Raw genomic sequence first — 231,542 nt, 5'->3', positions numbered from 1 at the left:
AGCTACCATATGATCCAGCAACCCCACTTCTGGGTACTTATCTGAAGGAAAAGAGATCACCATCTAGAAAAGATATCTGTACCACCATGTTCATTGCAGTCTTATTTGCATAGCCAAGACATGGAGATAATCTAAATGTCTATCAATGGATACATGGATAGAGAAAATGTGGTAAATATACATAATGGAATATTATTCAGTCATAAAAGAGAAGGAAATCTGCCATTTGTGACAACGTGGATGGACCTTGAGGGGATTATGCTAAATGAAACAAGTCAAACAGGGAAAGACACATACTGTTTGATCTTGCTTATATGTGGAATCTTAAAATAAATAAATAAACTCAGGGACACGGCAAACAAATTTGTGGTTGCCAGAGGCGGGGTGGGTGAGGGGCAAAATGGGTGATGGGAGTCAAAAGGTACAAACTTTCAGTTATAAAATAAATCAGTCCTGGGGATGTAATGTACAGCATGGTGACTATAGTTAACAATGCTGTATTATGTATTTGAAAGCTACTAAGAGAGTAGATCTTAGAAGTTCTCATCACAAGAAAAAAATGTGTAAGTGTGTGGTAATGGATGTTAACTAAGCTTACTATGGTAATCATTTTGCAATATATACAAATATCAAAAAATTATGTTGTACACCTAAAACTAATAAAGGTTATGTGTCAACTATGTCTCAATTTTTTAAAAAAAGAGAAAAAATCAATAGGAATTCTAAACAGTAGCAAATGGAAATTTTAAAAGATATATGATTTGTAATATGATCAAAATTAAGAAAAAGTTAGGAATACCTTTAATAAACTCTATATGCAAAACATGTATACTGAAAACTGCAAACAATGTGAAAAAAATAAAGAGGATTCAGATAAATGGAGAGATATACTGTGTCAGTGGATGAGAAGAATTAGTATTTTTCAGACACCCATTCTCCCCAAAATGACCCATAGATTCAAAGCAATTGCCTGCATTTTCGAAATCCCTGCATTTTTTTTAGAAATTGACAAGCTAATTCTCAAATTTATATGGAAACATCAAGGACATATAATAACCAAACCAACTGTGAAAAATAATTCAATGAGCAAGGGATAATCTTTACAATAAATGGTGCTGAAACAATTGTATATCAATACGTAAAAAACGAAAAGAAAAAACCTCAACCCTTACCTTAATGTATATAAAAATCAACTCAAATGGATTATAGACCTAAATATAAGAACTAAAAGTATGCAACATCTAAAATAAACCATAGGGAAAAATTAGATCAGGCACAGATTTCTTAGGATATAAAAAGCACTAAGCATTGAATTTGACTGCTGGGAGCTTTCAAGCTGCATCCGTTCTTTCCCGCTACCCACGTGGGGCAAGCTGCTAAGGAAGCTTGGCTGCTTCCTCCTTTAGCTCTGGTGAGAAGTTCAAATCACGCAAGCCCCACCCACACAAAGGAACCCGCACCAGCCCCCCTACCTAACCAGCATAAAACCCCAAGTCAGTTGGCCATCCCTGCTCTTTCATTCCATCCTTGGACTTGCTTGGAAGACCAACCTGCTTTTCCCAGAAGACCTCATTATGTGAGAAATAAACCTTTTCATATCTTCTCAGTGTGTGCATGTGTGTACACGTGTGTGTGCATATGTGTGCAATGATCAGTTTTGATATCTGAGCCAAATTTGGGGTGGAGGGTTCCAACTTCCTCTGTAGGGTGACCACACCACCATCTTCTTTCCCTTCCTTTGAGGTGCTAAATATTAATTTACACCTCACTCAATCCTATAAATACTTCTACATTAAGTACCTTTACCTTTAAACCTGATATTTACCCAACGTCCTTGAAGAGCATTACTGTACCAACTAATCCTTTATAGAACATTCATGACTGAGAGGTCCTGTCAGTCATGAAAGTCTTATGGTATTTATTTATTTATTTGTTTGTTTGTTTGTTTGTTTGTTTATTTCAGTATAAGCTGACACCCTGTTAAGCTCACACCTACTAATTTCCCCATTCATTGGAGCATTTGTATTGCCAAGATGGATCCTTATTTTGTTCTTTCTCACATCTTCCTTAACAGATCTACTTCATAACCACTTTAGACTTCTCAAAAATGAGGCCTAGGTTCATGGAAGCACACAGTACTTTGGGGGTAGAACTGAGGTTGAACACCTTTTTAGTTTCAAATCAAGGCGCATTTCTTCTTTGGAATAGCGAACTTGTATACTGTAGAGTCTAACCAGTATAGTGTCTTTAAAGAGACATCAACAGACTCATGCTTCAGGGGCACCATTTATATTGAATTCCGTGTGAATAGTATGTCTCTGGGATTGTAAAAAATGTCCACCAGCCCAGAGTACCTGCCTTCTTGTCCAAGCCGAGACAGAGCCTGCCCTTCATTAAAGACATGTTGCTTTGAAACCCCACATGGGTGACTCATCTATACAAAGGCCAAAAGCCAAGATGTACATTGCCAATATCACAGACAGACGAAACATGCAAGTTGTGATGGAACTTCTAAAACCGTCATAATTCTTAACTTTTAATTGATACCTAAGTCTCAACAATCTATGGGGTACTCAGGTATTTGCATTTTTATTGAAAACTTATAAAAGACATTTAACACCCAAAGCAAGAACCTCTAGTTGAAAAACTTTATATGCCATACCCAAACGTAAAGAACTTCCCCCCCCACACACACACACACACACATACCAACCAAGGTCTTTCCCCGCTCCTCTCAGTCACTCTATGAGCTAGTCCCTCTGTCTACGTTGACTACGAGTCATGGCACTAATCAAATATCTTAAGACCTTTCTTTTGGGCTCACTCTTTTCTCCAGCTCAATTCTGTAGTTCCTAACTTGTGATGATAGGTCCCTATTATTTTTCCCAAGCATATGAGAAGGGTCAATTATGCTGGCAACTCGATTCTATCTCATTTTTTCTAATTGATCCCTGCTACTTCCAATAATTCCTTGGTTCTGTAAGTAACACCAGAAGGGTTGAATTAAACATAAAGAAAGAAAACATCAATGCCCCTTTAATACCAAAATATCTAGCCAATTCATCACTGAATTTAGAATGTTAGACTAATAGAGACCTTTGAGGACTTCTTATGCAAGTTTGTAGTTTTACAGAACTGAGAACCAAGGCCTGCAGAGATTAAGCGATGTGATTCAGGCAGAAAAACTACTTAGTGGCAAATTAGACTAACGCCCAGATTTTATGACTCATCCTGCTGCCCTCTTTAATCCTGATCCTTTGTTTTTACCTGCCCGGAATCCATCTCCTTAACCGCTTCTGGTAACACCCGATTTTCCTTGGGAGAACAATTTCTTCTCTTCTCTGTCAAATGTACGCATGAGGCAGAGATGAGTCCCTCCCCAGCTCCAAGAGTTGACACATAACTCAGTCTAGGCCAATCAGAGCCAAAGGAACTCAATCCTAGGACAATGTTTCAGATTCAAATAGAGGCATTCTCTCCACTACGCTGGTTGTTGAGAGGATAGATTGTAAGTCTGGAGCTGCTGGCAGCCACCTTGCCACCTCTAGGAGCAAGCAGCTTGCCTTAGCATGGAGTTAACACAAAGAAAAGCAGATAGAGAGAATAAGACTGAGCCTTGATAATGGGATTTGAGTAGCTAGATGTGGCAGTACTTAAGGAACCCTGGGCTCACATGAGCCAATAAAGTCCCCTTTCTCTTAAGCCATTGTGAGTCAGGCTTCTATCTCTTGTGGTTGGAAGTCCTGAGTAATATAACTTTTGGCTCCACCACACCATATCTGATCAAGTTTTGTAAAAATAAAAGAAAGCCTATCTAAAACCAGCCAAAGACAGTCTCTAATCATAATGCAGATATCTTTTCCTATTCCATGGTGTGCTTTGATATAATGACATAAAGTCTTAGAAAATTCTACTTTGTTCTGTCTTAATTTCGAGGAAAATGGTATGTTTAGTTATGGCTGCCAGGCCAACAGGAGTGCAGAGAACAGGACCCAGAGTCTGTTATCCACACTAAGGAATTGAAATGGGGAAATCCAAGCCAAAGAATATATTAAGAAACCATTTTTAAAATCTCCCCACAGAACACTCTAAATTTCTTTCCAAAAACCAATAACTCTATAGAGATAGAAATTTTAGTGGTTGCTTAGGACTGGGGGAGACAGAGGGGTTGAGGGAGGTCACAGCTAAAGGACGTGAGGTTTCTTTTGAGGTGACAAAAATGTCTCAAATTGATTGTAGTGATGGTTGCACAACTCTGTGAATATACTGAAAACCATTGAATTGTAATGATTTTAAACGGAAGAACTGTATGACATGCTACCTACATGTGAATTATATCTCAGCAAAGTTGTTACCAAAAAAAATAACAAAAAGTCGCAATCTAAGGATTGCACGTCCATGGACCATACACAATTGTTCTCCTTTTCATATGGCAATGATATGATATTGTAAAATTTTTTATAGAAAAAATAGAAAGATAATTTAGCATTGCCTCTAGCAGATTTGTTCAAAATTTATTTTGATTATTGAAACTATAGAAAAAAAGATTTTTTAGCTTCGTTGGTAATGCCACTTCTGCAAATTTCTTCCTAAGATGGTGTTTCTGACTGTGGGCAGGGTAGGCAGTATGGACATATAAGCTGAGTCATGGTGGTCTGGATCAGAGAGCAAAGGAGTGACTCATTCAGATTCTTCTCCTTGAGGCAAAAGATAGGATTTGATCCTGAATGAGGTCTACCAGGGTCAAGTTTTAGAAGTGTAGAGGTAAGTTTGGTCTGGGGCCATCAGAGCTTCTGGGAAAGTGCCCCACATCTCCAGCACATGCTGTGGCTACTATATTATCCTGCAACTGCTGAAGAGAATGTTTGGAGGTTTGGAATGGGTCAATATAAGAGGATATCTATGAACTTAAGCATTGTGGTAAATTCCTTGGCAGATTCCTAACCCTAGGCTCGAGAACAGGTCATTTATATAAATTAATTACAAAAATCTTTAAAAGTGAGTCAGAGAGGAAGAGGAAAGGAAAAGAATCCAGCCGTCAAGGCTTATGCTATGAGGAAGTGCAGGGCTGAACTTGGACATGATCAGCCAATGTGCTTCAGTGGTCTATAAACTGGTCATTTTGAGACATTGATCAAATAATCCCTTTATCACATTTTATAGGTGAGAACAACGAAGCCTAAAGGTAAGATGTCAGCCCAATGTCACAAATAACCTAGCAGTCACAAGCAAACTTGAGAGGTGGTTGAATATTATGTGAACTTCCTACAACCATGGATCAATCAATTATCTGTGTCTGAGACGTTTCCTTGCCAAGGCAGCATGGACAGTGTTTGGCCATGTTTATCCACCTGGCACTTACCTAATGAAAAGAATGGTTATAAGCACTGTTTGGAAAAGATTTTGAGGACTGTCAAAACTTGGTTCTAGAGGATTATTGGAACAAAGATGCAATCACTTGTTGAAATGGAGCTCTGAATGGCCTCTGTGTGCAGATCCAGACGGCCAGAGACTGCAAATTATAAGCTAAAAAATGAGAACCTTAAATCAAAGGAAGGGCACCTTAACTTACCAACTCTCAAAGAATGAAGTGCAAAGAAAAGGCTTAGAGTCAGACCTATGCGGAGTGAAAAGAGTTTTCATATGGGTTGGAGAAGAATCTCACATGAAAGTTTCTACCTCATCTGAGAGAGAAGAGTAAACCTCCCTCAGAGCCCTTTAGAGCAGCGAACAAAGGTACTATCCATTTGCTTCTTCCTTTTCTTTATGACATCAGGCTTCCAGCCTTTTCTCCAATGCTAACATACTCCACTGTTTTTTTTCAAGTGGCAACAACCCAGCTTGCTGCCTGGAAGGAAAAATACACGTATTAATCCTAAAAGTAAATACTGTTAATACAAAAGGATTATTTAAATAAATCCACTCTGTGTTCTGTTGACCTTGACAAAGTCTCCTAAAAGATATCTCTTCCATCTCTTCCACCAAGAAAAGGAACCTTGATAGACCAATGGTAGTAAGAAACAGGCAGAAATTGGAGCTGAAATCTCTATCCTCAGTTTACCTCTAAATGGAGAACAAATTATCAACCTTCAAAAAAGATGCAAAATCACTAATTATGAAACATCTAAGCACTGGTTATGTGAATAGATTTCATCAGAAAAGTTTCTTGGAGAAGCTTAACACATTGAGCAAGGGTTCCATGATGTTAATTTCATTCACAACTATTTACTGATACTCCTCTATGACATTGTGAAGCCTGGAGGGAATCAGTCGAGTGCGAAAAGTCTTAAACATGTTTTCTTGACTGGAGTCCACTGTATTAACAATGAAGATAATGACACATAGCTAGTTGATAGACTGCATTAAGCTTCATCTGAAGAACTTAGCAATTGCTTTGAATAAACTTTACCCTGGACAACAAGTACATTTCCAGAAAAAGTGGGAGAATATTTTCACTTTATAAGATGGAGGTCCTGACTATACAATATTACACTTCTTGTATCTTCCAGTAGTTTCTATCCCAAATTACTTGAAAGGCAGTAGAGGAACTCAGTATAGGTTTATTACTGGGGGGTGAAAACTTCATTCAAATAATTCCGCATATATGAACAATTGGAGTCTCAACCCTTTGGAAACCAACACAAAGATCCAAGTAAAGAAATGCTATAGATTGAACGTTTGTGTCCCCCGCCAAAATTTGTATGTTGAAACCTAATCCCCAAGGTGATGGTATTAGGAGGTGGGGCCTTTGGGAGACAATTGGGTCATGAGGGTCGAGCCCTCCTGAATGGGATTAGTACCCTTATAAAAGAGACCTGAGAGTGCTCCCTTGCCCCTTCTGCCTTGTGTTGACACAGGGAAAAGACAGCTGTCAATGAACACTGATTCTGCTGGTGACTTGACCTTGGACTTCCCAGCCTCCAGAACTGGGAGAATTAAATTTCTGTTATTTATAAACCACCAAGTCTATAGTATTTTTGTTAAGGCAGCCTGATTGGCCTAAGACAAGAATCAACATTCAGGATTAGCTTGTTTACTGGTTAAGGTGGGTTAAATAACATGGCAGGGTTCCCTCCCTCCCTCTCCAAACCCAGATCTTGACTGTGTTTTACAGAATCATTGGCAGGTAAGAAAACTAAGTGACTAAGACCCTGTACAAACACTACTCTGTACCAAGTATGTGCAGTTTCCTGTCCACAAAGTTATCGCTGTCCAGTGGCAGGAAACACCTCAGTGCAGAAAGGCATTGTACAAATGTGCAAACTTTGAAATTGTGCAAAAGTACAAAATGCAGTAGCACCAGCTACGCTTGGGAAATAGGGGAGAGGTTCCCAAAAGCTTCTGGACTATATGAACAATGTAATTTACCCAACTGTGTTTGAAACTGAGCATTTGAGAAGTAGATTTAAAGAGTGACTGAGCAGTTGATTAACAATCTAGGCAGGAGGTGGTCACCATCAGCCCAGATCAAGGCCCTGAAGAGAAGACTAAAAAAGGGCAGAAGGACCAGTGCCTGGTACTATTAGACATAGAAAATAACAAACCTATCACAATTATGCCCACCCCTTGAGTCCCAACCCAAAGCTACCTCCACAAAGGCTTTCTCGATCGACCCCCCTCCCCCCCCCCCTCATCTCCAGCTCAGGTGGCTCCATACCTCTTCTGAAGTCCCATAGCCTGTATTTGTGCCTCTATACTACCTATCATAGTTTCCCTTGCATCATAGGTATTGCTATTATTAAGTTACACATTCCTTGAGGGCAGAAATCCATCTTCCTATCTCCCTCTTTGCTTTATACATAGCAAGTACTCAATAAATGTATATTTTTGCATTTAATTAAATAAAGGCGAACTTACTAAGAAGTCTAAACCTGAGGCAGCCTTGGAATCAGAGGTGGCATTAACAGTAAAAGGATCACTTGTAAAACCTACTTTCTCTATTTGTACTACATCCCTCTGGAGGAAAACACATTTATGCCATGTTAGTGCCACTATACAGCACAGTCCATTACAGTTTCCATTCTTAATGAGAGTTTGTGTGGCACAAAATCATTTATCTTCTTCCAGTTTCTGCTATTCCAAACCTTATCACACAAGTCCCTTGCCCAATTCTGTTCCATCTTCTTTGTTCATTCTAACCAGGCTAAACCATAATGCTTCTTACTTCAAAGATAAATGAGGTCCCAGCTGGAAATTCCCTTACCTTTCTGTTCTCCTCATTTCTTGACACCCAAATACAGCCACAATTGTATCAATATTTTACCATGAAAATACACTGTCCAGATTTCCCGATGCAGCTAGCACAATTACTGATGACTCCAGCTGCTGCCCCTGGGGGTCCACCGTTGCATTTGTTTTGAGGCCAGGCTTCCCACATGCTGCCTCCAGCCAGTGACTGAGCATGGATGGGATACTGACAGGCCTGTTTCTGTGAGACGCGGGACATCTTAACCAGAGAGTTTAGTACTCCATAAGCCTGGCCAAAACTTCCTTGGAACTGTGTTGGAGTGGAGACACTTCCTGCCGAATCCTGCTTTCTTCCCCTTTCCTTCACAGGTCTCAGACCTCCATGGAGGTCTGAAGAGTCTCCCTACTTTCTCTTGCTCCCTCCTCCTTATCCTTCACAAGTGTTTTCCCCAATAAATCTCTTATACATCTGACCTCATCTTGGTGTCTGCTTCTCAGAGAACCCAAACTAAGATACTTGCCACAAGATGAGATTTTCCCTCTCACCTGTACAATTACCCCAGGACCAACCTCCGTCAATGACCTAATTGGTTTCCTTTATCCTCCCTCCCTGTAGTTCTTTCCCTTAAGCCCACATGTGGACTTTAAAACCCCCATTAAAAAATAAAAAGGACCGCCCTCTAGCAACTGCCATCTCTTTCTATGTCTTCTCATCCAGCCTTTCCCTCCCCTTCTTCATTCTTTAATCAACAACTAAAATGTGCTCTGTGCTCACTCTGTTTGTGAAAGTGGTGGTTCCTAAAATCACCAGTGACCTTCTCATTCCCAGAACCAGTGGGCAAATTTTAAGCCTTAAATTGCTACATTTCCATGCTGTATTTAGCACTATTGATAATGCCTCCCCCTCTACCAACCACCACCACCATGAAGTCTTTCACCTCCATGGCTCTCAGGACACCAAGCTGTTTCATTTTTCTTTCTACTCTCTGGTGCTTGCTTCTCAGCTTCCTTCACTTCTTTATCATTCACCTTCTTGTCCAAGAACCACCTACCTTTGCACTTGCTGTTCTACTCACTGCACTTTTTCTGAAGAATCTCATCCACTCCCACCGTTTTAACAACCTATATGCTGATGTTGACCAAAAATATGTATCTCTATGGTGGGTTGTGAATATTTAGCTCTAATTGATTGGATGAAGTGGATGTCAGATAATTGCCTCCAAACTGACATATCCACACCTGAAACTACTCCTTCTCCTTTACTTTCATGAGCTCTTATCCTTGGTTTCTTATCTCAGTTGTCAGGACCATAATGACATAAAACCTGCAAGTCACCCTTATTTCTTCTCTTCAGTTAGAAACTGCATGGATAGTAGTTTCTACCAAAAAATGTGGAGCTGAGTTCTCTACATCTCAATTTCAGGTGATAATGGGATATGTAGAGTGTCCTGTATATAAAAGACAGGAAAACCAGAAAGACGATAAGAGAAAAGTAGACAAATAAAGTTGGACATAATAAAACTTAAAAGTGGAAGGACTCCCTGTTCACTCCTCTGCCTTTAGAAAGATGTGGAAGTAGTACCTTATCCCCAATTTACAGATGAATAGTTTAGACCCAGAGTGATTAACTCAAGGCTGCCTAGCAAGTCTGTTGTAAGGGGAAACTAGGATCTGGGATTCTCATTTATTAGCGTGGTGTACCTCATGCTACAAGGTGGTGGCTGAAGGGTGACAGAGAGTAAATGTAAGGGAGGCCAGGTCTTTCAGCAGAGGCTGCCCCACAATAATGGGACCAGGAACATCTTACAGAGAAAGCTCCCTCTCCTCACTCTCTGCATGTCTGAGCACAGGGCTTAACCTCAAAGACCATTCTGTAGGCAGTGTAGCATCTGATTCAATATATCAAAGGGCAATTTACTCTCCTCTGCTCATCACCTGAAAGAAATCAGTGCTATCTCTCTAGATGATAAGCTACCCCACTACCACCAAGTCTGAAAGGCCATTTGGGGGAGTCATTCTCATAAAATCTGTGAACATCATTTCAGCAGAGCAATTTTATTGGCTGCAAGGAAATCATAGTGGAGGGAGTTCTGGCTGCGCTAAACCTGACACACAAATCTCAGAGAATTACACACTATCTGACCAAACATGATGATGATTTCACTGAGATATTGGAGAGCATGAAGAAGTTATTACAAATTCAATTTTTAAAAACTTATCAAATCACAACAATATCGCAGAGTGGGCTCATAGTAGAGTCTTGATTAGGACTTTGTAAAGAATAACATTTTGGCAAGCCATGCAAATAAGCACACTAAATTCACAGATCCTTAGAAAAAGAACTTTCCAACCTGTTTTTTACACTGTGGATAATAGTATCACATACTGACATTCTACAATATAGAAGGTCCTGTCACTATCTCATCGGATTTAATTTTCACTACAATCCTAGAGGGGTTATTACCTTTTTGTATTTGAGGAAAATGAAGACAATGTAGATTAAAATAATTTTCCAAAACCACACAGAACTTAACATACTAGGAGGAGGCAAGGCTGGAATTACAATTCAGGTATTTCTAACCTCAAAGATCTTGCTCTTCCACTACGTTCTAAGATATGCTATAAAAGGATAATGATCCTTTTGCTGATGATCCCGCCCATGGCGTAGGTTTCATTTTAGCTGACCACCACCGCACTGTGGTCGAATGCCCTCTTCACCTCTTTCCTATTCACACAGGCACAAAAAGTGCAGAAGTGACATGGCAACTACTTTCCTTAATTAGCCAGCCCAAATATTTACCTAGCTCTGCTCTGTAGACAAATATGTATCTTCACATTAAGACATTTTGGCTAGATAGGACTTGGCGCTAAGGCCAATATAGGATTATAGAATTAGGCATCATCCTTTCCAAATGCATCCTAATGTAACCACTGGATCTATGTTTTCTTCCTTTGCTTATACAAACTTACTCAAATATAGACAGATTTTTTAGAGATGGAACATTTTTTTCAACTATGAGAAATAATTTATATAAAATGAACTGCACTCATTTAAGGTGAAATTTTATAAGTTTTGACAGTTGTATACACCCACGAACCAACCACTATGCTTAAGATATAAATCATTTCCATCACTACACAGTGAGTTTCAAATCATTTTATATTTTACATGTTGTTATACTTTCTTTTTACATGTATTTCTATAGGCCAGTCTACTACTCAAATAATGTATTGTGGACATTTTTCTAAGTCAGCAAATACAGATACAGCACATTCTTTTAGCAGCTGCATAGAAGTCCATCTTATATACATACTGATGAGGATTTTAGGCTGGTTAATTTTAAAACTGCAGATGAGAAGCAGGCTCCAAGGAGCAGAGTTTGCTTGCCCTTTGTTGGGAAACATTTAAATTCGTAAGGGAAACCTCCATCTGTAAAGATGCCTCCCTCTCTGTGCCAGGAAGAAGGGAGATGATCTTATCTCTAGAAACTCTGTAATCAATGCCAAAGGTAAGAACTTAAAGTTGTTTGCTGTCTGGCAACCTCATGTAACTGACATCCCCCCAAAATCCTCCTTTGTCTTTAGCTGAAGATAATAGTTAAGCAGTGACTTCTGCCATTTACTTAATCCGGTTTGATTCTTATCTAAAAGTTATAGGACCACCCAATAACCAGAACCCTACCGGCACTGACATCATTTTAACAACTCTTTTTACATATTCTTTCCTTTGTCTTATAAAGAGATACCTCACATACCTATGCCTTAAATTTAGCCTTACTCTCCACCCATGTTGGCAGCAGCAGCCCCCCATGCCAGCAGCGGCTCTGCCTGCCCATGGGTCCTGTCCGCATGCTATTCCACACTATTCTCTAAATAAAAGAGCACTTCTTTCAGATCTTGAGAGTCCAAGAAATGTTTCTTTCGACAACTCGGCTCACCGACCCCTCATCACATATCATAATTCATTCATCCACTTCCCTATTCCCTATTGATGGGCTTTATTCAGATTGCGTTTTCTCAGGGCTAATCTTCCTCAATAAACAAACAAACAAAAACATCAATCATTGAGAAAACAATGACGGAGATTGTTTCAGTTTTTTGAGTATTTTTCTGCTATTATAATGAAAGCCACAGTAAAATCTTGATATTTAAGTATTGGTAATTTTGTTTCTTAGGATCAATTCCTAGCAATGGCTTTGCTGTGTGAAATGGCATAGGCATTCTTTGATTATGAGTTGTACACTTGTAGAGGGACATCCTCTAATTGAACCTACCTCAGAAAGTGGTCACTTCCTCCTTTTACATGAAGGAACGTTGTACCTTACAATGCAGTGGGAGCCGACATGCCAAAAACAGCAACTCCAGGGGCATGGGTAGAGTTTTCCGTTCCTTGTAAGCAGCCACAGAGCCTGTTCTTTCTAGTACTCTGATGAAGCACAGAGAACTAAGACAGGACCCAAGGGGACCCAACTGACGCTGCTCTGTCTGCTTTCTTCCCTCGCTCCGTTCCCTACAGTGTATCTTCTGGCTTTCCAGGCTGGAATCTTCTAGGTTCCAGTTATCCTTCTTTCTTTCCTCCAGCCACCGCACCTAGGCTTTCCAATTTCTGTTCCCTCAAGCTCCTTATAAGGCTGGCCGTTATCTGGTCATTCATGTATGAGCTAAAATGTTACCTTCTCCGGGACACCTTCCCTGGCTACTAGTTACCCAACATAATTACGTTCCTCCATACCCTTCCTCTCCATCATGCCATTTTTACCTCACAGCATTTTTCACTATCTGAATCCCATTGGCTCTGGAGTCAAAATCTCCCCAAACCTGACCCCTTTCCCACTCATTGCTCCCTATAGGCCATTATTCACACAATAGCCAGGAGCATTCCATATAAAATCCAGATAAATTCAAGTTACTCTCCTGTTCAAAACTCAGACTGCTTTCCAGAGCACTTAGAGTAATAGCTTTTATCATGGTTTACTAGGCTCTGCCCTAGGCTACTGTTCAATCCCTTTCTTTCCTGGTTTACTCCCAGAGGCCACATCGGCCTAGCCATCCACAAGACTCATGCCCCGGCTTCCTTGAGGGCTCAGATCAAAGGATACATAGCCCACTGACCCTGTACTGCTTAGTGCTGCCTTTTATTTCTTCAGAGCATTTATCACTAGCTATATTTATTTTGTTTATTTATATATGTATTGTCCCTCTACTAAGAAAATGTAAGTTCTATGAGGACACGGGCTTTGCTCTTTTATTCCCTTTCTTCATCCTCAATGACCAGCCCATGGTCAGTTCTCAATAAATATTGCTTGAGAGCACAAATGAAATTATACGTATGTGTATCTCTCTCTCCCAACTAGAACATGAGGCCTTTGAAAACAGGGACCTCATCCCTCTGGTTCATTACTGTCTCCCTAGTACCCAGCACTGTTCACAGTGATGATAGACTTTCAATAAGTCTTTGTTAAATGAATGTAAATGGGGCCCCGATGGAGCTTGAGATACGGTAGTGATGATTTATTTATATATTTGTTTGAACCATATTTAGTTTTGTTTAAAACGATTTAGAATATTTATGAAAATATTTGTAGGATTACCTGTACTGAGTTTAATAGCATCCCTCCAAAATTCATGTTCACCTGAACTTGTGAATGTGAACTTATTTGGGAATGAGGTCTTTGCAGATGTGATCACATTAAGTTTAAGATGAAGGTGGGCCTTAATCCACTGACTGGTGTCCTTATAAGAAGCCAGGAATTCTAACACGCGGAGACATAGGGGGAGAATGCCATGGGATGAGGAGGCAGAGGTTGGAGTGATGCATCTACAAACCAAGGAATGCCAAGGATTGACAGCACCTATGAGAAGCTGGGAAGAAGCAAGGGAGGATCCTCCCCTAGAGGGAGCATGGCCCTGCCAACACCTTGATTTGGGACTTCTAGAACTTCCAGAATTGTGACATAGTAACTTTCTGTTGTTTTAGTCCACCCAGTTTGTGTTTGTTTGTTACAACATCCCTAGGAAACTTCTAATACACCACCTCTCTTTAAAAAAAATCCATGCTGTTAATCAAAGGATACGATAGTGTCAATATAAAAAAAATGTTTAAAAGAGTTTGATAGTGATCTGAAAGTTCCTCCATTTTGAATGTTGAAGATTCTATAAAAGATAAAATTACTCAAGGGAAGAAACTAACCATGAACCTGGCCTATTGGATCTTTGCCTGAAGACATTAGAAGTAACTTCCCCATGCCAGGGAATGAGTGCTCAGTTTAACATCTGGTGAGATGAGCAAGCAGACATTGCTACTACCTTTACTGACAGAAAGCCAAGAACATAGAAGTAGCTGAGTCATATGAACATAGACTGAAACAGCCTCTAGGAGAGCCAAAATTTATGTAACATGTAACACACCTAGACAGGTATACACTCATTAAACAGCAGCATTGTGTAAGGCATGATGTTTACTTGACCCACGCTCATTGGGTAACATAATCTTAACTGGAAGAATCAGTTCAGGTTATAGATATATATCATTAACAATGCCTGAAGGAGTTCCTTAACCCAAGACATTAGGAAACAACGAGAATTGAGAAAACTAAACTTACCCTAGGGAAAAATAATTTTATACACATAGAGAAAAACAATCCCACTTCTGCCCACACCTTCCTTCTGCCCCAGTAAACATATAAGGCTTAATTAGAAAAGAAAGTTGAGGTCAGTTGGATGGAGAAGGCTGGATCCCAGGAGAGAGCGGGCACAATGCTGAGGTCTCATGGGATGTTCTAAGATATTTTGGGATACTGCAGAAGGATGAGGAAAGACGAAACGAGGCCTTGTCTGTTCTTGGGGCAGAACAAGTTTTACTCCTTACTGGGAATTTCTGCTCAAACATGTGAGAAAAGAAAAAGTGGAAAATGCCACAGTTCCTCTTACAAGAGTTGCTGACAACTCTCTCAACTGAAATTATTCTTTTTGTTGGACAAAAATGATCAATATCATCAGTTTTATATGATTCAACTTAATGCATTCTGCCTGGACATTTTGGGAAGGTAGGTTTCTTCTCTACTCTTTTTTGTGGGAGGAGTAACTTCCACATTGAGTCCAAAGTGAGGATTTTCCCAGTGTGCATAACACTATCAAACAAGTCCCCTGCTGCAGACCCTGGGGGTTTAACTCTTTTATTACCTTTCCATTAGCAGAGCTCAATAATGCCTAATTTTAGGAATAAGGATCAAACTTAGAAGATGGCATTTCTTTATATTTTCTCCTCTAATTTATGTATTACTTTGTTTTAAATATAAATTGCCAGTTTACCGTATATTTTAATTAAAACAACCCTTTCAGTTTTAAAAACACAAGAAAATAAATTCTTTATTCTCTTTGAACTCTTCTCCAACTGAAGCAAGTGTGAAGAGGTGTCTCTGTCCCCTGGGGTGGCACTCTAAAGAAAGAGAGCCTGCCTAGCGAGAGCCGATGGTCTTGTCCACGCTGTTAGCCATGCTCACCTATTGCAGTGATTCAGTCACGCCGGCCGTAACTGTCCATTAGAGGAAATAAAACTGGTCACCAAAATAAGATGTAGTGAGCAGAGCTGTTATTATTTTTGTCTTCAGAGCAAAAAAGCTTGAAAGTAAAAACCGATTTGTTCTGAGGGAGAAAGGAGGTGACTTCCTAGAATCTGAGAGGATGCACTGAACAACACCAGACAGAAATCATAAGGATAAATACCATCCAAGAAGTACCTGCAGGAGAGTTGCTTATTTCACATTTATTAATGACATTCTGCTAAACCCTCAACTTGGCGTCAGTGAGTCCCTGAGGCACCAGGGCTCTACATGGCCGCTCTCAAGAAAAACCCATCCGTTACAAGAGATTCTACACAGGCAACCTGTCATCTCCCTGCTGCTTTCCTGGAGGCAAAGATCTCACAATCCGGAGCAATAGTGTTTCAAGAAGATCCAGCACACATTCCTTCCCAGCCTCTCAGGTCTGCCATGGGACCGCATAACCTAGACAGCGAGGGCCATGAAAAGAAGGTTTGCTGGGAGCTGACAAGGTAATTTAATGGAAGTTCTTCCAACAAATAGGATGTGTGCTCAAATAAAATGAAAAGAGCCAAGCCCTCTGAAAACCAAACGAACAAAAAAAGCCAAGGTGGAAGCAGAGCCAAAAAGTTTTTTAAAAAATGTTGAGAAGATAAACAGAAGGCCAGCTGTGCTGACCTGTCTTCCTTCACAGTGGTTCTCTCTCTTGCTATTTCAGTGTGCGCACTGGTCCAGCCCCATCCAACTCCAAAGAGCAAAGTTAAATGTAATCATCACACTATGTATGCTTTTCCTGGAGTCTACACAGCACATGTTTATGTGGGAACTTTATTCAAGGTTTGTATAGAGCATGGTTATTGAAATATCAACTTTTTTTTTTTTACTTTAAGGGGTAGAATATTGTAATAAAAGACCGGGAATTGATAAACATTAGAAAATCATCCAAAACAAATACAGAAAGTACAAATGAAAGCCCTAAAAGCACTTTTGATTGAAATTAATTTTCATTCCCTTTTTAAAAAGAATTCAGGGAGCCGACCCAGTGGTATAGTGGTTAAGTTCACACGCTCCCCTTCAGCGGCCTGGGCTTCACTGGTTCAGATCCTAGGCACTGACCTACACACTGCTCATCAAGCCACACTGTAGCAGCATCTCACATAGAAGAATTAGAAGGACTTACAACTAGGATATACAACTATGTACTGAAGCTTTGGGGAGGGGGAAAAACGCAAAGAGGAAGATTGGCAACAGATGTTTGCTCATGGCCAATCTTCCTCACCAAAAAACCATAAAAAAAAATTCAGCTTTCTCAAAGGAAGAAAAGTAAGTGTATTACAAATTACAATGATATTCACATGAGAAAGGTTCTACAAAAATTAGAAACAATCCTTGATGCCAAGGGAATTGATAGAATCATGATCATCCCTCTTCTCAATGGATTTGTCTTAAAAAATTGTAAGACCTTTATCGTAGATTGACATTATCAAGTCTCTAAACCCTTTCGACCTCAGTGAACTGAAAACTTTGATGAAATAAATTTTGTTTCCTGGCTCTGGTTAGCTTTGCTAGGTGCTGCTCATTAATCCACTGACAGAGTTAATGACATCAGATTGAATTTGAACCACATATTGCATTGCCCCAAAGCCAAACAGCACCCAAACCTCCTTTCCATTTTCTCTAACTCAGCACCCTGAAACCCAGGGAGCCCCTGGCTAGGAAAGTGATTGATTACATTAAGAAGTAAGTGTATTTGACTTAGACCGACTGACTAAAAACGCAACACAAGTTCATGTCACCCATGACATCTTTGTGATTGAAGAACAGTATTTAAACTTTCTTCTTAGACTCGCTGTCCATTTGTTGTGATACTGCTGTTGATTGGGTCTGAGTCAACACTGGAAATACTGAAAACCCTGTTGGAGGTAGTTAAAATTTTACTTCTATACAGAAGCATGGGCAAGGAAAATCTTTGGGATCGTCTGGAATTTTTAGTTTGTATATGCAGTTATAGAACCTTTGCTACTAAAGTGTGGGAGATTGCTATCTTAACCATCTGCTTTCTAAGAAGTGAAAATCCTGGAATATCTTTCACTTATTCAACTTCAACCACTGAGGAGAAAAAGAGAACCGAGTGCACCACTATGGAACCCATTGTTAAGGTCATTATACGGAGTCTACTTGAACAGCATGAAAGGAACTTATTTGGCCATAGAACCACACAAGAAAAACTTTCTACATTCTATCACTGAGTCAGGCAGTGGTGTGTGAACATTTTTAGACAGTTGGGGGACTTTCTGTGACTAATGGAAGGACAAGAAGGAGGTATCAGAAGTCAATCTGGGGAAGTGAGGGAATTAGCTCACACAACATTTTGATATGTGACCAGCTACAGGAGAAATCTCTGAAGCTTCCAGTTGCTGCCAGGGCATGGACCCCTTTTGAGGATAGTGATGTGAACAGACTCATTCCTGCCTCCATTTTCGTGAGCCATGAGTAAAACTCAAACCTGTTACACTAGCCACAGTTAACTGAAGCAAGGATTGTGGCCTCTCTGGAAATGGAATCAAATCTTCTCTCAAGAAAATGCACATATGGGCAGACCCTCATTTGGGCATGTAATTCTGGGGCCGGGGGGTGGGGTGTGTTATGGATCCTCAGGTGAAAACATCTCTGATGCTAGAAAAGCTGACCATCAAAGAGGTGAATTGTTGGGAACCATTTCTAGTTGGGGAACCCCATAGCGATAAGCCAAAAGCAACTCAATCAAACACTTTACACTGTGTGAGAGGAAGAAAGAGAAGATACTTTACGTCTCTGCCCTTTGACTGTAGCTAAGAAGTCTATTGTGCATCAGGATCCCAGCTCTGAAGCCCTGGTACCTGGAGGAATTGGGCAGCTGATGAGGAAATTTCCCATCCTACCCCAAGTTCTCAAATATTCTGACAATAGAATCCCATCACTGACGGTGATGTGTATAGGACTCCTTCTTGTGAACTTGAAGGGCCCAACTAATACAACTGCCAAGATGTTGGATGGGATGTCCCACCCAGGTTACTCAACTGCCTGCCAGAAAGCAGGCTTCTCTCCTCCCTATCTCTTTCCTGTAGCTTCACAGCAAAGATGGGACCACCCTCCCTGCCAGCCCTTATCCTAGATACTGATCATCTTTATTACAGACACCTCTTGTTTGTCTCTTATTGTGGGCATGGAAGTAGGTAGATTCCGGGTTGCTGAACTCTGAAATAAGTAACCTGGTAACCTGGAAAAACAAGTGATAACAAAGGTTGCCTAATAAAAGGTTGCGAGGGCAGGGAATTGCATCTCAATTAGAATTTGAACACACTCCTAGAATTTTCTGCCTTTCCTTCAGTGCACAGTGTTTTTGGAAAGAATATTAGTCAAGATGAGTCACAACCAGTCACACAGGTCACAAGAAATAGAAACACCATGGAGATCTTCAAAGATCAGACCTAAAGAGCATTCAGGACACCGCCACTCCTACTCCGCCAAACCGCGCACGTATTCATATACACTGGCACACAGCCACTCTCATATCAATAGCAAAGGCTCATGTCCTGATTTGCATGATTACAACAGAATGAGGGCGGCTTAGGATTTGGATCAATGTTCCAATCAGAAAGGAGACTCAAGAAAGAGAACTTAAAGAGAGAGTCTTGAAGAAAATGGATAATCACTTTTCTAGAATAAATTATCTTAAGGCAGGGGATCAGACAAGATTCTCTCTCTCATTTTTGATTTCTGGAATTGATAATTTCGAGGAAAGTTTCAAGAAAAGGTTAAGGGAATGCCAGCCAGCTTTCTATGCTAGATTATGAGAAAATGTTTTCTGTCTTCAAAACAAATATCTTCTCTGAAAAGTGATCTTAGATAACCAGTAGGTGCTTAGGTAGAAAACGGAACTACCTGGAGTTGTTGCTCACCAGCAACTATCAAAGCAGCAATAATAGTAACAAGAAGCTCACTACTTTATCACCTGAACTCTCATCGCCTATGACTCCACGTATCCCGCAATCTGATCCCATTTCTCAGAACTCCGAACTCCCAAACTCGCTCAAATCCTCCCATTGGACCCTCTGGAATCACAGCCCTCTCAGCAAAATTTCTTGCATCTTCAAGCACTTGGCCAACTGTTTCCTTCACCACATTGTTCTAACAAAAACATGGCTCCCTCTGAGCACACTGTTTTTTCCTGGGGCCCTCTCAAGAAGGCTGCTTTCTTTCCCACACATCTTGTACCACCAGACCTGGAGGTGGAGGCTGATGTTCTCTTGACTCTCATTGTCCCATTCACATGTTGTATCTCCTTCTTCCACAAATGCCCTTCTTTGAAGTTCTGACATCAGACTCTGCCACCTGACTACACAAACCCTTCTTCTGAGTCATGTATCTCCTTTGGAGTTACTCTCATTTGTTGAAGATTTTATCCCCAGATTCATTGTTACCCTCCTCTGACATCTTTTTTGGTGATTTTAACATCGACATAAATAATTCCTCCGACACACTGATCTCCCGGTTCATCAACCTCTTCTCCTCCACTCTACCTCAGCTAGCTACTCCCACGTAGTTTCCTGGCTTTGTCATTACCAATACCTGCATCCCACCTATGATCCCTACTTCAAGTATTCTATTCCCTGATCATCTTCTTCCAACTCCAAAAATGTTGAGAACCCACAAACTTCACAGTCCATTGAACCACCCACCTTTTTAGTATTCCCTACCCACTCTGTGTCCTAATCTCTCTCCTCACCTAGTTTATGTTACCTGATCCATAATTAGTCATTTCTTTGCATCTTTCAACTCTCTCATCTCTTCTCTCTTCCTGTTGTACTTCCTTGGCATAACTCCAAACCTAGTTAAATACAATTCTACACCTATGGCAATCACCTGTATGACTATATTTGTATAGCTGAAGATGATTAAAAAACACACAACCATCCTGAGGAAACTCTCTTCAAATTCACGAATTCCATTGCACATGGATCCTTTCATGATAACTGGCTATCTTTTTTATTTTCTCTGGTCCATTTATTCCCCTATCTTACTCCAAAGCCATGTGACAAACAGAACCAGGATGCCAGAAGATATTACTTTCTTTAGCCATCTGGGCATCTAGGCAGGTCCTGTTGCCACCAGAACCCCTGAGCCAGTTGTCTCCTGACCCAATAAACTTGTCCAGGCCTCCAAATGCCCTCCTAGTTACCTGATGTACCATCCAAATATTCTCACTTTTATGTGTGCCATGACTTTAAAGATTGGGGAAACTGTCTTAGATAGCAGTCCACACTTCCTTCTCCTTAAATCCTCAATATTTCCTTTCCCATCCTCATGTTCAACTTATGGCTTGCTTCCTATTTAATTGATAAAAATTGAGTCAACAAAAGAAAACTTTCATAATTTCCCACCCTTACATCTATCAACCTGCTTTTCCTCCTGTCCTATGAGTAATGTCCACTCTTCTCACTAAAGGTGATCCCTCCTGTTCCCTAGAACCTTTCCTTCTCACCTACTCAAGGTATTCTGGCACAACCCTCAACTCTCCCCCCAGCTCCATCAACTCCCTCTTCCCCTAGTTAACTATCGCTCTCTCCAATATACCAACAGGATATTATTTCTCTCATCTTAAAAACAGACGAAAAACTTCACTTCAGTTTCCCATCCACTTACCAATCATTTCTGTCCTTTGCTTTAAGCAAAACTCATAAAAGTCTATACTTACCGCCCCTAATTTCTCTCTTCCCAGTCTCTTGAATCCTACAAAAATGCCTTTATCGGGGGGCCGGCCTGGTGGCACCGTGGTTAAGTGCGCATGTTCCGCTTTGGCAGCCCGGCGTTCAGCGTTCGCGGGTGTAAATCCCGAGTACGGACATGCCACCGCTTGGCAAGCTATGCTGTGGTAGGCGTCCCATGTATAAAGTAGAGGAAGATGGGCATGCATGCTAGCTCAGGGCCAGTCTTCCTCAGCAAAAAGAGGAGGATTGGCAGATGTTACCTCAGGGCTAGTCTTCGTAAAAAAAAAAGAACAAAAGAAAAAAAACGCCCTTATTGATGTCACCAATGGCATTCAGAATGCTAAATCCAGTGGTCAATTCTCATTCCTCGTCTTAGTTGACCTACAACATTTGACTAAACTGACCACTCTTTCTTGAAACTTGGATTTGAACACTATTCTCTCCGAATTTCTCCTCCCCTATGTCATCTCATCTCAGTCTCCATCTCTTTTCCATGGCCTCCAAAGTTAGATTGTCTCAAGGCCTCAATCCTTCTTTCCTGTATTCATTCCGACTCTAGGTCATCTCATCTGAAAGCATCCTCAAAGTTTAAAGTGCCTCCAGATCACTTGGGGATCATGAGAAAATGCCAATACTGATTCAATAATTCTGGGGTAGGGTCTGAGAGTCCGCATTTCTAACGAGCTCCAAGGCGATGTTAGTACTGCAGGTAGCAAGGATTTAGTTCACTCTCAGCATGAAATGCAATCTGTTTGATGACTTCTGTATTTCTGGACCATTCTGGGCCTTTCTCCTGAACTTCAAACATATTACATTCAACAGCTTATTTATTCTTCTTGTATGTCTCAAACTTAACATGTCTACAACTCGTCCCGAATCCTGCCCCACCTTAACCAGCTTCTCCTTCAGTCTTCCCAATCACAGCAAATAATTTCAACTTAAAACTTCTCAGACCAAAAGGTTTAGCATCATCCTTGAATCTTCTCCTTCTTTCCCACCCTATATACAATTCATCATCAAATTCTGTTGCTTCTATCTTCAAGATACATGCAGAATCCACCCACCTCTCAGCTATACCAATGTTGCCACCTTGGTCCAAGCTGCTGTGGTCTCTCACTAGGACTATTGCGATAGACCCCTAACTGTTTTTACACTCTACCTTTTTCAGTCTTGTCTCAACACAGTAGCAGAATGACTGCTAGAATATAACTCCAGTTACTTCACTTCTCACTCAAAACACTCCAGTCGTTTCCCTTATCACTTGGAGTAAAAGCCAGCGGTCTTACGGAAGCCCATATCATCTGTCCCCAGCCCCAAACCCCTATAATTCTATTTCCCTCTCTAATCTGGACAACAGTGCTTCCTTGCTGTTCCTCAAACATACCAAGCTGGATTCTGCCTTTGCTTTTGCTCCTCTGTTTTCTTTGAATACTCTTCTTGAAGATGCCCACGTGACTTACTTCCTCACTTCATTCAGGTCTCTGCTCAAATATCACATTACGAATGAAGACTTTACTGAATATGTTATGTAAAACAATTCCTCTAAATCTCTGCCTTACTTTTCTCCTGAATTACCATCTGTTACATTACATAGTTTAACCATTTATTTATTTTCTGTCTCCATCACTAGAATGTAAGGCCCCTGAGACCGAGGCTGCTGTACCCCTGGCACCTAGGACATGTACATAGTACTCAATAGAGTGTTGAACGTCTGGTTAAGAATTCTCACTTGATGTTACCACCACTTTTTTAATAAGTGCCTCTAAAGTACCCACCGGTGCCAGGCACCACCCTACTGTTCTTACCCTTGGTTGACACGGTTCAATCTCCCTGGTCAAACCGCTGCTGTGCTCCACTGGTTTCACGGCTCTTTAAACGCACCTTGAAAGCCCATTGTATAAGATCAATTATTCTCAGCTGTCTTGACGGTAGACTCACCTGGGGAGCCTTTTAAGCTATCAATAACCTAACTTCACTCTCCCCAGATTCTTCTTTAATTGGTTTGGGATGGGGCCTTGTTTCAGTGTTTTCTCAAGTTCTCTAGATTTTCCTAATGTTCATCCAGGCTTCACAACCACTGCTCTGATGATTATCACTATCTCAGTTCAGGCTGCTATAACAAAATGCCACCGCCTGGGTGGTTTAACAATAGGAAGATATTTCTCACATTTCTGGAGGCTGGGAAGTCTAAAAATCAAAGTGCGGGCAGGTCTGGTGTCTGGTAAGAGCTGGCTTCCTCGTTCAGAAGTGGCCGTCTTCTCACTGCATCCTCATGGAAAAGGACCAGAGAGCATTTTGGGATCTGTTTTATAAGCGCACTAATTCCATTCATGAAGGCCCCACCCTCATGACCGAATCACCTCCCAAATGGTCTACCTCCTAATACCATCACAATGGAGTTAGGGTTTCAACATATGAATTTTGGGGGAACACAAACGTTGAGTTCATAGCAATTACTTTGACCTCAAAAGGACAGTCTAGGTCAGTGGACTTTTTAAACTTTAATGTGATATAAGAAACATCTGGAGGGTTTGTTAAAACAGCTTCCTGGGCAAAACCCCAGTGATTCTAATTCAGTAGTTTGGGGGGAGGGGAACATGAGCTTCTATTTCTAACAAGCTCATAGGTGATGCGTGATGCTGCGGGCCCCAGAACCACACTCTGAGAACCACTCGTCTGGTTCTTTCAGGTTGATTAATATCTTTGTGGAAGAACTTTCAGAGTCATTCCAGTGACTAGCCTTAGCAACTCTGAGTGGGTTAGCACTTTCTACAATCCTGGCCACACCCTCCAGGCATCCACACCTGGGGATCCAGGAGCAGAGGCTCTTTCATTCTCCCTTTCCTCACAATAAGTACCCTCCCCAATAGTGAGGACAGAGCTAACTTGCCTTTTTTTGGCAAGCTTGACTCTGCATTGTGCACTGATTTAGTATTTATTTAAAGTATGCAGGTATTTATTTACTTATACAGGTATTTATTAAACTTGTATTATGCACAAGGCACCATGCTGGCACTGGAGAATAAAACTGTGCAATCTTGCCATAGCAAAGTTAACCACCTGTCCCAAAGTGTTTTTCTGAATTTCTTCCAAGGATCAGCAGGCGACCTGTGGGATTATTCCAGAGTTCTCCAGACAAGAATGCAGATTAGGCCTCAATGGGAAGCTGGATATGCCCTCACAGACCTTTGCAGCTACTGAACAGTTTGTCCATGAGCTCTCTCTCTAAGAGACAAAAAGTAGGTACTGTCTTCCATTAGTAGACCCTAAAGGATGGCAGATGGAAACACTGTTGATATGCAAATATTCTCCAGCCAATGGTAAGGATTTCCCAAGTCCTTTCTTTGCTGTGTAAATGCTTTCAGCCAACCTTCCCCAGAACACAAAATGTAAATGGCACAAGGAAAATAGGGTTGCATGGCCAAATAAACTGGGAAACGTCGTATATGATACTCCACTCTTAGAGAGTTGAAAATGCACCTTTGCATGTTAAAGGCTCTGAGAAATCCTGCAGTAACCTATAACATCCCAGTAAATCGACTGAAAAACTACTCATATTTGTCAATCCAAGCCCTTTGTTAGTACACCTTTCCAGACTTTGGGCTACCTTAGACAGAATCACGTCGACATTAGCAAAGAGTATTAAAAATCAGTGACAGAGCCACAAGCCTGAATCTTGGTATTGCTGGAAAACATGAGTTTTATCCCACGCTGAGCATTCCATTTTTCTGAGATTTTCCGCAGTCTGAGATTCAGTGGGAGGGTACAGCAGGGCTCATAGACTCTCCAAAGAGGAAATTGTAACTAGGAAGTAGTTCTCTGAGTGTGTGGTCAACTCCCTCTCATTAGAAATTAGTCTAAACTTTCCAATGACTCAAAATCCAGGAGTGAGATGGGACTTCTGAAAGACTTGTACCCTCTCTGAGCCTCCCATTTCTTAGAACCTCCTTCACAAGGATTGTATAAGGAACAAAAGGAGAATTATATATACAAAGCATCTGGCACATAGTGTGAAAAAAAAGAAAGAGTTGATTCAAAGAGGTGAAACATTAAAAAAACTGAAAACCACAGGAATTAATATTAAGCTGGAGAACAACTTCCAGAACAATGAGGCGAGGAGCTCTGCGGACTGACTCCCTAGTCAAACAACCTTTACTGGTAAAAATTATCAAACAACCATTTACACTGTCTGGAAATTGTCCTAATGGCAATACAGCAAATGAAGAAACATCTATTCAAGAAGATACAGTAAATCTTAGTAAGAACAGCAAAAGTCCACAGCACTTCAGCCACGATCTGCTCCCTCTCCCCTCCCCTAGCTCCGTGTGACAGAAGCTTTACTCTAGGAGGTTGTGGCCAAGAAGGTGGGCTTCCCTTTCCCCAAGTTCACAGTCTAAGGCTACAGCATGTCTCTGGGGGTGCATGCCAACAGTATTTCTCATTCTCCCACTCTGCAGCTCTGTGTTACAGAGGCTAGATTCCAGATGAGTGCAGCGAAGAGGTCCGGGGCTCCCTTCTTCTACGCAGTCCCCATTGCAGGGCAGAGGCTCATCCCAGGGGTGGCAGGACAGGAACACTGGGGCCCCAATCATCCTCACACTAGCTCATTCATAAGGTGGAAGTTCTATGACAGGAGAGGCAAGCTTAGAAGATTAGAGTCTGCTACCCCCACCCAACACCCTGCTATAATGCATGGGTGTCACTCCAAGAGAAGTGGGAAACTGTGCTTGCCCCCAGCTCTGGAGCAGTGGCTCAGAGATTTTGCCCTGGTGGAGAGGCACACCATAAGGACAGAGAACTCTTTTCAAAGGAATTGACTTTTTATTTGGAACAGTGTGGGGGAAGCTGAAGCCAGAATATGCTCTCAGAAACAGCAGAGAGGTAGGTGGTAAGCAATTGAGAGCAGGCTTGTGGCTCCATGACAACAACAAGCTAAACCACTAGGCCAGCTAGTTTACTGGAGACAACCAGGGAAAAAGACAGCTAAGAACAAATAAAATAGAACTAATAAATCTAAACGTGTCTCCAGCTGGTAGCATAATTGCACAGAGAGGAATTATTCCAAATGACTTTAAAGCACAGTAATTTGCCTGCATCTCTCTAGTGGAATATACCCCAAAGATAAAAAGAACTGCAAGGGAAAACAGAAAAAAGTAAATTAAGTATTTTTCAGTCATCGTAGTGTTGGGGTTGCATTGTACTGTTATTTTGAAACTGGAATGGGACAGAACAAGCTCCTGCTGTGGGCTCCCAAGGAGGAAGGAAGCCATGTCTGTGCAAGGACATTCTGGTTCCTGCTCTGCCTCCTCGAGGACACTGGAGCATCCAACCTAAACGGGAGATAAGAGGAAATAAACATAAAAATTGCTTACTACAAGAGGATTGCCTATGATCACAAATTTGTTTACGTGGCTTTTCCTTTAGAATGTTAATAAGCCCCTGGTCTCTGCCGCCAGTGAAGAGGCAGAGGAGGAGAGAGATGGTTGTTTTGAAAGCTGTCTTGTTTTCACTAGCTTAGAGAATTCTAACAAAAATGATGAGCAAGCGATCAACAGTGGCCAAATATACTGACTTTTTTACTATGTAATTTAATTTAATTTACTTTCCAGCCTAATTACGATATAATTGACGTACAACATTGTAGAATTTTAAGGAGCACAATGTGTTGATTTAATACACACATATCACAAAATGATTACCACTGTAGTGTTAGCTAACACCTCCATCATGTCACATAATTACCATTTCTTTCTTGTGGTGAGAACATATAAGATCTAACCTCTTAGCAACTTTCAAGTACATAACACCGTGCTAACTATAATCATCAAGCTGCACATTAGATCCCCAGAACTTATTTGTCTTATAACTTGGAGTTTATACCCTTTGACTGCCATCCTCCCATTTTCTCCACCCCTGGTCCCCGGGAGCCACCATTCTACTCTCTGTGTTGATCTTTTTCTTTTTAATAAAACAGAGAAAGATTATTTTTTAATATTACAATTGTTGGTATACTACAACTTTACTTTCATAGGAACGAATTGCAAGGTAGATTTCTGGATTTCTTTTGTTTTTTGGGGGGGTTTTTTGCATTTGTGCCAATACTTGACAATCAAAATATAATTCCGTTTTAGTTCCATTTATCAGCATATCTGTCATTGCTGCTAACTAAAGACCATTCCATCTATTATTCTGTCAGTGTCAAAGGTGAATGGGGAAAAACATAGCTAAAGAGTTGTTTGTACTCCAAAACTATTCCAGGCTTAATTTCCAATATTCACAACAGCTTAAAGAGAAAATGTCTTGGAGATTCATTTAAGTTGCTGTGTGAGGCTCTGTGCTCATTTTGGTGGTTGGCATATATATTCTTTTGGGACATCCATTATCGAAACAACAGAACAAAATTTCCACAACGGGGATATTCTTGAAGATCAATCTGTACTTTCCGTACTTTGATGAATGGAAGATGTATTCTAAATTGTCTTAACTTTTTTTCTTTTTGAGGAAGATTAGCCCTGAGCTAACATCTGCCCCCAATCCTCCTTTTTTGCTGAGGAAGACTGGCCCTGAGCTAACATCCGTGCCCATCTTCCTCTACTTTGCATGTGGGATGCCTGCCACAGCATGGCTTGACAAGTGGTGCATAGGTCCGCACCAGGGATCTGAACCAGCAAACCCCAGGCCACTGAAGCAGAATGTGCAAACTTAACCACTATGCCACCGGGCCGGCCTCTGTCTTAACTTTTTATCCAAGTAACTATTTAGCATTATTGCTGCAACAATTCATTTTGCTACATGAAATTAAAGGCTAGTGTTAGCATATTCGTGTAAATAAAAATTTTTGACCACTTTTCCCAATGCACTATATCATTTTACTAGAGAAACTGAGTTGTTAAAAAAAAGAGTGTTCCTACTATAAAAAATTAAGAATGAACCCCAAACTTCTGCTAAGAATTCTCCATCTGAAAAACTAGACAGATATTGATTTTCCAGTTCCCTGTCAACTGACAGATAGTGGCTCGGGTCTCTTTGGCTTTACACAATGGGAGCAGCTTACAATTTCCAACCTATTGATTTGGAGTTCTCATGCCCCAACGTATTTGTCGTGAATTTACAGGTATTTTTCATTGTATCTTTTAATAGGGAATTGCAATTGTCCACACCTGTTTTAACAGGCCAAACAGGTTTTTATATTGAGCTCTTTAAACCTTATTCTAAATTGGCTTCCACATAGTATTTGTGGTTCTTTCTTTAGCAAACTACTAAAATATTTACATTGGGGGTTTTGTTAGCCTTTCACTCTAAGACATAGCAATTTCCCAACCCTGGAAGGTCCCTGGTTACTGGAAGGATATGTACTTGTTTCAAGGTTTAGCTTTTTTTCTCATAATGAGGAAGAACAAAGTGAAAAGTCTGAGAAATAAATGAAGAAACTGTGTGTTAACTGGGAGTGGGTGTCAACTGAGAAAAACTCCAAAACTCAGGAGCTGCATATAGAAAACAAATTGAAACAGAGAGTCTGTGGGCAAAATAGTTTATTGTAAAAAACGGAAAAGAAGAGGAAAGAAGATCTGATATCAGGAAAAGCCAAGTGTTAGCAAGAGCAATGAAGCCTGGGTGACCAACATTGATTTTCCCTTCTTGTTTCAGTGTTTTTCTTCTTAAAGTGGGTTTTCAGAATTAGGGCTTCTTTTGCCACATTTAGTTTGCCCTCGACATTTCCTACTTTTGCATAGTTCTCTTTTTTTTGACTCAAAATGAACTAGAGAGACTTCCGGTTCTGATTTGACACATAAGGAGCTTAGAAGTCACCGCTCCAAGATAACAATAAGTTAAAGTTGAGCAAACTGAAAAAAAACAACCCTTCTTAGATTTATCAGAGAAGTAACGTCACAGGGCAAACTGCTGACTCCAAAATTGGAGAGACAGACAGGTGGGCACAGAGAATCACAGCTTACCTGAGTAGAAACCACCAAGCAGAAACCTCCTTAGGAACCAGTTCCGGGGCAGGAAACTCTGAACTGTGACTGATGAATTGCTAGAGCCTCAGTGTGGACAAGCCTTAGAGATGAAACTCCAGGGACCCAGTCATCAGGGGATGTGGGGCCCACATTGTCATGAGTTTTACCTCCAGGAGCTCTAACAGGTACTCACAGTAAAGATTGGTGAAAATTCTCTCATACGTCCGCATACTCTTCCACAGAGAAAGAGGAAGAGTAAATATTTTGAAAAACACTAGAGCATTCTGTTCTTCTTACCAAAGCCTACCCTCAGGAGAAACTGTTTTACCAGAGCCCAACCTACCTGTAGAAAAGGAAATACCCAACTCTAGCTCACTCTAGCCATCCTGTTCCACCTAAGTGGGGGGTGGGGGCGCTGAGAAGCACCAGTGACATTCACAGCTCAGGGGCACAGGTTCACCAGAAGACTGAGGCCTCATCATAGGACTACAGAACACTTGCTTTGCCCCGCACATTATAACTACACAAGTAAAGGCCTAATTACCACAGTTCCTTTTACCCAGTGCATCATGTCTATCTTTCAATAAAAAAATTACAAGCCATGCTAAAAGGCAAAAAAAACACAGTCTGAAAAGACTGAACAAGCGTCAGAACCAGACTCAGATATGCCAGGAATGTTGGAATCATCAGACCAGAATTGTATAAAGACTATGATCAATATCTTGACAGCTCTAATGAAAAAAGTAGACAAGATGCAAGAACAGATGAATAATGTAAGCAGAAAGATGGAAATTCTAATAAAGAAACAAAAATAAAAGAGATCAAAAACACTGCAAAAGAAATGAAGAATGCTTTCAATGGGTTCATTAGTAGAGTGGACATGGTTGAGGAAAGAGTCTCTGAGCTTGAGGAGATGACAATAGAAACATCCAAACTAAAAAGCAAAGAGAAAAAAGATTGGAGGCTAAAAACCCAGAATATCCAAGAATTGTGGAACAACTACAAAAGGTGTAATATACCCATAATGTGAATACCAGAAAAAGAAGAGAGAAAGAAACCAAAGAAATATTTGAGGCAATAATGACTGATAAGTTCCCCCAAATTAATGTCAGACACCAAACCACAGATCCAGGAAGTTCAGAGAACACCAAGCAGGATAAATGCAAAAAGAAAGAAAAAAGAAAAATTTACCTGGGTATTTAATATTCAAACTGCGTAAAATCTAAGATAAAGAAAAAAACTTGAAAGAAGCCAGAGTAAAAAATTGCATTATCAATTGAGGAGAAAAGATAAGAATTACATCTGACTACTCAGAAACCACACACACAAGAAGAGTGGAGTGAAATATTTAAAGTGTTGAGAGAAAAGAATCCATCAACCTAGAATTCAGTACCCTGCTAAATTATCCTACAAAAGTAAAGGAGAAATAAAGATAATCTCAGACAAACAAAAATTGAGAGAATTTTTTGCCAGTAGACCTACCTTGCAAGAAATGTTAAAAGAAGTTCATCAGATGGGGCTGGCCCCGTGGCCGAGTGGTTAAGTTCGCGCGCTCCGCTGCAGGTGGCCCAGTGTTTCGTTGGTTCGAATCCTGGGCGCGGACATGGCACTGCTCGTCAGACCACGCTGAGGCAGCGTCCCACATGCCACAACTAGAAGGACCCACAACGAAGAATATACAACTATGTACTGGGGGGCTTTGGGGAGAAAAAGGAAAAAAAAAATAAAGAAATAAAATCTTTAAAAAAAAAAAAAAGAAGTTCATCAGAGAGAAGAAAAATGATATGTCAGAAACTCAGATCTACATAAAGAAAGGAAGAGCATCAGAGAATGAAAAAGTAAAGGTAAAGGAAAAACTTTTATTTTTCCTATTCTTAATTGATCTAATAGATTACAGCTGGTTCAAAAAACAATAGCAACAATATATTTGATTATGTATACTTTGTATATAAATATGCTTATATATGCTTATGTATAAATGAAATGAATGACAGCAATGATACAAGGAACAACAGGGAGGAATTAGAAATATTTTATTATTATAAGATACTGACACTACCATGCAGTGGTGTAGTGTTTAAAGGAGACCGGGATTAGTTGTAAACATATGTTGCAAATTCTAAGGCAACCACTAAAAAAAAAAAAAAGAAGAAGAAGAAGTATAATTGATATGCTAAGAAAGGAGAAAAAAACAAAATTATATAAAATGCTCAATTAAAGCCACAAAAGGGAAAAAAAGTCTGGAAGAGAAAAATAGGAACAAAGAATAAGGGCAACAAATAGAAAACAGTAGAAAATCTGATAGATATTAACTAAACTATATCAGCAATCACTTTAAATTTCAATGGTATAAACACCAACTAAAATACAGAGATTTTCAGGGCCGACCCCGTGGCCAAGTGGTTGAGTTCACGCGCTCCGCTTCGGTGGCCCAGGGTTTCACCAGTTCAAATCCTGGGCGTGGACATGGCACCGCTCATCAAGCCATGCTGAGGCGCCGTGCCACATGCCACAACTAGAAGGACCCACAACTAAAAATACACAACTATGTACTAGGGGGCTTTGGGAGAAAAAGGAAAAAAATCTTAAAAAAAAAAAATACAGAGATTTTCAGAGTGGATCAACAAATAAGACCCAACTATATGTTGTCTACAAGAAACTAACTTTAAATATAAAGTCACACATTGATTAAAAGTAAAAGTTTGGCAGGGCCAGTCCAGTGGCATAGTGGTTAAGTTCACATGCTCTGATTTGGCAGCCTGGGGTTCACCAGTTCAGATCCCAGGCATGGACCTACACACTGCTTATCAAGCCACGCTATGGCAGGTGTCCCACTATAAAGTAGAGGAAGATGGGCATGGATGTTAGCTCAGGGCTAATCTTCCTACAAAAAAAGAAAAAAAAAGGGAAAAGCATGGAGAAAATTAGAACATGCTAACAGTAATCAACAGAAAGTGAGAGTACCTATATTAATTTCAGACAGAGCTGATTTCAGAGCAAGAAAGTTATTAGGGATAAAGAGGAGCACTCCATAATTATAAAGAGGTCAATACTCCAAGACAACATGCAATTCTTAATGTGCATGCACCTAACAACAGAGGTGCATGTACACACAAACTACATAACGCAAAACCTGACAGAACTGCGACGAGAAACTGCAATAAATAAATCTGCTATTCTAGTTGGAGACTTTAATACCCTTCCATCATAAATGGATGGATTCAGTAGATAGAAAATCAGTAAGAACAGAGTTGAACTCAACAGCACCATTAAACAATTGGATATAACTGACATCTATAGACTACTTCATCCAATAACAACAGAACACACATTCTTCTCAACCTCACATGGAACATTCACCAAGGTAGATCACATTCCGGGCCATAGAACACCCTAACAAATTTAAAAGAATAGGAATCACATAATGTCTGCTCAGACCACAACAGAATTAAACTAGAAATCAACAACAGAAAGGTAGCTGGAAAAATCCCAGAATACTTAGAGATTAAACATTATATTTTTAAATAACATATATGTCAAAGAGGAAATCTCAACAGAAATAAAAAAACTACTTTGAACTAAATAAACATAAGAATGCAACTTACCAAAATGTGCAGCATGCAACAAAAGAAGTTCTTAGACAGAAATTTATAGCATTGAATGAACATGTTAGAAAGGAAGAAAAATCTATACTCAATTATCTAAGCTTCTAACTTAGAAAACTGGAAAAAGAAGTGCAAATTAAATCCAAATCAGGCAGAAGAAAAGAAATAAATATTAAAGCAGAAATCAATGAAATTTAAAACAGGAAATCAATAGAGAAAATCAACAAAACAAAATTTGGTGGTTTAAAAAGATAATAAAATAGATAAGCCTCTAACTAGGCTAAGAAAACAAGAGAGAGGACATATCAGAAATGAAAGAAGAGAAATCATTAGTGATCCCATGGACATTAAAAGGATAATAAAGGAATACTATGAAAAACTCTATGCCCACAAATTTGATAACCTAGAAGAAATGAACCAATTCCTTGGAAGACACAATCTGCTAAAACTCACACAAGAAGAAATAGACAATAGTTAAGATGGGTTCACTGGTAAATTCTACCAAATATGGAAGGAAGAAATTCTACCAATTCCCTACAATCTCTTTCAGAAGATAGAAGCAAAGGAGACACTTTCTAACTCATTCTTTGAAGCCAGCATTACCCTAATACTAAAATTGACAAAGGCATTACAAGAAGAGAAAATTACAGAGCAATGTCTCTCGCGAACATAGATGCAAAATCCTCAACAAAATATTAGCAAGTCAAATCTAACAATGTATAAAAAGGATTATACATCATGACCAAGTGTGATTTATCCTAAGTATGCAAGGCTTGTTCAGCATTTGAAAATCAATTAATGCAATCCATCACAAAGAAAAACCACAGGATCAAATCAATAGATGTAGAAAAGCATGTGACAAAACCCAATACCAATTTCTAAGAAAAACTCTCAGCAAAGCAAGAATAGAGGGGAACTTCCTCAACTTGAAAAAGAATAGCTAGAAAAACTCTTCAGCTAACATACTTAATGGTAAGAAACTTGAAACTTTGCCACTAAGATCAAGAGCAAAGCAACAATGTCCCCTTTTAACTGCTCTTGCAGCATCCTACTGGAAGTCCTAGCTAATGCAATTAAACAAGAAAAGGAAATGAAAGGTATAGAGATTGAGAAGGAAGAAATAAAACTGTGTTTGTTCATAGATGACATGATAATTTATGTAGAAAATCCAAAAGATTGACCAAAAAAAAAAAAAAAAAACCCTCCGAAACTAAAAAGTGATGATAGCAAGGATGCAGGATACAAGGTTAATAAACAAAAATCAATCACTTTCCTATTTCTAGCAACGAACAAGTGGAATTTGAAGTTAAAAACACATTACTTGAGCACTCTCCAAAAATGAAATACTTAGACATGCAGCTAACAAAATATATACAAGATCTATACGAGGAAAACTACAAAACTCTGATGAATGAAATAAAAAAAGAACTAAATAAATGGAGATATTCCATGTTCATGGGTACGAAGACTCAATATTGTCAAGATGTCAGTACTTCCCAACTTGACCTGTGATTCAACAAAATCCCAATCAAAATCCCAGCAAGATATTTTGTGGATATCAACAAACTGATCCAAAAGTTTATATGGAGAGTATAATGACTCGGAATACCCAACTCAATATGGAGGGAGAAGAACAAAGTCCAAGAACCGACACTATCCAACTTTAAGATTTTCTATAAAGTGACAGTAACCAAGAGAATGTATTATTAGCAAAAGAACACAGAGCCCAGAAATAGACCCACGTAAGTACAGTCAACTGATCTGTGACAAAAGAGGAAAGACAATATAATGGAGAAAAAGATAGTCTTTTCAACAAATAGTGCTGGAACACCTGAGCATCCTCATGCTAAAAATGAATCAAGACACACACCTTATACCCTTCACAAAAATTAACTCAAAATGGATCATAGAGCCAAATGTAAAATGCAAAACTTGTAGAGGATAACATAGAAAACCTAGATGACCTTGGTTATGGTGATGACCTTTTATATACAACACCAAAGGCATGAGCCACAAAAGAAAAATTGATAAACTAGACTTCCTTAAAATTAAAAACTTCTGCTCTGCAAAAGATAATGACAAGAGAATGAGAAGACAAGCCACAGACTAGGAGAAAATATTTGCAGAAGACACATCGGATGAAGAAAATATACAAAAGAATTCTTACAACTCCCCAATAAGAAATGAACAACTCAATTAAAAAATGTGCAAAAGACCTGAGCAGACACCTCACCAAAGGAGATATACAGATGGCAAATAAGCATATGAAAAGATAGTCAACATCATATGTGATCAGGGAAACAGAAATTAGAACAACAATGAGGGGCCAGCCCCATGGCCGAGTGGTTGAGTTCACGCACTCCGCTTGGGTGGCCCAGGGTGTTGCTGGTTCAAATCCTGGGCATGGACACGGCACTGCTCATCAGGTCATGTTGAGGTGGCATCCCATATAGCACAATCAGAGGCACTCACAACTAGAATACACAACTATGTACTGGAGGGCTTTGGGTAGAAGAAGAAAAAAAGAAAGATTGGCAACAGATGTTAGTGCAGGTGCCAATATTAAAAAAAAACACACAATGCAATACCACCACACATCTATTAGAATGGCCAAATTCCCAAACACTGATAACACCAAATGCTGACAAGAATGCAGAGAAACAGGAACATTCATTCACTACTGGAGGGAACGCAAAATAGGTTAGCCTCTTTGGAAGACGGTTTGGTGGTGTCTTACAAAACTAAATATACTCTTGCCATGAGACCCAGCAACTGTGCTCCTTGGTATTTAGCCAAAGAAGCTCAAAACTTAACGTCTACACAAATACCTGGACATGGATGTTTATTAGCAGCTTTATTCATAATTTCCAAAACTTGGAAGCAACAAAGATGTCCTTCTGTAGATGAATGGATAAATAAACTGTGGTACATCAAGACAATGGAATATTATTCTGCACAAAAAAGAAATGAGGTAACAAGTCATAAAAGCCGTGGTTTTCACATCTCAAGGAGGAACTTAAGTTTATATTACTAACTAAAAGAAGCCAATCTGGAAAGGCTACATACTGTATGCTTCCAATTATGTGACATTCTGGAAAAGGCCAAACTATGGAGACAACAAAAAGATCCATGGTTGCCATTGATTAGTCGGGAGAAAGGGATGAACTGGGTTCACCAAGAGTGAAACTTTATATAAACCATGGACTTTGGGTGACAAAGATTGTATCAAATGTACCACTCTGCTGTGGGATGTTGCCAGAGAGGGAGGCCGTGTATGTGTGGGAGGAGGGAGTTCGTGAGAATTCTGTACTTTCTGCTTAATTTTGCTGTGATCTTAAAAATGCCCTAAAAAATGAAAGTTATTAATTTTTTAAAAAATGAACTAGAATAACTCGAATAGAGCATGCTCGGAGACTGCCCTCTTGGGGTCACATGTGAAAACAAACCTCTCCAAATGGGAAAAACAGGGTTGGAGGACTTGACATTCAGTAGGCATCTACTGTCCATCTAGCACACACTGACACCTGCGTTTTTGAAGAAGAAACTTTGCAAGGAAGAAAAGGGGACCAAAGAAGCCTCATCAATTAAAAATAGAGATTCGGACAAAGAAAAGCCCCCTAGGTTCCAGTGTCGAAATACTATTTCCCTTGATGAGATTTGCTCACTTATCAAGAGCTTTCAGACAGCTATCACTATTTCAATAAGCGTTCAAATAAACAAATGGACCCTTGTGGAATATATATCTCTTTTTATTCCATAAGCCACCATTTTAAAACAAAAATAACCTCAAAAGTGTCCTAACTCATGAAAGCCTACACACAAAAAGATATTTGTACACCCATGTTCAAAAAAGCATTATTCAGCATAGTCAAAAAAGGAAGCAACCTAAGTGTCCATTGACAAATGGATAAACAAAATGTGGTATATACACACAACAGAATATTATTCAGTCTTAAAAAGGAAGAAAATTCCAACATATGCTACAACACGGATGAACCTTGAAGACATCTTGCTAAGTGAAATAAGCTTTTTGTATTTGTCACAAAAGGACAAATACTATATTATTCCACTCATATGAAGACTTAGAGTAGTCAAATTCATAGAAACAGATGGTAGAATGGTGGTTGCCAGGGGCTAGGGGCAGGGAAGAACAGAGAGTTTTTGTTTAACGGCTATAGAGTTTCAGTTTTGCAAGACAAAAAAAGTTCTGTGGGTGGATGGTGATAATGATTGCACAACAATGTGAATGTAGTTAAAGCGATGAATTGTACACTTAAAAATAGTTAAAATGGTAAATTTTAAGTTACGTACATTTTACCACAATCTAAAAAAAGAAATAATTTTTTAAGAGTGTCTTAATTCACATGGGATTCTCAAGAAGCTATACCTAAAGGAAAGATTCATGTTTTGTGTTTCATGAACCTTAAAGACTGAAGGAACAGATAGAAGAGACACAATGAAGACATCTGAAAACAGCTAAGTTTCACACAAATATACGGATTTTATTGACAAATGACATTTTCTTATAGTAATAAATAGAATGTAATCTTAAGGGTTAGTTTGGACTTGGGAAGGCAGTGTGTCTGATAGGAGTGGTCAGATTTTGTGATACCATTTTCTTTAGAACCACATCTAAGAGGGAACCTGTGTGCTGGCTGGGAATCATACAGGTGTGCAACATCTGGGTCAGCCCTATGGCTCTCTCCACACCATTAAGGTAGTTCATGGCCCTTGGCCAATATCACCCTAGGTATTTTTCCCCCCACTTTTAACGTAATATACCATAAAAACAGTGCCATAAAAAGTCAATATTTCAAATATAAAAATTCTTTTATACAAATATAATTCATAATATAATCATTCTTAAAATACAGCCATTTATGAGTTTGAAACATTATTAAAATAAATAATATTTCCTAGAGAAAATTTCATTTGCATCACAAAATTATAAAACAGAAGCATATAAAACTAATTCATGATTGACTCTTCTTCAGCACGTCTCCCAATCTCTCTCCTACTCAATATATACAGTAGGAAGCGCACACAGCTAGCCTGAAAACTCACAATGTCACCCTATACGGACCTAGACCTTTGGATTTCATGTACATCTACCTGCAGCGCCCACAGCCTATCTGCCTGCACAATCTCTACCTGGAGCTTTTGTGGCAAGAAGAGTTTTTAAAGCATTTAAAAAAGCATTTTCCAGTCATCCTTCAGTTCAGAGGTCTTATGAGCTTGTTACTTTCTGGAAGCTGGGGAAAGGTATGTCAACTTCTGTACCAAGGAGCTATCCTGTCCCCCACATGGAACTGTAACAGCCCTTTGCCCAGTAAGGGATGTATTCTGATTATCTGAATTATTTGGATTCTTGGTAGAGCTGAATGGTACTAACCCTGATTTCCAGAATGAGGAAGTTCTCTCTCCTAACTAGTGCCTAGATGTTACATGGTGCGTATTTCCACGGGCTGTCTTGTGACTCTCACAGTATTTGAATACTTTCTTGAAAATGGGGCCGTCCAAACGCTTAGGAGACCATATAGTCGTGTTTTTAAGTATCTTGGAGAGAGGGGAGAAAAAGGGATATAATTTTATATAAACCACTAAAGTTTCCAGTTATTATTACTTAATCGTAGCTCTAAGTAGTATGATTATGGTTCCTCTCCAAAAATACAAATTAACAAGTTTCACTAAACAGTAAGTTGAACAATTAGCCTGGCTGACATTTATAGCCACCTTTCCAATTACTCCCAAAGGAAAAGGGTTTTGGGGAAAATCTGGCTTGCAAACTCAAGTGGTAAATCTTCAAGAATTTGAAGTATCTTTCACACAGTCTGATCATTGCCAGAAAGCCATTTATCCAGATCCATATGAACGTCTGAAATTCCTCTTACCAAAACTTTTCCTTTAAAAAAATAACCATTATTCATCCTTGTTTTCTGAGGCAGAAACTGTTCTCTCCTCCAACTCCATGAGTGAATGCCCCGTGCAAACATCAGCACTGCCCTCTAAAGCCTTGTTTCTTGCACCTCTTCTTCCGTCTCCTCCTGCAGAGCAGCGATTTTGGATCGAGACTTGTGCTTGCTCGAGTTCCGATGGGGGAAGAGCTTCAACGGGTCCGAGGAGCTGATGGCCTGCTGGAAGAGGCTCTTCTCGCTCAGCAGCTTCTGGATGGAATCGTACTGCCGCACTTTGTTCTCCTCTATGACCTGCAGAAGTGGCTGTTAGTGAGATCCTGGACAGAAGGAGGGGCGGCCCAGAGCAAGGGGAGAGCCTGCCATAGGCGCAGAGGAAGAACAAAGCCAAAAAGAAAACTGTGTCCAGAGGCTTGCAGGCTGAACAGTGAGGGATATCTCATTTAACTGCTGAGTCCTGTTGCTTTACAGAGCTTCTACCATTTGTGAAATTAGCTGTAATTGTCTACTTAGCAGCTGGAAGACTTTTTTGTTAAATAAGTATAGCAATGTGCTTCGTCAGAGAACCTTAGAGGAACTAAGTGTGCTTTGAAAACAAGCATAATTCCTGTTAGATCCTTTCTATATTACCTTCAAAAAGAGTGTAGGACCACAGTGTAACAGAGTTGAACTTCTTCAACAGTGGATTTGAAGCTTAACAATTCCATATTGGTCAAGATGTGCCTGAGTTTAATATGCCTCCTTCACATATTCAAGTTGAGCAAAGCCAAGGCCAGAGGATGGAAAAGCTTTACCCAATCTCCTGAACCTGACCACAGAGGGCAAGAGGCTGTGAGTCTGTCCCCTAATTTGTCACTTGAAGCTTAGTAATAATAATGGTAATAACAATCCTTCAGTAAGGAAAGCATTTACCTCCAGGAGCCTCAAAAGCCTTAACAGTAATGATGTGATGCATCATCCCAGAACTTCCTTGTGACTAAACCTGGGGGAATTTATAAACGTCACTTCAAAGAATCTGTGACAGTTTTGAAAGCACAATGAGAAGGTGGTTGGGAGAGGCACTAATCTGAGCTCCAAATAATGACTAGAAAAATGAAATGAGCCTTTCAGCTACGGCATTAAAACCATACATCAGGTGGCAAGACAATCCAGGCCTGTCCTGCACTCCATCCAAGGGAGATTTAGTTATTGAAAGCATCAGGACTTAAGTCTTTCTTAAGACTTGATCCCCAAATAAAGGGCTCAAAAAGCATAGGTGTTCCAATTATTAATGTAAGCTAGTAATATGTCGCTATTCAGTAAATCCAACTTCATCTCATAGCTCAGATCAAAGTAAGAAACCTGTGCAGCTATTTTGAGTAAGGCTGGATAGCTGTATGACATATTTTTAAGAAGAACTTGCACACTGCTGTAATTTGCAGGAACTATCTCACATATGAGATTGTTATCCAGAATTAAAGGAGAAAAGAGATCCTAAGTAAATTATAACACTCACCAAAAATCGTTGACATTCCAACATGGCTTCTATCCTGTGTTCCGAGAGGATTACTGTGCAATCAGCAAAAGCCTGTTTTAGGGTTCTTCGAATGATTTGGTATGTTCTAGAAAAGTAAGAAAATACTGCATAAAACATCACAGAACATTAGCAATCTGCCTTTATCCTTGATAAGATAGCTATCATCCTATCAATTTAGTTCTTTAAATTACTTATCTTTCTTTAAATACTTTTAATATAATGTTGATACAGTGTCAGCCACAATCAGCTTTCCAACCATGGGGTAGAGTCTAAGTTTTCATAAATAAATAGGACACACACTTTGAAGAAAATTTCACAAATAAGTATATTTTTCATTATGTAGAATCACTAGCAGTTCTTTATTTTGTGCTATAAATATTTCATATGGTACAAAAGGCATTCTAAGGAAAATCACAAGGATCCAATTATACCTACGTAACTAAATATTTCATCATGCGCTGATAAGGGAGAAGAGTTTGCACGAAATTACACATTACACTCAGAAGAGAACACATGGCTCTTATACTAGGAAATAAGCACTTGTGCTCATGTCAAATAGTGACTTTTCCACTAAGCAATTATTTCATATTTAGAAGGCAGTCCTCCACTTGCAGGAATGCCAGCCTAATGGAAATTTGTGTCAATATGAAGTATGCCTCAATGATTCTGCTCCTGTCATGTTATTAAATAGTAGGGATTCTGAACTCACATTGGATCCAAGTGAGCACTGGGTTCATCAAGCAGTAAGATCTTTGCCTTACTGAGAACAGATCTGGCCAAGCATATCAACTGCTTGTGGCCGTGGCTTAGGACATTGCCCCCATCCACAAGGACAAAATCAAGCTTCCCAGGAAACTGCTCTATCACAGATCTGAGTCCAACCTGCAGAAAAGAGAGTGGGAAAAGACTGTGCTTAGAAAGGGTAGTTCAGATATCACAAGGTCAAAAACACTCAAGAGGCTGATGATCTAAAAAGGCACACAGGCGAGCCATCTCGTGGCATAATGGTTAAGTTCACGCCCTCCACTTCGGCGGCCCGAGGTTCACTGCTTCAAATCCTGGATGTAGACCTGCACACTGCTCATCAGGCCATGCTGTGACAGCATCCCACATACAAAACAGAGGAAGACTGGTACAGATGTTAGCGACAATCTTCCTTAAGTAAAAAGAGGAAGATTGGCAACAGATGTTAACTCAGGGCCAAACTGCCTCACAAAAAAAATAAAATAAAATAAAAAAGTAAAAGACATAAGGAGTTCTGAAAGCTTAAATTTCATGCCACCCCCTCCACTCTTGCTATTTGGGTTTGATTGAGTAAAAGTCTATATATAATCTTGGCAGCTCTAAAGCATCCATCTACGACTTGTTTCAGCTCTGTACTCGGTTCTTTCAGGAGATGTTCAATGGGGGCCTGTTATGTGCCAGGTACTCCAATAGGTATTGAAGAAATGACAAGTGGTGCATGGCCCCTGTAAGGCTCAGGGTTTATAAAGACAGACAGTAATAGTCACAGCACAACTAAATACATGCTAGAAAAGATAATATGTATAGAATGCAGTTATTTACTCTATCATGACAGATTCTTTTAAGCTACCTTCCATTTTCTACTCTATCATAATAGAGCATAAAAGCTAGCATAAAAGAATCCAGGGAGGGAGCTGGTCCCATGGCTGAGTGGTTAAGTTTGCATACTCCCCTTCTGCGGCCCAGGGTTGTGCCGGTTCGCATCCTGGGTGTGGACACGGCACCACTCATCAAACCATGCTGAGGTGGCATCCCACATAGCACAACCAGAGGGACCTACAACTAGAATATACAACTGTGTACTGGGAAGCTTTGGGGAGAAGAAGAAGAAGAAAAAAAAGAAGATTGGCAACAGATGTTAGCTCAGGTGCCAATCTTTAAAAAAAAAAAAAGAATCAGGGGAGCGTTTTAAAACTACATATGGCAACTCACTAATCATCTCTTCAAAAATTGATTGTAAGAAACTGATGAAACTATGAAATCAAAAAACGAGTTAAAATAGTGGTATACTACTGGAGATTTAAAGGTGCTCAAAGTATCGGAGTGGAATATGGCAGTTGTGTGAGTGTCAATGTCTTATTTTTTAAAGCTAGACACGGAAAAATAGGTTGAAAATGCAAACGAGATAGAGAAACCCACTCTTTCAAAATAAGACAAAAATTGAAGTCTCGGCCTATATCACTTATTCTGTTAAATACGGATTAATGTTTATTTTTTGCCAAATATTGCTGAGTGAGGGCTAAGGAGATACACAGATAATTGTCTCCTGCCCTTGGGAAGTCTGAGATTTAGTACTGGGAGGTAAGATGTGCTCCCACCTATCTGTAATACAGGCAGAATGAGATAATGGCCTTAAGAAAGACTCATGAGTTCGGTGATGAATTCAGAGATGGCCCACATCACCATGTTTGTTCAGCAAATATTAACTACGTGCCCATGGTATGTATTGCAGACGATACTCCCTTCCTTGACTGGGTTTCTCATTAAAGCAATCTCATTTTGTGAGAATTCATTAATGTTTGAAAGAGTTTCTGAGATGGTAGGGAATATAAACGTCTTAATTAGACAAGTATGATTACTCTGATGGATCCCAGAAGACTCAAACATAAAACTACTTTCGGATCCAGGTAGCTGAGAATGTGAATAAAAGGATCCAGGGTGGGGAGCGAGAGGACCTATGTTCTTTCTTTGTCTTATTTTTGCTTTTTATTAGCTTCTGCCTGTGAACCTGCTACAGCCTCTCCCTTCTTAAATCAAAAACAAAACCCCTCACCTGCCTCCATGTTCTCCTTTAGCCATTATTTGGTATCTACCCCCTTCATCATCTAGAAATCTCAAAAACTTAGTGTGCTTCTGTTGTCTCCACTGCCTCACCCCACAGAACATCTTCTTCAAACATCTCTCCCTTGGCTTCTGAGAAACCACACATTTCTTCCTATTATCCTGTGTGGGCAACTCTCCCTCTTCCTCCCCCTTGAATACTACTCTTCCTCATTCCCAACTCTCCAAACTCTCCTATCTCATTCATTCCTAGGGTATCAACTACCACCGATCAGTAAATGATTTTTCAAATCTTTATTTCCAGCCCTAGGCATCTTCCAAGTACTTCATAAATCCTTCTTCTCTTTGCTAACTCTAGGGATCCTAGTCCAAGCCATCATTATCTTTTAAGCTTCATACTGTAAATCCCAAGCGGTTGATTTGTCAATTAACCACACAAATATCCCAGGGATACTTCTAAAATACAGGTTTGACTGTATCCTCTCTCTGTTTTAAATCCTATGGTAGTTCTCCTCCTGACAGAGTAAAACTGAGCTCTTTCACATGGCATTTAATGCACGAAGAATAGAGCCCCCTCCACTTTCACTTCCAGCTTGTAGTTCCCTACACACTTTGACCTTCCAGGTTTGTGCCATTGCTTAGCCTAGAGTACCCTTCAGAATATCCCTGATCATCCTTTAGGGCAGTCAGGCCCCTAGTCATGGGAGTACTTTGGCAATTTCCCCTGTTAGACTGTCAGCTTCTTGAGGGTAAAGACAGGTGCTCTTTAGTTCTGTGTCCCTAGTGCCAATACTGGGCACATTGTCAGCCTCAACACATTCATTCATTTGTACAACAAATATGTACTGACCTCCTCAAATGCAGGCCAAAGACAACAAACACAGTTTTGATGAAGGATAAATGAATCCAAACTTAAGGAAGAATGAGAAATGAAAAGGGAGTGAGTGCTGGTTTCAGCTCTGCCAGTACAGTGTACGATCTAGAGCAAGTCACTTCACCTGTCTGCGTGCCGCAGTTTTCTCAACTTTAAGACTCTATAAAATCCCTTCAAAGTCAAATTATAAAATTAGAAGTTCCTTAATACTACTGGAGATGTCAGTATTTTATTTCAGATCAATCAGTAATATTTGAAGATTTTTTTTTTTTTCAAATTAAATATCAAGAAAAGTACTGACTAAAGACCAGAGCTCTAAGTCAGACAGAAGTGGCTTTGAATCTGCACTTCACCACTCATTTGCTGATGATGTCAGGTGTGGTACTCAAGTTTCATTTATCTCACCTGAAAAAAATGGGAGCAATAATCGTCTAGACTCCAAAGACTTGTAATTAGGATTAACTGAGATAATTTGTGGAAAAAGGTTGCCACAGGATGTGGCACAGGGTGAGCACCTAATCCACAGTAACTATTAATATTGTTGGAGCCTGGGAAATTCCAAGGTCACGGGCCAGGTCACTGAAACACCACTCTGGTATGATAATAAGATTTGTAAGACTTTCCCTTCACTAGTTGCCTTGTGAAGTAAGTTAGCAGGAAGTACTACAATATTATTAATTTATATCACACCCCTAGTAACAAGGTTGAGATTTTGGTAAGAATGTTGCACTATGTATCTTCCCATTAGATTCACACCCATCGTACACTAATTTCCTAAGGTCATACCAGGAAAGCTACTTTACTGTCATACTTTGCACTTCCCTGTGATAAAGAGCTGTGCAAAGTGTGTTTTTACCCAAATAAAACTATTTCTTTACTACAAGTAAATAATTAAGCACGTAGATATATATCACTGTCAATATTTAGAGAACAAAATTGTAAAAAATGAATGACAGACACAGACCAATCTAGGGTATATTTTGCAACATTCCTATCTCACTGTTTGACTCACTATCAAATATAGTAAAAATATTTTAAAATCATATTCACGAGAGAAAGGTCAATAGAAGTTAGTAAAACTTTAAATTTTGAAGTCAGTTAACATTTAACAAATTTATTAATTACCAATTTTCTGCCAGATACTGTGATAGGCTACAGTGAGAAAATGGGAAGCAAGATAGACTAGCAATTGTCTTTTAAAAGATACAGTTATTGTTACCAACTCTCTGTGCTGATAAAAATGGTTTAGATTAGCCTCCTAATTGGATGTAAATGACTTCTTAGTCATGGATTCCTTCACAGACTCTTAATGAGAATTTACTAAATTCTAGGCTCCACGGCAGACTGGGGAATTCAAAGATGAATAACACTAGGTTCTGCCTTGAAGGAATTCATGGCACAGATAGAGAGAAAAACAATAAGTGGGAAATTACTGTTCAAAGAGATAAGTGCTATGGGGGGGAGGGAGAACGGAAAGGGAAATTTCTATAGATCATCTAATTTAGTGATCTTCAACAGCACAATCCTGTCAATGTAAATACATGCTCATATATATTCCCAATATAAACTTATTTTTACTATAAAAGCATCAACAGTTTGTGGCTATAAAGACCTTTAGGACAAGAAAATTTGCCAGATTTATGTGGTTGAACTAACAAATCATGGATACTTCCAACCCGCTATTTACAAAGAACAAATTTTGTTTTGTGACATGTCAAACTAAAAAATGTATTACAGTCTGTGAAGGACCAGGCATTTTCTTCAAAATGTTGACTTTTGCTATTGCTGCACCCTGGAATGTTATGGAGCAAGTCTCCTCTTGTAGCAAGGAAACATGAAAAAAATCGGAAAAGTGAATTGTGGTTGGAGAGAATAGTCCATTAGTAGGCAGTTACAAAAATAGAAACTGTCAACTCCTTTAGACACTCCTTTTGCTACTCTGCAAGTTTTTCAGGGCAAATTTTAAACTTAAAAGGCCACTATTTCTGCTATTTAGCTTGCTCTCTAAAATAGCTTACCTGACTATCAATGCGTAAGGAAGGAAACTATTTTATAAGTAATCTAAAAGCAAACAATTACCAAAAAAGCCTTCATTCTAAACCCAACAGACATGGGACTTAGAGATAGCTCGCTGTGGTGAAAGAGCCTGCGAACCAGAAGTCAAGGCATGCAGCTGTTCCTGCATCCACCAACAACGTCAGCCAAGCCCCTCAGACTTCTCAAGGCTGTGTCCTCACCGCTAATGGTCACACCAGTTGTGTATCAATCACAAGGCTATTACACATGGATCATTTATTTATTCACTTAAATAAAAGAATCAAATCTTTCATTTATTCATTCAATCAATCAATATTTATTGAACACCATCAATGTGCTCAACACTACTCTAAACACTGAAAGTACCACAGTGAATAGGACATCATCCCTGCTGTCAAGGAACTTACAGTCTAATGGGGGACATAGACAAGTGAAGAGGTAAATCTCTATCCTGTGTGAAGAAAGCTGTGAAAGGGGTGGAGGTATAGGGTACACCTATGAGGACCTCCTCCCTCAGACCTGGAGCATCAGGGCAGGTTTCTGGGAAGAAGTGATATGTAAAGAGAGGCTTGAATGATGAGTAGGAGCAGACAGTGAAGGGTGCATACAGAGCATGTGAAAAAGGCTCTGGAGAACAGAAAGATCATGGAGCCTTAAGGAAACCTAATAAATTCAGTATAGCTGGGTCATGGTAAGTGGGGGAGGTTGGGGAGTGAGTTTAGAGAGACAGGCAAAGACAAAATCATGAAGGACTTTGTAAGTCACCTTAAGCAGCGTGGACTTTTCCAAAGGGCAATAAGGAGCCATAGGAAGGGAAGAAACGAGTGATCGGATGCAGGGTTTAGAAAAATCACCAGAGCTGCAAAGAGCAGAATGAACTTCAGGGAGCCAATGAGAGGGAAATCAGCCAGAAGCCTATTTCAAAAATCCACATAAGAATTAGTAGTGTTGTCAGGTGAGGATGGAGAAAAGTGAATACAGACAGATATTTGCAGAAGACAGCCTTCACAGGATCTGATACACGGAGACAGGCAGAGAAGTCCTAAGTCAAGGATGCGTCCCAGGTCTTGGCTCTGGGCATTTGGAGGGTGGAGATGTCATTTGCTGAGATTAGGGACACAGGACAGCTGTGTGGGTGGGGCAGCTAGGAAACTCACTTATATGGACATAAGGTGCTTGTCCATGCTGAGATGTCAGGTAGGCAGCTCTGGGAACAGGCAGACTGGGGAGTCATCAGCATATAAGAATCAGTTAGAGCCAAGAGGATGCATGAAATTTCCCAGGAAGAATAAGTAAAAAAGACAAGAATTAGGATTCTGTCAAACAACAACATTTAAGAGGTGGCCAGGTGAAGACCAGATGGAAATATGATTAAATAGCTAGCATTTACTTAGTACCTACTATTGCCAGGCACCGGGCTGGGCTCATTATGTGCATAAGCCTAAAAAGTTACAACAACCCTACCAGTTTATTGGGCCACAATGCTAGGGGTCTTTTTTTTTTTTTTTTTTTCAGTCTCTTTTGAGATTCTCTTTGGTCTACACAGCTGGTAAAGTCAGTGCTCCTGGGGAGAAGCTATCTGGCCTTGAGTCATTTTGGGATGGGGAAATTAGACCATCTCAGTTGTAGATCTTAGATAGAAACTATCTTTCCCTCTCTTGGACTTGCTTTAAATTGATCCAAAGAATGCCAAGGCACAGAGGGCCAAGATGAAGGTGTGGGCCAAAGGCAGAAAGGAAAAGGAAGCTGTTTGGTCCAGCATTGCTTCTAAGCCTTAGAGCTAGTGCTGAGGCACAATCCTCACAGCTTCACACAATCTAGTCCAGGTTAGCAAGGATGAGGTTTCACACTGGAGTTCGGGTCTAAATCCAAGCTAGGAATAAAGTGTTTCTCATCCTGGCATTGTCATTGCATGTGCTTTTGATTTTCACTTGGGGGAAAGGGGAATTATAAAAGAGGCACTATTGGGCTAAGATTCAGGTGTTTGGCTATCTGCCGTTACTCAGTTCATTTCCCTCTAGAGACTCGAGTCACACCCAGGTCCCAGAGAGCACTATGGGAGATAACGTACATCCTGGTTGGCCCTGGACCATCCTGGTTTGCATCTTTTGTCCCAGTGTACTACCCGGTTTAGAGATGGACACACCTCAAAAAGTTCCTGTTTGGATAAGTTAAATGATCAACAATTTGGGACTAAAGCCCAGACCCTGTAACTTTTAAACCAAAGCCTTTTCTACTTCTCTGGGCTGTTGCTTGCTTGTTGGTATATCATTCTCAGGCCTCCTCAACAAAAACTTATCACTACTACTCAAAGCACAAGACGTGAGTGTAAGGACAGCATCATCATCTCTGTTCATGCACAATAAATCAGTAAAAAGATATACCTAAATATGAGTAGATCAAATAAAAATCTAAACACGTAAAATTTTTGCCTTATATTGGTATTTAAAATCTTAACTATGTATTCTAAAGTTTCAGATTACTTTTACAATCCTGATTTCCTGTAAATTTTATTCTGACTTGGCAATACTTGCAGGTTTTATAAAGTATAATGTCTTCCTTCCCAAGTTTCTCTCCCACCACTTTGTGTTCCTATAGTTCATTCTCTGAAGTCACATCAAAGATCTTAAAATGTGTCATTTGCAATTTAGTTAATGTTTTCTTTAAAACCCCTGTTTGTTGGGTAATAAGGAAACTTTGACAATGAAAACGGTTAATCTAAGAGTATTTTATTAGGGGCATGTTAAGGTTGGGCACTCAATGAGTGAGTGTTTAACACTCACGGGCATTTCAAGGCTCCTGGCAAGATCCACTCTGAAGGGAGGTAGAAAAGAAAAGAACATGCTGGATAAACAGAACTGGGCTAAAATAAGGACCAAAAATGTGGGAAACAGTGGAATAAAGTTGTTCTCTAAGAAGACCTTTGAATCTCAACATTCTTGGGTCCCATAATTGTAGCCTGCCACCATCCAGGGCTGTGGACCTAAACCTCAAGTTTAATGAAATACAACAATTCATGTTCTCCTTTTCTTTAACATAATGCCTATATTTCAAGAACTATCAGTTTACAGTTAGCGTGTTCTGTTAAAGGAACCAAGAATTTTACTCTAGCTCTCCCCTAGACCTAAATTCCTCCATGTAATGCCTTCAATTATAATGAATCACCTGTTGAGTAAAGTCAAGGTATTATTTAGGAATTGTGATTCCATTTTAATCCATATATTTCCCATATGGTGTCCTAATGACCTCAAGGAATGGAGTATGCCACATCGAGGTCATGTGGCATTTTGCCTGGATGTGCTCATAGCCACATCCCCTAAAGGCAGTTTACTCCTGGAGACTTCTAGAGAAGGCTACAGTAATTTGCAGATTCTCTAGAATGATCATCATCCTTCTGTGCTAAACCCATGCTTCCCAGAGAAGTATATCATGTCAACCAAAGCTTCTTCCTTGTGATGGGAAAGCTTCAGAATCCAGACAGGGAGTAAATGAGAAGATTTAGAGAGATGGTCCTTTGTATCAGGAATAATCCTGGTGTGCTGTAGGTACCTGGGTCTCTCCTAGGTCGCGTGTCATTGATGCATATTGGTTGGGATGAAGGGAAAGGAATGCTATCTCTGGGGCCTAACAGCTGGAGACTTACCACTGAGGAGAGGGGTAGATCTAATCCAAAGTACTGGGTGCCCCTACTATATTAGAGTTCTCCACTTTAAAGTTACACACACACACGCACACACACACACAAAGGTAAGTGTGTAAAATTATCTCAGCTATGACAACCACCCTGTGTATGTATGAGTTACCTTTTTCAAAATTATTTCAGTTAGCATCCTTACCTCATCTGCAACTTTCCATATTTCTTGATCATTCCACTGTCCATAAGGATCCAAGTTTTTTCTAAATGTTCCAGAAAAGATAAATACTTTCTATAGTAAGAAAAAAAGAGGAAAGCATGAAAACCTAAACATCTTTGTATTTTTCCCTTGTTTTATTTCAAAATATTTCAAGCAGGAAAAAAAATTTTTAAATAACATAACAAACACCCATGTACTTACCATCCATTTTTCTTAAATTTTACAATTTTATCATACTTGCTTTGTATCTTTTTTAAGAAATAAAATATCACAGCTACCTTGGAAGCCCCTTGTGAACATTTGTCTGATCCTAATGTCCTTAGCATAAAGAAACTAAGATCATTGTGAGTTGTGTGAAATTAACATTTTTTAATTCTTAGCAATATTCCTTATTATACACAAATAGAAAATTAAACAGAAAATTATAAGTTTATGAATTATAATTAATCTGTTAGAACAAATTCCTATTTTGTTAATGTATTTTCCTTGGATTTCTTTGATAAACCTAGCCTCCTAAGGGATATTGAAAGTGCTTTAATTTACAGACACTTATTTAAACACACATGTTCATCTGGTCTATTAAACCAAGGCACACCTCTCCTTACACAACTAGAGGCACAGGAGAGGGCCACAACTGAGAAATCAGTGAAAGAGCGGAAACCAAATATTTGTTTAACGTAATTCACCTTACAGATGGGGAGGGAGGCAGATGAGATTGATCCTATGAAGTGACAAAATGACAGTCTAATTCCCTGCAAAGAGCACTGTGAAACCATTACCCTGAGACGCTCCACTGGCCACACTACTGTCTACATAGGTCTGCCTGTTTGACTAAAAAAAAGGTTTTTAAAAAAATCGCAGTCTCACTGGGAAATGCGGATGTAACATTATAATACTTAGTTCCCTCTTTGTGCATATGGGTGAACTGAAAATATTTTTGATGTTAACGTTCACAATGATTCTTTGCCTTTTTTTTTTTTTTTTTTTGCCTTTGGGTAATAATATCCAGTAAAGAGAATTAAGAACTAAATTTGTTGAAGCCTTAGTTTTCACAAATTTCTTTAGACTGAGAGAGAATGCTCAGGCCCATCTGATCTGTAAGGAACTGCACAAGCCCCGTCTACTCCAGATTACTGGTGTCTGTGCCTCTCAGGCAGAATAAGAATATGCTCACCACAGCAGCCAAGTTCAAGGAGGGTCACATTAGAGACTTCATCCCCCAGGGCATAATTTATGACATAAAGAATAAAGTTGTTGCCTAATACCTCAGGAACCCTCTGGAGTGGGCAACAAGAAGGTTAATGCTGGTATTTCTTAACTTGCATCAAAATCATACTCCTAAGGGGTGCCTACACTGCTTTACAGAAGTGGTTATAAGAGATAAATATATGACTCATAAGATCCTAAGCTATGATGGATGTATTTACGCATCCTCCTCCAAGCTTCTGAGTATATGAAAGTAATCTCCAAATAAGTGAAGAGAGCAGACAAAAGGCATTACTGGGGAATTCTGATAAACTAGAGAATTAAACTAGAAGTGGCTTTGAGAACTCCAGTCAATCCATTATTTAAGCAATTGGGTTTATTTAGCATCTATAGTTCAAAAGTTTGCCAACGGAATTTTGCCATTTACTTCTCTTTTTTTTTTTAACATTTTTTCTTTTCATAGTGTGGTTCTTTACATAAAAGATTTCTAGCATTATTGAGAAAGACAAGAGGTAACAACTCTGAGGGTTTACCAAGTATCAGATAACATATTATGTGCTTCGGAAAAGTTATCTCCACTTGGAACTAAATGGCTAGAATTCAGAGCTCCAGTTTACGGCAAGGCTCGCCACACACCAGGTAAGGCTCATTACGTGTATTATCTCTTTTCATCTTCATATCAATCTAATGAAATCAATCCTATTATTGCACATGAAGAAATCACAGCCGAGAGAAGTTAAGTGACTTGCCCAATGTCACTTAGCTAGTAGATAACAGAGCTGGAATTCAAACCCAAAGATGTTTTTCTCCAAACGTATGCTCCTCATCACCACAACAAAATGCCTCAAGTCCTATGCAGACCCGTTTTTATTCCTGATCTGGAACTCAGGAATGATTAAAAGTTGGGCAGGTGCAGCTTGCTGGGTCCATAAGGAGTCTGTCAGTGCTCGGCAGCATAGTCTTTATTTAAGCGCTGCTATCCATCCGTCTGGCCGCAGGCTCAGTTCCTGCACTGTGAATGGAGAGGCTAGCTTACTCCTCTATGCAGGACCTGATTAGAAGGGTTTTATATGGGCTACAGTGTCTTTGTAATTTTCAAGGACACTTACACATTGAACGGAACAGCACAATAGGAAATTTTACTTTGGCCAAATGGAATAATGCCATTATTCTGGAGGACTGTGAGTGGAGGCCAAAGGTGTCATAATATCAAAGCTGAGGCAGAAGTTATTAGAGGCAGTATGGTTTGCAAAGATGCAGTAGCAATGCAGCTCCGTGTATCTATGAACAGGAACCCAACTTCTTCGAGCCTCGGTGTTCTCACTGCAAAAGGGAGAAATGCCACCTTTTTCTCAAATCTACTCTACCTCCAGGCTTTCCCAGTTTGATACGTGGCACCTTTATTTCCTCAGTCCAGAAACTTTGGAGTCATCCATGACTTATCTTTCTCCCTGATCCTCTCAAACGGAATCAATCGTCAGTCTTGTGGGTAGTTTTCCCAAATGTATCTCAAATCCATTTATTTCTCTATCTCTTCTGCTACCACATAGTTCAAGCCACCTATCTCTCTCTCTGGAACACTGCAAGAAACTCCTAATTGATTCCTTTCCTTTCACTCTTGCCTCCATTCCAGTCCTTTCTCATTTAGCAACCAAAGTAATCAATACAGTAGTCCCCTCTTATCCACGGTTTCTCTTTCTGTGGTTTCAGTTATCTGTGGTCAACCACGGTCCAGAAGCAGATGATTCTCCTTCTGATGTACTGTCAGGTCAATAATAACCTAATGCTACGTCACAATGCCTATGTCATTCACCTCACTTCGTCCCATCAGGTAGGCATTTTATCATCTCACATCATCACAAGAAGGGTGGCTACAGTACAATAAGATATTCTGAGAGAGAATACATTAATATAACTCTTATTACAGAATATTTTTATAATTGTTCTATTTTATATTTAGTTATTGTTGTTAATCTCTAATTCACAAAGTAAATTTTATCGTAGGTATGTATGTTTGGGAAAAAACATGGAATATATATGGTTTGGTACTATCCATGCTTTTAGGCATCCACTGGGTGTTCTTGGAATGTAACCCCCAACAGATAAGGGGAGGACCACAGTAAAAGTATAAATTGAATCATGTCATTAACCTTTTAAAAAACCTTCAATGACTTTCCGCTACACTCAGGGCAAAGTGTAAAATCATTAAAATGGCCTACAGGCCCTACATGGTTTAGCCCCTTCTGCTTCTCGCTCAGTTAGTGCCCTTCTCTTCTCCCCTCCCTTTTTCACTCCAGCCACATGGCTTTCTTTCACTTCCTCAGGTCTTCATACGCTATTCTCCCTGCCTGGAAATCTCATCCCCTATGTTCTTCCCATGACCAACTATATCCTTCAGGCCTCAAATTAAATGGCACTTCCTCAGAGGCATCTTTCTTGATCCTCAAAACCAAATAAGGCCCCTCAATATGTAATATGACAATACCTGTACTTTACTTGCATAGCTTATAGTGAGTATTAAAATTATGTATGCAATTGTGAGCATTTTGTTTTTAATGGCCATCTCTTCTCCTAGACCATAATAACATTGCTGTGTGCCCTGTCATTAGCTCATAGCTTTGTACATAGCATATGCTCAACAAGTGTTCCCTGGATAAATGGGCTGATGTAAATAAATAATAATAAGTAAAATAAGAAGTAAAAATAAGAAGTAAAATAAGTAGTAAGATGTAAAATATAAAAATAAGAAGTAAAAAAAAGAAGTAAAAATAAGAAGTAAATAGGGGCCGGCCCAGTGACGCAGCTAAGGTTAAGTTCGCACGTTCCGCTTCGGTGGCCCGGGGTTCAATGGTTCCGATCCTGGGTGCAGACATGGCACCGCTTGGCAAGCGAAGCTGTGGTAGGGGTCCCACATATAAAGTAGAGGAAGATGGGCACAGATGTTAGCTCAGGGCCAGACTTCCTCAGCAAAAAGAGGAGGATTGGCGGCAGTTAGCTCAGGGCTAATCTTGCTCAAAAAAAAAAAAAAAAGAAGTAAATATAAGAAGTAAAAATATAAAAACAACATTGTCAGAGTTCAGCACATTTATTTTTCTTCCTTCTGGAAGAATAGCTACTACAATCCACAGTCTTTCAAGGAATAATTCTAACAACCTTTATTATTGCTTGAGAAATGATATGCTTAACTTTTTCTCAGAATACCCTATAATTTATATGTAATATTTATCAAATGTATGGCAATATATTATATATTAATTTTATTTAAAATAGATATATATTCAAAACTATGAAGGAAGAAAGATGTTCATTGAAATTAGACATCCGAAAGCTTTAGATGTGGTGGATTTGATACCATTCAGAAATCCCGTAGGTCTTTTGTTTGCAGTTTATTGTCTAGCATTAAAGTAATACTTTAATTTTAATTTAAACAAAATTAACTGAATGAACTGGTTCAGTTAGAATTCAATTTCATACAATTACTCAAATAACCCGTTTGACTTACAAATAGTATCTGGCTCTCCCTTGCTTCCAGGGGTGCCAGTAGGTGTCTTAGTTCTGTTTTCTAAACTGTTGAAGTTTCCACAAACCCAGCTGAGAGGTCTTTGGAGGTCACCTACATCCTTTTTCCTGGTTTACAAATGAAACAACCAAGGCCCTGAGAAGTTATATGACTTGGCCAAGGTGGCACAGTCAGTCTGATTGTGCAGCAAAAATCAACTTGAAACTATAAATCACAATGATCCTCTATCTCTCTTTTAGGAAACCTCACCAATCGGAAAATTAGGATGTGCAAATATTCGATATTTATTTAATGTCAGGTATGTATGGTTTAAAGGGCAATTCTTTGGATTCAAGGAAGAATAGAGTGGACCATTGTTCACTGCCTGACTAATCTCTTTCCTGAAACTGACTCTTCAACTCCTCAACTCAGTGGAGAGAGCCGAGCCTACACGGAGTGCACAGAGCTCGTCACATATCACTGTAACAGGCATCATGCTTTAGCTGTGGATGTTAAATGAAAAGAAAAGAAGCAATTTGACTTCTGTGGGGACTGAATGTAATATAAATTAAATAAGTGAGAGGAATGTCTCATCCTTAAGTATACAGTGCTGTTTTGTTTTGACTCAGAAAGGAAATATACATATATATATATATATATATATATATATATATATATATATATATATATATATATATATATATATATATACCATGCATAGTTCTATTAAAATTGTGGCCCAAATGCTTATAAGCATCACAGTGGCTATGATCTCACCTTTGGGCAATGTCTGCAAAGTTTTATTATAAGTTGAATCTGTACAATAAAAATCCATCCAATTTGAACAAATCGAGATCTTAAGGTTGCATGATAGAATGTCTAAAAAAGAAGTGTTGCTTCGCCTCTAAGAATATCTATCAATGAGAACAAGGTGAATGAAGTATTTATTAGTCAAAAGTGTTTATAACAAATACAGAATAATTTTAAGTTAATGTACATATCATTTATTTGTAAGTAAATAATTATATGTAAGATGTTAAAATTATCGTTTCCTGTAAAGTTATTTAATGTCTCACAACCTCTTACACTACAACTTGTTAGTATATACTTTTGCAGAGATAGCATTCAAAAAGTGATTTCCAGGCCTGACCAAACTATCAAAAATTTCAAATTTATAGGCTCAGAAATAGTACGATTGTATTCCACTAAAATCCATACTAGTTATTTTTCTCTTCTCCCTTGAATTCAGGACTGCAGTCACACTGTCCTCTTCATTGCAGTCCAGGCTCTTATCACATCACAGCTGGAGAGTTTCTTAGCCCACCTCCCTGCTTCTCATTCTGCCTGAATGAGAAGTCCTCTCCTGAAGTCCACTCTCCACCTGCTGCTGGCAGCAGCATACTCTTGTACCACCCTTTCACCATCCTCTTCCTACTTCAAAAAGAGTCAGCCCATTCCTCACGGGGCCATTTCAGTACTTGTCAAGTCTTTCCCTCCTTTTCTTAATACTTCCTAACACGTGACCTCCTCTGCTCTTTGTTTCCAACACTTTCCACTTCCAATCTCTGTACTTGTTCATAACATTCCTGTCTGGGATCCTGAAATAGTCTCTCCACGACTCCCTGCCCTGAACCTTTCTAAAACCTACAAACTTTATGATCCTTTATGGTCCACCTTAATTATCATCTTTTTTGTGAAATTGTCTATTCTCATTTGTTCATTCATAAAGCTATTTCCAATCCAATCCAAAGATGAAGGGGACATGATACCCTGTCTTCAAGGAACTATAAATAATAGTAATCACCACCACAACACAGTGTATTGTACTTAGTACGTGCCAGGAAGTAGTCCAAGTACTTCTACTTATTACTTGACTCATTTAATTCTCACAAAAACCTAGTGAAGTAGCTGCTACCATTTTACCCATTTACAGACAAGGAAAGTGACACTCAGAGTAATTAAATAACCTGCCTAAAATTACAGAGCTATTAAAATCCAGCCACTGGTAGAACCACTGTCTCTTGTAAAAGATATCAAGCATTTAGAGACTCAGCCCAAAACAATGTATATTGATTTCCTACCATGCAAGCTATTGTGTTATGTGCCACATAAGATATAGAAAAAGTAGTAAGAAAAAAAATCTACATTTTATTTAGCATTTTATTAGTCTTTTTGCTAGTCTTCTTTGATTGTTGATGATTTTGTGTTTAAATCTTGCTTCCTTAAGTATAATGTCTGCATAGTGTTTATAATACTGAGTGGACATTAAACAAATACACAGGTAATTCTTCTAATACAAGACATAAGGAAGTGCCAGGAGAGGTTTATAAACAAAGTTCTAGATCCTATCCGGGACAGGGATGTGAGAGTGGAGAGTTGGGGTTAGACTCAGGATTGATGGGGGAAGGGAGGGAGTCAGAAAGGCCACCTGGCAGAGTTTAACATTCGAGATGCCAAAGGGACTATGGCGAAGGAAGATCACCTCAGACTGAAGTGCATGAACAGAGGAAATGAGAGAAAAAAGGGAGGTATCTTTCATGGAACAGTAAGTCCAGCTTAAGTGAAACTTAAAGGTGCCCAGGTGTAAAGAGTGGTGGATCTGACAGGAAAGGTGGGGCTAGGACCGATTGTCAGGGACCTAAACCACAAATTGAAGAATCTGGACTTTATTCAGTGAAGAAAGATTTTTCTAAAAGGTTTTTGACTTGGCAAACCCCCAAATAAGAATGTTGCTTCAAAATTTTAATTTATGTGCAACATATAATGGAGAGACGCGAAGAAGATGAGAACAGAAGCACAGAGTGGGGATAGAAAAGAGGGAAGGATACAGGGACAAGGTGGAAGTAGAGACAACAGGGCTTAGGGCTGGATTCTTTTTCATAATTTACCCACAGCACTCCCTGACTAGCCTGTGTCTTGACCCATAACTATACTTAATTACCTATATTTAATTTAGCATTCTGGTTTCTTCCTTTTATCTCTGACCTACAGCAATGAGTATAATTTTGAGCTTCTCATTGGGTCCCATTGATTGGGACCTCAATGCCTTTTACATAACTATAAATCTAAGGTACTTATAGCTTTAAGCACCAAAAAGAAGCTTAATAACTAATTATTAAATTGTTAATTATTGTTAAACTGAATGAGAACTGCTGCACTTCCAGTTTCCTTGTTTAGAGCTACAGATACTTGTTTTGCCCTATCTGATATCCCTCACAGCAAAAGATGCTCCAACTCTGTGGTGGAAGTCATATGTGGGCACAATTACTTTCAGACCATAACATCTCATTGCAAGAATAGGGCTAGTCATTCCCTCAGAATAGCTTGCTGCCTTTCAAACTTGTCATTGATGATTTAAAAATACATTTAAAAATTATTTTTCTGTTTTTCATGAATTAAGTGCTTAACAAGCTTCAAGGCTAATGAACAATGTTAAGTCTTGGCGTTTGAATTGCCTAAGCCAATTGGAATCTGACCATAGGCCTCAGTGTCTCCTCTCCACGCCCTCAGAGCTCACAGGTAAAGCAGAACAAATTAAAGAAGACTCTACTTTGGAAATGTACACAATACCCCGATTTCCAGGCTGGTGCATTCTCCAAGACTGCTTTCTAGCTACAGGAGGTAAGAAAAGAAGAAAGAAAAAAAATGCCTGCAAGAACTTGCCAAAACTAATGACATCTCGTGACTCTACAGCTGATGTCTCAGGATCACTGAGGGAGAGAAACAGTTTGTTGTTCAAAGTCCCTGTTTCATGTGTCTAACAAGTGACTAATAGACTCAGAGATCTCCGATATCTCAAAGTCAGAGATCTTGTGGGACTAGGCCCTTGCAAGTTTAGAAAAATGGAAGGAAGAAAAAGATAGAAAAGCAAACAAAAATAGTTCTTGGATTTTTAATTCCTTCTTCTTTTTCTTTTTAAATATCAAACTCCATGAAAGAAAAAAAATTACGTAATTTGAACTTTCAAAGGAAACTTAGGAAATAAAAGCATCTCGTGGTTTGGATGTTAAAAAGATATGAGGAGCTTGCCCTCTTTCTCTCTTTCTTGGGTATTTACTTAATGTTCTCAAGATGTCACTGTAGAAGAAATAGTCCATTCTGTCTATAGATATCCTTGTGATACTGGGAATCAGTCCCAGAAACCAGGGTCACAAGCATGTATAATGAGAAGCATTTACATGAGCATGATCATGCATTTTTCAAGGCAGATCTGAAAGTATTTCTTGTTTGGTTTATAAAAAGCTTGAAGCCATAGAAGAGAAAAAATAAAATAAAGGCAAGTTTGGAAGATTCACCATGACAGAAAGGCAAGGTGAAGAATGTTCATAACTCTGGCCCACTTGGGTTTCCTCCAGGTCTTGCCTAAATGGAACACACAATAAAACAAACAAACAAACAAACAAAAACCCTCTGAATCACATGGCAGATAAACTAGAGGATTCCCAATGAAACTGAAATTATTTTTTAGAGCTTTGCTTATTCTAACGGGAAGATTTATGTGAGCAAGAACAACAACAACAACGAAAGCTTCATTATTGTAGTTAAAAATGAGACCAGAAGGCTTAGAGTCGACTGAATGCCAGCGCTCCTCGGACAACCAAATTCTCTTCCACGTCCTGAACATTGTTATCTTGCCTGATGCTATCACCTCGGGATACTTGTATTCCCAGTGTTTCTTTATCTTTAGACCATCTAACAATCTCTTTTTTCTTTCTGAAGAAATAATATTGTTTTTCTAAAGTTCAACCAGGATTAAGCTTCTGGCACCACAGCAAGTCTAGACAAATGAGTCAAAAGCATCAGCCTCGCAGTTACAATATTTAGTGCCTCATTAGTTGAAAGGAGCAAATGTTCCCCAAAGGTAATCTATCAAGAAATACAAGCTTTTTTCTCAGGCTGGATTTATAGTCAATCTACCTAGAGATGCTCCTGGCATTTTAATTTTGTGTTAAAAGTGGAGAAATGTTAGAACCACAATAATGAAATGAATTCAGTGCCCGTTAGTACAAAGGGAGCGAAATGATCATTAAAACAGTGAATACACCCATAGAGATGTATATGTACTCTGAGGACTATCATACCCATAGTAGATATACAGCACATGCCTTTCAGATTTGGTCCCAATAAAGACATTCCTTGGTTTCCATTTAGATCATTTTAAAATGGAACTGTTGCCATTTCTCTTATATATAAGAAGTCATCTTGCACAATAACACAGATAGAATGATACCAAGCCAGTGGGGCTAAAGATCCTTTGTGACCCAAATCAAAGAGTGGCATTTAAAAAAAAGTAGCTACAGATTAATCTGACATGATTCATTCTATTCGAAGAACAAAAGACAATCATTACCCTTTCTATTTTCAATTCCACTACCCCATGCTTCCAAGTGTTTGTTATTTCAGCAGCGTTTTTTATATCTTGCAAAGCACTTCTCAACCTGCTATGACTACTAACTTGGAGCTCAAACCACTGAAGCAGGAAAGAAAAGCTGATAAAAACAAAAGCCCACGCTCCCACTGCAGATAGTGTCTTCTGGGGAAGGCTATCACAACGGTTAATATTTCAACAACTGTATGTCAGAGAATTCCAAACTCTTAGAAATAGCTTTTCTTCCTATGAAAAGACCACATCGTAAGAAAAAAAAAAAAAAGACACCAATACATAACAGGGACATTTTTATATTTTGCAGGGAAATGTGAATTTCTTGAGTGCAAGTGTCAAGTAACGGTAAAATGTATTTAGTCACTTTTTTTCTAGCTAAGTCTTTCCAGCTTACCTGTGGTATCACTCCAAAGGCTTTCCTCCACTGTTGCAAAGTTATTGAATCCCAAGACACACCATCTATTTGGATTTCTCCTTCCGTGTTCAGCAGTCTCAAAAAAGCCGATAACAAAGTACTCTTCCCTGATCCAGTTCTTCCCAAGAGGCCCACCTAGAACGTAAGAGTGATGGAATTATTCCTGTAACATACAAATACCATACCATAAATGTAATCTGCTACTATACTTCAATAAAAAAAAAAACATTGCATCTGTTTTATTCATCAGCACCAGGGGAAGATTTGCAACTATTCATTCAAACCCTTTAGCGCACTCCCAGCTCTGATCAATATTGACCTGGAACAGAGCAACCCCAGAACAGAATATAGAAACTGGCCATAAGGATTTGGACCTCTGATGCTGGCTTCATTTATCATTGACCTTTACTAATGGCGAAAAGGTTGAAATGCCCATTTTGCATCAAGGAAAAGTAAAGGTATGGTGTCTTAATGCATATCATTTCTAAGGATGGGCTAAAGCCAGAAGCAGAGATCGAGCGCTTGATCTAGTTCCAAACATAAAAACAAGCTTGAAAATTAATGAATCTGAAACAGTTCTAGTATTTAGATACTGTCCTTAACAAATTAAGCAAGCAGCAGGCCTGACAATAAACAAGAATAAGTTCAGTGAGCTATATATTCCCAAATAAGCTAAGTTGGGCCTTGCCACTCCTCAGTGGATAAGCACTTGGACAGCTATCAAATCAAATTCTGACATCCATCTTGATTGGCAGAATTTGGGGAAGCAAAAAGGATATTAAGGAAAAGAAAAAAAACTATTCATGTTACCTAAAGACCTTAAGAGCACAGCATGAAAATGTGAATGCCACGCATTGAAAGGGGAGATCAGTAGCTACAGGTGGACCACAGGGCGCCCCCACCCTCTATTCTGATGTCAGTTCAGACCCAGCACCTGGAGAAAGGTTCTCTGAGTGAGACAGAACATTCCCGCAGTCATTAACTACGCACTGAATAAACTGCCCAACATCTAGTGGCACTGAATAAACGTTCGTTTTCTTCCCCTTAATGTTATTCCTATTTCTTTTTTATCATTTAGCCTTTTTTACAGTAGAGCTGAGCAAGTGGTCTTTTAGAGCAGTTCTTTTCACACTATCTGTGGTAAAGGACAGTTTTGTTTTGTTTTTTTAACTTCCAATCCACTGTAAATCATTACTTTAAAAAATAGGTAATAAAAATGAATTTCTAAATGTTCACTTGCAACTATTATACTTATCACAGAGCAGTAATAGTTTGCAAACCAGAACCAATTCATGTACCACAATAAATGCTTTAGACCATATGGTAACCCATAATAATAATAGCTTATTGAACACTTATTAGGAAACTGGTAATAAATAGGCTTTTGGGATAAGTTGGTAAACGATAATAACACAATTGTCTTTCTATCCATCATAAGAGCTCTATAATGGGAATTTCACAAATGTTTGTTCTCTGCGACAAGTGAGATAATCAGATAAACCAAACACCCTGTTGAGGTTCTTCATACCACACATCACAATTGATAATTATTTTATTTATTCCTTTCTTGATTATTGCTTTTGTTCACCCCAAGAAAATAAGGTCAACATGGGCTGGGGGTCTATCTTGTTTTCCACTGAATTCTCAGCACTCAGCATAGTGGTTGGCTCCACATAACATACTCAATAAATACTTGTTTGGATTGACTGAAGGACAGTTAGTTGGAAGGATAATGGATGATGGACAGATGGCGAAGGACGTGGACAGAAGGAAGAAAGGAAGGAAGGAAGGAAGGAAGGAAGGGCAGATGAATGAATAAACTTATTTAGTTGATCTAATAACAAACGGATTTAGTCAATTTGGTCAGTTACCCAGATCAACTCTTAATTTAAAAATCTTGTGGAGTTATATGCACACTTCCATTTCTGAATCAGCGCATGTTATACAAACACGTTTACCATATGTGATGATTTTTCACACACAACAATAAAGCTTTGTGTAAGCACTCTGAATACCCTGTGTAGGTGAGGCATAGGGGAAGAGAAGAGAAGCCCAACAGGAGTAAGTGATTTGTTCTAAAGTCATATCAAGAATTTTTGATAAAACGTGCCTTAAGGTCCAGACCCCTATATCACTAGCTGGGGTTCTACTGACTGGGATAAATGACCACGTTCCCTTTCCCTAACAAGCAAATACTGAAATTTTTAGAGAACTCAGTTTTTATGTTGGGATAAGACCAGATTGAGATGCTATCTGTAAATCTTTTGTTGAGCTTTGAAGTTTTTAGCTATTGCTCTGGTTTCCTTATCTTATTGAACTGCTACATTATGTCGGACACAGTTTTCAACAGCCAGGAATCTTATTGGTTCATACCTAACAAAGTCTTTTTGTTGTTTATATAATTGGCACATAATAATACTTGTCCGGGATTTGTTTTTCCAGCCTTCTGTGATCTATTGAAAAAGGCCAGAGTACTTCCCGCAAATAAGCTTTTAAGATACATCCTAACCAAGTCAGCGTTTTCTAGTAACTTCAGTGCACCTCCTCTGAGAATTTTGGATCAAGATAAATCAAAACACTCTGTGGAGAGTTAAACAGTGTTGAGTTTGGTGCTAGTTGTAATTGCACTGTACCATGAATAGAACAGTCGCAGTACATTCTTTCCAGTGTCGTATTCACCATTTTAACACTGCCACAGATTGAAACCTCTTGTAACTATTTTTCATCTCTTTGTGGTCTCCAGAAATCAACATGCCAAGTCAAAGGAAATGTAGATTGCCCAAAGTGACAATAACTGTACCTTTTATACGTTGATAGATCTATTATTAATAAACAATAATTCTTAACATAAGTTCTTGAGAATATGCTCCTCATGAATCCAGTATTATAAGTTACTGAATGATTCAGCTACTTCACACCAATTTTTATCGAGACAGATGCCATATATGTTTAACAAATCAAATAGGCATTTAAGTGCTCATGCTGCTATGAGCTGAACACCTGATATTGTTTGAAATGTTTCTGGCATCTCAGTATTTTGAAGGGACTACAAATGGAAAAGGCAGGTAAGTTCCCTCAAAAGAACAGATCTTGAAGTACTGTTAAATATTTATTTAACCAGAAGACTGTCCAGTACTGTGGTATATACAATATACCATCTGAGGAATTTTGAGAAGTCCAGGTTTATCATGAAGGACCTGGCTCCATATTAAAACCTCAGCCTGCATTTTTGAGAGAAAAAAGGAAAAGATATTCTAATTGGGGGAAGGTGATCTGGATATTAAAATTTAAGCAAAATTCAAAAGCTTTTAAGAAAAAACTGTTTGAGATTGAAAAGAAAAATAGGTTTTTTTAAAGTAAGATTTGGGAAATATTTGCTACCTTTCTCAGGCATTGAAAATAAAATTTAAAGTACAGATTCTGGGAAGTAAAGGCCTAAATTAAGAGCAAAGAAGATAATAGGACATCTCTTCCTTAAAGTAATTGTTGTGGAAAAGTGTTTTAATATGAAGACTGAATAATTTTTCTGCACAAAATATTGATTTTTTTTCATCTTTGCACCATGCTATGGGCTGAATATTTTGTGTCTCTACCAAATTCACATGTTGAAATCCTAACCCCCAAAGCGAGGGTATTAGGAGGTGACGCCTTTGGGGGTGATTAGGTCATGAGGGCAGAGCCCTCAAGAATGAGATTAGGGCCCTTATCAAAAGGGCCCAGAGAAGCCTCTCGCTCATTCCACCAAGTGAGGCTACAATGAGAAAACAGCCATCTATGAGGAAGCAGGACCTCATCAGACGCCAAACCTGCCAGTGCTGTGATCTTGGACTTTCCAGGCTCCAGAACTGTGAGAAATAAATTTCTGTTGTTTATAAGCCACCCAGCCTATGATGTTTTGTTACGGCAGCCTGAATGGACTCAGACACATCCTATAACCAAGAACACTGAAATCCATGAAACATTATACAAGAAATGCCCATTTAAGCCCTTTTCGAGTGCTTTTTTCTTTTTTTTCCAAGAAGATAAATTAGACCACAGCTGAGCTTGCAGTGTTTTTAGATACTCAAAATAGTATACTGCATTTGAATCTGCTTCTTAAATCAGCATGCAAGAAGTATGCTTGAGGAATCTTGTAATAATTTGCAAGATGCTGTTATAGGTTCTAAGGGCAAGGGAGTAGAAATATTCTTTTTTTTTTTTTTTTTGAGGAAGATTAGCCCTGAGCTAACTACTGCCAGTCCTCCTCTTTTTGCTGAGGAAGCCTGGCCCTGAGCTAACATCGTGCCCATCTTCCTCTACTTTATATGTGGGATGCCTACCACAGCATGGCGTGCCAAGAGGTGCCATGCCCGCACTCGGGATCCGAACCGGCGAACCCCGGGCTGCCGAGAAGCAGAACGTGTAAACTTGACCACTGCACCACCAGGCCGGCCCCTAGAAAAGACATTCTTAACAGAGCTGCTCAGAGTAACATTTCAAGAATCAATTTCTACTGTAAGGAAGCATACGACCTAGAAGTAGGTGTAAGCCATTCACGCATTTAAACAAGATAAAAAGAAGAAAAACAGGACTTTGGTTTCTGGTCTGGCATATAAGGAACTTGGAAGTCATCACTCTGTCCTAACAACAAGTACAAAGCTGAGCAAACTGAAGAATCAAATTCTTCTTAAATCCGTCAGAGAAGTAAAGTTACAGGACAAACCACTGCCTCAAAAAATGGAGAGACAGACAGGCAGATATAGAGAATCACAACTTACCAGAGCAGAAGCCCCTAAAAAGAAACCTCTGTAGGAACCACTGCCAGGTAGGAAAACCTAAACTGTAATATATGACAAATTCCTGGAAGCTCAGTGTGGACAAGTCTGAGAGTAAACACTCCAGGGAGGCCATTCAGGGGGACCCCACAGTTTTGCAAGTATTACCTCCAGGAGTACAGCCAGGTTTATCATCTCACAGTGAAGAACAGAGAAAAAAATCCCCTGGTGCATCCAGCAGGAGGAGGGAAAAGCAACAATTTTGAAAAATACCAAAGAATTCTGTTCTTAACAAGGCTTCCCTCAGGAGAAACTATTTCACCAGACCCTAACCTCCTGGGGCTTTTATTAGAACTTAACTGATCTGTGGAAGGAAAATACCCAACTCCAGCCCACACTAACCATCCTGTTGCACCTAAGGGAGAGAAAAATCTGAGAAACACTTGTGAAGTTCACCACTCAAGGGTAAAGACTCACTAAAAGACTGAGACCTAATCATAGAACTATAGAACACTTCCCTTTCCTTCAAACCTTACATCACTAAAAGCCTAATTATCAGACTTCCTTTTATCCAGTACATTGTGTCCACCTTTCAACAAAAAATTACAAGGTATAATAAAAGGCAAAACCACAGTGTGAAGAGATTGAGAAAGCAACAAACCAGACTCAGATATGCCAGGAATGTTGGAAATATCAGCCCAGGAATTTAAAACAACTATGAATAATATGCTAAGGGCTCTAATGGAAAAAGTAGAAAATATGCAATAACAGATGGATATGTAAGCAGAGGTATGGAAATTCTAATAAAGAATCAAAAAGAAATGTTAGAGATAAAAAAAAAACACTGTAATATAAAGGAAGAATGCCTTTGATGGGCTCAAAGTAGCCCACTGAACATGGCTAAGGAAAGGATCTCTAAGCTTGAGGATATAACAATAGAAAACTCCTAAACTGAGAAGCACAGAGAAAAAAGACTGAAAATAAATAACAGAATATCCAAGAACTGTGGAACAATGACAAAGGTCTAACATACCTGCAATGGGAATACCAGAAGAAGAAGAATGAGAGAAACAAAAGCAATATTTGAAGCAATAAGGACTGAGAACTTACCCAAATTAATGTCAAAAACTAAACCACAGGTCCAGGAAGCTCAGAGAACACCAAGCAGGATAAATGCCAAAAAAACTATATGTAGGCAAATTATATTCAAACTATAGAAAATCAAAAATAAAGAAAAAAATCTTGAAAAAAGCAGAGGAAAAAGGCACCTTACCTATAGAGGAACAAAGATAAGAATTAAATCCAACTACTCTTCAGAAGAAATGCAAGCAAAAAGAGAGTGGAGTGAACTATTTGAAGCGTTGAGGACAAAAACCCCACCAACCAAGAAATCTGTACCCTGTGAAATTATCCTTCAAAAGTAAAGGAGTAACAAAGACTTTATCAAATAAAAATAGAAGGAATTTGATGCCAGTAAACTGGCTTTGCAAGAAACGTTAGAAGTTCTTCAGAGAGAAGGAAAATGATATGTCAGGAACTCAGATCTACATAAAGAAAGGAAAAGCATCAGAGAATGAACAAGTGAAGGTAAAACAAAAAAATATATTTTTCTTATTCTTAATTGAGCTCACAGATAACAGTTTGTTCAAAATAATAATAACAACCATGTCTTCAATTATGCATGTTTATATACATGCTTCTGTATAAATGAAATGAATGGCAGGAACAATACAAAAACTCACAAAAGAAGAATTAAACAATTTGAATAGCCATATATCTTTTAAAGAAATTGAATCAATAGTTAATAACCTTCCAAATGAGAAAGCACCAGGCACAGATAGGTTCACTAATGAATTCTATCAAACATTCGAAAAGTAGAAATTCTACCAATTCTCCACAATCTCTTCCATAAGATAGAAGCAGAAGGAATACTTCCTAATGCATTCTATGAGCCCAGCATTGACACAATACCAAAACCAAAGACATTACAGACCAACATTTCCTATGAATATAGATCCAAAAATCTTCAACAAAATATTAGCAAATTGAATCCAACAGTGCATAAAGAGAATTATACACCACAACCAAGAGGGATTTATCCCAGATGTGCAAAGTTGGTTCAAAATTCAAAAATCAATTAATATAATCCATCACATAATGGGCTCAATAAGAAAAACCACATGATCATATAAATAGATGCAGAAGTTCACTTGACAAAATCCAACACCAATTCCTGATTAAAACTCTCAGTAAACTAGGAATGGAAGGGAACTTTCTCAGCTTAATAAAGATATCTACAAAAACCCTATAGCTAACATCATATTTAAGGGTGAGAAACTCAAAGCTTTTCTGCTAAGATCAGGAACAAAGGAAGGATATCCCTTTTTATCACTCTTTTTCAACATTATACTGGAAGTCCTAGCTAATGCAATCAGACAAGAAAAGAAAATAAAAGGCATACAGACTGGGAAGGGAAAAATAAAACTGTCTTTGTTCACAGATTGACACTGTGATCTATGTAGAAAATCCAAAAGAATCAACAATAAAACTCTTGGAACTAATAGGTGATTATAGCAAAGGTCATGATTTAAGTTAACATACAAAAGTTAATTGCTTTCCTACATACCAGCAATCAACAAGTAAAATTTGAAATTAAAAAACACATTAGCATTTACCTTAAGCTCCCCAAAATGAAATACTTAAGTATAAATCTATCTATCTATCTATCTATCTATCTATATACAAGATCTAGATGAGGAAAACTATAAAACTCTGATAAACAAAATCAAAGAAAAATTAAATAAATGGAGAGACATTCCATGTTCATGGATAGGAAGACTCAATGTTATCAAGATATAGGTTCTTCCCAACTTGATCTATAGATTCAATGCAATCCCAATCAAAATCCCAGCAAGTTATTTTGTGGATCTGACAAACTAATTATAAAGTTTATATGGGGACATAAAAGATCCTGAACAGCCAACACAACATTGAAGGAAAAGAACAAAGTTAGAGGACTGACACTACTTGACTTCAATGACTTTGGCTTATAGTTGACTTAAAAGGTTGAGGCTGTATAATATGAACATCTTCACTTTCCCAACTCTTTGCTCAATGATTCTCTTTAATTCCACTTCTATTTTACTCCACTTATCTCTTTTCCTTCTGTCTCAAAAAAAATACTCCTCTACAGTGCAAAAGCAAATCCCTCCATATAGCCATCCTCTTAGATAGGTGTTCTCACTTTCTCTTTCCCACCACCAACATTGGTGTTCTACATAACTTTTCATTTCAGTACTCACTCATTCCCTAACTCTTTGCAGTCAGACTTATACTCTCACTTCTCTACATCTAATGACTATCTTAAGTTGGGATTCTCACACTTCGATGGGCATGCATTAGCACCACCTGGAAGCTGTGATAAAACACAGACCATGTTCTCACTCCTAGAGTTTTTTATTCAGTAGGGCTGGGTAGGGCTCAAGAATATGCATTTCTCACAAGTTCTCAAGTGATGCAGACGATGCTGGTCCAGGGAACCACACTTTGAGAACCACTGCTCTTGAAGATGACCAATGACTACATAGTAGCAAAACTGATTAGGATTTTCTGAGTTTTAAACTTCGTTTATTGCTTTGGCTCTCAAGACTCATAATCTCCATCATCTTGCTCCAATCTTGTCCCCTATTACATCCTTTATGCATCCCCCAATCTGACTGAAGCAGTAATGATTTTCTGTACATGCCCCATGTCTCATGTTATTCCCTCTGCATATATTGCCCTTCTTTATCCACCATTACTTGCTCAAATACACAGTTCAAGTCTCATAGTTTCATTCCAAATGCCACTTGCTATGGAAAACCTTCCCTGAATATCCCAACTCCCAGTCACAACTGATATTTACTCTTCCTCCTCTGAACGACCTTAGCATTTTACCTGTATATCTCTTATTCAAGGGTATAACTAGGTTTTGTGGAGGCTGAAGCTCATACAATTTGTAGGGGGAGCTCCTTTCAAGAATAAAGAGTTCAAAATTATAAAACCAAAATTAGGTACGTTGGAAGGAGCTCAGGCAAGCAAAGTTCTCTAAAACTTAAGCTTTGTTAGTTTTACAGTAAATCTGCCTCTGCTCTTACTGGATCTTGCATTTGCCCTTTTACATTGTCATCTTCAAGGTCAGATCTCTTTCTCTCTCTCTTTCTCTTCTTTCTTCTGCTCCTTCTTTTTCTTCTTCTAAGAGAAGCAGGTGAAAAAGAACTTTGTAGTCAGCTAGAGCTGGGGTTAATATGCCTGCTACCTCACTCACTTAATTGAATCAGTTTCTCCCACTGCACACAAAAAGGGTAATAACATCTACCTTTGGAATTATAATAAGACCAATATGATAGCAAATAAAGGTCTTTAAATGGTGCTTAGGACATGATAAGCACTCGATAAACAGTTTCCCTCACTGGATGCCAAGATCCATAGCCTTATATGAATAATTTCCAATTCGCTTAAGGCACCTAGAGAGTTCCCTGCAAGAATAGTTACTGAACACACATGGCCTGTTTTCTATATATAGGTTCAGAGAAAATGAAATGCCTGAACGTACTGCTTTTTCCTCATTTTACAGCATCTCTGATTACTACTCTCACATCAAGGAAATAACCTAGAGAAATGAGTACTCTGCAAATTCTGTCACTCGACTAGGAACTGGTTGAATTTAATTGAGTGGGCAAGTGAGAATTGGTAAAGCAAAGGGATGGGAAGATGTCAGGAGGAGGGAAAGCAAATCATTTACCAAGGCTTTCCACCCTGGTTTATATCAAGCTATTGGTTGCTGTTATAACTTGATGTCAGTGCTTTTGGCATCCATCCTGGTGACCCCAGGAATACTCTCACTGCCTATAGCATTCACTGAAGCGTAAAGTAAAAGAGAGTAATTAATTACACCTTTCCCAATGCAAGGGAGGAGCGAAGGCAAATCATCAATTTTACATAGTTCCAAAGCATAACTGTAACATTTCTCCAAGTTCAATAAAGAAGCAAAAATGTCAAAAAATTCAGAGATTTCATCAGGGCTTTGAAATAACCAAAATGCTCATAAACAACCTCCTTCTAATACTAGGAGTAAATTCTATCTAAAATCTAGTCTTTCCATTTATGCACATTTAAAATTGTTTTCTTTCAAAAGAAGAAAAAAACCAAATCCCATTCCTGAGCAGCAACACAATAGAGAGCTAATTTTAGTAGTGTATGATTTATGTATCTTAACTATAAGATAAAAAGGTGACTCAACATTTCCAGTGTGCCATCTTAAGCCATTTAGCACGGTACACAGGGACATTTTGTTCATCCTATACGTACTTTTTTTTTCTAACAGAACTTTGTCCAGTGCATTAAATTATCAAATATTCCTAAACCCATGGGGAAAAGCAAGTGATAATAGTCTATTCCTGTGTTCATGACAGAGTTGGTGGTCTAAAAAATTTTACTGACTGTTAACAGTTAAAAAAAAATCTCCATTTGAAATGAAATCACAAAGAGATGAAATTTTTAAATTCATTTTTCATAAGAACTGGCTCGCTTGTATTCTATCTCACTAAAAAAACAAAAACAATCAAAACAACATAATACTCTTCTGTAGATTTATAGAATGGTCCAAATTAAGAGATTTGAAGACAATATAAAATCACACTATAGTGCATTAAGTATCAGGAAAATGACCATCTCCTTCTCCAAGAATCAATTCCAGAATGGGTACATTTTAGTACCTTCTGTGTGTTCAGCCCAGTGCAGAGATCCATAAGGAACACTTCAAAATAATGCATGGTTATTTTTGCTTATTAAATAATAAAATTATTGCTTATTAAATAATTTTTGTAAATTTATTTACAAAATTTACTAAAGGTTAAATAAGTTATACATTATTAGGAAAAATTAAACAATCCATACCTTGAGGAAAATGCCAACTAAACGAGCAAACCAAAAAAGCTAAGAAAAAAAGTACCACTTGTTTGACAGAGTGTCTATTAGGTAAAATTTAAGAAGACATTAGATGAAGTCAGCAAGAAAATATTTGTCTTACCTGAAATGGAAGATAGTTTTAAGATGCAAAATCTAAAACATGTTATAATTTTGGTTTAGTTAATGGCTTCCTTAGTTAGTAACCTAGCAAGCAATTAGATATTTTGCAAGTAGAATCACATTTAAAATTGACATATTATATAGATTCAGGACTCTGCAAAGAAAAGCTTCACAGGAAAACATAATGATTTCATACAATAATAACTTGAAATATGTGTATTCAGTATTAGTCCCGTCTACACTCATAGCGTTACAAATGGATTCTACTAACACATTGCTCTAGGCTACTAAGATCCACTTAATTGAACACAGATCTAACAAAACAAGCAACATGTAAATCTCACCCTCTGGCCAGGGCTTATTGAGAAGGAAATGTTCTCCAATATGGCATTCCCACCATCTGTATATTTTGCTGTGAGGTCTTTGACGGTCATTTGGCCCCCTGAGGGCCAGATGTCATCTTTCTTTACATATTGATTCTCAATAATCATAACTTTTGAGAGCTGGCCATCCTTAGATGGTTTGACTGACTTGGTAGGTTTACTGTCTTCTGTTGGCATGTCAATAAACTTAAAGACTCGGCTCACAGATCGCATCTGAAATGAAAAGAACAATATTTTATTTTTGTTTGTTTAAGAGCTGCAGGCAATGTCATAATTAGTTGGATGTTTCCTAAAACATAACTTGTAAGATGTGACGCTAGCTAGTCATCATTTGGTTATTTGTCAGAAGGTTTTTCAATGAACTAAGAGGAAATAATTGGATATAATTAAAAGCTGAACCAAAGAAAATTAACTAGGATTTATAATAAATGGGCTCTGTATAGACCTGTTTGTTTTTCTGATCACTTAATTCTCAGACATGAAAGCCACACATAAATAGCCAAACTATACTCAAGAGAATAGATGATGTCAAGGGGAAAATTTTTTCTACTATGAGCAGCACTGTACAATGTTGTACAACTGGTATATTGTAATAAAATGTTCCACACCTCAAACCGCTATGGAAGATTCTTGCCTTTCTCTTGAACTGCCTTAATAACTATCTACAATTCTATGTATCAGGTAGGTGGTAAGTGGACTCTTGATGCTCAGTAAATTTTGAATAACTTCACAATAATCTACAAATAAATTTGTCATTGGCTTATATCTGTAGTTAAATAATTTTAATAATATAATAATTCATAATTTTCCAATAATTTAATAATTTTAATCTAAATTACTTAAAAATCAATTTCCACTGCTGAGCAGAATGTGACTGCGTATAAGGGGTGTATTTGAAATTAAATATGCAACTGCTTTATAAACCTATTCATATAACATTTAATAAAGTATATCTTTAATGTACACAGAAATAAAAGTGCTCAACTATTTCTTAAAGGTGTTTAGTTAAATTGTTTAACAAGAATATATTTCTCCGAATAATTATGATTTATTAGAACTTGGAATATGATTTTAAAAATAGCCTGGCATATAATAGACACCCAATAAATATTTGAAAAATTAATAAATGAATAAAGGATTGAATATGTGAATGATTAAATATATATGAATAGATAAATGAGTAAGAAGAAGAGTTGAAGACTTTGAATTCATTCAATTTCTATTTTTGAAAGATATCATCCTTGATCCTGTGGCTCAGGCCTTCCCAGGTGTTAATAGCCTACTGGACAGAAACATACTGCTTTTTTTGTCTTAAAAGTAATTGTTGATTCTGGCTTCATTCAGTCAAGAATTTAACCTTCTCCTTTTCAAGGTTAATTTATTATCATCTTATTTATAGTTAGGGCTTAGATTATTAGGAATGATTCTTTTTACAGAAAAGAAAAAGGTGGGAAGAAATGTATTTGGAGCATTTACTTCTATTATTTCTATTTTTCATTACCAAAAGGTGAAATGGGAAGACTTCTTCCTCTTTAGTATGATAGATAAATCAGAGTTTAGATACTGATCCTTACTTGAACATTAAAGGGTCCATCTTAGCAAACCTAATTGTATTGCCTGTTTTCACATGCCACTGATCAAGCTTGCTTCTATCTAGTAATTCTGTCCTTCAGTTTCCTTCATCTTGAAGATATCTTTGAATTCTCTTCAATAATTATTCAAGGTTTAAGAAGAGAATCCTTTGAAGCCACCGTTAATGGAAGTAAAAAGCATCCAAATCCACATTCATCATGAATAACTCCATAGGAAGTGAAAGGCACATAATCACTACTGCGCCCACATACGATATTTCAAATTCCAAATTATGGGTGACTTTCAGGGGTGGTTAAATCCTGATTTAGTTATTTTTTATTAACTTTGAATTAAAGTATACTCTTGCATTTCACTGTCGTTAATTTTCATAGAGAGCTGCTAGCGTATACAACGTCTGGAAGATAAATTAGAATTGTAACTACCACTGAGATGGAACTGCTAGAGAAATAGCTCAAATGCATTTAAAATGTCTTATTGTATTTATCCTGCATAAGAATAACATCACTCTCTTGAAATGATTGAAATAAATGTAGAAGTTTAGCTTACCTTTATAAAATAAAGTTGAGGCTGTTTACATTTCTGCAAGTCAATGCTGTGAAGAAAGCTAAACTAGTCTTTGTTAAGTGCTTTAGGGTGTCAAGAAAGACACTATTTAACAAAAACCCTTTGTATATTAATGCTTCCAAACAATCGACAAAACATTTAAGTAGTACTATCTAAACTACTCAAAATTATATGTAGTATTATTAGAAAATAAGGACATTCAAAACCACTATTTTGGCAGCACTGACATGTAGGATGCAATTTTTTTGGTAAGGATTTGAGTCTGAGCACTGCAAACTACATTCTCCATTAGTGAGGCTCACCACTGAGGGCCAATCCAGACCTTCTAATGTTAGATGTGGTAAATGGAACATATCTATCAAACTTGGAAAATGAAATTTTCAACTCATTATCATACAGTCTAGTTGCTTAAAGTGGCCCCAAAACAGGCTATTGTAGTTACCCACAGCATGGTCAAACAGGTCTGACCAAGAACAAGTTTATCTTAACAATGGGCACTCATCCACAGCACATGAGCAGACATTCATTCAATTCAATGGGTTAGAACACTTTCTTTTTTTCTTTTTCTTTTTCTTTTTTTGGGGGTTAGAACATTTTCTGATGCGCAGAAAAGGTGGCTAGTGCAGACACCTGGATTATCTGCCTTAGGTTCAGTTTGCAGCCACTGAAATGCCATTACCAAATAGATGATGTGGTCAGATACTACTATGAGTTACTGACTAATTGGTTGTAGTCTACAATTTGCACATTCTACTTCCACTGCCTCTTGAAGGAGAAGCCACAACAGAACCAGAGCACAGGAAATCAATTCTGGTCTTCAAGTTTCAAAAATGGGTTCTTGGAGTCCAAGATTGATAGTTTGAAAATTTTGAGTCACATGAATATTGGCTTTTAAACTTCAAAAGCCAAAACCTCAAAGACTAACAGAATAGTGTTTATGCAAAAATGGTAGCCATAGACAAATTCATGATGGATGAGAAACAACTCTTCTCCTCACCCCACAGTCTGACTCATGAATGGGCAAAGCAAGACAGTGTAGACACAGGTTTCGCTTATAAAGAGTCTTGCCTTGCAACCTAACCCTGGTTCTATCCTCAAGTAGATGTGGGGAATTTTAGAACACAGGAGGTCTATGCTTCAATTCCAAGGTGAAGCCCAGGAAAGAGGCACACTTGAGAGAAGCTTCCAGTGCCGGGCATCGCATGGGGGCAGTAGAGTAGAAATGGTTGCTGGGCATGTCTAGACACAGACAACTTGACGTAGCTTCAGATTTCCCTGTATTTCCAGACTAGTGCTGAAGGGAAGCCAAATAATTCCAATCTTTGATCCCTCAGGGATGATCAAGGGAGAGCTCACAGGATCAGAAGGACAAAAACTCAACCTACCTGAACTGTACCCCTCTGGTCAGATAAGAACATCACTGCCTTAGAGACAGTGAGCACAGACAAGGGACAACCTGGGGCCAGATGCTCCCTCCCTCCAGTGTCCTGGTATTCTGGAAACTCTACTCAGAACTTAGATTCACTTCTGGTAAGATCTCTGAATTTGCTGAGATTATTTCTTCCACTCAGTGGAACTCATGTTCAAATAGAAAATAAATTTGACTACAGCAAAAACAAAGCTATATTTCTTGTACACTTGATTTCATAACCAAGGATTCATAGCTGTGACGAGGGATGGATCCAGGTTTTGTGGAACCTAAAGCTTAAGTAACTTGGGGAACTCTTCTTAAGAAAAAGAATCAAAATTCCACATATATAATTAAGTAGAGGGCCTTTGAAGGGATTCACGCAAACAAGGGGACCTGCCGGTAACGTTTCATGGGGTTCATGTTAAAACCACTGTGCCTGGGGGCCAGCCCCGTGGCCAAGTGGTTAAGTTTGTGCGCTCTGCTTGGGCGGCCAGGGGTTTCGCCAGTTTGGATCCTGGGTGCGGACACAGCTCTGCTCATCAGGTCATATTGAGGCAGCACCCACATGCCACAGCCAGAGGCACTCAAAACTACAATATACAACTATGTACCGGTGGGAAGACTTTGGGAAGAAGAAAGAAAAGATCGGCAACAGATGTTAGCACAGGCGCCAATCTTTAAAAAAAAAAAATTGAAATTAGTTGTTCTAAATCCTTAAAAAAAAAAAACCCACTGTGCCTCTTTCAATAACTTTATTCAAAGCACTCCTTGTTGTATCCTCCCCATCTAGTGCTAAGCATTGGGCAGTTCCTTAATAAATTTCTGTCAAAATGAATAAATTTATTGTTCTACCTCATATGCACAAAGCAGTGTCTGTGCAGGCAGAAGGACAGTGCTGTGAGCATGTCAGTAGGTGACCCAGGCTGCAATTGTACCTTCCGCTTCTCAGTCTGAAAGTAGACGTTGCTATTTGGATTAGAAGGAAGTTGCAACATACCAAACTATTTTTAGTCACATTTATTTGTTTTCATTGAGTGTTTTAACCTAACTTAATCCTTTCTCTATTTTAGAATGCCCCTTAAACATTTTCAGGTGCTATGAAAAACTGCTGTGCCATTGTCCAGCTGTCTAGATGGAACTGGATGGAACTTCAGACTTGGCAACCATCAGTGTGACTGTAGAGAAGAGCAAACTCCTTAACCTTAAGCTGCTGCTTCCTGCGCACAGAAAAGCATTGCCCAAGTAAGAATGGGGGCCAGCTCTGTCTGGCCCACTGACAGGAACGTCTCATTGTAGCCTTCACCAGCTTAGGTGGGAGCACTTGTCTCAGATTTTGAGAGGTCAATGAAGAGACTCATCCACTGAGACACTGAACATATTTTTTATATGAAGAGGAAAATGATATGATTTGCACAGACTTCTATAAAATTGGAGTTTAGTCAAAACAAGGTGGGGTTTTTGCTTGAGAATAATCAGCTTTAAATTTTTTGCTTCATTATTTAAATTGATTATGATCCAAGTATTCTCCTGAGTCAATCTTTAAAACTGAATCTCCTTATCTTTATAAAAACGTCTAAATTATTAATCTAAGCATCAAGAGAACAGTCTTTTGGGAGTGTGATGGTCTTAACGAAAAGACAGTTCCACGCCCTCATCTCAACCTTACTTTATAAGCGACATGTTTAGTAAAAAAGAAAATGATTCCTGATTTTCCTTTTCAGTTTTTGCTGACAAAAGAGGGTAGAGAAGGCCTAAAGATCTTTTCTCGAGTAACTCAGGAAGCCAGGCTCCTCTCCCTCACAAAACTATTTGCTCTATTTCCTTTTATCCTTTTGATGGTTTAGAAACCAGAGCATCAAAATTATGCATTAACGCCTGAACTACATGTCATAATACCCCAGGAGCCATGATAATGGAAACTATATTTCACAGGACTGAGATCTGACTGGCAACAGTGGGAAGAGATTTCATAACTGGTTGTTACAGGCAGACTGCAAGAAATAAATGTGAAAAGAATCATCTGGAAAACTGACACAATGTGAAAAACACACATTTTACAAGAGAAATTTTCAAAAGGTGAAGTACATAAAAGAGAGATTCAAGTGTCTATATCATAGATCCTTCCTAGTAGACCCAAACTAAATGCTTTTCAGAACCCACTAACACAGACCTGATACCCAAGGCCACGTTAGAGTCATCAGCATAAGCTTTAGGCCATGCACACAGACTTAAGAGATAATGGTTATCATGAAAACAGACTCTGCTCAAAACATATTCTTGGAACTCTGGTCTATCTTTCTGCATCTATTATTTACGCTCCTGGAGCATGTAAAAAGTCAAAGTACCGTATTGCTATAAATTATTAACCGCATAAATGAGTTACTTATAATATACTATAAACTCTAACCCTTTGTAAATTATTATAGCCTGCTATCTACACAAATAGTTTACATGCTGTAACTTGTGACAAATTAGGGCAAATCAATGTCACTTTTCCTGACTGCAAGAAGCAATAGAGAAAGTATTCTTGATATAAGAGAAAGAAAATCCATTACGACTATTGACAAAAGACTTATCCTAAACGAATGCGGAGGTATCAAATATGTTGGGGCCTATTTTCAATAAAAAGCTTTAGTAATCATAGTACTAAGTGTGCCAACAGGCAAAGGAAGACTCTCACATTTATCCTTTTCTGTGAAAGCTCTGACATCACTCATTGAATCTAGTACTCAAACTTGAACTTACACTCTATCTCATGTTACTATTTTTTAAAAGCATATGACAGGCCATCAGCAAGTGCTTGGTGAATGCAATTGGGTCTATGTGGTATCAAAAATTCTTCAAAGGAAATCTCAAGAAGAGGAGTCTAAAACAACAACTCAAAATATTTTCTCAAGGTTTTTACTATTTTAATGAGATTTTCTCTAAGCATCTTAATTATGAAATATTGTAGCTTCCCTAATATACTCTATCATTAAACATCATCCTTTTATGTCTTGTAGAGATTTATATACATCATTGGTTTATATTTAGGACAAAAATGATTTGCTGATGGTCCATGAATTCCAAAGTAAATTCCATCCCACAGACCAGAGGTCAGGAAAACTACTGCTCAATGGCCAGATCCAGCCACACTCATTGGTTTACATTTGCTTTGCCCTACAGAGAGTGCGTTGAATAGTTGCCATAGAGACCCTTGGCCTGCAAAGCTGAAAATAGTTACTATCTGACTGTAGAAAAAGTTTGATGATCTCCTGCCACGACTCAGAAAAAATCAGAGCTAAAATGAATCTTAGAGCTCACTTAATTCAGTGATTTACAAGTCTGGATACAGATTAGAATCACCTGGAATGTTTTAAAAACTATATTCATCATGCCCAGTTACCCTGCTTCCGACCAAGAGAAATGATTTAATTGGTCTGAGAGGACCCTGAGTAATTTGTATTTTTATAAAGATTCCTCAGATGCTGCCAGGTTGAGAACCTCTGACTTAATCCATCCCTTCTTGGTACAAACGAGAAAATCTAAACCCAGGAAGTTAAAGTGACAGGCACAGAGCTCAACAAAATTTCCAACATTCCAGCAGTCTCTTAGGGTTCTCATAAGTCTCTCCTACTAATACAAGACTTAAGACCATCTTAATGCCACTTTCTTTCTCTCTCTCTTTATGGCTTCTAGTAACACACTAGTTCAGAGTTCTTTGATTAGCTCTGACAACTGCAGTGATGAATAACATAATCATTGGACTTTAGCATTTAGGGAGAGTGGCAGATATGAGTGATTCCTGTGAGCATCTGGAATAATGCCTGCATACATGCCAATCAAGAGTTGAAATACCTTTCATATGGAAAGAGTTCAGAAGAAAGAGAATGTTAGAGCTGACAGGAATGCTAAAAAATTTCTAATCAAACTGTTTCATTTTACAAACAAGAAAAGTGAAGCCTTCAAGGGGGCTGTGACTTGCCCAAGGGCACACAACTTCTTGGTGGTAAGGCCAGAGTAGAACACAGAATGGAAAGCCCCTCTGCGGGATGGAAAGAGAAAGGTGGGATGGAAAGAAGACTTGCGGCAGAGGTCATGAGTGGAAACTACACCGCAAAGACTCATGGGAACAGGAAAACAAAGAAAGACATGATCAAGAGACCATTAAAAGGGGGCAAAAAAAGAAAAAATCAGAGAAATGAATCCTCCCTTCAGATTCTCATGGCAGAAACTACTTTCAATACAAAAGAATGAGGCATCCGGAGCAATGAAGAAAAGCCAGGTTCCCCTTTCCTCCTGCCATCAGGTTTCTTGTTGGTCATTGTATAAGCAGTCATTTGATCTTTACTGGAACTCAAAATAAACATGAGCAATAAAAGGACAAAGGAGAAACAGAGGGAGTTTCTATTGACAGAAAACTCTTCTCAGATTGCATCAATCTTGTAAGAACTTTCTGGACCCTCATTAACTGGAATGTAAATGTGAGCCCTGCAGATGCACAGTCTTCCCTGCTCATCCTAGTGGCTCCCTTCCCTCTGTGTTATTAGGTACACACAGTACAACACGGAGGGTTCATCTGCTGCTGCAGTTGGAAAATTAAGGAAGCAGGTAACAGCCACATGCTCAGATCTTTTAGCTGTGCTCACTCTGTGGTAGATAGCCCTGAAAAGATATGAATTGTCTACCGCCTCATTCTAGCAATGAGACTATGAGTGTGGGCAATTTATCAGTCACCAGACGGCTCGATGTCGCTAAGTCTGAACCATCACCTTTGCACTCTTTAGCTCTTATTTATTTATTTAATCTTCATTCATTTGTGGAGGCAGATCTAGCTATGCATTGCCTATTTAAGATAAATAATGCTTATGTAGTTAAGAACAGGAGAAAGAGAAGCTTTATGGTACTAAAAATGGCAGGCATCTTGCAAATCCAAAAATAATCGGTACACAGCTTTGTTAACTAAGAATGCAAAAAATTTAAGATAATAGCTTTAGTAATAACAACTATAAACCATATCATACTTGAGATATGGAGTTGAAAGGAATTAACACTTCTCTTTTCATCCCATCTACAGAATGGTATGATATACCATTGAAATGAACAGAGAGACATATATACAATTCATGTTAAAATGAAGAGTGACTTAGAAATAACAGTTTTTAAAACATTGTGATATCAATTGAAATAATTGGAAATCCCCTAACATGTGGGTTTCTAGTGGGAATTACTAAACTAGACTCTGATAATTTTACTATTTTTTAAATTTCTGGGGTGATTCACAACCTGTTAAACTATATTGTTCACAAAGTGACAGTGTTCAGATGAATTTTTCTCCAACCTGCTATATAAAGCTAGACAAATTAGTAGGTAGAATAGAAGCTCTGTTCTCTTTGAATGGCCCCTTAATATCCCACGTGTATTTTGAGGAGACTCTGGATGAGAACTTACGCCCTAAAATACCAAGTCTACTGGAAGACATTCTATCGCTGTGTTTTATGAACACAAGGAGGAGTCAAGCTGGTAGTTGGATATATGTTTAGAAAGCAGGGGAGTGGTCTAGACTAGAGACAGGAATGTGTGATTCATTGAGAGAAGGTTTTGAAAGCATGGAGTTTAACAACAGGTAAAGAGAATGTAGACAGAAGAGGGCTGGAATATAGCTGATGTTTAGAGATCTGCAAGAAGAGGAGCCAACAAAGAGGACTAAGGGGGAATCAGAAAGACGGCAGGAAAACCAGGTAGGAATAGCATCATGGAATTGAGAGAAGAAGGCATCATAAGAAGAAAGGATGTACCCATGGCATAAATACTGCTGAGAGGCTGAGGGAGACAGGGACATTGGCTCTGGCAAGATATTGGTCATGCATCATGGAAGTGACGGAAATGAAATGAAGTAGGTTGTGGAAAGAATGGAGAGGAGGAAACTGAGACAGGCACTCTTTCAAGAAGTTTTCTATAAATAAGTCAGAGAAATAGGGTGTTAGCTGGAGACCACGGGAAAGTAGTTTTCCTAGGAAGAAAGATCCCACAAAATGGGGTTAATTGCGTATTCCAGGCCTTTAAATAGAAGCAAAGACACAGAAAGAAGGTGAAGCATATGAGTAGAGTTACAGTAGGGTGGTGCAACTGGTGCAGGGAAATGGGGGAATTCTTTCTGGTCGCATGTGTTTTTTTCTACAAAGTATGTAGCAAGGTCATTGGCTGAGAGTGAAGGGGGTGGCATTATTGGAGCACCTGCGAAGAGACAAGAAGGTGGGAAAGGACTATCTTAGAGAATAAAAAATTTATTAGAAAATGTAATAAAAGAATTGTTGGCCACTTTGAGGACCGATATTTGAGATGTGAGTCAGTCATAAATACATAGTGACTTGAGGTAGCAATGAGGAAGTGTTATCATCCAAATATTACCTTTACTGGTTGAAAGCTAATGAAAGCTAGGCACCTGGGTGTAAGCAATGGATGAGCGGTAAAAGAAAAGTCATTGCCATTTTTATAACTTCATAGTTCTGTTAATGTTTGACTCTGTGTAAAATTAGGCCAGATGGGTAAATGAAATATTCTTTCTAAGTCTAAAGACTTTTTTTCTCTGAGTAGCTCTGCACTGAAAAGCTAAAAGTGTGTGCAAACAAAACACTCTCTTATTTTAAATTCAGATCTAAATTCAGTTAACAAATCAGCAAAGTAAAATAAGAATTCATTGAGTTTTTACTCCAGAGGTCACAAGAACCTTTCTTGTTAACATCATATAAATGTGATGGGCATAGCTATCTTCCCTCTTGCTCTCAACACATGCCAGGTGAAAATAAAAACATTACTGTATAACTTTAGCAATTACATGGGTGAAAGCAGTATGATGGGAATTAATAACTAGATAAATGCCCACAAAGGCCCAGGAAAGACCACTTATGCTATTTGGCAGGGAAATGAAAACTAACATGATCACTTTGATAGTCAAACAAAAGAACACGACTTTTTAAAATGAGATCAAATGCAAATATTGATACTTTTCATACAATGTATTACAACATAATAGTTCTTTGCAAGGATCTTTTTATATCAAAAGATGAAAGACACAATGTCAAAGCACAGGTCACAAAGCCCAGGATACCCATGTGAAAAACTAGAGAAGTAAAAATACCTTAAAGAAACTTTAATGGGACTAGAGATACAGAATAGAAATGTACCAAACAAAGATTTTGACATCGGTGTGTAGACGCTGTTACATAAACAGGAAATTAATATGTCAAAGAGAAAAGAATCATGCATATACAAGGTAAAGAGATGTTTTTAGATAAAAAAGAGATGAAGCACGTGAGGATTTTAATTGTAAAGTCAAAGTTGTAGAAAGTTTGAACCAAGAATTAAATAAATGCAAGCACAATATTTATTCACTATTCTCCTGCTATTTTCTGACACAAACATTTTTAAATAAGTACATACATTTATCAGACTCAACCCCAAGAGCTAAGTGAGGAGATGAACGGAGTCACTAAGGGAAGCTGGTCAAACTCAAAAAATAATGTTAAAGGAAAAGAGAGAATATATTAAACTACTATAAATCATGTTAAGGTTAAATTACATTTCAATAAATTATTAAAACACTTTGATTAAATAAAATATTAAGACTTATGGGCAAGAAGAAGGCATTAAAGTTTTGGTTTTGCCCTAGAGATATTTTTTATAATGATATGTGTTCCGACAAAAATTGGTTATACAAATTTCACAGCTGAATGAAAGTGTGCACTTTGAGAACATGTGAACTGTCTCAGAAAGTGGGAAAAGAATTTAAGCAAAAAGTGTAATAAGAGTGTGGTACAGTCTTTTCAACTTGGGCTTCTAGACTCCCCACAAATCCAGTAAAGGGTGACTGATTTTAAATACAGTACTCCAGATAGACTAACAGAAATTGATGATGATGCTATCCAGTCCAACTAGACAGTCTGATTGAAAATTACGTACTTGTTTTTTTAAATAAAAGTGGGAAATCTGCCTTGCTTCCTTTTATCTCTCACTCTTGCTGCCATGGGATTTGTGCCCTGACACAGTGTTAGCTCACATACGTTACTGCAGGTTCTGCATTCTAGGAAACCAAGACAAGAGAAACAACAAAACCAAAATGTGGTCTTTGTACACACCAATGAGGCACACAAACGCGAGGCAATATTGGTCAAGCAAAAAGAGAGGAGACGATGATAAACACTCTAGGAATGAGAAAGGAGCTATCACTAAAGACTGGAAATTTTAAAAATAAGTAAAAACATTATGAAAAACGTAATGCTGATAAGTTTGAAAACCCAAGATAGGGAAAGAGTTCTTAAACAAGATACCAAAAACACAAAACATAAAGGAAAAGATTAATAAATTTAACTCCATTAAACTTAAAACTTCTTTTCCTCAAAGACACTACAAGCCCGGCCACTGACTGGAGGATCATGTTTGAAATGTGTAGAACTCACAATTGATCCATAACTTACAAACTCCTACAAATCAATTAAGAAAAAAACCCCAGTGTACTTGAAAAACGGGCAATCAACATGAAGAAGCAATTAACAGAAGAGGAAACCAAAATGGCCAAAACATATGTATTAAGCTGCCCCATCTCCTTACTAATGACTTCCCATCCATCAGATTGCCAAAATTAAAATGTCTGAAGCCAGCCCTGATGGCCCAGTGGTTAAAGTTTGGCATGCTCCACTCCAGCGGCCCAGGTTCAGTTCCTGGGCACAGAACCACACCACTTGTCTGTCAGTAGCCATGCTGTGGTGGTGGCTCACATAGAAGAACTAGAAGGACTTACAACTAGAATATACAACTATGTACTGGGGCTTTGGAGAGGGAAAAAAAAGAAGGAAGATTGGCAACAGATGTTAGCCCAGGGTGAATCTTTCCCAGAAAAATAAAAAAGAACTTTATCCAGCTTAAAAAAAAAATTAAAAAGTCTGACATTATCAAGTGTTGCTGAAGCTATGGGCCTATGAGAATTCTTATACGCTCCTGATGGGAGTACCAATAGATACAAAGGATTTCAGAGCAATTTGGCACCATCTAGTAAAGTTGAATGTGGGTGAATTCTATGACCCAGCAATATCACTCCTGGGTATCTGTCCTAGGAAAATCCTGGGCAAGGAGACTGTGCAATAAGGTTCGCTGCAGCACTAGATCTTGATTGTGGCTATCTATGCAGAGGAAAGAAGAGATGTGGGTTTAATGAGAGATACATAGCAGCCTTCAATTTATCTCTAACGTTTCATTTCTTAAGCTGGAGCTTGGCTATTTGGTTGTCCCTCGTTAACTACACTTTTTGGTTTGTCTGAATTTTTTCACAAAAGTTAGAAAATAATAATAATTACTTACCAAGCTATCCACATCTATGCTGGAGTTCACAGCCCACTGCAACGTACTCATGATATTCATGGCTAAAGTTAGAATAATACCAACTGTGCCTTCTCCTTCGCCTACAGGGGGAAAAAAACATATGAGCAAACTTTATGTTATCTCCGTCCTCTGTGAACCAGTTTATTTACACCTCTCCTGGGGCATATACCATATTCAAGTCACATTTCAATTTTGTGCCAATTTTAACCTTCTTTCAGTTCACCACAGCCTCTACCACTAGTAATAACACCCTGAATATAGTAAGTATTCAACCACCATTTTAAACCAGAGTGTTTGAATATTAGGAAAGAGTTGCCCTTTTTAAAGGTGTTTCAGATATTTAAGGGGCTGTTGGTATTGAGTAAATACCATGTTTATCTCTTCTACTATTACTCTGTAAGTAATAATACCCTCAAAGACTACACTGGACAAGCAGTCCTGTGTCTGGATGAGTTCCTCCACAAAGAAGTCAAAAGCAGGAGAAAGGTGTGTTGGAGCAGCACCCAGAAGATGCTTAGATGTGCTTCATGCCTTGGCATGGAGGATTTCTCTGCTAATCAGATATTGAGGGAAGAAAGTGGACTTAAAGTTTGAAAGGGAAGTCAGAACTCCCGGGTCTGCCATTTGGAAAGACAGACTGCCCTTTATGTTAAAAGAATTAAAAAATGACTAGTTCACCCAGGAAGAACAATACTTAAGTGTTTAATTAGAGTAAGTAGTTTTTCAGGGCTGGAGGGGACCACTAATAAAAATTCATCAATATTCAGTATTTATGGCCATAAAAATTTTCTAATAGGAATTCTTTGAACTTAAATTATTATAACTTTAGGTTACCAAGTCTCAGCTGGGAATCCATCTTTGCATCTGTAATGCATGATAAAATTGTCATAGGGTTCTAAAATTGGGAGAAATAATTCATTCTATTATTATTGACATTTTTGCTTCCACAATTCCTCTAACAGAAGACAAGCCATAGACAGTAGGTGTGTGCTTTTAGTACTAAATCATTTATTCTAAATGTAAGATTTATCCAGGTTCCCAATATACTACTCATTCTGAAGCTTAAGATGAGAGTAAGATAAAATTTTAATAATAACAATAATAAGTAATAGAAGATTCATGGGTATTTACTATGGACCAGGAATTATGCTAAGTGTTTTGCACAAATTGTCACACTTAATACTCACCACAAATCTATGGGATAGGTACTATGATTATGTCTATTTACACATGTGGAAAATGAGGGTCTTTGAGAAGTGTATGAGTGAACATGGCTGAAGGCCAGTAGAGGCAGGGTCAATATTGGCTGCGTGACTAACATTCACTCTGGTTGGGCACCTGATCAGGTTGATAAGTCCTGAGCTAGGCTGATTGTTAAATGCTTCTACTATCACCCCTGGTAAATGGGGACTTAATCAGATCCTTAACCTTATGTTACAGCATATGATATATTGGTTTGAATTCATTGTTCACAAATCTTTGTTCATTTGGCCCTCTTTGATCCTATTTCAAACAACTTAAAGAAAAAAAATTTAAATTCTGAACTTAAGAAGAAACAATTTTTTTCAAGTTGCCCCAAATTACTGTACTGCTAAGGATTTAGTTCATTTGCCTGCCCTCTTAGATCCCTCTCATAGAGTCATTTCCCTCTGCCCTAGCTGAAAGCACAACAGATGTGGGGAACCTGCGACCCTCATAGCAGCTGCATGGGTTGCAAGTGCACTCCTGAGCCACAATAAGCTTATTTTCCGTTCTCTCCAGGACTGTGTAATTGGACAGAGGAACTCAGCTGTTAATTCAAGGGGCTGAATAAAGAGGCCATACAAAGTCACTGTGGCACAGCCCTGGTACACCAGGGGAACTAGTCTTTAGAGAGAGTGAAATGAATGAAGCAGCCACAGAAAGGAATGGACATGGGCCTCAATCTGGCCTCAAGAGACGGGAAGAAGGGTAGAGTCGCACTCCCCACACCTATTCCACGTCCTCTGGAAGCCCAGCATGCCTCCTACGCTGGGTCCCCACAAGGCATGCCTGTAACTCCAACATGTGTTTCATTTGGTTAGAGCAGGATTCTATTCTTAAAATCAAACGATCCCTCAGATTTGGCAGTTGCTCCGAATCTTTGTCCACTGTCACATATATAACATATTTCAACTCTTCTTATAGCTCAGTAGTTCAACTTCTTAAATTGGGAGAGTTCACTTGTCTGCATAGATTTTCATTTTACTTACGATGAAATGTTTTGTGTTTTTCACCCAAAGATCCTAAAATTCAGGACATTTGTATTTGAAATATATGGCACTTTTCTCTAAATTATTTCACTTCTACAGCAGTTTTTCATTATGCAAAATTCCCATTAGGATGACGAATTGCACCAACTGGTAGTTAGAAGCACATAACTTACCAGGAATGGGGATTTTGTGTGTTTAAGTGTGTAAATGTGGATGTTTCTTCTCCACTATTCAGAGAGCTCTTTAATAAAGAGATCTATTATTTTTAAAGCCCGGATAATTTACCAATATGAGTGTCAAGAGACGACTTTTTCCTTTCAATCAGATTGGTTATCTGATACTCTCTGTGTCTCCGTTTTTCAAACTGTACCTCAGGGATAATACTACAGATAGCTCTAATTTGACAGTAAAACAACAGAAATACAAGGAAATCATTTGTTAAACACAGAATGAAAAAATTTCATGATTAATAAACTCCCAAAAAATCTGTTTAAAGATATCTAAATTTGTAACCTGGAGGAAGGTAGCATTTTATTGGTTGACAAAGTTTTACATTAAATGCTTAAATAGTTAACGAGTTCATAGTACCTGTTGTTAAGATGGAAATAAAGGTAACAGCAATAAAGAAGATGACAAAAATCATTTCTATTCTCATTTGGAACCAGCGCAGTGTTGACAGGTACAAGAACCAGTTGGCAGTATGTAAATTCAGAGCTTTGTGGAACAGAGTTTCAAAGTAAGGCTGACGGCCGAAGGCACGAAGTGTCCATAGTCCTTTTAAGCTTGTAACAAGATGAGTGAAGATTGGACTCCTGCCTGTGAGATATTCCCACGAAAACAATGCAAATCATATAAATACATAATGCAAATTCTTACTACCACGTATCTTAAAAAGCTTAGTGTAAAGAGAAATCAAACAACACATGTCATTTGTTAGAGAGGTTCTTCATTCTGGTGCCATACTTTGCACAGATGAAATTTGTCACTTTTTTAACGAGTTACCCTCCTTTTTCACTCAGCTACCATGTACGGGAACTTGTTATAAAATCACTGCCATTATTGATTCACTTTCCTTGGCTACCGCTGGGCATTGTTTTTCTGGCTAATCCTAAATTAATCACTGCTGAGAGAAAATGTTTTTCTTTTAAAACAATTTATTCAAGGTCTCAATTAAAAAAGTTTATGTAACTTAATTTAGCAAATAACCTTCAATGCAGAAATGCACTGGAAATTTATCCCCTGAAAATGCACCCACACCAAGGCTGGTACCGAAAAATGGGCTTCCCACACAGCCCAAGCAGTGTTTGGGGGCACACAAAAAGGCGGACCCCTGGAGAGAAAGCAAGAGTGTCTGAAAACAAGTCAGAGGGAAGACTTTTGTCCAGTATCATTTGGGAACCCTGACAAACCTTCAGTAACAGTAGCATGATCATTTTTAAGTTTAACTTATATAAGTAAATTATAAATGAATATCCTATACACTAACACTGGTAAAAGTCTTTACACTTGTTTGAAAACCAAAATGAAGTCAAATGTTCATAAATTAACAAAAATAAATATGTGGTTTTGTACTTTACTGTTTCCTTTTATATGCACACATTTTAAAAAGTCATTGTTATATAAGGCAAGAGTTTAAAAGGGGGAAAAATTGGAAAAGCAGATTAATACTAATCACAAATAGCTCTTGTGGATATTTTTCAAGGTGAGCATTCCCATTCAGTGTCATACCTTCAGATTCCAGTTGTTTGAGTTGCTGTGAAGTGTGGAGGAAGTAGGCCCTCAATATAATGAAAGCAGCTATCACTGGCACTGTTGCTAGGAAGATGTAGGGTTGTAAAACCGAGACTACGGCCACAGCTCCAATCACAATTAATAACAACTGTAGAGTCAAAGAAAACACCTTGGTGAGTAAACGTTTTCACACTGCAAAGGGGACAAGGTACATCAGCTACATATTTCTAACTAAGCTCTTCACACTCTGTTTCATTCTCTTTTTTTTTGAGGAAGATTAGCCCTGAGTTAACACCTACTGCCAATCCTCCTCTTTTTGCTGAGGAAGACTGGCCCTGAGCTAACATCCGTGCCCATTCTCCTCCACTTTAGATGTGGGATGCCTACTACAGCATGGCTTGCCAAGCGGTGCCATGTCCGCACCTGGGATCAGAACCTGTGAACCCCGGGTCACCGAAGCAGAACGTGCACATTTAACCACTGCGCCACCGGGCCTGCCCCGGTTTCATTCTTAATAAGGAGCAAGTATCTTCCTACTAGGAGGGAGACACTTTTTTCATAAGTTCTATGAATATTCAAAAAATTATTTAGGTCACTCAGTAGAACATTTTGAAATTTCAAAAACATGGTGATTTCTGATCTCAGAATATTCTCATTCTCCACACACTTTAAAGTGTTGTTTGATAAATAAATTTTAAATGAATATGATTTCTTTCTAGCCTGGCCCTCTTTTAAAGTACACTTTCATTCTGAGATAATTTTAGTAGGAATGTGAAATTTTAGGATTTATGTTGTTTAGACAATTTCTGAAAATTGGGCATCATCTTGGAAACTTTTGAATCAGAAAGACCTGGTGTAACCGTAGGCTTGGTCATTTAGGCAAGCTACTTAACTTCTCTGAACCTAGTTTTGTCACGTTTAAGATTGAAAAAAATTGTACTTAATAAATTTTACTCCCCTCCCAACAATCTTGTTCCCATTCCTTGAAATAACTGGAGAAAATCTAAGGGTTCAAAAAATTTTTTTTGGAAATGGCTGATTTAATTTGAAGTTAGACAACTTTTTCTATCTCATATGTTGTCAAAATGTTGACTGAATTTTGTGTTTCAGTCAAGCCCACCCATCGCAGATCTCTCTTCACATTATCCACCAAAAAATGGATCCCTGTTGGCAGTCTCAGAAACAAGCTAACCATATTGATGTTGTTCAGGATCAAATTAAAGGCTTAAATTCTATATTTCTGTGTAACATAAATCCAGACATTTTAAAAAGAAAAAAATGTATGCTAATGTTTGCTCCAAAATAACTTATTTGAATAAAGTATAAATAAAGTAATTGTCAGCAACAAGGGTTGAAAAACAAACCTATTGTAACATCCTATTTTTTATATATATGTATATAACAACCTATTATAACATCCATATGATCAGGGAGCCAGCTCTCTACCAGTTTCCTTGGGTCACATGTGTATTTTCCAGCTGATGCAGTGAAACACAGAGCATTTTGGTCAGTGGGAGTGGAGACCAGGTATAGCTAAGGTCTGCATAAATCTTGTTTGAACAGGTTGTTATTTTCATCTAAAACCTTAGATGATCATATCTCGGTGATACTTTTCTAAGGGAAAATGCCTTTAGGTCTCCAATCATCAGATTTTGTAATATCAGCCCCTCACTCATTTGACAAATATGCAGATGAATCTTTGCTGTGCCAGACAATGGACTAAGTACATATGATGGCTCAATAATCTCAGGAAAGTGTTCCCTATTCCTTTCTTGTCCTACAAGTGCCACCAGTAAAAAGAGAAAGCGCCAAACTCCCCAAATGTTTTTTGAATGATTGTTGATATGGTCCAGATTCTTAGGAAAGAAACGGGAACTGTATTATGATAGAGTAGTTGGGATTGGGTAGTCAACAGGCCAAGATATCCACTGGGCTCTAGAAGAGCAGAAAAAAGTGGGGACATTTGGAAGTGATGAAACATTCATGAAAGAGACTTCCAGCAATTATAACCATCCAGAAGATAGCCCAAATCAAAAAATAAGTGAAAAATAAGTCTAACCTTTGAGGAAAATAATTCTCTTTGCTCCATAAGATGCCATCCTTAGGCACTGAGGTCAGAACTTAATAATTTAGTACTGTATACAAAATTAAAGGCACTGGTTTAATGTATTTGATATTCTAATTACACAAAGAAGCCTTAAATTCTATCCTAGTTTTTAATTCACACTGGATTAGAAACAAGTCGTTTCAGATCAGGTGAATTAGCGAGAGGACAACAAAACGAATAATTAAATAGAAGGACTTCAGGACAAGACAAAAATGTGAGCACAGCCTTCTAATTCTCATTCATCCTTATCGAAATCCTAAACTTCCTCAGGAAAAAAAAAAAAATCAATGGAACATAAAAACTAGCAGGCACCATCCATCCATGTTCCTAGAAAGTGAGCAGCACATTTTCAGCCACCAAAGCAGCACAAAATACCTTTTCAGAACCATGCAATGAACACCAGATTTGAAATTTAATTCATAAATGATAGTGAGTCTTTGAGAATTTTTAAGCAAGGGATTGAGATTAACAGAATGAACGTGGGAAAAAAGATGTGAAAGACACAGCAGAGATCAAAGTAACTGAACTCAGCGCATAATCGTATATTAGAAGAGAGAAGCAATCCAAAAAAACTTAAAGGTTTTGAGGAGGAGAATAGAAGGTTTTGATATTTTAAAATATGTAAGCTTTTGTTTCATGAAAAAAACTATTCTCCCAGACATGGAGATAAGTAGGATTCTAGGATATAGTTTTTTTCCATTTGGCTTCAAGATAAAGTTTCTCCTGCATGGTCCACTTCCAGTGTGTCAGTCTGAAGCATATAACTTTAAGACTGAAAGGGACCAGCACCAGATTTATTTTCCCCATTTTCCATGTTAGAAACTTGAGACCCTTAGAGGTTGTCTTGCTCAAGGTAAAATAAATAGTGGTATCTGCAAAACAGAACCCAGATCTTTCGTTTTCATTACGTAATGTTCCAACTCAGAAAGCAAATTTGCCAAAACATTATCAAATGTTAGGAAACAGAGTAAATAGAAATGAAGTTTTTGAAAAAAGTAAGTTTACAAGTGTGCCATATTCTATGTAAAAGATCTGTTCCTGAAATATTGTGACTGGAATGAAATTTCATTAAGCTGAACATAATTAAGTAAAACGAGAGGAGCTCAGAATTTAAAGGATCCCTGTGATGAATTTTTTACAAAATCAAAATTAATTGGATTTTTACTGTATCAGATTGTTATGTATTATGCTTTCTTAATGTGAGACCCTTTTATAAATAAAATAGGGAAACTAAAATAAAAGTCCCCTGCCCGATCACTTGGGAAGCAACAACTAACAAATCCCAATAACATTAGAAGCTGAGCAGAAACTATTCAAACTGCCATAAGAGAAAGGACTGGAGAGCCATCACATATGTCAAAAAGTGTTGATTTACAAAATAAATGTTTAAAAATTAGCTCTCCCAGAGACTGAAGTGAGCCTTACCCTGATTCAGAAAATACTCAGTAGACTAAAAAGTAGGAAAAAAATTATCAAGGGCCACCATTTGTGAATCCTTTTTAATCATATCAAGATGTCCGTGTTCCAGTTTGTACCTGATTTGATAATATCACATTTGGAACCAGTCATTTACACTCCTTGAACGAGGAACAAATGTCCAGTGCTTAAGGAAAGACCCAGGAAACGCTCCTTCAAACGCGTGAACCCAAAGCGTCAAAGAATTCCAGCAGCTGCTGCTGACTTACATCCCTAAACAGAGCAACTGAAGGAAATCCCAAATGCTAAAGTTCACTGGGAACACTTCGTGCATTTGATTGTGCCAGTCCCTTCAGAGGAGGCAAACTGACAGTCTGGGTTTTCTGTACCTGCCAATGTCGGTTGTGTATATACACAAATGTAGTGGCCCTTATTTTGTTTCATAGGTTCTCTCAAATAAAGTATTATTATTTGGCGGGGGGTGGGGGGTGAAAGGGCGTGGGAGGAAAGAATGACTCATCCTAAGATGGGCAGCATCCTGTTTTAACTTGTCTCTCCAAGGATATCACTGAGACTGTGGCATTTGCTCTCTGAAGCTTGCCCTAAGCCAGACAGGAAGCTGTTTTCAAACCTGGTCCAAGAGCCAAGGTCATTAACTCCCAACACTCCTTAAGTCCTGTCATTTGTGGAGTCCTAATGCGGTATCCTCTAGGTCACCTTCATCTCCATCCCCTCCTTTGCTTCTCTACTCTCACCACCAGTCAATCACCCTACCGCAGGGATATATGCTCAGAGCCAGGCTTCTCTGGAGGCCTCTTCAGACCTGTCACCCACGGGTAGTCCTCACTAGGCCTGAATTCTTCTTTCCGCTCTCACGTGCTTGAAAACGTATCTGTCCTTCTGTTCCTGCATTATGGTCCCTACTGTGAGGCTGCTGGCTAGCTAATCTGTGCCAAAGTCTTCAGGGGTGAGACTGCCTTAAACTGTAGTCCCTAGGGTAATCAGTCTTCATTTAACATGGGCCCTTTGAGGGTAGGTAAACTTCCATCAAATAGTAATGTCAATGTCAAAAATGTCATACTTCACGGACAGTGATTTGGGGGAAGATGGTCTTTTTATGCCTCTAAAATCACTCCCAACTAGACAGTTATTACATCTAAATGCAGAATTGCCTTGGGAACAGGTCAGGTAAATAATCTGACATCGCTGAATTTATTAAATTTATGCCTATTTTGAAGACTTTTAATATTGGCAAAATTCATACAACAGATAGGACTTCAACTCTTAACCAATTGAAAAATTAGCAAAAACACATTAACATCTTTTTCTAATTATTAAAAAAGTAGGACAAATTCAAAGATACTTAATAATACTTATTTCTACAAACCTGGATGAAGTCAAATATGGTCAGAGGCAGAAGATCATCCAAAATTGCCATATCTTTGGAGAATCTATTGAGAATCCCACCTAAAATATAAAGGAAGATAAATTGCTTAAAAACCTTAAATCTTAAATAATCTCAAAAAGTAATCTCAAAAAGACATATCAATATTTGATCAATTTGGATCATAGCAGAAGCATTCAGAACTCAAATAAGAATTAGCAGGTAATCAGATAAATAAGGACTTAGAAAATTTTAGAGTTGTACAAAGATTCTAAGTAACCATGTGTTCAAGTCATTGTCTCTCACTTTTAAACCTTTATAAAATATAGACTGCTGTAAGATTCAGGCAAAAACCAATGTCTTCAATAGAGCCCTTATCACAAATTTTGTCAGGAATGGCACTCCTCCTCCTACTACAATCTCCCACTTGCAAGCCTGAGGTCAGTGATAACTTCTCGGACCCACTATCATCATGCCCCTACATCTGTATTCCACAACATACAGCTCTCCCTCTCCTCTGACTGGCACACCCTTCAGCACCTCTGCAGAAACCACGGCTGCTCTGAACCCCCGCCTGCCCACCATGTGGCCCTCCTTCGCCGTGTTGTCTCTTTCTACCCTCTTCACTGGCAATCTAAGCCTCAGCCTATCTTCTAAATTCCAGATTCACATTTATAAGTCTGATCATTTTTTCCTTCAATGAAAAGAAGTGATATGCAAAGTATCTACTATGTGCCAGGCACAATGCTAGGCACTGAGATAACAGAGATGAATAAGACATGCTCCTTGCCCCTCAGGAATTGATTGTCTAGGGGGGAGTTAAACATATAATTAGATAAAATATAACATAATAATGTACAAACAAAGTGACATTGAATCTTATCATTCACCTCCCCATTAACTGCAGGATAAAGTCCAAAATTCTTAGTTTAATATTTAATGCCTTCTATAATTTGACCTTAAGCCACCTAGCTAGTACAAGCTTCCTCTAGTCAAACAATCTGTTTCAGTTAAATTGGTCTATTCCTTAAATATATTCTACACTCTCCTACCTCCCTGCCTTTTCCAAGTGGTTCTCTCTGCCTGAAAAGCCTTTCCTCTTGTCTCTACTTGTCAAAATCAACGTCTTCTTCCTGGCCCAACTCAAATGCCCCTCCTACAAGGAAGCCTCAATGTTTGTACCAGCTGGAATTAATCCCTTCCTCCACTGGACACACTTAATACCTTTAAGACATCTTGTCAGCACCTCTGTGTTATAATGACTATCTCCATGTCTTATGTCATAGTCTCTTACTTACATGTCTTATCTCTTTTTCTAGACTGTAAATTGCTAGAAGTCAACAGGCCCATGCCACATTTACTTTGTAACACTCGCAGCCCTCAGCAAAAAGCCTTACATGTAGGAATTAGTCAATACATATTTACTGACTTAAGGCACTATCATTAGCCTTTATAAATACTATGTTCTTTAGCATACTTAATTAAACATATTTATATATCTTTCCATAAATAAACCAAACATTGAAAAACATTAGCCTATGGTATTTATAAATACTGTTTAGAAAATGAAAGTCCACTATAGTGAAAAAAATATCATTCTGGTGCTTATTATAGTTCAAATGGTAGTATTCTGTCAAAATAGTCATTCACACTTTCATCCTTTCAACACACTTTACTGAGCACCTACTATGTGTCTGTGCATCTTAAGGTCATTTAAATAGTGACATCAGAAAATCAGGCAAGGAGAAAATTAAGGTCAATATACAATGGCAAAAAGGCACACCTGGGAGAAACTGAAGTGTACATACAAGGCAAGGAAGCATTGGCTGCTGCCAAGTATAGCAGAGAACATCTAGGCAACATGAGAACGAACGAACCACAAATCAGCAATAGCAATGGCTTTTAAAAGAAAGCAGAATCTTTGCTTACAGAAATTAGGGGTGGGAGTAGGGTGGGAAAAGGACATATAGACGTAAGAGCATCTTGCTATTTCAGTTCTCAGGAGCATAAATAAGGAGGAATGCAAAAAACAGAGATGTATCAGAATCATCCTACAAAGTGGATTAAAGTTTGCAAAGTAAGATGAATGAGAAAATGAATAGTAACTATTTAAACACGAAATAGAGAAGGTTCCAAACCAACTGTGAGCAGTGTTTAGGGAAAGAGGAGTTCTGAAAAGTGAAGAGGTGGAATGGAAAGTGCACCCCGCCCCGCCATGGGAACAACACCCCACAGAAGGGAACAACAATGGGGAACTAACACTTATTTCACGTTGACTGTGTGACAGGCAAGTAGATCGCCTTGTTTCTTTCTCACAATGGTCCTCTGAGATAAGTATCCCTTTTCCTATTTTACAGACGAGGAGACAAGGCTCAGAAGATTAATCCGCCCATGATCATCACCCTTATGGGGCCAAGGCAGTCCTCAAACAATGCCTGTACTCTTTCATCATATCTCAGTGCCCATTTCTGACTGAAGGAAACTTGGGCGAATCTACCTTCTCTGGTCCTAAGTTTTCTCATAAAAAATGAAATCACAGGATCAAGGTACTTTGACACTCCCTTTTAGGTCTAAAATTTTGTAGCTCTGAAACAGAGGACTGTGATGTGTATATCCAAATGAGGCAAGGTTTTGGTGACACACAAGGGCTTCAGAATAAATATAAACAAGATCTTCCTGAATACTAACCCTGAAATTTTGTCACTCAGAAAAAAATAACGGGCATTTCTTATCTTCACATTTCTAGATATAAATCACTCTAAAAATCTCAATCTTGGAACTTATTCTTTGCTTTATAATCAAATGTTTTTGTATCTACCTCCTCTCCCTTGTCTGTGAATTCTTCCAGGGCAAGAACTGTGCCTTATTCAACTTTTCATACTAGCCTCTGGTTTAATGCCACACAAAGCAAGTGCTCAACAAGTTGCTGTAAGAATAAAACCTGGCGGATTCCTTATTAACTTCAGATTCTTTAAATGCAAATTTGTCTAAAGGGAAATCGATAGAATTGATTACTTTAAAGTACCTCATTGTCCTCAGTTTCTTAAATCTTGGGCCCTTTGCATCACTACTGTTACTTTCTGTGACTTTGTTTATTTTTATTGAAGTATAATTGACAAATAAAGTTGTAAGACATTTAATAAGTGTACAATGTGATGATCTATGTATACATTGTGAAAGGATTCCTCTCATCAAGTTAATTAACACATCCATCATCTTTCATATTTACCTTTTTTTTTTGGTGAAAACATTTAAGTTTTATTCTCTTTGCAAATTTCAATGATAAAATACAGTGTTATCAACAATAATCACCATGCCATATATTAGATTCTCAGATCTTACTTATCTTATAACTGAAAGCTTATACTCTTTTACCAACCTCTATGATGGTGTCAAAAATACTTTTAAAATACATTTGGATTTCCTGCTTCCCCCCCCCAAAAAAGAAAAGAAAACCCTGAAATGAATTTATATCATCATCTTTAAACAGTTACATGAAACTAGATTATTCTACTCCATCAAAAGACTTTATCAGTAAAAGAATTTTACATTTTCCTTGATCACTTCAAATCTTCCCCTTTTTTGAACAACACTACACATTGGTAACAAGATGCCTGGAAGGGAGCTAGACCAAATATCTGAAGAGAGAAGGGCAACTGACCCAGAAAGGCCTGCTTCTGCTGCTACAGTCCTGTCAGCATCACGTTCTAACAAACTGAGCTACTCTAATTAACTGATAAAGAATGTATGGAACAACCATATCTGAAGGTCTATGGTATCTGAGACATGTACCTCCAGTCATAAGGAAGCTCAACAAAGGGCAGATGCCTCCATGCAAAAGCCAACGCTACTACTAGAAAACCAACCAAATCACAGGTCTTTTTGAGGGTGGATCAGCAGTTTCATTTTGTGTATACTTAGTCAAGTACCTGCTTTCAACGTGTTAAGTGTTGACATAGGTGCTTGAAGAACAGAGTGTAACATTTTGTGGTGTAAAATTTTCGACACTGTGATTAGAGTATGCACCAGTGGTAAACCTCTGAAGAGGCCCAGAGCTAGCAAAGTGTCGGCTACTCCCACGTAAATGTAAAAAACATAATACGAGCTGGTGCTGGTGATGATCACTGCATAGCTGTTATTTGCACCCTTTGTACTATTCCCGCTGTCTTGAGGCGGTGTTCTGGAAAGCAAAAGGAAGACTGTTATTTGGCAACCAAACTTTCCTACTAGATTTCCAAAACACATAAATGAAACTCAATTTGAATCTAAAGAAGCACAACACATTTCACTAGCAGAGTTCGTGCCGTTAGTCTCAAGGATTTACTATTGCAAGAAAGCAGATTAAGTTTTTCACCATTGAAATAGATAAAACTGATCCTTATTAAATACTCAGAGCAAATACGAAATGTACAATGCTGTTTTAAATATTTTTATGGCATTTTATGGAAACTAAACAATTAATTCCTTTAGAAGTTGGCAAAGAGCTGCAGGACTGCACATGCTCACAACTTTAAACCAAAGAGCTCGATTTTCCACTACTATAATACTGTGGGGAAGCACAATGGGTATTACAATATTTAATAAGACCCAAATAATCAATAGAGGCAAAATACAATCCACAATAGGATACCGAATACTCACTCTTTAAGTAGCCACAATACAACCAACGAAGCAGCCACCTAGAAGAGAACAACACATAGTTGATTTTTTTCCAACATCTTTTCCTATTCTTCCTACACCCTCCTCTAATTCCACCATGACCAACATCAAAATAGACACAATTTCATTTTCCTTTGCTTTGCTCTCCTGGGTCCAGCAGCTGCAATCATTGTTCTAAGAACCATTATTTGTGGTGAGAACATCCTAAGTTAACGGAATTCAAATTTCGTTGAATTAAATACTTTGCATTTCTCTCTTTCATTCAACAGGAACTATTAATTATTGGAAAAGATGAGATTAATGTTTATGAAAATTAGTTAAAAGTTTCAACAATGTAAAAATTCACAGTTTATGAATAAACATAAGTGCACTCAGGTTAAAACATACTCCACTGGTATGAAAATTATTTTGGGTTTTCTCAAAGTGGAAACATTTGGCTGAGGGAAAAATGTTCTATACTATAACTAGACCAAAAAAATTTTTTATCAAATGTGATTTTTGTAGTTCCTTTGACATTTAAATGACCTGTACTCTGTTCTATTTCAATTTGGCATTCTATTCTCCTAAGCCCTGTGAGAAACAATCTTGTGTTGATGCCATCACAATCATACTACTAGAAATGACTGAAACTACCCAATTAGCCCAAAAATAATGTTACCAAAGAATAAAATAGAAAAAAGAACCACGAAATTGTGAGTAAAGTAATTTTGAAAAGGAACACAGCATAAAAGTTAACAGGGGACAAACAAATATGCTTGGTATAAGAAACCTATGTCTTACTTCATACTGAAATTTATCTTGATTATTTAATAATACTATATAAACTAATTTATTGATAACACAGCATTAATCAAGAAATTACATTATGAAGTCCTACACTTTAAAGGGGTGTATAAATTTTAGTTAAATTTACATATCATATAGGAATATAATGATGAAAAATCTAAAGGTATCATCCTTACTTTCTGACTTTTTTCACTGTATACACAGCCTCCAAGACTGTATTAATAAGAAGAAAAACTATTCTTGTTTCCTTGAAATTCAAATGACAAGAACCTCGGCAATAATCTATTTCAAAAGTCTTTGTTCCAGTACAATTGTTTTCCTATTTCCTAAGACTAATGATATTTCTCAAGAACCTAGGTAAGGGTATATTTCTGAGTCACTCTTCAGTTATTATAGTCCTCCTTTGTTCCAATTAAGAAAGTGTCAATAATACTGGCATTGCCAACATTTTCAGGATGGGAGTAAATTCCAGAAACACATATTTTATAATATTTACTATGCAACAATAACCAAAACAGTTTTCCAAAGACCTGGTCTAGTCAGTGTAATAAAAGTTATTTTCTGGCTTTTGTGGATAGAGACCACTTGTGGACAGAGACATGGAACCACCAGTCCAAACTGCTTTTATTGACCGGAAGAAAGACATTTCCAAGGACTTGACATAATGTCTTTACTAAAAATATTTGGGGCATATAGAAACAATTGAGTAAGCAAGTTTTATTGTTTCATTTCCAAAATGTTTTAAGGTTATAAAGTTCATGTAGTTTATCATAGAGTGACAGTCCTGGAAGATTAAAGAAGAAAAGCAAAAAGGTTCTTATTTGCAGTTTTTTCAGGGTTTCAAATATCACTCCATATCACATGGAAAACAGTACAGTTTAAATCAGCACTGTCCAATAGAAATTTCTACAATAATAGAAATGTTCTATATCTGCGCTGTTCAATATTGTTGCCACTTATCACGCAGCATTCAATCACTTGAAATGTGGCTAGTGTGTATGACTGAGCAACTGAATTTTAAATTTTGTTTCATTTTAATTAACGTCACTTAATTTATATGGTCATACATGGCTGGTGACTGCTGTTTCAGACAGAGCATGCATAGACTATAATAACTATTAGTTATATAGGGTTGTAGACAGAGAATTTATTATATGTCCATGTTGGGCATCAGGAATCTGATGATGGCATTCTCTAAGGATAGATCCATGAATGGCCAAGAAGATGATTCACAAACTTTGCAAATGGCCCTAAGATGCAAAAGAAGATGTAGCCAGGATTTAGAAGCCAGGATGAATTAGAATTACGTAGAAAATTTGTTTACATTACTTTAAAAAAATGAAGTGCAGGGGTAGAATATCATATAGATACATACAGAAAGAGAAGCCAAATGTCTACATTTGAAAGACTTATTTGCTAAATGATTAGTACACATCTTAGGAGATGTGATGGATGAAAGGTGATCATGTATGTAGTAAAATCGAAACAGTATGGCTTCAAAAATAAGATGTGATATAGAACTAGAGCAAGAATGCATTCAGGACCTGTGAGGAACCCTCCCATAGCACAACCTGGTCAGACACAAGTCTGCTATTCACAACTAAAGAAAATAGGCGTGAAAGAGAAGAAAACTGCCAAGGGCAATGTAATAATGTAATAAGGCCAGACGTATAAAAGGCTCAAAAATGTGAATCCAAGCAAACAAGGTATAGTGGTCCAGCACCCTTTCACGAAGAGCTTTAATAGGCTACAGAGAAGACACTCCTGAATATTTCACTGTGGAATATCTGCGTAGGCCTTTAAATATGACTTAAGGTTCTCAGTGCCTTGGATATTGAGCCTAGACAACAAGAGCAATCTGTTCCAGTGATACCAGATGTCCCTACCTCCCTTCATGTCCCCATCCAATCCATTTTCACTTTATAGTAGATGGAGTGATCTTTTTAAAACATAGAAAAGATCATGTCATATCCTGGCTGAAGCCTATCAAAGGTTCCCTATTGTATTCAAAATAAAACTCAAGCTCTTTCCTACAGCCAGTGGTCCCGCGAGTCTGGTTCTTACCTATTTTTCTAACATCACCACATGCTACACGCTTCTCTCTCCAACACCTGTCCCCTCCACCCCCCATTATGCTGGCCTCCTCTCAGTTTCCGTAATTCACCAAATCCTTCTGAGACCTTTGCATTTGCCTCAGTCTTTGCAGGTGTGACTTGTCTTATCTTTCAGGTGTCAGCCAAATGTCAATCCCTCAGAAAGTTCCCCCATCCCCTCCTGCTCTCACCTTTATCTTAGCTGCTATTTATTTCCCTCTGCGCTTATCACGTTCTGTAATCATTTCCATCAAAATGTATTGATCGCCTATGTTCTCCCTCAGAATGTGCTTCAAAAGAGCAGGGAAGAGCCATTCTTGTCCTCTTTCCCATAGTACCACTAGGCTCGGTACTATGCCTAGTACCATACCTGGTCAACAGTAGGCATTAAGTAAATCTGTATTTAATAGGTAAAGGAATGGATGGATAACAGGATACTTAAAAATGCACTTACAAATGTCAGCAGAGAAAAAATTATATAATGATCATATAGAAAATACATTTGAAAAAGCAGGTGATGTTATGTTATGTAGGTTCAAGATAAAGAATCAAAACCAATTCATTCTACAAACTTTGGACATACACAGAATTCAGAGCTACTTCCCAAGTCACAAAATGAGATCTGTGTATAAATGAATACCTATTAAAATACTATTGACATTTTGAGTTTTTACCAAAGGAGCACAGCATAACAAATGTTCTGTTTACACTATAAACATAAGTACATCTTATATTCCATCTGTACATTCTGTTTGTTACTCACTGTATACACAGCAACACAGAATTGTGCCTGGCATATTGAAGGAACTTGAAAAATATGTGTTGAATGAGTAAATGGCTGAATGAATGGCAGGCGGTAATAGTAATGTGACACCTTGTCATGACTTAATACACAGATTTCAAGGCTTTGCAGGTCGAATCATGGTCTAAAACACAGACCCATGCTAAGTAAAGCTGCCTTAAAAGAACTGTTATCAATCACTACCAGCAGTGGTAATATGAGAATATATGACGTCTATTTTACTAATAATGTAAAGCCACCCAGGGATTCCTCATTAACAGAAGGGAAATCATAAAGGAATAAGACACGGCAGTTCTCTGACACATTTCTTAAAAATCACTAAATGGAATCTTTAGATAGTCCAGTCAACAACAATACTCTCTGGTTGTTGGAAAAGAAATCAGGAAACTGCCTCCTAATCTATTATTTGCATTTCTTCTCTCTCTAGTCAATGACGCACTGCCAAATAGGAGCACTAGAAAAACCAACGTAATAGAGATTTTACAGCCTATAACCGAGCTGCTAATACGTAAGAACTTACTGAAGATATTGCCCTGGACTGGGAAAATGCAGACTGACTCCCTTATCAAAATTACACACCAACGATAAGTGGCAACAAACTTAATAGACCAAACTAGTTTTTTTCGGTTTAGCAATTTGAAGAAATAAAAAAGGCTAAGTATTTTATACTGTAAAAGAGAGGCAGATTGAACCTATTCTATAAAATCACAAAATCCAAATTGAAGTACACCCCTATGAAAAGTCAAAATGGATAAATCATTTTTATCAAGGAAAAAATGTATCTTAACCTTTCTTTAGTTTCTCTGATCATGACGAGTATTAGGCTCTAAACAAAGTGTAAAAGGACTAAACTATCTTCCTGGCTTAGCATCTGTACCATGACACAAAGCACCAATGAGATATTCAATGGTAATAAGAAAGGTGAACACTGGTATTAAGAAAGAAGCTTCGTCTAAAAGAAAAACTAGGTAAATTTTGATTCAAATAAGCTGACAGAACTGTGAACATCAGTGAGTGATTTGTTTAGCTGCATAACTGTGCACATAATTAAAACAATTACTATTTGTCTACTATCACCAAATTTTTGTGAATCAAAATTTTGAGAGTCAGTTAATTGGCAATGCCTCCAGGATATTGGCCAAAAAGGCTCATCATTTATTACATTATTTCTTGCCTAGAAAATGGCATTATCAATTGTTTTGTCCATTAAAAAGATAATTTTTTACAATACTTGTGAGAGCTCGACTAATAATGGGTAGTTACACAGCATTTACATTCTCTGTTGTAATTTACTTTCTAACCCAAAGACAAAGGATCACTGTCTTCTTGATTAAGTGACCTAATAATATTGTACACATGTGCAGCAGCTCAATGCTCAATTACTAATTAATTAATTAATTGTACATCATTTCAAAAGGTGTATAAGTTCAACTCTATGGAGTTGCATGGCACAAAGGTCTTGTAAATAAACATAAATCACCACCATATTCAGATAGGCCCATGTTTTCTCATGTAACTCTATAAATTGAAGACAATCAAGTAATGCAATCTTTCAATGCAGAGGTTCAAATCACTAACAATTATAAAGGGCTGGTTTGGCATTAAATGTTGCACAGGACTGGGTTTCATTCACATTAATGTTGGTCATTTGGCATAACTGGCAAAGATTAATGAGGCAAGTTTGAAATACATTTCAATGCAATTTTTATTACTCATGTTAATCACGTTAATGTGAGAGTGTCAAATTACCCAAACCGCATATTTTCGCTAGAGCGTAAAAGGGATTATTGAAACTTTTATTATATCTCTGTTATAAACACATTCACCTCAAACTATCTTGAGCTTCATAACAATGATATGACATTAGGGATATTAATGAGAACAGCAACTAGCACCGCTCGCTGTGTGCCAAGCCCTACATTAAGTGCTTTATAATCATGATGTCTCTTAAGATGCAAAAATGACTTAGGAAGCTGGTACTATTTGCAATCTTCCATTTTATAGAGGAGGAAATTGAGGCTCAGAGCGGCTAACTAACTTGCTCAGTTTCATAGTGTTAAGAAGACAGAGTTAGGTCACAGCCAGGTCAGTCTGACTCCACAGCTAATGCTGTATGCTGCATCTTGCATCAAGTCTCCATTTGGTTTATTAACTTAAAATAGCAGGAGGGAAAAAGAAGAGTTATCACGAGAACTCAAAGATCAAATGGAAACTGTTGGTTTATAGGTGAAGTAGTATGTACAACTTTTTGGCATATACCTTTAGATATTTAACATTATCTTACTTGGTCAGGGAGGATGATGACTTTTATGTAGACTTCTTAACTGAAGTTAGAAACAGTCTAACAACAGGAAAAACACGTAGTTCAAGTTTGTTTCAGTAATGTATGCATTTATACTGTCTCAGGAGAGGCAGTTCTTCACCTGGGTCATTTCTTCCCTGAAGGCAGCATGGGCCTTAATGTTATTTAGGTTGTATATTAGTGCACGTCCAGTGGTGCCCTCTGGAATAAATATCTGGAATAAATAGTCATTCACAGGCTGAATCCAATCCACAGATGTGTTTTCTTGTGCCCATATAGTGTTCATTTGTTTGTTTTTATTTAATCAACTACCCACACTCAAAAATCGGAACATTTTCCAGGAAATTTTGGATTTCCACCTTATCTTGATAAATAAGAAGAATTACAAAAACTGATCCAAATTCCCAAATGGGAAGTCCTTGGCTGGTACTGAGTTGCAGTTGTCCCCTTTAGACAATTGGAGGGCAAATGCCCTCCATTCAGCCTCAAAGCCACTTCACCTGCAGACATTCTCTGCCAGGTCCCTTTGGGCATTTAGGTGGCTGCTCTTGATCTAGAGAAAAACCTCATCCACCAACCAGCTTACGCTGATGTGGTCTACTGTGCTGTTTGCACCTCCGCCCTTCTTTTAACATGGTGATGTGAAGGACAGCAGGGACATGGCAAAGAAACCACAATGGTGGCACTATAGACAAAAAGATTGCGTAAGCAAGTGGGTAAATCTCTGAAAGGATTGTTTAAAAGGATTACTAAGCCACTAGGATATAGTTATTTCATTTTGTGAAGAAATAGTCATTTATAGGTGGATTCATCATTTGCATATTTAATAATGCAACATCTAGAGTCAAATGAATTTAAAATTTAGTACAGAATGATTTTCAGTGTCTAATTTCAATCCATATAAATGTATTCTACTTTGAGGTTTTGAACCTCTGTATCAAAAACTTTTCATACAGAAGATATGTGTTTAAGTGTATTTTATATGTTATGTACGTATGAAATAAAATATCAATAGAAAAACTATATGAAACTATATATACCACCATATGATATAAAATTACATATACTCACGTATACTTATATTTACTTATATATGCATATATACATTTATATATGTGTGTGCATATATATGTATATATCCTTCCAAATTATTCTTAATTTAACTTTAAATCACAGTAATATTTTACAACAGAAAATTCTTACCTCAGCCAGAAAAATAACTAAACACCAAATTAACACAAAAATTAAGCTCTTGTGGATAGTAATATATCGAAGGTATGTGTTCCATGTAGTCACTGTTGGTATGCTCTCCACATCATCAAAAAAGCATTCCTGACAAAAAGAATTATGGTTATTACAACGAGACAGTACAGTTTCACACCACTGTTTTGGTTTTATTTTGAATGTGTGGCAGTAAAGGAATATTACTATTTGAAGCTAAGTGAATTTCAACAAACATAAACAACGAGGAATGGCATGCATGATGTCACCCCACAGCCAGTATAATGTCCACTGCAGTAATGCAGCTTTTGAAAAAATGATAAACACTGTACTTCTTCGAAATTCTGAAAGTATACCACTGATTTAACTGTATTATTTTTGAACAATTTTACCATTTTAATGCTTAACAGTGTCACACTTTTTATCAAATAAATGGTATCATCAAACTGAAGCTTCTCAGAACTCTCCTTGATTTAACTTATTTCTTCTGGGGTCCATGTGCAAATAGAGTTTGGAATTTTGCTAGCTATAGAGGTCTTCCAACAGACCTGAAGGCCAACTCATGTTTGTACATTCCTTAGTACCTAGGATTATCTCTCTTGCCAGCTGTGACTTAAGTTACAGACTTCTAACCCTGAGTATATACCCCTAGAAGTCTTTATTTGTCCTTTAATAGACCCATTTCTAAAATCTGAAAATGAGGAATTCCAGATATTCCAAAGGTAAAGGATAGATTTGTATCTTATGGAGTCAACAAAATTCACAGAAGCACTAGAACCTCAAAGAAGGGGTCCTATGAAATCAGAATACAGCACACTGGTTAGGTGTAAAGATTTTTGGAGTCAAATAAACCTGGATTTGAATCTGGACTCCACCATTGACTTCCTAGGAGCTGCGTGAATTTGGGCAGCTGAACTTCTCTAAACTTTAGTTTCCTTGTCTATAAGTGAGGGTAACCATAGGTAACTTCTAGGGTGGGTGGGGACTAAGTATAGGCTGCCTAGCACCAGAAGCAATCAATAAATAGTAACTATTATCAGTCAAGGAGATCATTCTTTATAACTAAATTTATAGGTTCAGGTTTGAGAAATTCATTCAGATTGATACTAAAACAATATACATAAATTATCTTTTAGGAAACCTTTTTAAAATTATAGAAACACTCAAAGGATGTGTTTTAGAGATCACCTATTCTGTTGCCTCATTTTACAAAGGAGGAAATTTTTGTCCAGACATGTTGAATGACTTGTGACTTGCCAAAGTTCACACTGCTCTTAACTGATCTGTGCCATTTAATAGATCAATTCATTACTACCCTGCCTGTTTCACCCAAGGCACTGAAGGTATTTTTCTAGCAAAAAACAAAAAACAAATAAAACCCCTCTTCTTTTACATTCCTTCCTATTTTACGAACAAAAACATTTTATTCTTTAAAATTTAATGTAAAAGACTTTCTATCTGAAGGTTGGTGCTAGTATATACTGAGTTTCACATATCTTTTCTAAAAGAAAATTTTCCAGAAATCCAATGTATAAAGCAAATTTAAAAGATAAAAAAGCCCACAGTAACTAAATTCAGGTGAGACTAATGTATAAACCAGAATGTGAGTTACTGTCAAGAGACTAGATGTTGACAGACCTTATTTAGGGTACCTCTCTACAGAAAGATTTCTTGGTCCCTAAGTAACGAAAGCCATTATTTGTTTATATATTTATTTATACTCCACCTCTTCCTAGAGAGATTTTTAAGTTGGTAATAAAGCGGATTTATAATAATTTATACTTTTTCTAATTTATAATGATTACTATTGGCCTAGTAAAGGACCCAACACTAGCCCTTAAGATAAACCTCATCCTAAACCCATAATTTGAGGAAGTTTTGTTACGTACTTTATATTACATTCCATTCAGTTGCACTCTGAGGGAAAAAAAACACAGAATAATTTATTAAACCACCTAATAATTTATACACACCTTTAAATCGTCTTCATTAATTTCTTCACTTATTTCCAAGCCACTATCTTGAGATAACCGTCTTGAATAGATATCCATTTCAGTTAAGTTCGCCTGAGGGGCCAGTGACATTTTTCGTGTGGATGTCGCTGTCTTTCGGTGAATGCTTTGACCTTGGTTCACTGAGGAGCGGGTCATCAGATTCAAAACAGACTGCCTCCTTCGTCTCTGAAATGTGGGACCAGTGTTGATCACATTGCTTCGAGGCAGGATGGCCTCTCCCTGCTCCGAATCCGGAACTAAGGACAGCCTTCTCTCCAAAGGCTCATCAGAATCTTCTTCAATGCCATTCATTTGTAACGGAGTCTTTTGTACAATTGAAAATTTCCTTATAGAGTTGATTGGATTGAGAATAGAGTTCTTCCTTTTGTCACCAAACTCTCCAGTCTGTTTAAAAGATTGTTTTTTTGTTTCGTTCCAGGAGACAGTAGCATCTCCTTCTAATGAGAAACGCCGTAAAGTCTCAGTTAGGATTGAATTTCTTCTTTCTGCGCTAAACTGGTCGAAAGAATCATATCCCATGAGCTTTGAGCTGAAGTCAGGCCGTAGATTTTGCAATTCAGAAAATGTCCCATAAAAATAGCTGCTACCTTCATGTAAAATTAATATCTTGTCAGCTTTCTTTAAATGTTCCATTTTAGAAGTGACCAAAATCCTAGTTTTGTTGGCCATCAATTTACAGACACAGCTTTAAGAATATAAAAAGATATAAATAAGATCAAATTTGTAAACACTTTATTACAATAGCATATGTATTGCATTTTAACATTTTACTAATACATTCTCATATTATACCTCTACCATACAATGCTATTAATATACTTAATTCTAAAAGTAAATATTCAGTAATGAATTTGGTGCCTTTTGAATTATCATAGCATAAAATACTGTATTATTAGATTATTACAGTATTCTATATTGTAAAGTTGAATGTTAACAAACTTACAGTGAAACTAATTATCTGATATTAAATAAATGTTTGATGAGCAAATTGATTACCCTCTGGGTCTTGTTTTATTCATCTAGAAAATGACGGAATTGTTTGATGCTCTTTAAGATTCCTGGGGGGTCTATATTTCTATGTGTTTTCTAAAGTATCAGAGCTCTCTTGTTCTTTAAATTTTCTATTAATTTCCTTTTACATTTTGAATTGACCACTAATTTAGTTCTCAAGAGCTTATATTAAGACTAATCTGATTTGTTAAAAAACAACAAACCTGAGAATTGGATAACAAATTTGACCCTCCTTTAATACAATTAGAAGTCTACAAGTATATCCTGACTCGAACCATCAAAAGGAAACCAATTTCTTTTAGGCTTTAAAACATTATATACTGTATAAAAAGAGAAATCATTTTGAATTATACTCGAACATACTAACATAACTAGCAAAGTTTATCTTGTAAGAAGTTACTTTTAGTCACAGGGATTATGAAAATAGCATCCTAGGTATTACATTTAACTAAATTCTGAGAAAGCTGCTTCTAAGAATAACACAGCCATTTTATACACACAATACATCTATATCCTCATTGCTTAAAAACTTTATTTCTAGAAGAGTATCATCATAATTCTCCTAACAAACTACTTCATAGTCCATGAAATCACTTTGAACCTTTGAAATGAAGTCATATAACCAATTGTTCCTCCTAGGAACTTCACATACATTGAGCCCTAATGGGACCTCCAATGCAATGCAAATCCTGAGTTCCCTGAGACTGAGGGAGAGGTTCTGAGGGAGGTATTGAGGTAGATGAATACCAGGAGCATTCGCTGACATTAAAACATTCAGCTTGTTTAGTTCCTTAAGAAGTTTACTTTCTAAGGAGGAGATGGAATAAAATACTGACACAAAAAAAAGTAAAAATAAGTATAATAACCAATAAAACAACATAAGATAGGTCACAAGGCAATAATACTGTTAAAATTACCTAGATAGTGATTGCTATAACTGTAGCTATGGAAGAAATTGGTTTGGCATGAGATGGTCAGAAAAGGTTCTAAGGGAAATGATCTTGACTCTTCCCCATGAAGGGAAGACCAGATTTAAGTGTTATGTCACACTGAGTCACAATGGTGGACATATTTCTCAAGGGGTAATATGCAGTTCTATGATGGTATCGTGGTTCTTTCTTGTCTTTTAGCACGTGCATTATGAGTTATTCAGAGAACATACCTTTCAAATATTTCTTTTTCTGTTAAAACATCTAGGTATCCAAAAGGAGAGTCTAATAGGTACAAATCAGCATCTTTGTACACTGCTCTAAAAAAAAAAATGGAAATTAAATTAGATTTCCTCAATATTTCCAATGTCATTTAGTAGATAATTTCAAGTAACAAAAAGATATGTCATAGATGATTTTTATGGCTTTTCACAACACTCCAAGAATCACAGAAGTGGTTTTGCTAAATGTAAGCGGCATAAACTAGCAAAAGTTACAAACTGAATTACATCATACCATACAATTTAAAATGTTACCTTAAAAAAAAACAAAACCTTTTAATAATAGTATCTATTTAGAGCTAATGGACATGCTATGAGCTGGGAATACAATGGTATAAATTATACAGTCCCTGCCCTTAAAGACGTTGCATTTTGGTGGGGAAACAAAAAAGAAAATAGACTGTTTCAATCCTGTAAAATGTCAGAGACAGCGACTAAATTGCAGCGCTTATGTGAAGATTTTTTTTAAGTTTCTGAGCTCTGCCCGTGGTTCTTTGGTGAGGAAGACTGGCCCTGAGCTAAATCTGTTTTTCCACCCTTCTCAAAGCCCCAGCACATAGTTGTGTATCCTAGTTGTAAGTCATTCTCATTCTCCTATATGGGACGCCACCACAGCACAGCTTGCTGAACAAAAAAAACATTTTTAATGTTTTTCAGTGTTGACTGCTACCAACAAATGGGTAGCAGTGCTGTTGTGGCTGTATGAGTGATATTGTACTTTGCTCCTTAGAGCCTCAATCTCTGTATCATATTCATAAAAATTCCAAACAAGCAAAGGATGTGTAATTCACCATAAAAATGTATACCCACAATATTTTACTTTTTAAGTTAAAAAAAAATTTCATGAGCAAGTAAATCTTCATTAAGTTGATCTTAGTAATAAGATGAAGATATAGTCCCATATTAATGGAAATGAGATAATTTCTTGATAATATTTAAATTTTTCAGGGGTGGTTGTTAGTAGCACTATCCCTATCCCAACCACATAGGATTCAGTTTTTTAAGTTTAATTCTTGATATTTTCTGTAAAAAGAAAATTGTAATCAATCAACATGTAAGAAAGAAAAGTAATAAAAGCAAACAAATGGAAAAAGTCAAAGTGAAATCTAAAAGAACCTTTGCAGTATAAATTATTGTTGAAGATAACAAGCAAGTGCTATGGGACTATATGATGGACTAAATGAAAATTCATATCTTCTCTTCTCTTTCCTTGTACTATATAGAAAGCCAGAGTTTTCCATTTTTAGTAACCCATATCATAAGGCAAACAAACATACACACACCGGAATAAGGGTATGCATTTTGAAAAAGCCATCGTCTTTACCAGATATGAATATTATGTCATTATCTATAGTTCTTTAAAGGTGATTCTTAACTTGCTAGCTTTAAGACCCCAGGCATTTTTCAATTCCAGAAACAGAATATAAAGAAACAGAGAAACGTCCTTAACTTTTTACATGCATGATATTTACAGCAAAGGCTCACTGAACCAATAATCAGCTATTCACCTTGCTAAAGAAATCCTTGCTCGCTGACCTCCACTCAGTTGGATTCCACCTTCTCCAAGAACTATATTGTCTTTCTCAGCAAACTTGGAAATGTCCTGTTATCAAAAACAGAAAGTTAGAGAGGAATTGTCAATATGTTGGATCAGAATTTGAAAGCTATATTTTCCTTCAAATGCAATCATATATCAGACTATTGCTTTAACCACAGCAGAAATTTTGAGCACTGCATCTCAGTTATTTCAAATCCACTTAAATTGGTCAAAATATTGTTGAAATTTGATAAATAAATTTTTCTTTAATTTTTAAAATGTCATTTATGATCATTAAATAAGAACTGAGAAACATCAAAAAGTAAAGCATATGTATATTTATGGGTAGGTAAATACATGTGTATATCATCCATAGGCCATTACACAAACCCAAGTGCTATTAACATGTGTGGGGGATCAGAATTGGCCAACTGAAATGGTGTCTCTTTGGCTTGATTATTTTTAAGAACAAAAGACTCTGAAAGAAACTTTGAACTTCCCCCTAACCGCCTAAAAGAATTTAAGATAGAAGGCCTGTCCCGAGGACAGGCCATCACCATAGATAACTCTGGGGTATCGGTAGACAGAGAGGACCTTGCTAAGCTCATCCTTATTGATGTTCTACCAAACATTTTCTTGTCCATTTCCATGTGAATTGCCTTCCTCCTCTTTGAAGTTCACTCCACTACCCCCAACATCTTCCATTGTCTTTAGCTGAAAAAAGCATTTAAGGAAGCAGCCTCTGCCTTTTTGGCCAGTTACTCAGTTTTCCTGGTTCTCTCCCATGTATACACATTATAAAGCTTTGTTTGATTTTCTCCTGCTATTCTGTCTCATGCCAATTTAATTCGTAGTCAAGCCAGAAGGACCCAGTGGGTAAAGGAAATGTTCTTCCTCCCCTACACATGCTAAAGTATACTTCCTTCCAATTTAAATTCACTCTTTTAAAAGGAAATCTCCAAAAATGATAAACCTCCTAATAAAAGAAACTAAAAGAATACCATTCTCATCCCCCTGCAGTATCTAAACATATTCAGTGGGCACCATGAGCACAAGGCAACTCCTTTTCCTACTTCTCTCCCCGACCCACTCATCCACCCACCCACCCAACCAATCAACACAGCCCTTCTTCCTCATCCATCCTTGCACCTCAGTCCTATGTCCTCTCTCCATTCACTCCCTCTCCTGTCACCTCCCTGACACACGTGTCCTGTCATCCTTCCTCCAGTTAATGAACTTCTCTGTGGCAACAACCATGCTAGGCATTGCAAAAGAAGATTAGAATTTATAAGATATAGTCCTTGACTCCCAGTCATTATAAGTCTAACTTGGACAATAAGCCACTATCCTGGAGAATGCTAAATAACATCCCAAAGATTTAATTAACTACTAAAGACAGGTTCTAAAATAGTGCACAATTAATTGGCAATTAATAAATTTAATAATAGATTAATTGGAAAATACAAACAATAGAAGTGTCCATACAATAGATAGAAAATGTTAGAAGGCTTTCTGGAAGAGAGGTTATCTGGCCTGAGACTTGAAGAATGAGAAGAGTTAGATAAATAATACTCTCTCTTTAGTTCAAAAAAGTTCTCTCTCTTTTCTCTTCCCATTCCCATACATCTGCTCTTTTCTTTTGGTTACCACCTTCTTCTTGTCTCTCCCTCTCCTAAAAATACTGTTCCATACTATCTTCTTTTTTCTTTCACAATCCAGAGGCAATCCACCATCTCTCCTTGACCACCTACCACCAACATTATCTATATTTAAATTGTCAAAATAGTTACCTTTGCTATTCATTTGTTTCTGTTATCTAACATGTGAAACTTAAATAGAATTTCATATACAAGACCCTCAACGCAAAAAGCAGGTAAATTAATAAGTGATGACTTATGTTAAGAACTATTTGGCAACTCCTATAAACTGGAACCATGCTAGCTACTGCCCCCAAGGAAGTGTTGCTATCAATACTCCAGACCTAAGGTGACCAAAGGCCTGTGACCAAAAGTGCTGACACGTTGGAGGAGATGCAGCAGGACCCAGCAGAGCTGGTTACTCAGGCACTGGAGAAACACAACATAGAAAGGTCATTGAGATCCACACAGCACTGCAGATGAGGAGGCCCCTCTGTAGTTATGAAACATGTGAAACTAAGTGCTTTGTTTCTTCCCATCGGACTAAATTATTTTGTTCAACTCACAGACTGGGCCACATAGGATTCCATTCAAACAACAAGAACTACAACTAAATTCCACACCCCAGAGTCCAAAATCTTCAGCCTTGCTAAAGGAGCACTTCCAGGAACATCTCTGTCTTTAAGCCTTTACTGAACTGCTCTATACAGCACATCCTCTGCACTTGTTTCGAGCAACGAGCATGACATCTCACATGTGTATTTCTTCTCTCCTGCACCACATTTTCCTCCCCCATATCCCATTCTCTTTTAAAAAATTAAATCTTTGGGGTCGGCCTGGTGGTGTAGCAGTTAAATGCATGCACTCTGCTTCGGTGGCCCAGAGTTCGCTGGTTCGGATCCAGGGAGCGGATCTAACACCACTTATCAGGCCATGCTGTGGCAGGTATCCCACATATAAAAAAGAAGAAGACGGGCACGGATGTTAGGTGAGGGCCAATATTCCTCAAACAAAGGGGGGGAAATTAAATATTTTAGAGGAAAAAAAGAATAATTTTCCTCATATAAATATAGTGAGTGCAGGCTTTTGTAAAGGAGGCAAATTTTCTAATCTTAAAAAACCAGGTTGGTGGAATTATTGGGGTTTCCCTTTTCAAATTTGAATTCAATATAGTATTAGTTAAATCAATTAAAATTTTAAAATATTTAAATTTGGAAATAGTTATCTTAATAGTATGATTATGACACAGTTACACTTAGGGAATGGATAATAGATTTAGAGGTTGCAAAATCCTAGCCCAGTGGAAGAATTTGATAAAGATTTGTGGAAGAAAGGAAGAGAAAAGGAAGGAAGGGAGGGTAATCAAACATTAAGCTATAAAGAAAGGGGTACATATAAGCAATGCAAATGAAGAAAGGTGTACAGCACAGAGAAAGAAAGAAAATAGGGAAAAGAATACATGTCAGAAGCAGACGTAGATATCTGCAGAAAAAACAGGACACTGGCAGACTAAAAGAGACAAGAGGGGGCCAGCCCGGTGGCGCAGCGTTTAAGTTCGCATGTTCCACTTCGGCGGCCTGGGGTTCACCAGTTCGGATCCTGGGTGTGGACATGGCACCGGTTGGCACACCATGCTGTGGTAGGCGTCCCACATGTAAAGTAGAGGAAGATGGGCATGGATGTTAGCTCAGGGCCAGTCTTCCTCAGCAAAAAGAGGAGGACTGGCAGTAGTTAGCTCAGGGCTAATCTTCCTCAAAAAAAAAAAAAAAAGAGACAAGAGAAGTGAAGGGGAAGACAAGAAATGACAGAAGATAACGAACTATCTTCTAGACTTCAGTAAACATGCCTACTGAATTTAAATGTCCAAAGAGTCCAAGCTCAATTTTATTACATTAATATTATTTTCTTAAGACAGAATAAATAAGAAGCTGTTGCAGCCACGTTTCTCTCATAGGAGCCTGTAATATTTATACTCTAAACAAGCCAAGAAAATAGAAGGAGGGAGAAGGGAATTAAAAAATTCTCTTCCTTCTTTCTCATGTGAAACAAAATAGTAGAGAAAGAAATCAGAAGAGCCTCAGGTGAGTCAGGCCTTACACGCTCGGATCGAATGGAACACCATCAAATTCCTCCAAAAATGACCAGATTTTTGGTCTTAGCATTCCTCAAACCCTAACGTGAGACTGGTCTAGGGAAAGGAGAAAAGGCATTAAAAAATGAGGGATCCGAGGAAGGACTTGCTGGCTGGTTTCTTGGTACCAGTTTCGTGTTACTCCATCTGTTTCAGTTGTAACCACAAGCTACTCTGTTTCCTTTTTATTTCCAAAACAGTATTAATTTTGAGCTCCTAAGATAATGTACTCTGCCCCAGTGCCTGGTCTTTTCAGCACTCTCAGTTGTAAGCCATGGCTGCACCCCGGGGGGGAGCCTAGGCCTCCCTGGGATGATGCCTGGTGAGGGACAGCTCATCTTTGGCCCAGGTTAGAGGGAATAGGATTTCTTAGTGTGAAACCTCCCCTCACGCCTGAGAGAACCTCCAGGTTGGGTGCTCCTTGGGAAAGTGCCACGAAGAGCTGCATCCAAGTGCCCTGCTCCTGAGTCACTGGTGAGCTAAAATCTGAATTAAGTTGGTGGTGCACGTGCTGAGAGCTGTCGGATGTCATGTAAACCGTGCTTGCAGTGGTTGCTCAATAAGTAACAAAGCTGGAATACTGGAACGGATGGCGCGAGGCCCAGGATTTGAGCACTGGTCTGAAAGCTTATTGTGAAATCTCAGCTCTGACTCAATTTCCCTAACCATAACCTGGGTGAAAGAATAGTTCTTTCATAAAGGGTGCTAAGTAGGAGAATTGAGGAAATGACATTTACAAAGCTATTCCATAAACATAAAAACAATGAAATAAAATGTGATGATCCAAGTGGAATATATTTAATTCTAAAATAAAACTTAAACAAAATAGAAAACATGAGTGCCAACACTGGCCAGAGAGGACAATGACCTGCTTTCTAGCCCTGTCTCCACCACCAACTGGATAAGTAGCTTTGGGCAAGTCTCTTCTGGGCATTAGCTCTCCATCTTTAAAACAGGGATAATAGTATCTTCCTTTAATAGTCATAAAAATTTGAAGTAACTTAAGATAAAGAGCTTGGTCCATAATGTACACTCAAACATTGGTGACTCACAATCACGTAATGAGGTATTTACCAATGATCTGTCTATGGCATTTATTTCCATGTGGCCTTGAGTAGAATGCTTACCTGTTGTGAACTATGCCCACTCTCCTATTAGTGGAAAAGCAGATGCTTATCAAGGCCTGATCACATAGTCTTTATTAGCATATGATTGTAAGAAATGTACAGGCATAATGTATTGAAAAAGCACTGGACTTAGAATCAGGCGGCCTGCATTCAAGTCCTGAGTTTGCATGTCTTTGCCAGATGTATTTTGGTTGAAATTGCTGTGTATGTGATCATGCGGTTTAAAACTAAAACGTCAAAGTTCTTAAGGGTGACACGATATTCCCAGACAAGATCCAGAGTTTCTTCACCACCTTCAAACAATACCACTCCAGAAATGGCTGGTTAATTTTATTTAACATTTAGCCATGCTAAATTGCACTATGATATTTTTATTCATCTTATTATCTTCTCATTATAAAAGAATCAATTTAGGGGGCCGGCCTGGTTGCCCAGTAGTTAAGTTTGGCATTCTCCGCTTCAGTGGCCCAGGTTCAGTTCCTGGCCGTGGACCTACACCACTCCTCAGCAGCCATGCTGTGGCATCGACCCACATGCAAAACAGAGGAAGACTTGCAACAGATGTTAGCTCAGGGTGAATCTTACTCAGCAAAAAATAAAAAGAATCAAGCTGAAGGGTATGCCAGTCCTTTACCTTCTTTTTTTCTGAGAAACTTTTTCTTGTTTTTAGGATAACTAGTATTTGATTTGAAATTTCCACTAGAGTATATTTCAGCAGTAAAAACAAACAAGAAGAATGTTTTTAAATCCCCCCACTTTCTGCTAATTGATAAACATACTACTGAATGAAAAACATCTAGGTAGACCCAGAAATATTTTAGTAATCAACACCACAGGAACCTTCTTGATAAGCAACAGCAGAATACTATAATAAAAAAGTAGGTTGATGCAAGCTGCTTTCAGGCAATTCTGTGCTTGAATTCATTTGCTCACATTTATTTGCAGTCTGGACTAGACTGAACTGGAAGTGTAAGATTTTTGTATTTCAAATATGGCTCCATCAGATGCTATGTGACCTTCCTTGGCATTTGCTCCCAAAAAAAAAAAAAAAAAAGTCTACCAATAATACCATTGTACATAAATCATCATGCTTTTGTGATTTTATTTCTATGAGATATATTCCCATGAATGGGATAGCTAGGTCAAATGTATGTGTTTTCTTTATTTTTAAAATGTACTGCCAGATTCCTTTACAAAACAACTTTTAAAAGTTACATTTCCAACAGCAAAATTTAAGAATATCCTTTTACTCACACCACCCCAACAGTTACACAGAGCCACTGGGTCCTCATTCAATTCCACACCCTACAACAGCAGTGTGCGAGGCACATCCCACAGCCACCACAATACCTTACCAAAAAAAATTGGCAAAAGATATGAAGTCAAAATGGCTAACAAACATGAAAATATGTATAATGTCACAAGCAATCAGAGAACCACAAATTAGAGTAATAAAGAGAGATGACTTTTTCTAAATTAGGATGGCAAAAATTCAAGTTTCTGTCAATAACAAGAGCTTTCAAAGGTGTGAGTCAATGGAAACTCTCCTAAATGGCTGGTGGTAGTATAAATTGGTACAGCCACTTTAAAGTGCAGTTTGGCAGTATCTAGCGAAATCAGAAATGTGCATTATATTCTAAGACACTGCAATTTATCTGATAGATACCTACACCAGAGAAACTCTTGCACACGTGCAAAGAGAAATACTCAAAGATTTTCAATATGGTACTGAGTAAAATCTTGAAACAAAGCAAATATTCATCAATATAAGAATGAGTAAATTGTGTGACATATGAGTACAATACAGCAGTTAAGAAGAATGAAATAAATTTCTACATATAAATAGCAAAGCTAGAACTCAAAAAGATAACATGAGCAAAGAAAGAAGTTGAAGAATGATGTATACAAATTATATCATTTATGTAAATTTCAAAACCACACAAACAAAACTATTAAATAGTGTTTGTAGATAATGCAGAGTATCTTTTAAAAGCATGAAAATAAAAGACTTTTGCATCTGAAAAGATTCGATGTTCTGAGTCAATGTATTTGGCCCCCTTTTCTGTATTGAAATCATTTATGAAGAGAAATGTATGAATTTGGATAATTTTAAAAGTATCTCAGAGATTGTAATTAATAGGAAGCTGCTGAGGTTGAAATGAAACAAAAGTGGGGGTAGATTGAAGGGAATTGTGAAAAAGCCCATTATTTTTAGATCAAACACACTAGTAAAACCAATATCCTGCTGTCAATGTGAGTACTTGTTCTGATTACCTAGTTTATTGCTCATTCGTAGATTTCTTTATTACTGTTTGGCTTTTTCTATTTGACAACATAAAACACTTTGTTTCATATGCACTTTTAAACATTTATCTTTGTCGAGTACTAAGGGCACTAAATCTGGTAATATATTTATCTTAAGGGTTGGTTTTCAGCCTTCATAGGAGATTTTCCCTTCTGTGAAAATTATAATCTAAAAAAGAAATTATACCACTTGGTGCTATCACGATTTTAAAAAGCAGCATACGAGTATATGCTGTTTAGAGAAGCCTTGCACACAGAGACAAATTCTATTTCTCTTTACTTGCATTGCAACTTCTCTTGAGTTCCCTTGGAGTTATTCATAAAAATTGCTGAAGGAAAACATTCATTGAAATTAAGATGCTGGGCATGGTTTGATTTCTTATATAAACATTAACTGCTGAGATTTATTTTTTAAACCTAAGTCTTAAAACAAATCAAACATAGCCTTTTTAAAATTGTGATCAATTAATTTTTGTTGAAGAAGACCCTAAAAAACCTTTCTTTGAAGCCGTCCTACTCTGCCCATTTTAATTTTTAATAATATTCTCTGCACAGTTTACCTACAGATAAAATCAAATATCTGGATCATTGGTTCTCAAAGAGTGGTCCCTGGACCAATTATTTCAGAATCACCTGGGGAGCTTATTGAAAAATGCTGCACCTATTCTTACTCGGAAGAATTAGGGCCGAGCCCAGGAATCTGCATTTTAACCTGTGATTATTATGCTTACTCAAATAGATACTTGTTCTTTCGGCTAACTTCCTCTACAACATGCTGGTCAGAAAGGCAAATGCCAACTTCAAAGGATTCTGAGCATTTAATATATTTAGTCTATTTGAGATTGTAAAGTACTTGAAAATATTTAGATAAGGAATACCAGAGAGGATCAAAGTCATGTTATAATAAGTGTGCAATAAAGATTAACTTATTTTATTATTATGAAGTATCTAATATACCCAATATGATGTATGCACTTTTCATACACATGTTTACCATTTTACTTTGTTAAAATACACCTAAATATCATCATCCTAATATTATTCAACTGAGCCAGACACACCAGAAGTTGTTAAAGAGGAATTGGTAATATAAAGCTCATTAACTTTGACCTGAACACACAACAGAGGAATAGTATAAGGTGCTATTATATTGAGAGAGAACAGAACTTTAAAGACAGGGTGGAGTGTTACGTTTAATGATCTTGCGTAATTTTGCAATATTTGCTGAGTACATTTGAGCTTCCTATGACTTTGTAGATAGGAAAATACCATAAACTCTGTTTTATGGCTGCCTTATCACTCTTTAGAACAACCTTGACAATATAGCTGCTTGTGGTAAGGCAGGAGGGTGAGAAGCTTGGGTGGAGGGAACCGTGAACTTTAGAAGTAATGCCATTCAGTAACGCAGTCTTTAACAGTGAATCACTGGACAGTGAGTGCCATTATTATTAATGTTTAATAATTACTAAGCATTTGTACTGTGCTTTATGCACAAGGAAAACGGTCACAAAGGAGGGAGGACAAAAGAAGTGTTGGGGAAACAGAGAGAACAGGTAGGGAGAAGAGAAGAAGGGAAGAAGAGAATGTAAGAAAGCCAAGAGGGTACCGGAAAGAGAAAGAAAGAATGAATTAACCATTTCTGCACATGGCTGTTGTAAATGTGGGTGTGTGATCTTGAGAGTGCTGTGTAGCTCTGTATGATATATATCAAGAGAGGTTAACTTCTACAGCAGGAAAAATACACGAATGAATTTGTAAATTAAAAACCGGAGTTCTGTTTACTAGGAAAGATAATTTGTTGACCTAAGTCAGACTTGATTACAAACAGCTATACGTAGAAATATTGGATAAAGATTGATTCTTGCTAGAAAGCATAAGTGAGAACTTTTTATCAACTTCAAAAATAAAAGCTTTTCCTTTGCTGAGCTTTGGTGCTGACCAAATTTATAGCAATAAACTCAAATTTCAATATAATTTTTATTGGAGACAACAAAAGCACAAAAAGCACGATTATAATGGATGTTACAGTCTTTTTTTGTCACCAATATTAAACTATTGTTTAATATTCAGATATATATACATATGTATGATTTTATATATGAATTTGCGAGTATACATGTAATTCAGTTCATATCTCTAAGCCTCTTTAGTGTTTATTTCTGTATGCGTGTAGGTCTGTATTTGAATCTCAAAACTAATAACTTGAGCATTTTTCAAGGAAGAGCTGTAAAATGCTGTGATTTAAGGTGTCATTGGATAAGTATTCCCAAGTAAGTAAAGTTAGATAAGATACTTGAAACGAAGAATCTTATTTATCTTATTCTGTCTCTACATTAGACTCATTTATCTACAGATTTCTAGACTCCAGATTTCAGAATCTCCGAAATGACCCTTGAAAATCTAGTTTGTAAAAGCTTTCTAGATGATTTTGATTCAGCTGGTCTAAGAATTGGCATTTAGGAAGCTACTAATTCCATAACTATCTCTTCTAGATGTACCCACCCAAAATGCTGGGACAAATCCAATCCGTGAAAAAAGCACTCCTCTCTCAGTACTTCATTGGCACATTACTGTGTTATCTTGTAGTCGATCCTGCTCTGGAGCTCCGAAAATGTTTCTCAGGTCTCTAATAACTAAGTCTCATGTCTTGTAGCTCCTTAGGAGTTGGGCTTTGATATTCACTCACCCAACACCTCTGAAGTAATCCTACCACGATCCTTCTTCTCTCAAGAGCTGACTTTGAAACACCAGCTGCTCAACTTGCCCTGAGCAGGCTGCCTCCCCTGTGCTGACTGCCCACGTAGTTAGATTTTCATATTTTAAATTAGAGGTTATGAGGCCTGAAGAAGAGATGCTGCCCCCAAGGTGAGAGGAAAAGGAGAAGATAATTTGGGAGCAGATATGAGAAGACATTTCCTGACATTTAAATTTCAAGTGTGTTAGTATGGGTGATTTTCTCAAGATACACTTACCTAGGATTGTGGTAGCTTGACATATCATTTACGTGAAAATAAATATTCTGCAAATCTTTGCAAAACTATGTCATGGGATTCTCATTGCCATTAGTTCACAAGTCTTTGTTATCATAATCTTCTCCTTTACAAATGGCAGAGTTGCAATCTTGACAGTTTAATAATACTGTTACAATCATAGTGAGATTAACTAGCCTAAAGTTATAACTGAAAGTCAGCATGTTCAGTGGATAAGCCATTAGAGTCTAAGACAGTGTTTCTTTTCTAATAGGCAACCACCCTAATAGAGTACAGCAAAAAAAAGATAAGATTTGAATTCTCTTGCTGGTCCCATGAATTATGAGACACACGATCTTCAACGAGTCTCTTGAACTGTCACTTCTTATTGTTCAACAATTGTTCAACAACTTCTTATTGAATAACAATATTCATAAACTTCTAACCACAACATCTCCATTATGCCCCTTGAGTTTGCATATTACACCAGGTAAATCTTCCTAAAATATAGTTTTTATTATGGCATTTCCCTCAATAAAGAAAAGCAACTGTGGAGGATACTGTGGACCCATCTGCTCTCCTCCCAGGGAATTTCCTGCACTCCCACTAAGCACCACATTTCCCAGACTCCTCTGCAGCTAGAGTGCTGTGTGAGAACTGGATTTCACCAGTTAAATAAAACATGAAAGTGAAGTGGAGGATTTTGTCTTTCTGCCTCTTTTGGCTTTTTTTTTTTTTAATTGTTGGCAAGTGGGGAGACAGAACCATGATCTGACTGTCCTCTCCCAGTTCAGCTCTCATCATAAACCCCTTCCTTTCCAGACCCAACCTTGCTACACTACCTAACGCTCCCTTAAAATTGCAGTGCTCTCTCTTGGCTCCAGGCCCATTTCATTCCATATCACAGCCACGCAGAACTGACTACAGCTCCTCGGATGTCCAGTGTTCTTCCTTGGCTCCAGGTCTTACACATTCTTTTCTCTTTCTGAAATGTTCTCCCTTTTCTTCTTCACTCAAATGACTCCTAGGCATCCATCATCTCTCACCTTAGATGTCACTTCCTCCAGGGATATCTCACCTGACCTTCTAAGACCAGATTAAGTGCTGCATCACTGTATTCATACAAGGACTCCATAGTAACTGCACTGGCTTTTACTTGTTCATCTCCAATAGAATGAAAGCCCCTTGACGACAGGTATTGTGTCTTGTTCATCAATAATTCCCAGAGTTTGGTGCAGTCTCTAGTTCGATGTTTACACTCACAAATATTTACTAAGTCGATGTGTGTGTGTGTGTGTGTATCTTTTCGCCAAAAATATCTGTAAGTCAAGAATTCGCTGCAGAGAGGGACCCTTGTTATACTTGCAGGCAGCACCCAGAGATCAGAGTGCCTAACATAGTACTATGTCCATAGTAGGAACTCAACAAATATTTGTTGAAATCAGTTTTTTAATTTATTAAATTTGAATCAGGGGTAACTAAATCTTCCAGATAAAAATTAGGTATTATAGATTTAGCTCTGAAAGATATTAATGGTGATACAATTGCTATTTCAAAGGGCTGTTTTGTTTAGAGAACACTTGCACTCGGAATTTTTAGAAAAACCAAGTTTCCCTTTCTAGAATATTACTAAGTTCTAAGGTTCTATTAAAATTAAGTGTAAAATCTTCTTGATCTCGTTTAATTCATCACTACTACAAAATGGAAAACTTCATCAGTGCAGGGTCCAGAATCCTAGTTCTTCAAGATAGATGAAACATCAGGCATATATATAATGATAAAGCATGGCTCTTCCCTTTGGAAAACTTAATGACTTTTTATTTTTTAATATCAAGGCCTGGCTTAAATATCTTAATTTCATTATGTATTCATGAGATAGCCTGGTCCCTAACACTTATGTGAAATTTTTATACTACCGTTCTGTTGACTTGCCCAAATCTTACTAAGAGGGGCAGTCTTAGGGCTATTTTGGTTTTAGAGATGTAGGAACGCTCATTTGCTAAGCTAATAATCAGTTCCAGGATTGTAATCTTAATTCCTAAAACCCAGTTCACACTCTTCAAATTCAGCACATTTTCATTTTCACTGCAAACTCTAGGCAAAGCTGTCACTAGTTAACCAGAAAGTGAGAATTCAATGGACCAATGTACTTAGCACAACAATGCTGACATGTGCTCTCTCAACAGATGTTAGCTAGTATTTATTTTTAAGTTCCAGGGCTCAAATCAAATGAAATAACACTTTAGTTCAGGAAACAATACAGCATTCCTGTTTGGTTCTGGTTCAATAGTTTCATAAAATAAATGTACTTGCTTCATATTACAGTAAATAAATGGCAGTGCTTTCCAACTTATTTAATTACCTATCAGCAGAAAATTACAGGTGGTTCAAGGTACAGCCACTCAGTGTAGTTTATTCTGGTTTAGGGGACATAGTTCAATATGTTTCAAATATCTATTTTCGATGTCCATTACGTCTTGGCTACTATTGAGTGCAAATGTTAATTCCTATGACAGCTTTTTATTTACAGATCTCCCAACTGAACATTCCTGAATTCTCCTACAATGGTGGACTGACCATCCAAAAGTGAAGCCTCTCTCCAATGCAGGTTAGTTTTGGACGGATTTGGAGATCCAGAGGCCAGATTCAAATTTAATTAGTCTTATGGTAACCGCATGATGGAATTTATTTTCCAAAATACTCATAAACTCATTTTTTTGCTTACGTGCCTCCCAAGTTTTTCACACTTCTTGCCAATTTCCCCCAAGTGTTTTTTTTTCTTTTAGTAACTTCTTGCCAACTTCCCTCCCAATTTTTTTCCTAGTGACTTAAATATGAAAACTACCAAGCAGTGATGGAATAGAAAACACAAACAGATTTTACTTCTTCAACTTACACAGTAAATATTTTTATTACAATGCATACATAATGGCTGTCATGACAAATACTTAATGTTAAGACTATTTTGTGGCTAAAAAAGGATCACAACCACTTTGTGGAAACCAATTCCATATCCTAAGCCCCTGACCTCTTCTTACATCCTCAACATCACCTCCCACCATGCACTATTATAAAAACCAATTACTTCTCCAAATCCAGGTACTTTTAAAAGAGAGTGAGTTGCTGAATAAAGACAGTCCAATTACTCATTACCCAAACACTGGCCTGCCTAGAACTCTCTTGCTGTCAGCTGTGGGGCTGGTTGGTAGAATAAGGAATTGGTATTATGAAAATCAAAAAAACCAAGAGAACAGTGAAGTCTGTCACTTTTTCAATAGCAAAATATGATTATAATCTCCATAAGGGATAATTAAATTAATGAGAGTCCAATTATATAGATTCTTCTTTTTAAGCTAGCAGAGTCTCCATTGATGGTTATAAAAGTTACAAATACTTAGCAGGGCTCTAAGGGTAGTTGGGTATATGAAAGAAAAAAATGGGAGGATAAGTTAATGGGCACAGGAATACAAGATGTTATTTAAAAAATAACTATCAATTTGCCTAGGAATCCATTCTATTATAATCTAGATCCAAAGTAGAATATATAAAGCAAGACATGGAGATGTTCCTAAAAGAGGAGGACTGACAGTGAAGAATCTGAACATGGCTTCCCCACTAGTGTGTGCACATTACAAGGGTTCTATCAGCATAGAACTGACTCCATGTCCTTCCCTTTGATAAAGTCTTTAAGTGATCCCAGAGTGAATAGTTTTCAACAACAAACTGAAATCAGAAAACTATGTGAAATATGCTGTGCGTGCTTTTTCCTATCCAAGCCAATTAACACCTACTTGCCTATTCTTATGACACCAAGCACCACTACGTACGCAAATGCTTTGTAGATATTAGAGCTGAACAAAAACACAAAAATGAGGAAGAAAATATTCCCTTCTCATCTCCAGTTCCAAGTCTAGATGTAGTACAGTAAGAAACAGATGGACTTTGGCAGTCAAAATGAAAACATATTGAATCATGAATGTTTATATTTGCTGATAGGAGCCACACAGAGAATATATTGAGGGATTCTTTCCTGGTACCACCTGCTTAACCCTCAAGGATTCAGTATGGATTCCATGTTCCTAGGCTCAAAGCTCCTCCACACTGAAAAACAAACCCTTCATTTTGCAAGGTTCTCACTGGCCTTTTTCAAAAGTGCAAACACTTGTTTAACAACAACTGCAAAAATCGGAAACTCTGAAGTCACTGAAAAGAGGGGAAACTTTTCATTTTGACTGTCAAGATAGTCTACCACTTCTAATTACTTTTACTTGTTACTCCCAGCAATAATGTGCTGTCATGTAATTGTCTCTTCAAACTCTGAGACTATGAGGCTCAGAGAAGAATATTTTCTGAGCAAAAGTCTTGCAACTGACATGCCTATTTCGAAATATCTCTGAAACAGTCATCCAATAAGAATTTACCCACTGCCTATCAATGTGCCAGGTGGAGTACACCAAAGTAAGCTTTTTAAAATTGCTGTTCTCAAGGAATTTACCATGTAGTTGAATAGATAACAACATATAGGAATCATTCAGCACAGAGAATAGAAAAGCATATGCAAATGTACTCATTGTACTCACTATGTTTGCCAGTTTAAAGTACCGGGAATTCAGGAGTTGCTGGATGGTTTTGCCTATCATAAGGAGCTTGGAAAACCCAAATCAGTTGCAAAAGTCAGCAGGACAGAAAGGAGCAAGTACTCAGTGATTGTTAGAAATAAAAAGCTAAGTGTTTTATTTGACATTTTAAGGCAAAGAGAAAGAAGAGTGAATTGTACATTAAAAAATCAAATGGAAGCCATCATCATTATTAACAATTATTTACTAAAGCCCACCTAGTTTTGTCCTCCACTGGTACTTTCTTAGCAAGACCTGTGATCCTTCTGCTTTGATCAGATGTCTCGGCTCTAGGTAACTCGCCTCCACGTCTTTCCTTCCTAAACCCATTCCAATTCCTATTGTGCAATGAATCTTTAACGCTAAACCAATTTCTCTTCTTTTCTAATTTCTCGAAGAAAAAAACTCACTCTTTACTGAAGGCCCATTTTTCCTGATGCCCTTTCCTATGGATGCAAATAGTACATAAATATGACATTCCTTATCTTCTCACAATTCCTCTGCTTAACTTTGGTTTCTTCTTGTCCATCAGGACCATTATCTGGATTACTGAAATAGCTTCCTGTTAATCTCCCTCCTTCTAGTCAAAATAGCAAATAGTACTATCAATAATAATAATAATAGGGGCTGGCCCCGTGGCCGAGTGGTTAAGTTTGCGCGCTCCGCTGCAGGCGGCCCAGTGTTTCGTTAGTTCGAATCCTGGGTGCGGACATGGCACTGCTCATCAGACCACGCTGAGGCAGCGTCCCACATGCCACAACTAGAAGGACCCACAACGAAGAATACACAACTATGTACCGGGGGGCTTTGGGGAGAAAAAGGAAAAAATAAAATCTTAAAAAAAAAAAAAAAATAATAATAATAATAATAATAATAATAATAGCGGTTTTATTTATTAAGTACTTTCTATGCTCCAGAAGACTCCACAAAACCCTGAAAAATAGGTAATAGTATCCCCATATTGCTGAGGATAAAACTCGGTATATAGCAAAGTTAAGTAACTTTCTTTAGTAACCCATCTCTGCCCGATCTCAAAATCTACGTTCTTTTTGCTATCCCACAAAGTCTTGAATCGTGTCCACCTTAATTCTGCTCCTCATATCACAGCCAAAGTGATATATCTAAAATGCAAAGCTGATTACGTCATTCCCCTGATTAAAGCTCTCTAAGACCAAATTCCTGAGACCGGTACACAAGGCTCCCAAGACATGGCCCTCCAGCTTCATTCCTCCCCACTCACTGTCCCCCAATTACACTCTGGTTCCATCAAGATCCTTGTGGTTCCCTGCACTAACCTTGTGGTTTCATGTCCCATTTTCTGTTCATACAGTTTCCTCTGTCCAGAATCCTTTAAGATGTCTGTTTTCAGAGAAAGCCTCCCTGAACTGTCCAGGCAGGCTTAAAGCCCTCAAATGGGCTTCTGAGGTAACTTGAGAACTTCTATCCCAACACTTGGCTATATTACATTCAAATGGTCTCTTTATGTATTTTTTTCCCCCAACCAGCCTATAAATTCTTTGAAGGATGGGATAATGTTTTAATTTTGGACTCACCCTCCTCCCACCACAGTGCACAGAGTCTGGCATAAGGTAATCACATAAGTAACGTTTTGGGGTCTGAAAGGGGCATAGTAATTGGAATCACCTCCCAACTCCATTGTCATTTCTAGAGCATGGAAACATCGTGACTATACTCCAAACCTTTAGGATCTTACGTCATCTGTTTTCTTCCACAGAATACTTCAACTTGATTGGGTCACACAGACCAACCACCATATTTATAGATGACCATTTTTATAATTTTCTCCTGTAACTACTTCTGTCAACATCAAAATTCATATTTATGATTTTTTATGATTCTTTGGCTTCATGTTTCTCCTTCTTAATTATACCAACCTCCATCTTGTTCCCACAGTAATCATTCACTAACAAGAATGGAATCTCAGACATATTTCTCTTATGTCATGCTCTCTAGCAGTATTCTCCACCTCAAAAGGAAGGAGAAAGGAGCTAATATTTATGGAATGGCTAATTTGCACTAGATGCTACATTAGGTAACTTATATTTATCTCATTCAATTTTCTTGACAATCCAGTGACCATTTACTCATCAATCTCTCCCACTTGTTCACATCAACCTAACCTTCTCTCTGCTTTATTGGCACCTCTACCATTCTTAATCAAAAAATTCCTCCAAGACCATAAGTTTCACTCTTGACACTGTTGGAATTCCACAGTAAATCTTTCCCCTGTAGGACATTAGCCTTGTGCCTCCTCTGGAGGGTATTTCTTACATAAGGCAGACCTAGATCAACTCCCATGCTTCCTCCTTTTATTCCTATAAAAATGCTTCTTTCTTTTTCTATTAGAGCAACCATTTCGGTCTTTATTGATATGTTTCTTTCTCCTACTGGTCCATGAACCTCTTATGAATCTTGTTCTATTCCCATTTTCATAAAATGCAGCAAGTTTCAATAAATGTTTTCCGAATGAAGACTCCTTACCTTCTTCTAGTATAAAAATTTATTTAGTCACAAAAGACCATATATTGTAAGATTCCATTTATGTGAAATATCTAGAATAGGAAAATTTTAGAGACAGAATGTTTCTTAGGCCTAGGTAGCGGAGTTAGGTATAGGAGAACGGAAATTGATTGTTAACAGGGTTTCTTTTAGAGGAGTTTAAAATGTGGTGGTGATTGTATAACCCTATGAATATTCTAAAAGACACTAAACTATACACTGAAAATAATTTTAAGGCTGGCCATGGAATCAGAAAAAAGGAATATCTTTTTCCTCTTTCCTTCATTATTTTAATAGATTTATCAAGATATAATTCACATACCATACAATCATTCATTAAAACACAGGTCACTATACTCTGAAATGGACTGTCTTATTCAACTTGGCATTCCCAGGACCTAGTACAATATTCAGAAGTTAGTAAATGCTCATTCGATGAATAAGGAACCCATAGCTCTGAACTTATTACTAGCAATATAGCTATGCTATATTTGGGTTAAATATACTTTTATGGGTTTACTTTTGGGAGTCAAACCACTATTTATAAAATCATTTCTATGGGAAAAGGTATATTCAAGGAAAAAAATAAAGCCTACCAGAAACCTCTCAATACCTTTCCACTAATAAATAAATAAAGCCCATGATTTCTCTTGCAAGGCACTACCACTCCCATATCCCAGTCCCCTCCTAGACAAATACCTGTGTTCTCCAGAAACATTCAAATTTTTTTAGAACAAATCTACTGAGTGTTCCAACCTCCAGGTTGTGAAAGTCTATTCCTGGAAGAAGGGCTTTTGAGGAATGAAAACTATCTTCTTCAAGGTAAATCCAATACTTTTCCAAGATAGCTTTTATTTTCTTTGTGCTTACAGGGTATATAGAAAATAAGAGAATGGAGCTTTAAAAACTACTGTTGAAGGAGTCAGTATATACATAGAGAGCTATCTGTACAAGCATGTAGCCCTCTTTTGTAAGAATTGCAGTTTCTATTAATCCACAATTAGCCTTTTTCTATTTTTCACGCACTATATTTTAAGCTTCATTTATACCCACTGCAATTTTTTTCATGAAAGGTGATTTAAAGGGATCCACTTGTGTCAAATGCCAAATTCTCTGCTCTAACATTTGCACCAGTAATTATTGAACCCCTCCTCCCCATCATACAATTTATGTACTGAATAGCGCAAGATCCACATACTGGTTTCATTAGGAATACTCTGTGTGTTTCCAGACAATTAGCCCATATTATTATTATATATTAGCCCATAAGTATCCCCGATATTGTTATGAAATAAGTCAATAGCATCATCTTCATTTTGCCTCTGTTTCAGAGAATTACAGTCACTAGAGATTACACGGCTATATTTTCAAGGCCAAACGATAAGATACATTCACAATTTTATCTCTGATTCTCTACTGGCAGGCCAACGCTTGTTCCATTAGGCCATGGTGTTATTAAAATTGCTAAAGTCCTCTGTATAATTTTGAAGCATCTTTTAAAAAATGTATGCCACATAAGTGTCCACTAAGGACACGCCTCACTAATGAATGAACAAAATTCTCACCATTTCATAAAGAGTTTTTATTGTAACCAAACACACCCATCATTTTAAGAATAAATTGTGCCTTCTTTATGTTTTTGAAAATGTTTTAAAGCAGGAGTCATATATTTTATTAATTGATTTACTCACAGTAGTTTACTCATAGTGGGAGCTTAACATATATGTGGACTGACTGACTGAATAGGGAGCTAAATATATAATTTAGGTAGTCTGAAGGCTTCATATGCCTAATCAGAAATTTCTCATATAATCACTTACCTCTTCTAGTTGGCACGCTTTGATGACACTCCTATATCTGTACTCATCGTAGGAAACACCAAAGATGATATTTTCTTTAATGGTGCCAGGCATGATCCAGGAAAACTGAGAGCAGAATGAAATTCTTCCACTGTGCTTAATTTTACCTTCTGAAGGCTCCAGTTCTCCCATAATCATCATTAGAAGTGAAGTCTGGAAATGAAACCATTGTTACGAAGTTAAATCATTTGATCAAATCACTCTCAGGATGTACTTGCCTCCAACTGTCATCCTAAGCAGAGGTATCTATTCTGACTTTTAAAGATTCTATATTAACTCATTTGATTCAAAATTTATTAAGCACTTCCTGTTCTGGGCACGCTGCTACGCACGAAAGATATAAAGAGGAAAAAAAGAAAGAATTACAATGGAGTGTGATAAGTGCTCTGACAGAGGTTCACAGGGCTGGAGCACCTAATTCAAATTGTTGGGATGAGTTTGGAGGAGGTCACAGAAAGATTAGCCACAGCTAATATTTGTTGAGCGTTCATTCTATGCTAGGTACTGCTCTACGTGATTTAACTGTATCCATTTATGTAATCCTCACAATAACCCTGCAAGGGAGATTCGATATTATCTTCATCTTATAAAGGGGAGATTAGTTAAAAAGAGTTATAGTCAGGTAATATTTTTCCCATGAGCCCTTCTTGAAGAAACTAGTATAAAATCATCCAAGAGATGATGGAAGAAGCTTCACCAAAAGGACTATCAGTGAGCAAAGACTATACAACTGTGAACTAAAATTTAAACTAATGTGGGAATTAGAGTGGAAGAACAGAATTTAAATATGGTATGTGCCCTGACAATAAGAAAAGTTCTAAGGAAAAACAAACAAAACAAAGGAAATGGGGTGTAGCGGAAATGTGCTGATTGCCTTATCAAGAAAAGCTGGAAGTCAAAGGATACCATTTAAAGGTAACAAATCAAGTAAGAGAAGCATAAGCACATTTAACAATACAAAGATAAAACATTAAGGAAGATAATACTACTGACTAAAATTAAGCAGAAGAAAAGGAGGCAGCAGAGGAAGAAAAAACATCGATTTTATCAGAGCTCATAGTGAACTAAAGAAATGGAAGACCAAAGATGTAACATAAAGTTATTATTATAAACATAATCACTAGAACAAAAACATGTCCCCCACCTCAAAAAGTTGGAATGCTCTTGGGCTCACATCTTGGCCCCTTCCTCTTCTTCTCAACACTCTCTCTTTTGGAATCTCATTTAGCCCATGTCTTTACACTGCCAGCCCCTGATCCCTTGAAACCAGACTTGTATACTCACCTATCATCTCTACTTGGTTGTCAAATAGGCATTTTACACTTAACATTAAAAATCAAACTCCACCCAAAACCTGTTTCTCCCATAATCTTCTCAGTAAATGGTACCTTCATCCTTCCAGCTACTCAGTCCAAAAACTTTGAACTCATCCCTGACTCCTCCCTTTCTCTCATATGCCATATTCAATCTAACTCTGTTGTACCTGCCTCAGGAACATGTCCTGAATCTGACTTCTACTTCCATTACCACCTGGACTAAGCCACCTTCATCTCTTGCCTGGATTAGCACAATAGCCTCCAAACTCATCTCCTTGCTTCTGCCCTTGTCTCCCTACAATCTGTTCTCAAAGTGGCCCTGTCAAAATGTAAGTCAGATCATGTCACTTCTCTGCTTAAAATCCTTCAATGGCCTCTAATCTCCTCAGAAAAAGTCTAATCTTTACAAAGCCCTTTGTAAGGCACGTGGGCTCTTTTACGAGGCTCCAAGCAATGGTCTGCCCCATCCCCATTATTTCTCTGACAGTTCTACCCTCCATGGCTCACCCTGTGCCAACCCCATCGATCTCCTTGCTGTTCTTTGAACTAGATAGGTACAGCTGCATTTCAAGGCTTTGCCCCACCCTCTGCCTGGAAGACTCTTCCCCAGATATCCGCATGACCTAATCCCTTACCTCCTTCAAGTTTTTGCTCGAATGTTATCATTCAGTGTAGCCTTCCCTATCCCCCCTATTTAAAATTGCACCCCCGTTATCAATCTTCCTTTTCTGCTTTATCTTCATGGCATTTACCATCATGTGACATCCCATATATATTATTTTTTTCATCACCCACTAGAATGTGAGCTCCTTAGGACGGGATATATTGTGGGTTTTGTTCACTGCTATATCCTTAGGGCCTAGAACAGTGCCTAGCACAAAGCAGCTGTTCAATAAATTTGTTAAATCATCTTATAATTTAATGATATTATGACACATTATATTAAAAGGGCTCAATAACATAAAAAAGTGAATTACTGGTACATAAATAAAAAGACAAACCAGTGGAACAGAACTATAACTACAAACATCCAAATGCATAAAGGAATTAGTATTTGATAAAGGCAGCACTAAAATCAGTGGAGAGGGGCCAGACCGTACAGCACAAGCACACAGTGATGCAACCTTCAGGGAGGGGAGTTTGACAAACACACAAAGGCGTTACGTTATTATTCATAATGTCATTCTTTGTGTTAGCAAAATACTGGAAACAACCCAAATGACAATCAGTAGGTGACTCATTACATTAGGGAACATAAATCCAAACAATGGAATACTATATATAATAATATATATATTCAAAAAATTAACAGGAGTAGTTGCCTGGGTTGGGGGAGGGAATGGCAGAAAGCGGAAAATAGGCAGAGACACAGAAGTGGCCTCGTGGCCAAGTAGTTGAAGTTCCACACACTCCACTTTGGTGGCCCGGGTTCGCAGGTTCAGATCCTGGGTGCAGACCTACTACGCTTATCAGCCATGCTGTGGAGGCATCCCAAATACAAAAAATAAAGGAAGACTGGCACAGTTGTCAGCTTAGGGCCAATCTTCCTCAAGTGAAAAAAGAGGAGGATTGGCAACAGATATTAGCTCAGGGTGAATCTTCCTCACAAAAAAATTTTTAAAAAATAGAGGGGCAATTTTTCAACCTTTTACATATTTTAATTTTCTAAAATTTTTAATTTTTAATTTTAATAAATTATAATATTACCTAAAATATATTAGGAAAAAAAGACAGTCAAGTAACAGACATCTTTGTGGTATTTAGCTCAGTAAACGTTATAATTCTTATTGTATGGGGAAAATAGCTGAAATACCTTTTTTCTATGTATAATGCCTTTGTATAAAAATTAAAACTAGAAGTGATATTTTCATATAGAACAGCTTTATAAACCCAAACAATGGAATGGATCTGATTTTTTATATATATGTATTTTTTGGTATTTTGAGAGCTATAAAGTTAAATGAAAACACCATTGAATATAATAGATATAAAAATAAACATAGCAAAATACTGATAAAACTTTGCAGACATTTGTATTTTATCTAAAAAGTAAGCAAAAGCAGAAGCTAATAGCTTATTTTACACATCTGATGCTCAGTTATTATAGAGCCAAGCTAAAACTTAGTACAAGAGTGAGGCCAGGACGACGATAGAGACCATGCGGAATCAGGGGTTGTCGGCAAGGCCACAGATCTGCTTCAGTTGTGGTGGGGACAACAGACAGACTGAAAATCTCCATACCCTGGGGAGATACCACAAGCCAGCCTCCAGTCAAGGGCACCCAGTGGTAAAGACTCTTACACCAATATTGCTTAATCAAAATAATTCAAGGAAATTTCATAAATGTAAACACAACGCAGATGAGAGCAAAAAACATCTTCATTTAACAGTATATCATATATACTCTTCAGAGTCACGTTTTATGGTATCTTTTACTGACTGAATAACATGCCATTATACAACTACACCAAAATTTACCTAGTCAATCCCCTATTATTAGACATTTAGGGATCCCCCAATTTCTGGCTATTGAAACAATGTTGTGATGAATGTCTTTATATAAAATCTCTGCCAACATACCAGGTTAAGTCATACAAGTAGAAGAATTATTTGGTTATTTTTAAGGCTTTTGAAATACAAATTACCAAATTGAGTGGAGTGGGATTTAACTCAAAATGATAATATTCAATTATTCAATCTTATATTTTAGCTCGATCTTTTGTCCAGTAAGATTCTAAAGTGCCCCATTCCTAATACTTTGAAAAGGCATCCTCCTAGATTGAGTTGCCAAACCCTGTTTGTCAGTAGGGTTTAATTATTCCTAACAAACCACTGCCTTCATCCAATTGTGTGTTCATAGCTACTTCCCAGAAGGTGCAATTGCAACTTCAGCCAGCAATTACCTGCTTATCAATTCTTAATAGAATTGCTTGAAATTTAATTGCTGGTAAGTCCTGTAATTTGTAATTGCAAAGCTATTTTTGTACACCTTTCGTACAAGTAATTTTAAACACATAAACAGATTTTTAAAATTCTATGAAACACAGTTACCATCCTCTCAGAAGGAAACGTTCTTGTTTAGATCATTTGTAACTTATTTATTAACAATTCCTCCTATGGCATCATTTTCTTTTAACAGTGAAAACTGCTAGTAATATTATATAAGAAATTGAAAGAAAAAATAACACTTTAAGAAAGAACACGTTTTTCTAAAAAGAAAATGCACTACAGCTACTTTATTTAAAAGGCCTGTTTCACATATAGGAAAAATAACTGGAGAGAGAAAGAAACAAATTGTATTACTAGCATTGTGGACACCAAATTCAATGACTAGAAATTTTCTGTGCCATTTTATTTCCCATGTCTCCGATTAAATTCTTCAAACTATGGCTCTTCGTATATTAGATATTAATAAACAACTGCCTTTCAGGAGTGTTTCTTAATTTCCATTTTTATTTACATTTTTATCTTACAGCATAGCATCACTCCTTCCTTTCTTCTTTTCTTCCTTCCTTCCTTTCTTTCTTTTCTTTCATCCTTGAGTTTAATCCTAGAGAGTATTTTGAAAACTTTTAAGAAAATACTCAGCTTTTTCTTATATTTCTAGAAAGTATCACAGCTAAAATTACAGTCAAGTGAGAACAAGGACCTTTTTGTGTGTGTGTATGAGGAAGCTGACCCTGAGCTAACACCTGTTGCCAATCTTCCTCTTTTAGCTTGAAGAAGATTCCCGCTGAGCTAACATCTGTGTCAATCTTCCTTTATTTTGTATGTGGGATGCCACCACTGCATGGCTTGACGAGTGGTGCTAGGTCTGCACCCAGGATCCAGACCTGTGAACCCTGGGCCACCGAAGAGGCACGTGTGAACTTAACCATGATGCCACCAGGCCAGCTCCAGGACCTATTTTTTAATAGACTTTCAAAGCAAATGCCTATTTCCTTTGTAGCTCACTCCAAAGCCAGGAGGCCTTTTCTCATCTCTGATTTGATTCCTTCATGCCCTTTATATTTACTTCCTAGATAAAGAAAATAAGAGTTTCATCATTGTCGGAAGGACAGCTCATACACTTGAAGATCACTATAAAGTCTACTCTTCTCCTGACTATGAAGTTTGCCCCTTTAGCTGTTTTCACTTTGTAACCTATGAATTTTTATCAGATGTATCTCCAAATATTCCTGGTTTATAATAAATTAGGGTGGGACGGGGGGGTGAGAAGGGCTCACCAACACTGAATAAATTAACATTCCTATGTATTTCCTTCAAAACATTATCCCACTCACTAGTTTTTCCTCATAATAAATCATAAGCAAGTCTGAGTCTATTCTCCAAAATTCTAATGTCAACAAAATGGAGACCTTTTGTCTGTGTGGTTACTGAAGTAAAATCTAAGCCGTGATTTTCCTGGACTAGCACTGAAAAAATGTCTGTGCCACAGACTGGTAAAAATGGATGATTCATTTGTTCAATAAAGTCACTGAATGCTCACCACCTGCAAGACACTGTGCTGAGTGCTGTGCAAAATATAAAGACGTAGAAGAAGTCACTGAAAATAAGATGAAGAAATAAATGGCTAGAGGATATCATCAGTGGAACAATTTATATTGTAAGGGATACTATATGCAAGGATTCTCCTAAAATCAGAATAAGAATTTCTCCAAAATACCTTCTTACACTACAAACTAGAAAAAGAGAGGAGAAATCCATGCCAAATTAAGGTCTTAATGATGAAGAATAAAAGAGACTACCTTGCCTGCTCCAGTAGATCCAGCAACCGCCAATAGCTGTCCTCTTTCTATCTTGAAGCTGATGTCTTTCAGGACCGGAGTACCAAGAAGTGAGAAGTTACTGAAGAAGAGGCTGTTATCACCATTGGAAATTTTTCTGTCATTGTTTTGTTTTGCTTTCTCAAATAATTCCCCAAATCCCTGTAAAAAAAAAAAAACATAGAAAATAAAAGGTAAGTTTTTCAGATATTTTCAATAGATATTTGTTTTATGTATGATTAGTTCAAAAAGCACATGGCACATGATCCATATTTTATAGCACATGATTTCTAGAGCACAGGATCCAAAACATTTGAAAATTACAGCTTTTAATGAAAACATAATTTCAATTTCTCAGATTGTTGCTCACCATCAAATTAAACTAAATTAGAGATTTTATATATCTATCAGCCTTTTATAGATATATAAAATATTAAAAATATATATTGTATATTTTAAATATACAATAATGAAAAAATAACATATCTACATATACACCTTCTCTTGTAAACTGGGTATATAAACATTATTATTTAATCTTCAGCGTAATAATAATATATGAGGTAGACTTCATAATCCCTCTCTTTCAAAGCTGTAGACTGTGACTCAAAGAGATTAATGACTAAAGTCACATAACAGGTCAGGGTGGAAATACAGCACAAATCTGACTTCTACTCTATCATGCTGGTAGTACCTTTCTCTGAGAAGCTCAAAGAATTTCTTTAAGTAGTTACAATTACGTACAAATGTGGTGAGTCTGCCAGATGATTGGAATGAATTCTACTTATAGAGTAGCTGGGGAGAAAGAATTCTCTTTTGATAGTTCCCTGCTTCTCTGTTGTCCCATGGGAAGCTTTAGAGTGGTGGTCTTCAAACCAAAGTAAATAGCCCTAAAGATTGATCAGGATGAAGCTGGTGCACCTAGTTTTAAGGGAATCTAGTCCCACATCCTCAACATCCAAATGTGCTCATTCCTAAAATTAATCTGCCTGAGAATTCGCCCGCTGTTTGTCAATTCTCCTTTCCCACGTCCCTCTCACAATTGTCCTTCCCTCACTTTACACAGCAGAGCAGGCTTCTCGCCAGTCCTGAGTTTCACTACATTGCACTTTCTGGAGTGTAAAAAGCTCTATGATGGAAACAAGGAGACTGTAAGAGATGATTTTCTCCTGGAAGAGCATCCCATAATTGCAAAGCCAGAAATACTGAAGGAGGTAACATCTCATTTCACTCAGGTTTCACAGTGAAGGCAATGTATGTGTCTCACTTATCTCAGAATCAGATTTCAGAAACGAGTTGAAGGATAAGGCATTTTAATTAACTAATTTGCTGATTAATTAATTTTTAATAAATTAATACAAATGATTGTCTTTATTTTAAAGTAAAGTTCTGCTTTTCTGACATAAAGCAAGTTATATTTAGCTGATTGGCTTGACAATGAAAACTGGCTTCATAAATTTATTTATTTTCCATAAAATTGAATGCACTTAAACTGCAGTTCCCAAGTTTTGACAAAAATCCATTTAAGATGGGGCTGGCCCCGTGGCCGAGTGGTTAAGTTCGCGCGCTCCCCTGCAGGTGGCCCAGCATTTCGTTAGTTCGAATCCTGGGCGCGGACATGGCACTGCTCATCAGACCACGCTGAGGCAGCGTCCCACATGCCACAACCAGAAGAACCCACAACGAAGAATACACAACTATGTACCGGGGGGCTTTGGGGAGAAAAAGGAAAAAGTAAAATCTTTAAAAAAAAAAATCCATTTAAGATACGTAGACAATACACAATAAACTGGAATTACATCTTTTTGCCACCACGTAAACCTACACTGAAAAATTTACAAATCAAATTAAAAACGTGTTAGAGGTACATAGTTTTTCAAAATTCTTTTAGGGCATACATAAGCAATTAAGCTGGAAGACCACTGCTTTGAGTTCTTATGACATAGATGGCTAACATCCCCCTCAGTCATTAGACAACTAAAAGTGAAACTTTTAAGAAGTAGGCAATGAAAAGCCTTTAAAAATGAGACAAAGGCATTTGTTTCTCCTTTATTCATTTACTTATCTAATAGATGAGCATCACCTCTGTTTAAAGACCACTTCAAAAATCCCACATGGGAGAACAACATACGAACAGATATTAACATTGCAATGAGCTTAGTGCTACAACTAAACATTATACTAAGACCTACTGGAATACATGAGAGAGCAACCGACTCAGCCTGGAACTTGACCAAATAAACAACATACATGCTTGGCTATGAAGGATATAAGTGGGATTTCACAAGACCAGGAAACGGTATAAGTGTTCCACGAAGATGGATCTGCATGCACAATGATTCAGGCTTAAAAGAACAAGACATGTCTCAGGAATGGTGAGTGGCTGCGTCAGATGTGTAAGGCAAGATGAAAAAGGGGGTCCTCGGTAAGGTGGGCAGTCAAAGTTGTTAAGGGGCTTGTGTGCCATGCTTAGAAGCAGGACTTTAAGCACTTGGACCAATGACAGGGTTTTTTTTACTAGTAACCTTTATTTCTGATCACAGAAGTAAAACACTTATTTCAGGAAATTTGGAAAACGTAGAAAAGCAGAGAGAAAAAAATGGAAATCACTTGTAGTCCCACCACTAGAAAGAAACTGTTTAACATTTCAATGATATCTCTCCACTCTTTTAAATAGATAATTATAAATACGTATAGTTATAAATATATAAAATCATATACATGATTTTTGCAACATTAAGGAAAAATCTTACACAAGGTTTGTGACCTATTTTTTCTGACATATATTAAATCATAAATATTTTCACATACCATTCAATAACCTTTTTAATATAATTTTTTTATTCGAGGAAGATTAGCCCTGAGCTAACTGCGGCCAATCCTCCTCTTTTTTTTTTTTTTTGTGAGGAAGACTGGACCTGAGCTAACATGCATGCCCATCTTCCTCTACTTTATATGAGGGACGCCTAAAACAGCATGGCTCGCCACGCAGTGCCATGTCCACACCCGGGATCCAATCCAGCGAACCCTGGGCCACCAAAGTGGAACGTGCACACTTAACCGCTGCACAACCAGGCCAGCCCCTAATATAATTTTTAATTGCAGGATAGTATGCAAGAGTACAGATGAACTATAAACTGTTCTCTATTTTTAACATTATATGGTTTCCCTCTTTTTATTTTAACTTAATCAATAATTCTGTGATGCATGTACTTTGCTATAAACCTTGGAGCAAATGTTGGGGGTTTTTTTAGTATAAATTCCCACAAGTAGAATTTCCAGAGCAAAAGGTACATAAAATTCCAAGTCTTTTGAAAAGTAGTTCCAAATTTTCCTCCATCAATGTATGACAGTGCTAGTTTTCAGGAACCCTTATCAATACTGTTGCTTGTTGGTTTGGGATTTATTTGTTTTGTTGTTTTTTTAATAGTTTTATAGGTGAAAATGGAATCTCAGTATTTTTTTAGAGCTTTATTGGTGAAAATGGAGTCTCACTATTGATGTTATTTTTATTTATTTGCTCTCTAGTAAGGTCGAACATTTTCCATGTTTATGAGTCCCCTGTAGTTGTGAGTAGAATGCTTATGAGACCCTTTGTCGTTATCTCAGTCTTTATCTCAACTTCTCAACTAGCTGGGTAATGACTGACAAGTCATTATAACATTCTGACCTTTAGTCTCCTGATCTGGGGAGTGTATTAAACAACATAACATATATGAAAGAATTTTGTATACAGTAAAGCAATAGTCACTCTTTTTTTCTTAACAAGAGACAGTATGGTGAGTGGAAAAGGGCTTTGGAGTCAAAGAAACCTAGGCTGACCTGCTAAGTCTGCCCTAACTGGTTGTATAACTCTGTTCTAGTTACTCAACCTCGCTAAGTCTCGGCTTCCTACTATGTAAACAGAAATTTTACCCACTCACAGGTATAACTCACCAGGGGCTTGCCTCTTAGTTAACTGGGTGGACGGTGATGTCATCAAATGAGACATACACTGAAGAATGCACTGGAAAAAGTGAGTTTATGAAACTTGGAAAGCGATGAATGTGAAGTGCTTGAGGAGCATGCAGGAAATTTGGAAATACGGTAAGTTCAGGAAAGAAAGTGGGCAGAGATTTGCATTTGAGAGTCATTAGCACACTGACGTCAGGTGAGTCTGGATGAGGTCAACAAGAGAGAGCATGAAATGCTAAAAGGAGACCTATGTGGGGACCCAGTGGCCCATCACCACTGAAGTGGAAGGCAGGGAAGACTTAGAAATCATGGTCTGAGGATAAAATAATATGAAAAGAGTGGTTCACTAAAGCTAAGTGATAAATTCAAGAAGAAAAGAAGCGTTTTAATGTATTGGTGAGGGCAGAATCCAGATTGCATTAGGGAGACATCCATGAAAGATGAGGAAGTGAGAACAGGTTTGACAGCAAATAGAAGGAAGGAGATGAGGCTTGGAAGATGAGGCTCGGTGGGTACAAATCAAGGAAGAAATTTTTTTAACTTGAAAATATTTAAATGTGAGAAGGAATCAGTTGAAAGGAGATACTGAAGCTTCTAGAGAGAGAATAAATGCTAGCCCCCTGTTCTGAAAAGGTGAAGCAAGACAGTAATAGTTTAATCAAAATCAGGAGGAAGCATACATCTTTCTGTTAGAGAAGAAGGAAGGATGAAAAGATAATTCCAAGAGTGAAGAGAGAAGTCAGAAGCATTCATACATGATGGTGGCTTCTATTTTCTCTATGTATTGCAGAAGGCCAAGCCATCTGCTGGGGGTGAGCAGATCCTGGGAGAGAGGTTGGGGATTTCAGGAAAGTGGTAAAAATCTGGAACAGCTTTTAGGGAGATGGCAAAGGAAATCAGGAAAGTGGTAAAAATCTGGAACAGCTTTTAGGGAGATGGTAAAGGAAACTAACTAAAGACAAATGAAAAGATTTCCCAAGAGGATTTACAGGCCCAACTGAGGTTGAAACAGTAGCTATACAACTTAGAATTGGCTAGAGTGTATGGTTTTCCCAGACAGCATCTCTTCAGCCAAAGTTGATAAAGTGAATGTTTTGCAGCAAAGGATTTAGTAAAAGGAAAACGGAATTGAGAGTGCTGCTAAGAGAAGAACTGAAACGGTTGGTCTTGGAATCAGCGGAGGGTAAACTAGGAGGGGTCCAAAAGGGAGAATTAAAGAGACTAGAAATTATGAAATTGAAAGGCAACAAAGGTGATGGAGATGGCAGTTAAGAGACAGAGAGAGCTGGAGGGTTAGGACATTCTGGACTGAGAAAGAGATTTCAGAGTGTGATATTTCCAAAATGGAGTAAGTCCAGGTGCTCAGAGAGCTCAGGATATGACTGTGAGGGGAAGCTTCTGAAGAAGTCACTGCAAAATATAACTTCCAAGGACAGTGTTGGAAGGACTGTTCATGTGGATGCAGAAGTCTCAGACATGATGGCAGAGGTTTAACAAGCACCACTATGCTGAGTAAATACCATCAAGGAGTGTCCAGAGTTTGAGAGGTGACAGTCAAAGACTGGAGGATGAGGACACAGCAAGACAGGAGTCAATGGTTCAGTGAAAGGGTTGTAGATTGTGACTTTTGGGTCCAAAATCCAGCTTCAGCCCTTGCCAACTGTGTAAACTGAGCCATGTCCCTTAATTTTTCTGAACTTCCATTTCCTTATCAGTAAAATGGAAATATTATTACTGAGGTTATAGGAAGGTTATGAGAATTAAATGCCACAATACATACAAAGTGCTTATCCTAGTGCCGGGCACGCAGTAAGTGGCCCAGCACGCTCCCTATTTTATTAGATGGAAGGAGAGTGAGATGGAGAATTTTTGCATCAGGGTAGGAAAACAATTATCTGAAAGTAGTAGTGAAAGTGTCAAACTTCTTATTGCTCCTTCATGCCTAGAAGGGCATTTGGAATTCCTAAAAACAAAGAAATCACATCACTCTGATCCACACGCTTTTCCACCAACAAGTTTGCTAGGCAGATAAAGAATTATTCTCTTATTCATATCTTTAAAAGTGAAGTAAAGTGAAGCCCTGGTGGTCAAGTTACTTATATAAATAAAACTAAGTTAAGATATTGTGAAATATGTAGAAACACAACATTGGTTTCATAACTCCTACCTTTACTCAACAGATGTAAGTCATAAGGAAATAAGAACTCAACAGGTGCTCTTGATAATCAAATATTGCTTCTTAGGAGGCTGAAAATCATTGATAATATTTTTTCTGACTTTGATAAACATGAGAGAATTTTAAATACTGAATGAAAATAAGTAAAAATAGTAGAAAACCATACATCAGTATATCTCTCCTACATCTTTATGTTGACTGGCATACGTAAAGCACACCAGACTGGAACTTGAGATCAGAGAAGGGAGCATTTATTAAGGAACTAATTATTTGCGTGGTAATCTGGTAAACACTTAATATACGTTATCTCAGTCAACCTTCACAACAAATTTGCAAGGTAAATATTAGTACTCCCATTTTACAGATGGAGAACCAAAGACTCCGCAAAATAACCCGATGCGGATTACTCAGAGGATAAATAGCAGAGCCAGGATTCAAACCCAGCTCTACTGGCTCCAAAACATGTAAGATCTGCATTACTTCCTAATCTGTTATGTGAAAGTCTATTTAATATTCCTGGGCCTCTACTTCTTAGTCTACAAAATAAGTAGCGTGGTTCCTCTTCCAGTTCTATCATCATTTTAACTTTATTATCCATTAGGATGAAAACCAGATTCACAAAGGAGAAAATGCTTAAGTATTTAGAGCAAAGGATTTTTTTCAGAAATTCTAACCTCCTCCCAGAAGGCTGTTACATTCTCCATCACTACTTCTGTAGTTGTTAAGTTATATTCCAACGTCTTATACTCTTGTTTTTGTAAGAAATCCTGTTTATAAAAGAAGGCAAAAACATATTGTAGAACCAGAATAGTGTTAATGCATTATTACATCTATTTTATACTTTAACAGTTTTGCATTTTGTATTTGGGTTTTATGAATTATATTAGAAATTATTTCTTAATAATTTCAACAGTGTTCTAAAGCACTTTTAAAGTACATTCTGATCTGCATATTAATTATGAAAATTATAACCACACACAAGTTCATGGTGGTGATCCAATTAGCTTTGTATAAGTTGAGTCTCATCCCCTGGGGACTTTAGAACTTCTCTTCAAAGCTATCGGTTGCATCAGCATTGCTGGGATTTTAAGGTAATTAATGTGACATAAAAATGCCCTTCTCATCCATCATACTGTCCAGGGAAATGCTTGGAAAAGTTCAAGGTGAACATTCCAACTGTTAGCTGGAGAGTTTTATAACTTCCTGGTGAACCTGCCACCATTTTTTTGCACATTTACCAAGTTCATTAGAACCGATCTATTGATTACTTAAATAACATTCTCCAGAATAGAGAAACAATATTTTCTTCAATTTCTTTGACTTAAGAAAATCTCACAGGCCTTCATTTTATTTCAATAGGCTTTCATTATAGGGGCCCGTTAGACCACATACAGACATCAAGAGAGGAAATCTTATCCATCAAACAGGCCTACGACCAAGAATTTACCTCTAGAGAGTCTGTCCACTGGGAAAGTTCTAAAATGTTCTAAAACCATCATATATTATGCCCAGTTATAGTACATTACCTGTATTTTGTTTATTGCTCCAAGAGAGTCATACCATGTTTGTACAGCCCAAGGGAATTGCCGAGTGACTGCCATGCGCAGAACGATGCAGAATGAGATGGTTGTGAATATTCTTCGCAGGACGATTCCTTTGATCAGTGCATAGGGAAGCACAGATAAAAACACCACAAAGAACCCTGAGAAGAAGAAGGCTGAACTATTGAAGTATCGCACATAGGCTGCCTTCCGGGTCAGTTTCAGTTCTGTTCTACAAAAAAATAAATAAGATTTGAGATGCTTATTTACTTTTCAAATACCAGGCATCTTGGAATATTAAATCTGAAGTTAGGCTCTCAAGGCTTTCTGCCTGTGTTCTGATCCTGGCTTCACCCTATAAGAGCTGTGTGATCTTGAGAAAGTTATTTAACCTTTCTGGACCTCAGTTACCTTATCTGAGTGGGGGATAGAAATTAAAGTACCAGTAAATATTCTTTTTAAATTATAATTAATAACCTCAATTATTACTATTATTATTATTACATTATTTTAATATATTTATTCACCTCATTGATAATTTGTAAGATTAGTGAGAATTTGATAATTTTTTGTCCGTTGATTGGTAGGTGTTTTAAGTAATTAAGTGTGGAAATGAGGACAGTGTTGCAAGATTTATAAAAGAAAAAGACAATTCTGTGATTTCCTAAGGGATTATTAACATTTTAAAAATTCTAGCTTGTGTTTGCAGAACATTGAAAATAACATATAAGACACAGAGGAGTGGTTCTCAAACCTTGGCATGGGTAAAAATCACCTGAGAGACTTGTTAAAATGCAGAGTCCAAGGCCCACCACTCAGAGATACTGACTGACTGAGTCTGCAGTAGGTTTCCAGAATCCGTGTTTTAAAAGAGAACCAGAGCCAGCCCTGAAGGCCTAGATGTTAACGTTCAGTGCACACTACTTTGGCAGCCCGGGTTTGGTTCCCAGCGGCGGAACCACACCACTTGTGTGTCAGTGACCATGCTGTGGCAGTGGCACACATAGAAGAACCAGAACTTAAAACTATAGACAACTATGTACCAGGGCTTTGCAAAAGGAAAAAGGAAGAAAAAAAAAAGAGAAAGATTGGCAACAGATGTTAGCTTAGGGCAGATCTCCCCCACTCCAAAAAAAATTACATCAGTAGCAATGCTAACAAAACATAAGTAAATAAGGGGGCTGGCCCCATGGCCTAGTGGTTAAAATTCTGCGTGCTCCACTTCAGCAGCCCGGGTTCATGGATTCGGATCCTGGGATCCTCCCCTCATTGGCCATGCTGTATAGGCATCCCACATACAAAAAATAGAGGAAGATTGGCACAGATGTTAGCTCAGAGCTAATCTTCCACAAGTGAAAAAAGAGGAGGATTGGCAATTGATGTTAGTTCAGGGTGAATCTTCCTCACCAAAAAAATTTAAAAATAAATAAACATTTTTTTAAAAAAAAGAACCCAAGTGATTCTGTTACAAGTTGTTCTTGAAAAATTTTGAGAATAGATACTGCATCCTCTCTGTCTCTCTCACCTTAGTATTATTTGCAATCATATTATACTTCTGATCTTCTAGCCTGAACTGCAAATGCGAGCAATTTTTTTTACACATATAGAAGAGATTTAAATGCTCCAACAGGCAGAAAATGGGGAGTGCAGTGGCTGGTGAGAAGAGAGGACAGTGCTGCCTTCAATCTCCATTCCACTCTTCAGGATCATAAATTTGGAGTCACTTGTGATCCTCCTATTCAGCTCTTGTAAGAGAAAGAGTCGCAATGACGCAGGCATGTAGAGGGTTCTGGTGTGAGGCAGCAACAGCTGTACCTGGCATTTGGGTGCTAGTTCCACATGCTTGTGTAACTTAGAAAAGTTCTCATTCTCAAACAGTAGAATTCAGAGGAAATACATAATTTTTTAAGTCTGAAAAAAAATGTCATCCTGAACACTCTGACAAAGAAAACGAAGGTCAATGTGCCCAAGCTAGATTGTGATTCAGTCTAATGCGGTCTAATGCTTACCTACTTCAACTATTTGGCATTGAAGGCAGATTATGACTTTGGAATCTCACTGGGGTTTGACTCCTGGCTCTGCCAGTTATAGCTACACCATCTGAAGTCAGCCGCCATTCCCTCTGATCCTATAGAATCTACACCTATAGAAGGGACACATAGCATCCCCCTTCTGGAGTCATTGCCAAGATAAATGACAGCACAGTAGAGGGCCTGGCACTTAGACTGTACATTCTGTCCTTAATCTTCAACAGAAAAAAGAGCACTATTGGCTAGGTTGATCTTAATAAAATGCTAGAAAACACTGTTTATAAAAATGTGGACAAATCTGTCAAAATTATTGTTGAAATGTATTAGAAACAGTTGGGGAAAATGGAAGAAGTGGTACTAATAACAAAAGAATAAAGGATTCAAGAATATTTATGAGAATCACCCAAAAAGCAGTACTTTCCATAATAAAATTACTAACACTTTATGAGTCATAAAAATATTTTTTCAGTTCCTTGTAAAAAAATTTGAAAGCGACTTTATTACCAGAGAGCAATAAAGGAGTAGATTTTCAGGGAGCTTTGTTCAACAGAGCCCACTTCAACAGTGGCCCTGGCCGAGGTAATCACCCCTTTGAAGTGCATCCTGCCAATTTCTTCCAGAACATTATATTTGCTCTTTTGAGTAGAAGCAATTCGTCCTTTCTCATAATTGTGTCAGCATTCTCAGCCTTTTCAGGTAACAATTTCATTCTAGATTAAGGAACTGGATTATGCAAGTTACAACCAAACCTTTGCTATTAGAATTGGTAAAACAGAAATACACAGTAGGAAGGATGGATTTCACCTTTTGAGGAAGAGGGAAAACAAAAACCAAAGTCAACAAAAGTCAGCAGTAGAATGACCTGAGCACGAGTTTATCTTGAGGCCCGAGCACACTGGATTCTCTGATAACCTCATCATGCCTGCTATGCCTACACTTATAGACATAAGAGTGACCAAGGGGACAAGCGTGAGGGAGAACTCACTTGTTCATGAGAAAAACAACTTCAGCCAACTAAATAATTCCCCAAAATCTTTAAGGATGTTTCTGGAAAGAAAATATAATTCGTTTCCTGGATTTGTCTTGAAAGGCATAATAAAAACAGGTGACCAATAATGTTTGGGCAATAAATACTCTTTTACCCTTTCTATTTACATGGCAAAGGACTTAACATTTCAGCATTTCTTTTGTTGTTCCAATCACACACCTGCAGCCCAGTTACCATTGTCTCCTGGAATTCGCAGCCTGAGTCCTTGACGATCAATAGTCACACCATCCCAAAGGGTACTCTTCTTTTTAGTATATTTTTCCCTGGGAAACTCTCAAGTGCTGTACGTCCTGAAATTATCTGCCTTTGAACAAAATATCTATCCCCAAAGGTTCTGAGTCTCCTAGAACGTTTTTCTGATTGCAGCTTGTGGAATATGAAATTTGACTAAAGAAAAACAGTCTTGTGGCCACAGAAATGCCCTAGTTTATATTTTGCCCAAAATTACCTCAGCAATCATATCTGTCTGTGCTGTACTTTTTTGCTGGATATAATCTTTACTAATCAGTGAAAGGAAGGTTATCTGAGGTGAAAGAAGACTGGAGGGAGGTGCCGAGGACTGACCCTGCCTCAGGCAGTGGCTATATTTTATTACTTGAACTGACTTCTCAAGCAGAGGGTTTATAGAAACACAATTTAGAGAGATTATCCTCCATTATTATTTTTAAGTTAGGAAAAACAAACATATTTTAACCAAATAGAGGGGCTTTTTTTCCATTTTTCACAACAAAAATTAAGGAAAATGTAATAATAGAGAATCATTTACTGGTTCAGAATTGTATACTTAGTACTCTAGAAGTTCCGTTTAAGGTTTCAATCAGCCTCCAACATCATGATCATTAGTTTAATCACACAACTACATTAAACAGCTATAAACACATACAGGCATTCTCTTATAAGGTATAAATATCCTTGTCGTGCAAAATAACACAGTTGACCAACTATGTAAAACTACAGCCCATGAAAATGACTTTATGCCACTAACGCATGCACATTGATATAACAATACAATTGTTTGATTGTCAGAAACTTAACACAATCATTTGATTTTCAGAAACTTCAAATAGGAGTTGGAAGTCCACTGCGACAAACTCATTTCTAAAACATAAAACACTAACTGGCTAACGCTATTGAAATCATCAGAATGACTTACTGTCTTAGGTTTTCGATCATTTTTTCCATCGCCTCCTCCCAGCAGTACGCCTTAACAGACTGGATATTTTCAATCATTTCTGACGTGATCACGAGTCTTTCATTGATCTTTCCAGCTCTCTGATCTCTGTAAATCAATCCACCCATCAATCAAATGCTTAGTAAAAACAAGTCAAATTCTCTACTAAGAACTGCTCAAGCTTTTAAGAAAGGCCGCATTTCTTTCATTAAACAGTTGGACATTTATTTTATCATCAAATAGTAACAAAAATAGTAACTACCATTTAGTAAATGCCTCCAGTGTGCCAGACACTATATGAGATGCATTCCATACATTAGCCCGAATTCTTATGACAGCCTCAGAGAGGTGGTTATCTCCATGTCCAAGAGGAAAAAACCAAAGACTCGGAGTGAAGTGGCATGATTCAGGTCATAAAACTAGTAAGCAAGCACTCTGGGATTCAAGGCAAGAGCTATCTGACTCCAAAATTTGTACACTTTCTATCATACTCTAGCTGACAAACTCTAAAAGTCCTCTTTCATAAGCAGTGACTAGTACCACTGATTCATAAATAACTAAGGCTCTGGCGTGATCATCCATGGAAAAGTCTATAAATTCTACTGAAAATTTACGTATTCCTTCCCATTCACATAAATGTTTTATGTATTGTACCTAAATCTTATGATCTACAAAAATGAACTGGATGGTAACATATTTATAAAGAAATTCTATAGACTGACAAGCAAGAAGATATCCCATTGATATAGGAAGTATTATTGACACCATTAAAATAATTCCTTTTTAGTGACACCCAGTAAGTTGATCACGGTTCAGTGCATAGAGCAATCCCAATTTTACTCGAGTGGGCTTTTTGAAACCTAATTGAAACCCTTTCCAAGCTATGTGAATAACAGCGTCACCTGTACTTCATCATCATTCTCCCCAAGCCAGCTTGAAAAAGGGCGAGGACTATGAGGAAAGCAAGTCCACAGAAGGCAGAGGCCTGTAACAAGTCCCAGAGAAGCCCCATCAGGAGCGTCACTTGTAAAGGAGCAATCCACACGAAATGTGCCAATGCAAGTCCCTGGAAAACAAAATCACAGCGAAAACTAGTGACATTTTATCCTCCACCCCAAAAAAACAAACAAGCAAACAAGCACAGATGAAAGAAATCGAGCACCGTGAGCTTATACCACGAAACACTTTATGGTTCTGGGCACACTAAAATCTAGGTATTCACTACTTGGAGCAGATAGCAATATACTTAAACATTCTACTCAGAGGCTAGGATTTCCCAGGAGCAAATTTCAAGTCGCTGCATTTTTAAGTGTGTTTTTTTCAGTGGAATTGACATTGGATATCTTAAGTATCATGTCAAGAATTTATTTTAAATACTTGTATTTGGCTGAAGCAAGAGACATGGTATAGAACATGAGAGAACAAAAGACTTTCCAGAAGCTCCATCTATACAACTGCACAGCTCGATCATCTGACAAGAGACTCAGAATAGGTGCATGCTCAATTCCACAGTAATTTATTTAGCACCTGCTGAGCGCTCAATGCTATGTTAAATACTGGAGATGCAAAGATAAATACAACACATTACCTGTCCTCAAGGACCTTGCATTTATTTACGACACAAGACAGCACTGAACAAGAATTGCTCAGAGTATCAGGTTCAGCCAAAATAAATAACAGAGTCAAAGTATTAAAAGGAAACAAGATCTGATAAAGGTTGAATTTTGAAAAACCTCATTAAATACACAACAAGCTGAGTACGTTTGAGTTGGGTGGTTCCATGACACCCCAGAACGGCACTCTCCTTCACAACGTAGCTTTCTCAGTTTTCAGAAATAGCGAAGGTAGGATGCATATGACTTAACCACTTATTACTCTTATCTGAACCAGGAAAACCTACAGAGTTGTACAATTTATAACAATAACCCATAAAAGATTAAATCAGTAGGTACATACTTCATCAAATTTGTTCAGGTTGTTGGAAAGGAGACTAACGAGTTGTCCAATACTTATTTTATCTAGAACACGGCTTGACAGCTTTAAAGTCTAAAAGAAAAATGGGAAGTTAGATGATGTCAACAAACAGAAGACAAATATATTTATGAGTAACATTATAATACAGCTGACAAATTAGGTGACAATGCATGCAATTTTAAGTAAAGGTAATGAAAAATTATTTTATGTTCATCTAGCTTGATATCTTCTCAGATTTACAACTATTTCTCTTCACAACAAATATTATAGTGGCATGCCTCTAGTTATTTTAGTTTCCAGCATCTAGAGAGTAATAATTATTTTTTTTCTCCTACAAAATGGGAATGGTATTGTAGTTAAATATCTATTTATATAGTGTGGAGGGTTTTGTGGGGATTTTTGCTTTTGTTTTGTTTTTATAAAAACTGGAACCAAAGGCAGTGAAATTTGAGATTAAAACCTTAGCTTTGGGGCTGGCCTGGTGGTATAGTGGTTGGGTTCGCATACTCCGCTTGGGCAGCCCCGGGTTTGCCGGTTTAGATCCCGGGTGCAGACCTACACACTGCTTGTCAAGCCATGCTGTGGCAGGTGTCACACACACACACACACATATATACATAGAAGAGAATGGGCACGGGTGTTAGTTCAAGGCCAATCTTCCTCAGCAAAAAGAGGGAGATTGGCAGCGGATGTTAGCTGCGGGTTAATCTTCCTCAAAAAGGAAAAACCCTTAGCCTTAAATTTTTCATGCAGTCCAGTAGTAACTCTGTTGAATAAAATTACTGTTAAAGTCAATAAAAGTATATTATGAATAATTGAAACATTAATAATTTTGTGAAAGATTATATTAACAATACAAAATCCTTAAATTTTACAAAGAAAAAATATATCTATATACACAAAATAGAATTGTTAAATAAATTAATTATGATTATGAAAGATCGCAGTCATACTTTGCCTGTAAAATTTAATATGATTTCCATTAGATGTTCTGATTGGAGAGTACCCAAGTAATATTTATTTCAACTGAATCTCTCACATTTGTACTCAGCACTTCATAGATGCAAATCACTGTATTCAAGGCTCCAGGGATTATTAAGATTTATTAAAACATAATTCTTGACTCAAGGCAACTAGTATATTTATAACTAAATATGATACAATAAATGAGTTAAAGGGAATAGAATAAATAGGGAGATTAAGAGAAAGTTCACATATTTGGTTATAAAAATCTGGAAATATTGTCTTGAGGAGGGAGAATATAAGATGAGCGTGGAAATAATGAATAGCATTTAGATAAGCACAGATGATATCAAGGCAATTAATTCCAAAATGTTATTAGAGCAATATGAGAGGAGAACATCCATTGAGCTGCATCACACATGACTTAGTAACAGACTCCATCTCAGGTCACTTCGAATTCTCTGCAGAGCTGAAAGTGGAGCCATGTAAACAGTAAGCACACAGTGAATATTTGTTCATTTTAGTTATCTCTATTCTTCTTGAAATTCACAAGCAAAGCTCAATTTAGTTTGCACTTAGATTCCTTATTTAAAATATAATTTAAATGTATCATAGTTGCAGATTTTTGAACAAAGCAAAACGGTGCTTTATTACAAAATTTGGAAGATTGTAGAAAGAATTAGTGGTTGCCTGCCACATGGATGAAACTGGTCGGATATGGCACCAGCTTATTTTAGCTTGCTTTCTGGACCAAACCACAGCTATGTGGAGATGCAACTGTATTCTTTGGTGATAAGGCCAATGCTGGCCAATAAGGGTGGCTAGAGGGGTAAAGTGAACAGAGTAAGAATACGTATCTTCACCACTAAGAAAGAAGGACAGGTACAATAGCTTCTAACTTTTCATTAATGCCTTTGGGATCTGAAAGCACACATATTGCTGTATTTGCGTTAAATGCTATCTGTGGACTTATTTACAAACTAACCTACACCTTCTTTGATCTCCCTTCCCCTTTGGCCCAGAGGCCTTCAGGCCTCTCTCTTCCTGTGTAACACAGTTTGCCTTGCTACATTACTTCACTACTTATTTTATTTTCCCTACTAGTTGGAAAACTCTCCATTTCAAGGATTGTGGCTTACCCATTTTAGAAATTTTTAAAGTTTTTGCACAAAGTTCTACACTTTCTGGGTCTTTAGTTTCTTCAAATATTTTATCTATAAAATAGGCATAATAGTTCCTGCCATATAGGGTTTGGGGGAGGATCAAATGAGATGGCATACCTACATCACTTAGAAGTTTGCCACGCATCTTTTGCTATTAGTTATCATTATGACAAAAAGCACTTTTTATAAATATCTTGAAACTGGATTCAACTTTCTTTGACATGCATGCTGCGTAGATTCTACCTTTCAAATAATACCCAATAATTTCTTCACTTATGTAAAATTTCTGGATCAAAATAAAATTGTTGTTGATTTATCACCCATGCTTTCCTGGTACTTGTGAACTGATAAGATTGGAGCTGAGATTATTTGATTAAACTGTGGACTCAGTTCTTTTCTTGTGCCTTCATAAAAGGCTTTTTTGAACAATAAAGTATGGCTATCAAGGTTTTACAACACAATTGACATTGCATGTATATTACGGAAGTGTTATGGAGTAGTTGCTAAACGGAATTTCAGATCCTTGTGCCTTGTAAGCCAAGCATATAAAGTTTTTACACTGGGGGAAGGAAAAAGAGAAGAAGGGTGAAGCAATATCCAAATGACTCAATCAAAACATCTTTCTGTAACGACTTGGTAGACTCAAGCAGTCACATATGATCTTGAATCAGGTTGGTGAAAGCACTTGTCACTGAAATGACTGTAAATTGTGCTTGTAAGGCAGGTAAACCTTCATTTGAATTCACCTAAATCATGCTTCAGCAACGTCTGGACAATGCACACTGAAAAGCAGAGAAGATTCTTATGGTTGCCATGCATGTGCTGTGCCAAAAATTTTAAATTTGCAGGATTCACAGGATGGTAAAAATCTAACTTAAAATAAGGCAGTGGATGAGTGGATACGGCCACTGTATCACAACTAGTTAAGGTGGAAACTTCTTTTTCTTTTAGGAAGATTACCTCTGAGCTAACATCTGCCGCCAATCACCCTCATTTTGCTGAGGAAGACTGGCCCTGAGCTAACATCCATGCCCATCTTCCTCTGCTTTATATGTGGGACACCTACCACAGCATGGCTTGCCAAGCAGTGCCATGTCTGCACCCGGGATCCAAACCAGCGAACCCCAGGCCGCCAAAGCAGAATGTGTGAACTTAACTGCTGCGCCACTGAGCCGGCCCCAAGGTGGAAATTTTATTGCTTGGATTACCATTAACAATTATATACTATACTCTTGTTATTCAACATAAAGATACGTGGCATTTTACAAAAAAAATGATATTTTGTCAATGACTTCTATGCACATGGTAAGAATCATTCCAATGGGGAGCCATGAATTCCAAAAAATGATGACATGACTAGTGAAAAAACCAAAAATGAAATCTATAATATCGGCAGTTTATGGAAAGTGCTCAATAATTATTCATTGAAGTAAACTGAATTATCAAGAAAAATTAGAAACATTAATTATTGCTGTCATTTATTTCTCAGGCACACAAAATTGATTTCAGCATTTATCCCTTACTTGCACCAGCTTGGCATTTAAAATATGGTACCACTACAAGTATGGAGACTGCTCAAGGACGTGTTACCTTCTTATAAATCAAACTAAACATAGCTATTCTCATCTGCATTCCAATGTGATGAAGGCCAAAAATGGCTGGATGCAGGAGCAGCGTCCTCACAATAAAGAGCAGGCATAAGCCTATGCCTAGGTAAATTGCAATGGAGCGTTCCGCCTCGTTGTCTGGATCGTAGGAAGCTATGATTCTTCCCAGTAAGAGAGGCTGCACTGCTTTGGTGACTTCCTGCAGAAGAGGAAAAAGCAGAGACATGAAATTTGATTTCCCTTTCATAAAACGCGCTCACAATTTCAACCTAAGTTTCATTCTTAGAGGAGGACTTGTAACAAGCTTCCACAGAGGGCCATGCCATATATGAAACTCCTGATCCTATTTTTAGTATCTTTATTCTTTGAATTAAGATTTGATTTTTGGTTATAGCAAAAGTCATCTGGAGACAAGTTTACGTATGAGGTATTTTTGACTAAAAAGTGAACAGTGGCCCTGAAGTGAAGGTGTCGTTTCTGGAGTGGCACGTTGGTTAGCAACATCTACACAGCGCTTAACAGTTTATAAAATATTATTCATTTGATTTTCATGACAACTTTAGGAGTCAGAGTAGGCATTATTATTTTCACTTTGTAGGTGAAGAAATTGAGGCCAAAGAGACCAAGTGACTTGATGTGATTTCAAAACAGAACTTTTTTTTTTTTAAAGATTTTATTTTTCTCCTTTTTCTCCCCAAAGCCCCCCGGTACATAGTTGTATATTTCTTTGTGGGTCCTTCTAGTTGTGGCATGTGGGACGCTGCCTCAGCATGGTCTGAGGACCAGTGCCATGTCCGCGCCCAGGATTCGAACCAACGAAACACTGGGCCGCCTGCAGCGGAGCGCGCGAACTTAACCACTCGGCCACGGGGCCAGCCCCAAAACAGAACTTTTAAAAGTATTTTGAGCAATGGAATTATTTCCAGAATGCACCAAGCGTCTCAAGGCAACCACAAAGGGGAGCTGGCAACAGGAGGGAGGAGCACGCAGGCACTGGCGCTCTTTAAAGGCAGTCACTTCTGATGGCATGTCCTTCAGTCTGGCATAGGTATGGACTTCAGGGAAGGAACATGCCATCAGACATCAACCTCAGGCCAGTTTCCAATGATACACCAACTCCTCAAAGACCTATGAGTTAAGAAGGGAGGACCAAAGTTGTGCTTTCCAAGTATACTTCATCAGATCCTCAATTGAATACTCAATCAAATCCCTTAAATTCACTACCACTTCTCCTGAATATAGTCAGCTTCCCTTATCTATCCATGGTTGAATCCATGGATGGGGTCCACATCCATGGATTCAACCAATTGCAGATCGAAAGGCCTATGATGGGTGCCTCTGTACTGAACATGTGCAAACTTTTCTTTCTTGTCATTATTCCCTAAACAATACAGTATAACAACTATTTACATAGCATTTACATTGTGTTAGATATTATACGTAACCTAGAAATGATTTAAAGTACACATGAGGATGTGCGTAGGTTATAGGCAAATAAGATGCCATTTTTTATAAGGGACTGGAGTATCTGCAGATTTTGGTATGGGTGGGGCCTGGAACAAATCCCTCATGAATACTGAGGTACGACTGTATATAAGTATAGATTTGAACCCAGAGATTTGAACTCAGGAGGCCTAATTCTAAGCCAGCTTGCTAAATTACCTTCAAAAGGGAAAGACACATAATCTCCCATTTTATTTCATGATGGCCTAGTGAAATGGGGATCTGAGGGTAAACTCTGCAGGGAAATGATGCTATGATAATTGATTCCACTTCAAACGTATATTTTCGAGGCAGACTGGCTCCCCAGTATTGCTCAGCATTACTCTCCCTTAGCCCTTAAATTGCTTTTTTTCCATTTTCTACAATGTCTTTTCTAAACCTCAGTGCCCAATACCACCAGCCATCTCATTCTCAATAGATGAAAATACTTTTCTAGATCAACTTCATCCCCACAAGGAATCTTAACCTGTATAGAGCTGTCAGTGATTGACCATTGGCTTTGTGTAGCTGCTCGTTCCATACTTTATATTCACTACTTCATCTTAAATTAACGTGTAGACCAAGGCTCTGAATGTAAGAAAAGATTCAAATCTTTAAAAGAAGTTTCCAAACTAATCACAAACATGGAATATTAGGGTTCTCTCATCTCAGCCATATTTTAAATATGTTTGAATTATAGCAAACAGACAGGTGCTGAAAAGAAAACCGCTAGCCTCCTATCCAGCTATAACAGGTTAATAGTTTGCCATATCTGCTGAAGAGCACTTGCTTTTTAAAAAAATAAATAAGCGCAGAAATCACTGCTTGTTGGTGTGTATCCTTTTATGCATGCTTTGTACTTTTATTACACATGTATCCATCTTCAGAATATATAGAGAGAATTATTTTTGAGGTTTAAAATTTTACATGAAGGCCATCATACTGTGCTTTCACAGTTTTTTTTTTTTACTTAAGATTCTGTTTTTGACATTTTTCTCCACCACTACTTGTATATCTATCTTATTTATTCTAAGTGGTGTTCAACATGACATCCTGTGAATAAATCAGGTTATCTGCCCCACTGCCCTCTGTTGGGACAGATGGCTTGTTTTCATTCTTAGACTATTACAAGCTGTGCAAGTGCTGCCCTGGTTGTTTTTATTAAGTTTCATGGATCCATGCCAAACTTTCTCTAGAGTAGATAATTTTATTTCAAAATAATTTCTTAAACTAGGAAAATGTGCAGTTAAGATAAATCTTGGCTTTGAAATTATACGTATATATAAATCTGCATTACAAATATAAATTTTCATAGCGTGTTTGCAGTGGCAATATTTCATCTTCAAACTATTTTTAGATCAATATTTTATCCTAGAATTTTTCCATATTATGTTATTCTTCATAGACAAATGTCAATACCACATCTCCTTTGATTTACTTTTCCATTAATAGTGGGTTTGCACTGGGCTAAAATGCTCTCTTGAGTTGCAGTCAAGGGCACTGGATTTGTATGTGCTACCCTTGTTGGAAGAATTGTGCATGGCCACGAAGCAGAGAATAAGGAGCCGCGATATTTATCATGCATATCAGATCAAAATCATTTCTTGTTCATTGTAAGACAATAACTGGAAGAACGTGAACTATGACTGCTGCTCATGAATTCAATTGCTTATATCATACTTAGAATATAAACACCTTTCTCCTTTTTCCAGAACCCATATATATATTCTCCTAATAGATAATATATCCAAGAATATAGAACCACAGATAAACACCACATTACATACTTTTAAGGAGTAACTCATCTACAGAATGCTGGAAAGAGCATTCTGAGGAAAAAGAGAAATATTTTAGCAATTGAGTTGTACACAGAATATTTGGAGTTAGAAATGTATAGGCTTGCTTATTTTTTTTCCTATTGAGCAATTTGAACTGAACTCGCTGCCATTGTATTTCCATTATATTTTTTCCATAACCTGTCATCTCTATCACAATCGAACCATTTGCTGAATTATTGTTCAGCTGCAATTTATAACAAAACAAGTAAAATGTATGTTAATCTGATTCAGACATCTATTCCACAAACTGGACCACTTAGTTGTCACCTTGCCTCAACCAAAAGAGGACATATTTGTCCTTTGAGCAACGACAGCTATTCCACAAAGACACTGGTATGTTACTCTGGGAGGGTACATGTTCACAGAAAAAAAAATGAAGTTTCTTTTTAGTAGAGAAAATTCCAATAATAGGATAATCTGCCGACAGCAAAGCAACATAAACCTCACCACCACATGGAACTGTCAACATTTAAGGACAAAATCCGCACTCCAAACACCTTCTTCTAGAGTTTTCTCTACTCTGCTTTAAGCAGCATATTCTCTAATATTTACAGTGGAACCATTTACAAATATCACCTGATTTTTTTATTTGGAAGGAAAAACAATAGTAACTGATACCTAGCTCAGCCTATGAAGTGCAGTGTTTTACAAAGATCACTCCTGTAACGACCGGGAGAAACATAGTCCTATATTCTTGGTGTGTGAAAGCTGTGTGTACCCTGTTGCTCAGATTATTTTCATAGACACAAGAAACTTCCCAACTTGCCACCATATAAAATAGTGCAAGCAGACTGAGGCTTGAATGTAATGAAGAGGAATGTAAATTTATTTGAAAATTTGATTAAATATTTTATTACTTTTTATCAGACGCAAATCAAGACAGAATTCACTTATTGGTTCACTTAGATAATAGAAGAAGCTTGATACCAATTTTTAAGCCAGCACAACAGTGAAAGGAACACTGAATTCAAAGTCATGAAACCCAAGTTCTTATCCCAGCACGTTACCTACATAATCTGTGCCATCTTAGTTACTTCCCTTCTCTCAACAGTTTCCTCACTGATAAACTGAGTGGTGGAGCAAGCTGATCTTGAAGGTCCCTTCCAGTGCTAACATCTCTGATTATATGATCTGAGTCTGGGGAATCCCATGGCAGAGGTTGAAGATTCCTTAGGCAATTGCCCTGGCCCATTCCTGCCACTGCTATGGGTATTTTCTACTCAGAGGGATGCAGGTCTGAACAATGTGAATTCAGAAGACTATCTTGGCAGAGGGGGTCAGGTTAGAGAACAGCACAAGTGACTGTATTCCTGCTGGAAATAATCTTGACTCTCAATTTAGATCAGCCTCCCAGAGAAAAATTAGGAAGCCTGAAAATACCTCCCAGGGGATATATCTGGTCTCTCATGGCATCCTCCAGATCAGAGCTCAAAGTCACTGTGGATGAGTCTAAATCCTTTAGCCATTTCTCTTCTACCTGGGACAGGGCCAGATGTTTCTAGAGATGGGGAAGTCTGGTGGATATTCAGACTATGAAAGAAAGTTCAGAGAAAAATAGGAAACTTGGTTCAGGCTTGCAATTACATTAAGTTAATTATCCCAAAATAACTTTACTTTAAAAATTATAATCCAAACCCAAAGCACAGTTGTTTCTAATACAAGTAGAATGATTAGTTGAAGAACTTCTGAGGCTACATCTTTTTCCTATTTTATGTAGTCAGCAAAATTATCATCATCATCATCATCATCTCAACTCATTTTAATATATTTTATATGTCCTTATCTCAGGAATACCAGCACATTATTTGCAAAGTATTGAGAAGTTAAGATTTCTCAATATTGAGAAATAAATTAACAGAATACCAATAGACTACAGACAAAACTATGATTGTCTCAATAATGACTGTGAAGAAATCTGATAAAACTTTAATATCTGTTTCTGATAAATGTTCTAAATAAACTCAAATATACAGATATTTCATTCACCTGAGAAAGAAATTCTCCCTCAAAACAATAATCAGTCCCATAATTAATAAAACTCTAGAAACATTACCTTTAGAGTCAGAAAAACACAAACAATAGGAATACAGGCTATTGGTACAATTTAACATTTTTCTGGAAATTTTAGCCAATATAACTCAACAAGAAAAATAATTGAGCTATGAATATTGGACAGGAGAAGCAAAGAATCCTTATCAGCATAGAATACAATTGTCTATACAATAAATTTAAGTGAATCAAGAGATTAATAGGTGAGGTTTAAAAAATAATTATACTAAGAAAATAGATTCTCATATACCAAGCATAATAATCAATTAAATAAGTGTCCGATTTATAGTAACAATACAAAAAAGATATATTGTAGATATCAATAATTATATATATCTTAAAATATATTTTACAAAACATTTTTTTTACTTATTTTACTAAGACATTTTTAAAGTCTCTAATAAATGGAGAGACAACTTTCTAAAAAGAAAAACTTAACATTGCAAAGATTACATTTTCCTCCAAGTTATTTTATAAGATTAATGCAATTTTCATCAGAATTCCACGTGGATTTTTTGTAAGTGAACTTATAGCACCATAAAAGTAGAGACTGTCAGTCTTAGTTTTTGCCACAATCTCAACATCACAATACCTAGCACAGAATATCCACTCAGCAAATATTTGTTGAATCAGTGGATGAAATGATTCTAAATTTCATTTGAAAACAAATGAGAGACTACTCAAAAACATTTGAGGAATAAGAACAATGTGTGAGAAGGTTTACATTACTGGATATTAAGTCATATTATACAGCTATAATAATATGTGGCATGATATAAAAATAGACTGATTTATCTAGAAAATCCAGGAACAGGCCCAAGTACATGTAATAATTTAATATATAATAAAATACAGCATTTTAATTCAGTGGAGAAAGGCCAGATTATGCAATAAGTGATGGAGAAACTAGATACTCATTTTTTAAATTAGATTTCTATCTTATACACACACCAAAATAAATCCCAAGTGGATTAGATATTTACGTGTAAAAGATGGAATAAAAACAAAGATATGTGCTTTTACAACATTTGGAAAGGGAGGGCTTTTAAAAGTGTCTGATGTCAAAAGCAGAAAACAAAAAAATAGGTGTATAGATTTGGCAGAAAACTTTTAAAAATTAAAACTTCTGATTGTTAAATAACAAACAAAAACTCACTAAAAACAAATGATGGGCTGGGGACAATAGTCTCTCATAGGTCAATAAGAAAAAGTCAACTACACCAAAATAAAAGTAGACAGAAAACATGAAAAGGCAATTCACATCCAAAAAAAGAAACATAAATGCATAATTCATACATAAAAACTATTTAAACTCACTGGGAACCCAAAGTAATACAAGGAAAAATGATAATGTATTTTTTCACTTAGCAATTTGGAAACATTCCTTAAATGATAATACCTATTGTTAGTGAGGACTGAATTTTCATACCTTAGCATCAAGAAAATAAATTAGTACATCTTTTCTGGAAGGCAGTTTGAAAATCTGCTAAAATTTAGCTTTAAAGAGATATGCATTAAAGCACTGTTTACAACAGTAAAAAAAAATTGGAGGCAATCTAAATATGCAGTGATGAGGAACTGATCAAATAAATTATGGTACAGCCACATGATTCATTAAACATTAAAATGATTAAGCAGAAAAACATCTAATGACACGAAAAGGCATTCACAATACATTAAGAGGAGAAGCAGATTTATAATATACTATGTAAAGTAATGACCCACCCCCCTTCATTAAATATATATTCCCATCGGAAAAGAAACTGGAAGGATAGACAGCAAATTTTTCAGTAATGATTTGATTATTTTCTTTTTTTTTAAATTGAAAGTTTATAAGTCTCTTTCTCCACCCAACTTTGCCTTTTTATATATGTATCATGAGTGCTTAGCACTGCACCGGCCACATACTAAGTCTTAAATATTTTTAAACCAGAACTATAAAAAATACTTAAAAGAATAATAAATTTTTGAATGTAAAATTACATATAACTTAAGATAATTAATAAATGATAAAAAGAAAACATGCATACAAGAAAATGGAAGAAAGTAAAAACACACAGAATTTATCACAAAACACAAAGCAATGGCTTAAGATTCTGGTTTTTTTCCTCCCGAGGAAGACAAGCCCTGAGCTAACATCTGCCACCAATCCCCCTCTTTTTGCTGAGGAAGATTGGCCTTGAGCTCACATCTGTGCCATCTTCCTCGACTTTGTATGTGGGATGCCGCCACAGCACGGCTCAATAAGTGGTGTGTAGGTCTGCACCCAGGATCCAAACTGGCAAACCCCAGGCTGCCAAAGTGGAGTGCACAAACTTAACCACTGTGCCACCAGGCAAGCCCCCTAAGATTCTGTTTTTGACAGGGTAAACAAGAGTGTCAAGTTTCTGTTTATCTTGATACACTAGAGTCTGATGGTAATTTTTTGCTTTATACAAATTGCTAAAGGAAGAATTTTTCCATATTCAGTACAGAAAATAAAGCCTATTAATTGCCACAACTGTTTGTAGTTTTCAAAAAAATGTATACACACCACACCAAGAAGAGAATCTATCTGCCTACTTTTGAATCACGCTTTTAGATTCCATGTCTAATTCAAATGTTTTGCCTTTGTTATTTTCCTTTTAGTGTTTATTGATTCATTAACTATTACCAGCAATGTTTTCACTAGAAATCTAAGCCATATTCTTCATGTTTTATAAGAAAAAGTTCCTGGATTTGCTGATATAGCAGCAATAGTAGATTTAATCCAGAAAATGCAATAATGGAAGATGTGTTAAAATATTAATTTTAATTTCTGAAGAAATGCTTAGAATCTAGGCATCATTTTTAAACATCAGCAAAACATTTTCCTGTGCTCTATAAAAAATCAAATTTGGGGACTGGCCCAGTGGCGTAATGGTTAAGTTCACATGCTCCGTTTTGGTGGCTCAGGGTTCACAGATTGGGATCTCAGGCGCGGACCTAGCACCACTCATCAAGCCATGCTGTGGCAGCATCCTACATACAAAACAGAGGAAGATGGGCTACAGATGTTAGCTCAGGGCCAATCTTTCTCACACACACACATAAAAATCAAATTAGTAGTTTAAGACTTTCTTATAGCATATATAGAGAAATAAGCAAATGCAAATAATACGACTATTTGTGCAGGTAGGTGGAGATTCTATTTAAAGATATAGTAATAGCTAACATTTCTGAAGCACTTGCTATGTACCAGGATCTATTCCACATGTTTAACTTGTTTAATTCTCACAATAACTCTATGAAATTAGCTATTATTATCTATACTTTACAATTAAAGAAACTGAGTCAAAGACAGTTTGAATAACTTGCCCAGTGTCACATAGCTAGTCAGCAGTAAACTGGGATTTTTTTCCCACTTTCACTCCAAAGCCCCCCTCTTATTCATAACCCTGAATCAAAATAAAATGTTATAGCATGACCTCGGTCTCTCTCAGTTGATCATGAATTCAAGCATTGTGATTAGTTGAACAACAACCTAGCAAATCAAGTTATAAGTTAACACCACTGTTATTTAAGATAAGGACCATTTCTCTAGGCTCCATATCATTAGACACATAATTTAAAATGTAGAAGGGATCATAGGGACTGTTCACTTCACTGCAGCCCCTTTAAGTGTACAGTTAAGGAAACTGAGGTCCAAACAAGATCTTTGATGTCATAAGCACACGATCACACACAATTCCTAATTTACAAATCGATTTTGTTCTAAAATTTCACATGTAACAACAGAAGATACATTTTGCCTTGGACACAATATTCTTCTGAATGTGGCGTTGGATTCCTAGGTGAGCCTTCAAATGCACGTATAATGCTAAATGCTCTTAGAGCACCTTTCTGTTCAAATAGTGCTGTAAACACCTAACCAATCTGTATAACAAGGTTTCTGCAGGAAGAGATGTAACATCCACCCTGCCGCAGTCTTGGAAGACAAACAGGAAGTCCCTCTTCTATACCTTTGCCCTCTCCATGCACCTGTCATCTACTTCTCTCCAGTGGAGTCTTGAGAGGGAACGCCAGAGGAAGAGGCGGAAAGTTAATAGTTAACATTGGGACTTTCTGATAAACCCTTAGTCACTTTTTAGCTCAGTGGGATTCCTGTCACTTTTATTCAGGGGCTCCATGGCCATAAAGGCTGCCTACTTATCTTTTCACAACAACTCTTCCTGCTAACTAAGCTTTCTCTTCTTCCATGACCCTGTCAGGCCTTACTACTCAAAGTGCAATGCTAGGGCAGGATCTTCACCTGGGAGCTTAGAAATGCAGCATCTCAGGGTCTTGCTTGAAACCTTCTGAATCAGATTCTGCATTTTAGCGAGATTGGGGTTGGGGGTTGGTATGCATATAAAAATTTGAGAAACACTGCCCTTCTGTCATAAAATAGTTTATCTTCAATATTACATTTTAAAATTTTTCTGTATTACCATTAAGAAAAAAATCAAACTAAAAAGTTCTCTCTGAGTGTACCAACCCCCAATCCCTTCACCTCAGATTCTAGCAAAAGTCAGATGCATTCAGTGATAATGTTGGTACTTGTCTACCTGAAACAGATCACCTGGGGAACTTCTCAAGAATACCATTTATTATCCCAGGGCCCATCCCAGACCAATTAAATTACATCATCTGGGGTGGGGCTCCTGGGTACGTTAAAGGTTGAAGTAAAAATTCCTTATATTTCAAAGAAATCTGAACCCCATGAATTTCCAAATCTTCCTGTCACAGGAACTAGAGGAAGATGCAGAAGGCCGTGGGTAGCACAAGGAAGTGCAGCACGTGTGCTAGAGATGAGGGTTCTAGTAGAGGGTAGAAATATTCAGGCTATGGGGGGATAGCAGAGGAAGCTGAGAAAGACATGACAGACATCTAGAAGATTGGCTAGAGGTAGCTGTCCTGAGGTGAAAGAGACATAAGTCAAGTGCCTAAGCCAGAGTCTATGTGTGCAGGATCCCCCAAAACACTCTCCCTTCTCTAGCAGTATGCTTGAATTCAAACACCTACCTAATGTCTTTGTCAAAACATAAGGGACAAAGATCTTCCTTTGCAACATAGACTGGGGGACTTGAGAACTCTAGCAACATGAGTACTAGGACTTCTCCTTTACACCCTTAAACTTCTTGGGGTTTAATGAATAAAAGTAGTGTGACCCAAGTTGCACTGACATGTACCCCAATTTTATGATGGAAAGATGTCCAGGGCTGCTTAGGCATCAAGAATATTTTTGAATGAACACTTACGAATTTCTTATCATAATAAACGTATTGTGACAACCATATTCTCTCAGTAATCTGCTTACAGAGCTCCCTCTGCTTGGCTTCCCTCTGACTATCCTTCATTGACTCTCACACTCAGTTTTTCAACAGTAGTTTCTCTTCTATGTTAGGAGTCTTAAGTGTTAAAGACAATGTTGTATCTGGTCGCTGAGTCAGATGGAGAAAAAACAAGCACACAGTTAACGCTGAGAGGCCATAGCTAATAGGATTTAAAATTACATCAGTAGTGCAGAGAGCAGCTCCTTCACAGTGGCATTTCCTTTTTTCTTAACCTTTCACTATCAAAAGCAAATTTTACAGTACTTTTTCTATCAGTCCTGAAACCGACCAAGTATTCTTTATACCACAATTATCTTCATTTAGAGGGACTAAGAATGTACAGGACATTTTGAAAGTATGTCCACCTTGTACCAAGAGAAGTGTTATAGCAACTTCAAGAATCGTTGCTCATTTAATGGACTTTAAAAATTACCAAGATGACACACACAGAGGAAAGAAGGAATGCCCAGAAAGAATACCAAAAATACTAAGTCATTGGTATAGCTGTTTAAGAGGAGAGAGGTCATATTCTAACGGCTAAATTTTCTCCCCTTCTTTTCTTCTGAAGCGACAAAAAGAATGGAGCCAAGAGATCAGATGCCCTGAAAAGCTGCGCTCATCTTAATGACCACAACGGTTACCTAAGTTCTTTAGAATTTTCTACATGTCCACTACTACTTAAAACTGCACAGCCTCGGCAAGGCCTTTTCTCTGCGACAAGGCTGGAAACCTACAGCCTCACTACACCTGTGTCATTGCCAATGTAAATGGTGCTTTCTCACCATGCACATTTCAGCTGCTTTTCCCATCCATTCTTTTCCTCACCAATATTCTGTTGGTTATGAAAAGAAGTTGAGCTGGTGCAAATAAACTTTGCCCTTCAAACGCGCTGCTGGTTCCAGACCTATAGCCCAGGGCTGAAGTTAGCTCAAGAACACCTCTCTCCTCACTCTCACTCTTGGGTAATTAATACACCAAGAAAGACTTTAAGATTTCTTTTGGTGGGATATTTTCAAGCTTGAGAAGTTGAAAACTAAGTTAGCCCCTCTCCACATCCACTCCTTTCTCCCACCCCTTTGCACTACTGGCTCTTGGGTAGATTTCACACAGTTCCTTCTGAGTATAAGTAAATGAGAAGACTCTAGTTGACTCCCTTATCCTGCTGCCTGCTATGAACCTTCTTCAGATTTGCTCCTGAGGTGACCCTGGAAGAATCCTCCACCTTCAAGCTTCTGTTAACCTGTGTCTCCTGAGAAGATGCAAAGAAACTCAGCAGACCCAAGACTGGTTACTAGAGTCACCATTCTGTTGAGTACCTAAATACAATCATTACAAATATAATTGCATAACAATTATAATTTAATATAATGGAAGAGTCATAGGCTTTGGGGCTAAAGACACGTGGCCATCACTCAAATTTACCATATGTGTGACTTTAGGAAGGTTCCTTAATTTCCTTGCATGTCAATTCTCTTTTCTGTATGTTAGAGAAAATAACAACTGCTCCATGGACTTACTGAGAGAATTAAATAAAATAATCTGCCTAAAAGGCTTAATACTGAACCTGGAATAGATTAGGAACAACAAATATAAACTCAATAAATAGTAAACTTTTGGTCTGTGTGCACATGCCTCATCTAAACTTTCACATCTATGTGAGTACTTTTATTCACATTAAACTTCTAGGTTGGTGGATAAATGATTTCAAAAGCCAGGCAGAACATAAAAAGGGCTTGATAATAAGGCTTCTCTTCCAGCTTCTACTCAGTAGTGCTTATGTTAATCAACGGAAATGTGTGATGAAGACCATGACTAAGGAAAATTTGGAGTCTGATGGCAATCTTTATCATGATATAACAATTGTTTGAAGTATCATTCACTTCAACCCACAGGAACTTATTGAGAATGTTACACTCATATGATAGGACCAGAGTCAATTGTACTTCTATACACTGATTCAAATGTATAGAATGTAATCCTTAAAGCAACCAGCAAAACATACCTTTAAAAACTAAGTCAAATAGAGCCAGAAGCTATGGATAAAATTGTTTCCCAAAACTCTGAGAGCTCCTATTGAGAAAAATCACCTCAAAGACATATTAAAAAATAAGTAGTTCTTCAGCTACCTTATTCATATTTATGAACAAAATATTTTCACCCCCAAACTGCTACAGGTTTCAATAGAAATAGAAAGATTAATCGATCGATCGATAGAGAGGTAGATTTCAAAAGCCAGAAGAATTTTTCCAGGAGATTATCAAGAACATTCTGGACCTAAATGTGGTCATCTTTGTCAAAATAAATTTTTAGTGTATTTTTCTTGGTGTGCATGAACTATAAATTCTTAAACAATGCAACTTGTCTGGCATCTCTTTGGGAGACATCATGGCAGCATCACTAACTCTCAGAGGCATGAAGACCTATATGAACACAATACAGGTGCATCCAGACGGTACTAACGTCCCAAAGCAAATATCGTGCACAGCCTGTACTTGAAGACTAAATTAGTTTTCAACTTGCCATCACCTCTTACAGGTTACAACCAAGGATTCAAAATGATGCTCTGGTGATGTAAAAGATAATAGATCAGAGTCACATTTGACAGCAGCTGGGGACCATCTCAGGCTGTACTTAAACACCGCAAAGCCTGGGGTTTCCAGGCATGCACTCTCTTCACACTGATGATGAAGGGGACTGAGAACACACATTCCAAGAGCACCTTGCTGCCAAATTTTAAAGTTTTGCTATTTTCCCTTGAAACAATTCAGCACACAGATATGATTTCAGAAGATTACAAACATATATATGTTATTGGCTGAATTTGATCTAATTCCCTCCTGACATTGTCTCCTGACATTCTCCTGTTGAATACAGGAAAATAAAGGCACCAGCAATTTCATGTACTAGGAAGATAATGCGATTTGGGATCACAGAAACTAAATTTTTTAAAAGAAATTTATTGTACTGAACCCATTTTAAGTTGTAAATTGCCACCTGTGTTCCAGGACATCTTAGTTCCAAAGCAATTTTACTTGTCTCTACTAGAGTTTGAGTGGTTTCTTTATATTTGGAGCTGATTAGTCCTTTTCGCTGTACACCAGATTACCCTAGTCTTTCTGTAATCATAAAAATTAATATAATTATTTTATCCATAATAAATTTACAAGTGAGATCCTTACCCCTAAATATAATATGATTCCATAGAACATAAATCTCCAGAAAAAGCATCGCCGAAGAGCATTAATGAGTTTGGGATTTTTCTTTGACACCAGCTCTCTGTCCCATTCTCTGCAAAAGAAGAAAAAGTGGGACCAATAAGTTGCATATGCAAATATTTGAGTTGTTCTATTTCCCTTAACATAGTTTTATTCACACAAGTACATCCAAGGAGATTAACCCAGTGACTGAAGAGACAAAACCTTGTGGAGACCTTTCAATACCAACGCTCAGTCAGATATTTGGCAAAATTCAGTGCTCCACCATATATCAAATTTCAGGGAGTTGACTTCATGAAAAGGCCACATTATATGTGTTGAAGAAAGGTTCTGGGCTTCTTAAAAGCAATGCAACAGGTGGACAAATAACCAATGTCTCTTAAGAATACACATTGCTGTGCTTGGAACAATAAACAAAATTTAATTTGTTTTCCCCTTCGCCTCTTGATCTTCATCCATGTAGAACTGTAGTAGGTTTTACAAAATTTAACTGTCAAACTAAAAACAGGGTAAAACGTCAGGTGAATTTTTCTGTGATTTAACATCAGAAAAACTTGCTATTTAGACTTTGTTTTTAAATGTAAGGGTACGAAACAAATATCATCCAACCTCCTTTTCAACTACTAAAGTCATTTATTACAGTAAAAGTATTTGGAAAATTAGAATATAATCAAATTCTATATTTTCTGGTAAGAATAGAAAGTAAATAGTCTGAAAAATGGCTGGTATCAATAAATGTTCTGTTTTCTTTTAAATGCTATAGGTTCATCAGCTGATTATATTTCAGTTATTGCCACTGCTTTCTGTCAAGAAAAGCCCCCTGTGTCTTCCCAAGTGGATAAAATATAAGTCTAAATGTTACCCTCATCTTCATTTTTAAACTGCAAGAGATGAAAAGTTTCAAAGGCAAGAATTAGATAAAGGCTTTGCATCTCACCAACAGCTATTCCCATTACTACCCCTTTTTTAGAGTGCTTCCAAGCCACTCTAAAAGAAGAAGACACAAGTGAGATCTGAGGGCAAGCTTGGCAGTCTCTGTGCTTGGACAGTGGCTTCCCCGAGAAGCTCATTATCTATAACACCTAATTACCCTATCCTATCTGTCTGCCTCCCACATTCTTTCCCATTCTTTTCCTCAAACACATGGGACTTGCCTCCCATGCATATCATTCAGTGACTCACAATCAGGTAAGAAACTAAATATGGAGACAGGTTCATCCTCTCTTTCAAGAGAAGAATGAGTCAGATGAGAAAGCCAGGAAAGAAAGGTGGTACATCTACCAAAAAATGGTTTCAGGGTGGGAAGAAGTGGTCAATATTGAAGTCAAGTAGGAAGATGTCATTATATTTGACCTTAAGAGACCTCTTGTGACCTTGGTCAATGTCATTTAGGAACATGGTTGACATAGAAACCATATTTCAGGGAGCTGAGACGTAAAGGAAAGGTGAAGAGGTGGAGAGACCAGGAGAGCAGAGAAATGTTAGCTATGAAAGAAAAAAAAAATGAATGGGGTAATAACCTGAGAGGAAGGCACGGTGGGAGAAATTTTTTTTAATGAGTGGGACTTGAACAATTTGTAGCCTGCGAAGAGTTAGCAGTGAGAGTAGGCAGTGTGGTTCTAGCAGCACCATAACAGACCCACGAAGCATTCCAAACACCAAGAGTTGAATCATAAGGGAAGAAGCTTTATACTTATCGAAATTGTAGCCTAGCTACAGTCATAAAATGAATGTGTGGTTTGCACACAGGAGTGATGAGAAGGTTCAATCCCAGGGCATCAAACTGAGCCAGATACGCCAACATACCTCAACTATGTGGTAACCACCTTTGTCACAGGCAGTTATGAAATATGAGGCCAGCCTCACTTCCCAAGGGCATAGAGGTACAAAGTACTATAAAAGGTATGTCATTCTTCCAAAATGTTTCAATAAATTCCAAATAACATTTTATTAAAAAAGAAGGAAACAACAGGATGAAAAAGATATAAAATAAAGATAAAAATAATAAAGATAGAATTTATGGACTTAGGTTGGCACAGAGTTGTTGAATTGAAACAAAATAGGTATATTTTCAAAACTGAATTGATATGGGGACACAATGAAAATGGAGGAGAAAAAAATGTTAGGCCAGATAATCCTACTAATTCAAGTGTATGTCCTTTATTCGGCCACAAATAAAAATATATCTGGAGTACACAGTTTCTGATTAACTTAGCCCTTCTCTAATTAATCTTTCCCTCAGCATCTATTCAGAACTTAGGTATTCAATATCTACTATATTATTTTTAATTTGCTGATATACCTACAATGTATTATGTTTATACAATTTATCTCTGCAACGTTATAGATTTTTACATAATGCTAGCCATTTCACATTCAATCATCATTCATTCATGCAACAGATATTTATTGAGCACCTACTATATGCCAGGCCCTATTGTAGGCACTTGGGGATACCTCATAAATAGACCCAACCAATCCAAACAAAAAACAAAACATCCTTGCCTTCCTAGCACTTATGCATACTCAGTGCTCAGTAATAGAAGTTGGTCCTTGATCTTGGAAATGTGAATCTACTACTCTCGCTAGCTTAATTCTTTGAATAAAATCAAGAAAAGTAAGGTTGATTATCTTATTTTGCCATGAAAATGTCAAAAAAAAAAAAAAACAGGAACAAGTTCAATGAAAATCAGCTCAACAAATTGCAAGTCTACTCAACTTTTTTATTTTGGTGCAATAATTTAGTGGCTATTTTTTCTTTTTCTTTTTTTTTACTAACTGCTACTTCCCTCTCGCTTTCATCTGGTACCAGGCCTTGTGCTGCTGGCACAAGACCCACTCTAGTTTACTCATAATCTGTGTTGGTCTGAGGAACACTTGTGACTCAAGAGTCTCTGGGGTTTTTCACATTTGGCCAAGGAGAAAGAGCTCTTTCTTCTGTGGTCTGTAAAGATATGAGCAAAGACTTCTGAGGACCCACTGCATGGAGGAAGTCAGTCTGAGACAACAAAAGCAGCACAAGGCAAATGCCATGGGGTGGCATTTGAGTCCCTGGTTCCATTGAGTCCCGAAGGCCAGTCCTCTACCTTGGCCTTCACACAGGTAGATCACATGAGCCAATAAATTCCCTCTTTCTATTTGCTTAAGCTAGTTAGCTGGGTTTCCGTCACTGGCAATCAAAAGAATTCTAATCAATACTCTCAGAAAAGGAAACTGAGAATTTCTCTCTCTCTCTTTTTTTTTTTTTATGAGGAAGATTGGCCCTGAGCTAACATCTGTTGCCAATCTTCCTCTTTTTGCTTGTGGAAGATTGTCACTGAGCTAACATCTGTGCCAATCTTCCTCTATTTTGAATGTGGGACCCCACTATAGTGTGGCTTGATGAGCAGTGTGTAGGTCCATACCCAGGATCTGAACCTATGAGCCCCAAGCCACCGAGGCAGAGCACGTGAACTTAACCACTATGCCACAGGGCTGGCCCAAGAAACTCTGAGAATTTCTTTACAATAGGAAACACTGCTGCTGGGCACACCAGGAATGCAGACCTGGGGAGGATCACGGCTCCATCAGTCATCAGCTGGATGGTTACATCATCACTGTGAGCCTCAGTCTGCTCTTCTGCATGATGGAGATGATGCTTTCCTCCCAGAGCGGCTGATAGGAGACACTACACTTGGCGTTCAATATGTACCCCAAATATGAAATTTTTACATTTCTTTGATATCCAAAGCCATTACCTTAAGATTTCCAAGTATGTACATTTCTATTTGCATACTAAGATTTTGGAGACAAATACACACAATTTGCTTCATAAAGATGTTATTTCCATCTTCACCAAATCCGCTTAATGTTCTTTAAAGACAGGTAACTTCTCAGGATTCAAGTAGGTATTTTTCAGAATAAAAGTCATTTCTCAGGAAAATGGTTATATTTCTTTTATCCTTCTCCTTTCATTGTTTAATTCTTAATTGGTTAAGACTTCAGCAAGAATACAGGATGTTGCTGTTTTAAATATGCCATCTTAAGAGTTAAGCCCTCCAATACATCAGTCCTCCCTTCTCTAAATAATTCATTTCTCTCTTCAACTGATAAATGATGTGCATGAACATACCTTTCCAATTTTTCGGACAGGTTGTCAGCAGAATCAGCAGAAGGGATTTGGTATATGTCTGACAATTCCAGGCGCTGTCTGTACCCTTTCCTCAAAATTGGTCTGGTCCAGCTAAAAGAAAGAGAAGACGGACAGAGAGAAACATTAACTCGACTGGGTCTCCAACGTAGACCTGGAATCTGATGCCCCTTCAAATCTTCTGGCCTGTGGAAAATGGTAGATGTGTAAATATGAGAATAAAATAATTCAACTTATGTAAATACCAGGGCTTCATATCTTACAGGACACATCTGTATAAAATACCAACCCCTCCAAACTTATGTGATGTAGCCTTGTGAGAAAGGATCGGGAATGATGGTAGAATCCTTCCCAGAAGAAAAAACAGACTGTTAAACATTCTATATTAAAAGTATTCTTAAAAAAAAACAAAAAACCTGGGGCCGGCCCAGTTGCGCAGCAGTTAAGTTCACACGTCCCGCTTTGGCAGCCTGGGGTTTGCCGGTTGGGATCCTAGGTGCAGACCTACACACCACTTGGCAAGCCATGCTGTGGCAGGCATCCCATATATAAAGTAGAGGAGGATGGGCACAGATGTTAGCTCAGGGCCGGTCTTCCTCAAAAAAACCTGCCCCAAAATAACCAGATACCAGGAGTTGATAGCAAATTGCTGAAGTCCGGTCTCCACCACTTCAAATATAAAATGACCTGTGAATGATAAAATCGACCCTCAGCCAACACCCTTATATAACTTTGTTACTGTAACACCTGGTCCTCAGCAATGAGCTATTTGTTGAATGAACTGACTCTTGCCGGAGGGTTAATGAGTAGTTTGTATCAATTTGTTGACTTAATTATCACCTCCGAATGGTTACTTGAGGGTGGGGATGATACCTTCCTTATGTTTTGCTCCTCACCCATCAGCAGTTACGCACATCTACCCTCTGCACATCAAATAAATAACAATTTATGACGGAAGCTAGTGAAACTGGTGTGGTAAATAATTAGGGAGGATACTCCAATTACTTTCAAGTACACTGTTTCTAACTCCTTTGGATAAAGTGGAATAATCTTCACAGAGACAAGAAAATCTAAAAAGAAGACAAAGAAGAAGAAAAAGGAAGAGGAAGGAGGAGGAGAATTATGAAACAAAGCAATCACATCACGTATGAAGAGAAATTTCTAAATGAAATTTGAGCAGATGAGACCTTTCTTGGGTGAAATTTCATTTATTTATTGAGAAAAGGAAACTGAATTTAGAATTAGTAACCCCCAAACATATGCTCTTTCCCTTAGTATCTTTCTTTTCTTCAAAAATGTCTAAAATTTGATGTCACTGAAACTTTGGTAATGTATCAAAATGCAAATTAGCCACCAAAAATCAAAAGGGTCCAGATTCTTCTTTATACTTCCCTGGTCTCCAGCTTCTTCTGTCAGCCCTGCCCTATGTTTCTGATGTCTCTACAACTTGTCCTTCCTTAAAACTTAACTGAATTAGGGCCCAACTCGAAGGCTAAGTAATTTCATCAATCATTTCTTGCTAAGATATCAAGGTGTGACAATGGTTTTTAATATGTCACTTTTCTCATTAACTTGCAATATTTTCATCTTGAAAAGCTCCTTCAGACCCTAATAAAGAGTGATAATTAGGTTTCGTCTTTATTGTCCAATCTGATCCATTGGTAATTTTTCCTGGAGAATGAGAATGAAAATAGTTGGGGACAGTCTGAACACAGCAGTTAAAGAAGTGTCATGATCATGCAGCATCCGCAGTGGGCATCGTCTAAGAAGGGGACGTCACATCCACCTGGTGCCAAACCCGTGACCAACATAAGCAATGGAAGTACATGTGGAAATACAGGTGGTATTTAGGCTATGAAAAATCAGGGACAGCATTTTAGGATATAAACTCCATCTTGTTGGTTATAAGCCTTTGTAAACTTAAACCAAGAAGGGAAAAGGTGAATCAAGAGTTTACTACTGAAAAAACATTATGTGTGTATAGCACTTGTCAAAGAGCTTTCACAAACATTAACACATCGTGATTTTAATTTGAAAATCTTTTTCGGTAGGTAGAACAAAAACATATTATTGCCCTATTTTAAGGATAAAGAAATGGAGGCTCAGAGATGCTAAACTTGTCTGCTAGTAAAGGCAAAAACTATAGATTTTTGCCACATTCTTTTGACTTCATTCCTTCCTTTACCATGCTCAGCTTTCCCTATTTAGGAAAATTAAGCATGGCGGGTTGTTCTAGACAGATAGCTGGAGGAGAACCTAGAAGCAGGGAGACCAAAACCTGGCAGACTGCAGGCAGTGGTGCCGTGTGCTGGCAAATCTTTAACTGTCCCTTCTCCAGCAAAAACAAAATGACTTACGGCATCTGCCAACTTCTGTGGTGTGAATACTCCCACCATGACTAATTTCAAGTATCCAGATGTGAAGTCACTGAACACAGAGTTGGGAAGAGATTTACAATTGCATATCATAACATAGTGTGATTACCATTCAGATAAAATGAACATAAATAACCTCAATAGCATAGATAATAGTAAAATGTAAAATAATTAGGTAATAACTTTTGAGTTTTTATTACCTTTGCTTTAATACAATTTACTTAACTACAAGTTTAAATTTTTTTTCTTTTTTTTTTTTTTTTGGTGAGCAAGATTAGCCCTGAGCTAACATCTATTGGCAAGCTTCTTCTTTTTGCTTGAGGAAGATTGTCCCTGAGCTAACATCCATGCCAATCTTCCTTTACTTTTGTATGTGGGACCCTGCCACAGCATGGCTTGATGAGAGTGTGTAGGTCCACACTGAGGACCCAAACCTGCAAACCCTGGGCCACCAAAGCGGAGCACACAAACTTAGCCACTACACCCCTGGGTTGGCCCCTTATTTAATTTTTAATACTAGTTGTGCCTAACAAATAACTCACAAACTTCCTGAAAATTGAACAATCAGCTTGGCCAGAAAGGGCCAACTGCAGAAGATCATGGACAGCCAGATGGTTGAAAGACTTGAAACAAGGGTAATGGCACTGAGGACAGAAAGGAGGAGCCCCTAGAAGATTTAGTAAAAAAGAAAATGTACTTCATCTATTAATGTCTTACATTTTCAGTATGTTTAAAATTATTAAAATATGACACTAATTCTACAAATAAACAAAATTTCACTATCAATACACCAAAAACACCTTTGTAGAAAATTAAATAAATCTTCATATCTCTTTTAAAAAACATATAAACATATATCTTTTCGTCTATTTCTAAGACCCAAAGACCATTCCCATAAATGAGTTTCCAGCTCATTTTAAAGTAACATAATTTGTGGGCTGCTTTTATAAAAAGTTTCCTGCATTATCTGTGCCCATTTTAATATGTATGTTACACCAGGACATCTAGCTTTGATTATCAAGACTTCCATAGCCCAGCATCATCAAACCAAACATTCAGTAGCATTAAAACTCAAGTTAGTCATTTATAATTATTAATATAATTTAGTATTTCCTGTCAGGCTCACCATAGTAAACTTATATTTGTATCCTGAAATAGAAACTTGGCTTAAGGTAAATTATGAGAACTAAAATCAACTAAGCTTAGGCTTCCTGGCAATCACCAGAGCTATTTTAGAGGAAGAATTTATTCTATGAGGTTAAACCAACAAAATTGAATGAATTTCTGCCCCATCAAAGGGCTCTCCATGCCTATATCAAGCCAGTCTTAGAAATACAAAAACAAAAATAAAACAAACAAACAAAAAATTCCCCATATAGCTACACGTAGACACTTTATGAAATATTAGTTACTATAAACTCTAGCCACCACTCCTTTTGAATAATCCTGAGTAAGTTAAACATACTTGGATAGAATTTAGGAATGCCCAGCCAGGATTTCCACTTCAGTATTTCTTCCATCAGAAATCAGTGAGCTCCCAGGTGTTTCATGAAGCAAAGCAGGTACCCCCGGAATAACCGAAAGCAAGAAACCCTATTCCTCCTCCCATTTGCCCCCACCAACTCTTCTTCTCACCTCTAATTGAGCTTATCCTTCTCCTTCATTCAATAATTAGTCACTATATATTGACAATGGACTTAAAATTGGTCTACTTAGAAATTGTGACAGTTTCCAAAGTTCTGGCTATTTCTAACAGAAACTAGCTAATCATTAATTACAGAGTAGCAGACAGACATCCCTAAGGCATACAGCTTTTTATAACTTAAAAGTTTTAAACTAACTTTGAAAAAAGGATCTAGTACCCCAGAAACACTGTTCTGTTCACTTAACTATAAGAGGCTTCATGTTTTGAGAAAAATGCTATCACTTGATTTTTCAAAAGTACACACACACACACAAAGATGAAACTGTATTTAATTAGTTTCATTTCTTAGGACAAAACTTCCAATTTTTGTATACAGTGATTTGTAATTCCCTATGATGCAAAGAATTTTCTAGTTATAGCCACTACTACAGCCTTGCTTTTCACAAAACCTATCCCCCTAAGGCCACATAATTAAAGCTTATAATCATTTTTCCACTTGACATTTGACTTTAGTAATCCAACAGAGGCATCTGACATTTTCATCTGCTAGAATTTAAGATGAAGGTCAGGTATCAGATCTTTTTAGTTCAAAATGATTTTGTTTGTATAAAACAATCATGCTTCCATGGTATATAACATTACTTTTTGTTTAACTAGCAAAATAAAATGAAATTGCAAATTTAAATCACTGGTTATATGACACTTCTCCTAAATACTGACAAAATTGATAGACTCAAAGACTAACAGCTTTCTTCATTTTTGCATGAAATAATTAATACTTGAGGAACTAAGTAGAAATTACTCTAAACTACTTTGTGTAGTCAAGTTTAAATACACTAGAGGTTTTCTCATCATCCAGTATATTTACCATGAGCTTCAAATAGCCCAAATAATCTGGATAGTCCTGACTAAGGAATATGTTGAACCTCATGCAGAGGACAGAGGGAAACCATTTGAACAGATTGTGATAATAAATCTCAAATTCCTGCAGCATAGCTCTACCACTTTGCTTTAGTTTTGTGTGTGTGTGAGGAAGATGGCCCTGAGCTAACATCTGTTGCCAATCTTCGTTTTGCTTGAGGAAAAGTGGCCCTGAGCCAACATCTGTACCAATCTTCCTCTATTTTGTATATGGGTTGCCACCACAGCATGGCTTGATGAGTGGTGTAGGTCTGTGTCCAGGATCCAAACCCATGAACCCAGGCTGCTGAAGCAGAGTACACCAAACTTAACCACTATACCACCAGGCCAGCCCCTGCTTTAGTTTTTTTGAAAAATCGCTATGATGGGAAGGATTGACTTGAGACCAGAAGTCGTCTCACTTCTATATAGAGCACCTAAATACATAAAGCAAATATTAACAGACAAAGAAGGAGAATCTGATGGTTAGACAAAACTAGTAGCAGACTTCAACACTCTAATTACATCAATGGATAGAGATCATCCAGACAGAAGATTCAATAAGGAAACGTTGGCCGTAAAAGGTATCAAGATGGACTTGATAGATATATACAGAACATTCCATCCAAAAACTGCAGAATACACACTCTTTTCAAATGCACATGGAGCATTCTCTGGGATAGATCACATATTAGGCCACAAAACTAGTCTCAATAAATTTAAGAAGATTGAAATAATACCAAGCATCTTCTCTGACCAAAACAGTATGAAACTAGAAATCAACTACAAGAAGACAACTGGAAAAGCCACAAAAATGTGAAAATTAAACAAAACGCTACTGAACAACTACTATCTCAATGAAGAAATCAACGGAGAAATCAAAAAATACCTGGAAACAAGTGAAAATGAAAATATGACATACCGAAATTTAGAGGATACAGCAAAAACTGTATTAAGAGGGAAGTTTATAGTAATATAAGCCTAGCTCAAAAAACCAGAAAAGTTGCAAATTAACAATCTAACAATATACCCAAGGAAACCGGAGAAAAAAGGACAAACAAGGCCCAACATCAGTAGAAAGAAGGAAATAAAAATCAGAGCAAAAGTAAATGAAGTAGAGACTAAAAAGACAATACAAAAGATCAATGAAACTAAGAGCTGATTCTTTGAAAACATAAACAAAACTGACAAACCTTGAGCTAAATTCACCAACAAACAAAGAGAAAAGGTTCAAATAAAATCAGAAATGAAAACGAAGAAATTACAACAGATACCACAGAAATAGAAAGGATTATAAGAGTATACAACAAAAAGCTATATGCCAACAAATTGGATAATCTAGATGAAATGGATAAATTCTTAGAATTATACAACCTTCCAAAACTGAATCAAGAGGAGGTAGAGAATCTGAATAGACCAAGCATGAGTAAGGAGATCAAAACAGTAATCAAAAAAAGGAAGTCCAGGACCAGATGGCTCCCCCAGTGAATTCTACCATTCAAAAAAGATGATTCCTACCCATCTCAAACTCTTCCAAAAAATTGAAGAGGAGGGATGCTTCCTAATTCATTCTATGAAGGCAATAATATCTTCAAACAAAACCAGACAAGGACTACACACAAAAAAAGAGAATTACAGGCCAATATAACTGATAAATTTAGATACAAAAATCCTCAACAAAATACTAGCAAATTGAAGACAACAAGACATTAAAAGGATCATACAGCATGATCCAGGGATGCAGGAATGGTTCAACAGCCACAAATTAATCAATGTGATATACCACATTAACAAAATGAAGAATAAAAATCACATGATCATCTCAATAGATGCAGAGAAAGCATCTGACAAGATATAGCATACATTTATGATAAAAACCCTGAATAAAATGGGTATAGAATGAAAGTATCTCAACATAATAAAGGCCATATATGACAAAATCATAGCTAACACCATACTCAATGGTGAAAAACTGAAAGCTATGCCTCTAAGAACAGGAACAAGACAAGGATGCCCACTTTCACCACTCTTATTTAACATAGTACTTGAAGTCCTTGCCAGAGCAATTAGGCAAGAAAAAGAAATAAAAGGGATCTAAATTGGAAAGGTGGAAGTGAAACTGTCACTATTTGCAGATGACATATTATATAAGAAAACCCTAAAGAATCCACCAAAAAACTATTAGAAATAATAAACAAATACAAAATCAGCATACAAAAATCAGTTGCATTTTATGCAGTAATGATGAAATAGCAGAAAGAGAAATTAAGAATACGATCCCATTTACAATCTCAACAAAAAGAATAAAATACCTAGAAATAAATTTGACCAAAAAGGTGAAAGCCCTGTACACTGAAAACTATAAAACATTGTTGAAAGAAATCAAAGAAGACACAAAGAAATGGAAAGATATTTCATGCTCGTGGATTGGAAGAATTAACATAGTTAAAATGTCTATACTTCCTAAAACAATCTACAGACTCAATACAATCCCCATCAAAGTCCCAATGACATTTTTCACAGAAATAGAACAAAGAATTCTAAAATTTACATGGAACAACAAAAGACCACAAATAGCCAAAGCAATCTTGAGAAAAAAGAACAAAGCTGGAAGAATCACATTCTCTGATTTCCAAATATACCACAAAGCTGTAGTAATCAAAACATCATGGTTCTGGCAGAAAAACAGACACACAGACCAATGGAACAGAATTGAGAGCCCAGAAATAAACCATACATCTACGAGCAGCCGATTTTCAAAAAGGAATCAAGAACATACAATGGAAAAAGGAAAGTTTTTTCAATAAATGGTATTGGGAAATCTGGACAGCCACATGCAAAAAACTAAAAGTAGACAAATATCTTACACCATACACAAAAATTAACTCAAAATGGATTAAAGACTTGAATGTATGACCTGAAACCATAAAACTCCTAGGAGAAAACTTAGGCAGAAGGCTTTTCAACATCAGTCTTAGCAGTATCTTTTTGAATATCATGTCTCTCCAGGCAAGTGAAACAAAAAGAAAAAATAAACAAATGGGACTACAACAAACTAAAAAACTTCCTCACAGCAAAGAAAACTATCAACAAAACCAAAAAACAACCTAACAATTGGGAGAAGATAGTTGCAAATCATATATCTGATAAGTGGTTAATATCCAAAATTTATAAAGAACACAACTCAACAACAAAAAAACAAACAACACCATTAATAAGTGGGCAGAGGATCTCAACAGACATTTTTCCAAAGAAGACATATAGATGACAACAGGCACATGGAAAAATCTTCAACATCACTAATTATTAGGAAAATGTAAATTAAAACTACAATGAGACATCACCTCACTCCCATCAGAATGGCTATTATTAAAAAGACAGGTAATAACAAGTGTTGGAGCAGATGTGGAGAAAAGGGAATATAAATTGGTACAGCCACTATGGCAAACAGTATGGAGATTCCTCAAAAAATTAAGAATAGAACTACCATATGATTCAGCTATTCTGCTTCTGGGTATTTACTCAAAGAACACAAAAACACTAATTTGAAAAGATATGTGCACCCCTATGTTAACTGTAACATTATTCACAATAGCCAAGACTGGGAAACAACGTAAGTACCCATCAACAGATGAATGGACAAAGAAGATGTAGTATACATATACAATGGAATACTACTCTGCCATAAAAATAAAGATGAAATCTTGCCATTTGCAACAACATGGATGGACCTTGAGGGCATTATGCTAAGTGAAATAAGTCATATGGAGAAAGCCAAAGTATGATTTCATTCATATGCGAAAGATAAAAACAATGACGACAACAAACAAACACATAGATAAGGAGAACAGATTGGTAGTCACCAGAGGGAAAGGGGGAAAAGTGAAAGGGGTAAAAGGGCACATGCGTCTGGTGACAGATGGTAATTAGTCTTTGAGTGATGAACATGATGTAGTCCACACAGAAATCCAAATATAATGGTGTACATGTGAAATTTATATAATGCTATAAACCAATGCTATCTCAATAAAAAAACGGAAAAAAACATATAAATAGAACTTCAAACGTCACAATTGTTTCATTAACTTAGATTTGATGTCATCTTATAGTCAGATGTATTTTTCTCAATGAATTTTAGTGAAAATAAAACTTGAGAAGGTAGTGGTACCTAGCACTCAAAAGTCCTGTGTAAAACTTGTAGACTTCAAGAACGTACCCCGGAGTCGCAGCCGCGGAGTGAGGGTCAGGTCGGAGAGTCCCTGTCCTCCGATAACACAAGGTGTTTAAACAGTGTTTACTGCTTATCCGTAAAATGCTTAATTTCTAAGCAATAATCACTTTAGTTAGCTCAATCACCTTTAGGAAGTACTTGCTTACTAGAGATCAGCCATTTTTGTGTTTGAGAGTTAATTACTCATGAGGCTCTAATTTTACCAAGAGAATTATAGAAGTTCTTCTTCTTTCTCTAGATAAGTAAACAATAAAGTAAATGTAGTTAATGAATTTCAGAAGATCTGGAAAGGTGATCATTTGCTGTTCAACAGAAGACCACAAACCCAGTCTGGTAGCCCAGAATTTAGAATCATATAGGCATCCTAACATAAATTAATTTAACTTCATGCCTAATGAATGCAATATTAAATAGAAAATCTACCTGCTCATTTTGGGAGATGTTTCTAAATATAAACATGTTAGGAATGTAAGCTTATCGAGAAAATGTCTGGGAAGATATTTTCTTTTTTGCTCACCTATATTCTCTAATGTTGAACCATGAGCACATACCACTTTGGAAATAAGAAGGAAGTTCTTTTGAATTAAAGAAGAAAGTATATGTAATTATAACTCCTTACTTAATCTGGCTATCTATGAGGATAAACTTTTTAGTCAAGTATGTTCTAACTCCATGAGTCTCATACAGTACTTGCTATCAATTTTAATTTCCCACAAAATCACTTTTTTTTCTTTCCTGATACGGTTGTCTGAGGTAATGCTTCATCACGAAGACTATAAAACTCCAGCCACCTGACTAGTACTACAAATCTATTACTGAAAAAGCTGAATTGGTGATTCTAAGAAGAAAAGACAACTCTAGGTTTTAACTCTGTCTCTGGCATTTCCCAGCCACGTGACCTGCAAAAGGGCTCTTAAGATCTTTCAGCTGCAGCAACTCCTCAAAATAATAACCACCATGACAGCTTTACCTGATTTTCATGGGGCCAAATTCGCTGTTGTCTATAAAACATTACAACTGTACCTTATTACATACTTCTTCACATAAACTACTTGGCTTCAGTTTAATTTTCAGAACACTAGAATTTATTATTGGGATTATAATGATAGTAATAGCTAAAATTAATAGAGCATTACCACAGCTCTGAAAAATTCTAAGTATTTCATATTCATTATTTCATCCGATCCTCACAACAATTAAAGAGACAAGTCCTAGTCTCATCCCCTTCTTACAGATGAGTAACTGGGGCTGAGAGAACTTAAATAATTTGTCCAGGGCAGAGTTAGAATCCAAAAATAGGACTGTAATGCCAGAGCCTACATTTGTATCAAATTTGCCATATCAGGACTAATTTTTTAAAAAGCACCATACACTTTGATATAACACTAAAAGCACAAGCAACAACAGAAAAAATAGATAAATTGGACATCATCAAAATTAAAAACTTTAATGCTTCAAAGAATGCCATCAAGAAAGTGGAAAAATAACCCAAAGAATGGGAGAAAAAATTTGCAAATCATGTATCTGATAAGGAACTTATACCTAGAATAGACATTCAGTCATAAAAAGACAACCCAATTTAGAAATGGGCAAAGGATCTGAACAGACACTTCTCCGAAGAAGATATACAAACACCCAAAAGCACATGAAAGGATACTCAACATCTGTAGCCATTAGGGAAATGCAAATCAAACCCAGAATGAGATACCACTTCACACTCACTAGGATAACTATAATCAAAAGACAGGTAATAGCAGTATTGACAAAGATGTGGAGAAATTGGAACGCTCATACCCTGCTGGTGGGGATGTTAAATGATGCAGCCACTTTGGAAAACAGTCAGAAAGGTCCCCAAAATATTAAACATAAAATTACCGTATGACCCAGAAATTCCACCACTTGGTATATGCCCAAAGAAGTGAAAAAGTATGTCCATACAAAAATCTGTACACAAAAGTTCATAGTAGCATTTTTATAACAAGCAAAAAGGGAAAAACAATCCAAATATCTATTAACTGCTGAATGGATAAATGTATATTCCTACAAATAGAGTATTATTCAGCAATAAAAAAGAATGATATACTGACACATGCTACAACATGGATGAACCTTGAAAACATTACACTAAATGAAAGAAGCCAGTCACAAAGACCACATTGTTCCATTGATATGAAATGTCCACAATAGGCAAACCTATAGAGACAGAAGGTAGATTAGTAGTTGCCTAGGGCAAGGGATGGGGAAGGAATGGAGAATGACTACTTATGGGTATGCAGCTTCTTTGGGGGTTGAGGAAAGTGTTCTAAAATTGGTTGTAGTACTGGCTACACAACTCTTCAAAAACCATTGAATTATATACTTTAAGTGGATAAATTGGTATGTGAAGTATATCTCAATAAAGCTGGTATTAAGACAGACAGTATACAGAAATCAACCATGAGTGTCAATTTTGGAAAGTTTTCCCAAATGTTTTATTTTTCACTCCTAAAACTGGTAAAACGTAAATTCTTATTATGGTGACTTTGACACTCTAAACCCTTTCAAATATGTTAGTACCCAAGGCACTGCTGCAAGGGATTAAGATCCTGTGGATAGCCCATGAGAGGATCTAAGAATTGCTGACATGGATCATGAGTTGTGTAAATTGTTTATTTCCTGGTCCCCAGAAGCAAGGCACTTAATTGCTGGAAATATTATGAATACAGGAAAAGTAATAATTGTGACAGTATTGTAAAGAACCTGAGGAATGAATACCATGAGAGCAGAAAGACCACTTCTAACAGCTATACCTAATTCACTCCCATGATTTGGATTTCATGGACTCCAGCAATTGAGAGACAAGTAATGTACAAAAAAATCCCACCTATTTTGAAAGATAACACAGAGGAAACAAAGCATTGTGATTTATAGCCTGTGCCCATGTGCTTTAGAAAAGCAGCCTCGGGGTGTTGTTCCATGGTTTTAGTTTGATTTGCATTCTATCTGGGCATGAAGCCACTAATAAAAGTCATAAAATTGATTGTAGCTGGAACAATTGGCTAGAAAGATAGGATGATTAACTGCCCTATAAAATTGCTGCATCCTACATGAGTTTTAGGAGCTCTTTACTAAGCATGAAAGACAAGTGATATCATTGCTCTCTAATTTCTGATTCTTATTTCCACTGGCAATAAGAAATCTATTTGAAACCAACAAAATAAGGAAGAGGGAAAACGGATTTGCCGTAAAATCTTATGGTAGAAATGCCACTGGGTTACGGGCTAGCATTTGTAAAATCTCACAGAGAGAAACTTTTGTGACTGTCAGACTCTCACCAGGATTACTGTTATTTTAGACAATCGCATTCTCAAGAACAGAGCAGAGAAGCAATTTCAAGCATGCCCTGTGGTAGCTGACAGGGAAAGAAGGAAAACAAGTTCTGCCTCTTCTCTCTAAAAGGAAAAAAACATACGTCACGTGAGTGATACAAGGATATCTCCCATATGACATAATGATTTAACTTTGCTGGTATTTGTTTCATACTTATCCCATTTATTTGGTATTCCCTCCCTTTTTCTAGAACTCTGAAACCCTTATTGAAGCTCTTGGTTCACTTCATTTGTTCGGATATCGTCAGTAGGACCCAAACTAAACACCCCGATGGGTTTCACCATCCTTCATAAATGAAATACCCATGTCCTTTCTGAGCCATGGTTTTCATTGTGGAATTAACTCAACATCTGGAATCAAAGCTATTTGATTTTTCTCTGCTAAAGCGTTTCTCTCAGCATGGAGAAGACACTCCTCTTGGGGACAGAAATCCTCTGAGAAGCTCTGGGCGGCAGAGTCAGGGATCTGTTTGGTACAAGCCGCCAGAGGCATAGCACGTGCTGGATTCTCACAGCCTTCAACATCCAAATGACTTAATGACCCTCACTATGTGTACTTCACACATCACTACTTACTTAAAAATATCACTACTTATCATTAAATCCTCTCTGACATCTGCTTGTCAGTTACTGCCTTGAAGCAACATTTCCAAAATTAAAAAAACAATGCAATGTAATTTCACCCAACATCGTTCATTTGAGGATGTTTACTTATTTGCTTATTTTGCTGGATCGATGGAAGGGTAAAATGGAGGTCAGAGGTGACCTCAGAAATGGTTTAAGATGAAGATGATTAAAAACTAATACTCCAAGGGTAACTCTCTAACATGATGCACCACAAAAACAAAGTTGATTTTTTTAAATTCAGTGGTGATAAAGTTGGTCTCTAGGGTTCTGCTTGGAATCATCTAAATAGATAAATGATCAGTCAAATTCTAGAATTTCTCTCATTTATCTTGATCTTCTCTTCACTCTAATTTGTTTATGCTGTCTGCTCTGTTACACTGTCACACTCCTGTTACTCATGATTATTTCTCAGAAGGATTCAAAGAGCAGAACGTCATTGGATTCAGACTTCTCAACTGCAGATGGGTTCCCATCTTCAAACTGTATACGGAACTTGGTTATTGGTGGCATTTTAATCCTTTTTCTAATCTTTCACTGTTATTATTTCACCTTCTAGAAAACCTTTAAAATCACAAATAATAGCATTAAAATATAAATTTAGCACCTTCTTTATTTCTCCCCCTTTTCACAAGGAAGAGTGTATATAGATACCTTGTATGACTCAGGATTTAAGTTTCAGATCCTGTTCCTGAGGTTGTGGAGCAATATTAATGCTATTTTTCATTTCCTTGATGCCTTGATATTACTGGGAGGGACACTGACAGTAAATCTCCTGAGAGATGCAGGGGAGGAGAGCAGTAGTGACTGAACCTTTATTCATACCCACTGGGAATCCCAGAAAAAAAGGAGCATGACACAGGCAGAGAATGGAGACAGCCATTGGACCAAGGTTTACCAAGGAAATAAGACTCTATGAAAGAGACTTACTTTAAATGCTCTTCACTTAATCTTTACATCTTTTTTTCATATAAGCAACATATAGGTAAATAAAGTTCCACAAAATACCCTAAGTTGCATTTTTCTACCACAACAGCAAAACACACAATAACGGATGATTGAATCATTAACTGATCCTAATAAGCAATTTGAGTTCAAAATGGTCACCTTTGCAATCAGGTCATTACAAACAGAAATCATAGCACAAGTGGTGATAGTTTAGTGAAAATCATTTTTATGGGCATTTAAGAATTATTGTGACCTCAAAATGTCATGATCTCTTGCTTCCATTTGCACTTTAGGAAATGAACTTTAAAGGCAACATCAAGCCAGACTCTTGCGTTTGAACTCTGCAGGAGCTCCCCCTGGATGAAACCATTGACAACAAGGTGGCTCTCAATTTTTAAAAGGATTCTCCTATTCCCATCACTTGGTACTGCATTTTTTGGTTTTGCATTAATATCAACTAAGTGCCAGGTTGCACTGAAGAAAAATTAATAACTTCCTTGAAATAAAACCTGATCTCTATTTCCAAGAAACCTCAAATGCATTGAAAGAGTTTCATAGAAATTAGGTATGTGTGAGCCTCTCTGCATTCTAGGTTTAATTTTCCTCCCGTGGGCTCCATTCTCTCCCGTACTCCTTCCACCTGAGCCGTTACCGCATATTGTCTATTTACTTGTCTGCCAATACCCCATGTCTCCAAGCACACAAGACTGCAACTTCCACCATAGCAAACACCTTATGCATCATTTTTTTGTTGCTGTATATCCTGCACCTACCATAGAGAATGGTACATAATTGTCATTCAATTATTTTTAAAATTGTTTATGTTATCACATTATACATTGTTTGCTGGTTTATTTCCCTCATGAGACTAACTCCTTGAAGACAATGTAGGTGTAGTCTAAATCTTTACATCTCCATTGTCTTGTCCAGTGACTGGGACAGCATAAAAATTGAAACCATTATTGTGTTAACTAATTAATTACTCAAACACGATATGTTTATAGCCCATGTGAGAACACTGATATGATTCAAATAGGTATTGTTCAGCCAGCCAATAGTCCTGGTCAAATGTATTAAAAGTCAAAAACTGAGGGCCACCCTGTGATATAGTGGTTAAGTTCAGCATGCTCTGCTCTGGTGGCCCAGGTTCGTGTTTTCAGATCCTGAGTGTGGACCTACACAGCTCACCAGCCATGCTGTGGTGGCAACCCTCATATAAAGTGGAGGAAGACTGGCACAGATGTTAGCTCAGGACTAATCTTCTTCAAGCAAAACAAGAGGAAGATTGGCAACAGATGTTAGCTCAGGCCAAATCTTCCTTAGGAAAAAAAAGTCAAAAACAAAAAACGTTTTTCGAGTCTATCATAAATTCAATGCAAATGGAGAGTGCCTATAGTCGTTCAAAGAACATTCTTTACTAATATTTCTGCCCTTTTTGTGAGTCATAACCTAAAGTCAATAATTCTAAAACTTCCGGCCAAGATTATTAAATTCTCTTCAATAAAATGTTTTCATATTTAACACCCTTCATTACCAAAATATTCTTCCTAATGTCTGACCTTAATTTGATTTATTCTTAGTGGAAACATAGCAGAATTTCATAAATGGAAAGTCATTCTTCAGTCTACTCAAGAGCAAATGGTCCCCTTTATTTTGACCCTCCTTGACAACTCCCATATCATCCTTATCATATCCCATATCATCGTCACTTCACCTCCTCTGCATTGTCTCCATGTTATTTATGTACGTTATAGATGAAGTATACATAGCTTTTAAAAGCTTTCCATAAATTAGTGTAACACCTTACATGTATTATACTTTACAGTTTCAAATTGCTTCTATATCTCATTCTGCTCCTGAACACTGTTACTATTAAGGGTTGAATTGTATTCCTCCCAAAAAAGGTATGTTTGAATCCTAACTCCTACAACCTCAGAATGTTAACTTATTTGGTGATAGGATCTTTACAGAGGTGATCAAGTTAAAAATGAGTTCATTAGAGCGGGCTCTAACCCAATATGACTGTTGTCCTTATTAAAAAAAAAAAGAAAGAAATTTGAGCACAGAAACAGGCACACAGGGAGAGCACCAGGTGAAGATGAAGGCAGAGATTAAAGTGAGGCCTCTGCAAGTGAAAGGATGCCAAAGAGTGCCAGCAAATCACCAGAAGCCTGGGGAGAGGCAAGAAACAGATTCTACCTCCCAGCCTCAGAAAAAGACAAAGCTTGCTGACATACTGATCTCGGATGTCCAGCCTTCAGAACCATGAGACAACAAATTTCTGTTGTTTAAGCCACTCAGTTTCTAGTACTTTGTTACAGCAGCTTTAGCAAACAAATACACTGGCCCTAAGCAACAGGGAAATGTCACGTTAGGACAGTGCATACAGAGGGGCAAATGAACAAAGGTGATACTTGGAGTATTTAAGTTTAAAAGTTGGAGATGAAAGCCTATGGCAAAGCAAAGGCTGCAGATGCGGAATTGGGTAGAGGCATTTGTGAGAATTTCATCTCCATAATTCAGAGAGGGCACCAGGTCTAGTTTACAGAAGAGGAGGGTTAAATTCAGAAAAGAGAGGCACTTTCTTGGACCCTGGAGGTAAAGACGAAAAAGCACTGATGATAATAATCATGCCGATGATAGTGTTTACCATTTATTAAAGAGTTACTCTATATCTGGCATTATTTGCTGTCACTTAATGCTTGGTAAGTGCCTATATAGAGTATGTTGGTTAATTTTATGTGTCACCTTAGAGGGTTTTTTGGATGAGATTTACATTTAAATTGGTGAGCTGTGGGTAAAGCAGATGGCTCTACAGCAGATGTGGGTAGGCCTCATCCAATTTGTTGACGGCCTGAATAGTACAAAAAGGCTGGCCTCCCCAAGCAGGAGAGAATTCTCGAGTAGACTACCTTCAGAATCAAATTGGAACATTGACTGTCTTAAGTCTCCAGCCTGCCAGTCACTGTGTGAATTTTGGACTTGATAGCCTTCATAATCAAATGAACTAATTCCTTATAATAAACCACACACATAGATGTAAACATATAGATATAGACATAGATCTCCTATTGGTTCTGTTTCTCTGGAGAACCCTAAATAATTAACAGATGAAGCACTCAATGGATGTTGTATATCATCATAATGCTGAGCCATGTTAAGATGAGGATAACTCACTGTACTGATCAGCGAAACATCATCATCAGAAGTGAAGTAAATTGCCCAAGATCACATTGTTAATAAGTCACAGAGTTAGGATTCCAGCCAGGTCTGTCTGATTCCAAAGTTCATGCTTCCTCCATTACATATTACTCCCCAAGAGTTGACAATAAGGATAGAGACAACGATTTAGAATGTGAGATCATTTTCTAAGAGTGTAGAATGGGTGAAATGAGGAAGTCAAGGGAAGGTCAATAACAACCAATATGGAGGAAAAACTAATTCAATGGTTTTCAAACTTTGGGCCCCAACATCTACTATTCAGTGCAGGGAGTTCATCAACTTTTGATTTGAAATGTCAATATTTTTAAGAATGTTTTACTGTTTAAAAACTAAGAATAAAATACATCACATATTCTCAAATGTGTCATATGAAAATTTTAGCACACTAGATTCATCCAAATATTATCCTGGCCTGCCAGGCTAACTCATTTAGTGTCCACTATGTAGGAAAGCTTTCCCTGACATCTCTTTGCACATAATTAAACATATTACAATCTGCCATTGGTTATTTCCACATGGCATAAATGGGTACATCGCTACAGACACATGTGAACCAAGCTTAGTTAACAGTCCACCATATCTCTGGCCTATCAGCTTGCACAGGTTTCATCCCAGCATAACGGAGTTGTGCAATTTCCAGGGAATCATAACAAGCCGCTTACGATATTATCATGATTTTACAATACTTTGCCCTGCTTATGCAACAATAAGGTGACACTGATTACAAGATACCATCAATTTAAGAACAGCCTTTCCAAAAATAAGTAATACAGAGGCTGGCCTGGTGGCATAGTGGTTAAGTTCGTGTGCTCCACTTCGGCAGCCCAGGGTTCACTGGTTTGGATCCCGAGCGCAGACCTATGCACCACTTATCAAGTCATGCTGTGCAGGCATCCCACATGTAAAGTAGAGGAAGATGGGCACAAAGGTTAGCTCAGGGCCAGTCTTCCTCAAAAAAATATAAATAAATAAATAAATAAACATTAAATATACAGTTTTTTAAAGACGTGTTCAATACTATATGCTTATTCACACAATCACTTACCACTTTCTTCTTCAGTATCATAATTAAAATTTTCTGGGGCTGGCCCTGTGGCCCAGTGGTTAAGTTCAATGCACTCCACTTCGGCGGCCTGGGTTCAGTTCCCAGGTGAGGACATACACCACTCACAGGCAGCCACGCCATGGCAGCAACCCACATACAAAATAGAGGAAGATTGGCACAGATGTTAGATGAGGGTGAATCTTCCTCAGCAAAAAAGAAAAGAAAAGAAATTTTCCTCTAAGCCTTCTTTACATTCAGGTCAAAAATATTCTCCTGAATCACTCTTGGCTATTGAGTGATATGAATATCAATCACAGCTATGAACAGGGTTACAGTGACAAGCTGCATTCATACACCTTCACCTGTACAGCAGGCAGTATAATTTCAAAGAACAGTGAAGTGCTGAGCTTGGTCAACTTCTAGTTTAATTATAGTGCTTGGTATGCCAGACAACCTTCAGACTAAATATTAACTGTTTCTTTCAAAACTAGATCACAGAGTAATCTTTCTCAAGAAATTTCAAGCAAGAAACTAAATTTAAGTTAAAAGGCAACCTTGTGGGGTGCAACCAATGAAAATAACTCAACTGAGGTCACAGGAATATACCCCTTCTATGTATTGTTAAGTTCTCATATTATGGTTTATTCCTGGGCTTGATGGCTGACAAGTTTCTTTTGACATCAAGTATAAGAGGCATCTCCATTTCAGAAACATAACATTGTGAAAAACGTAAGCAGGTAGGGCTAAGAAAATTGTGCATAAATGTTACATAATCATTTCAGCCCTTATTGGGGGGCAGGAGGTTAACTATACCTTTGTACTTATGAAGGGGTTACTGTCTTTTATTGTCACTTTCATTTGTATATATTGCAGTTCCAAGGTAGATTTCATTTGGAACTTGGGATTCACTCATAAAAGTATTATTGTTTTTTTTTCTTCTTCTCCTCAAATCCCCCCAGTACATAGTTGTATATTTTAGTTGTGGGTCCTTCTAGTTGTGGCATGTGGGATGCTGTCTCAGCATGGCCTGATGAGCGGCGCCAAGTCCACACCCAGGATCCAAATCGGTGAAATCCCGGGCCACCAAAGCGGAGCACGTGAACTCAACCACTTGGCCATGGGGCAGGCCCCTATTATTAAAAAATCATAAAAATTAATGTACTGGGAAAATCCAAGATAGATAGATAGATACACACACACACACACACACAAAGTGTCAAACATCAAATTAAAGAACCATCTGCCAGGTGACTGCCTCTTCCTTCAGCCCCAAGAAATAGAATAAGAGTAAACATAGAGAAACAGATGACAGGAATGATGAACAGCTGGGGAGTGGTGATCACAGTAGGACACCAAAGAAGGTGGGCAATGGTGAGAGAATTGAAGTGATTAGACCTGGAACACAGCTGAGGCAGTGATGTCAGTACAGTAAGAAGAGTAGATGCAAAACTCAACAGAAAGCCTTGCTCAGTAGGTTTGACGAGGTGGAAAATGACAAGAAGCTAGATTTGGAAAATGGAAAAAATGAAGGGTGATGACCAGTACGTGGATGGGACAAATCAGGATAAGAAGTGCAGTCTGGGTCAAGTTTTGTGCAACTGAGCTGTTTCTGTGTGACAATGTTTGGCTACTGGCCTGCTTCGGCTGACCACATCTTTCAATCTTCAACTAGACATTTAGAATTTTCCAGATCTCGTTAACCTAAGACAATGCCCTTCCCTACTCTCCATCTTCTCCTCTTCATCCCTCCCGCCCCACGTAGCTTGTCACATGGACCTACGCAAAACGACAATGGGAGGGCATGCTTCTGGCTCTTCCAAGAAGAACTGAGTCTAATGCATTTTTAAAATAATCTTTATAAGGTTTGTATCAAAAATAATAAATTTCAGAGAGAAGAAAATTAAGAAACCTATATACAAAATTAAATGAAGTTACATAATTCACCAATTCTATTCTAGGTTTTTGGATAATGTGATGCACTGGTTAAGAGTAGAGTTCTGGATTTAGATCAATCTAAGTTCACACCTTGATTTCACAGTAATTAGTTAGGTGACTTTATATAAACTCTTTAATCTTTCTAAACCATATATTTCTTATATGTAGAACCCATCTAAAATTGTTTGAATAATAATATGTTTAACCCCTGGTACATGGAAAGTGCTTAGTAAATGTTAGGAAGTGGTAGACGGCAAAACTGCAGATTTCAAAAACTACTTAACAGGAAATTTTGAATTCTGTGGCAAGTCGAACTATATTTATATATCTGTTGTTAATTTACTGAAAAATGGTGAACTTTCAAAACTCTCTTCCTTGCAACTTAAAGTTAAAAAAGAAGGATGTTAGAAGAGAGAAGATTAATAGAGCTGGGAGAAGATGGAATCACCTCCATATTCCACATTTTATGATAAAGTAATAGAATCTTGTTTTTTGTCCTCAAATCTGTAGTCTTTCAATCTTTTATTAAGGTTGAGAAGCACTAGTTGGGCCATTTAAACCCATTTTCTTAAGATTGTTCTAATGGTTCTCAGATTTTAGTAGGCAAAAAGAATCATCAGGAATGTAAAAAAAAAAAAAGTAATTGCCCTCTCTCAGAGATTCTGATTTTGTAGGTATGGAATGGGATCTAGAAATTTGCATATTTAATGTGATATATATACATATATATGTACATATATTTAGAGCAGATGATACATATATTTAATAAGAATATATAATATTTAAAATATGTACATCATTTGAATGTAATAATTAAGATAGATATATATTTAGAGCAGGTTGTTGGCAGACAACAATATGAGAAGCACTTTTCTAAAGCTATATAAAACACTGTTAATTATGAAGTAAGAGTTCCTAATTTTAAGAGCTTAAGTGTTTCCCTAAAGAATTTCTCAATCCTGTTTCTAGCTAGATTTCCCTTGCAACAGAATAACTAAACTTTGATCAAACTTTCATTAACAGCAGATTTGGTGGCTCATTATTTTTTAATAATAATTTATACATGTCTACTAATCCCAGAATCTGACTCTACGGTACAGTAATAGTGACTGGAGTGACAGAGTGTGACTCGGGGAAGACAAGAGTTGTGTTGCTACCTTTGGCGGCAGCAGAAACAGCCAAATCAACAAACCCTTGTATGAGTTCAAAAAGGCTGCAAAGTTACCAAGTTAACACCTCAGTGGATCCAAAGACTGTCTTCAAGAACTAAATCCAATACACATTTCTGAACGTAAAGATCTCAGGCTTACATTTCATAGGAAGTATTTTTAAATTTGTTTTAAATAGATCAAGCAATTTTTGCTGTCAAGGAATTATATCGTTGGCTTTAGAAAAGTTTATTTTATTATGTGAGATGACCTTTATTCAGTCAATTTCATAAATCAATAAAAAGTTTAGGTCCCCTTTATTAAAGAGAGTAAGGGAAAAACCTGTAGAAGGTTATGATGGGCTTTGTGTTCCAAAGAGAAAAACTATCACTAAGAATATTAAGGTGAAAATTCCAGTAAAAGAAGAATAATTAGAATGCACAGTAAGTTTTGATGTGTTCTAAGTCTTCAAACCACTATATGCCTGGGACATATCAGGGACTCAACATTTCTGCTGAATAAATGCATGCATATGTGCAGGAATGAATGAATGAATAAATAAATAAATAAACAGCTGTATTTCCAAATTACTACTTTTACATTAATGAGTTCATTTTATAATGGTTGTCTTTCCAGTTAATAAAATTACATCACATAAAAACTTAGCTCTGATATTACTGGGATGGCTACCTCTGAGTTTTAATTTCATCAGTTTTATAAACTCTTAAAACAGTGAATAAACTTTTAGATCTCATTGCAGTTATAAATTTTATGCTCTGAATTAAGTGATTTATGTAAATACCTAATGTCTAACTGTATTAATGATGTTGGTTCAAGTTCACGCCATAATCAAATTAATCCATGAGAGATTTATTTGCTTTGTGCAATTCACAGAGCATATATTCAAGCTATACATTGACCTTTATGGATGGAAGAGAGTAACCCTATTAGGTACCAAATAAAAGAAAAAAGAGGCTAATATGAGTTTTTAGAAGCCAAGTCTATCTTTGAGTTGAAAGGCAGAAGTTCTTTTGGTAATAAGTATTTGGTCAGTCAACTTACTTTATTGAAAAAATGTATTCATAGGTACAAAACTAAAATGAATTCTTTTTTAAAGACTAAATTGTGGTACATATATTTAGAAAGAAAATTTGGAAATAATCATTTTAATAATCTGGTTTAAAATTAAACTGTCAGTCATCCTGAATACTCATGAGATTCAAAGAGAAAAATATTTCAGGGGTACAGGAACATCTTCAATAAAGTTGCCTATCATTGATCTTCCTAAGAAAAATAATAGTGTACTAACTTAAGCTGGAATTTTCCTAGAAAGTTCCATGAACTCCACAAGAAAGCAAAAGAAACAGATTTTCCTGTTTTATTTTATACACATAGATTTGGTAAAACAGCTAATATTTTTATTCAAAATTAGACTTTTTATCTTTGGAATACCAAATGGAAAGTTTTTTAATTTTATATTTATAAGCAAATTTTTATGTTTCCATCAAAAATTAAGTTTAAAAGCATAGCCATAAAATGAATTTGTCAAGTTTTATTCAATTCAATAAGTATATTTTAAGGGCCTACTAGGCACCAGGGAGTCAGACAGGTGCTGGAACCCACGGATGGATAAGATAGAGCCTCTGCCTTGAAGGATGCATCAAAAGATGTATATGCAAAAAAGAAGTAAAGAAGAAACAGTCAATCGATTCCTACAAGACAAAAGTATTCTGGAAATTATCTAATATCTGTTAAACCACTACTTGCTCTTCTTCTGAAAAGTCCATTTTGCATGTCTAGTTGTTTCACTTTCTCTTAAAATTACTCAATTGCTAAATACAATAATATTAATTACTTATGAACCTTGAAATATTTTTCTAGATCTTTATTTTAAACTAAGTAATCTTAAAGCTGGGTATTCTGAAGCTTGTTGCAACAGAATGTTTTGAAAAGAAGAATATTTTGTGGCATGTGAAAATTATATGAAATTCAAATTTCAGTGCCCATAAATAAAGTTTTATTGGAACACAGCCATGCCCACAAGTTTGCATGTTGTCTCCAGCTGCTTGCCCACAATGGCAGAGACCACGTGGCCTATAACGTTGAAAATATTTACTATCTGGCCCTTCACTGAAAAAGTTTGCCAACTCCTGATCTAAAGTATAGCAATGGATTTTGGTTGGAAAAGCAAAGCTTTATTGTAGTGGCTTTATTTTCCAGAGTTCATAGAGATGTTTAAAACAAACAAAATGTGCAAAGAGAGCTTCCTACATAGTTTCTCCAATATGCTGCCTCTAAATCTGGGATTGCCAATCCCGGCCAGGAGGGGCTTCACTTTCTTGTTGCTCCCATAACCAATACTGCAGCTCCAAGGTCTGGCCTTTGAATCACCTCTAAACACAGCTGTCAGCATCTCTAGGATGCTGCCTATTAAGCTTAAGTTTTACATATTGGTCTGACTGGTACGAGATGAAATTCTTCGGTACCTTTGTGAAGTTCTTAAGAGTCATGAGAATATTTTTTCAACACACACCAAAAAATTTCATGATAGCAGGTGTGTTCTTACCTACTCAATCATGGCAGACAAAACTTGAAGCCCCAGCAGGTTTTCATACCTCCTTGAATGTCTATGATCATAAAAATCAGAGGGTAAAACCCACTGTTTGAGTGAAGTTATAGTAGGGTCGGGGCACTGGAGACATCATTTGATGGGTTTGGAAGGGACGGTAGCAGTAGGGTTCTAAGGAGAATTTCTAAGTAGAATTTAGCCAGTGCTGTCCCCAGAACATAGCTACTTGTTCCTGACATGCTCTCAGGTGACTCTGTACCACAATGAAGCCAAACAAGTGGATACTTTAAATTCTTCCTAGATACCATCCTGGACTTGACTGAACAGTGTGAGGGAAGTATTTATAATTCTATCACCTCAGACATCTAAGTATCTCTTATCTAAAGCTCTAAATCACTTTAATATATTTTCAACTAACCATATTACCTGGCCTTGAGCCATATGCATCTTCGTTTTTATTTAAAAAGGAAGCAGAGCGTCTGCATAGGCCTCCACCCCGACCCCCAGCCTCCTTCTCCTGTTGTATCTCCTCACTCCTAAGCTTCACCATCATCCATCCCGTGACCCAAGTCAGCAAATCTAGACACTATCCTCAATGCTTCGCTCTCCTTCTCCTTGCACATCTAGTCAATTACCAAACCTGTTGATTTTACCCCTTAAATGTTTCAAATCCATCTCCTCCACTCTATCACTATTGCCACTCTTTCAGTTCATCATTTAAGAAACTGCAACAGCTTTGAACTTGCCATGTCACTCCCCTGCTTGAAATCCATGGCTTCCAGTGTGATAAAGGCCAAACAAAGCTCACCAAGCTCCTTACTATCTGGCCTTTCCTAGTGTTTCAGACCTATCTCCCACAAATCTGTGTCACACATCTTACGCTTCAGTCACAGGGAACTTCTCTGAATTCTTTGAAGGTGCTGTGCTCACTCTTGCTGCTAGTCCTACAAACAGTCTGCTGCCTCTGTGTTTAGATTTTTCCTAACTCATCCCCACCCTGTTTGTCTGGACGACCTCCTTTAGGTGTAACTCAAGAGTCACCCCTCCAGCAAGCCTTCCTTAACCAGCCTTAGACTGGATTTGATGCCCCATAGAGCGTTTCTATAAACCCTTGAGACTTTGGGGTTCAGAGAATTCATTCAAGAAGGCACCATCAATTTCTTTCTTGTCCACCTCAGTCTCCTTAATGCCTCACATGGAACACAGAAGGTGGTGAATAAATGAATCAGGGCATCCTCCAAAGTGCTCTGAATCATGACCTACAAAGGAAGTACTGCTCTGACTCAGCTCCTTGAAGCAATCTACGGGAGTACTCTCTGATTATATCAGAGTAAAGCCCAGTTTCAGGGCTGAGAATCCTAACAAGAATGACTTAGCAGAAATCTTCAAATCATTTCTCTTTTTTTTGAGGAAGATTAGCCCTGAGCTAACTGCTGCCAATCCTCCTCTTTTTGCTGAGAAAGACTGGCCCTGAGCAAACATCCGTGCCCATCTTCCTCTACTTTATATGTGGGATGCCTACCACAGCATGGCTCACCAAGCTATGCCATGTCTGCACCCAGGATATGAACCGGTGAACCCCAGGCCACCAAAGCGGAACGTGCGAGCATAACCACTGTGCCACCAGGCCTGCCCCCTTCAAATCATTTCTTTACCCCATGAGGAAAGAATTTAGCAAGGAGGCTTTCCCACAAAGGCTAAGGCCTGACCATAAAGGGACACCAGAAAAATTTGATGGAATAATTGTTCTAAGTATTAAAAATCTGTCCACGGTCCAGCTTCCTTCGACCCCTTTTTATCAGAACAGCGTTGCATTACACGACTGACGAATGTCATCAACCTACAATTCTGTAAGTCTCTGGGGTTGATCACCATGGAATCATCATCACCACAAAGAAATATTTATTAAACCATTACATGCAGGAGCCTCGAAATGGTCTGAATACTACATTAAACAAGTCATAAAAGTAAAGGCCCTGACATCAGGGCTTTACAATTTGAAACAGTCACTGATGTTGAACGACAGAATAAGCTAATGGAGCTGCACAGAAAATGGCAAACTCAAAAAGTCTTGTGACTTGGATACAGCTGTGGAAACCAGATCTTTTAGAGCTCTGTAAGAATATATTCATTCTCTACACAAGCAATCTGAATTTTTACAGGTTTTTTGCTCAAAGAAGCCTCAGCTCTTTGCTGACACATAGCTCAATAGGAAAGCCACTTTATAATGCTAATTTCACTCTCAAACAACCACAAAGTAAATTTTTAGGAACGAAGAGAAGCACCTGGAATAGTAAGGATCTGCTCTATGATAAAGCACTTACATTTATAAACTAAACCTTCAATCAGGGTCCCCAAACAACCAGATCTCTATCATGATCTGTTTTCCCCTCTTGACTGCATCGCACCACAGGGATTTTGCCCCAGGGAAGCGTCCTCCATAGATGCGTCAGGAATCAGTGGAATCAAAATTGCCCAAATTGCTGCTGAGTCAAAGGTATTTTTAAAGTTTTGACAAACAACAGACAGCTGCATGCTAAATGGTTACCACTCTTCCCTGATGGTTTTGCAATCCTATACTTATCCTGTAGCTCTATCGCACTGCAATTACAGGTTCCTGTGAAACCACACTAACAATAACACATGTTATAGCGGTGCTCATTTAAGAGCCTTTTAAACAAGTTTCAACATTTATGCACTCAATATTATCACACGAAATCCTACTTCCTCCCATAGAACATAAACGGAAAACTGGAAAACCATGATTTCCCTAGTGTATCAGTGGGCTCTGGGGGATATCTTGATTGTCACAACAAACATAAAATATTGATGAGGCAGTTAACAAAAATAGATTCCACTTCTCTCCCTACCAAGGAATTGAATAGTAAAGCTACACCATATGCTGTGTTATAACTACGTAAGAATACTCCTGGAAAGTCAAGTAATAATATTTAGAACTACTACATAAAAACTATTGGAATACACTTCTAAACCAAGGAGGAATTTTTTAAACTAGCAAAATCAACAAAAAGAAAATTATATATACATATGTTTTATATATTAAAATATATATACTTACAATTTTAGTCGTATTGTGCAAAGGAGGTACTTTTAGTACTCTGGGAGTTAAACCAATCAAAATCAACACATATCCCAAATTGAAAAATCTGAACTGTATCATAACAAAACATGATCAGCAAAAGGCGGATGGATAGAAAGGAACATTAAGGGACTGGTGTAAGGAATCAACGTTTGTCAGTGTTCAGGCAACACTATCCAAGAGAGAGGGGCCACTGTCCCAAAAGTAGCCTCCTCCAATTCCTACAGGAGACAAAGCCAAGAGAGTGCATGGAACCCCTGACGGTCCTCACTGCATGGCATTTGCCCATTGACTGACAAAGTGGACTCATGGTATTCAGGCACCCTTGGCAGCTGTACATTCTCAATATGAATTGTGCATCTGATATTGGCCATCTGTTTTACACATCTGTTTCTTTTGATTTGGATAGTCTAAGCCATCTGAGAGACAAAGCTGAGATAACGCATGTGTATTGATCAAGAAAGGACTAGACTCTTATCTGAGTAGTTAACTGGTCTCCCTTGGCAAGATTTCTATGAACACCCCTAACAAACTGCAAAAATATTTATGACTCTGCCATAATTTTAGATTTCCTCATGCTTTGCAAACATGTAAATAAAATGTAAATATAAAATCATTTTGATGGATTTTTTTTACAATATGCCATAATTTATATAACCAAATAAGCGTGGTCCCTCTTCAGAATTGTCACTTTTATGGGTCTTTCATAATATACATACTGTAATTATGTTTCTGTTACTCAAAGCACTTATGTTTCCCTTCATTAGGAAATGCGCAATAAAGTTTAATGTGCAATAAACTTTAAAGTTTGCAGTACATTTTTTTTAAATGATACCTAAACTTAAGTAGTATTTGGCTGTTAACAAAGAAAACTATGATGAAAAATCTTTACACTTTCAGGATAGATTTGATTTTCAGATATCATCAAAACTCATTTAGAAGTAAGTCCAATTGATTGGTCTGGGTAAGATGACTTTTAATCTAAAGCAAGCTAGGAATATAAAATAATGGCTATCAAGTAATGAAGCTACTATGTATTTATGAGAAGAAATTTATATACTGTTTTTAAGGTAATTCCATAACGAGAATCCAAAAATATTTTGATCAAAGGTAGAATGTTTAGAATAAGCGTTTAGCTTTCATTGGTAGCTATTTTGATCCACCACACCCATTCTGATGAACAAATTCTAGCATATTTGTTTAAAAATCTCTCATTACTTTGTGTTTAATAATTACAAAAATATCTTAAATTGTCTTATTACTAACCTGAGATTTACAATATGCAATTCTCTGCTCAATTTCCACCTAAGATCCTAGCACTATTTACTCTTTGGTCTTACTTGAGAGTTACCTGTGGAGTTTATTGAGGGGCCCTATGTCCAGTCTTGTAACAGATCTGTGACACTGTATCCTTGGATTCTGTGGGGCTCTGACAATTTCTCAAGTATAGATCTAGACTTCCGGTATGGATACCATGACCAAAATTCAAGCAGTGTCATCTGACACATGGTTTGATACACAATCTAACAACTAAACAGAGTATGGGAAATTCAGGACACAAGAGAAAAGAGAGAGAACAAACTAAATAACTACCTTCAAAGTTATCGGAAAATATAAACTTGAAAAATTACTCAAAAATGAAAAACATAATCTCTGTTGGTAAACATTTGTAAATTATTCCCACTGGTATATGAATCATAAATTCTATGCAAATATATCACCTCTAGTTTAAAAACACCTTCCTATTTCAAGAAAACTTTAAGTTAATGTACTTGTTTTCTATGATATCCATAAGCTTTCTGAAATTTTGTGGTAAAATTCTCTTTTAGATTATGTTTATTTAAAAAAATATATATATATAAGCATTGTGACACTTCAGATGTCTTTCAAATTTTGTACTTGCTGTGAAACCCATGCAAAATTAAGAAAGTACTTAAATCTTCCCCACTCTACTAGCTTCTCCAATAACAAAACCTAAACAATGAAAGAGATATTTAATATAATCTATAACCCAGACTGGAACAATTTCACTTTTTTATGACTCTGAAACTGAAGGGATCATATTCAGAACGTTAAATTCTAAGACATTTAACAACATAGGATATAAGCATATGACTTTTTTCCTATATATCTGGTGAGGCCACGTCAGATGAGATTTTACCTAAATTAAATTCTCATCCAGGCCCATTTATTGCATAGACAGACTGATAGTCACAAATTATATTCAACAAAGATGAATTGAGTATCTTATATAAACAAGGTATGTGGTATTATAAAGAACGTAAAAATATGGTAATTGATAATAATAATAATAATAATAATAATAATAGCAGCTAACATTTCCTGGGTTAAACATTTTACATTCATTTTTCTCAAGAGATTAACCCCTTTGACATAGATCTTAATAGTCTCCAAGTTTTAAAGGTCAAGTCACACAAACACAAAAATGTTAAGGGACTTGCCTCAGGTCACGCAGCTACTAAGTAGCAGATCCGGGATTTGAAACAAAATAATCTGAACCCAAAGCCTAATACCTGTGATCCGTAAGCAGTATTGTCTAATCCACTGCAGAAAATAAATTTCTTATCCTTTCAGAATTACAACCCAGAAGGAAGTTTATAATCACTGATACTTTAGGTGATTGTCAGTTCCTATAAATAGTAGGAACTGAACTTTTTTAAATACACCTATTCTTAGAGCAACTTATTATGAAATAGTTTGGAGAACAGGAATGAGTATGCTCTGAAGAAATTTAGTAGCCATTATAATACATTTTTTCTTACAAATCAACCTGAGAGCATTTTTAAACTATACTAAAATTTATAAGGTGATCTGCTAAAAAAGAAACTTCAACAGATCAACAATGATCTAATTTAAATCAACAATGAGCTAATTGAAAGTTTCTTAGTACTCAGTACTTAGAAGTAGCCATGGGATATTCATTCTTCTGAAAACTGCACTTTTAGACCAACTGGCATTTAGGTTCCTCAAAGTGCTCTACTAAAAAGTCTACAATTTATGCCAATTAGCATTCTGATTCAGAAAATAGTAGGAAAATAGATCAACAGATAATCCAGTTTTTATAGATGGAGTAACAAAAGGTGCTGGAAACATCAACACAAAGGGTTAATTCCAAAGAGCAAGGTGCTCTCCCATCCACAGGGAGGAGCTCTCCTTCAACGGCCAACGGCCTCTCCTTAGCACCTGAGTTCCAGGCTTATTGCACATGGAGAGAATAAATTATAGAATGATGTGAAAGCTGAGTCCCTTCCCAACACACACATATGGGCATATTTATAATATATTTGGCTTTTATGATACCTAAGTATGCTGATTCACTGGATAATTATGAGTCAAGCAATACCCCATGGGAGAGCTGTACCTATTCATTCATTCCTACAAGTTTAACAGGAACAAAGCAGATACAGTATCCAAAGAACACTTCAAACATGAAATGCTACATCTAATTACACTTTGTCTAAGACTCTGAACTTAGACTCTATTTTTAAAAATCTCATTAGATGAAGTTTGCAAGCTTTTATGGCTCATCGCTTGCGAAGTAGGATAAGAGTACCATTTATTAAAAGTCTAGTCCCATGGCTTTGCATTTCCATGATAATTCTGACCCCTCTTTTAAAATTTATAGCTTCTAAAATCGGCTTTTTAAAACAGGATAGATATTTCAAAGGATTTGCTTTCATTCTTAAAAGGAAGAATAATGGAATTGCAGCAAATACTTGTTAGATGTACTCAGTATCATAACAATAAAAACTTAACTTAAGCACATATTACCCACTTCACCCATCTCCCCCAAAAAAGTTCAAAATTCAGTGAACAAATGTTTCCTGAGCACCTGCTACAGGTAGGCATGGCATTGTTGTCTGTGTGCCAAGAAAACATCTAAGTTTCCAAGGCATGAAGGGGGGAAAACAAGGAACCAAACTTGAGTCTTTATTAACAAGTTTATAACTCATAAATTTCTTAGAAATGTCTAAGACAACAATGCACAGTAGCACATGGGTCTTGAGAGTATGACTTTCAGTTGCAAGTAGTTAAGTCTTTGGTGTTAAGGTAAGGCTCTCTATGCAAACAATGGGCTTCAGTTTATTCTTTTATCTCTTCTTGTTTTCTATTTTATTCCACAAAATCCACGTTCTCTTCCACAACAATGAATGATAGCGCATCTTTTTAAAAACTACTCCTCTTTCCCCAAAACCCAGCCCATACTCGCCCTCCTCTTTCCTGGGCACGTGTCCTTCCAAAGCTTCAGCTGGACACCCCCTCACCTGAAAAAAAGTTTGGAGATGACGCTGGCCTTTTCCAGAGGCGACCTCTGCATGGTCTCTGGGGCGCCGGGGTCCCTCCGGGACAGGCTGGGCTCGCGCTCCTAATGGCCAAACGCCCTACTTTCCTCGGTGCCTGCCGCTCGCCCCTTTTTCTTTGACCTGCTGTGATGTCATTTGCTTCCAACTCCCCCCACCCACCCTACCCCACACACCTCCTCTTTCCTCTTGCTCCTTCCCCCGCCTCCACTGTCCAGGTTAAAAGCCGGGCGCTGCCTGGTCCGGCCCCAAATTTACTCCAGCGGCTTTCTCCACCCCCTCCGCACCCCCGCCCGCACCCCGACCACTCCTTCCTTCTCGCCTCCTTCCCTCCCTCGCTGCCCTGCGCCTCCCTTTCCCGATTCTGCCTCCCAGCCTTCCTCCGTCTCGCGCGCTCCTTGCAGGTCCGCGTCCATACCGTCCAGCCCCAGCCCAGCCCGCAGGTGGGGGACAGTCGCGGCCGCTGTCCAGGTCCGGTCTCCGACGCTCGAGGACAGAAGCAGCCACGGGCAGGAGCAGAACCAGCCCCCGGGGAGCCTCCTGGACCCTCCCACGCGGCAGGTTCCGCCGAACCCGGTACTCGCAGCTGCCAACTTCTCCGAGCCTTCTTCCTCCTCCCCTTTTCCGAGATCCCAGCCGGGTTCGTGTTTCGCAAGGTGCATTTTGAAAGGAGAACGAAAATATGTCTCTCCTGTATCAAAATGCAGCCGTAGAGACCCGGAAGGTTCCGCGGCAGTGTCTGATGTGTGCACCTTTGAATGTCAGAGGGAAGAACCAAGCTTTGTTATTTTCAGGCTTAGGTGAGCTCCAACTGTAGCATGGATCCCTTAGGAGACGTACTAATGGGGGGCAAAAGTTCTATCAGGAGGTAAGAGGAGTTATTACTTTGTCCATTACCCGCCTGGGATTTGTTCATCGTCTGTCCGAAGTTTTTCAGTCTCGCCTGCGTTTTTAAGGCTTTTGCGTGTGTTAGCGACTACGATGGCAAGTGGACAGTGTGTAAACTAACCTGCCCTCCTATAGATTTCCGACAGTCAGTCAGCAAAACATCCTGACTAATACACAGAAAGGAATTCAGTCATTGAAGCGAAGGTAGCGTGTTAACTCTGCCTTGACTCTGAGAAACGCCATCTTCAACTCTAAGGGCAGCCAAGCTTTCCCAGGTGTGGGCGCCTTACCTTCCCCGAGTTTTTGGTGGGTGGATTGTGTGCCTGTCTCATAGTTTTTAAAGAGCCAAGTCTTCAGTCCTGAATCCTACTGTGTAAAAGCAAGGGCGCATTGAGTTTAAGTTGAGAAAGTCAGATGAAAGTAAAAATTTTGGTCTGATTACTTCATTGCCTCTGCATCTGAGGCAAGGGTGTTTACTTGTGAATTACCTTATTGTTGACTTGTGGTCACCCAAATACAGTACAAACAAAACTATGCATTTCATAATAATAGACAGGAACATGTATTTAAATTAATGAACGCGTTCAGCAGGTTTTTATAGTTCCACTTTGTGTTTCAAGGTCATACTTTTTCTGTCTTAAAGTGGGTTTATAAACATTTAAGTTGTATTATCCTAAATTTTAATAGTAGAGAAAATAAGAGCAAAGAGAGAAACCGAATTGCGCAAAGTTAGACGCCGAGAAAGAACTTCAGCATTTCTAACTTGATTTATTGCTTCAAATCCTGTACCCATGCTTTCCTGTCTCCAGTATGACACAAATGAAGCCTCCGTCTTCATTATTGACTTTTCCCAGCTATGTGATTGAACTCACTCCATCCACTTTCCTACCCCCACTCTGTTGTTTGCTTTACAGCTGCTAGTGTGACCCATCAAATGTAATACACACATTTTGAAATGAATTGGTAGTCACTTTCTCTTTGTTATCAAAGAGCATGTGACAATAAAGGGATTAAGAATTAAGTTCCAAAGATCATAGAAGCTGACTGAGTGATATGGCTCAAAGAGACCCCAGATATTTGTCAATGAATCCCCTTCCTCTGGAAAGAAGTAATAAAATCGTGACTGTTTCTTCAGTTCTTACTATTTGCTAGGCATCATCTCGTATAAACCTTACAACAACCATGTGAATAGGTATTATGCTCCCCAATTTTCAGTTGAGGAAACAGACAAAAGAAATTAGGTAAATGCCTAAAATGTTAGAGCTAAGATTCGAACTTCAGTCTAATTTCAAACCATCACTCCTATCAGTGTGTAATATTGCTTCTAATCAAATCATTCCTCATACATTCATATACTATCACTTACACACCAGCCCAGTCTTTCAAATCTTCACATTAGTTTCATGAAATTGTAATTCCTAGATCTATCCAAGACTGAGACAAGAAAGCAGAAATCTACAAAGTAGCTACTGAAGTTATATATTTTTAATAAATAACATTTAATTATAATATTCCATGTTAAGTGTGTTCACACGCATGCACATAGGAAGACCCTAGATTTTTATCATAAAAGATTACATCCCAAATTTGTTCTTGGTATAAGTAAGACTTCACCATTCTTCAGAACGTTAACACTGTTAGCAGACATGAACAAATGAACTAACTGGGACATGATGGTCAAGATTTGCATCTAGGCACATACCTAATGTGGGAATATAGACTCATGCACCAGAAAAGCGTTCAAATGTAGCTGAAGGTCATGGCTAAAATCCTAAATGTGGCTTTGAGATGTCAGGAATAGGACAGAGATCAACGGGCTGGGACAAGAGTGGAAGGTGGTAATAGGAAACAGCACAGCTCTTCTCTCCAACCTGCCCAATATCAGCTCATACAATTTTATTATAATATAATTGCTTACATTCGTTGAGCCCTTACTATATATGCCAGGTGCCGTGTCAAATACATAGTATGCTTTGCCTTTTTTAATCCTTATAAACACCTTCATGGGACAGGTAACTTCTTTAATATCCATATATTACAGGTAAAGGAACTGAGGTACAGGGGCCAGCCTGGTGGCACAGTGGTTAAGTGTGCACGGTCTGCTTTGGCTGCCCAGAGTTCACCGGTTCAGATACCAGGTGCGGACATGGCACCACTTGGCAATAGCCATGCTGTGGCAGGCTCCCACGTATAAAGTAGAGGAAGATGGGTACGGATGTTAGCTCAGGGCGAGTCTTCCTCAAAAAAAAAAAAAAAAAGAAGCTGAGGTACAGAAAGTTTTGCAATTTTCCCAAGAAAGCTGCAGAGTTAATAATAACAGAGAAAACTGAGATTTGAACCTAAACAGCCTATTGCCTGAAGCCAAGCATTTGACCACTACCCATACTCCTCCAACAGAATTTCCTAATGTTTTAAGCATAATTGATCTTAAATATAGAAGATTAGGTGGCCCTTTGTGTGGCATCATTTTTTTTATTGTGTTAGAATACACATAACATGAAATTTACCATCTTAACTATTTATAAGTGTACAGTTCACTGTTATTAAATACATTCACATTGTTGTACAACCATCGCCACCATCCATCCCCATAATTCTTTACGTCTTGTAAAACTGAAACTCTAATGCATTATACAATAACTCCCGATTCTCCCCTCCCCACAGCCCCTGGCAACCACCATTCTACTTCTGTCTTTATGATTTTGACTACTCTAAGTACCTCATATAAGTGGAATTATACAGTATTTGTCTTTTTTGTGACTGGCTTATTTCACTTAGCATAATGTCCTCAAGATTTACCCATGTTGTAGCATATTGCAGAATTTCTTTCCTTTTTTAAGACTGGATAATATTCCACTGGGTGTATATACCACATTTCGCTTATCCGTTCATCTGTCAGTGGACACTTGGGTTTTAGCTATTGTAAATAATACTGCTGTGAACATGGGTGTACAAATTGTGTGGCATCATTTTAAAGGTATATTAAAAAGGAGCCAGAAGAGGAGGAGGAGGAAGAGAAGAAAAGGAAGCCAACATTTATTTAGTACCTACTATATGTTCGGCAATGTGCTATATACTTCCTACAAATGATCTCAATATATGAATGCTTATGAGAGACAACCTTCCTGTCATACGTTACTCACTCTGCCAGATGATGGCTGAGGTTTCACCATTAGATATTACTAAAGAAAAATTTCACTATACCTTACTTCTTCATCATGTTCAATTTAATTTGAGTGTGTTCCTCAGATTCTTTCCTGAGAACGAGCTTTAACAATGATAAGTAAGTAGTGACCATGAGTGCAGTAAAACCTGGAAAAGTAGAGGAGAAAGGAAAAAAGTCACCCCTATAAGGAAGAAAAGCTCACCAAAAAAGAGAAGGGCAAGGCCTTGTGAGCTTCATGTGCGTAAACTGGTTCTGCTTATAAATTTACCTAAACTAGAAGGGTAAGAGCAGCTGAGGCTCTTCAAAGTGTGCCGCTGTGATGACCAAGGATGTAAATACACGTTATAGTCTAACAAAGATGTTTCAGACCCAGAGAGAGGTGTCCTGGTAGATGATTAGGTCAGATTACCATTACTTTTACTGCTTCCAACATTATGTTTGGTCTGACAATTCTGTTTATAAACACACATGCAGACCTACTTCTATTTATATACATACATAACCCTTCTTCCCCACAATGTCCTTGAAGACAGGAATTGTGTCTTTTATTTTCCTTTTACTCATCTCTTATTTAGTAATATGGTATATACAATCAAACAACAATTTTCTCTTGGGGTTACTGACCTGAGTTAACATATGTTCCTAAAGGGAAAATCTGAAGATGTTCGAGAGATGAATTGTTAACACAAGAACTCAATACTGAGGCAGGTATACAGAATGAGGAAGCATCTCCCCCCTTCAAACCTTGGAATCTACCGGTGGTCATCAAAGTTCTCTGAAGATGGTAGCAGGTAGAGTGGAAAGAGCTTGGGCTTTGAGGCAATAAAGAGCTAGATTTTCAATTCTGGCACCACTACCTACTTAGCTGTGTGGTCTTGGGTAAGTTACTTAAACTTTCTTGTGCCTTAGTTCCCTGTGCTGAAAATGAGGTTAATAATACCCACCTTATGCACAGTAGAGAAAATATAAACAGCAATGTTGTATTATAATCATCAAAATTGCTAAGAGTCTGGAACTTAATTATTCCAACTACTAAAAAGAAAGGATAATTATGTAAGATGATAGAGGCGCTAATTATCACTACAATGGCAACCATATTACAATATGTAAGTGGCTCAAATTAACATGTACACCTTAAATCTACACAATGTTATATGTCAAATATAGTTCAATAAAAATAATAATAAAAAAACATACCCACCTCATAGGTTTGTCAAATAGATTGTCAGGTTCTTTCTACCTCAGCACTATTGACATTTGGGACTGGGTAATTCTTTGATGAGGGGTGGCTGCCCTATGCACTGTAGGATGTTTAGCAGCATCTCTAGCTCCTACCCACTGGATGCCAGTAGAACTACCTTTCCCCCCCAAGTTGTGACAACCAAAACTGTCTCCAAAGATTGCCAAATACACTTGGAGGGGCAAAATTGCTCCTGCTTGAGAATCACTGGATGAAATTAGTTAAATGTGATGCATATAACAGACATAAAAGGCTTAGAACCTAGTAGGCACTCAATAAATTATAGAAATTATAGTTACATATGACTGGTGATAAATCAGTGTAGCATTGCAAAATGGAATGCTATTGAAAACTAAACTCCCTAAAGACTGTCAGAATTCTCAGGAACATTGGATTCCGTCATTCCTTCTGAAGTTATTTGCTTGTATTTGGACTGGATGAAAAGGAGGAAATTCAGGGGTTCTTCCAATTATAAGATAATTTTGATTTGGAGGCAGAGCTAGATTTTTGTGTAGTGGAAACGTCCTTACTCTTTTTGCATTGAAATAACATTTGAAAGCTGTTTTTCAGTTCCTCTCACTTTCAGATCATCACCAGTGGTACAGTCTTAACAACTGTGTCCAGATGGGATGTGGCTCCCTGATGGGTCTTCTGTAACTTAAAGGTAATTCCTCATAAAAAATCTTAAAGATCCTCAGTCTGTACAAAATGGGGACTTATTAATGCTACTAATGAACTGGAGCAATTCCAAACAATATTCAGAGTACAACTTTGTCATGAATATAAAAGCTAATAAATCTGGAATTTTCTAAAATTGCTGTTCATGAAAGGTTATTTATATTGATTCTCTTTTCATTTTCCTACTGAAGCTTTTTAGAAGAAGAGAATTCATAGCACCAGATTAAATTTTCATTGGTGATATCATGCTGAAAGCCAGATGCTATTTATAGAATTAAAATTGTGGTTTTATATGTTTGAACTCTAAGAAGAAAAGTGGTGGGGTTTTTTTCTTCAGATGAATTCTATACTAATTTATATGCTATTTAGAAGACTTACATTTAGAAAGTCAGTCAAGTACAGTAAGTGGAACGTAGGTTATTCACTTATTTATAACTATTTTCCCCAAAATAGATAATTTGTAATAAAAACATGTAAATCAGGAGGACATTCGAAATAAAGAATAAGAAGAGACACTGGATGGGAAATTGTTATTGCACCTGGGAAGTAAAAGTAATTCTGAGTGTCTTGGCCCTCAAAGTCCAACAGGTTGTGTTATTCTCATGGTCTGATATCTGATAGAAGTCAAGATACAAGTTCACCGGGAAAGAAAAACCATCCTCCCTCCACCCCAATCCTGGAAGAGTTTTCCACTCAAAGGTTTGTAGAATTATCACTGAGTGACATCATGAACAGTATTTTCAGCTATAATTTTTTCAGAAACATTTATTTTATGGCCATTTCTTATGCCAATCCATGATTAAAGCCAAGGACGCAGCATGAGGTCAGCTACTCAAGGAAGGCTGTTCAGCCTGGGAAAGCAGAATTTGAGAATTCCCAGGTTCAGTTTCTTTTCCAATTTTCTTTGACTTACCTTGTATAGACAGAGTCTGTGAGATCTTGTTGTTTCAGGATACTATGCTGGCCATTTATTGATCTTCAAGCTCAATGTGATTGGTGAAACTATCGTAATTAATCCATGTGGTCAAAAGGACAACCAATTCCTGGTTCAGTGACTAGGGCTCATTGGCCTCCACAGCCTGGATCCCTGTGTCTCCCAGAGTAACTGGAACTTCCTCACTTCAAAGACTGTTGAGAAGCAATACTGATGAAATGATGGCAAAACACTCTGGAACTCTTATTTGCATGTGCAAAAATTACGTTTAAAGGTATGTATGAAAATCATCTAAATCCTTTCTGGAACAAAGCATATCATGCTAATTAAAATCAAATTGACAAATACGTATCATGATTTTCATCTAAACAAATTTGACTGTTACAAAGTTTTACCTAAAAATATAGAAATTGTAATATTTTTGTAATAACAAATTAAATTTAGCATGATCCTATCTTTGCAAGAAAAAATATATATGTTGCATATACTTGTTTGAGGCATAAATTACATTACAGATCTCAGGAAAACTCCGTGAAGTTGGCATATTTTATTATCATTGTCATTTCATTTTAAAAATGAAGAAACTGAGGTCCAGAGGTTAAATGGCATGCTCAAATTCAAGAAGTAGAGCCAGAATTTGAACAAACCTAGTGGTTTGGCTCTGAGCTGAGCACTTAATCATTGTACTCTGCATGTAACTGGACCATATAGAACAGTTCTGTTTTTTTAACTAACAAGAGTTCCCTTTTACAATTTTTCCACTTGATTTTCTGATTAGGTGAAAACAGGGACTTATCGCAAAGCAGATTTTTCTTTTCTTCTTTTTCTTCATTTCTTCAGAATCCATTGAGTAGATTCATCATTATAGGCATGTGAACTAGGCAGGGAGGCATGGGGAAGAAAAAGGAGAACAAGATCTTTTCTTCTATTTCTTTTGAGATTCAACATAGTTAGAATCTGTTTGAATTGAGATGACCCCAGTTGAAATGCTCAAATATGGATACCAAGGAAAACTCAACACACCATGGGTGGAAAGGGTTAATGGCAACGCCAACTGCTTGGTAGGAGACTGGCTACCTTGCAGCTAAAACCAGAAGCTTGCCTTTACCTACCCATCATGAGAAGCTGGGTGGACTTTGCAACTACAGGAGAAACTTTGCAAGTCCAAGTATAATGTACATACTACTGGCTGAGACTAAAGCTGGGGAATGAGCTTCATCTTCCTCCAGGAACTGCTGTGACCTGTGCAGAGATCTGCTCCAACAGGGCAATAATCATAGCAGTGGACTGGGATGTATCAGACTCTGTGGGAGGACCTATTTTCATCAGTGACATAATGTTGTGAAGACAGATGCTCCTGCAGCAGAAAATAGTGTAGACATGTGACAGTGGTCCAGTAAGATCCTCCATGTTCTCCATCTCTTTGGTGTTTGTAAACAGAGATGACCCCTTTGGATAATGAAAACCCTGGGGTTCTTGGACAGTTGGGGGGCAAAGGAAATCCTTTTAAAAAAAGTTTCTGGACTTCTTGGTAACATCAACATTTAAAAGTCAAAAAGAGGGGCCAGCCCAGTGGCGTAGTGGTTAAGTTCACACACTCTGCTTCAGCGGCCCAGGGTTCATGGGGTCAGACCCGGGAGTGGACCTACACACCACTCATCAAGCCGTGCTGTGGTGCATCCCACATACTAGGTAGAGGAAGATTGCCACAGATAACAGGTTAGGGCCAATCTTCCTCACCAAAAAAAAGTTAACAAGAAATGTGACCTTATTTGTATCCCAAGAAGTAGGTGAAAGGAGACATACAGGTTGCATAAAAATGTTTGCATAAGCATTGAAAAAAAAAGCCTAGAAGGATATATGTCATCATCTTATGCCATAAATTTCTAAACTTTTTAAATAATTGTTTTTCAAAACAAAACAAAAAAAGAAATGCTTCCTATGAAGTAAAGTGACTTTCTGACTCCATTCCACAAAAGTTTTTGAAAAGCCTACAGTGTTGCTCTATGCCAGCAAAGGGAAAAAGTGAACAAGACAGAATTCTGCTATACCTTTCAAAGGGCTTCCTAGATCTGAATTGTTACTAAAACTGACAAAGCGAAGCATTAGTTGCCTGAGCCCAAAGGAAATTACCCTCATCAATGTCTCTTTCATTTATTCTGGATTCTCCTTGGCCCTGCAAAATCCACCTAACTCCTTAGTCTCCTTCAGCTCCCTTTCTTTTGCCCCCACCTCGACCTGCATTCTGCCGCCATTGCTGGTTTTAGGACTGCAAACAAAATCTTCTCAGGAGATCATTATATGTAGTCACAAAGATGCCCTGTTGGGAGTAGAAGAAAAATACTTTCTTCAGATAACTTTAAACATTTGACCCATAACCAAATCCCTCCACTATTAGTTCATTAGAAGTCAATATTCTTAGAAATCCTATGAGTTTTATGTGTCCTTTGTAAGTGCCACGGTTACACTGCATTTCGTTTTTTGCATGTTAGGAGCAATAATTTTTAAAATGTTAGATAAAACACAATTTTTAGAACACATTTTCCTTTAAAGAAAAAAACACTAGAAGCCTCCAAAATGGAGGTGGCTCAGTCCTCCGGTTCTCCGGAGGACCGTGGGAACTTCCCATTCATCTGAGGCCAGGCTAAGGCAGGTGAGGAACAGCAGCAGCTTCTCACACCTCTGTCAACGCAGAGCCCTCCCCCAAAGCAAAGCCTGAGCTCCTCCTTAAGCCCCTCAGGGCCCACAGAAGTACTTGGCTCATTTCCTGTCAGACGACCTGCATGCCATCAACACTGCCCGGGAACAAAAACCTTGACCCTTCCCGCACCTGCCTAGTGCTTGGCACTGTGGGAACCCAGCAAGTGACAGCTCCCTGGAGGAGAGCCAGGCGGGGGAGAGCACCCAGTCCCACGCTGCAGGCTCGTGGGCAGTGGGACAGCACGGCTATGTTTTTCAAGATGCAATTCTGCCATGATTCTAATTGTCTTTACGAGTTCTTTTTGTTAATACCTATTAAGCAATAAAGCAAATGACTCTTGGAAATTATTTGTCTGGTCAAAAAGGGGGTAGGGAATAACAGCCTATTTGATATTACATTGTATCTTGCTTGCTTTCAAGAAAGTGAAGATAAAAGAAAAAAGTGATGCAAAATAAATTTAGATTTAAAGATCTGGGAAAAAATGTAGACCTCTATTCAATCACCCGAATGTGTTTGACACAAACCCAAGTGAATGTGAGGCTGGTAACAATCCGGATATTCAAGAAAAATGGACTATTTTCTGGAATCTGTTTCTGTGTTCACTCCTAATTAAATTTAAAATATCCTTTCATTTGGCTGTGAAGAAAACAAAGTTTAGATCGTCTTGTTTTAAAATGTATTGTCTATCAGACAGCATAGCATAGAGGTTTAGAGCTCCTCCACTGGGAGTTGAGATTTCCTCATTTGTAAAAAGAGGGAAGCAAGAGCTTTCATTACATAGGGTTGTTGTGAGAATGAAATGAGTTGATATAAGTAAAAAATGTAACAAACTACCCAATGTAGGATGAGTGATCAATAAATGGTGTGTGTGTGTGTGTCTTTCAAATTTCACATCCTTACATTAGTGACTCACTGAATGCTGAACTGGTTCTTCTGATTTTTTTTTTTTTAGTTGAAAGAATAAAATGTGTCTGGAGTAATAATTTTTTTTTTTAAGATTTTATTTTTCCTTTTTCTCCCCCAAGCTCCCCGGTATACAGTTGTGTATTTTTAGTTGTGGGTCCTTCTAGTTGTGGCATATGGGACGCCACCACAGCATGGCCTGACCAGCGGGCGCCCAGGATTCCAATTGAAACCCTGGGCTGCCGAAGTGGAGCGCACAAACTTAATCACTCGGCCACTGGGCCAGCCCCCTGGAATAATTCTTTTAATACACTTCTCAACCAGTTTTATTTTTTGTTTATTTACTTCCTGCAAAAGTAAGGGAAAATAAAACTCAACAATAAGAAAACAAACAACACAATTTAAAAAATAAACCAAACATCTAAACAGACACAGTACCAAAGATCTACAGATGGCAAATAAGCATATGAAAGATGCTCATCATCATTTGTCATTAGCTAATTGCAAATGAGAACAACAATGAGATACCACTGCTCACCCTTTAGAATGGCTGAAATCCAGAAACTGACAATACCAGTCACTGGTGAGGGTTGCTGGTGGGAATACAAAATGGTACAGCTACTTTGAAATACAATTTGGCATTTTCTTACAAGGCTAAATATAGTCTTACCATACAACCTAGCAATCACAGTTCTAAGTATTTATCCAACTATTTGAAAATTTATGTCCATATAAAAATCTTCATGTGAGTGTTTATAGTAGTTTTATTCATAATTGCCAAAACCTGAAAGTAAATAAGATTATATTTCAGTCAGCCAATGGATAAACAAACTGTAGTACATCTAAACAATGGAATTCTACTCCGTAATAAAAAGAAATGAACTATCAAGCCATGAAAAGACATGGATGAGTCTTCATTCATATTGCTAGTGAAAGAAGCCAGTGTGAAAAGTCTACATGTTGTATGGTTTCAATTTATATGCATTATGGAAAAGGCACGACTGTACAGAGATGGTAAACAGATCAGTGGGTGTCAGGAGTTGGGGGTGAGGAGGGGAAGGGTAACACAAGTAAAGCACAAGGAATATTTTTAGGGCAGTGAAACTATTCAGTATAATACTGCAATGGTAGATACAAGACGCTATGCATTTGTCAAAACCCATGGAACTTTACAGCCCAAAGAGTGAATTTTAATGTGTGTGAATTTTTAAAAAATCATTTAGGAGACTGGGGATGGGGGGATCTCCAGAATGGAATGCAGAAGGTGACAAAAGAATCTAACTGTATTGCAAATGTTTGAAGCAATCTCACTTAAAGGCGTTATAGGGGAAGGTTCTGGACTACATAACTTTGGAAATGAATGCAGTCTGTAAAACTAAAGGTAAAAGAGCCTCCATAAGCACTCCTCTAGTTGAAAACTAGTATCCCACGGGGGTATAGGTTAACAATTCTGAAACCATTATACCTGTACACTGGAAATGAAAAGTTAAGTAAATAGATAGTGGATGGTGGAAGTCAGGTTTCTCACTGTTGGACTGGGAAGTTACAGATAAGCCAGGGGAAGAAGTTAGAATGATCCACCTGATAATGGATTAGAATTAGACACTCCAGTATAAACTCATGTTTAGCTTTATAAAGATACAGATGGTTACATATAGAAATATTTACAGACGTGTATGCACCCACATATTTTCTTGCTCTGTCAGCTAAGATGGCCTAGAAGCAACAACATCTCAACAGCAACCAACACACTTGGCACCCAGATCTTGGTTTCTAAGACCGTTCCTCAATAAAAGGAACCAAGCTTCCTTTCAGGACTGGGCAGAAAATGTACTAAATGAGCCTGGAGCATCTTGTAGTGCCAGAAAGTAAAGAAGCGCTAAAAAGTAAATAAATAAAAATAAACCCCACAAAGATGGGGGGTCTTTTAAAGGAACATGAGTCAGGTGAGAGAGCCCCCCAGTGGTCAAAGCTGGAACAATTTGAACAATAAAATAATTGTAACAATTGAATTATAACCCAAGTATACGGTAAATATCCACGAATCCATGCTGACATAAATAAATGATTGAATAAATAATGGAAGAGAATAGATAAATTTCCTGTACAGAAGAATTCCAAATAATATATGTAAATACTTAACTTTCAAGGAGGTAGAGCTCAACTCCCCACTCCTTAAGTGCGGGCTGTGCATGATGACTTCCTTCCAAAGAGTACAGTATTGACAGGAGAAAAGAGTAACTTTACAGAGAAGGAACCTGACAAACACTGTCTCAGCCAGGTGATCAAGGTCAACATCAGCACTGATAAGTCATGCTGGTAGCATGTACCCTTGACATTGTGTGATGAAAATGGCACTTTATCTTTGTGGTCCTCCTCCTCAAAACCCATACCCCTAGTGTAACCATGAAAAAACATCAGGCAAATCTCAAACTGTCAAGGTCATCAAAAGTAAGGAAAGTTGGAGAAGCTGTCACAGCCAAGAGGAGCCTAAGGAAACATGAGGACTAAATATAAGGTATTAACGTGGGTGAGATCTTGGAACAGATAAAGATCATTAGGTAAAAACTGGGGAAATTTGAATGAAGTATGGACTTCAGTTAATAATGTATCAATATTGGTTCATTAATTGTGACTAAAGCACCCTACTAATGGAGGATGTTAACAACAGGGAACACTGAATATGGGGTGTACAGGATCTCTCTGTAGAATCTTCACAATTTTTCTGTAAATCTAAAACTATTTTAAAATAAAATTTTTATTTAAAAGATAAGAGAAAAGTTTTTACTCCTCTTTGGTGCATTTTCCATGCAATGACAAATTGCTAACAATTTGAAACTTTAATAATGTTTAATATTTAATACTATCTCAAGCCCAGTCAGATCCTTTTATGTCATGTGTAGCATTTTCAAAATTAATACTCTTTATATTTATTTTTCTTAATTAACTATTTCTCTTGCAAGGTTGACCAAAGGATCTAGGGCTTATAGAATGAATTGCATAAATCTAAAAAATTGGCTTCAAATTGGGTTACACCATGACCTTAAAACTTTCTACTCCCAGTGGAAAATAAATCATGTAAAAGACAATAGTCAATGAATATTTCTTAAAAATAAATCAAAATAAAATGAAAAAAGCAGCTAAATTTCTTGTTCCCAAAAAGCTTGCAAGAAAAATAAAATCTTCATGTTCCCTTGTCAACTCAGGACCATCAAATTGTCCTGCAATATTCAACAAGCTGTAGCTATTATTAAGAAAATGGAATTCATCATCCATGCCAAAGTTTCAAGGTAATATTAGCTAGTCACTATGAAAGTTGTATGGCTTAAAAATAAAAGTGAATTTGACCATAGTGTAGTAAGAAATTTCTATTCCCATTGTATTATATAAAAACATTTGGATTCCAGAAAACTATTGGATTAAAACAGATTCAACTTGAAGGTGCTATTGTTTATCTTCTCTAGGAAAATATTTTACTTAAATAATTCTGTTCTATCTGGGTGATTCCCTTTCCATCTCTCCACTCACTCTGCTGTCTCATTCTTCTATAGTTAACATTACTGATTTTCAGTTTTAAATTTTACATAAGATTGCTATGAACTAACAAGATCTGTCACATTTCACTAAAAAAAAAAGAAGCATTTTGGAAATAATAGTTGAAGTCATCCAGCCAAAGTTTTAACATCTCTATTGGAAAATGTGTAGTAAAATATGTTTTGAAAATGAAATTATTTTTCTTTGTGGAACAACTAATATTTTAAGACATTGAGGCATAAAATGATCATCTTTGTTCCTTGATTGCTCCTGTCTTGTTTTCCAATCTGAACCAAGCCCACTATGCATCCAGGATAAATTAAACTCAGGAAATTAATTAGTACTGAGTCCCGAAAGCGCTAAGTCTTTTACGGGTTTTTCCCCCATTTAATTCTCTCTATATCCGTATGAGATAATTATTATTATGCCATTTTACTCTTGAGGAAAATAGAATTCGAAGGAATACTTAACTAGCCTTACATCTAGTACAGGTAGTCCTGGATTAGAGCTCACTGATGCTAAGACCACTCTCTTTCCCTACATCATTGTCGGGTAACATGTTGTTCAGTAAACTGAAATCATTGAGAATAGGAAACTGTAGAATTAATTTTCTTTAATTTTTAGCAAGTGATCTTAAACTGAGAAAAAATTTTTTTTAAGATTTTACTGTGTAATACCAGTCAAATCATTTAAACTGAAAGAGTCGCCTGTCTTCTTAACATGACACACATTTTTGGCATTCAGCAAAGGAGACTGTGTGGTTGCTCCCTTGAGTCCCAAGAGGTCCAGTTTACAGAGCAAAGGGCAAGGAGTGAGAGAATCAAGGAGCAACACCCTCTTCTTACCCTTCCCACACTCAGAACAAGCCCAGTTAATTACCTCTCATTCAAAAATTCAGGCCAGAGCTCAAGCCAATGTCCAGGGCCCACTGTTGGCAGAAGGGAAAAGGTTAAATTATGGGTTTGGAGGGGAATGGAAGATTTGTTGCACTTAGACGTGGAATTCCCTGTGGTTATGTGTAAATAAGGATACATACTGGGTTTTATTTTGTAACATTGCACAGAAATATTTAAACTTACAGTTTGCATTTAGTATAAATTAATTCTAATTTCACCACTCCTTGGTTCCCAATTCATCTCCAGAGCTGCTTCTTAAACCACTCATATTTATGAGAGTACGTCAAATCCCTCAGGCATACGGGAGCAGGATAAAAGGTCCATACCTAATGTTGAAATAACCAAATTTTCTTTCTAACTACTGAATCACCACAAGTAACTGTGTCCTCTTCATTTCTTCCTCTCCTTTTCATGATAAAATAATTTCACAGAAAAGGTTGGGTTCATATTAATTTGGCGGAGTAGGGCATGAAAAACATTATTCTACTAATTAGTCTAAGAAAATGAAGTTATATCAGAAAAGAATACCTAAATACATACATTTCAAAAAGTAAGCAAAGGTAATTCCTATGATGAGTTCACGCTTCTAATGTGCTTCACTTCGACGCACTATATTAGAAGGAGAATCACATAGATACTCAATTTGTGTATTCAGAGTGGGGAGACCTCTCACTGGGCAAATTTAAGCTATATTGTCTAATAGAATGATTTAGTATTGATATCAATTTTAACCCCTATGGCAATGAATTCCAAATATTTTTGGGATCTTCATTATTTTTTGTCCCTAGCTTAGTTTCAAGAAATAAATTGTGGTAATTCTCACCCAGTGTTTATTCCTTTTACTAAAGCAGGAGAGTCACACAGAACACAATTCTCCTCTTCATGTGTCTCATAGTACAGGGAAATATGCAGTTAGTCAGTCAGTCAGTCAGAATGAGTACTTTTTCTCCTCCCCAGTGTCTGGTTCTTTGATCTGACAAGTGTAAAACAAGTAAAAGTTAAATTATAGACATTAAGTTAGAAGTTAATATTAACTTTCAATCTTATATTGGAATAATATTCTGACCAAGGTAAAGCATTGCAATTAATGCATTATAATTACATACAGCACCATTTTGGCATATAACTTAATTTAACTCACTTTAGTGACTATTTATCAGGTGTCTACCATGTATGAGGGCCCTCACACGGAAAGTCTGGAGGGTCCTATGGCCCAGACCTCAGATGATGCACAGTTCCAGAGAGATGCTGATAAGACTGAAACCCTGGCCTCTTTGAATGTCTAACAGACTGCCAGCTGCAGAGCACCATATTAATATGTGGAAATAAGACACAGTCTCTGCTGTCAACAAATTTATCGTCAGCAGAAAAAAACCCACAAAAATATCTATTATATATGATAGAATGAGAGTCATTCTAGAGATGCAAATAGCTATGAGATTCAATGACACCCAAGTTATTTCCAGTTAAGAATTAGGATGTCTTCAAGAGGAGATATCATTGAAGATGGATCTTGAAAGATAAGAAGCCACTGACATATTAAAAATTAAAGAAAAATAAAGAAACAGCTTGTTACCATTGTAGATTTTGGTGCCACTTAAACTGCAAATATATTGAGTCCTCTGTTGTTCACCCAGTTTTTATTTAGCTCATTGTTGATGTGAATAATCACTTTATTATCTGACTATAAAACAAAAAAGATTTCCTAAGTTGCTAGTCCTTTCTTTAATAAATACAAATAAAATAATTACAAAACACACACACACAGAAAAGAAGCCATTGACAGCCAGAGATGGGTGAGAAAGGCATGAGCAGAGACAGGCATATTTGGGAACAACATTGTTTGGTTCTGTTTTAAAAGTAGAGAAAGAAGTGGATTGGAAAATCAGATTGGGACTACGTACATCGGAGTCACAAATAGCAGGATCCCACTCCTACTATTGTTGGCAAAAAGAACTCAGTATGGGATCTTGGGCAGGGAAGCAACATCGTTGCACTGCATTTTAGGAAGATACAACTGGAATAAATACACACAGTGGCCTAGTGGAGCAGGAAGAGATGATGTAGGAAATCAGTGAGGAGGTTGTCACGGCAACCCTAAGCCTGAGGATTCATCACTCTTTGACTAACCAGAAGAATTTCCTTTTTCCTCAGTCCTGAAGACCACTTCCTTATAGTCTCCCTCCGCTTGTTTCCCAAGCCATAAGCTTACCTTCAGGGGTGATCAGAAGATGTTCTTCTTTGGTTCCATATTTTGAAATACTCCTTGTTAAGACCAGGGGGATTCCTCATCAAAGGGAAAACGTTTCTTCCTCATCCCGCTTGGTTCCTTTTCGAAAACTAGATCTTATCCTATCACATATCCATTACACAGTCAGGAAATTCAATACCCATTCACAATACCAGGAAGCATTTAGTCTAAGACCACGAAGTGACAAACCTTATTGCTCCCATTTGCTTAATAAAGTTGTGTTAAAAGTGACTCAAGACAAGGTTTTTTTCCCATTAAATAAATGAAGAAGAGAATTAGCACTTCCCAGAATTAGATTATTTTTCTAGTTTTTCCTTTTATTAAAGAATCAGTTTTTTTCAAATGTACTTCATCTCCCAGGCTACTTCAATAAATGGATTAAACTTAGATAAATATACGACTTTGTAACAACAGCTAACACTTATAAAGCACTCAATGTGTGCGGGCATTGTTCTAAGCACTGTACCACATACCTTATAAAGCACTCAGTGTGTGCAGGCATCATTCTAAGCACTGTACCACATACCTTATAAAGCACTCACTGTGTGTGGGCATTGTTCTAAGCACTGTACCACATACCTTTGCTTGACTATTCAAAAAAAAAAAAAAAAGATTCTTACAGATGAGGGTCACAGTAAGAAGAGGAAAGAAGAAATCCCTAACACTTTGAATAAGCAATATGGGCATTTATCTTCCCAATGATAGAACCTATTCAGTTTTTCCCTGCTCCTGTGGTTCCAGAACAATGTCATTATTCAAGTAGAGAAGGCAAAAATCCAAGCTGCCGCTTGACTTTTGATTTAACAAAGGTTACAAGCAAGCTATCCTGAGCTGTTGAATGACATAGTTTATCATGCCATCTAATATTTTGAAAAGGGTGTTTTATTATTTATTAAACAAATTTAAACTTACAAGAGAACATTTTAATATACCTTCTAAAACTATATTTAAACATTCTCATCAGGTACATACTGCAAAAAAGAAAAACATCTCTATTGCATTGTACTTGGATTTCCTCCAATTATGTTTTAAGAGACCCATTCCTTGATCAATAAAACTGAAAAATATGCTTAACCACTCTGCGTATTGAAGTAATGACCGAATAGCTGTATTAAGATATGTATGGAAAATAAATGCATAAACATATCCATAATTGAATTAGAAAACCAATATAAAAGGAGTTTAACTAATCAGCAATATCCAAAATAAGAGAGGATATTTTAGACACAAGACCTCAAAATATAAAGAATATTCATATTTTTCAATATAATCACTGATTTATAAACTTAATTAAAAACTTGAAGTACTAATTTCATTTGAAATTCATTAAGCCAAATATGCCTGTAAAAAATTAAAATTTATACTTAGGTAAATTATTTTCAACACAGAATAATTAAAAGAGAAAGCTAAATAACTTGCTTTGTAAATATTTCAGAGAAGTATTTAAATTGTTAGAATCTAGTCCAGGAAGAGATGCCTTTATTTTCTTCTCTCTTTCTCACCTGCCCTCTGCTGGCAAAAAAGAGAAAAGTGAAAAGTCAGGAAGCTTCACACACAACGTACTGAAAAAGCATATTTTTAAACAACAAGTGTATAGTGTTACAAAATTTTTCATAAGGCCAGATTAATTTGCCATCCTATTATCTCATCACTTGTATGGGAGTTAAGATTGGAGTAAAAAAAAATAATGTTTGGAACTAGAAAATATTTCACTATTTAACATCGTCCAGGTAAATGACCACGTTAAAATAAGAATACAAAACATCTAAAAATGTCAGCATGAGAGACGCTTTCTGTCATTTCTATCCTCACATCATTACTGACAATGTCAACATGGACTGGATGAGAATTCCATTAGCAGTAGTCATAACTGGTTGAATGATCATATCCGAAAGGGTCTGATTACTGGAACACTATGAGCCAGGGGAGAGGTTAGTAAGAGTGTCTGCAGGGCCTTATCTCTAGTCCTCCATGAGTAACATTCCCATCAAGGCTGAGAATGAAGCTTAGTGAATCCAATCCATAAAGATCTCAACAGACTGGACATTGAACCAGTTCTACCAGGATAAAATAAAACAGGAATTACTACGCAGTTCTGAAAGTTACACAAGCATGAGGTTCATAGCAGTCCCATTTGTGAAACAGGCTTTGACATTTCAGTTATTAGCGAACTCTAAATAAGTCTCCAGTATGGTCAAGTGCCAAAAAAAGTTAACAATAAGTGTCTTCACTGAGCGCTTAGTGTGTGCCAGATCTATATTGAACACTTCACATATATTATAAAACCCCAGAATAATACAAATTTGGATCTGTGCTTGACTCCTTTATTGCCCAGCTCTAATTCTTAAAAAGGGATGAGCTAGAATTCTTTTTCTGGGGGAGAACGATTAGGAAATGAGAGTCTCTCAATATTTTAAGACTTTCTCAATATAAGATTTAATTTGTAATGTGCAGCATAAGCTTCAATATCTTTACTATTGTGCTTATTGTTAAAATACAGACACAGTGATGGTACAATATGACAGCCCTGCATTTTAGTAACTGGAAGTTTTAGACCCATTTATGGCCTTTTTTTTTTTTTCACTTTTTAAGGTTAACTTTTTTCGAAATTTAATACACAGGCAGAAAAGTGCACAATTTATATGTATACACTTGATGACTTTTTACAAAGTGAATACCCCCAAGTAATTACCACCAGATCAGAGAATACCAGCCAAACTGAAGCCTCCCCTCCTGCCATCTCTCAATCGTACCTTGTCCCCAACGAAACTACTGTTCTGACGTCTATCGCTATTAAATTTCTTCTGCCTGTTTTTGAATTTCACATAAGTGGAACTCTACAGTATGTACTCTTTTGTGTCTGGCTTGTTTCACTCAAATTATGTTTGTGGTCTTCATACATATTGTGATATGTAAAAGTAGCCCGCTCATTTTCATCGCTATACGGTATCTCATTGAATGTGTATACTTCATAAATTTATCCATTCTATCCTTAATGAACGTTTGGATGATTCACAGTTTTTGCATTTATTTTAGGAATATCTAGGAGTAGAAAATCTGGGTCATGGGTTTCGTCTATGTTCAGCTTTAGTAGAAATTGCCATGGTTTTCCACAGAGTTAGTACCAATTCATAATTTACATTCTACCTACAGCATATGGGAGTTCTAGTTTTTCCATATCCGTGACAATACTTGGCATTAACAGTTTGTTTGTTTCTTAATTTTAATCATTCTTATAAGTATATAGTAGTATCTCATTGTGGTTTTTAGTTGCGTTTTCTGATGATTAATGATTTTCTTTTTTCTTTCTTTTTTTTTTTTTGAGGAAGATTAGCCCTGAGCTAACGTCTGCTGCCAATCCTCCTCTTTTTGCTGAGAAAGACTGGCCCTGAGGTAACATCCACGTCCATCTTCCTCTACTTTATACGTGGGACGCCTACCACAGCGTGGCTTTTATCAAGCAGTGCCATGTCCGCACCCAACCTGGGCCCACCAAAGCGGAACCTGCGAACTTAACTGCTGCGCCACCGGGCTGGCCCCTGATGATTAATGATCTTGAGCACATTTTGATATGTTTATTGGCCAATAGAATGTGTTTTTTATGAAACACTTGTTCAACTCATCTGCTCATTTTTTCCATTAGATTATGTGTTATCTCTGTCTTATTGATTTTCAGGAGTTCCTCATATATTCTGGAGGCAAGTCCTTGCTCAGAGGGAATATATTGCAAATATCCTTTTCCCTTCAATGAGTGAACTTTTCTGTCTCTAATGGTATCATTTGATGAAAGAAGCACTTAATTTTGATGAAGTCCAATTTATTAATCTTTCACTTTACAGTTAATTGCTTGTGTAGCCTTTCAGAAATGACAAGTGTCTTAAGGGCAAAATCTGGGCTTACTTCTCTAGCATCTTGTCCTCTCAAGTCTTGGCTGCTAATTATCTCTAGCAGGGAAGAAAGGGGGTAGGAGATACATGATGTTGTCTTCAAATATTTGAAAGGCTGTCATAGGCATGAAAATATTAGGCTGGTTCTGCATAGTCTCAAGAAATAAATAAGACCCTGGGCTGGAATGTAAAAGAAGGAAGATGTAGTATCAACATAAAATTGTATGTGTTCTGGGGCCGGTCCGGTGGCGCAGCGGTTAAGTGCACATCTTCCCCTTTGGTGGCCCATGGTTCGCCGGTTCGGATCCTGCGTGCGGACATGGCACTGCTTGATAAGCCATGCTGTGGTAGGTGTCCCACATAGAAAGTAGAGGAAGATGGGCATGGATGTTAGCTCAGGACCAGTCTTCCTCAGTGAAAAGAGGAGGATTGGCAGCAGTTAGCTCAGGGCTAATCTTCCTCAAAAAAAAGAAAATTGTATGTGTTTTGTGCATTCTGTCTATCACTGGAAGTGTTAAAGTACAGATTGATGGACAGTTTGTTGGAAATGGAAATTGTAATAGATAGCCTTTATGCCAATCGATACGGCTTTTAAGAGTGGGGCTACAGTGTGTGATCTAGAACAGTGTAGTTGCCCAAATGCCACCAGCTTAAAGAAGTAAAGGTTGAACTCCCATAATAATCCTGATTTTTCTCAACAGAATTCACGTCTATATAAATATTTATTTGCAACTATTTATATTTTCAGTCTTTATGAACTCCACCTTTTAAAGTAGTACAGTAATTCCCTTTACTTTAAATTTTCATTTTGAAAGTTTTTAAGGGAAAATATCTACTCCTAATATGCCAGGATTTATCAAATAAGATTCTATATATCCTAAGTTTAGCCTTCAGGATTTGACTCCAGTCCTTTTTCCTTTCTGCCTTCATCTATCAGAAGAATTCTCTACTTGTTAATTGATAACACTACAGCAAATGTTCTTCAATTCTCTTTTTATTCTGAAATGCCATTCCTGCACATTCTCCTATAGCGTTATGTATTTCTTGAAGTTCAGTGAACTATATGAATAGTTCAAGAGAGCACATACCACTAAGGTAGCAGTGTACTGTACTGCTTAAGCGATGGACCCTTAAACAATAGATAGACCTAGTTCAAATTCCATCTCTACCACTGACTAGAACATGCTACTTAAACTTTCTAGGCCCCAGTGTTCTCATCTGTAAACTGGAGATAACAATATTACCTACCTCATTGGCTATTGTGAAGATTAAATGAGATATTGCCCATAAAATATTTAACATAGTGCATGGCTGATAGCATACAACTTGTTGTTGTTTTTTGTTTTTTTTTTTTAAAGTACATATAATGGAATATTATTCAGCAATAAAAAATGAAGTTCTGATACATGCTACATGGATGAACTTTGAAAATATTATGCTAAGTGAAATATGTCGGACATAAAAGGACAGATTTTATATGATTCCACTCATAGGAGGTCTGAGAGGAGTCAAATTCATAGAGACAGAAAGTGCAATAGATGTTACCAGGGGCTGGGAGGAGAGGGGACTAGGGAGTTACTGTTTAACGGATGCAACATTTCTGTTTGGGATGATGAAAAAGTTATGAAAATGGATGATGGTAATGGTCGCACAACTTTGTGAATGTACTTAACATCACTGAATTATACTACTAAAACGGGGTAAATTTTATGTATATTTTACCACAATAAATAAATAAAAATTTAAAAAATTTTAAACAAGACATCATTTTTCACTTCCCATAATCTCTAGGGAAGGTCTCAGCGACTCTCATAGGCTCATATCCTACAAGGATAAATTTGGATTGTTTCTAGTCGTACACTTTATCTTACACTTAACCATACCAAAGTTCAAGTTTCTTTTTTCTGTCCTCTCTCCCAACATTTTGGACTTTAAAAACCTCTTCGTTAATTTTTTTCACATCCATAGAGCATTTGTTAAGTGATTGTGAGCTCAGAGATTTAATATAAGCGCCTGACCTATAAAATTTTTAAATTAACATGCACTTCTTACTGAGACAACTATCAAACTTTCCTTTTTAAATAAGTAACTGTCCCAAACCTTTGCTGTTTTATTCAGTTCCTAAACAAAACAAAACTTTTGCTCCAGCCCTATAGTGTATCTTAAGAAATAGTTTCTGGTGTGTGGGTGTTTTGGGGATGTGAGTGGGGGATGGTGGGGCACAGCAGAGAGAAGGAAGACATTGTCAAAGGCATGTTTTTTTCTAATGTTAATAAGTTACATCTACTTGTTCCTCTTTTTTCAGATAACTATTTATCATTTCACTGAACTCAACTTGGTGGGGTAGCATGATTTCCCATTACGTAAATTGCACCGTTCATCTCCAAATAGATGTTTGTTTAAATGCTCAACAATTATACCATTCACTACAAATTCTATCAGCTTCCCTGACCTTGAAGTAAAAGTAAGCAATCTGTAATCAAAAAGGACCTCCACTGGAACGCTTTGTGTGGATCGATTACACAGAAGTTATTTGTAATGATAAGATATACATATTAGTCACAATGGTAGTACATTAATGTGTGCTGGGAAAATGAAGTCCTTCATGAGCACCACCTAGCCAAATTATTTTGTTTCTTAATCTTCTTTAGTATTTCCAATTCCCAGTCAGACATTTAATAATATATCCTTATTACTATATATATTTTTTAAAATCTTGTGTGTACCTGTAATTTGCTTCACAAAAACTATATATTACTTCCAGTGCTTAACAGTCACCTGCAAAGCTAGAGGCTTTTCTGGAATAGAGAAAATGTATGATTTTCCATGGAACTTAGTTTTCTGTTATCATAAAGTATTCCAATTTTGGTTTTAATGATGTAATTTTCATTAAGAGTAAAAAGTACAAAATATTAAACCTAATTCTACTCAGAGGAATACATTCTTAAATTTCAGCTGCACATCCTTGGGCTTGCAGTTCACACGGCTGATTACAAAAATTTATCTATGTTCAGCTTTAAAATACTCTCAACGTAAAGAACATAGTACAAGAGCAACTGAGCCTATCCCGAGATGCTTTCACGCTGGGGATTTAATCCATTGCCCTATCCATTTACATGAGCAATTGAGGAAACTTCTGGGAGAGAATTTATACTAAACAGAGAGCTGAGGAAACTCTCTTGATCCAATAAAAAAAAAAAAAAAGAAGGCAGTGTACTGTGGTGGTTAGAAAATGGAATTAGGAGTCTGTTTTAGGTCAGGTTCCCTAGAAGAACCTGAGATGAGTTTTATCGAGGTATTCTCCCAAAAGTGAAGGAAATAGGATAGGTCAGGAGAAATAAAAGTTTGGCTCAGATAGAACTAGTTTCAGTTTGATTTTACAGGAAAGCTCTGGAGCACAAATTGCACCACAGAATTAGCTTTGCCATGAGGCAAGTGGTCAGCTCTTTGTAACCCCTCTAATTCAGTCATTGGTCAAGACCTACTGGTAGGGTAGGAGGAGTCACAGTCTCCCAGGACAGAGTAATTCACTGAGTTATGAGCCCACAGCCATATTGGCTGGTGGATGGGATGGCCAACAGGGTAAAGTGGATCCAGTTGTGGCGTTGACAACTACTACATGGTCCAATTGATCAGGCTTTGAATCCCATCATGTAGCTATTAGCTATACAACACTTGAAAAGTATTTAAGCTCTCTGACCTTGGGTTTCTTATCTATAAAATTGGGTGGAATAACACTTATCTCTCAAAGTTGTTTTGAGAATTTAAAAAATGCATAAACAGCACTTGGGCTGGTGCTGCTCAAAGTGCTCAACAAATAAATCCTTTCAAAATGCTAAGAAGCTAGAAGGCAGGAGTGATGGAAAGAATAGCATGGTTCCTTTCATTAGGACAGGGCATTTGGCAAAGCTCTACAAGTAACAAAATATTTTTGGGGTCCGCTTCCAGCAAAGCACTACAAAATAAAGGTATTCTTGCCTGTTTTTACAGATATCCGTGTAATCACCAAGTCTCCAGTGACTCAGTGGTAGCACGCAGGGAAAAAGCCAAGGTGGTGGGGCAACTGCTGTGATTCTTATGAGAGCATCAGCCTTGTCCAGAAGATATGGAATAACCAGCAGCAGTCTCAGCACCCAGCAGAAGGGAACTAGAATGGGAAGAAAAGAGAAAATGGTTGAACCCATGCCATAGCTGACCAAACTTGTTTGTGAGGACATATGAGACACTTGGGGCAGGGCACAAGACACAGGTTCCATAGTAACAAGGGTGGTGGTGGTGGTGAGAGTTAGCTAAAGAAGAATAGCAAGAGATCCCCTCTAGGGACTACTGCTCTGTCATTTTTATTGATGTTGGCCATATTTGACTAGCTTATAGGTACAGGTCAAGGGTGACATTTATGATTGGCATCAACTTCAGTAGTCTTGCCTGGAGCAAAATCTAGGGTCTTAAGATATGTCATGGAATAAAACACAGATGACTGCTATAGGAGCTTATATTCTAGCAGAAGATAAACATAACACATAAGCAAATAAGATATTGTAGTATGTTAAAAGGTAGTAACTGCTATGGAATAAAAAAACATGGAGTAGGATAACGCACGTCAGAGGGTGAAGGAACAGGTTGGAGTACTAAAAGGGTGTTCATACAACATACAGCATGGTGACTACAGTTAACAATACTGTAGTATATATTCGAAAGTTGCTAATACAGTAGATCTTAAAAGTTCTCGGGCGGGCCAGGTGGCACGGCGGTTAAGTGGGCATGTTCCGCTTTTGGGCGGCCCGGGGTTCGCCGGTTCGGATTCCGGCTGCGGACATGGCACCGATTGGCACGCCATGCTGTGGTAGGTGTCCCACATATAAAGTAGAGGAAGATGGGCATGGATGTTAGCTCAGGGCCAGGCTTCCTCAGCAAAAAGAGGAGGACTGGCAGTAGTTAGCTCAGGGCTAATCTTCCTCAAAAAAAAACAAAACAAAACGAAAAAAGTTCTCATAACAAGAAAGAAGTAAAATTTGTAATTATGTGTGGTGATAGACGTTAAGTAAACTTCTTGCAGTAATCATTTCTTAATATATACATATATCAAATCATTACTTTATACACCTAAAACTAATATAATGTTGTATGTCAACTATATCTCAATAAAAAAAAATAGGGTGGTCATGATAGGCCTTAAGAAGAGGGCAAAATTTGAGCAAAGACATAAAGGAGGTGAAAGAATTAGTTTAGTGGATGTCTTGGGAGAGCATTTCATTCAGAAAGCTCCGCTACAGCAAAGAACTTAAGTCAGAAAACGATCTAGTGTGTTTAAGGAACAGCAAGGAGAGGAATGAGCAATGAGGAGAGTGGTATGAAATGAGGCCACAAGGGTAACAAGAAGAAAGAAGTGATGTGTGCAGTAGGGAATTCAAAGCAGAAGGACAATTTGCAGGGTTGTTGCTGACCCTCTCTTTTGTGAGGACACACTGTCCAGATTAGAAGAAACCACCACCATTCAGTTGTTCTGTTATGGAGCATAATGTCTTGCCTGCACTCACCTTTTGTTGTGTTTTGCTTACCAGGTTAAACTCACCACTCTCTCTCCCATCCTCTTGTGCTAACTGCTACCCAAGTTGGTGACATCCTTGGGATTTTCCTACAACTAGGACATTTTTCTTCTTAGCCTTTCCACCTCTCCACTCTCCCACCAGCACCTCCACTTCCACGCTCTTCTGGTTCAAGCGCCTTCCTCTTACGCATTCTTCACCACACTGTTAAGTGGATCCTGCAGTCTGACTTTGGAGGCCACTCTCATTAAAATGTAAATGAGGGTATACTTTCAACCAGCAAATAACAGTTCATCTTTGCTATCTAAAAATGGAGAATTTGATTAAATGACTACATGCCAACAGATGATGTTTTAAATATGGTAAATACATTTCCAACATAATAGTAAATATTCCTTCTTTGTGTTTCTCAAAGCCTTTCTTGGTGTCAGACAATATTGGGACAGCTATGGAACAAAGAGACTTGGGTTCAAATCCAAGCTCAGACGTAGTGATTCTTGTTTAGGTAGTTAAACTTTCTGAGCCTCAGTTTTCTCAATTGCAAAATGGGGCTAACACATAATTCTCAGGGTGACTTTCCGACTTAAATTAAATAGCACGAATAAGGCATAACATACTGTAGATGCTCAATGGTAATTCCATTTCCACCTTAAACACGTTTTCCTCAGTTCACCTTGCTCATCACATTCAGCAGAAATTCATGAAGCTTCAGAAAATCTATTCTTTAGCTCATTGAATATTAATAATTCATAGGTATGGTCAATCTGGATACTATAAGAACATGAGAAAAACAACGGCCATAAAGCCAGGTCAGAGCAAGGAGACAGCTGCTTCTTTCTCCCAAAATATAATAAATACCGTTGTAAGAACCCTTGTTGGAAGATCTGTTTGTTCTCCAAATAACAAATTATGAGAGACATGTTTCTGAAATTTTTCTTGGAGGCCCTGACATTCCATCTATACTGCTGGTTTATTTTGATGTGACGATTCCAAACATTGCTAAGCCAAATGCATGCAGGTTATAGTTAGCTTAAATTACTGTATACATATAAACAAACATAAACTTTTTAAAATAAAAATGATATGTACAAGAGGTCATTTTCTTCAAGTTCGTGAAAACTGTTTTATGAGCATTCTACAGCAGCAATGACTGCATACATCCATTTTCTAGAGTTAAACTGGTATCTTCTATATCTCTGTGACACTGAAAAAGGAAAGCTATTTGACATGGTAGTATGCAAACAGGAAGTCTACTAAAGTGAAATAGTCATCTCAATTTTGTTTATTTGCAAAATATTGTAGAGATTTTAAAAATCAATGTTGCCTATTAGAATGCGAAAAAAATTAGTAAAGAATAAAACAATTTAATTTGATTATAAGAAACAAAATA

At 37.5% G+C, this 231,542-nt stretch overlaps 1 protein-coding gene and 1 long non-coding RNA gene across 4 annotated transcripts; both read right to left on the bottom strand.

The window, feature by feature from the left end:
* Positions 1-26,279: 26,279 nt before the first annotated feature.
* LOC111773227 (uncharacterized) lies at positions 26,280-29,632 on the bottom strand. The gene is made up of 2 exons (XR_002807547.2): positions 29,434-29,632; positions 26,280-26,808 (listed from the first exon to the last, which is right to left on the bottom strand). It is a non-coding gene; the product is annotated as an uncharacterized lncRNA (long non-coding RNA).
* A 7,890-nt stretch (positions 29,633-37,522) lies between these two features.
* Positions 37,523-204,693, bottom strand: CFTR (CF transmembrane conductance regulator). Of its 3 annotated transcripts, none has more exons than XM_070264278.1 (27): positions 203,947-204,693; positions 172,079-172,189; positions 167,932-168,040; positions 154,034-154,249; positions 150,300-150,389; positions 149,246-149,409; positions 148,326-148,451; positions 144,080-144,326; positions 143,228-143,320; positions 136,406-136,585; positions 130,303-130,494; positions 111,150-111,244; positions 109,594-109,680; positions 107,379-108,105; positions 105,388-105,516; positions 98,184-98,221; positions 97,472-97,722; positions 93,546-93,625; positions 88,633-88,783; positions 87,493-87,720; positions 84,653-84,753; positions 71,710-71,961; positions 60,522-60,677; positions 50,022-50,111; positions 41,179-41,351; positions 40,449-40,554; positions 37,523-39,247 (listed from the first exon to the last, which is right to left on the bottom strand). In XM_070264278.1, the coding sequence occupies exons 3-27, from the start codon at positions 167,959-167,961 to the stop codon at positions 39,047-39,049; spliced, it is 4,203 nt and encodes a 1,400-aa protein (XP_070120379.1). In that variant the 5' UTR covers positions 167,962-168,040; positions 172,079-172,189; positions 203,947-204,693; the 3' UTR covers positions 37,523-39,046.
* Positions 204,694-231,542: the final 26,849 nt, after the last annotated feature.

This window comes from Equus caballus, chromosome 4 (assembly GCF_041296265.1).
Source record: "Equus caballus isolate H_3958 breed thoroughbred chromosome 4, TB-T2T, whole genome shotgun sequence".
Lineage (NCBI taxonomy): Eukaryota > Metazoa > Chordata > Mammalia > Perissodactyla > Equidae > Equus > Equus caballus.
The sequence above is the reverse complement of the archived record's forward strand: the minus strand, read 5'-3'. Positions and strand labels throughout refer to the sequence as shown.

What these genes read in the sequence shown, in the direction of transcription:
- CFTR (XM_070264277.1), bottom strand. Translation starts at nt 203,545, where the DNA reads ATGCAGAGGTCGCCTCTGGAAAAGGCCAGCGTCATCTCCAAACTTTTT. An exon ending in CTGTCCGAAAAATTGGAAAG is followed by an intron (nt 168,041 to 172,078) that starts GTATGTTCATGC and finishes CTTCTTTTGCAG; the next exon opens with AGAATGGGACAGAGAGCTGG. An exon ending in CCTTTGGAGTGATACCACAG is followed by an intron (nt 50,112 to 60,521) that starts GTAAGCTGGAAA and finishes TTCTTACTATAG; the next exon opens with AAAGTATTTATCTTTTCTGG.